We start from the raw sequence: 288,358 nt of genomic DNA on the forward strand, positions 1-288,358 counted from the left end.
ATTTAATGTCTCCTGCCGGGCGTGGAGGGGTCAGGTAGGAGGCTGAGGGAATTGGAAAGGGAAGCTGGTGTCAGTTATGAAGTGCGCTCAAGGCCAGACGGGGCTGCATACAGGTGTGTCTAACGAAAAGAAGTGAGAGCCTCCTGGCATGTCCCCTCTCGAGACTGGCATTTGTTGGTGCTATGTCCTTAGAAAATCAGTCCCACTTTCCTGGTTGCTTGTGTCGAGAGGCATTAAATTACATCCCAACCCTTGTAATACAACATGCCTTAGGCTCTGAACCCTATTGTCAGCCTTTGAATAAAGTTTGGGTAAGAAACCAACTTAGGCTATACTCAGGTCCCAATTTCTACCCAGTGTATGAAACTTTTTAAAAAATGAAATTATCCATACCATGCTGTAATCTAACACAGCCTGCTGTGACATTTTAATTTTTATGCTCAAAATGCAGACCAGCGAACACTTTCAAGTCTTCAGCAGAAAATCTCACGCCCACAAGGTTCCATCTGAAGAACTCAAAAAAAGGAGACCACAGATTCCACTAACGTTTTAGACCATTTAATAGAGGTATTTGTTGTCCGTGTGGCTTTACTTCAACATAAATACAGCATTTTCCCTCTGGAAATGTAACCTGAGCTGGAAATGGAACAGGAACGGAAGCTGCTTGAACTCACACACTGCTCTCGATGCATTGGCGATGAGAGTCTGGCAGCAGCAGTTCAGGGCTCAGGCCCGGGGCAGGAATGAGGGAAGACTCCTTGTAGGTCAAAGGCTCTGCTCAAGTCCAAGGATTGCACCTGTGAACCCCTACTCAGCTTGAGATTCCTCATACAGCCCCGGAACGAGGCCCGGCTGCTCAAGCAGTTCTGTTTGACGTGGGCTGTTCAGGGAGAAAGAGACAAGTGTCGCTTAGTTTTGTTGAGATAGGGTAAGTTGCACATTAGAGACAAAAATGATCTCAGCCAGACCCTCAAGTCAGAATGCTCCCCGCACACGTGGGTTTAGTGGATAGTAGAATTCCTGGCAACTTTTAACAGGCAGTAACTTGAAGGCATAGTTGGTCACCAGACAGGTGTTGAGGGTCTGCAATTATTTCTTGGGACAAATCTCAGATGCAAATTTGGTGCAGGAGTATGAATCCAGTCTATCCCTGACCTAGACTCTAACCTTGAGATCATCGAGGGCAAAGGTGAGATCCTCCAGGTTACCTCACCACAGAGCCAATGTTCTCAGTGAGAAAGTTGTATGTGACAGGGTCATGCTAAATTACCCGAAAATATGCCAAGAAAGTTTAGGTACAGTACTTCAAACAGCTTGTCTAAAATGGTAGGACTTGTCATTAAAATGTGCATCTTTCAATCTCTACCCCATAATCCTTTGCACCCCCACCTCATCAGGACTGAGCCTTCTGTGTAGATACACCAAACCGGGAGTCACACGTACCAGGATAGCCACCCACATAAATGGGATCGTTAGTGTCCGCCGAGGTGGAATGGGTGTGGGGGCTTTCAGCCCTAATGGCATTCCCATCCACAGTCAGGACGATGCGGTGCTTGCTTTTGTGGGCTTGGAGCGTGTGCCATTTCCCATCACAGAGAGCTCTGGTGGCTCTGGGCTCGTAAGTGGCTGTTATCCTTCCAGCACCGTTGTTGACGTGAAATAAGACCTGGACAAAGCAAATACTTGGGTGAGTTTTTTTTCTATATTTGGGACCACTGCCATTTTGCACTGGATCTTAGCCAGAAGGCCAAGAAGCCATGGAGCACATTCATGAATTGTTCTCGGAGTAGAGAACGCATAGGATTCTGAAAACAAGGAACAATGACCATGACAAACAATGACGGTTAGATCACCTCCTAAAGGACTGGGACTCCATCTCAGCCCCCACAGTTCTGAAATCAGTGCTCTGTTCTCAGGGCACTGGAGGACATCGTCAGGAGTCTTCAGTTTCCCCAGAGGCTGAGCGTAGACTGCACCTATGCACCATCACTCGCTAACTTCCCCTGACCAAGCACAGGTGCTCCACAACATTGAGCAGCAAACAAAAAGCCAGGGCTTTGCAAAGGGCAGAGAGGGATTGTGGGCTGATCAGTGTCACTCCAAACCTTGTTCACATGTTGGAGTTCTGACCTCTAACATCCCTCAGGATATGATGACCTTAAGGAGGTCGTTAAGTTAAAATGAGGTCACTATGGTGAACTTTAACCCTGTCTTCATCCTTATCAGAGGCATCAGGACTCAGGCACACAGAGAAAAGTCAATGTGAAGAGAAAATAGCCATGCACAGGCCAAGGACCAAGGCCCAGGAGAAATCAACCCTACCAAACCTTGGACTTTCAGCCTCCAGAGCTGGGCCAGTCAATTTTTGAGTTTACATGATTCTGCCAGCTCAGGATGACTGAGAGAGGTGAGAATTTCAAGTATGCTGTTCTAAGTTTCCCACACTGCCTACTGTGGAAAGCTGTGGACCTGACCGTTCCAAGGTATGGCTGACGGGATGAGTACAGCCAGAGGCATCTGGGAGAGTCCAGAGCAGACAGAGAAGAAAGTAGAAGATTAAATATGACCAGTAGACTGAGCCGGAGAGTAGATATATGGCCTCAATGACAGGGCCATGTAGGAATCAGAAGCTGGGGGAAGGGGAACCCAAGGGTTGGAGAAGTTTAGGGTAGGGGTAGGTTGAGAAGAGTTGAGAGGAGCCACAGGTTCTGAGTGAGCCTGGAGGCCAACCTGTGCTTTGGTGTGTCAGCAGGCATCACAGTTAGCATTTGTCTCAAGTTTCTTTGGGACCAGACACATAAGAGACCACTCTTTCAGAGCACGCCACGACACACTAAAGGTGTGTATTTCAGGGCTTTGGAAAGAACACTAAATAAAGTTGAAAGAGAGTAAGAAGTAATAATATATACCAACATAACAAAAAAGTAAAATGTAGAATACAATAGAAAATTACATTTTTTATAGCTTTTACACTCAGATATTTTTTTTAAAGATATCACAGAAAAACTTGTAAATAGAAAGTAGGTTGTTTTTTTTTTTAATTAAAGTATAAGATGAGAAGAAAAGCTGGCTCTAAACCACAGCATTGAGGCAGCAATCTGTAATGGAAGTAGGGTTTTGCTTTGTTTTGTTTTTTAATGGGGGGGGGGTAAAGGTCAAGGAAAACGGCAATTTGCTAGTGTCCCCTGACACCACCGTAAGCAATCCTGAGAGACAAGAACTGGAAAGGAAAATACTAAAACCAAGTAAGTACATGGGAGTCTCCAGGGAGCCTTCTCTTTGGCTGTTCTCCTGTGTGTCTGTGTCCTGGTGGACACAGTCAGTTTGCTTCACAGCCCTCATTTTAACTGAGTTACTTTTTATTTACATTTATTTATTGTGAGGGTGTGTGCATGTGCCCATGTGTGAGCATGCAGAAGTCAGTGCTGGAACTTTTTTTTTCTCTTTCTTTCTGTCCCTGTGGGTCCTGGAGATTGACGTCATTAGTATGGCATCAGGCACGTATGCCCAGTAAGCCATCTCACTAGCTCCCAATTGCCTCTTTAAAGCCCACATAAGATCAGACCCTGAGAGATGCTAGTGGGTAGGACTTTAGCACGTGAATTGGAGAGATGCCATATCTTTTGCCTTCCAAAAGGAAGATTCCAGCATCTCACTCCTGGTGGACAAGCGCATTACAGGAGAGGGCAACCCAAGACTCTAGTATCCATGGTTTCTGTGGCTTAAGGATGGTATAGAATACATGCCCAATTCTCTCCTGCAAGGCACTGGGATGGAAGGTACGCTCACCTGGGAAGACTAGTCACGAAGGATTGGAGTGTACTGCATCTGGGAGGAGTCCCCACCCAGTGGCAACACTGAGACTCCAAGCCACTTGTGGTGACAGCCAAAGGTATGAGGACCACCTGAAGTCCAAGTGCAGGAGACTAACTGAACTATAGCCATGGATGAGACATCCCGAGAGGGAACCTCAGATGGCCCTCCATGCGCTTCTTGCCTGTGCACACATGGCTCCAAAGGGGAGAGAAGAGAGGACAAGGAGCCAGAACAACTATGGAGGAGACAACCACACAGCAATAGATGGATATGCTATAAAAGGTTGCACTCACTTGGCTCCCAGCATGAAGGGGACACAGGAGGTTGAGATACAAGAGCACCATATATATATATATATATATATATATATATATATATATATATATATATATACACACACACACACACACACACACACACACACATATACATATTAAATCAAAAAAGACAAACCAAAGTACAATATAGTCAACCTTCAAAGTAACACTCTGTAATAAGAAATAACTTCTGCTATATACATGATGTCTGGTCTTTCAGGAAACCATGCTGCATGAACTTAGCATGTAACATTTCTAAAATGACATTTGAGAGATGGAGACAGATGAGTGACTGCCGAGGGTGAGGGAGGCAGAGTCTGGGGCTGTGGTTACCAAGAATCACCATGGGAGGAGTCTGGTGGTAATGCCATGGTTGCCATGTATCTTGATGGTGGTGATGGTTTTATTTGCATACAGGCAGGTGCACAAATGGTCCATCTTATGATGTTCTGTGGGTTGTGGTGCTGTCCCACGTGGAATCAGTGTGAGCTGCAACTGACCTGACTACAAGAAGCCTCGGGGTGGTGCATGGGGACACATGTATTCATATCACTGTAATCCTGAGTGACTCTGCTTATTTGCAAATGAATAGTTAAAATTATTAGAAGAGACTGGGCACTATATGGACATATTACTTCTGGTAAAGTGCAGGAAGAAATGCCTTGGCACTATAGATGCCATTTTGATTCAAATATATGAAAGGAAGCTACTCTGAAAATAGCTTTTTAGGACTATCTGATTTTAAAATAGTAATGGAAATTTCTTTTGTCTCCATTAATGAAGTGGATAATAAGAATCTTGAATCTAAGTATTTCTCCATTTCTTTCCTGCTCTGCCTCTGGTAGGGTGGGTGGGGCTTGGAGCTGGACCACCTACCTTGCCATCTACAATCTCTAGGCCAATGGCATCCACTTTGGCACTGCTGATTCCCAGGAGGACGCCATTCTTAGAGGAAGTACGGAACTCCAGTGTGATATTTAAATCCAATCGAACTTTGTAGCCTTCCTTGACTAAAAAACACAAGACAGCACTGTCATGGTGAGAACCCACAGGCTGGACAGGGCTGGGCTAGGCAAGCACTCATGGTACTGGCCAAGTTCAAGACCTGGATCCAGATGCATTCCCACCCATCCCTCAGTGCACTTCAGTGCTCTTGTAAGAAGAATCAATTCTTTTGTTTGTTTGTTTGTTTTTGTTCTAAGATGGAAACTTGCTATGCCATCAGACTGCCACCAGCTTTGCAATCCTCCTGCCTCTGCCAGCTGAGTGCTGAAACTGCAGGTGTGCATGACCAAGCCCAAACAGATAGACTGCCTTTGAAGAAGTCGCTTGGTCACAAACAGGAACAGAACATGGACAGGGACTTCCTTTATCTTTATCTGGTCCCTTGGGCCCTGGATACATACATCCAGCTTGTTGGTCTTTCTCTGTTAGCATCTTAATTTGTTATTAAGATTATTATTATTTATTATTATAAGGGCATCATTACTGTTGTATGAACATAGGCACTAGAGAGCAGCTGTCACCATGCCTGGGGCTAAAAGGCAGACTGAGTGGCCCATTGCATTCATGCTCCCTGCCAGAGCCTTGGTTTTTCTCAGTATTTCATGTTCTTATTTTTAAAGACATGCTATCATTATTATCGTTCAGATTGATTTGCAACTTGGGATCCTCCTGCCTCAGCCTTCTGAGCATTGGAATTACAGGTGCTCACACCTGCTTTTTAATCCAGGGGTCTTTATTAACCTGGGCAGGGAATGTACCCTGGCCATCTGCCTGGGACAAGACTGGTGCAGGGTTTGCATGAACAGTTAGGCACAGTTCAGAACACCAAATAAACAAACACGGCCTTAGGGCAGCCTCTCTAGCGGGATCTAATCCTATCAGAGATGGCTCCACATCACCTCAGAGCACATACTAAACCCAAGGACTTCTTTCCAGGCTGCTAACGGCACATACCAAGAGCTGCATATCCACTTCCTTCAAAGAAAGTTCCTTCCTGGGCTACCGCATAGCACCTGTCCACAGCAAAGGCAGACGCGGGCCTGTCTTTATCCAGCTGTTGGCCGTTAACCGTCACTTCCCCAATGCAGGCAGGGATGCTGTGAGTGATCTGAAGTGAGTGAGACAGGAGAGTAGGTGGAGATGATGATGTGATAAGATGTAGTTTTCCTGTGTTTCATTAAGCCTTCCTCAAAAGCACACATTATGAGAGCGTCTTGGTCTCTAAAGCTTAACTGTGGCAATTCCTCACGTAAACGACCCCTTTGCTCTCTCAGTCCGGTGCTTCGGTGATAATGCCCTGGAAGGGTTTTCTACCGTGTATTTTACTAAAACACTGCTTGAATCCAGAGTGCTTCTCTCAATAACGTACACATACAAATTTGCTGGGCTTTTCCCAAGATGCTTGGGGGCTAAATGGCTTCAGAAAAGGGGAAGTTCCTTAGCCACAAGGCAGGGAAAACTGGACGGCTCTATGGGGAAGCCACACCACATGACCTACATACAATCTTTAAAGGATCTAGTGAGCCCAGACCCATGCAAAATAACGCAAACGAGAGCATTGCAGAATGATGGTCTTCCACAAAAACACAAGCTGCTGCTTACAGCTCCGATGTTCCTGGCCCTGTAGTGACCAGGAAGGCCTCCGAGGTACAGCTTCCCTTCCACATCCAATGTAGTTGCATTGCCCACCACGGTCACACTGGGGGACTCTTGGCCATCAACGGTCATGAATGCCTTTCTTTTAATGTACTCCGTCTTGACCTATGTGAGATGAAAACATTCAGAATTTGAAAACCGTTTGAGAGAAATTTAACAGAGGTGTGCTTAGGACATGTCCCTTAGATCAGTGAGAGCCCAGACTAAACCCTGTAGGATGGCTCTGCCTGCGGCATGCTGCCACGGAGAATACACTGAGGCTGGTAGAAATGGGGGCATTCTACCGCATAGCTTCAGAGCCCTGGTTATCAGCAGATGCTTTGATTAGAAACTCAGTCCTTTCAGGCCACTGGTTGTGGTGGTTTAAAGAGCAATGCTTCCCATAGAACATAGATGTGTTTAAATAGGGAGTGGCCCTATTAGGAGGTGTGGCCTTCTTGGAGGAGGTGTGGCTTTCTTGGAGGAGGTGTGGCCTTCTTGGAGGAGGTGTGGCCTTCTTGAAGGAAGTGTGTCACCATGGAGGTGGGCTTTGAGGTCTCATATACTCATGCTAGGCATAGTGTGGCAATCTTTCCCCTGCTGCCTGTGGATCAAGATGTAGACCTCTCAGCTCCTTCTCCAGCACCATGTCTGCACGCTGCTATGCTTCCTGACGCGATGATAATGGACTAAACTTCTGAGACAGTAAACCAGCCTCAATGAAATGGTTTCCTTTATAAAGTTGCCACCGTAGGTAGTCATGGTATCTTTTCGCAGCAATGAAACCCTAAGGCACTGGTATCTCGCCAAGTCAAGAACATTTTTGAGACTTCTGACTCATTCTATCGCCAGCTATTGGGTGTTTATTGGGTGTTCAACATTGAACAAGTGTGTGGAGGGATTCAGGAAGTAGAACAGGGCCCTGCTGACAAGATGCTGACATCATTTGGGGGAGATGTCAAACATAAAGACAACAAGGGGTCAAAATGCACAGATTCCCTTCAAGAAAATGGAATCACAACCACAGACTCAGGGAGAAAGTTTGGGACAGGTGACTTCCCAAACTTTTCCAGGACCTCCTGGGAACTTACCATGTGCCACTTGCCATCACTAAGCAGGGCAGGGTGGGAGACCTTGGTTCGGCCCTTGCCGAGGTCAAACATGAAGTGCAGGTGGCCCTCTTGGAGCTGGAGTGTGGCGTAGTCCATTTGGTTCTGATGAGCCACGTAGTAAATGAGGCCACTGGAGGTAAACGTCCGGATCCTCAGCTGTACCTGGAGCCTGAGGGAGGACAGCATCTCAGCACCAGTGACCGGGAAGGTCAGCTTCCAGCGTTTAACGTGACCTCCAGGAGAGAACCCACTGCTGCTTTATCATATGCTGCCCTTACAGTCTCCAGAGAGAGGAGGTGTTCCCATTTGTGGCACAGATTGCTGATGGGAACTTTCTAAGACTGAGAAGGGATTCCTGAAACCTTGACACCAAGGCTAGAACTACGTCAGCATTGTACTACGTCACAGAGAGGCCCACTGGTCATTCTACTAAGTAGTTCAGGCAGGCGACTCTGAAAAGATGACATCTTAGCTGAGCTCTGAATGACAAAAACATGAGCAAGACTCCTACGGCGGCCACCAGCAAAGCCTTCACTTGCTTTAAGACAATGTATAGTATGTTGTCATTAGGGGCCTGAAATAGATAGGACCCTTGCCTGGACCCATGTGGATGCTGAACCTGTCTGATGTGAGCAACTGGAAGCGAACACCACGTTTTCCTTATCATCTGGTAACAAGAACCTCAGAGCGACCTTAGGAAAATGCTTACCTCTTCCGGATGTCAGACTGATTGAGAGGGAGCACCAAGTGGCTGTTCTGGGAGAGGCCAAACTGGTGAGCACCCGCCACATACCCCGGAGCCGTGTCCACAGCGCACAGTTCCTGTAAGGGGTGCGTAGGGACCCTGAGCCAGTGTAGCCAGGACCCCTTGACACAGACATGTTCTTCCATAAAGGAAATGTCCCAGAAGCCACTGTGTTGAAACAGCAGCTGCTACCACTGTGGTTTCACTCTGTCCTAAACTATGTACCCCTCAGTGCCTTTCTCCCCAGAGAACAATCTGAGCTTCCTGCCATTTTCACCATTACTCAAGATCACTTTCCTACAAACAGATATGGGAGTTCCTACATGAGACTTCCTTGGGCCTGAGGGATCATGAGGATGGCCCAAGGACACCTGTGGCCAAAAAGCAGCCACAGCCGAGACACCACAGGGAGACAACAGTGCCCTCAGGTCTCACTGGGCCTTAAATTCATATACTAGGCACTAGAAAGGGAAAGAAAAACTGGGCTTGAAGGGTCCCCAGACCCTGGCCAGAAGCCAGGAGCACAGAGCAAGGCCTTTGGCAGTGCCAGCTGCCTCTACATTGTCACACAGGATCCCGAGACTGTTATGTGGTTTAAGGCAGACATATACAACCAGGAAACTGTCCTGAACTCCTGGGCTCTGCAGAGATGGTGCTCCTTGGAATAACCTCGCACCATCTTCCGAGAAATTGGAAAGGAAGAAAACTAAAGAGTCATGACCATATTTCCCCTAATGGACCAAACTCCTGACCTTGAACACAGAAGCATACACAGTGGCTCAGCTATGTGCCTACTCCCATGCTTTCTCACCTAAATCTCATCTTACACGCTATGGGGGCCTTGGGGAAACTCTGCCACAGCTCTCCTGGTGCGCTAACCACTTGAGGTGCCGACCCGGAGTCACTGACTGACAAGAGCTTCTGCCCTATCCCTGCCAGCTGTTTATCAGATCCTTAAAGCCACTTCCCAGTCTCCAGAGACAAATGACTTTCTGCCACCCGAGGTACAGCTGAGGAACTGGGAGGTGGGCAGAGGACACAGCTGGCTCACTTCCCCTCCCTCCCAGCTTCAGCATCCTCTGTTCCACTCTGTGTGCTCTCTTTGCCTCTCTCCAGCTGCCCTGACTCCCAGGTTCCCAATGCTTCCTGGCTCTAGTTTCTTCGGCTTTCTCAGACTATATTTGTCTGAGTCCACTCCCCCTAGCACATGGCTTTCTTCCTGACCAGACCTGGATGATGCCATTGAAGGATGTCATGCTTACAGGCTGTGGTAGAGTTGGGGGCTCTGGAGGGAGCTCCCAGTGTTCTCTGTGCAGGCCCTGCATGGGCTCTTCTGCCAGCAAGCATGTGTCCAGTTCCACTTGTTCAGAGCCAGTCGCATGGGTGAAGTCCAAAATTCTACAGACAAATGAGAGAGCATTGGGATGAAAATACCATGGGGGAGCTTGGGAGGCCAATCATTTGATTAAAATGGGTAATTAGATCCCATTTGAAACCATTGATTCATTCCTCTTAGGGTAACAAGTCTAACTGACCATCTTCTCAGTGCCTGAGTCACATGGACATACCATTTTTCTGTTTGGGTCTGATTAAAGTAAGTATACACCCCTAAACCAGGACAATGCCAGTAACCTGGATGTTTCTGAGCTCAGAGTACAGTCAAGATTGTCACCGGTTGTAGGCTAGGCTTTCAGGTCAACGAGTCGCCAGTCCCCACCACACTGGGCAGCAGCTTCTGTTTAACACTGGCTCTTGGTTCTGAGCTGTGCCTGTCACGGGCTCTCTTCTTAGAAGCTCTAGCCAGGTTTCCAGTGGCAGCCTGGATCTCACTGGTACCTCCCAAAGCTGTACCCAACTGTGCATTCTGGAGCCTCATGCCTTTTAGGAGCATGTAGTTGCCTCATCAGTACAGGGGTGGATGATCAACTGGTAACTGTATATCAATCTACAGATACCGGAGTACGGCTCTGCTCTTGCACTGGAGTCTGTGAAACCACAGGCCTACTCTTGATCTGGCCAGGGACTCTTAGAAGGTCACTTCTCAGAGAAGGTCACAGTGATTGTGAAAGACCTCTGCCACTTCTCAAGGTTACATCCTGAGCATCAGGGTCCCCTCGTCCTCAGGAAGTCCCTCTAGCAGCCTAGAAAGGATGGAAGCAGTGTCTCTTGCTACTGAGCCTGTTGTGATTTCCTGTGAGCAGCCTGTAGGTTCAGACACAACTTTCCCCACTATTCCAATGTGACTAGAACTTGGGAGAGAAGAGATGAACAGCTGTCTGTGCACATAATAATTCTCTTCTTCACAGAGAATGGAGACTTGCAAAATTTAACCATATACCAACTGTCTATGGGGAAGCCATGAATAAGAGATAGCTGTTAGCAATCCAGTTGGGTTCTCATAGAGGTACCCTTAAGGATGGGGATGCAGCTCAGGGGTAGAGTAACTGCCCAACATGCGTTAAAGTCCAACTCAATGCTCCATACCATACACACAAAGGCAGCCGATGATGGCTTTTCTCTAAATACAATTTGATGGTCAGATCTGACCACCATGTTGATCCTATAAGATCCATTGGGAGAGACTGTCATGATAGGCCAAGGAGAGCTTGGAGAACACCCCCCACAGCCAACTCAGAAGGCAGATGACAAAGCACGAGAACACGATGAGAGCTGGTCACACTCACTGAGCGTCGAGAACCACGTTTTTAATACACCCATGGAACGAAGTCCGCATCCTGAGCATTGGGGTCCCCTTGTCCTCAGGAAGTCCCCCTATGTATAGGTTGGATATGTTGATTGTCCTTCCTTCTGTTAACGGACCCAACTTCATCTCTACAGGACTGTTCTCATCCAGTTGTATGGTGATAACTCTATCAGAGCAAAGGAGAAAGCAAGCTTTTTGAGTATAACAAAGAACTCCATTTCCATATGAAATTCTAGCAAGTTCTTTTGGAATGATAATTGTTTTTTCATCCAGATATATTTTGGCGTGGGATTGTATGTGAATCCAAAAAATGGAAACCTGGGGCTCAACCTCTGACATCAAAGATAAAATCTATGAATACATCACCAAGCTTGATTGAGTATTAGCGATAAGTGTATGTATTCAAACCCCTCTTTTGTAAAGCTATTATGAAAACATCCAGCGTTCCTCAAACACAAGGTCTACAGTTGCAGATGGAAATACACAGGAACATTGGTAGGATGGTGTTTACTGTTGGCACAGTGCTGCTCACCAAAAGCAGCCTGCTATTTACCACCAACGTCATCCAGTTTGTAAGCAGTTTACATTGGGCTTAAATACAGGGCATAGCTAAAGTTCTCGGTTCTCAACTATGAAAATTTCACGAACACATCACTACAAGCTAGAAGAGAGCTGACTCTGCGGTAGAGCTCTAGCATTTAAAACACTAAGAACTGTGACTCTTAATGACTTCGTGCCAACCATCCCAGTCACACTGGGTGTCAGTCACAGCAGGAGTCAGTCATACCCTGTCTGACAGACTAAGGAGCTATCCCCCACCGCCCCCCAACCCCCACCCCAAGCTCATCTCAGCCTCCTGACCTGATACAACCCAGGGATCTTAGTACCTCCGATTCCTAACCAGGGAGATGGAATGTTCTTGTCCATCACTGTAGGAGCCGGTGGGGGCATGCAGGAGGGCCTTCCTCAGATTGGTCCCATCCCCGAAACTGACATGTACTTCGATGTGGCCTTCAATCAGCATGATGGAAAAGAAGGGCTGGAAAGATACATTTTCCAAAACAAAACACGTCACTGAAGGGTATGATACGCTTTCTGCCTTCTACAGATAATGTAGACCCATTGACACAAGGCAAGCATGTGCCCAGGTGAGTCACCATCAATCATAGTATTTTTGGGTTTGATGTACTCCACTCTGACCCTCGTCACTTTGCAACCTGCTGTTGCTGGCCCTGTGGTCATGTCACAGATTTCTATTTCTGCCCCATGCTTACTGTTTACTGATGCAAGAGACAAATTTTTTTCATGGAATTAATTTTAAGATACTTCTAATTTTCTATTACTGTATATGGGACCTCCTAATTCAGTTTTCCTTGGGCCTGTGGATTACTTCTAACATTTCTGAAAATGGCATTAAGGACTAGAAGGGCCTGACAATATTTCAAGTTCCTAAAACTTCCTTGTAACATTGAGAAGAAGCACAGCAGTTTATATAGCCAGCCCCAGACCTGAACTGTGCTTCCCGATGTCCTTGCGACATCAGACACACCACTCCTTCCATTGGCTTATAAGACAGCTTCCCCTGTGTGGAACCCTATCACGATGGGTGGAGGGAAAAAGATTCAGCAGCTTCCTCAAATGGTAAAACTCAGAACTACTCTCTCACCAGAAATCCGAAGGCTTATGCCCAGAAGGCAGGCAGGAAAGGCCCCAAACCAACATTACACACGCACACAGGATCATAGCAGAAGGGCTCCTCAGAGCCCCAGAGTGAAATGCAGGGAGATAGAAAGGAGTAGAGCAAACCAAATATGTAATAAAATGTGGACGGAACCTGAAGACACACCAAGTAACAACGGTAAAAGACAACAGTGTGTATTTGACTCAATAGGACAAGCTGTTGAGGTGACTTCATTAAATGCACTAAGAACTACTGAATGAACACTTCACTTTGAAAGTGCTTAATTTGGAATGAATTTCACCTCAACTAAAAATTGGATTAATGAAATCCACAAAACTGGTTAATCTCAGTCCCTCTCAGCCCTTGGTGAAGGAACCCATGACATACTCAGGGTCCACAGATTGGTATATCCCAGCCTTGGTTCTGACACATAACTGCCGTGTGAACTTGGGCTGCCCAAACAGGTTCTCTGAACCTTTTTTTTTTCCCCCATAAAGCTTAGGAAGCAGCATCCACCATGCAGGGTGCATGATGGTATCACACAGCCATGTCTTGAGTGGCAGGGCACACTTCCTTGAGCTGCATGTGTGCGGCCTCTCCTTCATCAAGGCCACACGCTAGTATTCTCCAAGCTTTCCCTAAGTTATCTGATTGCCCGGCACCCTCTTGTGGGGAATCAAACTCGGGAAAATGTCTTCTCTGCTTTCTCCTGCCACTGGGCACCTGTCACAGGCCACGTCTGTCTCTTTCCTCCCTTCACACTTATAACAACAACAAATCCCCCCAAAAGAATGTAAGGGAAGAGCTTTCACTCTGTCACAAGCACCGCACATGGAGGGAAACCCAGCCTCTGCCCTGAGGAGTTGCTTTAGTCTGAGAGTAGCATCTTTTCATCCACCCCTGACTAGAACAAACTGGAATATTGATCACATGACTCAGGAAATCTCGGGTCCATGAGCAGAGCATTCAGCAGTTATAACTTTCATTCACGAATTTAAACAGCACTCATATATAATCTCTTGTGAGCAGCTACAGTAAATATGTGGGGAAGAAATTCCCCCCCCCCCCAATTTCTAGACCATTCTACTTCCACAGTTCACAGCTACTTACCACATGTGCCTGAGACCCACCGGCCTTCTCCGCATCCTTGCCAAGGGCAGCCAGGATGATTCCACTGCTGTTCTTGGTGACAAATGTGGCCAGCAGGGATGACTCTGGTGATAGAGACTTGGGTGGCATCTCTATATAGCCACCTTTCAGGAAACTCACACTCTGGATAGGCTGGTGATGGAGGGGAGAGCAGAGTGAGGTTGGCCTGCCGCTGTGGGACCGCCTGCCTCCCTTGCATCTTGCCCACCCTCAGGCTGAGAGCTTGTGGCTTTATCATGCTGGCAAACCACCAGGCACCTACGGAAACCCTTCCAGACCCCCATGACCACGCTTGGTCCCCACCTCCAGAGAGCATCCTTTTCTCACACCATAGGAATTTCTCAGCAAATCAAAGGTGGACCTTGATATCTCCAGGTTCTTGATACAGCCCACATAGCTTCTGCTGCTGACCCCTTTCCTAGAGGTGAGGACATGAGAGCCATTTACATGCTGGGTCAGAGAGGCCTGGGAATTCCACACGACCACCCCATGGTTTCACATCGTACCTCACAGCCTTAGAGTGAGGTAATCCACCCACGTAAATCAGGTCTTTCTCCAGCCGATTGAGGTCGGAAGCGGCTCCTGGAGTTTCTCCTTGTTTTGTCTCCTTGTCACTGGTGTCATATGCATCGAAGACAGCTAGCAGTCCTGCGGGGGGTGGGGGGGGAGAAAGAGGGACAGTTAACACTACACAAACCTCTGTCAACATATTCATTTATGAGGGCATGCTCTTTTAAATCCTGCAAATTTGGCTGACGTTGTTCTTTGCCGGTTCGGAGACAAAGGTTGGCAGACCCAGAACACTCACTGCCGAACGGTGAGAGCAGGTGTGTGAAAGAAAACAGGATGAATTCTATTCTTGCTTCCAATTCTGTGTTTAATGAGAAATACTGAAACCTCGGACAAACGGAATTATACTCTTTCAGCAGTAGGCAGATCCCACTGTTTGTGATTCCATAAGCAAAGGTAGCTTTCAATCAAATATCACTCAAGAGTGCGGCTGTGGCCGTGTGTGGAGGGTGATGTGTTCTAATATCATTAAGATGCAGCGGGAAGCCAATGGAGCACAATGGCCATTGGTTTTGGAGTCTGTTCTCAGAGGGGTGGCTAACACCATAGAAGTTCACCCTCTGCACCTACCTTGCTTCCGGTTCCGCTGGAAGGCGATTTTATACCAGGTTCCATTGTTATACCGCCTGTCTGTCATAAGAGTGAGGGGTCCTGACCCCAGGTCCACCATCACTTTAACCCTGCCACGGACCAGTTCGATGGAAAGGAAGTCCTTCTGTGAAGGAAAGAAGTCTTTTCTATAGATATGTCTTTATCTCTAGATTTTTTTTTTTTTCCCACCCAAGTTAGGGATGGAAGTAAACTCTTAGAGTCAACCCGGGGATTGTTACATAAAAGTTCGTCAAACGGCTAGTCTGTTACATAAAAGTAAAAATGTCCCCAGTGGCTTTGTGAAATATTACTGAGAATTAAACTAATTGCTATATGCATTGTTACCAAAATCCATACGTTAGTAGGAGAACCTGACTGTCTTTGTGGGCTTTGTGTTTACATTCACAAGTAGGCTGTTTCTAAAAACAGCCATCATACAAGACAAAAAGAAGTACCATTCCTGCAGACGAGATCCAAATGAAGCTACTGTGGTAGCTGGAGAGATGGCTTAGTGGTTTAAGGGCACTGGCTGCTCTTGTCGAGGATCTGTGTTCAATTCCCAGCACCAGCCCGACAGCTCACAACCATCTGTAACCCCAATACCAGAGTATCCAATTCCCTTTTCTGGCCTCAGTGGGCACTAAGCATACTTATGGTGCATAGACACACAGACAGGAAAACTACTCATGCACACAAAATAATAATAAAAATAATTAAAAAAAAAAAAAGTCCACCATGGTTACACAAAGAACAAGACATAACCTCAACTAGAGCATAAGAGGACATGTTTGACTGACACCTGTGCTGACTGGAGCTGCTTCTACTCTGCCTTTGTGTGTTACATAATAGCTCTTCCTGAATTTGTGTTGGGCAAGCACTTTTTAAATGAGAACATATACAATATATGTGTGTAGATTACAGTGATAAGAGTTTGTAGAAACTGGATCAGAGACCTTGACAAGATCAGGTTGGTGATGTCCTCTCAGAGAATATGGAGACTCTCACCCAACTGCAGCCAACTACCTGCTTCTGCTGTTTACTTCCTCCTGTAGGTAACGCTCCCAGCTCCTGTGGACTTAGGTGGTGGGTGATTATGAAGAGCAGAACTGACTGACAGGGGCCTACATGTAGCAGTGTTTGGGAGCATCACCCATGCTGGGGAGAGACTTCTTGGTCCTGCACTGGTCTTGGGAACTCATTCGCCTGTTACTAACGCCTTGTTGGCTCTCCTATAAGTGAACCCCCAACCTCATTGCTTCTCCTAGCAAGCTGTAATGGAAGCATCGCTCTGCTCCGTGGGTGTGCTTTCTGGAGTGAATGGAGATTTGTTCACCCCTGGCAAAGGAAATGTACAACAGACATAGGTAATCTCAAGGCAATGGTTCTGGACATAGAGGACCAAGTGCTGCAGAAACTTACGGTGCTGTTTGAAGCCAGGTAGAAAAGGAGCCCATTCGGGGAGAAGGTGCTGAAGAGAATTATTATCTGTGTTACAGTGGGCCGGAGCGTCTTCTCCACAACTGCGTACCCGCTTCCATCAAAATGGAAGGAAGAGTCTTCGTTTTGGGAGCTGCAAATTAGAGGCCATGAAATACCATCCACCCTCAGGAGGATGGAGTGGCAAAGGAATTCCCTCATCCCAGGCCACAGGAAAAACTTATCTCCATCGTGGACAGTGAGCATGAAATGTAAGACAAGTTGCAGCCTTGAACTTGTGAAAACTGAAGTATTCCAAAATGGGGACAGCTCTGAACACAGGATGATACGAGGGGAAAAATATGTATGCACCATGAGACCATTTCATAAGAAAAAAGGATGTTTTAAAATATATGAAATAATCTCAGGCTTTGCGTTTGGTATATATAACAATAATAAAAAAATAGTCTGTGTCTAGATTTGAATCCTACCTCTAGGTTACTTCATTATGATATATGCAATTACCCCAAAAGCCCAAAATACAAGTGTAAAATCCCAAACCCTCTCAGTCCCAAACATGTCAGAGAAGAAGTGACATTTAAGCTGTATCTCACAAGGCAATTTTCATGTAGGGCAAACCCATGTCCACCAGAGCCTAGCCACTTTATAAGAGAGTTCGTACAAGCAGCTATCATGGTAAGTAGAATTAGAAAAATGCTGATATTTTGTGAAAGTACCTAAAAACACATAAAAAGACAGATTAAGGAATTAACCAGTATAAGTGGCAACGTAAATCAAATATAATCATTAACCTGAGGAATATTACAGGCTGTACCAACAACCTAACACTAGCAAGCGACACCAGGTAGGAGCACACTGTGTTCCTTCAGTCTGCTGCAATAGGCTGGGTGTGGGCTAAAGCTTTTGTTTAGCAGGTGTGTGTGTGTGTGTGTGTGTGTGTGTGTGTGTGTGTGTGTGTGTGTTGTGGGGAGGGCATAGCTAAAATGAAGATAGTCACTTTACAAACTCAGACACAAAGTACCAGTCTATGCATATATTGACATTGGCCAAAGTGTACTTTATGAAGTGTATTTGGCCAAAGTGTCCTATATGAAGCCATTCCTAATGATCCCATGTTTATGAAGGGCTTGAGATTCAGTGCATTTTGGAAAACTATGGCTGTAGCCCATTTTAGTGAGGTAAGGGTAGCCTGTACATCATTAGCATGTTAAAAATGAACATAAAGCTCTGACAGCATCACAACATCTCTATCTATATCTAGATAGATAGATAGATGATAGATAGATAGATAGATAGATAGATAGATAGATAGATAGATAGGGAAACAGGGTCTCTATGCAGCCCTCACTGGGCTTGAACTCAAAGAGATCCACCTGCCTTTACCTCCTGAGTGCTAGGATTAAAGGCATGTGCCACTACATCTAGCTTTACTTTATATCTTAACTTGACATTTTCCAAACATGTATGATAAGTATAGCCCCTCTATGATGGCTTTTTTTATTTTTAAAGAACATGTATTAATATCCTACCAAGTTTGGGTTGTTTAAAACCTTGGTCAATATATTAGTATAAGAATAGACACTATATTTGTTCATTCAGTGTCCAGAGAAACATATTTATTAAATCCTAGATTGCCTGAATCAGTCATTCCACCTCTTCTTATAGCCAGCTGGGTTTCCAGCCCAGAAGCAGGGTGAGTAGACCCTCAATGGACACAGGATGACTAGACCCTCAATGAACACAGGATGACTAGACCCTCAATAAACACAGGTTGACTAGACTCTCAATGAACACGGAGGCCAGGGGCATCCTGACCCTTCTTCCTCAGCCTTTGCTTCAAAGGTTAGGGTTGGAAATCTGGTATGATGGCAGGTGTCTCAGGGAATGAAACCGGAGGATGTACACAAAATGGGCGTCCATATCACAGTGAAGGAGAACCAGCATCCGCCATTTAAATTGGCTAAAGTAGAAAGGCAGAGCCCAGGGGGTGGGTCTATTTTCACATCAGATTTACTAAATTGCTGGGAATCCTTCTTGGTTAGTCATACGGCATGAGAAAAAGGAATGCATCAGAGTTCAGAAGCTGTGCTCACTAACTCCACATTTAAAAGCTGTTTTTGTCAACTGCAAACCCTGTGTTTCCCTGCAATAAGGTTCAGAAAAACAACCCTCAGATGCTCACGTGGAACTTGGCATTACATTCTCTTTGGAAGACCAGAGTTTCTCTCAGAGTTATAATGTTTTACACACGCACACTGCATGCTAACCCTGATGAGTGGGGTGGGGTGAGTAGGAGAAGTCTGGAAGACACCAAACTTCAGGTAAAGAGGAAAATTAGCCAAAGTCTCCAAGAAAACCTTGGCAGATGACCTCCATCAGCAGCCTGAGAAAGCTGTGCTCCAAACCCAGTGTTAGCGCAAAGGCTGCCATTCTGAGAGTCCACTCATAGCCTTTTACGTGAATATAGCACATAGAGCTAACAGAAAGTTGAAATACATGGCGGATTACCTTCCAAAGCAGCCATTGCACTTCCCCTCTCTTTCGATGTAATTCCACAGGCCAATCGATTTGCCATTCAAGAAGGCTTCTCCCATACAGCCCTTAAAATGAGTAACCTTCACAGCGGGGGATTTCTAGAGCAAAGAGAAAAACAGCAAACGCATAATGCACAGACCTGGAGGCATTTGTTCTCTAAACTGCCCTGGCAGCTCACACCCAGTGCTTCAGATTCCACGAGAACATTCAGTGACACAGCGGTCTGCAACAATGACTTCCAAGCATGCACAGTTTACACTGTTTCCTGTTCCTTGGAGGGGGGGGGGTGGGTTTGAGAAAAAGGCTTGTTTATGTATGCAGCCCAATGGCCTCACATTCTCAGTTCACTTGCTTAAGCCTGGAGGATGCTGGGATTAAAGGTGTGCATGACCACACCCAGTTCTGGGCAGTCTCCTAAGGATCCTCTAGGTTTCTGGGGGAAAGTCTGCTGAGTGAGTCACCAGACCAAATAAGGAGTCAGTAGTCTAGCGGAACACAGACTGTCCTTCCAACCCAGTCCAACTAGATGACGTCATCAAACAAATGCTATGCACTCTTGCTAAACACTAATTAGAACAATTGCCACTAGAATTAGAAGAGGGATAAAGAGACTTTACAGAAATTACTACAGATGTATTTAATTTCCTACTTTGTCACTGGAAAAAAAGGAATGTCTAAATTGCCAAACAGCACCATTGATTTCTCTTGTCTTCATCTTCATGATTAAAAATGATCATTTACCCTTGCAAAACCAGCCCGGCTCTGCAGATGCAGAGCTGAAATGAAAACTAATAAAAGCAGAAAATTTTGGATTGTGCAGAATATATTTAACACTGAGCCAGCGACCCTGTTTAGATGCTCTTCAAGAATTTTACCTTGATTTGACCTCCAAGCCCTCCAACAAACATTAGTGTTGAATTGTTTATGTCCAGAACCTTCGCGGGTCCAGGAGATTTGCTTGTCCTGACTGGTGGGTTCTCAGCTGCGCTTGCTTCTTTTACGCTCACGGACCCCATGTTTCCAAACCTTGTTCAGAAAGAATTGCAGAAGGAACTTCACATACATCATGTCATGTATAAACTTGCCTGTCATGCACAGCCCCACCTGCCTCTCCAGGGTCGCCCCTGCAACTCCCACCTGCCTGCCTCTACCCTTAGCCATTCAACCTCTCCTTTTCAACCCCAAATCCTGTGAAGCAGGTCTTGGGAAACAGACAGTTCATCACATTTCTCCCCCATATTGAAAGTTGTTACTGAGTCCAACCACATCTAAAAAAAAAATTACTCCTTTCTTTATGACACCGTTTTTTAATATAATATCAATATTTCCAACATCATCAACAAAACTCCATAATATAACAGAAAAGTAAAAAGAAAATTCTGCCTAAGACTGCTTAAATGAACTTACTTCCAGGAAGGCACTTTAATAGGAAAAGTTTGACTTAGTATTTGAATTTTTGGGGACAAAATAGTTGGGGGATGGCTTTGTGAACTATGTGGAAGTATCAACCTGTTAATCAAAACCCAATGACCTGAGGGAGGACTAGGAGGTGGGACAGGGAGCAATCTGGCAGGGAGCACTGGGAACTCTGGGAGATAGTCAGAGGTGTGAGACTTGCCCCAGACTTACGAAATGAAGGTGAGGTAGTAATTAGTATGATGGAAAACACAGAATAGTTTAAATGGGTTTTATAAGTTACAAACTAGTCAGGGTATAAGCTAAAGCTTGTGGCCTTGGCATTATTCATAAATAAATATGCCTCCAAGTCTTTATTTGAGAATTGGGCCATGGGTGGAAAAGCCTGCACTCATACAATCCATTTTCTATTTTCATCCCCTCTCCTCTCCCCTTCGGTTGCTTTTCACAAAATCCTTTCTTCCAGGGAAGGAGCCATTTTACAAGGCTGTTCACTTGGACTTTCTAAAAACATTTTTAAAATATTCTAGGGGCTTGGAGAGATGGCTCTGAGGTTAAGAGTACTATCTGTTCTTGCAGAGGACCTGAGTTCCATTCCTAGCACCCACAGGTGGCTCACAACCGCCTGTAAGTACAGTTCCTGCAGGTCCGATGCTCTCATCTGGCTTTTGAAGGCACTGCATACTCAATAGTGCATATATACATTTGCAGGCAAATATTTATACATACAAAATGAAAATAAACATTAAAAGCAATCTATAATATAAAGTTTTTGATCCTTGCTTCTAGTCACACAAAAATATTTGTTCTATAATTTAAACAATTCATTCCTATAGTTAATATAAATCCAGTATTGTTTATTTATAATCCAAGTTTCCCAATGACTCAACGCCTGTCTATGAAATATGTTATCAACACGTTATAAGGTACAATTGAAAGAAGAGAGATGTGGGGGACAGTCTCTGCTACCTGGTTATGTAGATGCTGTGCCATCTGTTGTTATTGATGGAGACATCTGGGAATTCCAACCTTGTGGACCCGGAGCCCAGATCCCAGAGAAAGGCTACTTTCCCCCGCCGCATCTCCACTGCAAGAAAATCAGACTGGGGGAAGGAGATGAGGGAAAGAAGTTATACATTGCTATTTATAGTCAGCACAATGATTCCATGTTCTTCTGACTATGAGTAACCCACCCCTGGGGCTGGGGCACAGAGACCCTGTAGCAGAGGGCAGACTCGACATTAGTGCTTTTGCAGGCTGATCAGCCACTATGCCTCTTACGAAGTTCCCGGAAATGCTCAAAGGAGTCACTAAGCCATGAGAAGGTTAGGCAAGGTACTGGCTTGTTTCTGATTCAGGAGGCACCAGTGGGTGTGAATGCATACTAAGGAGCCACACAGTGAGCTTCGCTCCTTGTCTCCTCAAAAGACATCTGTGGTAATAAATGTGTGTCTTAGCATCTCCTCCATGACATTCCCAGGACTCGTATCCCTTCTGATACAGTCAAAGGAGCAGTAGTCTTGTCTAGGAAGCCCATTGTCTGGGGACCATATGTGGTCCCTTGGCCGGAAGAACCTGGATGATGCCTGGCTATCTGAATATCACCGAGTCCACCAAGGCAGAATGCACTCATGGTATAACAATACAATGGCAGGTGTGGGCACTGATCAGAGATGTCACTTTCCTTCTTGTGCTGTTCACTGTGTGTAGTTCCTATGTGTGTGTGTGTGTGAGTTCATGTGTATGCATGCTAGCATCACATGTTTACAAGAAGGCCAGAAGACAGTCCCAGATATCCCAGGTGCTATCTACCTTTTGAAACAGGGCCTTTGACTGACCTGGAACCCACCTAATTAGGCTAGGCTGGCCTGAAATCTCCAGGGATCTGCCTACATCTACCTGTCCAGCTCTGGATACAGAAATGCAGGCAATGATGCCCAGGTTTTTTTTTTTTTTTTTTTTTTTTTTTTAAATATGGTTCCTGTGAATTGAGCTCAGATTCTCAGGCTTTCAGGTAAACAGTTACTTTTTGACTTGTCTGCCCAAACTCCAGGCAGTTACTTTTAGATTTATTTGACATTCGGCTGTTGAGGTTCAGTCTCTTGCTATTAACGCTAAATGTGGGCCCCCAAGACCTGGTTGTCCCAGAAATGAGTCTGCATGTACACCATGGCCCCAAGTTATTTCTGATTGGTAAATAAAGATGCCAGCAGCCAATAGCTGGGCAGAAGAGACATAGGTGGGGTTTAGGTTTCATGGGCTTGAGGGTGAGAGGGGACCACAAAGAAGGAGAAGGTGCAGGAGAGGAGGAAAAAGAATCCGTCATGGGTTAGGAGTCAAGATAAAGTAGCCCTGAGGGCTGCCCAATCAGAGTTAAGAGCAGCCCAGATCAAACATAATAAGTAAGTGAGTTATCAATAGGAAATAGATTCTAACGGCATAGAGAGTAGTCTCTGCCCAGCTCTTGTGTTGTTTAAGGCTTATTGTAAATATAAAGGTTGTGTGTGTGTTTCATCTGGGAATTTAAATAGCTAAGGCAGGGTAGAAATCTCCTTTATATATTTCTACAACATTCGACGTCACAACCGTAGCAAAGGTTTTCCCTGATAGGTCATGTTTATGCTTTCATCAGCGGTGAGTCCACAGATGAAACACCTGCGTTCCCAAGCGCCCAGGGTCGCTCACTTACGCTGCTACTGCTGCCGAGGTAGAAGAGAAGGTTGTCGGGCTCCTGTGTCTTAACGTTCAGTATCAAGGTGTTGTAATTGGTAGAAGAAATCTGAGGCTGGTAGGCGCGGATGCAGTCTCTGTCTGCAGACACAGCAACTTTGATCTGACGGGGAGAAAACAGCATCCTGGGACTTAGTGACATATGGGGGGCAGCTCCCCAGGATGTCAGAGATGCCAGACCACTCACTCTGTGAAGAGTTTCCTCTGTGCAGAACTCATAATGCTTTGGGCTTTACAGAGTGAGGCAGCAGACCAGGATGAAAATTCCTTTATTTGGGCAAGCCATTTAGATAGTGGACAGTCCTTTTAATTAGGCTATGTTTTATTTGCTTATTTAGAGACAGTGTAGACTATGTAGACCAGGCTGACCTTGAAACTCATGATTCTCTTCCCCTCAGCCTGGTGTTATAGCTGTGTATTACTATTAAAAATTTAGTTTTTCTTGGATTTTGTTTTGCTTAGATTTACTTTGTTAAATTTTGGTTTTGGAATAGTGTGTGTGTATGTATGTGTGTGTGTATGTGTGCATGTGAGTGTAGGAATTCCCAGAGGCTATTAGAGGGCATCGGAGCACCAGGAGCTGGGTTACAGGCAGTTGCAACCAGCTCCTGACCTGGGTGCTGGGTTCCTTTCAACTCCAGTCTTCCACAACAACAGTAAGTACTTTTAACAGCTGAGCAACCTCTCCAGCTCTTTGTGGCTTTCCATGGGCTCTTTTATTCAGGAAACTGTCTCACTCACATTAAGATTGGATACCTTGTTACTGTGGGCTCTTAACCACCTGGCCCACGGGGACTGTTTAACGATCTTTGCTCAATAAAAATGCAGGGGAAATATATTTACTATATCACTCAGGAAATAGCTATTGAGTGGTTATTTACTACATATTGCTCTGATTCATAATTATCTGTGTATAGATTTTCCATTAATTTCTCTTCTAAGTTTGTATTAGCCATGGTATTTACAACCATAACTTTAGCACATGTTTTCTTGGACTGTGTGTGTATGAAAGAGAGGGAAGCCAGAGCCCATGTTAGCCTGCATCCTCTTCTAGAGGGGAAGCTTCAGAAAGACCAAGCTGAGATCAGGGGTCACACTCTTTTTCTCTAGGGCCTCACACCATGGCCATTGTATGTAGTGGGACATATTTAAAAATGGTCGCTGGTCAAACTGACTGTCTAAAGAATGGTGGCTCTGCCTAACTCAGCCGCCCTGTTCTGTGGCTGGAGGCCATGTGCACACCATAGCTAGAAACGGCCAGCCAGAAACACCAGCCCTGCCACTCATGAGACGCACAATGCTTGGCTAAGCCCAGACCATCTTGCCATCCACGTGGGCCCGGTAGGAATGAGACTCTAATGCTTAGATTATCCAAAGGCTTTATATATTTGGTAATGCTCAGTAACAAGATGCCCACACAATTAGAGGTGTAACCCAATACCCGACCTAGATATATCAACTACCTTTGACTGCTAGAGTCAGGCACACATCTGCTTCCATGTTCCCTTCTCTCTCCTGTGCTCTCTTTCCTAGCTCCTCCTCTTCCTTCTCCTCTTCCTCTCCTTACTCCTCCCGCCTTAGCTCCTCCCAACTTGTGGGAAAAATATCCCACTACAATTGTATACTCTCTTAGGAGAGTCTTACTATGGTGTGAAATGAGTGAACTGATCCATGGGTAGTTACAAAAACGATTCTTCAACTTTGACCTCTCTGGTACCATATGCATTTAGTGACATAGACTTGCACATCATGTATGGATAGAATTTTTTTTTTCTCAGAGTCCCGGAGGACAAGGCCAATCCTACCCATTCTGGATGGTATCTCTGCATTAAAGGTAAATCAGTAAAATGAAGAAATGGCACCAGATGTTACCACTAGACTATAATGTCTTCCTGACACAAAGGCTAAGTTGTGGAGTCAGGCATTAACTATGAATCCTGTTAAGGAGAGAGAGTGCTTTCCTAAGAATCTTTGAAATACTCTAAAAATGAGTGGGATTCCAAGAAAAATGGGTTCAATATCCCGAGATGAGCCTAAGAGGACATGGGTTATTGGGATCTGGGCCTGTAGACGCTTCAGGGGACTTGGGGTGGCTGAACACCATGCCCAGGGGAGTTGGGGTGGCCGAGCACCATGCCCACTGACCTCTCCAGGACTTGTGAGCAGGAGCCCAAGCGTCTGGATCTGTAGTATGAGGAGCCCCCAGCCCAACTCACCGAAGCTGCTTGTTTCCGGGCCCGGCTGATCAGCAACTTGATCTCGGACAGGTTTCTGCTCAGGTTTTCTTCCAGTGTTTTCAAAGGCTTCAATCGATCGAATAAGAGGTTGGCTTGCATTTCCATGTCTTTCATTTTTCTTCCAGCCAACAGAGCTAATGAAGACGAGGGGCAAGGGTTGGCAAGAGTTAAGCAGGAGGAAAAGAATAAAAAGGAAGTGTGTCTGTTATTAAGACAGGGATGAGATAGAACAGAGTGAGCAAACCCTGAGATATATGAAGAAACCATGGACAGTTTGCATTCCTTGGGGCCCCTCTCCTCCTCAAATGCCATTCTAAAAGCTAGAACACTGTGCATCCTTGTGTACCCAGCTTTCTCTCAATCAGCAAACCTCAGGCTTTCAAAACAGGGACTTTCAACCCACAGACGTACTGGTCATTGTGGAGTTACGCAGAAGGTCGTTTGTCTCCTGGACTGTGGCATTTACTCTGGACAGGTCCTCTGATGTGTTGAAGACCCTTAGGCTCAAACCCAGCACGTCCTCCAGTGTCTTCACTGCACTCTCGTTGGCTGCTGCTGCCAGATCCCTGGTTTTCCTGCCTTTCTCTCTCATATCTAAAATAAAGGAATGGGCAAGCATGTGCCTGCTGAAAAACGTATGTTGAATACAAAACAAGCTTTCTTGCCTTTTCATGTCAAAGAAGTTTGCATGTCACATGTTTGCATGTCTACCATCCCTTTAAAGAACCAATGAATATCTGGATACTTAATTCTACATGATTTCAGTTACACAGCATGACTACAAAAGCCTTGGTTAGTGGCCACGCCCTTCGTATGTTCTTAGTATGTTGGTAAGCTGAAAGTACTTTTAAATTTTTATTTATTTAGTGTGTGCATGTGTATGCATGCTTGTTCATGTATGTATGGTAACCTGGGTGAGGATGTCTCCATGGTGCTGTTGAGACCTGAGAATGTTTCAGCACACACAGCGAAATAGTCATTCTTGAAAAAAGCCACATAAAAGTGTACAGCTATCAAGACAGGCATGGTGGCACATGCCTACAATGCCAACCAGGAAGCAGGTGCAACGCCATCATGAGGTTGAGGCTAGCCTGGGCTACGTGGTAAGAACCCAGGCAATAAAGGAGAAAATCCCCATGTAGTCCTTTGCTCCTCTCTCAACTTTTCTGTAAGTTTGAATAAAGAGTGTTTGTGTGTTTTATTAAAATAAATGAAAGGTCATTTTCCTGTGGGTGATCAGAAGGGGAAAAAGAAATTTCGAGATGAGAAGAGTAGCAGGTAAGTCTTGGAAACGTAACAGGGGATGTCTGGAGTAAGGCACATAGCTCTGAACAGCACCGTTCATTTGGGGTTGTGACTCGAGACTCATTTAAAGCCTTGGAGAACCCATGTTTCCAAATCATCAATAGTAGTGATCAATAGGCTGGTTTCATAGTGTTTTCTCATCTGAGAGAGGAAGAGCATGCAATAAGAATTCTCTAACTCACTGTGTTCACAGTGAGTCCGGTGTTCCATGTTCACAGGGAGTGGATCTAGCTCTCCCTCCATGGTTGGGCAGGAGTATTCTCTTTTCTCTACACTTGGCCTCTTTCCTTTGTGCTGCATCAAAGCCACTTTGAAAGCCATTAATTAAAAGTGGTGGCCAAACATCACTAGTCTTTTAAGAGTGTAATCATAATACCTTTAAGAGTGTGATTTGATGTATTCATTGATTTTAAAAAGTTTCATGTCCTTCACCTGTAAGTCATATCCCTTCCCAAGTTGAGGCTTAATCAACCTTGGTCTAGTTCTAGAGCCGCAGTTACCAATAAGCCCTGAGGCGGGACTTCCTCGGGCTCCTGTGAGATGCTTTTCCAAGGAGAAGGTATGCAGACCAGAAATCTCTGTTCTGTTTACCTCCAGGGTTTTCTCTGAGTGTCATGAGGGAGTCGTTGGCCTGTTTTGTGATGTTATCCACACTCTCCTGAAATTGACGCGTCAAATATGTCAACTCATCCAGCTTCAGCTTAACGCCTATGTGAGGGAGAAAGGACGGGTTCACGTCAGATTAGTCTGCTAGGACACCGCCTTTATCATATCTCAGATGTCAGCAGGACATATAGCTTCCTGCAGACACCTCAACACTGACAGTTTTCCCGGTGATTCTTAGCACAACTCATCATAGATATGGCCGGGGGTGGGGGGGTGGTTTTTTTTTTTTTTTTTTTTTTTATCATTTTGTCTATTTTGCTATTATCTTCATCACTACTGCTTGTTCTCGAATTTTGCACCTAAATTTACAAGAGCACAAAGATGAAAAATGTTTAAACTGTCTTCTCTCAGACTATAATTTTCAACCCATGTTGGAACTTGCCACCTCAAGGCTCTCAAATCCTGATGGCAGTCTGGCTCTTCATAAGTCCTGATCAGTAACTCTGTCCAATCCGCCCTTCTTTATTCCCTCCCCTGAATCTGGACTCATCTCAGTTTCCTTTAATTTACATGGTTAGATCAAAGCTTTTACAGTTTCTGTTCATAGTATGAAACCATATTTAACATCCTGAGCACATGATCAGAACATGGAACTTTAACTGCCAAGAAGTTCACAGTGTAATGACCTAGAAGGGCTTTTACCTGTGCAAACTCAAGCCAGTGCCCGTCAGCACTTGTGAGTTAGTAAGCAAGAATTGTGAAGATCTAATATTGAGAGGACAGGGTAGGTTCTAAACTGTCTCACTCACAGAAAAACGAACAAACAAAACAACTCCCTGGCCCAACCCTTGGTTCAGACAGCTGCAAGAAAGTCCAGTCCTTAATTCATGGAGCTATGAGAGGAACCACTGCTACCCTTACAAACTGTCTGCATCAATGTGAGAAGCGTATCATACAGTATGAAAATTCAATGCCTGCGTATTTTCTCTTACAGAACAGATTCTCGCCACTTTATGTTATGCTTCTTGGATAGCTCTTACAGTCCCAGACAAGTGCTTGCTGAAACTCTTGAACTTCATAGGTGCTTATGGGAAAAGATTTACCATTTATGATTTAATCCAGTGACATTTCAACTGTCATAGTTCTAGCCAGGTGAAAAATGCAAACACAGCATTAGATATAACTTATTTCAGCAAGAAATTGGGAGGTTTGAGAGAGAGAAAAAAGGAGGAGCCCCTGTATTCAGAGTCATCAGAGGTGACCCCAAGCACACCAGGAAGAATGACGGAAATGTCAATCCAAGTAGTCCCTGGAAGTCAGTCATAAGGAAGGGTTAGCTACAGAGCAGCATATACATTTGAGTAAGCAGTACCACCACAGCAAGATTTGGAATCAAACGACACTCACTTGAGAGGAATGCAGTGTTAAAGAGATAGACATGGGGAGCTTCAAGTTGCTCTAGGAAAAGAGCTGAGTTCTCCCAGAACACTGTCATTGTGTTCTCACCCAAACTGACCTTGCTGCTTCTTCCTGGTACTGATACTTTCTTTTAGAAACCTGGACGAGCGCTGAAGGACTGCTTTCCCCCGAGAAGCCAGGGATTCGGAGACCTGAAAAACAGAACGGTTGGTGTACAGGAACCTCCCAGAGAGAGCAGCCCCATCAGAAGAGCATCAACCAAGCTCCAAGTAAGAAAGCCAATCTCAAAGCCTGAGGAGAAGGTCACTGTCTGAGAGGAAGACCCCAGAGACATTTTTAAATATATAAAGAGGGGAATTGGCCGTTACACAGCTGTGAGTAAAAGGGGTATTTATCAAGAATTTATCGGGAGAGCATCAGCGTCGTTATCGAGGGAAACTGAGATTTGCCCTTGTTTTTAATAGTAGTCATTGGTCTTCAGAAAGAAGCAAAAATGACCAAAACCATAGAATGGGGTGGTACAATGCACTTCCAGCTACCCCCAAGTCTGGGTCAGAGCTCGCTTGAATTCAAGTGAGGAATTCAAAGCCATACTGTGCAGCATAGTGAGACCTGTACTGTCAAAATTATTTAAGAACTAAAGGGCATATGATATATAACACAAACAAATAAACAAACAAAACCAAGCAAGCAACCAAACAAACAAATCACAAATGGATTTCACGAGAAAAGAACGTGGAAATATATATATTAGAACCACTGAGTGTATGGTTAAAATTCTTCTAGAACAATGACTCTCAGCCTTCCTAATGCTGCCGCCCTTTAACACAGCTCCTCATGGTGTGATGACCCCAACCATAAAATTATTTTCATTGATACTTCATATCTGTAATTTTGCTACTGTTAATGAATGATAAATATCTGTCTTTTCTGATGGTCTCGGGTGACCTGTGAAAGTGTCACATTTGAACCTTGAGGTTTGTTTCAAACAGGTTAAGAACTGTGTTCCAGAAGAACCTTCCATGGAGTTCAGAAAAAGGAAGACGCACAAGAAGGCCAGATATTTCTCACCAAGCTTGTCTTATTCGCTGTCTTGAGAGCATCCGCAGCCAGCCTCTCTGCTTCCTCCGTCAGTGTCTGGATGCTGGCGTGGACATGTGCTGCACTGGTGGCGTTCAGTGACACGTTTCTAACGTTGTCCAGGTCTCTATGGAATCACCATCGTTTCAAGATGTTATTCAAAAATAAAATTGTGGACACACTCATGGGCAGAGTAGATTTCTACTGACCCTGAAAGATTTTTAGTTTCTTTCTTCTTAAAAAAAAAAAAAAAAAAAAAAAGCCAGGACTAGCAAGCCATGGCTTCTCCTCTACACACAGAAGTTATGACTGGAAAGCTGCCTGTCATGACAACACTACTCAGAAAGGTTTTTGATTAACACGGAGACCCATGATGGCCATTTCCTGTAGAGAGAGAGCCACACCACCAATCCCCACTATCGGTCCTCTACTATCTCTGATCCATGTTTAAGTTCCCAGTTGGTGTGGGGTACCCCTGCCTGTGTATACTGGTTATAATCTCTGCGGTAACCCACTTATTAATTTCCAAAAGGCTTTCTGACCACATGCAGGGGTGCTGGGGTGGCCCCCTAAAGGCCATACCCCAATTTGATGAGATTCGCCTGCAGGAGAATCAGAGGATATTTCAGTTGAGCCTTCATTCGAGCTAGCAGGCACACAGCTTATGAGTTTGCCATCTGGCAAGGCTTTCACTAGCTCTGCAAGGATGATGAAATGTGACCATTGACACATCTTTGCCTGCTGCAGGAATCACTTCGTTCTCCCTCCGACTTTATTGAATTGGTCAATTCCCACACCAGACACCAGCAATCATTGTCTGTCACTATTAGATGGGGGAAACTCAATGATTTGTCAATTAAACATTATGACACTATTTAATGTTGATTGTTGTAGTCAAATTGCTTTCACTACTCTTATACTAAACAATAAAGATTTTAGTCTAGCTGTGGGTGGAGCCCATGTGTCCTCTCTTTTAGGAAGGATGGAAGATGATACAGAGAAGCTGAGGCCCCACCTCCACTTTCTGCTACTGGTTGCCATGGTACTCACCGCCATTGACTTCAGTACCTACCTTCATCAATAGACTACTGAATTATTTTTTTATCCCTTTGATTATGTAACCTAATCATTCATGACACTTCCTCAGCAAGGAGTAGTCTCCCATTCCCAAACATTCTACCCTGCTTGTATTTTTTACATCCATCCTTTATAACAAAGTTTAAAGAAACAAATCCACCAGTTAATTAACACCCCAAGATGAGCTAGGCCTGCTAGCCTAGACTAGGAGGCTGAACAAGCAGGATCAAGAATTCAGAGCTAGCTTGGGCTACACAGTGAGTTCAAGACCAGCCTAAGCAGTTTAGTGAAACTTGGTCACAAGATAAAAAGAAGGGGATTGTGAATATCACTCAGTGTTAGAGTGACAGCCTGGTACACACGTGGCTTTGATTGGTAACTCTATTAAACACACATACACACACACACAGAGGCACACATACATGTGCACACACACATACACACATGGGCACATACATGCATGTGCTCATATACACATACACACAATCACATACACATATACTCACATGCACACACACATACACACACAAGCACATACACACATGTGTGAGTGCACACACACACACGGATTGTGAAACTCAACAGGAAGACATAAGGAAGACTTATTCCCATATTTGCATTACATAAGAAACAACCAAAGTTTTTTTTAAACAAATTGTAAATTCTAAGCCACAATCCAGAGTGCTTAAGTCACCATCTTTGGGGGAGGAAGAACAAGGTATAAGACACCAGTGTTTGATGAGTTGCCTATTAAGTCCAGTGTACAAATAAATCTGGGAAGCAGACTGGCCTAGAGTCATGCTTTGTTTTTAAGAAGATGAAGACAGGTTTAACCAACAGTAGGAGCTATTAGTTAAAGTAACTTTGTGACAATGGCTGGTGGGGTGGCTCAACTAACCACTAGGAGACCAAGTTCAGGTGCCAAGACTCATGTTGGGCAGCTCACAACAGCCTGTAACTGTTTTGCTTGTTGGGGTTTGATGCTCTCTTCTGGATTCTGTGGCCACCAGCATACATTGTGCCATACACAGTCTCACACACACATGTACACACTCACAAACACATGTGTGCATACACATACACACACACACACACACACACACACACACACACACACACACACACCAGCAGGCACAGACAATGATTGGACATGATATCTTTTAGCACTGGCAAAGAGACTTCTATAGGCAGAGTGTGTGCAGCCATATCCTCCATTTGAACCATGAACTCCAAGAACACAAGATCTATAGAGAACACAGCGTCCTTGTACAACTCATGTATAGAGCACTCGAGCACCAATGGTGTGCACAAGCTTTGAAAGCCCGGTATGGTAGCATAGTATTCCGTTTGCATTTTCCCAATGTATGCATGCCTATGGTAAAGAAAGCAGGAAGACAGGGGAGGGAGTCTGACTTGCCACACAAGTAAAATAGGAGTCTCATTTTTACATGATGGGATAAAGGTACACGGGAGAGAGAGAGAAGGCTCAGTCAGCAAAAAGCATGCTGGGTATCTTATCCTCAGATGCCAATTGGCAGAAAAAGAAGCCAAGCATAGTGGCTTGTCATCCCAGTGCTGGGGAGGCTGTGACAGACAGGGCTCAGTTGTCAGCTAACCTAAACTACACAGTGAACTCCTGGTCAACAAGAGACCGATTTAAAATATGTGTACCACACCTGAGGAGCGATATTAAAGGTTGCCCTATGGTTTTTACATGCATATCCACTTAAGTACACATGCATCTACACATATGTGTGTGCTCAAGCACAGGCACACAGGAGTGTGCATACATGTGTGTGCGTGTTAACCCAGCATAAAAGTGACTCAACACTAACCTAAATGGCCACCCTCACCCTTATCAAGGGTCAGCAAGCACTTGCTGGATTATGACACCTGTGCAGCCTTACCTGTCCAAAGCTCCTGCTCCGCTCTGCAACTCAGAGGCATGCTGTTCCGCTCTGTGGACAAGGTCACGGGCTCTCCGTTTGGACATCTGCATGACGAGGTCATCCACATGGCTCCTGATTTTACTGGCCCACAATAGGAGCTCATCTCGGTGATGCTCCAGCTGCTGCATGGAGAAATCAAAATGGACGCATATGCCTACTTAGCTACAAGTGTGCATGTACCCAATGGCGAGGTGCGTGGCTGCTCTGGAAGAGGCAAATTGTAACTTACTGTTAGGGTGTCTTGTGCAACAGCTGCGTGAGTCCTGGCAGCATCCACCCACTCTCTTCCTTTGGCAATGAGCGTTGAGGTCAGATTTTGTTCTCCTTGAAGATGCAGCTTTTTCTCCTGCATCAGAAATCACCAGTTGAGGATATATCATGAAAGAAACTCAGCAGCCAATTTGGCACCGAGCGCCACCCGCTGAAGCCAGTAGCCAGTCCCACTTTATCAGGAGCTAAAGCTGGTGCTATCTATGAACAGGCCTGTGTGGTTGCACTCCTGATTGAGAAGGAGACACTGAGACTCACCCTGAAGTCTTTCAGGTTGGCCTTGACAAGGAGCAGCAGGAGGTTGCTTTCCTGGGTCTTGCTCCCAGCTTCCCTCAGGAGCGCCTCTGCAGCCTGCAGTTCCTCACTGTGGTTTGAAAGGAGGCTGCTGGCCTCCTTCAATGCCTTCAACTTTTCTTGAGGCTTCTGAAACTTTTTCTGAATCTGTGACAATAAGTCTTTGGCGGCCCTGGTGAATAGAGAGAGTTCACTCAGAACATAAACAAAAACAAAGCTCAAGTCTTGAAATGCGAATGAGGAATTTTTACACAGTCATAGTTTCTTCTTGGAACGTAAATGACATATGGTGACTTACTTTTTATTACGGAGACAGGTCTAGGCTATGCTTTTTTGGCTGATATTGAACTCACAAAAAATTTCCTGCCTCAGCGTTCTTTGTTGCTAGGATTATGAATGTGAACCACAATGTTTAGCATGGATCCTGACTGCTTGAGACCAGAGGCAACTCTTCTGGTGCTCACGTGTGCATGTGTGTGCCTGTGAGTATGTGTGCCTGTGCATATGTGTGTGTGCATGTGTGTGTGTATGTATGCATGTATGTGCCTATGTGTGCCTGTTTATATGTGTGTGTGCATGTGTATGTGTGTGCCTGTGAGTATGTGTGAGTATGTGTTCCTGTGCATATGTGTGTGTGTCCGTGTGTGTGCATTTGTGTGTGCATGTATGTGTATGTGTCTGCATGCATGTCTGTGTATGCATGTGTGTCTGTGTGTGCATGTGTGTCTGTGTGTGTGTGTGTGTGTGTGTGTGTATGTGTGTAATGGGAGAAGAAATGCATGGATGTCATGCCAAACATGGAGTTGAGGACACCCTTAGGTACTGGCCCTTACTTTACACCTTGTTAGAGACTGTTTTTTTTTTGTTGTTCACGAACCAGGCAAGCTGGCCTGCAAGCTTCCAGGAATTCTCCCGCCTCCACTTCGCATCTCACTCTAAGAGCCCTGAGACAACAGACCCATGCTAATATGCCTGGCTTTATGTGGGTTCTCAGGAATTCAAACACAGGTCTTCACACTTGCACGCTGTGCTGGATAATTTTATGTCTTCACGACATAGGCTAGAGTCATCTGAGAAGACGGAGTCTCAGCTGAGAAAATGTCTCCATAAGGTCTTGCTGTATGCAAGCCTGTGGGGCATTTTCTTAATTAGTGATTGATAAGGGAGGGCCCAACCCGTTATAGGTGGTGACATCCCCAGGCTGGTGGTCCTGGGTTCTGTAAGAAAGGTGACTGTAAACTGTGTTAATGGTGGCAACTGCATCTGGGCAAGAAACTGAAAGAAGAGGGCGACTTATTTGTAGGGCAGAAAAAGCCTTTGAGGCCAATTGTAAAACTTGGAAGCTCAAATTGCTAAAAAGATACAATTGGCACCATTAATAAACACAAGGTTTAGTAAATAAGACTAATTGTCTTTTATTGTTATTTATTCATTGTTTTTTTTGAGATAGGGTTTTAATACGTTGTCCTGGCTGGCCTGGAACTCACTCTGTAGACCAGGCTAGCCTCAAACTCAGAGGGATCCATGGATTGCAGTACTTTGCAATCCCATGAATCTTTGCAATCCCATGAATTATCAAGCAGATTCCACAAGAACAGCATGCTTAAGTCTACCCCTCAGCCCACCCACTCCCTGGGAACTCTCCATGCACATCAGTGTACTGAAACGGAAAGACTTGCAGTAAAGAGCTGGCCCCTTCGGTACAGGCTGCCCCTCCTACACTCATCTCAGAACACATTTCTGTATTGAAGTTATCTTTGAACATCCGTGGGGAAGCCATCAGGGAAAACAGTTCACTCAGCTGCCAGGGATCATCTGCAGTGTGTAGAGACAAGGTCATGAGGCAAGCTGCAGTAAGCGGTCTTCAGAGAGGCCAGTGGGCAAGGTTGTAAGTATTGCCACACTTCTCCAACTGATTAATAAGACAGTGGCTCCACTGTGCAAGCCAGGTGATTTAGGACAAGCACCTGTTTTCCTGCTGGGAGTCTGGCGTTCAGATGAGTGCTATTGATGACCATATGGATGCTGATTTCTAATGGCTACTCCGGGCAGATAGATATCTTACCCACACTGCATGTTCCCTGCTGAGAAAACAGACACTATGGAACCTCTCTGCATTCCTTCCTACACATCCTTACAGACTCCTCCCATCTCTTTTTCATCTGGCTGCACATCCTTAAAGAATATTGGCTGTAAATTCAGTTACACATCAAGGCCTGGGAGTTTCAGTGAGTCCCTGAAGGTGACAGTGGTCTGACATAGCATGAAAATGACGTATATGTGCCAAAACTATTTACCCAGACTCAGGTACCAACCATGAATTTTACAATGATTATGATTGGTAATATGATGTATAAATAATCTAAAATAATCCATGAAATTGGGAGAGGGAGTATCTATGGAAACTAGAAAGTAGTGGCTGGAGAATATACTTCGAACTCCCTCGTTATTTAAAATAAAAGTCCCTTCCCTCATAGCTTCACTTACAGATAGGATAAAGAAGTATAGACTGTGACTTACAGCTTTATTCCAAATAGAAAGAGAGCTGCTTAACACAGCAGTCTGTCCCAAAGGATCCAGCCAGTGGGGAGGTCAGGGGACAGGGTAGGCAGAGGGGGTGGCTCTACTTCCCATGCCTTACACCAAATGTATACTCGAAAATGAACTTTTCCTAAGTGGTCTAGAAGTTCTGGTGGGCACAAAGACTCTACTGTTTCTCTACATGTCACCAACTCCTGGTACCATGTTTGGGCCTCAATCCTTTCTGTTCAGTGAACAAAGACACTGGTCGTCGCAGGGAGCCATGAGAAAGGGGCTCATCCTGCAGGATGGCTGAATCTCCAGGACTGCCAGCCTGGGAATCTGCATCTTTAAAAAGCTCCTTCATAGACACGAATTCTGCCCTATGTGGGAAAGCAGCAGCAGCAAAGCCAACATCCTTACTGCAAAGATGGGCATTCTGTGTCCTTGTTACCTGCTCCAGCATCTTGCTACTTTATAATACCCAGTTCAGTTTCCTCAGGGCCTCCCCAGGCTCACTGAGCCAAGTAACTAGACCACAAGACTTCCTCCCAAACCCTATCTAAAACCTTTCCTTTTAAGTTCCAGTTACTCAAAGTCATGGGTCAAAAAAAAAAAAAAAGTCAAAGACAAAAGGAGACGTGACTCTGATGTGCATGCTTCAGGGAAAGCATACAGTGCTTTACACTAACCTGCTTGTGGAACTAATCTGCAAACAAGCATATGGCATCCTTGAAGTGCAGACAATTTGACTAAATGATCTAGTTCTGTCTACTCTAGTAAGATAATACCCTGAAACACAGAAAAGAGGGACTTAATCTGCTTGTAGGAGCACAGACTGTGCTAGCAGTGATGTGTAGTGAGACCCTGTCTCAAAGGAGAAGAGAAAAAAGAAGGGAGGATATAGAGAAGAAGGAGGGGGGAAGGAAGGAGTAGTAGGAAGAGGAGGAGGGATAGGAGGAAGAGGAAGAGAACTGACACTATAAATATTTAATATCAAAATGCATAGCAATATAGAAAAAAATAAGAAAAACAGCTTGCCTGAGACATCGATCACATGGTAGTTCACAGTAACAATATTTACAAACACTTCCAATGTTTGTGCCAGGAAGAGAAAAGTTTTTGTGAGTCTTGGGTAAGCGATTAAAACAATCCAGAAACTGCCTGACAGAAAGACAATGTCAGCTAACAACTGTGTAAGAAAAAAAAACTAGGAAAGGTTCAGGAAGGAAGTCACAAGCTCCCCAAATCTGTGGTGCAACCATTCTCAGGGGTCATGCATGAGGTCTCATGAGGGCTTATATGACCAAGTTCAGTGGCTCTGACAATGTCCATCTGTCTCAGAACTTATGGACTGGTATCCTACATTATTTTCTTCTTGACAGATTACCTTGTCCTTGATCTACAGTAACAGTTCACCAGGCTCTTTAGTGTTTAGTAGGTAAAATTAACTAGAGTCACAAGAAATCAAGGGGCCCATTGCACAGGACCAGAGATGGACTGTACTGGTTTCACTTACTCGGTTTCTATATTTGGAGAGGCAGGTGCCTCTCTCCTCCTTTCCCGGGCTGCTAGCCTCTCTCCTCTCTGGCAATATTAATTCTCAGTCACAACTCTCTCCATCATTCCCCCTCCCCAGCATCCAGACGCCTGGTTCTTACTGATGGTATCTGAAGGGGCTCGGGACTTACTTGAGTTCAAGGGTGGCACTCTGCTGCATCTCTGTGAAGTTTCTTTTCTTGATAAGTCCCAGCAGAGATGAAATGTTCTGGTGCAGGTTCTGAAGAGCAGAAACAGGTGGCTGGAAATCTTCACGTGTGGTCTGATTCAGCGTTGCCACCTTTTCTGTGATTTCTATGGAGAAGATTCATCACTGAGTAAGTCTCTTCTGGGCAGACAATAGTGAATGGAAGTATGCAGAATGTTCTTTTGTGAGAACAGCTCTGAACATCTAGGCTGGGTTAGACCTCTAAACACCCTGTGCACCCATGTGTTCTCTGATATCCCCACCTCACCCACAAACCCATGAGGGTTGGCTCTGTGTTCCCTAACATGTTTCCCTGTGCCTGAGCAGACATAGACTTTGCAGTAATATCTCCTGTATAAAGCAGTGTCTACCTGGCATCACTCTTTCACCGAGCAATTCTTGTTCTGATCCTTTATTCCCCGTAAATCTCGTTAGCACTGCATTCTGTGCCTTGTAAGCCTCGCATCATAGTTCTGAATGGACAGCATGGATATTTTCTAGTAGTCAAGAAACTGACAACAGTGTGCTAAACAGCAAAAAAGGCCCGACTATGGAGTGGCAGAAGTACTCTGAAAGGGTGGTTGGTGCCAAACAGGAGCCCCAACCCTGTCAACTTTCTTGTGGGTAAGTGGCACAGATACAGCATTTCAACTTTGATGTAGCAAGAGTCAGGCATAATACAGAATAAAAAACGGGAAACACTGAAAGTCTGTGACCTGGACATTTCTGGATGCTTGTGCTATGGGATGTTCTAGTCCCTTAGCCCTAGGAAGCCCAGTCTCACGTTGTTCACACACGTCACATGGTGACCATGACACTTACTATCTATAAGCACAAGTCCCCAATGGAGGGTCTACCCACACTACCTTTGATGTTTGTGTGCAGCTGCTCGAGGAAGGTGGCCAGGGCTTGAGTCCTCTTGGAAGTTTTTTCTATCGCTGCGTTCACCTGCTGGTGGCCTCTTAACACTCTAGTGAGCTGAGCAGAGAGTAAGGACTCGGGTTAGTTAGCTGAGTATCACTCCCAGTTCTGAACTCTAGCCATTGCCTCTTTTAAGCAACAAAATATACTCAGAACTAAAAATATATATTATCATGAACTAAAGCTAATATTTCTGGGTTCCCATTTGGCTAGGTGGGGATGGAAATCAGTTTAGAAACATTCACTATGAGAAAAGACGTTTTACTTTTGTAAATAATCTAAATGACTGGCAGAGCGAGATGCTTCCTGTGTTTGCATTGCAGTGGTTCTTAACCTTCCTGTTGCTGCTGCAACCCTTTAAAACACACATTTTCTCACTTTGGAGTGACTCCTAGTCATGAAGTTACTATAACTGCAATCTCGTTATAAACTGCAATGTAAATATCTGTGTTTTCTGATGGTCTTAGGTGACCCCTGTGAAAGGGTTGTTTGACCCCTAAAAGGGGTCATGACCTACAGGTTGTGAGGCCCTGTCATATCATGGAAGCCCTCTATCCACATTAGCATCCAATTGTAGACAGTCACATGTCATTGAATGACAAATGACCCCTTAGTGTATCTACACTGCCTGCTTTGCCTGGGAAGTTGACTGAAGCAGACTGGTGTTCAGCAAAGGGCCCGGACTCCTTACCAACTCCATCACAGACTCAATTTGGGAAAAGGAGGATGGCTCAGTTATCTTATAGCCCCACTCAGGTTAAGAGAAGGCAAGCAGCTAAGCAGACCACCCTGTTCTTCCTCAGCACACATGGCAACAGTGACCAATCAGGAGCCTTTCCCACCGCAGCAGGGGAGCTCGTGGGGTTAGAACTGTCTGTTGATATGTATTTGTATCTGGTGTGCAGCTAGTCAGAGCCTCTAGAACCTGCCAGATGGGACCCAACAGCTCCCAGGGGCTGTGCTGGCAGGCTGGTGGGTGCTGGATCTTTGTGTAGAGAACATACCTCGTTTTGCAGATTTTTCGTCTGCTCTGTGATACCTTCAAGCTGGATTTCTGCTTGAATCTTCTTGGCATTTTCCTTTAATAAATAACTCTAGGAAAAACGAAAGGCAGACACTATATTGCTTAAAGCAATTATACTGCTTATTGTATTACATTTAAAATTGTTCCATTCTTCAGAGAATCCCTGGCTAATTCTTTTTGGTACACAGAAAGATATCCTAATTATTTTTAACAATTACTTAACAGAAAAGGGTTCATAATCAGTCACCATCAACCCCCAATTACAGCAATGTCCCTCTACACTGCCACCTCCTATGTGGCTCCCACACAGACATAAACTCAAGCTTTGGTCTCTTCAGCAGAATCTGAGACAGGTGGCATTTAGTAGACCAAATACGGTTTTATTTGACTATCAAAGTTATAAAATATTAACAATAATTGCCAAAACATAAAAGAGTGCTTACTAGGCTAACATAAGAGAGTGCTTACTAGGCTAAAATTAAAATGTATTCAGTAAGAAGGCTTTACAATGGTTTATAATTAAGTGTTTAACTCATTCTATTCCAACATTCTAACCTTGTTACTTGTGTGACTACTTAAACATTTCATAATGCTATAGAGTGATCACATTGCTATGTAGGAAGGGTATGGGTACGTTGCCCAGTTTCACTCTGTTGGAAAAAAAAAAAACAATTCTATTCACATTTCTACCCTCCAGAGAGTGTTGGATACAAACACAGAGCATTGTTAAGGGGATGACTGGGTAGATTACATTACAGCAAACCATTCAAGCTTAGTTAAAATCTGAACCAACTATTTAGTCACTTGATAAACTCAAAACACAGTGACCCAACTGGCAAAGCACACCACTTATTGATTGTATGTATGATGGTTGGACTAGGAATGGAAATGTTTTTTCCTTCCTGCCTTTTGTAGAATTTTCTAAATGAATATAGAATCTCCATCTTTCAAAAGCACATTTTGCTACATAAGAAAAAAGAATATCTCCTAGAGCTTATCAGCTCCTCCCCAGTATCAGTGTCTGAGTGTGAGTTTAGAGTGTGAGTGTAAATGTTGTGTGTGCATATATGTGAGTGTGTATATGTGTGAGCACATATAAGTGTGAGTGTATGATTGTGTGTATGTGTTCATGTGTGTATATGTGAGTGAGTGTCTGAGTGTATGAGTTCATGTGTGAGTGTGCATGTGTGAGTGTGTGTGCCTGTATGTGTGAATTCATGTGAGTGTGAATGTACATGTGTGAGTGTGCATGCAAGTGTGTGAATGTTGAGTGCCTGTGTGAGTGTGTGTGTGTGTGTGAGTTCATGTAAGTGTGAGTGTACATTTGTGAGTGTAAGTGTATGTGAATGTGCAAGTGTGTGTTTGAGTGCATTTGTGCATGTAAGTGTGTGAGTGCTTATATAAGTGTGTGTGTGAATGTGTGAGTGCATGTGTGAGTGACTGAACACACACTAAGGGGAAAGCTTCTACCTATAAACTAACAGTAGTGACCATCCCTCTTACTGCATGACATGGTGAATAGGTTATTTTAAATTATAATGTGGAGCTACAAAATATAATTTAGCAGCATGTTTCCAATTAGAATGAACATTCCAGAGGAGGGTGCTCCCTCTGAGTCAATTTCTTAATTTTCCTTGCTTTTCTGACCAGATCTCTTGATAAAACATAAACCAAAGATTGACCCTCAGAGACTTTAATAGTCAGTCGTCCGAGGACGAAGACTAATTTTTGTGTCCTGGAACTCTAAGTACAAATAGCAACACGTAACAGAAAATGGCTCATCTTTGGCATAAACTAACACTGAAGAAGACATGGTCCAGGTTTATTTCTAGTATTTGTACTTGAGACAGCTTTTTCAAATACCCAGAGGTCTGTCAAGGGGTGGGGAGTGCCACCTAATTCCAGAAGGTGGGACAAAATCCATGGGCAGAATACACAAAGGGGTTTCTGAGAAGCAACTCCATCAGAGCTCCCAGAGACCCCAGTGAGGTATGGAATGAAGTCACTGTCACTGGCCACTGGGGGACTGAAAGGTTGGGGAGACAAATGACCCCCACTCCTTCTCCCTCAGTGACAGATGTTCTTATCCACCATCTCTGTATGCCTGGTACCAACCTGGAAATATTTAGTTGTATTTTCCAGATTTTCCAGAATTCCATATGGAGCAGGGGAAACGCCCGTGAGGTTCAGAGACAGAACGGCATCGCCAACAGAATCCAGGTCATTTAGCAAAGCACCCACACAGTCATCATCACAGGCTTGAAGAGAACACAGGGAGAAAACAGAGCTAATGCAATAGGCTTTGATCCCTGAGCTACACAAGCGATGGTATTGTAAGGAGAACACACACTCAGGGCCCATGGACCAAACAAATCTCATTCACATTCCAGCCAGGGAGTCACAATTCTCAACCAGGTGACTGAGGCCCAGCAAAGTCACACCCTCAGGGTCACAAAGAAAGCATAGCTGAGCCTGAAGTGGCCCAGGGGTCAGTGCTCGTTCCTTCCACTTGAATCTTCATTCCTCTCAATGGGACTGGTTACAAGAATCCCCAGTTCCCTCCAGAGCCTTGTCTCCACAGTCAGGGTGTTCCAGGACTTCCTCCTCAAGCACAGAGGCAGTGAAGAACAGAATGGGGGCAATTTACTTATCACAAACACAGAAACAAAAGTGAAAACCTTTCCCAGTGAGTATCACAGGATAGCATCCCCATGGCCCTCTAAGACTTCCCAGAAGGACCTTGTCTTGCACTTGACAAGAGACATTCATCAGAACTGGAGGAAAACTAAAGAGACCTGAATTTGGACTATACAAAGGAAAACCCCACAACGATGTTCCCTCTTCCAGGCTGATTAATCCTTGGTTTCAGTAAAGGAACTATTGACACTGCTAAATGATACACAGTCAAGATTATTAGTTGGGTGCAGTACACACTCCTGTAATCGCAGTCAGTACTTGGGAAATTGAGGCAAAACTATGATGTTCAAAGCCAGCCTGGGCTATATCCCAAGAGTCTACCACAGTCAAAGGTGTCTTGGCCTAATCATACACAACTAAAGGTTCAATTCAGTAGATTTAACAGCAATATGCATTCAGGAAATGTCACAAAATGTAAAGTGAGTGAGGGCTGTAGTATCCCACTGACCCTGTAGGTGCCATAGCCAGGTCTCTCCTCAGTGAAGAAAACCCAACTTTAGGCATGAACACAAGGAGAATCACCTACAAACACAGTCGCTCTCCAACAGGATGTGTCTCGGCAGGCATTCCTCACAGTGGAGCCCCGTAGCTCCTGGCTTGCAGACGCACTGCCCAGATGCACGGTCACAGTCACTATGGACAGAGCCTTGGGGGTTGCAATCACACTTCTGGCAGCTGCCACCTGCTGCTTGAGGGTTACCGTGATAGCCCGCAGAGCACCTATGGGAAAGAGGATGGTAGGCACCGGACAGAGCAGTCTGTTCCAACCAGGTATACACACCAGCTCTGACCAGGGGCAATTACCCTTTTTTGCCAGACAAAAAGCGGAGCACACACTCACTTTAGGAAACCTTGCTATGGGATGGCAGTGTGGTCCCCATCTGTACAAACACACACACACACACACACACACACACATACACACACACACACACACACACGTGTAGTGACTCCCAGATTGCTATCATAAGTATATACCATATGCTATAAAAAGGGTGGGTGCCCCATCTGCTTCCTGGTGATAGGCCAGCGGCATACCTTTCACAGTGCTGTCCCTCATAGCCAGGGAGGCAGGCATTGCACCGGAAACCACTGTCACCTTCCAAGACACAAGTGGGGCTGAAACTGAAAGAAATGTGTTTTTCAAAGAGTTTCAGATATTGACTTCAAATATTTCTTGAATATTTATCTATCCTCACTGTTCAAAATGTTAAGTGCTTACATTGCATGGCTAGGTGAGTTAGAGCTTGAATCTATAGAATAAAAGGAACCTGGTTCCTTTTTGGCCATACCCTCTGCTTCCACAGGATAAGCTGTCATGTGCCACCTGGAGGCAAGAGTGGGTAACTGCAAACTACTAAAACCTCAACCCAACCTAGCAGGAAATCAGGTCTGGTTCCTTGCCCTGGAGAGTAAGCTAGAAGACTACAGCAGGAGTTACCAGCCCTGCACCACCTCTAGCACCTATCTCCTTAAATAATGAGGCTTCAAGGAAACACAAAGTATGTAAAAACTAAACCAAGCAATCTAGGTCCTCTCAAAGTTGTTCATTCTCGTGCCTCCTAGATAACTGCTAAGGGTTTGGGAGATGGTTAACCTTTCTTGATGGAAGAAGCAAACTCACTATCTAAGCAGTGTGGAAAATACATAAAGCAAATGGTGAAACAGGCATGTGTGCACGTCTCTGGGTACACATAGCCACTGTTCACGGATGTGGAATAGACATACAGGGTTTTTTTTTTTTTTTTTTTTCAGAATGTTGCCACATTGTCTAGTCAATAGCACAGGCAGTGCCACGGCCTCCAGATAAGTTATTGACTGACGGATACACATCATGTATCTTTTTCTCTGGGCTCATGTATTTCATCCTGGGCATATGTAGACACAACCCTGTTTTCTTACATCGTAAAGGAACTGTATTACCCAGCAGAGCACATAGCTGAGAGCCAAACTTTGCCTTGGGAAATCCCAAAGGCCTATTTTCAAACTTGGTTCCATTCTAACACTCAAGCCCAACACGATGCTTTCCTTTTGTAGAGATCCTATTCAAACAGCCCCGAGAATGCACACTTCCCCATAACATGTGCTTTACCTCCCCACGGGGACAACATTAACAGAGAGCACTCAGAGCCCCTTAGAAAGTGAGGCCAGAAACAGAGGCAGCCCCCATATGTGAACAGAGCTGCTGTGTCCTGCTGCCCCAGCACAGCCTTACCTGAAAGGGGGGTGATGAGGGCAGGTGCACGGGGTACAGTCTCCAGCCAGCCCAGTCACCTTCCCATAGTAGCCAGGAGCGCACAGCTCGCAGTGGTCCCCAGTTGTGTGGTCTCCGCAGTTCTGAAGTTCCATATTTCAAAGGAGGAACAATGGAAACAGTTAGACATGAACGTCACTGGTGATGGTTCTATAACCAACCGTACTTCCGATCAGTGAGGTGTACTTTAATTCTTAAAGAAAAACGGGACATTTTTCTTTATATTTCCTAGGACTCTGGAAACTTTTCCAGATCAGTGACCTTTACTTTCCATAAGACTATATCAAGTCACATAGCTTAGAAATTGCTGATACATTCTACAGAAGGAGAACAGATCCAGGACCCAAAAGCAGTCAGAACTCAGATCCTCAAAATACAGATCTAAAGTAGACAGAGACCCAACAGTGTGTCCACTTGCCGGTTAGGGCTTGATGTGGTTTAAGTGAGAAATGTCTTGTTCATTCAGGTGCTTGGGTCTCCAGTTTGCACTGTTGTATGAGAAAAGCTTAGAGAACATGGAACCGTGCAGTAGGAAACAAGTTGCTGGGGCTGGCCTTTGAGAGTTTATGGCCTCGCTCCATTTCCAATTCACTCTCTGTTTCCTGTGTATGGGGACATGTGATCACTTCCTACTCTGGCTGCCTACTGCCATGACTCCTTTGCCATAAGGACTCCCCCCTCTGGAACTGAAACTCAAAATAACTCTCCCTTTTGTTACCTCACAGTAACAGAAAAGTAACTAATTAATTCAGGCTTCAGCATTCACAGGCAGGCAGCTGTGGTGGCTGAAGAGAATGAGCAGGTGGCTTAGGAGTTCACCCGTGGAGGGAGGACACTCACGGCAAATTCTTGTAACAATCAAATAAACATCAGTTAAAATATGATGTCAGTAGTTGAGCCAGAGACCTTACTACCAAAAAAAAAAAAGTATATAGATGTATGTTTAAGCTCAAAGTGCAAGCAATTTTCATCACCAATTCTATTTAAAATCCACACGGCTCCATCCCTCCACATTTGCTCTGCCCCTGTGCACACAGCATGTATGATGATGCAGCTGAAGAGGAGAGGCAGCAAAGCCAGGAGTCCCTGGACAGGCAGCCACCCTTGCTCTGCCTTTTCCCCTTGACAGCAAGAAACGACAGAGCAAGAAATATTTTAAAACTACGTTTAAAGACTCTTCAACTAGAAAACACTTAAACATTTTGTTTCTGTTTCAACTGGTAAAGATAGGTTTTCTTAGGATCCACTTGGCCTCTTAAATGAGTCTCCCTTCAGAGGGGGTATTTGCAACCTCTTCAAAAATGAATTGCAATAAATACTTGTTTCGCCCACATAGTATGTCGCAGACAAGGGCCAAGTACTAGAAGATGAGACAGGATGGAAACAGTTCTAGGTGTTCTCCAGGGAGTCTCAAGTCCAGCATGAAGCAGCACCCCAACAGACAGTGGATTCTGGCCTCCTATTGGCTGTCATTCTAGAGAGTGAGCCACCTAGGAGAGTGGCAGAGACATAAGGACTTGCTACTGAGGACTAGAGTTGAGGAGGCATCAGTTGCTGAGGGAGACTCAGGAACAACACCCGACCGGTTACCCATTGATGTGCCTTCTAGGTAGAGATGGCAGCAAGGACCTCCTGGAGGTCCCTGGCGGGCCTGCCTGGTCCCTAGTCTTCTCCCTTTAAGTTACACTGATAAAGGATAAAGTTAGGTCAGTTCCCACCCAAGCAAACATACCAGACACTTTCCAGTTTCAGGGTCGCAGACATCACTGTGGTTGTTGCAAGTGCAGGGCACACAAGGAGCCAGCAGAGGGCGGGGTCCCCTGCCTCCACTTTCTGGGAGCTTCCCTCTGTGGTACCCAGGAGCACAGTCCTAAAGAAATGCAAAAGGAACAAGAAAGTGGACCCTGGTTAAAATCTTGGCACAGGGTAAAAACCCTTCTCCAGCAAAGACAGATGGCTAGCATCACATGACAAGTGCCACACCCACTATCGGGAGGAAAAACACAAATCACATTCACGCTAAGAGCTGAGCATGCTAGCTCGTACCCACAATCACACCTATAGGGAAACTGAGGCAGACAGACTCCTGTGAGTCCAGCCTAGGCTACGGAGTGGGTTTCAAGCTAGCCAAGGCGATGGAGTGAAAAAAGAAAACCTGTCTCAAAACACTACCACCAACAAAAGCAAAACTCCCAACTCTGCACAAAAGCCAAAGTAACAAAGCAGAACACATGTTGGGCCAGTGCTTGTGTGTAGCCGGTAGAGAGGAAAGAGTGTGCAGGCTCCTCCAGAATGAAAAGCACCATTAGCTCCGACCAGCAAGTCTACTTCTGGTGGGCTCAGAAGAACGACAGGAAGAAACTGGAAGAGGCATTCACCTTCCCTTCCCCACAGCAGCATCCACAGAAGCAACCCAAGGCCCCACAGAAAAACAGAGAATGTGTCCAAATGTTGGAATATCATTCAGCCTTCAGAAGAAAGTCTAGCATGTGTTAAACATGGAGGAAGCCCGAAGGCATTAAGGCGCTAAGTAGAGAGGGAAGCCACAAAAGCAGAAATACTACAGCATTCCACTCATACGGGGAGCTAGGAGTAGTCAGAGTCCCAAGGAGCAGCAAGCAGGTGGAGAGCTGAAGTGAGGGCTTGCTGAAGAGATGCAGGTTCAGACTGATAAGAAAAAGGAATGTTCTAAAGAACAATTGTATCCCCAGAACTGTGAACATATTGCACACTGCCAGATCCTACACTCAGAAGTTGGTGGAGTCAATAAATCTGAATTTAAACAAAAATTAAACATTTTTAAATTTTAAAAAGCCAGGTTGTAGATGCTCTTGTGTTCTGTTCCCCCATACAGGATTGCTGTAAATGAGCATATTCCAGCTTGAAGTCAGGACACAGACATGAACTGAAGGTGACCGTTTCCTACCTGACAGGAGTGTCCAGCAGTGCCAGGAGGACAGACACAGAGCTCCAACAGCGAGGCAGCCTCGCCCTCAGGGGGCCCCTCTACAGCCTTCCTGCCAACTTCCATGGAGATGTTGGCAATTCTGAGGCACCATTGTGAAGAGAGGCAGGAAAAGAAGCATTAACAAAGAGACAAACTTCTGGAAACATTGTGCAAGGTTTAGTATTTCCATCTGTCTTGAGCCCCAGACCTCTCCCTGTGGAGTAGTTCTGACAATTGCAAAGCATGTCAGTGTACAGGAGAATGTGGTTACAGAAAATATATCCAAGTGTGAACACCTTCAAGACCCTGCCAGGACTGCTCTGCCCAACACTGAATATATTTCCTTATGGGATATCAGATGATAGCCCATAGGTATCATGGGAAGTAGCACTGTCCTTAGACATGGTTCCAAAAAAAATAAGAGAGAGAGAGAGAGAGAGAGAGAGAGAGAGAGAGAGAGAGAGAGAGAGAAGGAGGAGGAGGAGGAGGAGGAGGAGGAGGAGGAGGAGGAGGAGGAGGAGGAGGAGGAGGGAAGGAAGGAAGGAAGGAAGAGAAAAGAGAAGAGGGAAAAACAGCTTAGATTTTAGGGGTCTAAGTAGTCTTTATAAAAAATGTTCTATTTCATCTAAGATTCCACCATGTTGAACTTACGATAAGCCCTGTTGCCATGGCAGGTGGATAGTCATAGTTAACATACTCTGTTTTATAATTATAGTGTGATAGCCCTGATGGAATACCCCACAAGGCTGCCATGTCCATAACATGGTCCCCATCTGGGGACATGCTTTTGAGGGGACATTTTACCCCCAACTCCCATCCAGGCTCACTCGCTTTCTACTTCCTGGCTGCTATGAAATAAGCAGCTAGTATGTGATGGAGCCAGCCGAGCACAGATGCAAACCTCCTCAACTATGAGCCTCTTGAAGTTTGGATGAGAAATAGCCCCCCACAGGCTCCTATATCCCCTGAGGGTGGCACTGTTGGGGAGACTATAAAGCCTTAAGAAGTATGAGTACAGCCTTGCTAGAGAGAACATATCGCTGAGGCTGGGGGTGGGCTTTGAGGGGGTGACAGCCTCACCCCACTTCTAGTTCCCATAGCATCTTCTATGTGGTTAAGCTTTCTAGGTGCCTGTGTTCATGACTCCCTGCCATTATCCAGCCCTATGGAACCGTAAACCAAAATAAGCCTTTCTTCTATAGTGTACATTGGGTCAGAGTGTTTATCACAGCAACAGAAGAGCATCTACTATAGAACCAAAACGAACCTTTTCTCCTCTTAACATGTTTCTCTCAGGCGTTTTATCCTAGCAACAAAACACTAACAGGCCATCAATATTGAACAAGGTTTAGATAAGGGTCAGAGATATATCTATTAATAACAATGTAGGTCATTGGAGTGAGGGGACAGATCTTCCACTTCTGCATCAGATCATGAAAACAGGCAACGTTCTAGAAGCTTCCAAGTACCTGCTTTGCTGCAGTCCTTGGCCGTATGATGCTTTGATGAGGATGTACTCAATATTGCTAAGGACGGACATAAAATCAGAGTGCGTGACATGTTTCTCAGACACAGAGTTAAAATATTTCCAAAACTCCTGTGGACGAGAAATGTGACCAATTAATTCAAAGTTAACATCTTCACAGACATACAACCCTGGAGAACATACATAGCTCTTTCGTAGACAGCTTCAGACATCAGCCTTTCTCTGGGTAGATTAATGAACTGATAAAGGTTGGCTGTAACCTAAGAGGCAGTTGTCATACACAAGGATAAGACACATCCTGGGCAGGGCAGGGCAGGGCAGGGCAGAAAGATACATGGTTTCATCACGAGACTAGAAACAGTATACAATGTTAAAGCCTAAGAGTTGTTTCTGGGATTTTCCATTTAGTATATCTGGACTTCAGTTGGCTTGAACATCCAACACTGTGGAAAGCAAAGCTGTAGATAGGCAACAACTACTGTAGATTGGCTTTCAGGAAGCCATGAAATATGAATCGCTCTTAGAACTCTCTCTCTAGGCCCACTGGAAGCTGTTTCCCCAGGCCTCCTGGGTCTGGGCTTTTGCTACCCTGACAGCAAATTTGCATCTTTAAGGAAGGCACATGGGACAACCATACATCACCTCTTTCATCCCCACTTCGTAATCCTGTCTCACTCCATTCTCTGGCGCTGGGGCATCCATATAAATGATGTGCTTCCTGGCCCGACCTCCTTTGATGAGGACTTGAGGCTCATAATTGGATGTTCCGGTGCCAATGGTAGAGTAGAAAGCCACGCTGTACTGCAGTTTCCCACCATAGGCCAAGAGCTAACAAACAACAAACTCACGTTATTCCTCTGGGGCAGCCTTAGTTTAAGGACACTTTACGGAAAGCTTGTCATTACAGGAAAGGCACTACTCATTACAATGTATCCAATGGTGAGTGTGTCGCCTGGAATCTGCCTCCGCCTAATTCTGCTTATTAATGGTCTGTGAGATAGACTGAAGCTAGTCTAGTGATTCCACCAAACACAGTCTGAGAAGAAACCACTGAGGCAAGGATTCTAATTTCAGGCTCTTTGAATTAAAATCATCCGTATCTATAGGACCACTGGAGTAGTTTTTTTTTTTTTTTTTTTTTTTTTTTAAATTTAAAGATCAAAGTGAGCTCACATGGTGGCGTAGGTCAGTTATCCTAGTACTTGGGACACTGAGGCTGAGGATTGGAAATTATAGCTAGCCTGGACTAACACACTGAACTGTATCTCAGAAAAACCGGAATAACATAAAGATCAGAGTGAGTTTAATTCATGTTCTCTTAAGCAAGGCGCTGTACCAAAAGCCTTCTATCACCTTCATAGGAGGTGGCTTGCCAACTGACTGTTCCTTTCTTATACGAGGGCCCCAGGTCAGATCTAGCCCTGCCACTGGTAACAACACTATAGACTTCTTGAATTATTGCTTTAGAAAAGAGAAAAATAATGCAAATTAATGAAACTATAAAAGCTTTAAAAATTAAAACATCTGAAAATCCAAGCCTTTGTGGGGATTTTTATAAGCACAGAACGCCTCCACCTTCACTTAGAAGAGTGATTGGATATCCAAATCCTTTAGTGATGGGCAGAAGAAGGACTCTGATTCTCTCTCTGGGAACGGGAGGGGGCTAGGCTGTGTGTGCTCACCTGATCTCCCTGGAACTGCTTTGGGAGCCGCCAGTAAAATGGCTCTGAATAGATGTGTTGGCGGACAGTCTCTGCATCCAGCAAGGTGTCAGGAGGCTGGAAGTGTACGCCTTCAATTGTGCCCTGGAGGTTGCTCTGTGAAACCACGTGCAGGAGGGGCTGATCGGAGGCGAGGGTTACCTAGGGATGGGAAGAAGAAAGATGTGCTTCACATTAGGAGTTAAGGTCCCATAACTCAGTGGTTAACAGCACTTGCTTGTTGTGTAAGCATGAAGACCCGAGATGTAATCTCCAGCACTCTTGTAAAACACCAGGTGTGGCTGCATGCCGATCTGTAACCCCAGGGCTACGGGGTTACAGAGACAGAGGGATAGCTGTGGCTTCAGGGCTCCTAACCGACTTCAAGTTTAAGGAAAGACTCAGGCTCTAGGGGATATAGTGGAGAGTAACAGAATAGGAATATTCAACATCCTCCTCCAGCTTCTGCTCATGTGCAACACACACACACATACACACAAAGACACACACAGAGATACCACAGACACACAGAGAACACACGTAGACACAGATACACACACAGACATATACACACAAACACCACAGACACATATACACCACAGATACACAGACACACGCAGACACACACACAGACACCACAGACAAACACACAGACACTACACAGACATACACACACAGAGATACACACAAAGATACACACAGAGATACCACAGACACACAGAGATCACACACAGACACAGATACACACATAGACATATACACACAAACACCACAGACACATACACAGACGCCACAGATACAGAGACACACACAGACACCACAGACATAAACAGAGACACACACATACACACCACAGATACACAGACACACGCACACACACAGACACACACACACAGACACCACACAGACACTAGACATACACACCAAAGACACACACACACAAACACACACAGACACCACAAACACACACCCAGAGACACACAGACACCATACAGACACAGACAGTAGACATACACACCACAGACACACAGACACCACACAGACACAGACACACACACACACACACACACACACACACACACACAAAACCCAGATCTGATCTGCAGATTCTCCCAGTGGTCCCCAGATGAAAAGCTTCATTTTAATGCCAGAGAAAAAGGACTTTTCATTTAGACTGTAGGCCTGGATCAGGATGGCCAGAGGCACTGTAACGGATTAGGTTCAAGCTATTGCTACGCTCAGCATCAACAACAGGAAGTACATCTTGGAGATGCTGTAGTTATTTCTTATTTCTAAGAAAAGCCTTCAATGGATCAGCTAAAGGTGGGCATAGATTGCCTTTATCTTTGTTTATATCACTGGATCCCAGAAGTGGTCAGAGGACTCTGACTCATACAGTAAGCAAATCACTGTCTTAGAATTTCTGATGTCTTTGTTCTCTCCCAATGCCCACCTGATTCCCAAAGGCAAGAGGGCGGAAACCCTTTCATTCTATATATGTGACTTACTGGAGTCCTCACATAACCCTTCAACTCCGAGCAGATCTGCGATAGACCAAAGCAGAAACAGGGGCTGCAGCCTAGAGGGTTGTCCCCTCGCAAGGCAAAGGTGCCAACTCGGCACTTATCGCACTGGGGTCCCAGGACATTCTCCTAAAGGGTGAAAAGAAAATAAATGAATTCCTGAGAGGGAAGAAATGTGACTTTATGCACACAAAGAGACAAAATAATAAGACACACTGACAAAATAATAAAACATGCATTACTAAACTCAATCTTTGGTGGCCATGCCTCTCATGGAAGTCAGACACTCAAAACTCCAGAGTTATGACTGAGGGTCAAAACTATGGTGGAAGAAACTGCAAATACGTATTTGCTAATGTGAATCTTCATGGTCTCTAGATGATGCTAAGGGCCTCCAGACAAAACCCCAGGCTAAGTGAAGGCCAGCCAGGTCTGACTGACTGGAGCTAGGATGTTGCTAGGAGACATGGCAAGACACTTACAAAATGAACCTCTGTGAATCCTTCCTTCATCACTGCTATCCCTACACCAATACCCCAGCTTCAGGCTGCCACCTCCTCCTCCTCACAGAGACTAGAGAAAGTGGCAGTGATCTGGCAACAAAGCATGCTGGGAAAACCTTCGGACACACGTGCAAGTCAAATTAAACTCCTACCTCGTGGAAAATTATGGTACATAGTTTCCCTTTACTTTAGCAAGCACAAAGAACTATCACCAGTCCCAAAGCATAGCTGTAAACCCCCCAAATCTTCCCCAAAGCCTTGCTTGCTACTTTGTTTCTTCAAGAATGAATGGCTACCTAATCCATGGGTGCATGCTAGGAAACACTGTCTTCAGAGAAGTTCAGTCACCAAACACTTGTAACTGGTAAAATTCTGTTTCAAGGCTCTTTCATCATTTCAAGAGAGAACACTGTGACTTGTTACAATAATTTTAAATGTGTTTTTCCTTTCTTGGTCCCAGCTTTCGGAATGACAACTCTGAGACTAATTATTTATTATTAAAGGTCTATGCCATAAGCTTTGGCTCATTCCCCAATGAGCTCTTCACTTACTTAACCAATTTAAACTATTCTATGTCTACCATTTGATTGGTTAACCTTTCCTTCAGTTCTGGCCTGCTTCTTCCTTCTTGTCTCCTCAGCATCTTCCTCAGCATCTTTCTGAGTTTCTCTACCTGCTGGTTTACATGCACCTCCTCTGCCTGTCTCCCTTAGTCACTCATCTCATCTCTTATCTCTCACTGTTTCCCAGAATTCTCTCTTCCTGCCCGTGTCCCACCTCCTATTTCCTATGTCAGCTTATTAGCCATCAGCTTTTTGATTGATAGGTGATATCAAAGTATGAAACCATCTGAGAGAGTGTTTGAAACTGTCCTTCTAATCATTAGAATCTATGGAAGTAGTCAGAAGCCCTGTAGTAGGAAAGAGGAGGACAGGAGAAGGAAACTGAGGCTTGAAGATCCACAATACCTTGCAGGAGCAGGTGCCACCATCCTCTGAGCAGCTGCAGAGACCCTGTTCCAGGTCACAAGTGTCAGCCAGTGTCCCCCTCAGATCACAGTCACAGGGAACACAGTCAGGAAAACTTCTGTAGCCCAAGGAGCACTGATGGCAGCTCTGCCCACCAAACCCTTCTTTGCAGGGGCAGTGGCCAGAGAGAACATCACACTGGGGACTTGTGGAGCCCACAACACTACAGTTGCAAGCCTGGGAGAGAGAGAAAGAGAGAGAGGAGGTAAATATAAATACAAGGGCAGAACTTATATCCTCAGAAAGTACAGAAACTCAGACACCAGAGAAACACCGTCTGGGACAATAACGTCGGTAAATTGACCTTGAGCTGTTCCTAAGGGGAGCTGTCCTGCCAGGAACCATGGGACAAGGGTCCCATGGCAGGGCCTGTGTGTACATTAGTGACACCAACACAGTAACTCTGAACTAGAATTAAATCTAATGGTGCAATCAGCTCAGCAAAAATATTTTAGAGGAGAAGTAATGTCCCCACTACTCTGAAGCCCAATTATGCCTAATTCTAAGCTAATTGATTACAGGACAATTGAGCTCTCAGATTCAACCTAATTCTCTAATGAAATTATTGAAAACTCCACTGGAAAATATAGACTAAAGCATAAAATATAGACTAGACTAAAGAATATTTAAAGGTCACTATATATCTATATAACTATATATCTCTAGATAAGTAGATAACTGTATATAGTTATATAACTATATAGATGTATATATCTACCTATCAATTTCACAGCTAAATTCTTGAAAAACCTCAAAATAAGAAATTTGAAAGATGCTAACTCTCCTGCATTATTCCAGAGACCATTACTTACATATTTATTTATTAAAGGGGGGGGTTCTTCATAGTCTAGCTCCCCAGACTATCCTATAACTAAACCCAAACAATCCCCCTGACTAAGCTCCTTAAGTAGCCAGGACTTCAGGTGCATGACCAGTGCTCCAAGTTGTACAGATTTTAAATATGAACCACGGCAATACAACTGCTTAAAGCCAGGAGACAGCATAATAGGCAGTTTGCGGCAAGGAAGAACTACTCATTCCAGCGCCGTGGCAGCACCCACCTGGCACCCTTGTTCCAGGTCCAGACCCCAGAATGCCTCTTCACATTCCTCACACTTCAGACCCTGAGTATGAGGGGGGCAGAGACACTCTCCAGAATCGGGGTCACAATTATTCTGAGTATGAGCACAGTCACAGGCTGAAACAAAAGAAGCATCACAGACTCAGAAGGGGGATGTGACCCAAGCGAGACAATTTGATAGCACAATTATTATTAATAATTGGAACCACTATTAAAAGAGATACCAAAACCTCTTCATCTATCCCTGAAGTAGCACAGATACCTGAAGGACAGAAGAACAGAAAGCAGGAGCTCTCAACCTGTGGGTCGCAACACTGATGGAGGTCAAACAACCTTTTCACAGGAATCACATATAAAACATTCTGCATATAGATATTCTATATTGCAATTTATAACAGTAGCAAAGTTACAATAGCAAGGAAAATAATTTTATGGTTGGAAGTCACCTCCATATGAGGAACTATATTAAAGGTTGACCGCACTAAGGAGGATGAGAACCATGGCTCTAAGGCATTGACTTCTTATCAGCTGCCAATTGTGTTAGATGTGACCCACCCTAGTCCTTACAAAAGCTTCTGGGCTGCAGTTAGGGTCTCAAAAACTAGAGCTAGGGTCACATAACAAGCAGGTTGGGAGCCAGGACCAAAGTGAGTGCTCACATCCTAAGAGAGGTTAGAAAAAGAAAACAGGTACAGAGCCCCACCGTAAGGACAGGAGAAAAGTAACGTTCACAGAAGTTATTATGACACCAAGAAAGGGGACAGGGCAAGTTTCACGGGGAACATAAGGTACTCCAGTGCTTACGTGTGCAGCCACCATCCTGGAATGCATAGAAGCCATGTAAACACCTGTCACACTGTTTTCCAGAGACACCTGGTACACAGTGACACTGTCCTTCCTCTGTGCAATTGTCAGATATGGAGCCTTCCACACTGCAGTTACAGGGCACGCAGCCAAGCCCTGTGTCCAACCCATAATAGCCAGACTGTGTCACAAAAGAGGAAGAACCATGGGGTTAGCGGCCTATACACACAATGGAATGTTTTTGAAGTCACAGGCAAGGTGTTTCTCGGAATGGCAGCACACCCCTGTTCCTGGGCACACTGCATGCATGTTCTGGGCACACTGTGTGCATGTTCTCTTGATCGGGAAGGCACAGCATAGGGTGGCCAAGCCCAGGGGTGAGCCCTTCCCATGTGAATTCAAGTGCCCGAGGACCCAGGCTAAGTTTCGATTCTAAACACTGGCAAGTCATTGAATAGCATGCTATGCCCAGTAAGCATCTTACCAGGCACTGGTCACACTGCTGTCCTGTCACGTGAGGTTTGCAGTCACACAGTCCAGTTTCCAGGTGGCAGATGCCAGAAAGGGAGCCGTTCTCGTGGCAGTTACAGGCTAGGACACACAAGACACGTGAGAGATACATTTATTTACTTAACCATAATTTGAGTAAAAGCCCTTTAATTTCCTAAAGAAAAGGCTTAAACATTCAACATACTGGATTACAGAGCTAATATACTTCACAGACAATGAGAGTCCTGTCAGTGTGGGAGCAATCTCAGAAGCAGAGGTGTTGGCCCTGGACCTGAAGATTTGACAGCCCGAGAGAGATCTGGCTGGCTGATCCACATTTCCCAAGAACCTGGCTTCCCGCCAGCCATCGGTTTTCCTTAATATATGTGGGGCAATGCCCCCGTTTTGCCTGAGATCCTGAGAGACACAACCCTGCTGCTCTTTAGAAAGGACTTACTCTTGCATCCCATAGCCTGACTCTGAACATGACTCCTACCTCCCCAGCACATGGCCTGCTGGCTAACAACACACAGATAGCTGCTCTCTAGCTGGAGCTCTCCTGGCTTGCCCTCTCTCCTACCCCTCCCCCTCCTTCCTTTCTCCCTTTCCTTCCCTCCCTCCCTCCCTTCTCCCCTGTCTTTTTGACAGATTGTTCCAAAGTATATCCCCCTGGCACCCCCTCTTCTATGTCCTCTCTTTCCCTAGTATCAACCTCAACTCTAATCTTCTGTCCTCCTGGACGCTTATGTGCTGATGCATCACTTTTTAAAGCCTCTGGGACACTCCAAGTGTTAAATTCATTGAGGAGATTTTAGTATTCACCATGCAGGATCTTTCTGCAGTATTTGACCCATCTACCACCCACTCTCAGTATTTGAAATTAAGGTTTCCATGTTGCTCAAGTTCAGGTTGATGAACCAAAGTCATGCTCTCTTCATCTAATGTGGGCCTACAATTTTATTTTTCTGTATGATTGGCACCACCTCGTCTCTATGCTGCGATATAAGACCAAGGTTTACCTGGAATTATCAAAATATACAAGTGGCATTATTATCCGTGCATCCCTGCCTTGAGACAGTTCAAAAAACCAGACCTACACAAGGTCAAGATAGCAGAAATGGCAGCATGGCCCAGAGAGGGGACCATGCAGCTAAGTTAGCAGCTGATGGCTACTAGAAAGCTTTCTTCTTTGCTACCCGAACTTCGAGCTTGGGTGGATGACCCCAAGTTCACCCACACAGCAGCAGCACTGAAGAGACTCCATGTGATTAAAAGCAGAGTGCAGGAAATTGGGAGGGAGATGTGTCACAGGGAGATGGGAGGGGTTGAAGAGGATGAAAGGAGTTGGAGGGGAGGGAGTGGGGACTAATGTGATACATTGTATGCATGTTTCAAACTCTCACACAATAAAGCTTTTCTTAACTATGCAAAAATACAAACACTGAGCGCTTCAGTATCTGCCCCAAAGCTTGAAAACCTCAGGCACAAGCAACTGACTGTCTCAATGAGTAGTTCTACGTGATACCTAGTTTCAAGGCTCCAAACAGAAATTAGCAAATCGGGGGGGGGGGGGGGGGGGGGTCAAGTAGTGCATGAGCAGACCACCAGGGTTGTGCCACCACCATGCTGTCAGAAAGTGAACCTGGTCCTTGACCATGAGGGATAGGAATTTTCTACACTTCTGACCTTTAGAGATAACCGCTAGTTAAGCTGCTGTAGAATACAGAGTATTGGGTCTATGTCTGATAATAGGAGACCCATCATCAGTACATAAGACAGATTCAAGATAAGGTCTCTGTGATGGGCTCATGTTGGCCCAGGGAGTAGCACTATTAGGAACTGTGGTCTTGTTAGAATAGGTGTGGCCTTGTTGGTGGAAGTGTGTCAATGTGAGTGTAGGCTTTATTACCCTTATCCTAGCTCCCTGGAAGCTAGTCTTCTGTTTGCCTTCTGAACAAGATGTTGAACTCTTAGCTCCTCCTGTATCATGTCTGTCTGGATGCTAACATGCTCCCACCTTGATGATAATGGACTGAACCTCTGAACCTATAAGCCAGCCCCAATTAAAAGTTGCCCTTATAAGATCTGCCTTGGTCATGATGTCTGTTCACAGTAGTCAAAATTTAAGTAAGACTCTCTCCATCAGACCGAGTCCTTCCGACAAATGTTACAGAATTCACATGGCAATATATAACAACCGTGACCCCCTTGCTCAGGCACTCACCTCGGCAGTTTTTGGCAGTCACTGCATCTCCATAGAAGCCATCTGCACATCTCTCACAATGGGCACCGTCTGTGTTCCACAAGCACTTCAGGCATTCCCCTGTGACAGAGTCACAGTGGCCAGCCTCCAGGGGATCAACATTGCCACTGCAGTTGCATGGTACACAAGATCCCCCTGGCACTGTTGGGTTTCCATAGTAACCGTCTGCACATCTATATCCAAGATAGAAAGCAAGATCTAGTCAATAGGATTGCTCAAGATATTACCCAGCAAGCCAGGGACTCCCTGGATGGCTAATAAATCAGATCGGCTCTTTCCCTTAAGATTTGCGATGGAAAAGAGGTGACTTTCCATCCTGACAGTCACAAATCTCCCTCGCCTCTTGTGAGATGGGAACAGAACCAAAATGAGCATAAGTTCAGAAGATGTGCAGCCATGACCTTCTCTTGGCCACTGAGGATATCACCCAGCTCTTGAGAGGCTGAACCAGGGGCAGGTGTCAAGACTTACACATGGGAAAAGACAAGACTGGCTTTTGGGTGCCAGAGAATGACTCTTAAATCAGACCACCCAATGCCCTCACTATTGTCTAAACTACTGAATTCTCCGATGTGTGACAACCGTAACTACTGACCTCCCTTCCCCTCTGCCATTGTCCTTGGTGTGAATACCAATGTGCTCCAGGAGGTGGAACACTGTTCTCTCAATGGGCATCTTGCTTTTCTGCATGATCTTACAAAACAATGGTAATTCACCAAGACAACAAGACCACACTTAACTACATATTTTAAGCACCCATCACTACACATTGTATACATACATTGAATTATCACATCATGTCTACAGGGGTTTGGACAACTGACAATGTTTCAGTTAGCACTGAAGAAGAAAATATAAAACGTGTACTAGATTTTTTGAAACAATGTTACTGCTGCTTTGTGAAACTGGAGTTTGGCACAGCACAAAGTACCTCTCACACCAGGCTCCTGAGTAACCCGGGGCACACTGGTCGCAGACCACTTCCTCTCCATCGGTGAGGTGGCAGGTAGGGCTGAAACTGTCAAATATTCGGAATGAGTGTGATTGTCCAGTAGATGCTGCTTGTTTCCAGATATTTAAAAGGGTTGTTTCCTGAGACCTCTGTCCTAGCAAATGTTTAGCAGGTTCTCTCCCAGCCTTTAGCCCAGAATCCAATGCCTCTGCCATGCAGCACAGCCCGGCATGCCCATCAGTCTCCTGTGTCTATTCCTGTGTCTATTCCTCTGTCCTTCAGCTCACAATGGACTCATATCTCCCACCTCTGCCAGTATGAACTGCTAACTGCTTCATCTCCACTGCCTGTCCTACCTTGTTTCCCCAAGAAGACTATTCAGATGCTCTAGAATCATTAGCTCTCAATCCCTGCTCTTACTCACTAGCACTGATGTTTCAAGCTCTGAAGACAGCCCCTTCAGTTGCACACACACACACACACACACACACACACACACACAAAGAGAGAGAGAAAGATAGATACATAAATACATACACACACACACACACACAAAGAGAGAGAAAGATACATACATAAATACATACACACATAGATACACACACACATACACACAGAGAGAAAGATAGATACATAAATACATACACACATAGATACACACACACAAAGAGAGAGAAAGAGAGAAAAGTAGATACATAAATACATACACACATAGATACACACACATACACACATAGACACATACACACACATAGACATAGATATACACACAGAATCATAAACACACACACATACACAGACACACACAAAGACGTAGATATACACACAGATACATAAACACACATACATAGACACACAGCTATAGATACATACATACACATAGACACACACACATAGACACATAGATATGTACACACATACACACATATACACATATACACACATAGACATAAATATACACACATACATAAACACACACACAGATATAGAGACATAAATACATACACACATAGATACATACACACATAGATACATACACACACATAGACATAGATATACACACAGATACATAAACACACACAGAGAGACACACACAGGGTCCTGGAATTGTCTGAATTGGGAAGACGGACGACGGACGTACCTCACCACTTCATTGGTAACCAATCAAAGATTAACTATCTTTACTACCACTATGTGATGCTTGGGTGTGTTCCTCAGAGTTTTCTATGCAGAAAGTTTTCATTACATGCTGGTACTGTTGAGAAGGGATGGTTCGGTCATTGGGCCATTGCCTTCAGGGACAAGTTGAAACTATGTTAGTTCTCATGAGAGTGAGCTGTTACAAAACAGTGAAGGCAATCCTGAACCTCTGTCTATCTGTGTCATGTGACCCATCTCTCACACACAGCCCATCAGTGTGGTACAGTCACCAGGGGGCCATTAGATGAGGCTGGTGCCATATACTGAAACCTCCAGAATGAACTAACAGATGTCTTTTCTTCCTAAATACCCACCTTCAAGAATTTCATAGCAGTGGCAGAGTCTAAAACAGCATCATTCTACATCCCAGAGTTTCAAGCAAAAGCCCTGGTGGAGGGAATTCACTGGCAATGGGTAGAGGAAGAGTACCAATAAGATGAGGGGAGGGGTGGAGAAGGATGGGGAAGGGGAGAGGAAGGAGTTGGGGAGGGGAGCAAGGAGGAAAAGAGGAGAGGGAGAGAGGAGAAAAAAGGGGAAGGCAGAAAAGGAGAAGGAGAAGGAGAAGGGAAGAAAATGTGATAGCAACTACTGGCCTATAGAATTTACATGCCCTGGCATGAAATAAAGGATTTCATGTAAAGAGTTCCATCAACACATACCCTGCTTCTGCTGCAGGACCAACTGTAATTCCTCAAGCAGGGTATGCATGTTTATGGTGTCACACACTCAGTTCCCTCTGGCTGCTGAGTCCCCTTTCATCATATCTGACACCGGAGCTTCTCCAGAAGTCCCCCAGCCCACGCACTCCCAGGAGGAATGGCCTCCATTGCAATCTTGATTGCACTGAGTTCCTGGGGCCAGCATCCATGGGTGGAGAGTTTGCTGTGCAGATCATCTACTCTGATACCCAGTCTACAGCAAGCATGTATTGCTTATCTGTTGACTTGGTGGGACAGATTTAGCTTCATATTTTCACAGTTTGGTCATCAGATCAAATCTCATCAAACACAAGAACGATGTTTTATTCATCAGCACATTGTCTTGGTTGCCAACTGTATTCTTGAGAAGACACATGGCAGACATGGGTCCAAGAGGAGAAAAAAGTGTGTGCATCTTTGCATTATTAAATACCCCAGATTTTTAATAACAAAAGAACTCTCTCTCTTTTCCTCTCTCATCAGTTATCACTCAGGATAAGTAGCACTCATGACAGTCTTGTTTGGCAACATCACAACACACATCAGTGGGGATTTAGCCACACCAGACAGAACCACACAGTGGGACCTGACACTTACTTGTTAGAGTCAATGGAGAGAGGGCAGGCACAGGGCTGGCAGTCCCCTGGTGTCCCACGTAAAGGTGTCCCGTAGAAGCCAGGCAGGCACTGCTCACAGTGATCCCCTGTGGTGTTGTGTGTACATGCCTAGACCAGATGTATAAAAAGATGTGTCAGTTCAGTCTCCCTTGCAGGAGATTTGCAGAGTCATGCACTAACAAGCTGGTGTTCATGTTAAAACAGAAAATGAGAAAAGCCAAGTTATAAAATACGTGTGAAATGACAGATAAAGAGTCACTTGCTTGCAGATTGGCAGGTTTCAAGTTTTTAATTATGTGTACATGTATGTGTGTGGGGGGGGGAGGGGATGCACACTGATATGTGTGTGCAGGTGTCTACAGAGAGCAGAACATAGCATCATGTTCCCTGGGGTTGAAGTTACAGATAAGGTTCTGAGCCACCTGCTGGGAACTCCAGATCTCTGAAAAAGTAGAACAGGCTTCCAGACCCTGAGTCATCTCTGGGACCCTGGACTGATGCTCTGGTTCCTTGTTTAAATGTGACTTGTACAGGATTATGGGGAAAACTTTAAATTAAAAAAAAAAAATCCTAAAAAGACATGACAGTACAATTCAATACCTGTCCTCAATAGAAGCTCAGGGGAAAAAAATGGATGGTAGATTCGGGGAGCAGAGCAATGGCTCAACCCATTCTAGGTTTTGAATGCATGAAGGTTACAGTTCTTGTTCTCAGAGTATGCACACTGAAGAATTTGAAGATAACCAGTCATAGTATATTCAATGCACTTCCTAGTAACCAAAAATCTGATTAGCTAAACGGGCGCCTATCTGTATAGGTAGACAGGTGTGACATGAACAGAGCAAACGTGGGAACTACCCACGATAAGAGAACTGGGGTAAACAGCAGGCGTCATGAATTCTATTCATACTCCTGTGAGTCTGGGGTAAAAATTAAAATTAATTCCAAGTTCAAGATTTTAGAATCAGGTGATAAAACTACACAACTACTAGGCCTAAAAGCTCAGTGAATCCCAAGATATAATCACTAAGTCAACAACCCCAAGATAGGCAAGTAGTTTAAAAAAAGAAAGAGAAAGAAAGAAGGGGGAGGGAGAGGGAGAGGGAGAGGGAGAGGGAGAGGGGGAGGGGGAGGGGGAGGGGGAGGGGAGGGGGAGGGGGAGGGGGAGGGGGAGGGGGAGGGGGAGGGAGAGGGAGAGGGAGAGGGAGAGGGAGAGGGAGAGGGAGAGGGAGAGGGAGAGGGAGAGGGAGAGGGAGAGGGAGAGGGAGAGGGAGAGGGAGAGGGAGAGGGAGAGGGAGAGGGAGAGGGAGAGGGAGAGGGAGAGGGAGAGGGAGAGGGAGAGGGAGAGGGAGAGGGAGAAAATATAAAACTGTTGGCCAGGGCAGGGCAGGTGAGTCAGGCAAGAGACCATGGGTAGAGCTGAGCCAACCATCTACTCAGGTGTGGGCTTCAAGGAGCTGCTGGGCCTATTCCATACGAGCTTCCTCACATTCTGCTTCCCCCTGACTTGGTTTCCTTAAGTATCCACCTTGTATTTTATGGCACCTGAGCATCCCCTCATCCCACTTGCACTGAGCTCCAAGGTTTCGGAAGCCACTCATTTTATATACTTGGTTATTTTTCACGCAACAATTTGAATATGATTTTCTCTTCTACACTATGTACACTTCTGCAATTCCTGAGGCTGACAGATCCCTGTATATGAACCTAAACTCAGTTCTATAAACACCTGGCATCATATCCATTCCATATCAGGGCTGCACCAGATTTTCTTACTGAGTTATCCTAAGCCTGGGGGCCTTAATTCAAATGTGGACACTGACCACCAACCATAGTGAACTGTAAATTTGGATTCAGGCTTCAGAGATGAGCCTGCATGTCTAAGGAGATTCCAGGCAAAGCCTGTGTTGTTCTCAGGCATTTGAGGGAGCAATCGCACTCTGGTTTTCCTTTCTATCTCTCCATGACCTTTGATTGTTAATCCAAATGCATTTTAAAAAATGTAAAGAGACTTAGCAGGAAATTACATGGCTGAACTAATCCTGTTGTACATTTTCAAAATGCTGGATTATGCTGGCCTGAAACATGAATGGACAAAAAAGAACCTTCTGCAAGGCTGAGTAGCTGATAAGAACTCCAATGATTATGGGAAGGTTGGAATGTTGCAGATCCAGAGCCTAATTATGATTTATCTTCGGCTATATCTTCAGTCTTCTCAACTGAAGTGACACCCCTATGACTAGCAGATAAAACCCTTTGGAATGTATTAATTTAAGAGATCACTGGTTTCTCAGCCAGCCAGAAGTCTTAGACCAGCAGCAGAAAGCATCTGGGACCCATAACAGAAAATCCCCATGTTGTTACAACTCCTCTAATGATTCCACCAATGTATTCGAAGGGGGCCTTAAAATAAGTCTTGGTTCTGTTACTATACAAACTTCTCTTACCACATTGGAGTATGGGTTTGGGGTAACCTAAATCTGCATTCGTGGGCTACCACTCACTAGTATCTGCCTCCAGAATAAACTCTCTCTCATCTCCTTTGAAGTAAGTCTTGTGTTTTTATGTTGGTGCACATCTGTGGAATGTGGAATCTGATCTAAGGGCCACACTGAAATTTCTATCTGGGTAAACTGTTTAGGAATTCTGTTGAAAAGCCCAGAGAGCATGTATCTGTCTCAGTGTTTCCTTTGGAGTGGGTCACTCTAAATGCTGATACTGCTGGTGGTCTGGATGCCAGAGGGCAAGAGCATTCATCTCTCTTGGAAAGAGACTTTCTTTTTATTGGAAGAGAAAAGACAGAAGGGTCCAAGACAAGACCTCAACCACAGAGCCATAACTCTGCTCTTGAGCAAGATTTGTGTTCTTTTTTTTTCAACTCTCATCTATGTTATCTTTATTTCTACCCATTCTTCCTCAAAATAAACATTATTTGCTTAAATAAATCAGTAGAAAAGGCTAGCAGACACCATCTTATCTGGGTGGCTCATGGTGGCATTCCCAGAAGCAGATGCAGTGATGTCATGGTCCCCTGGAGGCTCTGAACAGGCATAGCATTTCCCAGTGTCTGGTTCCAGTGAAATCACAGGGAAGGATCATTTGAGATAATCCATAGCTGAGAGTGCTCTGCAGAGAGCCTGGCATTCTTGGAAGGTACCAGAAAGCATGAGCTACCATAGAAGAGTAGATGTGGGAGACACAACGCTTTGGTAAGCCAGAGAACTCATGGTTTTAATAGTAAACTAGGCAGCGGAAGGGAGTGGAAGCTGAGGGGATGAGAGTTCATGGCTTAGTGAGTGGTGTGGTACCAGCATTAATGTCCGTTACATGAGACCTTAGTCCTGGGATGCTGGACAAGTCCCTCAAGGGTCTCTATAAAATGCTGTGTTTTCCCTCTAACTCTAAAACAGTTTTTAAAAAGTGTCTACAAAATAAAGATTATCAGCTAGGCCTCTGCTCAGAACTGCCCCAGTTACCTGACAGGCCAGTGCTGCACCTCTTTCAAACAGTAACAGTGAGCTCTGCTCACCACGTGCATATGAGGGGCCAGTGGGGACCGCTGTGTCACTGGTGTGCCCACTACGGAGCCTCGCCACCTAACCCAGTGTGTTTTACTGAGTCTCAGCCCCTCACCCCCAGCCCTTTTCTTCTTTTTGCTTTCCTTTTATTTTTTTCTGAATCTCTTATTTTGTGTTAACAGAAATTCATATTTGGTGTGGCTTAATGTATTTTGGAAGGTCAACAGATTGTGAGACTGCTTCCTTGAGACATTTTTGTTCTATTGTTTTAAAAAATAATAATTAAAAAACAGTTGGTGTTAATAAAAATGTCAATGTGAAAAAAAGTGTCTACAACTTATATACAAAGTACATACAGAGTGTATACAATATATAATGCTGTATATTACACATGACGCAGTTACCAGACACACTGACTATGTACAGCTCACGTAGCACCTGTTCCTTCAGTATCCACTGCATTTGGTAGGTGAGCACAGACCACCCACATGTAACTTGTTTCATACATACTTCTGTAACTATATGTTTATAGAAGCACAAGGAACCTTGTAGGAGGAGCTAAGGTGGGAGGAGTAAGGAGAGGAAGAGAAGAAGGAAGAGGAGGAGCTAGGGGAGAGAGACCAGAGAGAGGGGAACATGGAAGCAGATGTGTGTCTCTAGTAGTCAAAGGTAGTTGGTATATCTAGGTTGGTTATTGGGTTACACCTCTAATTGTATGGGCATATTGTTATTGAGCATTATGAAACATATAAAGCCTTTGATTAATATTTAATTTCCCACACTGGCATCTCGTAGGTGGCAGGGCCAGTGTTTCCAGCTGCCTGAGCCGCGGTCTGAGCCGAGTGGCAGTGTGGCTGCAGGCCTAGGCTAGTTGGGGACATGGAGGCTGATTAAGAAAAGCCAGATTAAATGCCGCCAATTTAAATATCACTCACAACAGAATCTTTAATACACAGACTTCCTGCAACTATACTACCTACTAGAAGTGCATCCGAAATACATTGGTCACCCTCAAATGTTGGCAGGAAGCCATCCCAAGGGGACAGCAGATGTCACTTCCTACAGTTGCTATGGGCACAAAGCATCCAGAATAAAGAAAAGAACAGAACACATGAAGGTCCCCTCAATGAACAACAAGAAAGTATGCACCCAGGATACCAGGCTTCACGCTTCTCTGGGGCCTGATAATTAGTTTTCCTTAGGTGTATGACTCAATCAATCTTTGTAACTAAAGAGCACAGGTCTTCCATGCATAGATAACAAGGCTATCAGTATTCACATTCACATTGATTCTGAGCAGTGAATCTGTATGAACACAGAGGGTCTCTGTTCCTTAAAGGCAGAAGGAACTCCTACTTGAACCTAGGTGTTACCCTGTGCCTGACTTCATGCCCAAGGTTAGCTGCACCTTTTGCTAAGCCCTGTTTCAACTAACATTGCTCATGAAAGGGGCTCTTGTTTGTAGAGTCTAGCTGAACTAACTATAAATTTATATATGCTACAATGTGATTTTATCACATTTTATTTTATCACGTCTATTTGGAGTTGTAAATTTTAAAGGTTTTACTATTCGCATATGTATATTTACATTTGCATATGTTATAATTTGCGTATCTTATATGTTTATATATGATATATATTTGTGGTATCTTAAGGATAAGACCTAATTCTAGAATTGACATTAATTTATGTTTTGGGTATGCCTTATACACATGGCTTGAAAGTGAAGACATACAGTTCATTTTAAAATTCAAGTTTTCTGACTGATTCATCACAAAAGAACCAGTGTGGGACTTCCCCTTTGAGATGGAAACTCACAAGTCAACAAGTTCCAGAATTTGAATTTTCAGACCAAAGATGATCAACTCATCACCAAAAACAATGTGTGAAGCCAGTATTTTTGTTTGTTTGTTTTTTGTTTAACAAAAAAGCAGGTGATACCTGAAGACACAGATGAGTCCAGCATCTACAGAGTCAGAGCTGAGGTAGGGAACCATTGCCCACAACACACAGCAGTGAGCAGGTTAGGAACACACAAGGTTAGCAATAAACTCACAGAGCAAATTCCATGAATGTCACACTCAAATGAGTGGCCGTGGCATTCGCAGGGCTGACAGATTCCTCCAAAGAGTATGCCATCTACTCGGTAATAACCAGGGAGACAGGCCTGAAAGAGAAGAGGGCCAGTATGTAGTCAGAGCTCTCAAATGTGACCTTGTGAATGTAGCAGGCAAGGTGTGGCTCTGGGTGTCACGGGACCCATCTTCCTTCCAATGCCCTTGAAAAGGGAAACTGCTCAGTTTCCCACAAGCAGGGAAGCATTTCTCCTTTCTGATTTTCAAACATTTTAATCCTGATAGCATTTCCGTGTCTTAAAAACACACCCTCTTTAAGTGTGCAATCTAACGCTTTTCAGTAAACTTACCACCATGCAGCAAGTTCATCTAGCCTGAATTTCTTTAGTATCTATCTGTTCATTGTATACAGTGGATGAGACAGTTCTCACCCTGAAAGGGGGCCTGACTCATGGGTTGAAAACCAATGCATTAGCAGATTTCGTTTTTCCCAATTTTCCTCCTTTGCATGCAAATCATTAAAGGTTGCCTTCAAACAGTGAATGTGTCCAAGGACAGGCCTGGGTCACAGTGTGTCAGTTTAATTGAGCAAAGAGTCCAGGTGCATCTTCTGTGGGATGATGCCAGAGAGGCCATATGGGCATCCAAGGGCACTTTCTGCTCCTGCTTACAAGGGGCAAGGAACCCTTCTGCACAGTGGTGCATTTAACTCTCAAGACATCCCTGAGAACAGCCCCTCTGCTTTGTAACTAGCAAGTGCAGGAAGTGAAAAAGCACCCAGTGTGTCCTCCAGATAACTCAAAGGCAGCTATGCCCAGCTCCAAGACTGTGTCTCATCCAACTGCCAAAGGCTCAAGCTTGTCAAAGCCACCTCAGTAGTCTCTCATAGACATATGAGAGCAGGGAGACTTGGAGTTTATCTCTTTCAAAATAGGCATGCTTAGATACAAGGTTTTTAATCATATATGGATATATATGTATACACACGTATATGTATGTATGATGTATGTAAGTATGTACTCAGGATTGAATGTAGGGTTCTGCACACGTATGTGCTCTATCACTGGGCACATATATTCCACGTCTCCTCTAGTTCTTACTTTGAAACAAAGTCTTGATAACTTTCACAGATAAATTCTGAATTTACAATACTCCTGCCTCAGCCTCCTAAGTACCGTGTATTAAAAGCCTGTGTATCCAGGCCCAAGCAAGAGTTTTTAAAAGTGTACAAATGATAAATATAGCCCTAATGCCTACATCCAACTGGGTACTACCTCATACTTTCCTTAATGAGCGTCAGCCCACGGGCAAGCAGCTTAAAGTGCTGCAGAGAAATCCATTCATGCAAGCATCAGCCTGACGCCAGTTGAACTCCTCTTTTAATAAAAAACATTGAACAAAGCACATAGTAGGCTGACGTGTGTCCTCAGGGACCATAGTTGCAGACACAAACAACAATGAACGAATATTATTATGTAATATGCCTCAGACAAGCACATCTTTCTGACCGCTATTCCTTGAACTATAATATACTTTAAGAACTCTTTACTTGGCATTTAACTTGTTCAAGGTCTTATTAGTAATTTAGAGAAGAAATAAAGTATGCAAAAATGGCGTTCCTGGGGCATATGAAAATATGCCTTAAATCCTTTATGCAATTTGGAAGGTTGGGATATTCTCCTTGGATCCTGGGACTGATTTCTCAGGGCTACTGGGGCACAGGTGGATTAAGCCTCTCATGCTTGCATGAACCTGTTCACATTGACACCACTTCCTCCAAAATACAGTGAACTTGGAGTGAGTCTAGGAGCAGCCATCTCTCCTGGCATTGCTGGCTCAACCTCTAAGTGCAGGGTTCCCCCGCTTTATATCCACAGTCTCTTATTCCATAATCTATCATCATTTATCCAGTAAGCATTAATCATGGAGCGCCTGGACCCAGAATACGTTAGGTAGGCCTAAAATGTTACATCCTTTACACCTAAAAAATGTTCATTAGTTCCAAATACAAAAGAAACAAAAACCTTGCAAAAATATTTAAAATATGAGAGCTTAAACATCTACATCATAAGCTATTAGGTTCTCTTTGTTAACTACACCACTTTTAATTTTAAAGACTGATAAAAATGACTAAATTGTCTCCTTGTAAAATGATTGGAAAGAAATCACAATCAATAGTAAATGTTCATAACAACTATGAACCATGACCATGTGGAAGGCCTGACTGTGTACACAGTGGTTAACTGTGCTAGTGAGACCCAAACCCCAACATGACCATATCCTAGCTATAAAGCCAAGGTTACATTACAGAATCTCACTGCCTTAAAAGTCCCTAATCTTTGTGTTTGGTGTGGTATGTGTGTGTCGTGTGTGTTATATGTGATGTGTGGTGTGTATGGTGTATGTGTGTTGTGTGTGGTGTGTGTGGTATGTGTGTGGTGTGGTATGTTGTGTGTGTGGTGTATGTGTGTTGAGTGTGGTGGTGTGTATTGTATGGTATGATATGTGTGTGTTATGTGTTGTGTATGGTGTTATGTGTGTGGTATGTGTGTGTGGTGTGTATATGTGTGTATGTTGTGGTATGTGTGTAGTGTGTGTTATGTGTGGTGTGTATGTGTGTGTGTTATATGTGGTGTGTATATGTATTATGTGTGGTGTGTATGTATGTGTGTTATGTGTGGTGTGTATGTGTTATATGTGGTGTGTGGTAATGTATATGTATGTGGTGTGTGTGGTATGTACATGTGTGTGTATCTGTGTGCATGGTGTGTTGTGTGGGAGTGTGTGTATGTGAGTGTGGGGTGTGATGGAGTGTGAGCTATGTGTGTGTTTAGTGTGTATGTGGGTATGTGCACAGGAGTGCAGGTGCTGGCAGAGGTCAGATGTATCAGGTGTCCCTGGAGCTAGAGTTACAAGCAGTTTAAAACTGCCTGATATGGATGCTGGGAACTGAACTCGGGTCCTTTGCAAGAATAAGGTGCACTGTTTAAAACAACATGATGCCCAATACTCTCATAATTCAATAAGATCTAAGCATGGTGGGAGTTCTCTAAAGTTAAATGCAGATGTTCATCAAATGGACTTCAGCAGACCTTTCCCCTAGGAAGTTAGAGAAAGAGAGAGACGGTCAGAGGCCAGCAGTACCTCACAGGAGGTCCCCATGTAGCCTTGGGGACATTCGCAGTGTTCTACATCAGCAGCTACTGCCAGATCAATAGCATTAGGGCTTGCTATGTCCAGAGAGACGGAATCTAGCCTGCAAACAGACAAAGGTCATTACATAGCTCTCATGCTTGCAAAAGACCTCATGCATCACTGAAGATAGGCTCCTACACGGCTTATTTAAAGGAAACGGGCATGTGGTGTCTATGCAGTCAGAGAGTCCTCACCAAGCACCCTGGCAGCCATCATTATTCTCTGGGGATATTCTAACAGTGGTTGACAAGAAGTGCTACTGCCCATAGGCTGCTGAGGGAAAGCTCTGACAGAGCCTACTTAGAGTGCAATGAAAGCACTTTGCCATGATTGCTTGCCTCATTATGAAGATGGAGACTATCTTCTCCTGGGTTGGACCAGGCTGACTTTAGCAGCATCCAATTTTACACCTGGCTTCCACTCACTAACCTCCTCAAGGCAATCAAGTGACCAAGGATGGACTCAGTAGCTCATATAACTGTGCAAAACTAAGGCCATGGGCATCAGAGGACTGAAAGGAGAGAGAGAGGGCGAGACAGAAGGGCAAGGAGGTTCAGACGCTGTAAACTCACTAAGCATTACTTGGAAGCTTGAAGCTCTCTGCACTTGAAGCTTTCTGAACCTAAAGTCATCTCTCTCCGACCGGACACTCTTGTCCTTGTGTCTCATGTTTTCGACAACATTACACGTGTGAAAGCAATTCTAATACACCCAGCTCCCTTAACTGTATCCCTCATTTTAACATCAACCTTGACGTAAGTAACACTAAAGACAAGATTGCACTACCTGTATAGATATCTGTCCCCTTCCTTTCAGTACATACCTATAGAGTGCCATTTTAGCAGAATTATAGTTGGCTCTGATCAAGAGATGTGTCACATTGGCCAAGACAGTCATCAGCTGGTCACGGTCAATCTCCCTTCTGGTATTAAAGTCCCGGAAGTTCTCAGGCACAAGTCTAACCACGTTGAAGTATTCCTCATAGGGTTGCAAGGACAGGCCCTCCGCCCTTGTGCTTACAGTGAACCCATTTCCCTAGCATTTAAAATGGAGAGGAAAGACATTTTTAATTCAATTTAATGACCCAAAATTAAGTTCTGTATCCAGCAATCAAGTTCCTACAGCAAATGTGTGATGGAGGATATGACCCAATCCTGAGTTTCCAGGGGAGGGGCAGTTGACTGTACTCCTTTTTCTCCCCATGTGTATGTGCAGTTGGGCATATAAGGCATATACATACATACACACATACACACATATACACACATATACACACATACACACCACACATACATACATACATACATACACACATATACACACATACACACCGCACATACATACATACATATATACACACATATACACACATACACACCACACATACATACATACATACACACATACACACATATACACACATATACACACATACACACCACACATACATACATACATACATACACACATATACACACATACACACCACACATACATACATACACACATATACACACATACACATGTATATACACATATACATACACACACATATATACATATGCTACACACATACACACATACATACATATGCATACACACATACATATACACACATACATACATATGCATATACACACATACATACATATGCATATACACATACACATATATACACATACACACATATACATACATACATATGCATACACACGTACACACACATATATACATATGCATACACACACATATATACATATGCATACACACACATATATACATATGCATACACACATATATATACACACATACACACACATATATACACATACACATACATACACACATACATATATACGCGCACACACACACACATACACACACACACACACACACGTATGTGTTCATGTGTGTGCCACCCCACCAGACCTCATTTTCTACAGCAAATCAAATCAGTCACCTTGATAATGACGTCAGCCTGAGACATGAGGTCACTGTCCACCGTCTCCACCGGGATGTCATAAGACACTGTGTATTTCAGGAACCCACCAAATGCTGTCAGCTGGAAGAGTAAGTCGAGGGTGAGGGGCAGGAGACAGCAGTCATAACCTTAAGTCAGGGGAAACCATTGCTAAGATCCACTTGGGTATATATACACATGAACCATCCTGATGACCATACAAAGGAAATTCACACTTAAAGGCATATTAGATACTATTTAGTACATCTAAATAGTAGATAGTAAAGAAATTCTTGACACTTGAAGAAATATATATAATCCTTCTACTGGTCCCCAAAGTGAACATCCAAATGTAAAATTAATTAATTGAAAAGAATGTTATTGCATTTATTTGTGTATGGGAATGCACATTGTGGCACAGGTGTGGAGGTCTGAGAGCAACTTGTGGAAGGTGATGGTTCTCTCCTTTTACCAGGTGGATCCTAGGCAGTGAACCCAGTCAGACTCGGCAGTAAGCACCTTTCCCTGCTGACTCCTCCTGGCAGCCATATTTATTTTATGTAAATGAACCTTTTCACTATTGCCAAGCTTGTTAGACATGCCATTTGAATGAAGCTCTCAAAATATCTTTTCCTTTAAATGTATATGAGGGATGTCCACTCACATACACAAGGGGTTAGTTACTGGGATAACTAATGTATATTGGGGATGCCCATTAATGTATACTGGAGGGTCACTAATGTATATTGGAGAGTTTCTTCATGAGGAATATGTCACAAAATTCAGACTGTGATGGTACAATCATGAAATCGCACAAATATTTTTTTAAATCTCTCTGGTGATAATATCCTATAAACAGAGCATATCATGTATTGTAATATACAGGTTAGGCCACGTGTGGAAGCACACACTTAATCTTCTGTGATTCTGGAGTCTGAGGCAGGAGTACAAATGCCAAACAGAGATACACATCAAGAGCCTGTTCCCCAAACAGACAGTTCTGTATATATTCATACCCCCACGTGTATGTACAAATTTAAAAACATAGTAATAAAAATAACTAGAAGTTTAGTCTATTATGAAGGTACAGCATCACCTTAAACCAAACCATAAAGTTATTTAAATTGATGCTGTTGGCTGTATTTACTAGTTGGTGAGAATCTGGAGAGACCAGGCATAATTAACTGGCTAGTGGAAATCAAGCACCAATGACAAGAAACTTCAATCAGCTCTCTGGACAATCAAATATGTAGATGGTTGTTTTGCATTTTCCTTAAATGAAACAGGTGTTATTTTGGACGTCTGTGACCCACACATGAGCAGCAGTGTGTATTGGTGTGGAAATGGGAGTTGGGCAGACACTCCACTGTAGGAGTGTGTCCCTGGGCATCGTCTGCTGCACCCTGCACAGAGTCTCCTGTGAACTAGGCAAAGTGGCAACACAGCTATGGTCCAGAGAAGGTCTGAGTTACTCAGGGACCCAGAAGAAGAACAAAGGGTAAAGTCAGTCACAGTGAAGGGAATGAGAGTCACAGAACACTGTTTAGGAACCAGATGCAGAAGAGCAGAGAACAATAGGATGTTGTAAAGTCCGACAGAATTAGAGGGATCTAGTGCAGGATGCAGTCTGTAAGGAAACCCCGATGCCGTCTGTACGCACTAGCAAACTCATGGTCAGTAAGCCTGCTTCAAATTCTTAATGCTCTCTGAGATTTATAGCTGGACATCCCCAACACACACACACACACACACACACACACACACACACACACACACACACGCACACACACCTTGTTCCCAAGGTAGACCTCAGGAGCTGCCCAGTAGTAAGTGGAAGTAAATCTTTGCATGACTGCCGTGTTGTTGATGCTGATCTGACGGTGTCCACCCAGGGCGTCCTGCTGAGACCGGATCTTATTTGGGCTGATCAAGTCAGTGACCAGCCACCCTGACATATTGGTCACCTAAAAAAAAAAAAAAAAGAGTTTTTAAAAAAAAAACATTAATGATAAAAAATATTTTAAAACAGACTCTATACCACCAATGTTTACTTGCCCTGGGGTGAGGAGAGCCCCCTAGTGTGGTGACTCCAGTGGTCAATAGTGGGTAAACCAGGAACTCAGTAGCCCCTCCCTAACGTCCAGCCATCACCCTGTGAACCCTTCAGACTCACAGCCTCAGCCTTCCCACACTCCATAGCCTGCCTGTTCTATAATTCCAAGACCTCTGCTCTCAATCTCCTATCCCTGAGATGCCTCCCACTCCAAAATGAGAAACCCCCATGTCCCCAGTTGTGTCCTACAGAAGAACAGACACAGGTTGTATCCTGCAGCACCATCCCAGCCAATCATCTCAACGGGAAAACATATATGGTATATGGTAATAAACCCGTGAATTAGTACAAACATGTAGCGACGCTTTAGGAGTGGGCCGCCTTGCATGGATGCCTTGGTCTCTCCAATGGAAGACTCTGGCCACCTGGCTTCCTAACATGGCCGCAGATGGCCCCAGGAGCTGCTGGTTAAGGATGTTGCAGCGTCCCCCACCTGACTGATGGACCAGGTGAGGCTGTCGCAGACATCAGAGACACCGAAGCAGAAACACTCAGAGCAGCCCTCGGGGTTCCGTTCCTTCAAGTTATAGAATCCTGGCTTGCAGCGATCACAGTTCTTCCCCTCGACATTTTTCTGTAGAAGAGATTAGCTGGTGAGGCTGGTGTATCCAGACAGACAGAAAGAAATGACATGTACTTGGTCTTGGTAAGTAGAGTCCACAAAAAAAACAGGTAATAAATACTCAGTTAAATAAATACTCAAAGAACGTGGGAAACCCCAGGCCATGGGTATTTATGAGTAGAGAGCCTGCGACAACTTGCCTGATTCTGTCACTGAGAACAAGTCTAAGATGTTAGAGCTTGGTCAATACATTGAAATAAACTTGTTTTGTTTTTCCTTTTGAGACAGGGTCTTACGTGCGCCTCCACTTCTCAAACCCCTCCAGGCACTCCACCCAGCACTGGGATTACAGATATATACAAAATGCCTTGCTTGTGTTAACACTTTCCTATTTAAAGATGGCTATATAACTATTTGTTTTACTTATAAATGCTCAAGCTTATTCTGGGTCACATGTGACACAGACAGAAGATTCTGCTTTTATGGGAATGAGACAGAAGGTACAAACAGGAAATCTCAAGAATTCCGGGGAAATGGTTATTAATATCATATGACCAAATAAGACCCTTCTCGGGCACTGTGTGTGTGTGCATTCCTATGATTATACAATTCTCTTTCAAGAGAAATGCAAGATAACAGATCTACATTTCATTAGAATTCTGGGAAACTCAGTATGTACCTGGTTCTCCTCCAAACACAGAGCCGGAAGGCAATGCCACAGAACAAAGCCAGTGCCAAGAAAATGGCATGCAGTATTGGGTTTCATATAAGAAGTCACAGAAACACCTCAGGAATCCATGGTCATTACCCAGAGGTGCCACAAAAGGGTAAGCCAAGAGCCTGTCTAAATCCAAAGGCACAGAATAGGGCCATCTTGCTGTGACATGCTGTTTCTAACTTAAGCTTCCCCGCTCTGCAAAGTACTTGATCATCTGAGCCAGGGGAGCAGAGGACCCCAGAAGAGACTCAAAACTTCCTTGATTTCCACACTTACCTTACAAACACACGGCTCTGTGCATGGGTCCTCGTTCAGGCTGCCAACAGTGCTGCAGTCACAGGGGACGCAATTCGGGAAACCCCGGTAGCCGAACTGACAGTGGTCACATTTGTCTCCTGCATAACCTTTCCTACATGGACACTGACCTGGCCACTTCCCTGGGAGAGGAAAAAGGCAGTACTGATTAACACATGGGATTCTAGGGTTAAAAGCAGGGGGGCTGCAAACTTTCTGAAGGGGGCCAATTTGTGCCAACTGCAACCTCTATGAGCAGGATTTCAGGTCAAGCTAAGTAGACAGTCACTCTTAACTGCTCTCACACAGCCATGGACTATACATATGCAAATGTCCATAGCTGTTTAAAGACCACCACGTGCAGATTTGGCCCATGGGCCACAGTTTCCTGTAGCTCTGGTGTGAAGAGACACTGAGATAAAGACCCACAAACAGCCACCATGTGATGCTGAGACTCCACTACTGGTCCCAGAGTAATATACAACATACACTCACAAAATTAGCTGTATATGAAGGCTCATAGAAGTGTTTGTTATTCATAACAGCTGGAAGGGTATGAATAACCCAAGGCTCATCCTCTAAAGATGCGTGATTGGGCATACCACAGCTACATTCAATGTTTTAGATTCCTGTGGTGAATATAAATATCAGGTTTTATATATCCACCTGTCAATTGATACACACTTGAATATGTAAAATGTGATATAGCTAAACAAATTGTACTGAGCAATAGAATTATCTGTGATACCCACACAACAACATGACCCTCCGAGAGCCAGAGTAAGAGAATGCAGTGACTCACAGAAGCCCGACACACTAGAGGGCTCAGTTTTATGTAGAAGATAATGAATACCTGGTGGACAAAAGACTCAACTCGGGATCAAATTCTCACATTTCTACATCCTGGTAATAACTCTACCCAGCACAAACAGATTAACTGTACACACAACAGACCAAGTCCTTACCATTGGCTAAGTCTGCATGGAGGTCATCCTTGATACAGACAGAACTGAGAGACCCCACAGGGTCACAGTCACAGGGACGGCAAGGCTGGTCCTCGTAAGGAGATACCTGCAAGACAGAAATTGTTCTGGATGACCTCACGAGAAATAACAGCATGGTTTGAAATAATAACCGCAATGTCACCACGAGGTATCAGCATCCTGTTCAGGGTGAGACTCTATCACAGTGATATTGTGTAATGGGGTGCAGGTGTCAGGAAGATAAAATGGCCCCAGGCAAGAGGCTCTAAATATCTTTTTGATGGTGACAGCAAAATGTCACCCATTCTTCTTCCCACTGTTCTCCTTCTCTCTGTCACCTATTACTGCCATCACTGAATACTGTCAGTGAGGAGGCCCACACCAAGGGTTCAGCTGCATTTCAAGTCAATTGGAGGGGTTGAGTGAATGCATCCTGTGGCTAAGGTGTGGGCCCTTTAGTTATTACCTGAATCTGCACATTTACAGTTTGAATTATCTGTAATTACATACCTCACAGGACCCCAATTCAAATTGAACAACAATAGCTGCATATTCCCACTTTAAGCAAGAAAACAAACTGCTGTAGGAAATGAAAATCTGAAGAACACCAGTCCCGTGGAGTATAAAGGAAGGAAGCTACCCTTCAGAGCAGAGGCTGAGAGTTAATGAGGCATGTTTTCCATCTAGTAGGCAGAGAGGCTCAGCTATGGCAAGCACACACTTACTTTGTGAGGTCTGTAATACTGGTCGATACAGGTTTCACAGTTGATCCCTGTGGTGTTCTGCGAGCAGTTGATACAAACCCCTCCACCACTGTACTGCCCTGCAATGTTAAGGCTTCTCCTCTCCTTTGCAACATTGTTGTCATAGTAACAGTCTTTGGCTTTGTTGTGACAGTTGCATTCTAGGAAATATTTTAATATCACAATTAACACATGTGATGTGTCCCAGTTAAAGCAAACCCTCATTTCATGAAGTGTCCATGTTTTAAAATTCTAACATAAATAAATCCGTAAGATATAGGCAAGGGCTAGAGAGATGGCTTGGTGGTTAACACTGGCTGTTCTTCCATAGGTCCAGGGTTCTGTTTCCAGCATCCATATGGTGATTCACAACCATCCTTACCACCAGTCCCAGGGGATCTGGTGCTCTCTTCCAACCTCCATGGATACCAGGCATAGGCTACATACAAGTAAAGCACCTATACACATTAAATAAATAAATACTTTCTTAAAAGATATTGAAAATAGTCTCGGGGGAATGGGAATCACCACTGAAATGAGTTAATGTACTGGGTGGGTGTGGTAGTATACATATGTCATCTCAGAGTCTACAGGCTGAAGCATGGTAGGGTCTGACCCTCATCCTGTAAAAGGAGACCCGATTTCTCCCACAAAAAAAAAAAAAAAAAAATGATATGGTAGGCTTGGAGTATGGATCGGGGGTTGAGTGCTTGTTGAGTAAATCTGAGTCCCAGGTCTAAAATTAAAAGCAATTCTGGGGGCTGAAGAGATGACTCAGAAGCAATGGCTGCTTTTCTAGAGGACCCAGGTTCAATTCCCAGCAACCACATGGTGGTCCACAACCATTTGTAACTCCAGTTCTGAGGATCTGATGCCCTTTTCTGTGCATTAGGTATGCGAGTAATGTACAGATACATAAGCAGGGAAAACGTGCAGAGACACATGGGACAGTTAAATTAAAAAAAAATTAATGGCGTTCAGAAAGCAATTCTATTGAATGGCATACATTATTATGCCATTCTCCACATAAGAAACATTAAAACTACATTCAATTTTATTTGAATAGTATATTCAAATAAAAATGTATTTCAGTTTTATGTGAAACATTTATTTCAAATAATATATTCTAAACACATATCAATTTTATTTAACTAATACATTCAAATAAATATATAAAGTTATTTTAATAATATATTCTATATTAACATCTAACACAAACTCTCAGAAAAAAATGCGGGAAGGAGGGAAATGAAGTGAAAAAATTTTAATTTAAACATATTTTTATTAACGTGTGTGTGTGTGTGTGTGTGTGTGTGTGTGTGTGGTGTTTGGTGTGTGGTATGGTATGTGCAGGCCACAGCTGCATGTGGAGATCAAAGGACAACTTACAGGAGTTGCTTCTTGCCTCCCACCATATGGATCCCAGAGCTTAAGCTCAGGTCATTGGGTTTGGTCGCAGGTGTCTTTACCTGCTGAGCCATGTCACCAGCTAAAGTAACAATAGCTCGAGATGTAGGTCAGGGGTAGAGCATTTCTCAGCATGGCAGACTCCTAAAGATTCAATATGTAATACCATAATCAAGTAATTCATTCATCTCAACTTCAGATTTGTAGCTAAGAAACAAATGTTCTCGCTAAGAAACTGAGGCAAAATCTACAGTGACCCCTCAGCCCTTAAAAGTCACAGAGATGTGCTCGGCTTTGGGCAGTATTTGAAATGCTGAAAGACTAGGTATGTAATGTTCATAAAGATCTAGACGCCACGAGTTTAACCACCACATGAAGGTGGAACCTTCGCTCTCTATGCTGTAAGTGTACTTACCCTCACACTCGTTACCAGAGGAAATGGTTCCGGGCCTCCATGGCTGCTGATGGTAGCCGGGACAGCACCTGTCGCAGCTCTCCCCACATGTATTATGTTCACACTGACACTGTAGTTGCTGGGCAAAGCAAGGATACGAAACAAAAGCTCAGAACTTTACCTATGTGTTATTCTTAATTTTACTTAAGGAACAAATGCAACCACGTAAAGTCAGTAAGCGCTAGCTCACATTGTCATGCTATCAAGTGGCTGGCATTTCACTTCTGGAGAAGATACACGCATAGCCCGATTACAAACAGTTGTGTGTTAACTAACAAGAATGTTCTTTAAAAAGATTCATTGGCTTTAGGGGTTGGGAGTCCTTTTCAATACTTTGATTAATTATTAAGAGATTTTAACATAGTTTGGTTGATGATTCTCTGATATTTACCTTTTTTTTTCCAGAATCAAAACACAGAAAACCGTCCAGACGAGAATGCCCAGCCATCTCCCTGGCCATCAAGACTGACAGCCTGAGTTTCACCCCAGAGAGTCACATGATGGAATAAGAAAACTGAGGTGTGTGAGTTTCTCTCTGATCTCTACATGTGCACTGTGCCCTCTACATATGACCCCCAAATAAATAAATAAATGTTAAAAATAATTTTAATATAGAATGTGGGTTGAGGGTGTGGAGTGCTTGCCTGGTATGCACAGGACCCTAAAGTAGTGTAAAGATTAAACAACTAGAATTAACAATAAGTGAAATAAATAAAACAGAATTCTCCTACTTAACGGGTACAGAACTCCAAAGATTAGAAGTAAGTATTTTGAAAAGAGTTATCGAACTCTTTTTCCATTACACCAAACAAAGTCTATTTTACTCTCTAGTACCCACAGTAATGGAAAGAAGAGAATCATAAAAATAGCACATATAACTTATATCGGCACATGCCCAATTGTCTTATAAGAAAATAGAAGATCACAGAGTTGTCAATTTCCTGTCATAGATATCTTACTATAAACAACACAGTAAGGGCTTATTAGAAATAATCCCTCCAACCAAAGCAAATTGATGACATTGCTAAAACCCAAACCAGTTAATTAATTTTTTTAAAAATTGGTTTGATGCCTCTTACTGTCTGCCTTTCAGTAAAGACAGGAAAACGTTGCAGTTATACCTTCTGTATCGAGGTCCCAGTAAGTATAAAACACTAGAACGAACCTTTGCTTCTTCATCCCATGGGCAGCTGCTAGCGTGGCCATAGCAAATGCACATGCCTCCAACAGAAATGTCTTTTATCGAATAGTAATACTGAGGGGAAAGAGTGTAACAAACAGAAGAAAAAAAAAAAAAAAAAAAAAAAAAAAAAAAAAAAAAAAAAAAAAAAAAAAAAAAACCTTCATTTTAGCACAAAGTAAGCGATGGCGACCCACAAATATCTCACCTGGGCACGTGAGTTATTCTTGGTACTCTAAACTGAATAACATGCACATTTAAAAAGTTATTTCACACACAAAGAGCCTTGGTGCTCAGTTGAAAGCAATAATGTTCACATTAGCTCATCAAGACGATGTGAGTATTTAAAAGAAGCTTTCAACATGGTTTCACTGTAGGCCAAACACCCCTCTTCATTATTGACCTTGCTCCATTTTGAGGGAATTAACCTTTAGGGTTAGAGGATTAGAGGGTTAGGGTTAGGGTTAGAGTTAGGGTTAGAGTTAGGGTCAGGGTCAGGGTCAGGGTCAGGGTCAGGGTCAGGGTCAGGGGCTAGGGTTAGGGTTAGGGTATCAGGGTTAGGGTTAGGGTTAGGGTTAGGGTTAGGGTTAGGGTTAGGGTTAGGGTTAGGGTTAGGGTTAGGGTTAGGGTTAGGGTGTGTGCAAAGTGGGCAAGATAAATACAGAAGGCAACATCATCATGCAGATGTATATATACTCTTGGGTTCCCACTCCGCTTAGTGCACATGCCAGGCTCATGAACAGAAGGAAGTGTGTTTACTTTGAAATCACTCTGCATCACAACTTTGTGATTTTGTCTCTTCTAATTATTAAGGTTTCTTTTCGATTTTCTTTTCCATTGCTCATATCCATTGTATAGAATTGTGCTTACTTTTCGGTTCATTTATCATTACTCCATTGCTGACCTCAGCTATTTCTACTGGCTGTTTTTTACGCTGTCTGCACAGGAGTGCACCAGCTAAAATGATGGAGATTTATTCCTATAAAGACAAGCTACATGACTACGATTTCTTATTGCATCTTTGAATCGCACCTTTACTAATCAACAACGAAATACTGGCATGCAGGCTTAATGCAGATAATACTGTTGATACCATGACCGAATGACTCAATATTTTTCAAATGTCTTCCAAATTTCTTCCTGTATTGATCTAAAGAATGAAATCTTAATGAAAATCTTAGTGTTTTTAATCTTTGTGTAGAAATTAACTGATTCTGATATTTTTAAAGAAAATATAAAGGGTATTAGGTAGATGTGCTTGAGAACTTCCTGTTCTTCCAGTGGACTGGACTTCAATTCCCATTGCCCATGCTGGGCAACCCACAACTACCTGTAATCCCAGCTCCAGTGGACATCTTGCTCTCAGCTGGCTCCCAGGGTGCACATATATGTAGAATATGTTTACACAGATACACAAAAATACACAATAGCAAAGATTTAATCTAGAATGCCAGGAATCTACACTAGCCAATCTGGACCAATATAGTACACAGCCGTGATATTTAACCTAAAGCTGCAGAAATCAAATGCTTGTTATTGCCTAAGGTTAGACTATAACCCCATCAATGGGATGGGGTTAGATCAATGCACCAATGGGGCAGTTGCTACAGAAACAGACTCAGAATAATAAAGTCCAGCAGTGCCCGACAACAGCATCAGAACAGAAGAAAGACCGTGGAAGAAAGTCAATCATTTCTGACAGTTAGCTCTACGGCATCACACGTAGATATAAGAAGACCCTCACACCAAACACAAACACTGATTTGATACAGATGACCAGTGCAGAAGCTAGGACCGTAAAGCTGCTAGACAAAATAAATAAATAAATAAAATGACATCTTTGGAAACCTGGCAAAAACAAATATTTTTTGAGAGGTTACAGAAAGTGTCAATAATACAGCGACAAAAGACAAAAAAAAAAAGTTGTATTTCACTCAAAATGGAATCTCTGTTCAACAAAAGTCATGGCTTCAAGGTGAATAGAAAAACCTCAACAAGAGAATTTCTAGAACCTGATCTGAACACAAGATACACAAAAATGGACCAAAGAAAAATGTGAGTTCTGACAGGCTCAACCCAGGTCATCAGAGAAATACAACTGAATACCACCAGAATGAGCCATGGAATGGGAATGGCGTCCCAGAATCCCACAGTGCCTGACCGACCATACCAGATGTTTGTGTGTGATAGGCTTAGGGATCACACATGTTGCTGGTCTGGCTAAAATATATCATCTGCTTTGAAAAAAAGTTGAGCAGAGTTACACATCCTAGTAATTCACTCTGAAATGATGGGAGGGGCATACACTGTTTGTCCGCACATGCATTTTATACTCAACTGGACACTTAACATGTAAACATTTTCTTAAATGTTTCTCAAATTTTATCATCTCAAATAAAAAAAAATTAAAACGCCCAAGTTGCTGAAGTTCAGATGTGGAACCAGGCTAGGATATTTAGGACAAAGGCCATTACATTCTCCAGGCTACTCCTCTATGGGGACAGGTAGGAGGGAGCCAGGAGGCCTGAGGAATGGATGCTGGGGCCATGACCTCCAAGCTGGCCTTATAACAAATGACAGGAGATGATCATCAGTAAAATATGGATAGTTGGGAAGGCAAGAAGCCAACCAAAGGAAGTGAAGAAAAGAATGTGCCCTGGACCAAAGGCTTTCACAGTGGTCAGGGACCCCACCACATACTCACACGTCTTGTGACAATAGGGTCAAGGTCTCTGAGATCCCGATGGCTAAGGGTCATGAGGTCTGCGTTGAGTGTTCTGATGCGCTGCAGACGGAGGCGTATGTACCGTGCTGAGGTGAATTCCAGCAACTTGGGTGAGGGGTCGTCAGCGCTGGGTCTGCCATTGATGAGTGATGTGTGAATCTGGACACAGGCATACATACATGTCAATTTTAAGCATGTGTAATGCGTACACACATGTACAATGAAGCCCTGTGACAGAGTCACTACAAAGATAAATCTGAAAACCAGGCTGTGCAAAAACAAACAAACAAAAACCTCGTCTAATGTATGTTAGGTACTCATAAACAGCAATCGTAGTTGTACCTCAGTTTGTGGGTTAGCCGCTGCTCTACCACCTCAGAGATTTCTGGAACTCTTTCAGTAGTAAACTTCTCCCTGTATTGTGGGGGTCTTTTAATTCCCACTATTATGCTATAGCTTCTCAGAAGCAAATTCCTAATGCCATGAACAGGCTACAGAGGGTAAGGAAAATATGCCCCAAACTTAAGGATGCCTGCTGTCTTATTTAACCTTTGTAACTACAGAGCTTCCTGCCCAGCTTTTGCCATGGAGAGCACCTGAGAGTTTTTACAGGGGTCGCTCATCAAGCAAGGCACTGTTTCTGTTTCACTCAGAGGTTACTGAAGTCTACATTGAGCACCTGCTTCCTGGGCAGCCCAACCTCCACACCCTCTGAAAGGGAGGAAGAACGAGGAGCAACACCTTTCAGAAGCACCTTTGCCCTCTGATCTTCATCTATCCCTGTTTGAGTAAAGACAGAGTCTTGCTATTTATCCCTCCAACTCATGATCCTCCTGCCTCAGCCTCTGGAGGGCTAGAGTCATATGCTATCATGCCTGGCTTCTCTTCAATATAACACATGCTCTTGCCCTGGTCTTATAGAATGATTCTTGGGGGTGGAGGGGGTGGAGATAGAGGACAGCAAGGTGAAGACTAACAGAAAGGCTATGCTGGAAAGCAATCAAGACAAACACCAGTCAAGGCTACTTTAAATAGTGAGGTAGCCACATGCAAACCTTTGGGTTAAGGGTGATTGGTTTTAAATGTGTGGCTTAGGTTCCTATGAGAGATATCATGGCAACAGTTGAGGTAGGGGGTTCAGATGACAAACGCCATTTCTGCAGTGTACACCGTACCTCTCCATGTTCAAGTGGCACCAGCTTAGAATAATACGAGGTGCAGATGACTTCATTGTCAGCTCTGTAAGTGGGAGGTCCCCGCCGTGGAGTTATTTTGTAGCGTGTCAAACACTCTGTATCACTGACTGCATAGTACTGCCAGGGTTTGAACTTGACACCATCCACAGAGCGCTCCAAAATCCAGTTTCCAGGCCGAGGGGCATTGGCGGCTTTAATGATGACATATGCAACTTGAAAGACCTGAAACCGAGGAGGTCTCAATCCAGAATTAATAAGTCAAACACAAAATGACGGACGCTGCAAGAACTCGCTTGTTCATAAAAGAGCCCAATTCATAGACACGGAATGTAGAATTCTGGTTCCCAGGGCCTGAAGGGAGGACAGGGGATGAATGTTGGGTACAAAATTTGAGATGCACAGGATGGAAAAGGTGTGCTGGTCCAGTGTATAACAGAGTTTCCATGGTAACGGTCCTGTACCATGAATTTACTAAACAGAAATGTTCTGTGCTCTGACCACACACACAAGGACAGTAACTCTGGACTTACAGATACATGACGGGTGCGTCACGGTGCACATGTACAAGTCCCATGTTGTACACATTAAGTACATAAAATTTTAAAACAGAGCCAGAAGCAAATACTTGGAGCCCGGAGTGATGATAATTCTGGGCCTCTCTGCGATTTTGAGTACAACTGCTCACACCCGACAACCTGACATGTGTTCCTGGCAGTGCTGTTTTCAAAATAAACCACAACAAGGCACATACTTAACTCGTCTTATCTCTAACAGTGTTAGCATGGCTGTGGGATGGCTCTGCTGTTTCCGATGTCTTCCTCTGCTTGGAGCTGACTATTGCAGTGTTACTTTACCTTAATGGTGATGTTAACTATTTGTCACACAGTGAATCAGAGACAACATTGACGAGAGCTCCTCACAGCTTACTAGAACAGCTAAAATCCAAAACACAGACGATACTAAAGGCCAGTAAAGATGTGGAGCAGCAAGAACACATGAGAAGCAACGCCAGTACCAAAGTTTCACACAAAGCTGTAAATACTCTCTGTATGAACCAATAACCACGCTGTTTAGTAATGACCAAAAGGATAAAAATTTGCATAGAGATGATTGCAACAATTTCCTTTATAACCATCCTAACTTGGAAGCAATAAAAAAAAATGCTTCCATAAGTAAATGACACACAAACACGCCAGGCCATGGTAAGACAAAAAAAAAGTATACTGCTGCAAAGAGACAGGAAGGGGAGTTGCAAGCACACTGATAACTGAAAGAGGGCATACTGGAGAGCCAGCATGCTGCGGGATTCCAACTCAATGGCTCTCTGGAAAAGGCAAAACTATGGAAATATTAAACACACACACACACACTATTAAACATACACACACACACTATTAAACATACACACACACACACACAGAGAATCTGCCACAGATTCTGTGCTAGAGTTAGTGAGAAAATGCTAGATTCCACATTACTTCTAGAAACCCAAATCTTTGTGTGTCTGTGTGCGTATGCATACATGTGTGTGTGCACGCATGTGTGCTCCTGTATGTACAAGTGTATATATGCATGTGTGTGTGCACATGAATGTGTGCACGTGTGTTTGTGTGTACACATCAGTGTGCACACTCATGTACTCATATCTGTGCATGCGTGTGTGTTTGTGTGCATGTGTCTGTGTGTGCACCTGTGTGTATGCATGTGTCTGCAACATGAGTGTGTGCACTCATGCACTTGTGTCCATGTGTGTGTAGATGTGTGTTTGTGTGCATGTGTTCATTTTGTGCACATGCATATGTGCATGGGTTTGCACACATGAGTGTGTACGCTTGTGCACTCATGTCTGTGCATGTGTGTGTGTGTGTACACCTGTGGAAGCCAGAACTTGTTTCCATCAGGCCTTTGTCACAGCGACATTGAAAAGTAACTGATGAACCAACATCTGAGGACCTGGGATTTGTTTAGGTGCTTCGGAGCAGTCCCCTCAGGATAGCAAGGGACTACTGCATACATAATGCATATATGTAAATGTGCACATAAAAACCTTTGTGTGTTTGCAGCTATTCATGCATATGCTTGTGTATGCATATATACACACAGGGCATAAAGTTATCTCTGAGGTTCCTGGTTTCCGTTTGCTTTAGCTTTTTCCCACCTACTGCTCACTAATTTCAGGACACAGAAACTTCTTAGATCTGACTTATCACATACCAACTGTGTACCTACTGTTTCCAAGGAATCTGGGGAATGACAGTGCTGTCTCCTTATAACAAACAACTGTTCACCCACACGAAGTGTTCCCTGGCAGAGGGTAGCCTGTGAATGCCATGGATGCCTGACACTGGCTCTCTGTGCTTGGTCGTGTGTCCTACTATAAGGTAAGGCAGTCTTGGCATCTCAAGAACTTCAGAAGCAAGATGGTTTGATACACGAAGACAGAGGCTCACATTCTCCTGTTTGCTCAGCACTGAGCACTGTGTATCTGGTTTTTGATTATTATTCACCACGGTAGTAGAGACAATGAATGTATGGGCCAACGACCACTTCTCACGTGCACATGTACACTCAGACTTTGCAAACAGAGGTTACCAGGCAACTATGGTGTTCCAGCAGCTCCCTGGACAGTGACAGTGACAGCGACCAGCGACATCAAAATAAAATGTATTGGCCCTTATTTTCCTAGTTTCAAACTCGAAAATAAGGTGAACCAACTGGCTTACCACCAGCCTGTTAACAATGCTTGGTGATTATCTCATTTAATCCAGAACAATCCCAGGATTGGTTTTGTGCCTGGTTTACATATTTGGAAACTATCCTTGCAGGTTTCCACATGAATCCAGGCTCCCTCCTTCCAAGTCTTCAGCTAGGGCTCATACCACCTTCAGGGAGGAAGCACTGACCCCTAAGCAGCACCCCAGTTCTGAGCTCTCATTCTGGGGTAATGGCAGCAGCAGCAACAACAAGGAACCTCTACATCTAGGTAGAAACCAGCTTTGTATCTCAAGATGCAGAGCAGCCTTTGTTCTGTGTCCATCTGCATCATGGCAGCATAGGATGAGCAGGGGAAAGGGTTCAGGGTAGGGGGCATGCAAAGGCAACTAATAAACGTTAATTTGAGTGATAATGGTAATTGTGGTGACACCGAGTTATTAGAATGAGCTTGTAGAAGGTCACAGTTGTATTCCTAGGGAGATAAGAACAACTGTGTTCTGTATTTCAATAAGCAAACGAGGGCACAGAAAGGGTTTGTAACCTTCTTGAGAATCTCACAAGCACACTACACACTAAGTTCTACACACTAAGAAGTGATCTGGACAAGTCCGTGCCCATAGCCCTCTGCCATGACAGTTTCTACAGATGTAAAGGAAAGGGTGAGAGGCATTTGAGGTGGCTGCTGATTACCTACCTTGCTTATCCAATTATTCCCACCATCTAGCACCTTACAGCAATACCAAATCCTTGTGCCTTACCAAACCCTTGGCCAGCTTTTATACAGACAGTTGAGCTGTGTGTGGAATGCAAGGCTCACCCGCAGATTGATTTAAAAAAAAAAAAAAAAAAAAAAAAAAAAAAAAAAAAAAAAAAAAAAAAAAAAAAAAACTTTCTACCAGGAAGCGGGGCATTGCTCTCACAATTTCCCTGATCATCCTCAAGGTCCTCAAACCAGAAACCAGGAAGCAAACTGAAAAAGGAGTTCGGGCTGTAGTTCTGATAAAAAGGAGAAGGATGCTACAAAGACTCTACATACGACTGACTCTCTTTTATTGACCATTGTTCCCTTGATAGTTCTCATGATCTGCAGAATAAAAGCCAGAAAAGAAACAAAAACTGGACCCCACTCTAAGTCAGTTAAGGAGGAAAGGGATGCTGCCAAGAGTCTAAATATAAACTTTCTCCTCTGAAGCCAGCTGGGGCTGACCTAGGCACTGCCCAGATTTCCTGTGTCAAAGTCTTAACCCCTCACCTCTTACTTCTGGGTGCGACTGTGTTTGGAGATAAGGCCTTTGAAGTAAGAGGTGACTGACTCAATGTGACCCATGTCCCGTGAGAAGAGCTGGAAGACTCGGGAGATAGTTCTATAAGGTGCTTGCCATGCAAGCACAAGGATCTGAGTCCAATCCCCAGAATTTACATAGACAACAACTCATGAGATAGTAGGCATGAACTGTCATCACATCCTCACTCTGAGGAGGCAGATGTAGAGACAGGCAGATCTCCAGGCTCCAAGGCAGTTAGTAAGCTTAGCCAGTTTACTGAATTCCAGACTGGTGAGGTTGGCTAAGACGACTGGTCAGTCTGCAGAGTGCTTGTGGCCTTGCAAGTATGAAGAACTAGTCTGATTCTTAGGTCCCACATTTTAAAAGCTGGGTACCACAGCATGGCCTTGTAATTCGGGCACTGGAGAGGCTGGAGATGGGTGAAAACCTGTGGGTTGCTGGCCAGCCCACCCAGCCTAGTCTATGAGTCCAGGAAAATGAGAGATCTCATATGAAAAAACTAAGGTGGTGACTCCTGAGGGAATGATGGATGGATGCCCAAGGTTACCCTTTGGTCTCCACGGCGTACACATGTACCTGTATGCATTTTCTCATGTGCACAAAACAAGTTGAAAAATTCCAAAATGACTGAGCTGGATAAATAGCAAGTACGGTTCCGGCCTCTACATGTATAGGTGTGCAAATGTGCATACACCCATTCACACACATGTACCTGTACATACAATATATGCACACATGGCAAATGAAGAACTTAGGACAGACATGGCGGAGTATCATGTGAAGGCAGGCAAGCCAAAGTCACGTTAACCTATATCTCAGACCAGTGAGGAATGTGTTCCTCTCCTATAAGTTGCTCTGTCTATGATATGTGTTCCAGCAACCCCGACTGACTGACAAAGCCCTCACTCACCAATTCTAGTTGATGAGCAGGTCTTACAGTGAAGAAACAGATTCTACTAACATATAAAATCTTAATCCTTTGTCCAAACAAAATCCATGAGACTTCTGCTGCTTGCTTTTTTAAAAACATGCTTGAGACTAAACTGTCTTCTCTCAACATAAGCCTGGCTGCACACAAACTGTTGATGGAGGCATTTTCTTCAGACTCTGAGTCATCGCTGTCCTGCCAGAACTGCAGCTGATCCAGCCATTCTCAAGTCCACTTCATGACGGCTTTCCACTCGTTAATGATCGCTGGAATGCACATGAACAATGTCACATAATATCATAGGTACACCTCAGATGCTGACTCTCCACAGACAGGAGTTCTGCTGAGAGCCTCAATCTTAAACAGAGCAAATCTACCTGAAACACAGACATCTGAAAGTAAGGATAACCTCGTTCCCAAGGTCTGATGTTCACTTTCATTCCCACCGATGTTCTCTGTGTTCTCCCGGAATCCACAAGAGCTGATGACACGTGTAAGTCTCTGGGAATTCCCCATGGAAGGACCTACCTGCCCTTCTGGCAGCAACTGAACAGGGAACACTGTATTTCTGGCATTCTCAGGGTAAACAAACTTCTCGAAGATGAAAGGCTTCTAGGTTAACAGTTAAGCACATTTCATAAATCGTATCATCTGATGATCCCCGAGGAAGCAACAAGTTTGTACTTCGGAAGCTATCAGACAATGAGATTTATAGGCACCATTTGGGAGTCACATCTTATTCAAGAATGAAGAAGCAATTGTCTGAGAGAAGTCTCACCCGTCACTCAAGGTCCTGGCAAAGCAGTAAGAAGCCACAAGCCAGGAAGTGGCGAAGTTGGAAGCTCAGGACCTTGCTGGGGAGGCATGCCTGCAATGCTGTTTCTAGAGAAATCCCCCAGAAGCAACTACTATGATGGGGGTTGGCTGTGTGTCTCACTGTAATCCTCTCACTGAAGTCCAGCCTACACAGTTAAGGACAAAAAGAGATAGCCTCAGAAACGAGGAAAGAAGTTTGGATTTCCTTTTCTTTCACTTTGGCACTAATGTTAGCAGGAGAGATGAGTAGGTCAAAGGTCAAAGTCTAGTGGCCTCTTTCTTCTGTGTGCCTTTTCTTTTCAGGGCAAGGGAGGCTGGCTGCCTGTGGTGATAAACTTAGACCACATAGGTCTCTTACCCTAATACTCATAAGAACATCTCAGAACATCGGGGAGCATGCATTTTTGATCCATGCTGAGATATATAAATGCCCAAGACTGTAGCCAGGAAGAGGGCTCAGAGATAATAAAGAGGGTTCAAGGAAAAGTAAAGAGTCAGCTTTAATCAGTAATCTGAAGACGGAAAAGGAATTTTAAAGATGTCTGTTGGAGGAAGACCTGCTTTCTGTCAGCTGAAAAGGCTGTTTCAAAAAGCCCAGCAGGAAGCTTCCCCATCCTCCCAGAGTCACCCCCAGGGAGGGTGACTAACAGTGTTTGTTATTTCAAAACAAAAATGTTGAACCACTTTCTCTGACAAGATAAAACTGGAAAGTAGGGTGCTCTCCTAGTCTATGTGTTCTGGAACTTTCTTGTTACCAAATGTTCTTTGTGGGACTCTTCCCTTTCCTTCTCTCTTTGAAGGCTCAGGAAGAGAGCCTGGGGACCCTCAGGGCGAGATGAACTTGGTCAGGGCATGTAGTGACAGGCCAATCCAGACCTGTTGGTACAGAAGTACCATTCCTATTCCCAGCTGGATCTGCCTGGGTTTCACTTCCACAAGTCTTCACCTTCGAACTTACACTAGGCTTTTTCTTGATAATGAAGCTCCCACTTTGATCTTGTTAAGACAGAAGAGGTAATATATAGTTTCAGGGGTTGGGAGAAGCAAAACTGGAGGCTGTGGCTTAGCTGGATGCTTTCCAGGAAGTCCTGTTCCCTCCTACCTCACAGTTGAGGGGACACAGATGCCTTTATAACTCTGACTGGGGCTGAATGTTCTGAGAATAGCCTGTATCTTTCAATACAGGAACTTGGGAGCTACAGGGCAGTGAGCACTCTCTTCCAGGAGCGCACGCAGATAGGAGGGAGAGCTAGGTAATGAAATACTCTACAATGACACATGAAACTGAGAAGAGGAGACTCCGGAACAACTTTATGTTTAAGCACCATTTGATGATCAGAGATTAAATATCTGCTGTGTTAGAGGTAGTGTAGTTGGTACTGCAAGCCGTCTAGGTAGCCAGAGTCTAGAGAGCCAGAGGAATATCAGGAAGGTGATGGGTAGGTACCTCGTAGGTCTCGGCAACCCTTGGCTGTTTTCTTAGACCACTGAGAGTCACAAAGTGGAGCAGGAAAGGGGCAGCAGCCATGAAGGATCGTGGACTCTGGTGCTTGGGATCCATGAGAGAGGGTGGTAGTAATTTTGAAAAAGTCAAAAGAACAGAGCAGAGACACCAGCAAGAGGTCCTAATGAGTTCCCTGGAAAGTCTAAACATGAGTGGCAAAGAGCCAGAGAGCAATGGTGGGCTTTCCAACTCCAGACTACCAACCTACAAGAGGAGGACTCTTGCTTCCGCTCTGCCTCCTGTCTCAGTGCAGGGAATCCAGGCTGGAAACTCAAGTCCTTTGCACAGTATTCTTAGTCTGCACACCGACTTCCTGCTGGCCTGGCAGGCATAGGAACGATGAAAGGCTTAGGGCCTCATTCCTCCTCCGCACCTCTCTCCAAAACACACCATCATGAAAGCAGTGAAAGCAAATGGCCCCCCTCATTAAACCTCACAGACCCAACGGGGGCACCGTCTACAAGAGCTGGGAAAAGCTCTACTGAACCAACTCCGCAAAACACTGCCCTGCGAGTTACACATTTACCACTCCTAAGAATGGTAATGGTATGTTTTCTTTCCTTTGGTCACTGACTGAATCATTAACAGGTTTTCACTGGAGCGACCAGAGAGCTCCTTTTTGTGTTAAGCGAGATCTCGCTCTGGACATAAATTCTTCACCTGAGTCCTGTGCGAAGATTCTCCTTTTGTTCTTGAGACATCTTACTTCACTGAGCATCTCAACGTGGCCAGACATTGAGCCGACAAATCAGTACATTTAAAGCTCATCAAAAATAACATATGCATAGGAAGAGCGTTCAATACGCACGAAATATTTTGGTTATTTAAAAAGAATAGTGGAAATATAAAACTGTAAGCTACTGTGAAAAAATAGTATAGTATAGTGTTCCTTTAAAAAACAATCCACAACAGAATTACCATATGGTCCAACAATTCCAATATGGTACATGCCTGGGAGATATGGATGCATTCAAAGTTATTTATTGACCAATGTTTAAACCAATGTTTATAGCAACATTCTTCAGAATAGCCAAAAGTTGGAAACAACCCAAATGTTCATCCATGGATGACTGATTAGGCAAAATTTTGGAAATACCTACAATAGAAAGTTATCTGGTCTTCAAGTGGAATAAATTTTGATACCATCTGCAACATGCACAATCCTATAGGTCTTTATACTAAGGGAAGTATCCCAGACACAGAATTATAAAAATAGCATTCTCCTATTTATAAGATGCCTGAAGTCATCAGATCCATAGAAAGAACTGTTGTCAGGGCTGGAGAGATGGTTGGGTTGTGTTCTTGACACGAACTGTGTTCCCAGGATTCACATCACATGGCTGGCACTCACCAATGACTGCAGCTCTAGGGAAATCCCATATCTCTGAGCTCTGTGGGCATCCAGACCAACATGCATGTATCCACTTTACACATATGTTGCATAAAGCAAGATAAAATAGTTTTTGAAATTAAAAAAAAAAAAAGAAAAAGAAAATGGCTGTTGTCATGGCCAAGACGGGAGACGAAACTGAGTGTAAAGATGCAGACTTCCACAGAAGACAGAAAACAGGCACTGGAATGAGTGGGGTGCAGTGTTTCCGGGGTGCGGCGTTTCTGGGCAGGGACCATCTAGAGAAGCCAATAAGCCATGGAGCTGGAAGTCGAGGGAGCAGTGCAAAGAACATCTGAAATATTTCCTTTGTTTGCGACACTGTTTAATTAGGTTCTGACTAAGCTCTGGCAAGTGAAGCCACTTTACCAAGACCAAACTTAGCCCAGAGATGCCAGGCCTTCCCAGGGCCCCACAGATGGTCTGAGCAAAGGCTCATGGGTCAGGAGAACACTTGCTCCCAGAGGTTGTACGCTGATCAGATAATCAGCGTGGGACCCACCAGAAGGCTAAAACCAAGTTGTGGTGGCCCTAAAAACCTGGATCTCAGCGGAGCCCTACTTAATGGTTGATGGTCACTGACTGCTTCTATGTACTTCCCTCAGAGGAGAAACAAAGGTGCCTAGCATTGATCCCACGGAAAGGAAGAGCGAAGAAGACAAAGTTAAATCCAAACACAGGCAATTTTGTTTACCTCAACACTGTAGGGAAGAAACATTAGGACTATTGAAAATACTCTAGGTCAGTCATTCTTAAAAGAACAATTACGAAAAAACCCAAATTTGACCCAAGCACTACGGTACTGAGGCTCTACGGAAATGCTTTACATGTCCGTCCAATGTTTCTATAAATCTAAAACCTAAGAGTCTATTAATTAAAAAACAAATAAAACAAGTGAAACTATTATAAACATGCTCTCTCTGGTAATTATGAACCCTAAGAGGCTTAGGCCACCACGGTCGCTGGTTTGAGCTGGAAAGTGATCTCACGGCCTCCTCAGCTTTCCCAGGACATCTCGGTTTGTACAGCTGTGCCATCCAGCTAATTATTTGCAGTTCTCAAACTTGATCTCAGGGTTTCCCAGGCTTCATTTCCATACCTTAGCGAGGCTAAAGAGGAGGCTACACTGAGACGCAATTCTCTGAGTACAGTCATGCACGCCGAGGATGCTTTCTGTGAACTGAATCATCTGGCGATGTGAACACCAGAGTGAGCTTGCACACCCTTGCATGGTACTGCCTGCTACACACTCATCCCCAGGGTTCAGCCAATCGCTCCTAGGCTTCTCATCTGTCATGTTATTGTAGAGAATAGTGTAGAAAACTGTGGCATGATGCATTTATGCCACATAACCAGGTACAGATAGGCAAGGGTACAACACACAATATGGGGCATTGTGGGGGTGGGTGGGAGCTCTTCAGGTTCATGGTGTTCATTGTGGAAACACTTCCATGTATGAAAACCATCCCTGCATGAACAGCATTAGTGCTGCATGACATTGTGCATGTATAGCTTTCACAGGGAACCCAGCACTAAGGAAATGTATTTCCACCTCCAGCCTGCCCAGTCCTTAGTGAGTCTTCGTCTGGGGTCACCATTTTATCAGAACTAAGGTTTATAGCTTGATCACTTTGTCACTCTATCTCCCCAAAGGCAGTGCATTATCAGTGATTGGGGGTTTAAAATATAAAACTCAATTAAATGTTTTCCATGATATCGTCCTAAGGTAATAAATCCTGAGAAGGGTTTCTCTATGGTCCAGCCCCATTATTCACAGCATGAAATGAATGCGATTTCCATGTTATGAGCCTCAGCTGACACAGGGCTAACTAAGAAGGCACTTAACCAAATACACAGCAGAGATATGATGCATGGGGCATCCCATCACTTCCCCCAAGTACTGGAGTTCTTTTCTTCTCAAAAATGACGACACAGTTAATTGCCTGTTTTCTCTATTGTTTGAAAGATACTTGGAAATCCAGGCAATCTTGGGCACCGATAGTCAAGCATTGAAAACGCCACTGCCAGGTTACAAAGCAGTTTCATGGCCCTGATGAACGATCAGAACATGATTTATGCACGAGAAGATAATTAAAAAGACCAAACATTGTATTCAGCCCAGTACACCTAGATATATATCCAATATAATGACATAAGACAAAGCTGCGTTATTGATTACTTAATTATCTGATATTCAGAAAGGGAAGACCGATGGAGGAGGGAAGGAGTGAGGAGAAGGGAGGGGGAGCAAGGGCCTTTTAATCATGATGCTAAGGAGCTGTGAGAAACACTTTCAGTCACCTACGGACATGGAAAGTGAACAGTATTTTTAAAAGGAAAAATAAATCAAACTAATAAAGATTGTGTTTGAGGCTGGAATGCAGCTCAGTGGTAAATCACATGAAAGTCCCTGAGCTTTAATCCTTTGTACTGAAGGCTCTACAATGAGAGAGCAATCAATGTCACAGCCACAACAATCTTCATGTTTAACTTATAGAGATCTCAAACTGGAAACACATTAAACAAAGCATTATGACCCTATATAATAAAGTATTGTTCAGTCTTTAAACACTGTTACAGGGATTAGCTTATGCCCATAAAGATAAAACCAATACTGCCTAGTCTTGGCACAACCAACAAAGACCGTGTATACAAGAGACAGTCTTTAAGTTCTGAGCTGTAAGGCACCAGATCTCTAGAAGAAGAGCTACGATTCTGGGCTCTCTGCCGTAGCCACCTTCTGAGATACGGTTTACTAATTTGTCCTAGAGAGAAACATATTCCTATCTTTGGTTAATCCTGCTCTTCGAAAAAGCAAAAAATCGTACATACCGAAGAAGACTTTTACAAGAACGCCCACAGATGCTTTTACACAATGGACAGAAGCTGGAAACACCCCTGACCAGGAAAGAATAAAAACAAAGGTTGGTGTGTTCATCATGTTGCTAAGAAGAAAGGAACAAACCAGCACAGGATGCTCAGAGAAAAGCCAGATGCAGGGTGTGATCCCGTTGCACGGAAGTTATATATCATGGAAGAAGAAAAAAAAAAAAAACAGAGACGCAGTTTCTCTGGCTGGAAAAGGAAGAAGATAGAGCCAACAGGCGACAGCCTAGAAAGGGTGTGTGGCAGCCCTCTGGGGTGACATGATAGGGAAAGTCCACAGTTGATAAGCTCTCGGCTCAATCTTGCCTCTTCATCTGTCAAATGTCATTTAACTGTATACTCAGGGTCTGAGGGATTCACTGTTTGCAGCTGACAGCATGCCCTCCGCATCTGAGCACAGCACTCTGGGGTTTAAAGACTCTGGTCTCCACGCTGATGACAGGTGCTAACTGCTAGGACCTCTACAGTGGCTCTGGCACACACCGATCTGTGCATCACATACTGGCATCTTACTCCTGCTCTCTGGTCAAGCATTGATGGTGGCATCTGAGCACATGCAGGCATTTCCTTATTTCTAGCAACACGGTTTAGCAAATACGCAGCATTCAAGCTGGTGAGGTATTCCATGTGAGTTAGCGATGATCTCAAATCTAAACGAGGATGTCATTAACACATATGTGATACACCTTATAAGGGACTGGGTATTGGGGTCAGTCTCCTGATACTTGGGAAGTAGTTAGGTTGTGAAATCAATATCCCTTGAAGAACAGGGGTCGGCTGCATGGGCAGGAAAATGAGAGAGAGCAGCCAGGATTAGATGTGCTATCTCAGGTCACACAGGCTTCACTTTCTCTGCTGCAAGCCTTTCCCAAGCTTCTGTCCTGTCCCCTGCACAGCCTTCCTCATTTCCTACTCCCTTCCTCCAGTGAGCCTTTCTATGAGATCCCTCCAAGTCCCTTCCTGCATGTTTTCTTTGCATCTGCAGCACCACAGAGCAGAAGCTAACAGCTGCCCACCTACTAGAACACTAGAGCACAAGCCCCAGGAGGGACCAGCTCTTCTCCACACGGATGGCAAAGGAGACATTGCTATATTGGTTAGTGTAGGTAAGGAACCTACTTTTCCTATACCAAGGGTTTTGTGTGGATACAGTAATTGTCTTGTGCGTCACCAAATCCCGAGACTGCAGAACCCACAGAACAGCAACTCTGTGATGTACTAAATGCACACAGAAGGTGCAAATAGGAAGAGTGGCTCAGTAGGTAAGCTCTTGTTAAAATTGCTGAATAGGAAAAGGAATCCTTTCCCCAGCTCTTTCACATTTTGAGTTTCGCATGCGTGTGTGCGTATTTTTGTATATGTGTGGATATATGCTCAAGTGCGTGCCTATGAATGCGACGGCCCAGGATTGCCATGGTCTTCAGTCATTGACTGAGAACATAGTCTCTCAGTCAAGCCCAGAACCATCTTGCTCTGGTCATCCCTTGTCTCTGCTTTCCCAGGTTGGAATTACAGGCAGGTTGCCATACCCAGCTGGGATTTATATGGGTTTGGGGAGAACTGTTGAGCCATCTCCCCAGTGCTCCCAAACATTTGTCTTATAATTTGTTTAACGTTCCTGTCACTATCATGCTTTACATCAGAATGAATCATTTCTGGGTAATGACCCACTGCAAGCACAAAGTTTCCTAGTGCATCCCTACATCCTCAGCATTAGGGAGGCAGAGGCAGCCGGTTCTCTGTAAGTTCCGGGCCAGCCTGCTCTATGCAGCATGATCCAGCTCACCCAGGGCTACACAGTGAGACCAAAGGAGTTGAAAGGGAGAGCTGGAATGGAGTCTAAACTGTAATGCATGTCTCAAAAATATCATCAGAAATTACAATCTTTGTTTATCCCTAGTATAACGGAAAAAAAAATACGGATTTTTTTTTCCTTTGGCGGACTTCCCTTTCTGTCCACAAATGTGCAGGCAGCTTTATTTTGACGCCAAATAGTTGGGAATGGGAAAAGCATATTGTGAAAGAATCTTGCCAAACCATCCTCACTCAATTCCCCAGAATCCCACTCAGTTCCCAGCCAGAAAAGCTGACGTTGAGACAGACAAGATGTTCAAGGCCCTGCTGCTCAGAACCCAAGAGGGAGAACAGGAGAGTTTGCTGAACTCCCCCAAGCAACAGGGTGGCCGTCCCTGACTGGCATACCACAGCTACTAATGCCGATTTCTTACACATCGATGGGTAACTGGAAGAGTCGCAGTGTAGACAATAAAACAAGACAGTAGACATGGCTAACCAACGCTGAGTGGTGTGGAGACTGGAAGAGGATAGAGCAGAAGAGATATCCCCACAGGAGCAGCAGGAACAGAGTGGATTACTCCTGAGTCGTCGAGAAGAGCCAAGGGTGTCTTATATTTGTTTTGCCAAATAAACGTCAGGCAAACATTCTATCTGAAGCAGACAGGTCAGTGTGCACATGCAGTACCACACTGACCCATTGCAGGGTGTAGTAACAGAGGCCTCTGTGACACAGCATTCAGAAGGATGAGCCTTCTACCAAGTAAGCCAAGCCCAGTGGTTTGTTCTAAGGGCCCAGTTTACAGGTAAGATCTACAAATCTTTCAGGGTGTCTTAGGAATGCAGTTTGTTTTCCTATGGACCTTCTCAGGGTGCTTGTGTGTGTGTGTGTGTGTGTGTGTGTACCCACCTAATTATTGTCAATTTATCTGAGATTTGAAGGAACAAAACACAATGGACATCCAAACTAATGAGACTTTACAACTCCCCCCACCCCAGCGATTCTAGTCTAAGGGCTCGCACACAACAAAGATTCTTCTGTGATCTTGTTCCCACAACCAAGTGGCACTTCCTAATTAAACCTACACAAAAAGTAAGGCACTCCTCTCTTGGTGCCACGGGAAACATTTCCTTTCTCACAAAACAGATTTTATCTTTTTTTTTTTTTTTTTTTTTTTTTTTGTACTCACAGATCTGACCCTCCTGGTGAAAAATATTTGAGCAGGTTTTAAAAATTCTTTTGAAGGAAATACAAAACACCAGTCCAATTTGTATTCGCCACACCATGGGGTAAAGAGAACCCAATTCTATCAATCAGCCACTTCCAAAACTTAGAAGTGCTGCTATGTCAGTCCTGCAGGGATGTGGACCCTAGTGGGCTCCACAGCAGGGCAGCAGAAGCAGAGAGGGACCAGAATCTCAGCTCAACAAAGTCAGAGAAAAAAAAAGTAAGGACCCTTGACAGCCACCCCATAATGTCAAAGCTTGAAGGCCAGTAGTACTTGGAGATCAGGTGAGGGAGACAGACAATGTAGAAGGAACTCAGATTTGGGGGATTGATCCTAGTCTTAGCATATGGAGCTACAGGCCTCTGGTCAAGCCTGTGACCCAGCTGTTCTATCCTGCCCTTTTCCTTCATAAAAAGGACAGCACATCTTCATGGCAGGACAGTCCATCAACAGACGAAGGAACAGCACTGAGGAGGAAAACGCTGGGCAGTCTCCAGCTGACACACGTAAATTTCTGTACACTGGTCCGTAAATACTCCTTTTAAAGTGACCCTCAAGACTAAGCAGGAACTTGTAATTTAAGCTTGAAGAGATGGTCTCTATCTGTTCATTCTTCCTTTGTCAGGGAATGAGGTTGATCTTCTTAGCTGAGAGCTTGAGTTGTTATCCATAACAAAAAAACCCAACCCAAACCACAGGCCTGGGAACTGTTATGCTCAGGAGGGGCAACCATCATGGAAGACGAAACTTTTAAAAGTTCTACTAGTGAGTTGCAGTTATATTGGGAGATGTTCAAATCAAGAAGTAAAATAAATCACTGTTTTACATCCCGGAATCTCTGCTGGAGGAAGGTGGGGTATGAGGGTGCCATGCAATGACTGAGTCCAACCTCTGGAATTGCAAACCCATCCTTGAGTGAGTGGCACAAACTCTCGCTCTCAGACTCTAAGCTCCATTTTGTCATCTGTCACAGGTCATGGTGACTGACCCTGACTCAGGTGTTGGAGTGTGATTATCAGAGTTCAGAAAGGGAAGGGAAAGGAAGAAAGATCTGGGACCATTTAATGGCATTATTCATGGTTCTCTCAGAGTAAAGGGATGGCAAGTGTCTCTGGCTCCTCACACTGACCAGAACTGTCTGTTTATAAATGAACACATTTTATTTTCCAAGCCTGAGAAGTTACCACTGACTTATTAAGTTTGTTTTCTAACAATTTGCACAACTGCATTTTTTTTAGGTTTTTACTATCCTCTTAGCAAGTCTAATTAGCTTATTTTAAGGCCTTGTTTAACATTTCCCTTGCTGGTATCTGAAGATCTGAGAAAGGACAGTGATGGGAGTTGGGAGATGGTTTGGTTTATAAAGGACCTGCCACACAAGCTTGAGGACCTGAGTTCCGTCTCTAGCACACACACAAATGAGCCAGACATGGTGGTGCATAAGTGTAATCTACTATAAGGGGGCAGAGACGGGTAGATCCTATAGCTCACTGGCCAGCTAGCTGAGCCGATTAATTGGAAAGCATCAGGTTCTAGGAGTGACCATCTCAACAAGGCAAGGCAGACATTTAAAGAGGACACTTGGCATCAGCCTCTGGTGTCCACATGCTTGTACACACACATGCCTGTAAACCAGCATGGACTCACACACATGTGCACATACATGTGCACACACACACACACACACACACACAGTACACACACTCATACACACAGTACGCACAAAGAAGGGACAGACAGAGGAACAAACTGAGGTTTATGGATGTGAGGAACTAGTTGACCACATCACACCTCTCCTCAAGCTGCCGCACTCTACTCTGTGAAAAACGATTGCCATGGGGCCACTGTCTATGCATCTCCATTACACCACACCAGAAACAATCAACTGCAAGGTAATACACCCGTATTAAACAGAACCGTTTCCGGGGTCCGTCAGTCCTCCCCGAGGAGTTCTCTCAGCTGAGATCCCAGGGCACCAAGTCCTAGGTGTAGTAGAAGGCAGTCCATAATTTGGCTAGGACGATTCCAAGTTTTCATTTTCCTTCAAACAGGTTTGGGATCTGGCTGACCACCATGACAAGATGCGGTGCCAAGGAATCCACAGTTGTTTCTCTGTGCTTACATTACTGCAGGGGCACAGCAAGCGCTCACCTGCTGAGGTAGGTGGACCTAGCTGCTAACAACTGAGAGTCTCCCCTGGATTCTAATTCCTGAGGCTGAGACTGGATCTCTGCAAACCACCAGGTGTCTCCTTCAAGAGACTGGAACCTTGAAGAGGAAGGCTACCAGATGGTGACTGTCACCCAGCTTTTCCTGTTGGCCTCACCCCAACAGATATTCCTGACAGGGCTACAATAGTTGACTCCAGTTGCAACTATCCAGGACTTCCCAGAGAAGCCTCCTACTCTGTCATGGAGTCAGTGTGGGGAGGTTCTCCCCCAACCAGATGCTAACAATTCCAAGCCTCCCTTGGTCCCTCCAGCTCCATCACAGTCTGAGAGACTTTTTGCCCCCTTTTCAGTTCTCTGATACTGTCAAACCATTTCTGACATTGCCTTTCTCCATGCCCAATTCACATGCTTTCTGTTGTCCTGACTGGATCCTGGCTGATGCAACACACTATGCCTTTCATGGTGTGGTAAAATATCTAACTTTAATAAAATATAGGTAATGTTAAAACTATCATTTCAGCCAATTAAATCAAATTATTCCACCCGATTAATTCATGTGTTTGTTTTCACCATCACCATCACCCACCTAAACAACCTTTTTACCGTCATCTGACGCCCCATCAGATAGTAACTACCATTTTTTCCTTTCAGCACCTGCAACTGCCAGCTTACTTCCCATCTCCAAATCACACAATATTTCTTCTATTGTGTGTGTCTTATGCCACTTCACACGATTTCAAGATGTACTCATGTGTTAAAATTTCATCTACTTTCAAGGCTGAATGGTGTGTGTGTGTGTGTCTGTGTGTATGTATGTGTGCCACCATCTGTTAACCCATTCATCTGTTGATGGACATCTGAGGTGTTACCACCCTTTGACTTCTGAGACCAATGCTATTGTAACCCCGTGAGTGTTTCCTTTTTGTTCTTTGGGTTATACACCTGGTGGGAGAAGAGCTGAGCATATTCTGATTCTGCATTTACATGTTAAGGAGACACTGCTGGGTTTCCCTGGTGCTGCCTCACTGACACAGCAGCCAGGAGTGTAAGGATGCCTCTCCTCCTCTACTCCCTGCCACACTTGGGGACTTCCCATATCTTTTATAATAGTTATCCTAAAGGGCGTGAGATGGTATCTTGCTGTGGTTTTGGTTTTCATTTCTCTAATGTGAATTGATCTTTAATACAGTATTTCCTCAAGTCAGAAATCCTTGTGTTCTGCTGAGAAATGTCAGCGTGGGAAACGCACTTCAACACAGTGAGCAGGACCTAAAATCCTTCTGGTAACCATAATATTCAAGATTCATAAAATGTTCAATTCTCTTTCAGAATGATTTGTTTTCGATTTAAGAATACCCAAAATACTCACTGACTGTGGCATCACTTCTGCAAGGTGTGTGCCTACACACCCTGAAGGTGAGAAGAATTCACACGCACACTACCATGCAAACTTCAGCTCTTCCCTCACTACGGTGCACTAGAGCAAGACATAAATCTTTTTCTTAAAGGCAAGGCTAGCACATACGTCAACTCTCACTGGTTTTACAAATGGTTGAGTCAAAAACAGAGCTTCTCAAACACCACTAGTCAGAGAAAGAAATGAGCTACTCATGCTCATAAGAAAGTATATCCAGACATCATACTCAACCTCTCCGCCCAGCCTGATGCTGCATGTCCTTCTGTAGGATCAAGCTGTCGAGTCTGCCTGACCCTCCCCAACCGGTCAGATCTAGTCCAGATCTTGCATCAGGGCTCCTGCCTACATAGCAAACAACCCCTAGGTTTTTGTCAGGACCTGCCTCCCCTTCCCTCTACCCCCCCCCCCCATAGTCCCATACACACATACCACAGACCCAGCCAGATCTACCCTCACACTCTGGGCTTGGACCAGGACCGTATGGGTGAAGAAGTGATACCACAGAGTACTATGTATCATCTACCCCACACCTGGATAGATGCGTTAAAAAAAAAAAAAAAAAAAAAAAAAAAAAAAAAAAAAAAGCAAAACCCAAGGCATACATCAGAGGGCTGAGGGGCTGAGGACCACCTCTAGCAGGCCTGGCCCAACCTACCTGCCGTAAGTCCAGGGTGATGGTGACCCAGTGATACTCTCTCCCATTCTGAATACTGGGGCTCTGCCACCAGTTATTGGTGCCATCAATCGCATGTGATATTGGGTGGCGCTCTGTTAAAAAGAGAACAAAAATATAGCTCTCAGCTTTGGATTTTTTTCATTCTCACTCTGCTAAACCCAGTGCAGAGGAAGAGCAGCCACAGTGAGTAGTGTTGGAGTGTTCTCAGGCGAAGTCTTCAGTTGCTTCAGAAAGTATGAATTCCCATGGAAGACCTGGGGTGGAGCTCACAGACAGAATACATGCTAAGCATGTGCAAGGTCCTGGGTTCTACCTGAGCACCCACAAAACCAAGTTGTATAAAGTATCTCATGTGTGTGTTTCTATGAATAGAAAGCTGTACTTGCCTCTAGGATTCGTACTGTTACCATCACAGACCCGACATTGGGCGTGTCGGACAGGCCGGCCCGGCACATGCTCCACGAGTTTGCAGAACATCTCAGGCCCCTTCTCTCCACAGGTAGCATTGGTGCTGATGTGGGCATTGGAGGCCAGGTTGAGAATGGCAGGGAACAAGCCTGAAAGTCAAAGTCCAAAAGCCAAATCAGTCAAGCCATGCTGTGTAACCTGCTTCATAGGTAAATCCAAAGAGGACTGTGAATCCACACGCTGAATGAAAGAACCTTCCACCAAGACTGGGTACACGAAAGGCAAAAGTCTCACTGATGTGAAACTCTGAGACAGGACACATCTGTGAGAAAACCCAGAACACAAGAAGGAATTTTCTGGATTAAATAATGTTCCCTATCTTTCTCAATGTCTGGGCTTCTTGGGCATATGTGATTGTGGGAAACTACACAGAACGAATACACTAAGATTTGGGCATTTTATGACAGGTATGTTTTATCTGAAATAACAGAAACAATTATTAATGAGTAACCTCAATCAATAGTTAGGGTTAGGATATCCTTATGTCTTCAATTCATTTTGAAATGCATCAAAACATAACCTGGTTGATACAGAGATTGGCCTTAACCACAACTGGAGAACCCAGACTCTCAGTGTATCCTTCTAGTTTCTGATTGCAATTTTCCTATTAAAATGTTGAAACAATGTATTTAAAGGCAAGTTATAAATTCACACACTGTCAAGGAAATTTGCCCACCTTCCTCAAAGAAGGAGCCAGCTGTCTGCTGCCTCTGGCAGGACTTGCACGGTCTTCCCTGTAATTTTGTATGATTTTCTTTTCTCACTAAAGATGGCCTGTTTCCTTGTGTGAATAAAACTTCAGAACACAGAGATCCAAATTTTACAATTCTCCCTGACACAGATAATCTCTGCTTTTGTCCAGTCTCTTTGTCTTGATGATTTTTTATCTCTGAGCAGCTGGGCTCGGGGTAGGTTCAAAGTATTCAGAAGCAGTTTTTGCACAACTCTAAGACCAGGGTCGCCATTAGAGTTGTTCTGAGATTTAACTTTATCTTGATAAAGGAAGGTAACAGCAGCACAGCTACTATAAGGCTCCAGCAATTACAGTGTGCGTGAGGTGGGGGAGGAAGTCTGCAGGAAGGAACCTTGTGAACAGTCCCGAGAGGAGCTTGGCCTGCTGCTGGGCTTCTGATTTCACAGATTTTGATCTTCACGGATCACAGACTGTGATCTGCTCCTTGTAAACAACTTAGTCAGGTCTGGGGGTGCGGCTCAGTGGTAGAGCATTTGCCTAGCACATCCTCAGCCCTGCACACACACACACACACACACACACACACACACACACACACACACACACACAGTCCGTACTATTTCTAAAATGTTTATGTCCAGTCTAATTACATACCATTGTATTAATTGTACAGAAAAAAAAATCTTTGTCTTTAATTTCTTTGATCTTTGGGTACTACCTAGTATTTTCAATGGTGTTTAATCATAAAGGTTTAGGATTTTAAGTCGTACAACAAAAATGGTTCTCTTGAGAGAGTTGCTGGGTTGCAAACAGCAATCTACCCTGAGCCCCCTGGAAGAGGGCAGCCAGTTGTTTGCTGCTGCTGACCGACCACATCCCTGAGCAGGCTTTAATCCTAAGACTAACTGGACAACACAAAGTAGACTTGTAGGGAAAGGAGCACTCTAGAAGGTGGGTGGGGAGGGGTGGGAGGGTTGAGAGGGTGGTGAGAATGTTCAAAAGACATTGCACGACATTTTCAAAGCTTAGACCCTTCAGAAAGTCTTTGTACATAAATTAGAATTACCTAGCAGTTTGACTATCATGGGAGCACTCAAGTCAACAGATCTGAGGCCTGTGAGTGGCTAAAAACGACTCCTTACATAAGCATGTTTTAATTCTACCTTATAGAGTATATGTATACTCTCTATATATTCTCTCTCTCGATATAGATATAGATATAGACATAGATATAGATATAGATATAGAATCAAACCCTATTGCTTCTGGTCACATCTAGGAAGGCTAAAGAAAGGCAAAATTAGAGACCAGAGATAGCAATTTAAATAAGAACAGTTGTTTGTTTGTATGTATGTTTGAAGTTCTCTCCAGCTGCTGAATCACCTTCAAGTCTGGTATTCAAGTATTCAAGAAATACTTCAACCCAGAGTGACTGACTGTGTGAGCATCAGGAGGGTAGAGGAAGGGACAGAAAATTCACTCAGACCTAGGAGAAGGCAAGGTTGGCTTTGCATAGAAACATCCAAGGCAGATGTCACATGCATGGTCCGCCTAGTAAGTTAGACTCTATGCTTCTGTTGGGAGTCACTTCCTTTAGTTATTTCTACTGCAATAGTAATCTCTTTTTCCTCCCATTCGGGACACACTGCAGAATAATTCACATGCCTATGCATTTCATCAACACCTAGAAACTTGGTCACACCAAACTCCACGGAGCATGAAATACATGCGTCCCAGTTTGCTGGCTGTTCCCGTTTCTGCCCCTTTCTTCACAGCCTGGGCATACCTGGCCTCCTAGAAGGACCTTCAGGACTGAGCTGCTGTTCTGGAAAGTTCTCTGGCTAAGATTAGGTTAAAAAATTGCCACCAACCTATGGACAACAATTATGTTACACAATTACCATAGCTTTGTCACAGACATTTCTAATAGTTTAATAATTTATTATTAGAAGCTTCTGAGTTACTCCATGTATAGGCTTTTTTACATCTTAACATATCTTCAAATGTTGACTGAGTTCATTACAGCATTTTCTTCACTGAATCGTCTCAAACAATTCAGAGTCAGTACTTCAGAACCTAGAGGTAAGAGTATGTGCAAGCATGCACATGTATGCAAGTGTGTGCACATGTGTACTGTGTGTAAGTGTGCATGTGCACAAAAGTGTGTACATCTGTGCATTTCTATATTGGGGAGGAAAAGGTTTTGAGTTCCACACAATGCTATTTATCTAATATCTAATAAAAATCAATGAGATGATTCACAAAGAAGAGGATCTGAAATTCCTATTTAAAGGAACCTGGTAATATGTTCAAATAACTTTTTTCTAGAATTAAACAAAAGATTGGAAACTTTATACAGTTGAATAATTAAATGTCTTAGAGTGGCACAGTGCTCTCCTTTTTGGAAAACAAAGGCGACTTTCACAAAACTCAAAGTCACTGATTCAAATCTCAGAAAAATCTGATAGAAGAATTCAAGTTCCTAAATTAAAGTTTGTGATTTTTTAAAAGTATTCAAAACCACTTTTAATCTTCACTTACAAAATGCTTTCTTGCTTCATCTCTCATTTACCCAGGATGAACCTACCAATTCACAACAGAACCCAGAGATAAGAAAGAAAGCTCCCAGCTTCTCCATCACTCACACTGGGGTCCAAGACCACTGCCTTGAAGACTTGGCAAGTCTATGATGACCTCAGCATTTCCTCTGTCTATCTATCTATCTATCTATCTATCTATCTATCTATCTATCTATCTATCTACCTATCATCTATCTATCTATCTATCTATCTATCTATCTATCTATCTATCTATCCTTATTTTCTTCATATCCTGGCCACTCTTTTATGTGTTTGACAACAAATAGCCATTTGTTTTGGATCAATCTTAGTCATAAAGGCTCATGTTTTTCTCCACTAGGGGGCGTGCTTCCCGCCTGGCCAGGGTGCAGTGGTTCACCCAGGTTTGTGAGCATTTGTTTCTGACAGCCCTGGAGCTGTGCCTTCAAGAGCAGGACACACCCTTGCGATCCTTTGCATATCTGTCTAAGACACACTTGGTTGTTCTGTCCGTCAGTCTGTTGGAACCGGAGGTATTTGCCCGTCTCCATTATCTTTGCTAATTTGCAAGAAAATGAGCAATTTATAAGAAAATGAAGGAGTTAGCACTATATAAAGTAAGAGAATTTATCATTAACAATAACAGATATTTGAGCATATTTTAATGATGTCTAACACAAACTCAGTGTCCCAAGCAAGGTGGGTCTCAAGGAGAGATGATGGGGTAAGGTTTACACTGAAGTTATTTATAGAAACACATTCCTCACATGTTCTTCAGGTTAATCACAAGCTGGTCACAATTCATGCTAATTTAATTATTTTTCCTCAAGAAAACAGTAGAGATGAGCCTGTGTGTGATAAAAGGGTGTTGAAAAGTTAAACTTCTGTTCCAATGATGTGTACGAACCAGCTTCAACATCAAAATAAAAGCACTAAAGAAAGTGTGACAAGACCACAGGCCACACATCCATAGTGAGGTGACAACGAACTCACTAGTGTGTAGCAGACACAGAAGCAAAGTCACTTGCTCTATACAACGAATTTGTCAACTTTCCCGTTTTGCTTTCATCTGAAAGTCTACAAGGTATTAGCAAGAGTGAAAAAATCTAAGTCCTATTACTCCTCAATTTACACACACAAGCACACACATAAGCGCACACAAACACACACACACACACACACCTGGTTAGAAATAGTGATAAAGCAGAATGAGGCTCTTTTGGTGTTTGTGTGTGTGTATGTATGTGTGTGTGTGTGGTTATGTGTGTGTGTGTGTATACGTGTGTGTGAATATGCTTGTATGTGTGTGCATGCACACACATGTGGAGGGGTCTACACATACAAGCAAAGGTTGAAATTGCATATTTTTTCAATTTTAAGACCAGGTTTCTCACTGAGCCTGGAGATGGCGGGATTAGTGAGACAGGCTACCCTGTCTGTCTCCACCCTGCCCCAGCAGTACTGGATGGCAGGTATGCACCAAGCCCCATCTTGTCTTTTGTGCAGCTGCTAGGGATCTGAACCTGGGTCCTCATGCTTATACCCAGAAGCCCTTTACTAACTGAGGCAACCCCAATACAGAGTGAGTCTTACAGAACTGCTGACCTGGAGTGACTTTTTAATATCAAAGTGGCCGAGAATGAAACTGTCCAATTAGTGGCCAAGGAATGAGTCTGAGACTAATGTTTGCCATGACAAAATGAAATGGCTGTCAACGAAACCCTCCTTGGCCACCACAGCATCCTGACCCTGCATGTTCTGGGCATGCTTCACAGTTCAAATGAATGATTGATGCCAGGCAGGGGTTCCTTGTAAGATGCACTTTTAATTCCTCTGCTCCTTTGCTGGGAGACACAACCAGGGTTTGTCTCAATGTGAGCTTGTTGGAAACACCTCTGTTTTGTGCACAGCTGTGGGCTTCAGAATAACATTTACAGCAACATGGGAGCCGCATGCGAGCTGGTAATAGCATAGACTGCACTGGAAAACTGGGCATGGTGGCACACTCCTGTGACTGCACTGCTCTGGAGGCAGAAACTTCCTGGGCTGCACAGGGAGACTGACCACATCACATCCACAAGAAAGGGCTGGGAGTGTACAAGGCTCTGCATCCCACCCCCTAGAACCCCATTAAAAAATGTGTAACCGGCTGGGCATGGTGGCCCATACCCTCAATCCCAGCACTTGGGAGATACAGACAGGTAGATCCCTGAATTCCAGGCTGGCTTGGTTTACAGAGCAAGATTCAGGACAGCCAGGGCTACACAGAGAAACTTTGTCTCGAAAAATAACAACAAATGTATCACCCGCTTCTAGGCTTCCGATAACTCCGCCCTCTCACAGTCTGGCACATTATGCCTGGGTTGATGCTGCTGATATAAGCAAACTTACTGAGCCGGCAGTTAAGTACAAGCAATTACTAGATAGTCACAATGACTGTTGCCAGTCTGTATCTTCATAATACCACCCACGACATTTCCTCCTACCATTTATTTTAGAGTGCGCACCATCTACCCCTTAGCTTATGGAAGCAGCACTGTGGGACAGTGCACCACATTACCTCAGCCACAGACACACATCCTCTCGTTTACTGTGTCTCCTGACTGTGTCAACAAGCCCACCCAGTGGCTGATGCGTCCCGTGACAGCCCGTGTAAGCATTTGCATGCTGTGCCTCAGGAAGAAGCTGCCTGCGGGTGCCCTTCCCAGAGTGCAGGCCTGTGGTTAAGTGGTCACAACTGCGTTTGTTATAAAGTAAAAAGTATTTAAATTGCTACCACATGAACTTGCTTTGTATATCAAAGACCAGTATTTTCATGTGGTTTAAATGCTGAACATCAAAGCGGAGGCTTAAATAAACATGACAGTATTGCTTGTCCAATGGCAATCAGGCCATTTACTTTCAAGGACAACTATCCAAAAGTGAGTAGTTAGTTATTTTATGACTCAGGTAAAGAAACAGCCCACACTTAGGAGTGAAAAAAAAAAAAAGAAAAAACCCAAAGGTGACCTGTATCAGCTCTAGGGACAGAGCCACCTAGACAGAGAAAGACCTCTACTGACACTCTCCGGATTCAAAAGCAAATGATTGGTTTTTTTTTTTTTTTTTTGGAAGAAAGGCAATTTAATCACTGGTGACTTTAGTAAAAAGAAAAGGTTTGAGGTACTAGGACCTACTGCAGTGTAGAACAAACCAGGCAGAGGCTGGAAAGGGAGAGAGGCAGAGGAATGTTGAAGGAAACCTACAGACATAAGAAAAGGAGAAAAGAAAGAAAAGAAAGGGGGACATGGAAGACAGAAAAGGTAGGAGAAAGAAGGAAAAGGAGGGAAAGGAAGGGTAGAAAGAGACAGGAGAGAGAGAGAGAGAGAGAGAAAGAGAGAGAGAGAGAGAGAGAGAGAGAGAGAGAGAGAGGAGAGAGATGTGGGGAAGGAAAGGGAAAGAGAAAGCCAAGGCCAGCACAAAGCACGTTGGACTTGCTTTCTCTCTCCCGTGGGATGATGAAAAGAAGTTTGATCTCAGAAACAAGAGTGGGTGGTGAGCAAAAGGCAGGAGGAGGGCTTTGCTAAAAGCCCATTTCCATAGCAACGCTCTCAAGGTGTCCTTGACAAAGCCAGATTCCTACTGTTGATAAACAAATGGTAAAAACAAGTTAGGCACAAATGTTGTCTGTAGGAGACAGTGTCCAGTAGTGTGTGCTGGGCCCCTCATGGGGCTTCTTTTTTAAACCTGGTATCATAAGTGTATATGTGAGTGCATGCATGGTGTGTGTGTGTGTGCCCAGGTGTGTGCTCACATGTGGTCATGTTTATGTGCATGTACAGGTATACTCACATGTGTATGTATGTGTGTACAAGTATGCATCCGTGTGTGCTAGCATGTGCACATATGTGTGATGTATTTGTGCTTATCTCTATGTGAGTATATGTGTGTGAGTGTGTGTGTGTGTGTGTACTTGCATACTATGATGCAGGTGTGGAGGTCAGAGGTCAGTCCCACTTACTACCTTGATACACATTCGTATCTGCCTCTGTGTACACATCGGGCCAGCTGCCATGAGAGCTTGTGAAATTCCACTCCCACACTGCCATAAGAATACTAGGATTAAAGACATGTGTTACAGAACCTGGCATCATGTGAGAACCAGGAACCGAACTCACGTCTTTATGTTTACACAGCAAGTGATTTACCCACCAAGTCACCTCTTCAGGACCCAAGCGTGGTATTAGTTTAATGCCTGTATTTGGTCATATTGAGGTTTGGGTTCAGCAGTTAAGTGTGATTGCAGAGAACAGACACACACACACACACACACACACACACACATTCCATTCATCCCGAAGTGCAAAGGACAGTAATTTCAACATTCTGCCCAAATCCAAATCATTACTTCACAGAAAGCACCACACCCCACACACCTCCAACTTCACATCCTGACTGAGCAGGGAAGCCCACTCCTTCTTCCTTCCAGATCCTTAGAGGAAGAAGCCTGACTTGGATGTCAGAACAACTGGAGCCTTTGAGTTCAACACAGACATTTCCTATTCCCTTCCTACAAAACAACGAAGGCACGTGTGGCTCACATCTTTAAACTCACAAATCTACCTTACTCGTTACTTAAAACCATCAAATTTTGGTTGAAAAAAAATTCAGCTTTTTTAAAAGGTAGAGTCATGATTTGTAGCCTGGGGTTGGCTTCAACGTTCGGCTCTTCCCTGCCTCAACTTTCCAAGTGCTGGACTGCAGGCCTCAGCCACCATGCCCAGATAATTCCCCATTTTCTAGCCAGCCCAAATGCCTCCCCCCCAAACTTTTCTATGAACCTTGCCAACAGCCCATCAGGTCTTGGCTATGTCTTTCTCATACTTTTTCCACCTCTGCACTCTTGCTTATGATCTACATTGTTAATATGCCCGATGTGATCCCAGGCACATGCCAAGGGTGGCTTTCTGAGTGGTCACATGCACAGTTGCCCTCCGTGCAGAGCTCTGCCTGAACGGCCTTGGCATTTTTAGTAGTTTATTTTTCATTTTGCACTGCATCCTCAAATTATGTTTTTATGCAGGCGCCTGGTGACAACTTCAGTGGAGGGTTACCCTTCCCAGTGTCCATGCACCACAGTGACTGGCAAGATCATTCTGCATTTAAGATGTGCAGCACTTTCTGCCCACAGTCACCCCCAAGGTACCTGGGGTCACCAGGTTGGACCTGCTTTTTTTTTATAGCACACACTTTACATCCTGAAAGTCTTTAGAGATGGCTGCCACCCTGTGGAATGGTAGCACACAGACTTACTAAGTGAGGCAAATGCTCCAGCCAAAAGTTTGCAGAGTTTCATGTGACTTCCAAGTTATTCTCTCTGGCCTTGATAATACTGTGTTTTCTTAGTTCAAAGCATTGTCCCCTAACAATGAGCTGCCAAAGCTGTCTCCCGACCACACATGCTACATACACGCTACATAAGCGTACACAGATGACCACATGTGTTACAGGAACTGATCTCTTGCCTCCAGCTCTTTCTCTCACATTCTCTCTCTATGCAAACTTTACATTATGTTGTTACATTCCATTTTATCATCGGCTGCTATTAATCTCTTGCCAAGCCTGTTTTATACATCAAACTTAATATATAGCACATGCACAGGAAAAAACAGTATATGTGCTTTGGTGCTATTCAGTTTTCAGGCAGCCCCTTAAAGAGACTTGAAAGACACCCCACACAAATGGGATTTCTCTTTACAAAATGAGCACTATGAAGGGTGACTCCCCAGGCATAAACAAGACTGGTTGCTGTGACAAAGAGGTATGTGCACACAGCTCTGAGGATAGAGAGCTAAAGAGAAGTCTCAGCTTTGGTTTTTGCAAATTACCTGCAGATCTGCTGAATCAGTGGGTTGGGCTGGGGCCCGTCAGGCTCTCTGCCTAACCAGCTCCCAGGGGGATGATACTTTGAGTTTACAGGAGTAAGCCACGTGGGCTTTCCTCCAGCTCTGACACTGAGTTGAACCAGTCTTGCCAAGCTTGGCACAAACCTCACCAGAATGATCTGCAAGATCCTGCCTCCTTCAGCAATTTGGGAACTATTTAACCAGAACTCCAGACACCTACTCTGAGTTCCAATCTCCAATCGGAGATCCCCTGAGTGTGACTATCTTTGGAAGAACTATGGAGATTTCATAAGAACAAAGATCTGTAGCTTATGGTTAAGAAATCAAAATGTTAAAGGCTCCAAACAAAGACAATTCTATAAACAGAGATCACTGACAATCTGTTGGGGAGCCTCAGCCTTCTCCCCACAAAACACAATTGGAGCTAGGTGTCTGTCACTCATTTGTATCAAAGCACACATGCCCCCTCTCTCTTTCACACACATACACATACACACATGCACACACACTCATACAAACACACACTTTTCACACACATACACACATACATACATATACACTCATACATTCAAACAGACACACACATTCACATACCATACATACACATATACTCATACATTCAAACACACACACATACACACACATTCGCACACACATACACACTCACAGACATATATAAATAAACATACACTCATACATTCAATCACACATACACACACACACACACACACACACACACACACACACACGAAAAACATTTATGAAATAAATTCAAGACCAATACACCAAACAGGACAGAAACTTTCTGAGAGAAATTAAAGATTGTGATGAACAAAGAAAAATATGTGATTTGTAGAGATATAGACTCCATAGAGCTGAACAGTAATTTCCAAACTGTTCTATCGATTGAATCCAACTGCTGCCATAATTTCCTGACTGGCTGGTTTGTAGAAATTGCTAAGATGTCCCTTGGGTGTCTTAGACCTTGAATTTCTGCTTCACCAGACGGTTTGGATCTAGGAGACAGAAGAAGGCAAAGGGGGAGGTTTTCAAAAGACTGTATAGGGACAAAAAAGACAGGGCCATTCACCCAGGGTGAGGACTCTCTGGAACAGGATGGGACAGGGTAGGAGGTAAGACAGATAAGTAACAGCACTGTTTAATAACACCTGCAGAAGGCAAGAATGATACATTGTACACTCTGTGCACCTGTGTGCATCAGGTGAATTAGGTCTACATTGGGTATCTTCCCTCAACCCCTTCACACCTTATTTCTTTCTAAGACAGAGACTTACTGTATTTGAATGGGAGCTTCCAGATTTGGCTGCCCTGGCTGGCCTGAGAGTTCTTGGGATCCCACTTGAAGCCAAAGCTTTTCTGAAGGTGTTTCTCCTACTAGGAGATCTCTATTCGTGTGTGCGATTCTAGATTGTAAACTCAGTCCTGGGTCCCAAAACTGCTTGGTCACCTCTGTCCCAGTAATGTTATCCAGACTCTTCCCTGTTTTCTTTCCAAGGCCTGTCTGGGTGACTCAGAGATTGCAGCCCCCTTGGGCTAGCCTGATCCTTTTAGGAGATTATCACTCTGGTTGCATCTCCTAGTCCAAAACATGTTATCTGTATGAAATGTCTAAGTGATGTCCCCTACACTGCTCTCCAGATCCTGCTGTTTGTATTGGGACATTCACTCATTCATTGGTCCCCCCCAGGACTGACACTGTTGGGTGCTGGCTGAGGTATTAGAATTATAAACAGAAAGACAAGCAAATAAAGAGAAGGCTATGAAATCTGCCACAGAAAGAATAAGTCAGAGTGCCCCAGGTGAGAGGAGGGGCTTCCACTGTGTTACAAAAAGCAGTCAAGCTTCACAGACATGGGGACCATAGGTTTATGGGGATAGGTAATAGTTAGCCACGGAAGGTGAGGCAGGTCATAGTAGAAAGCCCTGTAAGCTGCACTCAGCAGACAGTAGCAAGCCACTTAAAAGGGCTAGAATGGCAGAACCAACTTCACAGTCTGTTCACGCTTAAGGTCAGTTATGTGCCAACAGCTTCCTGGGTTTTCTGAAAATGGTCTTAGAATCAGGCTGCATTAGACTCAGCCCAGCAGCCAGCACCCACAGCAGGGCCCCCACTACAGGTTCTGCCTCGGTTCTGTCTGAAGCAGTCACTGCCTTATCTTATCATATACCTGAAACAGAGAAGCCAGGAAGGGAGCTGGCTGCAGGGTCAGTGTAGGCATAGGTGGGTAGCTTAGATAGAGCACTTTGCAGATGTTGCAACAACAAAGGTATAATATTATATTAGGTAGAGTTAGGAAGAAAGTAATCAATCAGAAGGTAAGGAATGAAAACTTCCAACAGAAGACAGGGAAGGGAGTGAGATGAATTCCCCCACAGAAAACAGCACCCAGGAAGGTAATGGAGGATAGGTAGACCCTGGAGTCACCCAACTTGATAAAAGTGCAGAGGCAATGAGCAGGCTGGTCCTAGGAGAGAAGAGGTGATTCAGATCCCAGAGAAAAGGACCTATGAATTATGTGGTTCATTTAAAGAAGACAGGAAAGTAGAAACATGGAGCAGAAAAGAGCTGGAATGTGAAATGTATTTAAAAAATTCTTCCAGAGTCAATCAATCAGTCCCTTACAATAGCCCAGGTCTTATCCCAGAATGTGAGGGGCCCTAAGACTCGATCAAAAATATTTTTGAAGTAAGGACCTTGATGAGCCAGTAAAGCCAAGCTGGGACTGTGCTTGCCTAAACACAGGAGGAAAAAAAAAAAAAAAAAGCAGCACACCAGGAACAAAAGTAACACAGACACATTCACCCAGCCAGCAAGCAAGAGGTCTCTACGGGTCCTTTGTGCCTACCCTGGCTGCTACTGCATCTGCCACACAGCAAGTTCACTGGGTGGTTTCTAATCTCGTGGTACAGCCAAAACATCTAAGGGAGTCTTTCAAATTCAAATGACCATGTCCCATCTCAGACTAAATAGGTTATAATCCCTGGGTTAGGACCTGGGGATCTGTGTTATTAAAGTCTTATGTGGAACCTGAAGAGGGAACTTGTATGAAACTGTTCAAAAATGCTCTCCTGGCACCCAAAGAGCCAGGCAGGCAGGTAAGCTCCGAGTTCTCCAAGGAGAAGGGAATAGAGACAAGAGACACAGCCTGCAAGCAACAGGCTGTTATAAAACCTGAATGGTAAGTCCACCTGGGACTCCAGTCCCTCAACTCCTCTCTTGAGAATTATGTCACAGAGACAATCCCCTTTCAAGCATACACTCTTGGGCTTCGCAGACTCAAAACCAACTCCACACAGAAGGTGAGAAATGTCCTTGCAGCTGTTGATCCACAGTGAAGAAGGCAGCCAGGAACTGTGTCTTAGTTAAAGTTGCTATCGCAGTGGTGAAACACCATGACCAAAGAAACCTGAGGAGGAAAGGATTTACTCGGCATACACTTCCATATCACTGTTCATCAATGAAGGAAGCCAGGACTGGAACTCAAGCAGGGCAGGAACCTAAAGGCAGGAGCTGATGCAGAGACCATGGAGGGGTGCTGTTTACTGGCTTGCTCTCATGACTTGCTCAACCGGCTTTCAGATAAACATTCAGGACCAACAGACCAGGATAGCATGATCCACTACAGGCTGCCCCCAACCCCATCAATCATTCATTAAGAAAATGCCTTACAGCTGGATCTTATAGAGGCAATATATTTTTTTTCAATTAAGATTCCCCCCTTTCAGATGACTCACTCTAGTGTCTGTCAAGTTGACATAAAACTAACTAGGACACAAAACCTCTAAGATATGCCACATCACATACTCCAGCATGACCTCCATGCAAGGACACAGGTATGAAGGAGTAAGACACAGAAAAGAACCAAGCAAGCTGAACAGAAATGACAACAACCCCACGTGGAGTGTTGTTCTACTGCCAAGGAAGGTATTAAGTTTTGCACCTGCAGTCCTGCCTACTTGAGAAGCTGAGGCAGGAGGATCACTTCTGCTCAGAAATTCAAGGCCAGCATAGATAAAACTGTAAGACCCAGTTTCAAAACACAAGACCAAGCAAAAACCTGTTAACTCCTTACAGAAAAGTGGAAGCAATTCCCAAAAGCAGAACCCTTGAAAGAAACATCTCTAGTTCCACTCATTCTAAACTTCCAAACTGAACACACATCTTCCAAAAAGCCTGGGATAGAGTGGTGAGGAGTCAGAGAAGTGTTGCCTCCAAAACCAAAGAAATGTTAGAATAAAACAGAATAGATTAGGGATTTTCTGAATGGGAGAAGAATGCTTCCTATGTCCGGGACACAGAGAAAAGTACAGACAAGTGACAGAGATTATTCTGGAAACAAATATTTAAACTAGAAACCCCTGAAGATGGATGAAAAAGGTCTCCGTGCCTTTGAGTACCAAAGTTGATCAGAACGTTTGATCCATAAATTCTGGCTCCTATCTAGTGGTTGGAAGGGAATCTAGAAAGATACAGGAGTCAGGTACAGGGCTGAGTGGGCCATGTAGGAACTGGGGATGGGTTTTCCATGCCATCTTTGAAGATGTATGAATCTTTAAATGTCCTGAACCCTTGAGTAGATTGCTAGGTGATTCAGCCTTGAAGCTTGGGCATTGTATTTTGTTTTAAGAGCAGACTTCTTTTCAGGTCCCACATGTGGGACTCTGCAGTGAACATCCCTTCCCTTGGAATGTGTACCAAATCTCATCCATTCCCCCTGTATCCTGGATTTTAAAATCATATAAGTTCAGAGTTTGACCAACATTTTAAGAGGACTCCGTTCTCTCTGTTGGCTTTGAAACTTTGAAGGCTCATTCATAGCATTACCATTCAGCACTGGGGGCTTCAAGTGTCACGGCCATCCTTGCTAAGGGGGTCACTGCCATCTTTTCTCTGCTTGTCATTGCCAGCTTCCTCTGAGAATGGCTCATATAAAGTGGACTTGGACCTTAATTAGAACTAATTTCCACAGAGGTTTCATCTTAAGAGAGCAACTTGCCTTGTGACTAATTTACCTCGGCTAACAACTGTCTTCCATGTGAAGTTAGTTCTCACTACCCCCAACGCACCCTTTAAGTACTAAGAATCTGAGAGACATCTAGACATCTAACATATCTCACAAGGTGCCTCTGATCATCTAACTCTTTATGTGCATTCTGGGGAACAGTGGGTGTTACTGTTGTCCACTTCTACTAACCCGAGGGCTGGAGAGATGGCTCAGTGGTTAAGAGCACTGACTGCTCTTCCAGAGGTCCTGAGTTCAATTCCCAGCAACCATATGGTGGCTCACAACCATCTACAATGGAATCTGATGCCCTCTTCTGGTGTATCTGAAGAAAGTGGCAGTGTACTCACATATATAAAATAAATAAATAAATCTAAAAAGAAAAAAGAAAAATGAAATACATAAGAAAAAAATGTCCTTCCCCTTCCCCTCCCCCCCTCTGGCTATTGGCATTCTGGGTAAACCACTCAAAAGTGTTCAAGACAAGAGAAGAAATGTGACTGTGTGGTAACTCCAACTTAGCACAGAATCCGGTGCAGATTTAGAGATAAGGCGGTAGACACAAGCTATAACGAGGTGGTCCTCGGTCAGTGAGCTGCAGGCTTTAAGTGTAGGGTTGGGCTGAGGTGGAGCATGGGACAGCAGCTCAGGTGAGGGGAGTCTCAACATCTGTGCAGCAGGCGGAACAACCCTGACTCAGGGTGGGGTGTCGTGCTAAGATAAGGCAGGTGGTTGGGACTGAATTTGGACAGAGTATGGGCAGCTATATGGCAGGGAGGCAAGAGATGAAGCCCAAGAGGCAGCGGGGCATATGGTGACAGTGGGTGATTACAGTAGCAGGATTAGTCTAACAGTAGCACGACACTAGATCACCTGGCTGATAATTCAGGCAGCTAATAGCTATTTCCAATGAAAACAGAAAGGGGGGGGTAGATTTTAATGAAGAAAGAAATAAAAACTTTAGAAAAACAAGTTGGATAAATGACATCAAAGAACAAACCAAAGAACAGGAAAGGAGGGTTCAACCAGAGTAATAAGGAAAAAAAAAAAAAAGATTACACAAATGGCTAGAAATCAGGCAGGGAGCCATGCTGAGAAGAAAGAATCCCTTCTTCTGCACCTGAGACAGTCACCAGTTTTTACAAGTTCTACCTCTATCAAAAGGGTAGAAGACATTTCACATGTATATACGTGTGCATGTTTGTGTATGGATGCATGCATGCATGCTGTCATAGCTCACGTGTAGAGGTCAGAGGGCAACTTACTAGAGTTGGTTCTCTCCTTCCACCATGTGAGTTCCAAGGATCAAACTCCAGTCATCTGGAAGGACAGCATTCACTTTATCCACTGAGATACCTCTGTGGCCAGGAATGTTCTTTCTTCTTTTCTTTTAATTAAAAATGATCCATTAAATGTAAATGTCTCCTTACTAACAGAGAAATTCCTAACATTCTAGCAGGAAATTACAAAATCATAAAAAAAAAAATTTTCAGGAAATACCTTCAGGAATAAGAGAAGCTGGCCCTGTCTATAAATTGCCACTGATATAAAGGCGATATTACCACTGTAGATTGAAGAGGTACAAGAATTTACAGCCGGCTGCGTCAGCAGATCGGACTGCACAGATAACGTCTGGAATGAAGAGATTGAAACTTCAAATGAATGACTTTTTTTTTTTTTTTTAAGTGCTCACAAACTGAAATCACACTGCTGATAGCGAGGCGGCACGCCTCTGCCACTGTCTCTGAGTTAACACTTGGAGATAAATGCTTACCTAGACAAGAATGTTATCATTCACCAAGCTCCACACTGCTCCCATTGTCTGTGCCCTCCCCCCTCCACAAGAGTGGGAACCAGTTAACCCGAGAAAGCCGCTCCTGACCCGGCCTTGACAAAACAAAGACTCAAGTGGAAGGACTCTGCACTATTTATTATTAAACACTTATTATGAGCACTGACTGTCACCCTTCGTATAAGGGTGGGGGGTATGTAATGAACCCAGCTGCTGTGCAGTGCTTTATGCTGCAATAGCTACCTGACGGGCATGCTCCAACAGAACCGAAGTTCATGACCTTAACTAAACTACTTCTCTGAAGGAGCTTTTTCCTGCTCATTAATTTTGTGATGCATTGATTACTTGGTTGTCTGGGGATGTATATTATTATATTGGAAAAGAAGCGGGTTGAAGAATCCCTTACAGGTTTGTAAATAAGCTTTGTATATCTTCCTCGAGAACCCAAAGTGCTGAGTCTAGCTCATCCACACACTCCTGAAGAGTAGAGCTAACAAATGCTTCAACTCAGGCCTACGTTGCAGAGTTTTTTGCTGTTTGCCTTCCATTACTTTTAGGACTCACAGTGAAGACTTAACTTTATTCATTAACAATAACTTCCTAAAGAATTAAGTTACTCTGTGTCTGCCATAGAGTAGTAGTGACATCATAGTGTCTGAGAACTTACTAATACACTGCCCTTAACTTCAAACTGAACCATACCAAAACTCTGTTTTTCTGCCAGAAGTATCCTCAAATATGTCAATAAATTCCCTATGAACAAGAGAAGAAGAAAAATAAAGGAAGAAAGAAGAAACCACTCTTTAACACTACTGCAAACAGTGCCATTAGAAGTGGTATAAAGCAACAATCAATCCAGTTTTAGAATTTCTGAAATGTTAAAAGCAATGCTCTGATAACACACATCTGTCCAGGGTGGATCAAGATGAATGGAGGCCGCCAGTGTAAAAGAATACACGTTAGTTCGCAGAATATTAAAATCTGCCAGAGATACACAGAGGTAGCTCGTGGGGGTGGGGCAGTCTGAGGTCATAGTTCATGAGTCTCTGTTATCCGCACTTTAACTACAAACCATCATTACAGCTATCAGAGGCATAATTTTCACAAACAACTTGTGCTCAAACATTCCAAGAAGAGACATGGTGATGGAAAGACAGCCAAGAAATAGCAGGCAGTGGCTGTCTTGAAAGACAATGGCGGACTCCATCAGGGAACTTTTTCTATGTATCCTTTTGTGTGTTTTGTAACTATGTATTTTGTAGTACTTTTTGTAACTCTGGAGTTTGGAGCAGAGTATGGAATATGGAAGGCTTCCAGGTCTCTAGAACCCAAACAGCAGACTGAGGGAGCATTTTTCAGTCTGCGAGCATGGACACTAGTTAACAGTGAGCTGGTATAGGTTTGCCCAAGACCCTCAGCTGTGAGACAGTAGGCCAGGGTACATTCCAGCTTCCCTGGATTATCCCGGTGTGATACCGCACCATGGTGGCATTTGTGGGCATCCTGAATGAGAGATACGCAGTACAATTTGAGTCTGTAAAGTTGGTCCTAGAAAGGGAATAAGGAGAGATGGGGTTATAACATAGAAGAAGCCTGCTTGTTTGTGTACCCAGAAAGTCAACCCAGGAGCATCTAATAATACCACAAGAAAATGGGAGTTGCCAAGCAGAGAAGGCAACTGTTCTTTAAGCTAGTCTTTCCACTGAGGATGAAAGATTGGCCCTGACTAAGAAACAAAGTCAGGGCTAATCAAAGTAACACATTTGAGCAGCTGAACCCAATGCTATTTAATTCCAAATATAGACTTTGAGATATATGTATATATATCCATATTGTCTATGTATACATAAACCATATTGTCTATGCCTATATATATATATATATATATATTGGCATAGACAATATGGTTTGGGAAAGGGCCTTCCCCATATAGCCCTGTAAATCATCATCATCATCACCATCACCATCACCATCACCATCACCATCACCATCACCATCTTCACCATCATTGCACACATGTTTCTCACAGCCTAGCTGTATTTAATGCGCTTTGGAAACCTTTTTCTACATTAATTCACTTAACCATGAACATTCCTTCCTGGAAGACATGATTACTACTCGTATTTTACTATATTGAAACTCAGCCACAGAGAACTTAAGTAATTTACCACGGATAGTAGCCACTAACGCTACAGAGCTGGGTACCTGGAGGTGGAAGGTACCGCTTGCATTACTTTCCAGCACGACTGACTGCTGTGACAAAAGAGCATCCATAGGACCTCATGAACGAACTGGAGCTTCAAGCATCATGACAATGAAGTAGGTAGTCACGTACACACTTAATCGTGCAAGCTTATGGTATAGCACAAGTCTAAGAGCATTAAAAGACACTCTGTCTACTTCACACCCTTCTGGCATTACTGTGCTCACTACACACGCAGAGTAGCTACAAACGCAGGCCTCATACAAAATGTCTAGAAAACAGGAAAGAGCAAGATGGGAGTGCGGACTTTGTGGGAAGAGGGCAGAGGTGTCTTAATATGGACACCCTACTTTTTAACTGTTACAGTAACACCGTATTGCCCTGTACTTAGAAAATGGGGTTACAGAAAGGGAGCTTTGTTTGAGACCACACGACTAAGTAATTACCTGCTAAAAACTTAACCACCACTTACCAAACTGAGGTTCTGCTCATAGATGTCTTCCTGCAACTGAGCCGGCTGTGGCCTCAGCATGCCATTTCTAAGAAACACGGCAGCTTGGATTTTCCACCGGGCTGTGCTAGGTGGGGTTTGAGCCTAAGGCCTTCTACATGCTAAACAAGTGATCTACCGCTACATTATATCCATAGTCCTGGAAACACAACACTTATTATCTGATACTTAGAGGACAACTCACGTTAAAGGTTACATTTCAGCCGGAGTCAGGCATTGTTAGTTATAAAATAACCCCTGTGAAATAATAGGGGCATCTAGTAATCTAATGCTTTTACATTCATGATCAGTTTCAAAACTATAAGCACCCCACTAGGTGTGGTCGGATGTTTGTGGTCCAAGCTACTCAGAAGGCTGAGGCAGGGGAATGACTTGAACCCATAAATTCAAAACCAGCCAGGGCAACATCATGAGTGAGATCCAGGCTAGCTATAGGAGAGAGAGAGAGAGAGAGAGAGAGAGAGAGAGCGAGAGAGAGACAGAGAGAGAGAGAAATTATAGGTCAGGATTATTTTATTACTCTTAAGTCATGCCATTGCACCAGCCACCCAAGCCACATACAGGGAACAGACTTGCAAGGACGCTCATTAGGAAGCTGTGAATAGGCAAATACAGACTAGATAGGAACGATTCAAAAGTCCTGCCTGTTGTAGCTTCTCTGCAATGTCTCAAAGCAGGAAAGCCCCATACAGTCCACTTTCTCCAAACACCATTCATAACCACCCAGGCCAAGCGCCCAGCCCTCAGGGGAAGGAAAGCATTCAGACCATCTCCTCAGTCGAAGACTTTCAATGTCTTGAAACAATAAACTGAGGCAAGCTGCTTTCTCCACCCTTGGGAAAACCGTGATTTGGTCACTTTCAACAACCTCACAGGCAGAAGTTGGGCTCTCAGCGCCAAAGGCTTCCCTCCCAAAGGCTGGCTCTTTTCTTTCCCTGATAACTATGTAAATTCCCCCTCTCCCAGCCCCCGCTCGGGAGCTGCTCGCTGAGCAGCCGCCGGGCTATTCAAAGCTGCGTTCCCAGCTCGGTCCAGCGCTTTCATCATGAATGCATGAATGAATGGGATGCTCGTAGCCTGCACAGCTCACGGCTCTGCACAATGCCCAAACACACACTTTTCCCACGAGGGCATTTCGAGTTCGGCCTCCTACTTTTAACCTGTGCTCTTGGAGCGCAATTTACGTGGGAACACAGTGTCACTTGTTGCATACATCGGGATGTTTTCGACAAACATTTGTGACCACCTAGCTAAGCAGGAGCTTGCAGACCACTCTGGGTGGCAGGACATATTTTCTGTCCCTCCACCTCCCATCTCCGAGTGCCCACTGCAAATTCACTTTGGGTTGGCTTCTGTTCTCAAACCTTGTAAAGAAAGCTACTGATTCCATGCAGAGAGGACACACGGTCCATCCTTTCTAGGCCCTTACGCCACCCCTAGTGCTCAAGATTTAAACACGCGTGGGGAATGTATTTGCTCACTTTATGGATTACACAAAGAACACGCTTCAGTGAATACATCTGTGTCCTGGACGCCATATGCGGTCCCCAGTTGCCCAGGACAGCTGACCTTGGGACCCCCTTCTCCATCAGTCTTTCCCCGCTAGACCACTTCGAAAGCTAGTGGCCCAGAGGAACCAGCCTTACTCCTTCCAAGGTCTCCCTTTGCAGCACAGGACAATGAGGCGAATGCGGGAGAACTCCGTTCCCATTCATTCCGGGAGCGGTGCAGTCAACCAGCCGAGCGGTCTCCGGCCACTCACAGCCTGCCACTCAGGTGTTGGGTGTGGAATCTGTGTCTCTTCTCACGTGCGGGACGCTCCACTCTCGCCACCCACTGCACTCCTGGATCTTAAGGTCCCGCTAAGCTAGAAAGCAGGTGACCCCTGGAGTCAGAGGAAACCAGAGCCGAGAGCTCCAGGGAGCAGCCAGCGTCCTCGGGGGGCCGCTTCCGCCGGCGGCCCCTACAGCCCCGTGCGGCCCGCAGCAGGTCCCCGCTACGCTAGGGTGCGTGCGCCCACCCACAGCCCCGAGCGCAGCGCTTTGTCCGCCGCATCCGGACGCTCCCGCTCGCCAGCGGGTGGGTCACCCGGTGTTCCCGCCGCAGGGCTCACCTCTCTGCTGGCTCCGCACGGTGACCCAGAGCACCGAGGCCAGGAGCACCAGGAGCGCGGCTCCCGTGCCGCTGCCGCGCATGTCGCCGTCGCCGCTCCTTGCGCTCCTGGGGAAGGTCTTGACCACGCTCGCTCACAGGCACAGCGCGAGTGTGCTCTTCCCAGCTCGACCCTGGCCTGGTGTGCAGGCCCTTCGGACACACCCCTGCCGGCCTGGCCGCGCCCCGCCCCGCCCCTGTCCTACTCGGGACCTCCCCCAAAGGCGCCCCTCTGCGCCCAGGTCTGTCCTCCAGGGGGAGCCCCGCCCTGCCCGTGGTGGTGGGGTGCCTCTCCCGGGTGGTACTCTGACCTTCCACTCCAATGGGGTGAGCTACTGCGGCCGGAGTTAGGGGTCCAATAGGGAGATAGGGACAGGGGAAGCGAGTTTGTGTTAAGCCTGGCCCTGGAGGGTGGATTCCAAGAAAATATTTGCCCTGTTGACCCTTTCTGCCTGTTGGAGCTGTGCAGTCTTGGCCAATCTCCGGCCGCAGAAATATAGTCAGGACACAGTCCATTCTTGCGGGACCCAATACCCTGCCTGTACCTGATCAGGATGCTCTCAAAGTTTTTGGTTTGGGTAGTTGTGTTTTAATTTTGTTTGTTGGTTTGCCAGCCCCTTTCAGAAAATGGGTAGCAATTTGTTTTCTAATTTGTTTGCCTAGGGAAAGCACAGAGGGTTGCTGGGCTAAGTATAAAGGAAGTCTTCGAGTCTCAGTGCTGATTTTGGAAAAACTAGTTTTTAAACCTAGGAAAGTTTTAGTTTAGTTTCCTCGCAAAAGTATTCATAACGCATTTCCACACTATACACATACACGATAATGTCTTTGACGATGCCCCGCGCTATTTTCTCTTTCATCAGAAGAAGGTAATTTTTTATCCAGTTTGTCTAAATCAATTTAAAAACTCTACCAGTTCCGGTTTCTCTTAAGCACAGGTCCTTAACCACGTAATGAGTGAATTTTAACAAGAATATTTGGTTATTATTTGTTAACAGGAAGTACAAAGCAAACCTGTAGCATTTGGCCCTTTAAAAAAGATACACTGGGGGCTTAGTGACTTGGAGCCACTAGCTGCTCTTGCAGGGATCAGGGTTCAACTAAGGCTCACAAGCTTCTGCAACTCCAGTTCCAGGGATCCAACGCCCTCTCCTGACTTCTGCGTGCACTGAGCATGCATGTGGTGGGCTAAATTATCATACACGGGGGTCGGGGAGGGGGAATGTGGCACTGTAGCTCAGTGATGCCACTCAACACAGCACTTAAGGTTAAATCCAGATGTTGTTAACGACTTAAATATTAAAATGAGTCACTAACTGGCAAGTAAGTTATGAGGTAAAACAAGCGTCTAAAAATAGTTACTCAAGCATTAAACATTTAGAACATCACAACCGTTTTTGCATTGAAATAACTGCCTGCATAGAGGCTTGTATGTTAGATACACGCATAGGGCATTCTAAACAAACATCCATGTCTGTGACTTTCCATAAGAGAGGCCTTTAGAGAAGCTCCTGTGAGAGACCAGGAAGGGAGTTCAGGCCTGTCTTACCTGCTTGTATTTAGTCTGGGGCTAGAGCTCTGATCTGATTTCTCTGACCAGTTTCCTGTACCTCATCACACTATGATGTAAGAGGGCCTACAGGTTCAGAAAGCTCCCTGAATACAGCCTGCAGGTCAGTCACACCTGGTGCTGGAGCTACAGGCAGGGGCCCAGGTTTGTTTTCAAGGTTTGTTTCTCCTCCAGGAAGCAGATGGGAAGCATCGGGAGTCACAGGCCATGATTTACAATCACAGCTCAGAATTAAGCCGGAGTGCTTCAGCAAAAGAAAATTTCACAACTGCACATGGATAAAATGGAATGGTCAAAATATCTTTATCCCAAATGTTTTATAAAAGCTCATACTACAGAGTTTTCCACTCCGAACACTATGCTTGAAAAATACCTAAATTGCCTCTGGTCCTGTGAGGGTGTGGAGACCTGCTCAGGGTGAAAAATGAGTTTAATAAAATGTCTGACTTTTCTGAGAGCCTACAAACTCCACCTGCTTGGACCAGACACTAGCCCTGTTTCTTTTTCCATCCTGCACAGTGACAGACCACTCCTGTAGGACAGAGACTTAAGAGGAGCCATCTTGCTGCCTGGACTGTAATGTTGCTCAGATAAAGTACTGTCCAAGTGCAGGCTGCTGCAGAGACTTTTTGCAAGACCTCTCGCCTCTCTGTACCATATCATAACGAGAGTGGCCAGGCTCTCCCTGTGCAGTTAGCAAGAGTAATGCTCCATGTTTTCTAGCAGATGACCCATCTTACGATTAAAAGCACAGATGCATTAGGCTTAATTAAATAATGAGGTAGCTAGTCTACGAGCTGAGCCGTACCCTAGGTTGCAGCCCTGACTCAGACACACTTCTTTCTGACTTGTTCAGAAGTTCAGAATTGTTTCCCTCTAATTAAATTTCCATTTACAGATTTATCCCTTTATATTTTTAAAAATAATACTTATCTGTATCTAGATATTCAAATAATATCCACAACTTTTCTTTGCCTCAGAGGTTGAGTTTTGGGATTTTATTTTATTTTGTTTTGTTCGGGGGCACGGGGTTGATTTGTTTGTTTTGTTGTTCTTTGCTTTGCTTACTGTCTCTCTTCTCCTTCCTTTCTCTTTATTCTTTTCCTTTTTTCTTTATTTTTGAGACTAGGGTTTTCCCAGGTATCCCTGGCCAGCTTTGAATTCATTTCATAGCCCAGGCTTGCCTCAAACCAAACTCACAAAATTTGTCTTGTTTCAGCATCCCACGTTCTAGGGTTATGTCACAGCACCTCACATGGTAGGGTTATGTCATTGTATTCCAGCTTTTCCTCATAAGTTCTATCTTAATTTTGCTTCACTCTCAGAACAATTTTTACACTTTAAAATTCCATTTATTTGTAAGAGAACAGATCAAGGTAAGCACAAACTCCAGGTCAGAAGGTTCTCTTGCCCTGCCTAGCCCAGGACTGCATTATCTAATGAGGACACTTCCCTGAATCCATTTAGTCCTTGTCTTAGACTGTAACTCTTAGAGAATGCTTTCTGAGATAAATCAGAGCCTCTCCATTGTCCTGAGCATCAGTGGAATGATATAAGTACCCACCCATATTCTCCATTGTCCTGGATTTCTATGGGATGCTCTAACCACACCCACGAACCTTTTGACAATTGTCTCTCCTTTCTTGGAGCAGAGGTTACCAGAAGAATACTCAATTTGCACAACCTGGCCCTACCCCTACATCTTCTCACCCTGGCCACGCCCTCCGTGGCTTGACTTGTGAGATTTTCTTTTAAGGTGACTACACTTAGAGTTCTTGGTCTCTTCTTCGATTTCCTCAACTAGCTGTTTCTGTGTCACCTGAAACGGAGCCCTGATGCACTTTAGGAAAAAATGTATCTTTCTTCCATCTACCTCCATAAAGGATGCAGTGGGCCCTCTGCTTTCTTATGCTTTGTTATTTCCTAAGGGATTTAAAAGAATTTTATCTTATATATCTTAGTTCCCACCGTATAACACATAAAATATATTTAAGCAGAAATAAACATGAGTTTTAAACGAGAAAAGGCATAGTGAAAAGTCACACACACACAATCACACAGTGCTTGTGAGAAACAACAGCCTGTATATTTGCTGGACAGATCTCTGAAAAATTATGTAAATTGTGACTTCACTTGTAACATGAAGATAAAAGTAAGATCAATGTAGAGAGAGAGAGAGAGACAGTAAGAGAGGAGGGAGGAGACAGAAAGTAAAATCCTAGCACAGCGCCTGGCATCCAGCAAGCCTTTCTATTCTGACCTCAGGATCCTAATCACTTAGATTAGGAAGCAATGTGGAAGATACAGGGGCAGGGATGCCAGCAGTGATGGAAACCGGCAGGCTTGCAGGGTGAGGCTATTCAAAAAAGCAGGAAACATGTATAAACAAAGTACTATTGGTGTAGCAATGTGATGTGTGCCCGGAGAACTTAGAAGGATGAGGCAGAGAGGTCTCAAACTCAAGGCCAGCATCTATACAGCAAAGACCCTGTCTCAAGAAAACAAGACAGTCCCTATCTTCTTCCTTATTTGTATAAGTGAAGCTGAGATCCAGAGGAGAGATCAGGAGAAAGGAGAAAAGAGGAGAAGTTGAGTATAGAAGGATGTTGCAACAAAATAGCAAAAAAGCAAAGCGTTTACAAAAAACAATTTGGCAGGGAATTGGTCATTAGGAAACTTGGTTTGTGTTTTTCTTTTATAGAGGAAAAGAAAGCCAAATTGATGGAGTTCAAGACAGCTGTTCATAAGGATGTGTAAACAGCATTTGTCCTCTGGACTCTGCAGGACATCTCTGCCTGCTGGGTGTCTGGAACAATAAAATTCTTCAACAGGAATATCAAAGCTTGCAATAGCAGCAGCACACTAGAAAGGTATGCCTAGGTACCAAGTATCTGGAACGTCAGAATATTCGCCTAGGAAAGGTTCATCCTGGCATGTCATTGTGTCATTATTATCTGCTACTTTGTTGGAAGAGATGTTTAGAAGACATCATGCTTCTTCCATTTATTCCTGGTAAAGACAAACATTCTAGAACGTTTGGTTCTCTAAGAGCCTTTTATCCAGAAGCCATCAAAAATCCAACTGAGAGTCCAGGGGCTTACAACCCAGCAGTGGTCCAGTTTCACTGTGTAGACCAGGCTGACCTTGAACTAACAAAGATCCACCTGCCTTTACCTCCAGAGTACTAGGAATAAAGGTGTGTGCCATGGTGTTTACTTTTGCACTTTTAAAACTCAGCAGGGAATGGAACCTGCCATGAAGCCTGGCAGCCTGGGTTCTATCACCTAGCCTCACAGGGCAGAAGGAAAGAACGCCCCAAGATGGTCCTCTGACCTCCACTGAACGTTCACACTACATAAATAAATGTTAAACTTAACTGTTATCTCTTCCTGAGAGCAACAGCCGTGTTCTGTTTCTAACCCCAGGGTAAACGACACAGCTACCAGATACTGAATCATAAAACAATACTTTGCAATTTATTCTTTTGTTGTTGTTGTTGTTCCAATAATTCACAAAAGTGAAAGATATCTGCAATAAAATCTTAAGTCAAAGAAGTCAAGGAAGACACTAGAAAATGAAAGACCTGCCGTGCTCTGCTTAAATATCTAATCCCACCTGGACAGACAGCATCAAGTTGCTGAATGTGAATAGAGAACCACTAGACTCTCCCCTCCCACCTATGGTCTTGTCTGTGGCTCTTTAGACCCACCACTCCGCCACATTACCTGTTCTAAATTGTCCACATTCCCTCCGGACAATCTCATTCTTTCTCAGCTGAACCCTATTTCAAGTCTATGAGCTCAGCTTTTCTTTTACTGGCCTATGATTCCTACTCATCCTTGAAGCCCAAACCAAACATCTTCTCCTCTAGGCACCCTTCTGATTCTTCTGGAATGCCAGCTACTTGCTCCTCTGGGTCAGCAGCACACTTTGAAATATGAGCTTTGTTGCAAGTGTCCTGCTGCTTTTACTGATGTAGTTTTCTTATTACCCAAGACACTCTGGCTCCTTCTCCTTCTCCTTCTCCTTCTCCTTCTCCTTCTCCTTCTCCTTCTCCTTCTCCTTCTCCTTCTCCTTCTCCTTCTTCCTTTACTGTCTTCGTATCACCCATGGTGCCTGAAAATTGATATTTGCTGAAATAAAAATAATGTTCATTGTTATAGTTGTGTCTTTGCTATCTTGGCCTATGCTAAACATTTTACATAAATTATCTCCAAGTGCTATATAAAAAAAAACCCCAAGATTAAGCTAGATGTAGTGCCACAGGCAGGCCTAGAATCCCAGCCCTACTGAGATTGAGGAAAAGGAAATAAATGTTTGAAGCCAGCCTGGGCTCTGTAGTGAGTTCCAGGACAGCCTCCGCTACATATCAGGATCTTATCTATAAATGATAGATAGATAGATAGATAGATAGATAGATAGATAGATAGATAGATACATACATACATACATACATACATACATACATACACAAAAGTATTCCTAAGGTGACAGACAGCAATGTAACCTATGAAGTATAACATTCTGAGTTATGATTGGCTTCCTGAAACAGGCATGTCTTTCTGAGAAACAGTAGCAGAGCAGGGAGGAAGAGGCTCATCAAGCTATCAAGAACTGATATCAAGGCCGAGGGCTTAGAAAGCAAACCAGAACCAAGGCAGTTACAAGCATTTGGCTGAAGGTCATCCACCAAAGCCAGATGGCTAAAGCAGACAGCCGCAGTGGGAGCTGTCTGCCCTTTTTGTATTTGTTGTGTCTTTGTTTCATTAGCTCAGGGTTTACCACCTGAAGAACCAGGCACAGGTTGGCTGACCTCACACTCTGAGCCCAAGGTGGTGATGGGAAAGACATCAAAACCCTTTCGTTTTTCTAGTAGGAGCAGGAAGTGACAAAGTAAGAGCAGAGCCCTAAACTGCAGAACAAAATCAGTATAACACCTGTCTGTGCATTTGTGTACATGTGTGTGTTGCTCATGGTTGTGTGCAGATGTGCTTGACCATGAGTGCATATTTGGAGGTCAGGGGTTGACATTGGGTGTCTTCTATTTCTTTCCACCAAACCTGTACCTCAGCATTCCAATTAGACCACTATTTGCCCCTTCACCCACTTATGAGGGCAAGGAAAGCCTTATGCTCACTAGGGATGGGCATACCATCAGTCCTCCCTAGACACAGTTCTCAGAGAAGAAAGTGCAACCATGCAATGTTCCTGATGTGTCCCACGTACTTAAACTGACCATGTCTGTGTCTGTACTGCAGCTGAGGAGATTTAGTCGTCTTGACACTATGAGTTCAGGATGACAGCTAGGATATGTGGCATTTACAGTGTGCTAGGTCTTGTCAACCGTTTAGAGACGACTTAAAGCACATGAGAAGATGTGTGTAACTCATATGTAAACACTGCAGCGTTTTATTGGAGTGACTTCGAAAGTCTTGGATCCTGGTATCTATGGTGACCACGAGAATCCTGAAACCAACTCTCCTACGGTTACTGGGGAAGGACTCCAGCTTAGAACAAAATATCTAAGGTATGGGAATTGTTCTAGTGAGGTCAAGATACCAATGTGTCCAAATTGTGTCAGTCTATGGTCAATCAAGACTGTCTGGGACACGGGGGACATTTCCGAGCTCAACCAATTAGGCCTGCTGGCTAGGTCTTCCAGTAGGCTGTTCCTGACAGCTGGGAAAATGTTTCCTCCACACTGTAGCCCCAGGCTTGGATGAGAAACCACACACTCATGCTATGACATCGGACTTCTTCTTAGCCCCAAACTAGCAATCAATTGGATCTGGTTGGGACAGATTCAAAATGTAGAAATGAAGGGCAGTGCAGTGCACTGTAGAGGGGAGAAGGAGACGGGGAGCGAGTCTGACAAGCCACTCTGATGCTTCGCTACCATGCACTTGTGCGGGACCTACTTTGGAAAGGCCAGCAAGTCTGATCTGCCTCATGACAGGGAACCAGGGTATCAGCTTCCCCCACTTTTCTTTCCTTTTATCTTCATCTTTTTGTTTGTTTGTTTGTTTCCAAGGATTTGCAAATTTTCCAATTAACCTCAGCATTTTCATCTTTGCTGTGGTTCTTCCCAAGTTGGTGCCGGGCTGAGAGAAGTGGAGCATAGGTTGAAGAGGACGAAGTAGGTCGTACCACAACATTCCAACAAGCTTCGAAAGAAGACACGGGGGTGAGGGACTGGGGATAGAGGGGCTGGGCAGAGGCAATGGGAAATCCTTATTTTCTTTTAAGCACAGACCTGGAGGGGGTGGATAGGAGAAGCTAATCTGTCCGAAGTAAACAGAAAGAGGAGAATTAAGAGAAATTGAATGGGTGTTGTCCCTGCCATGATATTGGTGGCAGGAAGAAGAACTGTGGAGAGTAGTGTCTGTCAGTAGAACAGAGAGGAGAGAGCAAGGAGACTTCAGAAGGAAATCACAGGGCACTCACTAATTGGATACAGATGACAAAGGAAATTGGGTGTTGAATTTTTTTCTTCCTGAGACTGCAAACTATTAGGTAGGAAGGTGGGCCAATGGCACAGGAAGTTCGGAGCACAGCTTGATTGTTGTGGTTTAGATGTTCCCAGATAGTCAGATGGCCACATTACAACAACAGCTGGGGAATTCAAGACAGATGGCAGCTGGGGCCAGAGGGCCCGTCCTTTTTGCTTGCTCCCAGAACAGCAGGTAGTGAATAGCTGCACTGGGAAAGAAGTATGGTTGAGGATTGTGAAAGGCAGTGGAAACCTTCCTTCAAGAGGAGGAGGGCAGGGAGGAAGAGGAGGAGGCCTGAGTCTGGACGGTGAGGGCTGCGATATGGACTTTGAAGCAAGAGAAGGAACAGAGTTTGTCAAGAATGGTGTTCATGGCTAACACACTAGGCAGGTGGAGAGACGTTGAGCAAGCATGTGTTTTACTGAGCATGTACTATGCTAGACTACTTGGTCTTCAGGGCTACAGGTGAAAGGCAGAGGACTGGAGAAGTCAGCTTGCTCAAGGTCGCACAGTTAAAAAGTGCCTAGCAGCGGGACATGTCTCCAGTCCCAGCACTCAGAAGATGGGCCAGAAAGAGCGAAAGTTCAAGGTCAAAATGAACTAGAGAGCTAAACTTCTCTCCAAAGAAAACCAACCAACCAATCAACAACAACAACAACAAAAAAAAAAAAAACCAATCAGCCAATTACAGGTCTCTACTATATCTTAACGGCTAGAAGAAAATCTGAGATGAGGTAATTCATAAAGGGGAGAAGTTTGTTCTGGCTTACACATCTGATAAATGGGGAGCTCGTGAACATGGCATCGCCAGAGCTTTTTGTGGCTTCTTCTCATGGCAGGAAGTGGAAGCAAGTAGCTGTCTACAGAGTAAACAAAATACAGGGGTACCCTTATTTGCCAGTAAGTATCAGAATTAGAACAAAATATCCCAAGGAACAGGAATGGGCATGGATCTATTGCACTTGGTAGAAAGCAGTTGCTGTCTGTGGGTCATCTAGATAGTAATGAATAGAGCTGCCAGGCAGCCCATGGGCTCGCCTGCCCAGCTGGTTGATCCCCAGGGAGACAGGACCAGACTGGATGCCTGTTAGCACTGTTTCTTCCCAAGAAGAAATCATGTGTGGACTCACTAAGCAGCCCCATCAAGGAGACCTGGAGTCATACAACTTGAAACAAAGCCTTGGTTTGCTGACTTTATTAATTTGACAAGCCAATATTCTAAAGGGGAAGAGAGCAGGACTACAATCTAAGATACCAAAGGGTCATAATTCTAAATGTTGAGTCTGTCATGAATAATGATCCATAATGGTCTAGGACACACACAAAGATAGGAACTAAGCCTTCCCCACCCCAAAGATTTACCGAAACATGGGACATGACAAAGAGTATATGATACTAAGAAGCAGAAAAATTAAAAGCAAGCACAGCACAGGAGAGGAGGGTCCAGCATTAGGAAATGCTAGGTCATGTTGCAAAAGCAGCTCCCAAACTGCAGGGGCTTAAAACAACAAAAAGTTGTCTGGATCACTGTGGGCTGGATCTGAGTTTTGTTTACTGTCAGCATGCAGAATCCAAGCTGATCTGGTGGAGATGCCTTCTCCTCCTCTCTCTCCCTCCTCTCTTTCTTCCCCTCCCCCTCTCTTCCCCTTCCCCCTCCCTTCTTTCTTCCCCCTTTTCTATCTCCTCCCTCTCTCTTCTCCCCTTCCCTTCCCTTCTTCCTCTCCTTCCTCCCTTCCCCTTCCCTCCTCCGGCTCCCTCCTCCCTTTTTCTTCTTTCCACAGTGAATCACTGTCTTCCACAGGCTGGCTTTGATGTCTCCATCCCTCAGCCTCAGCTTCCCAAGTGTTTCAGGATCACAACACGTGGGCCACAGAAACAGGCTTTGCAGGTTTATTTTTAAAGTACATTCTTCAAATAACTAAGTCAGGAAACTGAGTCAGTCACCTTCTGGCCACTAAAGTTGACATGTGTGTTACATTAGTCATACCTGGTTATAACATAACATGGGAGTAGACTGTTGTCCTGAGCTCATGGGTGGGAAAGAACCACACATACCGGGAAATGGGGATAGTTCAGACCACAGAGAAGTTCTCAAGACTGGGGCAGGATTTACCTGCCTGGGTAGGAGACATCTAAGAGTAAAATACCTAAGCCTAGGATCTAAGCTCTGAGAGCAGTGTGTCAGGGTCACACACCGGGATCATGCTACCAACTACTACAAACAGCTCAAGGCTTTTCCTGAGTCCAGATTCCCTAGTCCCAAGGCCCAATCTCTGTTGTGTGTCAGTTTGGGGACGGTATCCCCAACTTCTCCCCTCTACCCCCAACCCTGGGGCTTCAGGTATGACCTGAGGCAAAGCAGCATGACTACTCAAGGCATGGGAAGAGAGTTTGGCCTAAGAGATGCCATGGGTGAGTAGAGTTTCTACAGACATTTGTTCACGGCTCAGACAGAGGTGGTTTACAGGAGTCAGTATATCAGCCATTCATAAGTATCTAAGCTAATTCATCATCAGAACTCCTAGGTGGCAAGGCTGAAGGTATGGCTCTGTGGTTAATGGTGTTTGCAGCTCTTTCAGAGAACCCAGGATTCTGTTCCTGGAACTACTATGGCATCTCACAACTGTCTGTAGCTCCAGTTCTAGGGGACCTGCCACCTCCTTCTGGCCTCTGAGGACACCAGGCATGACATGTAGACATACACACAGGGAAAAACCTCATATACATAAAATAAAATATTTAGGACTATGCAGTAGGCTTAGCTTTTGTGTTTCCTGACAGCCACAGACAAGGTTTAAAATGTTGAAGGCCACGGTATTTTTATTTTTCAATTAAAAAAGAGTGTGTATCCCAGGAGACAAACATTTAAGGGTGAATAAACCCAAGAGAGTTATTCGTTGTATCTGATTCATTCACACTGTGGACAATATTTTAGTTTCTGGTTTCCAAAGCCCAGAACTATTCAATCAAGTTCTCAAAGTCACTTTCTTCAAGCAAAACGTTCTGTGTTTATTAACTCCGGGAAGAGACCGAGATAATGAGACCCAGACTTGTTTGTTTTCTGATTACCTGCATTCCTGAGGTATTTAGGGCTTGGGGAATGCACAGGGGGCTTTTGTTTCCTTAGCTTATCTTTCTCAGATGGCAGATGTTTAGAAGGAGCCTATACCATATCTCATGCACTTAAGCCCCAATTCTTTCCCAAGAACCAGTAGTGAACAAGGGATAGCAGAAGAGAAGTTAATGTGTAGCCCTATTGCTCGCTTATACAAAGTAATGGTTCAGAATGTCCAATACCAGCGGGGTGTGGGTACGTATGGGTCCACCTTAATGAGAACCATTGGTGCTCCTTGGACTTTCAGTAGGATATTAGAGAAGGTACAACCAACTTCATGTTGAGAAGAATAAACATTCCGAGAGAAGAACTCCATATGCCTTTCCTTTCTTAGAGCTAGCCCAGAAATGTCATCCCTTCAAAGCAGAGGGGCGAACTGCACAGCCAAGGACGGTAACTAAAACAAGGCGTATGGAGGAATGGGAAGGGAGGTTTGAGGAAGGGTCACACACCACATGTTCCAAACGATGTCACAGAATAATCCGATCTTCCTTAGGCTGCGGCTCACTCAGCTGCAGGAATGGCTTGGTACGCGCTTTTCAGCTGGAGAGCTCGTTTTTCATTAGTATCGCATTCCAGAGTGACCCAATGGTTCATTGTTATTCATGAAAAGTGGGTAGCTATAAAATGATTATATGATTAATTTTAATGAGAGTGCTTATATTCTTCTGAACCCTATGCATATGCATAGGGCTGACCCTGGAAAGAAGATAATGCTGAGTATACATCACCTTCCTTCTTGCCGATGAGGAGGCCCCATTTTACTCAAGTCCAAGGTGGGCAGTGTCTGAGGGAGGCTTAGGCTCTTTCCCATCCCTTGGACTCATTCTGGGTAGATGGAAATAGGCCAAGCAGTTCCTCCACTGGCCAGCTGTGAGCTTAAGAAACTGGCTCCTGACCCGATTCTTTTCCTAACAGAGATGACTGGGGTCTATCTAATGATATTAGAGAAGCTGGAAATGGTAACTGGTTGTATGAGGAAGTTGATGCATGCAAGCCCGCCCTTATTCCTAATGAGACTCCTTCCTCACTCACAAAATGTTTTCCTTCCTTCCTTCCTTCCTCCCTCCCTGCTTACCTGTCTTCCTTTCTTCTTACCTGCATGCCTTCCTTTCTTCCCTCCTTCATTCCTTCTTTCCTTTCTTCTTTCCTTCCTACCTTCCTTTCTTCCTTTCTTCCTGCCTTCCTACTTTCTATTCATCCCATCTGTATTGAAAATACTACCCTGCTTTTTACATCTAGAGAGGTTCAACCAATTGTGTATTAAAGATATTGAAGAAAAATATTCTGCGTCTATGCTGAACATGTACAAGATGGCACTGGCTGTTTTAACTGTTGTAGAGATGGCCTGAGTACATGGAGGGTGTGTCTAAGCAGACATTAAGCTAGTATATATATGGGTCACTTCCACATCTGTAGAGTTTGGTGTCTAGGTAAATAGCTAAAAAGATACTTGTGATCTAACCATAGCTGTTAAAGTAATCATATAGATTCTTTTTGCAAAGGCTTCTAATATATTAAACAGAACTTGCATTTCTTGGGGAAGCTCCATGTGGTGATAATGAGTTATTGATTCCATGTGGATTTATTTTACAGGCATTTTGGTAAGGAATTTGCTTCTTTGCTTTTGAGGGCTATGAGTTGAGAGTAGTCTTTGACTTGTCATGTACATTTGTGGTTGTGGTATCAGTATATTACTGGCCTCAAATATAAGTTGTAAGTGATTCTTCTTGTATTTGTAAGACTGTGTATAGAAGAGAATGTATTGTTTCTCATTTAAATTCCTGGTGTAGTTCATCATGGAAGTTATGTCAACATAAGTTTTTCCTATCAGGTCAGACATGTCTTGTCCGTTTGGTGGTTTTCCACTTATTTACTGAAGCAGTTCATTCTAACCGAACTCAGAGCTCATCCATTCAGCTAACTGTCTGCCTTGCTCTGTGCTGAAAGATGATTTTCTTGGGAGTAGAATTCCAGGGTGGCAGCTGTTTTCTTTCTGTCCTTGGAGGACTCCACTCTATTGTTTTCCAGCTCGAGGCCTTTCAGATGCAGTCTTCCCTAGCTCTTACCTTATATCCCTGTGGGTAGAAGATCTTGCTCTCCTAGTTGCTCTCACAGTTTAATCTTGGTGGTTCTCAGCACTTGGCTGGTACTGCATCCTAATGCACTTTTTTTTTTTTTTTTTTTTTTTTTTTTTTTTGTATATTGTGTACTGTGTGGTGTTCACTGTGATGCTTAGGTTTGTTGGCATGGGGGTTTGGTGGAATTAGGAAGATCTGGACCACTGTTTTTGTAAACATTTGTAGGCTTTCCTTGTATGTATTCTGGAACTCTAGTGGCTTATGCAGTACACAGTCAACATGATGTTATCCTGCAGGTAACTGTTAAAGGGCCATGAGTAGGTTCTTTCGTTCTCTCTCTCTTTGTGTTCTCAGAGCTTTGATCACTCTGTCTACAGATCTGATGAACGTTTCTTCCCCATTATCTAATGTTCATCTTTGTTGGTGTGTTCCTGACTTTGGTGACTTGGTTTTGTTTTTTGTTTTTGTTTGTTTTGCTTTGTTTTTCAATCTCTAGAAACTCCCCTTGAGTTTTTTCTCTTTTTCGGTTTTTCATTTTTTATCAAATCCACTCCTCTCCTCTAGTTTTTGAGTGTGCAGACATTTTACAGTCCTTCAGTACTGGATACTTTTCTCTGTCAATTTTTTCTTCTTAGTTCATATTTCTCACTTTCTTTGTCTGTGACTTAGAAATAGATGTATCTTACTTACAACTAGATGTGTTTCACTTGTTTGCAGTCTAGATTTTTCTTCTGTCTCTTTTTGTTCTCAACTTCTAAATGGCAGTTCCACAGCAGTTACAGGTCAGGGTTATATCTTGAGGCCCCGTAAAATAAATAAATAACTTAGTGCCGATGAGGCCGGCCTGTAACCCTGGCTTCTCGGGAGGTTGAAGCAAGAGATTCTCAAATTCAAGGCTTTTGGGCAAACTTGGGCGATTTAGTGAGAACTTATCTCAGAAACATTAAAAAAGAAATCTGAGAATATGGCTCAGTAATAGAACTTTCATACTCTCATAGTATGAAGCCCTGGGGGCAAATCTGGCTACCACGAAACAAAAACCAAACAAACAGGCCACTAAATGAATCGAGCGAGTCCATTTGAGTCTTCAGGAAGATTTGCATGAGCTAAGACATTAGGTGACCTTAGATAATCTGATACCCATGGTGCCTCCTACTGTCTTCTGTAGCAAATTATGTTTTAAAGTGTGCATATAAACTAAGAGAGGAAGCAAAAATAATAATAATAAAAACCCCATGTTGCCCAGTATTCCACTTTCTCATGTTCAGTACTGACATAAAATCCAGCTTCTATAGAGGTAAGGACAGGTCCCAATCCAGTCACTCGGGTATACGTGTGTATGGATAGCATGGATATCATCAGGACACCTGTATTTTCTTTTGTTGCTAGTATTTTATTTATTTATTATTTTAGTTACTGAAAAATCTATAAAGAAATCCTCACCTCTTAGAAGCAAATATATAAAGTTTTTTTTTAATTTCAAATTTCATTTACCGTTAAACTATTTTTTTTTTCCTACATCAGGTTACGAACAAGAATAAACTTATTTTACTGAAAAACATATCTTGATCCTGGTTTGGAAAAAAGAATCTAGAGAAACCCTGAGTTTGTATTTTCATGTCCCAAGAATCCAACTCTAACAATACCGGTTTTCTTCATATTAGGCATGTAGCTGGTCAGAACATGTCTACAGATGGCCTTAAATCCTGTGGAAAGTGTGACAGAAAATTACCAAAGACATGGGTTCAGTGGAATGCTTTCCCAGCAAGCACCGGGCACAGGGAGAGAAAGTCATTAATAAGGCCGTGATATCCAGGAAGGCTCGAGAAGGGTGGGGTTGGAGGAGACACACAGTAAGCCCAGCGATTCAAGCAAGAGGGGATTTCCCAACAGATCCCAACAGAACACAGAGAGTAAATGGCTGTAAAAATCATCTCTAACAAAAACAACTGTTTTTCTGCTTTGTTGTTTTGAATTGGGGTCTCATGTAGTTCAGGCTAGCCTTGAACTTGGTTTGTAACTGAGGATGCCTTTGAACTTCTAATCCTCTTGACTCTGCCTCCCAAATTCTGAGATTATGGTCATAGGCTGTCCAGCTTGACAAAGATAATCTAAATGCAAGGGCAGGAACATCTCCCTGTTGCATCTTGGAAGAGAGAAGAAAACCCATCTGTGAACGTGTATTTCTCAGGGATGGTTTCATAATAATCTACATTCTCAAGTGGCAGTTGTCAGGGAGTTGTTCGCCTTTGGAACAGGAAGGAAACTTGAACCCAGGAGTGTTGATCTTGCGTGTGTGGTTTGGGGTTGCACATGACAGAGACTTCGGACTTGGGGAATATCCTCTGCATATCCCTCACCTCAACCACCTCACATTGTGCCATCTTTACTGGACCATACAATGACAAAAGGCCAGCCGGGCCAAGTTCAAGAGCATGCCCAGTCATGACACAGAAATACTTCACAATGCTCACACTTTACAGCCTACAAAGTTTTCCACACACCCTATCTCACATAAGGCACACAATGAGCACATCTGCACTAGTGTCTTCTTTTTATGGATGAGGCAGCCGAGGCTATGGGATCCCAGCAGTCTGTGCTCTTCAGATAGGAGGGACATTGCATTAGTTATTGTTGGGCCTCAGAATGCCATATGGCAAGCACCTGAAATTATTAATCTATACATATCAGGTCTAGATAAGTCCACTTGAATTCACTGCTTGAGTTTGCAAAGACTAGAAATGTGCCAGCCAGTCTGTACTCTTGCAAGAAACTAAGGGAGTACTGCCCTCTAACTGTTTGTATATCACACATTCTCTCTGACATCCACGTTGCAAGAGCTGACCTCAAAGTAGAAGAGACTGGATTAGAAGATGCTAAAGGCTGTCATGGGAAGGTAGAAGAGGGATAGATAATGGGATAATACTTCCTAGTGCTCTTATACACATAACAATATGGCTATAATTTACAGTAACTGGTTAGATGCTGTGTTAGGGTTTCCATTGCTGAGAATAGACACCATGACCAAAGCAATTCTTATAAGGGGCAACATTTAATTAAGGCTGGCTTAGTCGTTCTGAGGTTCAGTCCATTATCATCATGGTAGGAAGCATGGCAGCATCTAGTCAGACAAGGCACTGGAAGAGCTAAGAGTTCTACATCTTGTTCCAAAGGCAAAAAAGTTGGCTTCCAGGAAGCTAGGAAGAAGGTTTCTCAAAGCCCACCCACAAAGTGACACACCTCCTCCAACAAGGCCACACCTCCTAATAGTGCCACTCCCTGGGCCAATCATTTTCAAATCACCATATATGTTTATTTAAGAACTAGAAGAAACAAGCTTAAAGCCTTCAAACATAAAAGCACACATGGAGATATGGATGCTAATTCCCTTGGCTTAGCATGTCATGTACACAGATGTTGAACTGTACTGCTCCTTGGCAGAATTCAGATCTGCATGGATGAAGGGGAAGGACAAGATTTTAAACTGTATGCTGATTGAAGATTGGTTCTCAGCTTCTAGAAGCCACTCTGTGCTTCTCCTAGGGATGGCGAGAGTCCGGTCCATCTTCAACCAGTGACAGTGTATGTCTCTTTGTTTTATTTCTTCTGTTTTTCTATTCTACAGCCATCCCAAGGAAGCCTTCTATGCTTAAAGCATTCATGTGATGATGGAGCCTCTCTTAGCCACAGGGTAGATAATTCACCCTATTCTCTCTTTTCACACAAGGTGAAGGGTTCCTGTGATACAAGTTTTCAGTTTAACTTTCTGTCTGCTATCAGCACATAGTATTCTACATCTTTACGGGATGGACCATGAGATTCTAACATCTGAATACAAAGTAAGTGTACTGACTAAATCAAAGTAATTAGCTTCTATCTCTTCATTGCTCTTTAATATTTATTGATTTTATGTATATGAGTACACTGTCACTGTCTTTAGACATACCAGAAGAGAGCATTGGATCCCATTACAGATGGTTTTGACTCACCATGTGGTTGCTGGGAATTGAACTCAGAACCTCTGGAAGAGAAGCCAGTGCTCTTAACCACTGAGCCATCTCTCCAGGCCTCTCATTTTTTTGTTTTGTTCCAGGGGAGCCTACAGTTTTGTTTGTTTGGTTGGTTGGTTTGTTTTTTTCCTGGCATTTTCAGGATCCTATACACACCACATGGGATCCTATACACACATGATATTTCAGTGTGAAATGTCACTGAAAACTCTGAATGTTGATGCTCACAGTAGCATGAACTTTTATCTCCCCTAACTACAGAGAGAGAGAGAGAGAGAGAGAGAGAGAGAGAGAGAGAGAGAGAGAGAGAGAATCATTTTTAAATTTAAAAAAGAAAGTCTGATCACTGTGGAAGGCTGGAAATCTGGAGGTCATATCTGCAGAACCGTGGATAGATGTCAGCCAAGCTCTCTTTTGCATGTATAGTATGGTGTGAAATGCTTAAAGTATCATGTTATGCTCTGAACAGGAATCAAGAAGATGGCTGTTTTATGATTCATTTCACTCATGATTCTGTTAGAGTTGACCTCAGAGGTGTGTCATGGCAGTGCTGACACTCACTCCACTTTGAAAATTTCCTCAAAGGATGCAAGTGCTCAGACAATTACATCTGAAAGGCCACTGGGAACTTAATGCTCATCACTTGATTTACATGTATAGCGATTTTGTATGTGCACATTCACAAGAATATAATGCACACTATCAACAGAAAAGTACTAATGCCATCTAGAATAAAAATTAAACAATAACAAGACAGAAGCAGAAGCACTGAAGTTGTGCCTTTATTTACTAAGCAGCCATTGTGGAGTGGCAGCGACTCAAATAAATGAAACAGAACAAGTGATTTAGTAATCCCAACTTGAGATATGCAGCTTGAAGAGCTGAGAGCAGAAGCCTACAGCAGTGTTTGTGACAGAACTGTTCACAACAGGCAATTGGGAATCAACTCAAATGGTTACTGATGGATACACACACACACACACACATAAAGGAGAGAAAGAAAAAGAGAGACAGACAGGCAGACAGACTGATAGACAGACAGACAGACTATAGTTTCATTTGGAACTCACTTCACAGGCAAAGAAGAGTAGGATGAACATGGCGGATGCTGTTTTCTGAGCAGATTTATCCTCAGGTAGCTTTCTTGCACATGCCAGAACCACTTGCTTAGGGAATGGTGCCACTCACAGTGGGCAGCGTCTTTCTACAGGAATTAGAAACAAAGACAACCCTGACAAATATACGCACAGGCCAACTGATGTAAGACAATTCTGGAATTTAGATCCTCTCCCCAGATAATTCTAATGTTGTGTCAAGTTGATAGTTATCAAACCAGGGTGGCATATAATGAAATATGATTAACCCTAAAAAAGAAGGAAATTATGATGTATGTTACAAAATAGTTACAATTTGAAGATAGTATGATAAGCATGACCCTACTTGTATGAGGTTCTGGAGTCATCCAATTTATAGGACAGGATAGTGACTACCAAAAACATGCTGTAGGAAAGACCAGAAGATTGTTTAATGGATCCAGTGGTTCTGTTTGAGATGATTAAAAAGTTCTAGCTATGGAAACTGATCTTGGTGGTATGTGCCTGTGGATAATGGCTCAGTAGGAATCATGAGCCTGGTCTCCTGCTCTGACCATATGCAAACAATGCTCTATTGACTCCATCTACTGAGAGCCAGAATAATTTGCCCTGGCTCAAGTTCAAAGAGAACCTTAATTTCAAAGCTTTAGCCAGTTCTTTATGTTCCTAGGATAGAGGTCTGGGAATCATGTCCCTTTTGTTTTGTGAAACACCATGTGAACTTTTTGACCATAATGAAGTCTCCCTGGAGTAATCTCGATGAGTAAGGTTACAGAAGAGAAAATCAAATTTCCCTGCTCCTGCGAATAGAATTTTTTAAAAGTAGCAATGGTGTAAATCTTGCTCCAATTAAAGCCTGGGAAGATAAAGTTTTGGAATGCTAGGACCAGACAGAAGAGCAAGGAAAAGAAGAAAGGGTCTTGGGAGGGCTTGAGAGACATCTGGAAAAAAGTGACAGCAGGTTGAGCATTGAGCTGATGTGGTATCGGATGGGTGCCTCTTTGTAATTAAAGATGGAGAATGTTTTCAACAATGGTGTTTTAAATTTTCAGATACAATTCTTCTGAAGTTGCATTTTCCTCAGGCCAGACTTATACTAGGGAATGGTGAAGAGAAAGAGATGGTGTTTTAAGCGACACGCGAATGGTGACATCGTGGGGTGGCATTCTGGAGTCGTCTGATCCTGGACCCACTGAGGAATGTGGGGTGAAGCTTTCTGAGCAGGAGGTGCACACATGGCTGTAAGTGATAACAGGGTTCAGGCATCCTGCACACGATTAATAGACAAGGATTGGTTAATTCAATCTGCTCTCTAAGGAACAAATGATTTTAAAGGAAAGAGAACTAGAGTACATCAATGTGGCAGAAATTCAATGAAATATGTCAAACGTACTTCCCTCTTTATTGCTAGAGTAAACACCTACCCTATCTAAATGCCTCAGGTTCTTTGTGTAGATGCCTTACGTTCCAGAGTTAGGGTTCTATCCTTACTCTGTTCAGTGTTACATCCAGTCATATAAAATTCCACTGTGCCTAACAGAAAATCCTAGATAATCACAGCTCACATGCACCCATGGCATTTGCGCACGCGCACACACACACACACAGACACACACACACACAGACACACACACACAGACACACACACACACACACACACAGCCTTATGCACAGAATTCTCGAGGAAGCTGGTCCAGAGTAGATGTGAAGTGCCAGGAGATCTTGGGCACCTTTTGATAGTTCTAATTTTCTACCGTATAATTTCCATTCTGAAACTTCCTTTTCATCCTCTATGTGTATATGTAGACAGATGTGTGTGTGCACATGTGAATGTGTGTATATGTATGTGTATTTATGGGTGTGTGTGTGCATGTGTGTATGCATATGTGTATGTACACACATGTGTTGGGTGTGTGGTTGTATTTATGTACACACATGTGCTGTGTGTATGCTTGTATGTATGTATACACATGTCTGTATGTGTTTGTATTTGTTTGCATGCATGTGGAAGCCAGAGGTTAACACCAGATGAACTTCTGTAGGTGTAATTCATCTTGGTTTTTGAGATGGGGGGGGTCTTTTCTTGACCTTTTTGGCACCTATTTGACAAGGTTGGCTAGCCAGCAACTCTCAGGGATTTCCACATAGCTCTGCTTCTCCAATGCTAGGGTTGTAAGTGCATTTGGCTTTTTACATGGATTATGAGGATCAAACTTGGGTGTTTGTGCTTGTGTGACAATTATCTTAGTCACCGAGCCACCTCTCAGCACTTAAAGTTCTTCTTCAAATTTTATTTAGTGGCTTGCAATGGTTAGTTTTAACTGTCAGCTCGACTGACACAACCTAACATCATCTAGGAAGAGAGGTTTAATGAGAAGTTATCTAGATCAGTTGGTCTGGGAATGCCTATGGGAGATGGTCTTCATTGCTGATAAAGGAAGACACAGGACACTGGTGGCAGAACCACTCCCTAGGTGGAGGGTCCTGAATTGTGTAACAGTGAAGAAATCTGGGTGAGCAGCAAGTAGGCTGGCTGGCATGGATGCTTTGTGTCTTTCTTCTCATGACGTGGATGTAGTGTGTTACACTCCTGTTTTCCCTGGATGATGGGCTATGACTTAGGATTGTATATTAAATAGACCCCTCCCCCAGTGACCATCCCCCAATATGCTTCATTGTACCAAGAGAAACAAAATTAGGACGTGGCTCAGTGCAACCACAGGAGATTCAGCAATCATTTCTGCTTTCCCAGCTAAAGCGACAGGCAGAGCGGGGAGCCACACTCCTAGACCCAGCTCCCATGAACATTACTGTTCTCCAAGTCCTATAATCCCACTCATTTGTGATAGTCCAGAAGAAGGCCATTCCCAGCAGTAAGAGAGGCTGGGAAATGTAGTCTTTGAGGTAGAGACATAAAATCAAAGTTCCTTAACTAATCAGCAATTCCACGACAAATAATTACAGCAGAGGGAAATAAGGGTCTCTACCATGAATATTCATCATCTCATCTCTAAATACAGGGTTAGTTCAAGGATTCTCTCTCAATGTCTTTCATGCCTTCCTTTACACGCTATCTCTATCTACTATTTCTGTAGACTCTGCTGTCTTATGTCTAGTGTCTCTTCCAATCTCTCACATAAATGACTGTCAGGTGCACCTTAATGCCACCCACCTCTTATGTATCAGACAAGTTTAAAGACTTCTGTCTGGCTCTGTTTCCCAGGGCATCTCAGTGCATTTGACGCCTTCCATCCACACATGACTTCTGGCTTGTTTCAGCCATATTTCTCCTTCTAGAATTTTCCTCCTTTTAGCTCATTTTCCTTTGCTGTAACAAAATACCAGAGGCTGACTAATTAGTAATGAAAAGAGGTTTATTGAGCACACAATTTTGAGAGCTAAGAGAATGGCACAGATGTCTCTTTGGTTCTGATGAAGGTCACTCTGTGTGTCATATGACTGCTAGTGGAAAGCTATTGAGAAGGAGGCAGCACACGGTGAGGTAGGAAGCCAGATGTCTAGATAAACAAGTGCTGTTCTTTAGTAACAACTCCTCACTATGGACCAAAGTTGCTCCCTTCCTGCAATCAGGCAAGAAATGGCACAAGAGAAAGAGCCTGGGGTCCTGCAAGCCACTTGAAAGGCATGCCACCATGTCCCAGTAGGACAACATAGGCTGGGAATGTCCCCTGTACATAGGGCTTTAGGGACATTCCAATTAAGCCATAGCAACAGATTCCTTCCAAACACCCACAAGGCTCCCAAGTCAAGATAGAAACCAAGTTATGTTTCTTTCTAAATCAGTCTTGGATTTTATTTTACTTTTGTTTACTTTTTGAGATTTTGACCAAAATACATAGATTCCCATAGAGCACTTTTCTACAAATAAAGACAGGACTAACACCCATATGTGGTATCTCCCTTTTGCTGTCCTTGGAACAATGGCCACTCCTGCTTTCACTTGGCCTTCAGAAAGAGTATCTTGAAGAAAAGATTAGATTTCTTGGGGGTAGTGAACACAATACATTGTGGTTTTAGTTTCCTTTCCTTATGAGATCAGGGCTGGAATGTTACCCACACATGCTCTGATCTTTGACAATCTCACTTTTTGTTATTTTGTCTTCTATTTACTTTTGAGAAAGTATTTATCCCGAACACCACTCTTTCTCTTAAATGCCATAAATAATAATCAGTTGTCTGGGTAGTATTTTAAAGGTCGTAGCTTAAAAAAAAAAAAAGTCAAATCTTAACTTACTTCCAGGTTTTAACGAAGATCCTGGACTTTATTCCAGAGGCATTAGTGATTCACTTTGACTGCTGTGTACCTCTGGGTCCTGTTACATATTTGTAACATGAAAGGCCAGCACTCATGGACACACTCTCTGCAGATGTGCATGCAGGCACAGTGTTTGTATGGATGGTCTATTCTCATGGTATTTCAGAAAAATACTGTCTTTATCTGCTGCATTACAATGTGTTATAATGTAAATTGACAGACTATGCTTGAATCTACTCAGTCCACAGTGATCTTTTGGTTAATTTGGTTGTCCTTTTTGTGGTGACACATTATAACACTCTATAATAATGAAATCCATGAGATTTGTAATGTCCTCTTTCTTTTTCTATTCCTGATTATGCTAGGCCTTTTAAAATTTTAGTATACATTTTGTAAGCTTTTTAGCTTCTACAAAATTATGTTAGGATTATGTCTTAGTTAAAGTTGCTATTGCTGTGATAAAACACCATGACCAAAAGCAAGTTGGGAAGGAAAGGATTTATTTGTCTTACACTTCCACGTCACTCGTCACTTGTCACTGAAAGAAGTCAGGACAGGAATGTAAAACATGGCAGGAACCTCCAGGCAGGAGCTAATGCAGAGGCCACAGAGGGTGCTGCTTACTGGCTTGCTCACTGTGGTTTGCTCAGCCTGCTTTCTTACACTTATAATTAAGTTGAGAGAATGGATAACTTACCAAAATTGGATCTTTGTTCATGATTACAGTATATAACTTAAGGTTAGATTATTTATAGTTTTCAGCAAAAAGGTCTGGCTTGTGATTAGACTCACTCTGATGTATTATTATTATTTATTTATTATTACTATTAATTATTTGTAAGTGAAATTGCTTATAGACTTGTTGTCCAGTTATTGGTTTCTAGAGTTTTATTTCTACATATGTCAATCATTGCGAACAAAAGGGGACCTACTTCTTCTCTAACCTTAATTTTTTTAGTTTATTTTTCTTGTCTTATTACATTGGCTGTACCTAAAATGTCTGGTAGGAACTAGCAAGAGACATACTTGCCTCATTTTGAAAATCTTGGCCGATTGCCACTTTATACAAACATTTTGAAGAACCCTCCATTTTTGCATTTCTTTATATTTGCCTTGAACTTCCATTGTGAAATACTTTTGAATGTAAGTTATTTTATTATTTGAGATTAGTATGTAAGTTTGCTAGATGGATTCTCAAATGTTAGATCATCCTCTCAACTCGTGTGTCCTGAGAACCATTGGTTAGTTTTTTTCCCCTTTCTACTTCCTTGACAATAAGATAATCCGACAGCAGACAGCCCTGTGCAGCAGCCGTGCTGTGAAGCCCCTCTTGGTACAGATCACGAATCTCATAAATGTTGCTGTCATTTTATTTGTATGATTTCTGTTTTGGAACATTGTTTTATGTTTATAGAAACACTTAAAAGATGAGGGTTCCCATATTTGTCTCTCCTGTTTCTAGTAATCCTTACATCCCACACTAGGAAGAAACATTTGTTACAGACCTACCAGTCAATATAAACAGATCAGTAGGTTTTCGGATTAATATCCCTGCATGTTCACATTCAGAAAACTACATTGCATTCAACTGTATTTGCTTGGGCTCAACTGACGGAGACAGTGTCTGAGATTTCTCTTACTTTGATAATCTTTATAGTATTAAAGGGCATTGTTCAGACATTTTATAGAATGCGCATTTCCTCAACCTTCTCCTGTTTTTCTACAGCTGCAGCATTCTTACAGGTTTTAGACAGAGGTACGGAGAGGGCTCTTATATATTCCTGGAGAAATGTGCCAACTAGAACTCTCAAAATGTTATCTTTCTGGATCAGCCCTGTCTCCTTGATCATACAGCAGCCTTGATCATGTAACATTTGCCATCCCCTGGCTTCTCCTCTGGATCTAAACCTATTAGCTCAATTCATGTGGTTATAAAGATGTAGTCCTTTTCTCTCAGTGAATACCTCAGTCTACACTGGTTCTCAGAATGTAAGAAATTTGACAATTGACTTCAGCAAAGAAAGCGTACATAATCTCTTCTGGTACCAAAGGATATTAGATCCACACAATATATTCTCTCTCTCTCTCTCTCTCTCTCTCTCTCTCTCTCTCTCTCTCTCTCTCTCTCACACACACACACACACACACACACACACACACACACACACTTTCCAGTGTTCAGGTTGTACTTCATCTGCAATGTGAATGTACCTTCCTCTAGTCATTTCTATGTGCCACGAGGCCTTCAGCTGTACAATGAATATAGTACTTTATATGACATTGGTTGGTTCACATGAAGAATTCAGGACTGTGTAAAGCTGTACAGGGGTTAGCCATGATGGCGGTGGTGATGCAGCTCCCTTACTTGATGGCAGCATTGATACACCTTTACCTCTCTCTATATTAGGAGGCCAGGCTGAGAAAGTGTTAGATGCTGCTGCTGCAGAGCTGAATCTGTTTCCTTGAAGTTTACATGTTTGATTACCACAAAACACTCTATTCATCAGAGTAGGCAGACACCCAGAGCGTGACCGAGCTTGTGTGTCACTGTATGGTACATCCTATGCCAGCCATCTTTCCATTGCTATAACAAATACCAGACAACAATCAGTTTATGGAGAGAATGGGTTGTCCTTTGAATCATAGGGTTGAAGATGCTAGTCCATGGTCATCTGGCCTTGTTGCTTTTGGGTCTCTGGTGGACAGGTGTTTGTCTGGTGGGGATCTGAGGTAGAGGAAACTGCCCAACTCATAGCAGGAATAGGAGAGAAAAACACCAGCATTATAAAGCCCTCTCAGGGTGTGTTCCCAGGAACTCTGACAACCTCACACTTAACCCCACCTCTTAAAGGTTTCTCCACCTCCTAACAACATTACCCTTGGCAACAAGCCCTCTGCATATGCAATGTTCCACATCCAAGCCGTCATGGGGTGACCATCTTTCCACTATGTCTATCATCCTGCCTACTTTCTGACTATGACTTCCCCCTGGAGTCAGAGCCTCCTTCCACAGTTGGGTTTCTGCCAAAGGCCACCCAAATCCATCAGAAAAGTTGACTTATGGTTGAATCCCACCAATAGGCCATCTTGTTCTATTGTGGCCCTGATAGTTCTTTGACTATAATAAAGTTTGGGGAGGAGGGGATATTTGTGCTAAAACAGTGTGCTGGCCTACTGAGCTCCCTGGAAGCAATTACCCAATTGAACGAGGGTTCCACCAAACAAAATATTCAGTTGAAAAAAGAATGTGGCTCCTCCGGCTAACAGTTCTGTTTGGATGGTGGGTGGAGTATCAGACTACTGCACAATCTTCTGACAAGGTGTGACACAACTTACTGTTCAGAAGACTATTGCAAGTACCTTTTGTTCTCTGTTTCTTGGGCCTGACCCATGGGGGATCCAGAGATGGCAAACATGCACATCCCTCAGGGCACTGATGGGCACATAGCCAGAGCTGTGGGGCCTTGTTATCCCCATGCTCAGCATCCCGTTTCTTCCCTGCCACCATGGGAACACCTTCTTGTCCATCCCAGCCCCTCCATGCTGCTACCAAGACTGCTTCCATCCCAGGTTTGAGTCAGGCATCAGCCACGTGAGCTCCATCTTCAGACATAGATTCGTACTCTCTGTGGAAGCCTTTTAGAACCATTTGCAAATATCCCATTTCTCCTCCAGAGACTGGAACAGTATTACAGTTCCTCACCTCCCTTCACATCAGACACAAGTGTGTCACCCTCTCAGGGCAGACTTGAGACCAGATTGTGCCTGGCCAGGAGGAAATGTGCAGAGGTCTCATGTGAGCTGCCGTGTTGCTTTATCCTTGCTGCAGCAGTAAAGGACATAGGCATTGAGAAGAAGCCTCCGCCAGCCCAGGACACCAAGAGATGATATAGAGCTGAGCTCCAGCCAGGCTGCACTGAACTGCAAGATGAGAGGAAGCAACCTTTGTGCAATGCCCTTAAGACCCAGAATCCTTTGCTCCAGCTGTGTCACAGACATGTTCGGAAGTCACACACTCTGGTCTAAAGAACTGCAGCCATAGTCCACACAGTCCACACAGTTAACGTTGGCATTGGGATGGGTAGAGACTGAGGCGATACTTATCCTATATACACTAGCAGGGCAGCAGTCGCCATGCCATCTCCATATACGCAAGACATGACCATGTTCTCTTGGTACCTTTCCACATACCAGTCTCTGTTTCATCCTCACTGACTGTCCCATGTGCATGCATCCTTCTCTCTGTAAATGCCTAGAAGGTCTTACTGCTGTGAACAGACACCATGACCAAGGCAACTCTCATAAGGACAACATAATTGGAACTGGCTTACAGATTCAGAGGTTCAGTCCATGATGGTCAAGGCGGGAACATGGTAACATCCAGGTAGGCATGGTGTAGCAGGAGCTCAGAGTTCTATATCTTCATCTGAAGACTGCCAGCAGAAGACTGGCTTCCAGGCAGCTAGGATGAGGGTCTTAAAGCCAACACCCATAGTGACACACCTTCTCCAACAATGTCATACCTCCTAATAGTGCCACTCCCTGGGCCAAGTGTATACAAAGCATCACAATATCCTAATAAAGTATATAATATATTAGGATATCATATACATATACATATACATATGTGTGTGTGTGGATATACACGGTCTAATTACTGAATGAGCTTTTAATTAAGTTTCTTTCCTTTAAAAAAAACGTCATATGTATTGCATGTTTGTGCAAAGGTGTCCATTCTCTGGAACTGGAGATACAGACAGTTGTGAGCTGCCATATGGGTGCTGGGAATCGAACCCAGGTCCTCTGGAAGAGCAGCCACTGCTCCACATCGGAGTCATCTCTCCAGCTCCTTAATTAAGTTTCCCAGCACACCTGTGTCTTGGATTCTTCCCCTATGAAGTGGGAATCACACTGGCGCTTGGCTCAGGGTTGATGTAAGAGTTTGAAGTGTGAACACAAAGACATTTACATCTAGATAATGGCTAAAGAATAATCAAGACAACAGCAGTTACAAGACAGACCTGTAAGCATTAGTCATCGATTAGGGCCACTTCTGTCTTCCTTTGGACAAGGATGATGTATGTGTGGTGTCCTTCAAAATTTTTAGCTATCAGCTCTCTAGGGGAAAGTCTTGATTTGTAATGTCTGCCAAATATGGTGGTTTAAATATCTCACTGAGACCACCACCAGCATGATGCCACTGAAGGCAGCATCAGGAAGCGTGTGCAGAAGCTCATCCCACTACTTTCATACATGGACAAACGGAACGCCAAGCACCTCGCCCAGGTAGTGGGATAATTGGAGCTTGACAGAGTTTAGTACTTATCTTTAAACACAGTTTATCTCATTGAGATGTTGTTCTTTGGGAATATTTTGCTTGGTTTTAGCTTTGTTTCTGCCTCACCCACTAAGTCAGGTTGGCCTTGCGCTTACCCTTGAAGCCTACTCAGGCCTTGAATTCATGATCCTCCTGCCTCAGCTTCCAGAATTCTGGGATTAATGATGGAACTATCATGTTCAATTTTCATTTAGCCTTTAATAAAGGCCATGTTTAACGACTGCAAAATGGTGGTATGAGGCACTGTTACCACATCATTGGATATGTCCACTCTCCTGATCTCAGTGCAGATGACACCAGTGCCTGAGCTCAGCATCGAGCCTTTGAACCCCCAACACAGAGCCTTGAGCAGCTTCTGCCAATCCGCTAAAGCTGGCAATCTAGTTATCTCTGCGTGGCTTCCCACATGAAAAACATGATCAAATTTGGGCTACAAAACTCAGAAAACATGATCTTTTTATTTTAATTTTTTAATTTATTTGACAACTATTCAATCACTTAATTTATGATTCTCAGGTTCTGGTGAATCATGACCACTCTGCACTTTCAAGTGCTCAGACAAAGAAAATTGGGTGTGGCGGCATTCACTCACGATCCCAGCCCTGAAGCGACAGAGACAAGAGGTTCACAAGCTTGAGGACAGCCTGGATTGTATGTAGAGAAAGAGTGTTGTCTGAAGAAGAAATAATAATAGCAATAATAATATGTAACAATCACACAATCTTAATGCAATCAAATATGAATGAACACTAAATATAACAGTTGCTCAAGCTGACATAGTTTTTGACTTAATCGTTTATACGCTTATTGATGACAATGTTGGTTGGAATCCTGAGTGATCAATGTGCCCACACAGTCCCTGTCCTGCGCCTCCATGAGGCAGCAGTTGTGGCTGTGAGAGAAGACACTAGACAAAGACGAGCAATCCCAGGAATGCTGGTGCAGAGATTGGGTGGGTGTTTGTGCTCAACTAAAGAAAGGAAAAATGAGCAGAGCCTGAGATTGGACACTTGTAACTTTAGGCTGCAGGCCACCTGGGTGGAGATGACCCCATGTGCTGGGAAGTGAGGTGGACTCTTGGAAGAGCTGCTCTAAGCTCAGAAATGCCAGTAGGTATGCAGCAGCCACATTCCAAAGCTGGTCCAAGAGCTGAGGAAGACGGCCCAGAAAGCACCCACAGTCAAAGGTGGGCAGGAGGAACAAATGTGACCCTGCCATGGGGACCACAGAGATAGTGATCACCATTTCTATAAAATGAAAACAAAAACCATAACCCTAAACATTTCCAAGCAAACTCAAGATTCTCTCCCAATAATCTCATAAAACCCAAATTGTGAGGGGCAGATTCTTACAGGAACACGAGTGGGCACAAATGATTGTGGATACCCCCTGCCAGGTGTCCTGCTGGAGTGTGCTTGGGCCAGCCAGAGCCCCAGAACCCTTCCCAACAATGTTGCAGGTAAAATGGAGAGCTTTCTACTTAGGGTTTTAGTCTAACCTAAAATAAATTATACTGAAGTCTAGTGAAGTCATCTTAGTTTTTGGTGTGGAGGCTGGATTTGGTGCATTTCTCTGTGCTCAAGACTGTGTGTGACCCTTAGCTTGATGCCCCACTAGATGGCGCTGCTTATCCATACAGCTGGAGAGACTTTTCTACCAGAACAAGTGTCCTAATTTGGTTGTGTTTTACTGTGACAGTGTGCCTTCCTGTGTTGGCATCAGAGAGTCATTCCATCGTCTCCTTGGTCTTTGGCAGAAATTTCTTTTTGTTTAAGTTCCTGTCTCTTTTGCTCTCGTTCACACACAGACACACACACACACACACACACACACACACACACACACAAAGAGCTGGGGAGGGAGAAGAGGAGGGGGAGAGAAAGAGGGAGATACACACAGAGATTCAGACAGTCAGACACACATATATACAGAGAGACAATCTCTTGAGTGTAGCTTCTGCGTGGCTTGCACATTTACCATTTAGAAGGTGTTCATCCAGCCCCCCTCCTCCCCCCCAAGCCCCATACCTTCCTTGGGTCCTTCTGAGGATTCTACAGGAGAAGTGGAATTAAAGAAGCTCTCCTGCCTCTCCACAGCAGCCTTCCTTTCCTACCTCCTTTCTTTCCACACCCTCCCTTCTTCAACACAACCTTACTGATGCCCTTCCCCAGTCAGAGTCCCTGATCCCTAAACCTTCTCACTCAGATTCCCTGCTGGTGCCTGCTTGACCAGGCTTACTCTCTGGAAGCATCTACCCTGGACCACATGAGGCTGTCTGCCTTCCTCTACCCTGCAGTGGGAATGCAGGGTCTCCTTTGAGCTCAGCTATCAGTGGCAGCATTTGTTCTTTCTGGGTTTAGGAGAACTGGTTAAGAACATGGGCAGGTGGCCTGATGACTTGGTCACTGTCACAAAGGAGTCCAGAACCTAAATGCAGGATCCAAACTAGTTAACAGTCTTACAGACTGCCATTCTCAGAGAGAGCTCAGTGGGGGAGGAAGGCTGAAAGAATGCACTGGACTGGAGACAACCTTGAACTTGAGATTAGAAAAGGTTCCAGTAGCAGAGGGGGTAAGCTGTCTGAGGAAGAGAAAGCAGAGCTCACCAAGCCCATGTAGAGCAGCCCCACCAGTCTGGAAAGTGCACTGAGAGTTAGCCAGCTGAGACAGGAAAGGGAGCCGAGACACACTGTGAGAGGGTCTTAGAGTACTGAACTAGAAGGAACCAGCAAAGGCTCTCCAGACCTCCCTGGGCTTGGGGCTGCCCCTTCAGTCACTCACACAAAGCCTTAACCCAGTGCCTCAGGCCCTATGTTCATTTGCAAATCTGTAATTAAAGTGTGAAGGACTCACACGGGAGTAGGGCAGGCTGTCACTCAATGACTGGTGTCTCCACAGATAAGGAGAAAGGGAGACCAAGAGATGGTAGAGACAGACTGGGAGTGTCACAGCTGAGAGACAAGACTTACAGCGTCCAGCAGAAACTGCCAGAAAGGCTCCTGTGGGGTGCAGGGCACACAGTACAGCCCTTAATATTTCTATATCTTGGACTTGGGGCCTCTAGAGCCCCAAGATAATCCATTTGTGCTATGCAAACAATGGCTGGTGTGTGGTGCTTTGCTGAAGCAGCTGCAGGGTAACAGTACTAGGTCCTCCCACACCCTAGCCTGAGTCCCTGCTAACCCCTACACACAACCTGTTCCTCTGTGCTCTCTGGGCCCCTCTGTGTTCTCATGATTCTGTCAAAGCCTTCGAGACCAGACAGCATCCCTCCCATGACAGGCCCTTTTGTAGATTTAGATTCTACAATATACTTGTCTTCTCTGGGCACAGATGTGAGACTCAAAAGATATTAGACTGACTTCCAATAATATCCTACAGGCCTCCATGTCACACCAAGTTGAGGAGCTATGAAGGCATGTAGATTAGATCATAGTCAATAAATTCACTGTGTCAGTTGATTTGTGTATTTCAAAGCTCATAGTATGAATATGGTTTGGTTTTGATCCCCGAGAGTTTCCCACGCTGGAAACTTGGTTCCTAGTGTGATGGTATGATATGGTAGAATCATTAAGACCTGGATCCTCAGGGGAACTAATTAGGTCACCGGGGAGCCATCCTTGGAAGGAATTAATGTTAAGTTTTTAGAATGTACTATTTCTCAAGAAAAAATACGATGGTCAAGAAGACCACCATGTGTTGACCTGCTCTTTATATACAGTCAGTTTCCCTTCCCACTTCTCTACAACACAGTGGCATAATTACAGGGACTTTTGCCAGGGGCTAAATGATTTTGGACATTGAGCCTCTGGTGAATATATGAGTTAAATGCACCTTTAAAAAAATAGTACAGCCTCAGGTATTTTTGTTACAGCAACAGAAAACTAACTAATACAGAGACTTTGAAGAAGTTGGCTTTGGTGGTGACAGTAGCTTTGAGGGCTAGCACAATATATTTCTTAATAGCCATCCACTGATTCCGTGAGCATAAAATTAAATAACATAGGTCATGCTTTGAGCTTAAATCCCAGCCACTCGGAAGACAGACAAGCATGTGCAAGCTGCACGCCATCTCTGAATCTATTTTCACACAAGTAAGTAAAGTTTTGTTGTTCCAGGTGTTAAGTGTCCACAAGGGATCAGATGCTAGTGATGAGTTTTTCAAAGAGACTAAAGGAAGGGCAGTTTCACTCTCCTTTTTTGTTGTAGCCAGTGAAGTTGAAATAGAAAGACTTCACACCCTATTAATTCCCACAGTGAATAGTATTCCCTGGATCCACCATAAGCACAGATGTTTACACATCATGAACGTTGTTGTCTGAGAGTTTCAAATGAGTCCCTAGCACCATGAACAGTGGGTGACCATGTCTCTCTCCCATATACTAGACAGTGATTGTCAGCTGCTGGAGAAGAGTCGCTGGAGTCCCGCCCAGAGGTAATTCTGTACTGCTTTCCATGCTCGCACTCATCAACATTTAGTGTGAGCAAGATGCATGTGACAGAAAGAGAAGTCTGAAACCCAGGTCAGACCTAGTGTATTAGTCAGGGTTCTCTAGAGTCACAGAATTTATGGAATGTCTCTCTATATGGAGGGAATTTGTTGTGATGACTTACAGTCTGAAGTCCAACTAACCCAACAATGGTCAGCTGTGAATGGAAAGTCCAAGAATCTAGTAGTTGCTCAGTCCACAAGACTAGTTGTTTCAGCTGGTCTTCTGTAGAAGGAGATTCCAACAGACGTGCTAGCAAGTAAGTGCAAGCAGGTAAAGAAGAGAGAATCTTCATTTGTCCAATGTCTTTATGTAGGTCTCCAGCAGAAGGTGTGGCCCAGATTAAAGGTATGTATCACCATGCCTGGATCTGGAACTTGTTTTGTCCCAGGCTGACTTTGAACTCAGAGATCTCCTTGCCTCAGTCTCTCTGCTGGGATTAAAGGCCTTCACTACTTTGCCTGGGCCTAAGCTTTTTATGGCCACTATGCCTCAAAATTTCCATGTCCCTGGAGACCACATAGAAGCATCTCTCAACATCATTGTCGTGGGACCTCAATACACAGAGAAAGACATTAATACCAGGTATCCCAACTCCCTGCAAGAAGCCTGCTTCTCTAGGTCCCATCCCACGCTTTGCCCTGCCCTGGCAAGGCCAGTCCTATATGGCTGGTATATCACCATACCCTACCAGGCCTGAGCTGGGGAACACTTTCTTGTTATAGAGAAATCTTTTCAGGTCTGCAGAGGAGACTGTTCTGGGCATAGAGAAAGCTTGTGGCATCTTCTGGGCCTTGGGGATGAAGATCTGATGGTTCAAGAATGCATGCAGCCATGAAGAGAGAGAAAGTTCCTTGAGTCTTGCTGCTGGCAAGGTCAGTTCATGCAAACCCGTTGAACAGTGCATTTTCTCCCTGCTGACTTTATTATCTCTATTTTTTGAAGAGTTGGCATTTTAAACGATCCGAATGACATAGAATCTATCTTAATTATAACCTTTCCTCTCAGGGCAAAGAGTTGTCTATGAAAGAATTTTTTAAATTTCTTAATTAACCTGCAGTGACTTTACTTTGCTGAAACTCGTGCTCTGGAAACATTAGAATCTCCTCTCTCTCTCTCTCTCTCTCTCTCTCTCTCTCTCTCTCTCTCTCTCTCTCTCTCCTGCCCAGAGTAGTTTAAGAAACAAAACAACAAACCCAACATAATAAAGACTGAAGATATCAGAGGCCAGCAAGTCTGAGGAAGCAGTCAGCTCGCACATGCAGAATATGAAGTCACAGGTCTCAGAGATTAATGTTCACATTCTGCACACATCATTTTCAAGAGGGATGTTTGAGGATAAATTGCTCTTTTATTTTTTTAATCTGCCTCAGATCTAATTTTTGATGATGAGGTTTGTATCCAGCAGGCTCTAATTCATTAATATGTGGCTCTCTACTCTCCACTTCATCTTCCAAAGACAGCCCTTAATCCACCTACACAGAGATTGCATCTGGGTTCAATAGGAAGAGAGCAGAGGTGCAACCGGGAAAGAAACATGTCCCGACCCAGCTTCCTTTTAGATTTCAGTCTCTTCCAACTGAGGATGACTTCCTTGGAAAATAATGCCTTCAGGCTCCCCACCAACTCAGCTTCTCCTCAGACCTAGAAATGACCCAGCAAACATCTTCACGTGGCCGTAGATTTATAGTGTATAAAACGAACAAAATTAACATAACTTAACTGCAAGAAAAAAAAAGAGAGAATCTCACCTTCCCATTTTTAGCTTGCCGTTTTCAGATTCTTCTTTCTGTTCTGATGCCACAGAACAAGGGAAAGCCATATGACTTTTGGGCATCAGGTTGAGATGACGTTGGCCTAATGTAATTTAGGAGAAGCAGTAACTATGGGGTGCTAATGGGGGAACCCCATGTTGGGCTGATCTTTAATGGTTGCTATCTCCTAGGAATGCTGTCACTTATTGGGTACTGCAGTTGCTAGGGCCATGTGTTGTATGATCATTTGGGCCTCCTATTCAAGGATGAGGTTGAGTTTCCTGGCCTCACCTCCTGCACCATAAACTATGTGATATATATTAAGCGTAGTGTTAAGTACCATACCACAAACTCTCCAGAACGATGTCATCAGCTGGGAGCCAGATGTACAGACACCAGAAACACATAGGGAACATTTCTCATCTAAACCACAAGTGACTTTTATGAATGAATGTCCCTAGTGGGTGTCCAGGAAGCATTTTTACAATTTTAAATATCTGAATGCACTAACTCACTGAACGCTCTTATGTCATGAGTATGCCCTTCTTCTGTGAGTAGAAAAATAAACAAACCGGGAACCTACACGACCAGTGTCACACCCAGGTACTCTGACTCAAATGCCCACTTCCAGGTGCCCTTGACGGTCCCTGGTCAAGACTCTGGTTGTGCTGAAGAGAAAATGCTGTGTCCTATGATCAAGCTGTGGGACTTGATGAGCAGAGACTACTCGGTTTAGAGGGGACTGACACCCATCCCTCAATGATTCCCTTTGTAAAGAGTGCTGGGGAAAGATATACTGAAGCTGCAGTTTGGAACGACTCATTGTTTTAAATGATCTGATGTTGGGAGCCCAGTTTACTCTTGGGCTGCAGAAATAGCCTAGGAGCTGATGTAGAAAAGTAGGTATCAAGTGCTTGCTTCTTTGACTCTCTGCTCAGGATGAGAGACTTCTCAAAAGCCATTTTAGATAATGTGAGACATATATTTCCATCACTGATGGTGAATGGCAAGGTAGTTTGTGTGTGTGTGTGTGTGTGTGTGTGTGTATGTGTTTCACCCTTGTTGACAGTATTTCTTTTATTACAAACAATAGTGATCTGTTATGTGTGTATGTATGTATGTGTGTGTTATGTATGTATATATGTATGCATGCATGTACATATGGATGTGAAGTATGCATAAGCATATGTTTGCATGTATAATGGCTATGCTTTTAACTTGAGAGATTCACCTATGAGACTAAAAAATGAAACTCAAATGTGGCAAGCTGTCTATTGTAAAGGCCCCTTAGGGTTCCCATCACTTGTAAGCCTGGACCTAGAGGAAGGCAGCTCTGTAAAAAACATCAGGAAGTAGCTTTGAAATATGTAGGCAGCAGCTGACATGTACAACATGCTGTAGAATGGCCCTGGGGTGTTCCAGTTTGAGTAATCAGAGGCCGTGAGGGGAAGTGGTGAGAAGAAATCTATGGGTACCCAGGCATCTTCCTGCAGGCATGGACAGCCACTGGCACCTACTTCTTTTTCTTAGGGGAAAGTACTTATTCGTTTAAATAAGGTGAACTTTAATCGTTGCTGAAACAATACTGCAAATTATAGATAGGCAGAAATAAGCAAATATAGTTGAGTGTGTATTGGTAGACCAGTTGGCTGGTAAGTACTAGGCCCTGAGTTTTTATGCCCTGCCTATCCCTTCAGAGAGAAAGAGAGAGAGGGAGAGACAGAGAGACAGAGAGATAGTGACAGAGACAGAGGCACAGAGACATACAAACAGACAGATATAGAGACAAAGAGAGACAGAGAGACACACACAGAGAATATGATTTTCTGTGTATCCTTTTTAGACATAAACATTTTCATGTCATTCTGTGTTGTGTAGGACTTCCTTCCAAGGTCAAAGCCTTCCTTCTTGGAGGGAAACTTCTAAAAGCACAGGATGTGAAAGAGGAGAAACAACAGGGTATTTTAAGACAGTATCTTTTTAAGGAGGTGATCAAGGCAGGAAGTGAACAAAACCAGCTTCAGGAAGTCACTGAAACTGAGAAGATTCACTAACCCCTCTCTTCCCAAGAACATATGAACAGTAAGGTCTGGGGAGAGTCACTGTTAGACAAGCTGGGCTGCTTAGTAGTGGCTCAGATTCAACTACCTGCAAGAGGCTAAGACCAACTGTCCAATTACAAAGGACAGTTCAACCCATTGAGCTTCTGCAGTAGGTTCCAGGTGCCTAGCTTGTATGAGCTGTCACCCATGCTGAAGTGGGCTTGGTGACGCAGCTATCTTTGTATCAGTTCTGCTCCTATAAGTGACATCTCACTCATATTCCTCTAAGTGACCTCAATAAAAATCACAGGTTCATCAAGATGGACTCTGTGCTACCCTCACTTTGGTCTGTCATCAGTTCCCTAGCTGAGGTGAGTAGATGTTTGTTTACATCTCTCCAGAAATAGTGTTACACAATATTCTGCAACCTGCCTCTTTCACTAAGTAGTCTCACCTCCCTGGGTAAACTTTCACCTTACCTACCACCATCAGCTTAGAATTCTCCAGAAAATTCCTAAGTTTCCTTTGCTACAGACAGTTAACTCCAGCCAGGGTCTAATCTGATGTCATAAGCAACTTCTTGAAATGTCCCTAAGAACTTTTAATATAGAATTTTGAGCCTTGCCTGAGGCCTTACAGAACATGCATCCTGAGTGTGACTGGAGTTGCCCCATGGGAGTGAATGACATTGTTTTTCCACTTTGACATTTGTGGCAACTGAAGATTATTAGATCTAAAGGAGACGTCTGGGTTGGAATCCACTGTTCTCTCATGTGAACAGGGCTTGGCTTTCCCGTTCACATCCAGAGACAAAGCTCGCATGGCCCACACCTGCAGAACAGAATGGCTTCTGGATAAAAGTCTGTTTCCTCTTTCAAATATTCTCATGTTTTTGTTTCATTTGTTTATTGTTATTATTGGCTATTTTTCTGGCATTTAGTCAGAGGTTTCCCAGACAGGGCACACCCCAAACCAGGAAAGTCTCAAGTCACTTGCACACTAGAGAACAAAATAAAAGTGGAAAGCTTTCTTGTGTGGAGAAGCGCTTAGGGAAATGGGAACCTTCAAGTTTACCAACAGACCATCTATTATGGAGACCAACAGACAGAGAGGCTCCTGGACAAAACTAGGGACTTTGAAACACATGACTAACAGAATCTATCAAAAATAAGCAGCCAAGAGCTGCGCTGGGGTGAATGGGCATGAGATAGAGACAGGAAGTTGTCAATGTGAAAAGGCCCATTCCTGAATGTCATGTCCTGTTGCTGCCTCCAGACTTGGGTGTGCTGCAGAGACCTGGGGAGCGGTGAAGGAACAAAGAGCCACCCTGCCAGATGCCAATGTCAGATATCAGCTTCACAAATACTGAGCAACCCCCAAAGTATCCCAGCCTCTGATTCTGAGTCCTGTGTTGGCCCTTCTCTCTGTCCCCTGCTATGCTCAGCACACATACATATGTTCCCCTCGTGTGTCCACATCTGTTGCTCCTTTGATACTTTCTGCTCCCCCTTCCCCCTGTTCCTCCTCTCCATTTTCTTCTCCCCTGCCTCTCCTTTCCAGACTTGGTCTGTAGCCTAGGTTGGCCTAGAACTCATAATTTTCCAACCTTAGCCTCCTCACAGTATCAGCATGACTGGTTTGCAGCACCTGCAAAATTTACTTTTATGATTAAACCATAACCAAGTGGTGCTGCTCATCACACAGTATGCCCATCACCAAGACTTGCTTATTCCCAAGGCAGCCAAGCATGGGGACAGAGAGCAGGGCAGGAAGAGTATTTGGGGGATGAAGAAGGAAGGGGAGTCAAGATGGAGGGATGTGTGAGTGGAGGCAAGGAGAGGTGAGTGTGTGGTCATCATGCAGCTACAAGAGAACTTCGCAGCTGTCCATGGGCACATTCAGAAAACAGTCGAAAATGTTGGGATTGCCTCAAGTGATTCAAGTCTATGACATCATGGATTTGAGCTGCACTATTGTGGCCTCCAGATTTCTGAACACCAATGTATAGAAATCATTACCATCGTGACCCCTGTGTTACAGACGTGATTATCTACAGCAAAGCTCAGGAAAGGCTAATAGCAAACTTCTTAGTGCATCCAGCTTTAAAATTGGTGATTTGAAAAGCAGCTGAAAGCTAGTGGCATGGGGTAAATCCAGAGGACTTATTAATATTCTATTCTCTGTTTAAATCAGCACAGTTCATCTCTACACTAGATTAGGAAGTCATAGAACTACATCCAAGGCGTTGCTCAACCAGTTCGTTCTGTACTTAAAGGATTGTCTCTTGCAGAGGAAAGAACAATGGACTGAAAAGAGTAGGTGAAAGAGGAGATATAACTGGGTGCAGAGGGGTCATGGAGGGGTCAGGAGGGGTCATGGAGGGGTCATGAAGAGCTCATGTAGGGGTCATGAAGAGGTCATGAAGGGGTAATAGAGGGGTCATGGAGGAGTCATGCCAAATGCATGCTACCCCAAAAGAAAACATTTCGAAACTGTGTATATGGTCACCGGCAGGAATGCTTTGCAAGTATCTGTTTACTCAGTCCCCCAGTGAGGTAGATGCTCTCACCTCTTTCTGCATTTATATACGCACAGGGAATCTAAAACACAAGGAATGTAAATAAGTTCACATTGCTAAGTAAGAGGGAAGGGTTGTGCGGAGAATTGAAGGGGTTGCCAAAATGTAGACATCAAGATGAATTATAGTTAAAAGAAATCATGAAAACTTATCTGGAAGAACAGATTGATGCTCTTTATCCTATTCAGATTATTGGAAGGAGGTTCAGAATTTAAGAGTAAGGAGCCATCTCAAGTGTCATGCCAAATACCACTGGATTCATGTTAGTTCTAAGACTTACAGTGGTAGTCATTATAATTAGGAAAAAGTTTAAAGACACTTGCAGTGTATTTGGCATAATTCTAACACCTCTCTGGATGTTTTAACTTTGCATAGTGAGCTTATGAATTTCAGGAATGCTGCTCTGCTGAGTGTTGATGTGGTAGATACTGCTGATAAAATTACTCAGGACCTGAGGTCAGTAAATATTTCTATTTCGGTCAAGCTTTAAGAATGGCATATATAGCTTGATCATGCTAGCCCTTTTTGTCCTGGGAATACTTTTATTCCTGCCCATCATGTTAAAGCTTATCTTTAACAACATCAACATGTTGGCAGCCAAAGTACATGGCTTGAACATGAAAATGGACCCCAGACAGAGTGAATAAATTAACAGGCTGGCAAGCCAAGGACAGGTAAGATTCTGCACAGAGCCTTACCAACCTAAAACAGAAGTGCATTGTTTTGGATAGTGCATATTCCATGATGGATAAAGAAGGCATTCTTGTCAGAATGACCTAAGACAGACTCAGTCTTGTTAATGAAATAAAAAAGGGGGAGAGGTGGAGAGCCTTTGGGGCTGCTTGGCAAGAATCTGACATGGGCCAGGGGCAAGGAAATGGGCTTCTTGGTAGAAATTTGGCATTGTCCAAGGACAAGGAAGTAGGCTTCAGGTAGGAATCTGATATTAGGCTAGAACAAAGAAGTAATTTCAGGCAGGAATCTAAATCTTAGGCTAGAACAAACTTCAGGAAGAAATCTAAATTTTAGGCTAGAACAAGGAAGTAGGCTTCAGACATGAAAATGACTTTGGGCTAGGACAGGGAAGTTGGCTCAGATACTTTGGTCATCCTGATAAGCCCATAGAAACAGTGATCACAGGAGTGTTCATGTAATTGTGTTTATTGTCTTGCTTGTTCTTTAACTATCTGTGTTTATTGTCTTGCTTGTTCCTTGACTATTTGCATCTATTGTATTGCTAGACCCTCAACCTAGAGCTGACCTTAATACATGCATGTAATTAAAATGGTTTTAAAGCAAAAAGGAGGAGGGGGGATGGAATATGGGGTTCTAGGGAGGGGAAATGGGGAAAAGAGATGGCATCTGAAATGTAAATATATAAAATATCCAATAAAAAAAAGGAAAAAAGGAAAAAGAAAAGAAAATTCACCAAGAAATAACTACCAAAAATTAAAACTAAAGCTGGGATTTGACCTTGCATTTATGAAGCCTACCTGATATGGTTTTCTGAAATCGCATTAAAGTATTATCTCCCTTGGTCAGGGCACAGAGGCACACACCTGTAATCTCAGCTACCTGGCAGTTGAGGCAGGAGAGTCACAATTTTGAGACAAGCCTGGGCTATACAGTAACATGTTCTCAAAATAAAAATGTTAAATAGAGTGGGAGGTGTGGTGGCCTAGGATGCAGTGAGGTCATAGGTTAGGTTCCCAGCACTGCCAAGAAAAAAAATTTGCCTTGAGTATGAAGATTTTTGAGTGTCTCATGCATCTTGTGTTAGATGGAGTGCCTTGTCTACCTCACATAATATTGGCCCAAAATGGTAGGACTAAACTGTGAGTATGGATATCATGGTCCACTAGGTCAAGTGATCCCCATGCTTTGTAGGAGAGGGTTCCTATTGTGTCTGCAGGCTTTGAGAGTAAAGCAGGCACAAATCTGTTGGTTCTGGGTATTATGAAGACATGTGTCCACACAGAAAATACTCTCTTGATTTCAGAGTATGGAGTCAAATACTCATCTTTGAGCCACACTGCTGGATCCACACATCTCATAAATGCACAGACCAGGACTTGACCCAAGGATATTTTAAAAGTCAGGCTCTTCCCATGGTCCTTTAGGGTGTCTGAAGTGTTTCATAGCTAATGTAGTTGATAGAATTAGGCATGTATAAGAACTCTGTCAGGCAGCCATTAGGCAAGAATTGCCTCTTTCCATGTACAGACAAATTACTGTGCAGAAAAGGACACACTTGCAGAATAGTCGACTGATTATATCTGCCAAGACAGAGTAATCAGCCCGTAATAATTCTGCATCACTAGGTCTGTCAGATGATCCTGGGCCAGAAGGCTGAAGATCAGATGCTCATTGGAGTAGTATAGGGACTGTCCAGATGTTCAGTATAGGGACTATACTATTCTGTAGTATAGGGACTGTCCAGGTGTTCAGTGGTCTCTATAAATTGGCTAAGTTTTAGAAGCTATGCGTTGTGCTTCCCATAATTTCAGTTAACTCAGTCATTCTGGATTTCTGACGGGGTTAAAAACTTATAGTCTCATAGCCAATCCTTGCTATTTACTTTGAGAGAAAAGATTTGAGAGGATGGTTTTCAGCTGACATTCATTCTAAAGCCAAGAAAAAAAGCCAGGTTCAGAACTAAGTCTTTTATTTAGGAGAGATGACAGAGGTTCTGCTTAGTCAACAAAATGATGGACTGGGTATTAGGTCTATCTTGCACCTTACTGACATAAATTGGTATAGTGATGCTGTAACTGTATTTTGAGAAAAAAAGTTTTATTTTAACAGGAAGGGTGATATGTAAGGGGAGCTAAGGTGGGAGGAGTACGGAGAGGAAGAGGAGGAGTGAGGAGAAGAGGAGGAGTAAGGAGAGGAGGAGCTAGGTGATGAGAGAAAGAGAGAGGGGGCCAGACATGGAGGCAGATGTTCACATGTCTCTGCCAGTCAAAGATAGTTGATATATCTAGGTTGGGTATTGGGTTACACTTCTGATTGATATTGAGCATTACCAAACTTATAAAGCCTTTGGTTAACATTTTAAAAATTGTATAAAAGCAAAAGGGAGAAAGGGGCATGGAATAGGGGTTTTTAGGGAGGGGAAATGGGGAAAGGGGATGGCATCTGAAATGTAAACAAAATATCCAATAAAAAATAAATAAAAAAAGAACTCTGTCAGGGTTTCAGTTTGAAAAAACAAGTCACAAGGAAGGTATGTGTATAGGCACAGACAAAACAGTAAGATAAGATGCCAGAGAAATTAAAATAAAGTAGGAGAGTTCTGTGAGAAAGAAGTTATGATGATGTTGGGAAAGGAAAGCCCCCGAACAAATGCTTCAACCAGCAGAGTTCTTCAAAAATACGTATTTTAATTGAATTTTAATTTCATTTAATAAGACGAGCAAAATTATTTTATTTTTATCATTAATTTTATTTTTGTGTATATGTGTGCCTGCATGAGTTTATGTGCACCACACATGGGTACAGACACACATGGATCTAGATGAGGACACTGGGTACCCTGGACCTGGAGTTACAGTCGGTGAGTTACTAGATGTTCATGCCAGAAATGAAGTTCTGAGCCTCTGTGACAGCAGTAAGTGCCCCTAACCATTGAGTCATCTGTCTAGTACCCAAACCATGCAGCTGGTACCTGGTTCCCATACCGACCTATAGGATACAGGAAAGATACAGAGTGGAGATACAGAGATACAGAAGAGCACCAAGGCTGGACACACAGTGGCTTGAATGCTTAAGAGCATGTGGTCACCACCTGTCTTGGGTATCTCTACTCCATGTCTGTTGAACTTCTAATTCTAGCACAAGTATATCATTTGGGAAGAAGCTTAGGGTTAGAAATTTGTGTTCACTGAGGCTCAGGCAGAGTATCAGGCCAAAGAAGAGGGGGTAAATTCCAAGGTAGAAAGCAACAAAAATTTAGTCATGCTAAAGACATCTCTGCCAGTCCTGATTGTCCTCAGACTTTAAAGCTTTGCTGTCCTTCGGAGAAACCTCAGGTAGGCACAATGCCTCTCCTTCTTCTATCCACCTTCTGCTACAGTGCTCATGTGCACGTCTCCACAAAAGTCAAGTTTTGTAGAGGGCTTATAGCAGATTTTATTACACATTTTGCCTTTGTTAAGAGTTTTACTGCTGTGAACAGATACCATGACCAAGACAACCCTTATAAGGACAACATTTAATTGGGACTGGCTTACAGGTTTGGAAGTTCAGTCCATTATCATCAAGGTGGGAACATGGCAGCATAGAGGCAGACGTGAGGCTAAAGAGAGTTCTGCCTCTTGTTCTGAAGGCAGCTAGGAGAAAAATGTTTCTCATGTGGTTAGGGAAAGGGTCTCATTTCTCCCCCATTATAACACACTTCCTCCAACAAGGCCATACCTCCTAATAGTGTCACTCCCTGGGCTGAGCATATGCAAACTGTAACAGAAACACTGGCCTAGAAACTTATAAGTACTGATGATTCTAACTAACAATGGCTTCACTCACTTTCTACATTTGATGGTGTACGAACAATACTTATTTAACTGACATCATGCTCGGAAATTTTGAGTTTGGACCTTTTCCTCAGCTGGCACTGTGAATCCTGAGGATAGGCTGCAGGACATAGTCTGTGTTCCCACGGTGGTATATGTGTTGTTGGGCTAGCTCGGGTGGTTGGGTACATGTGTAGATGCACTTACATTTGTTGTTTTAAACCTGGGGTGGGATTTCAGGATGTGATCCTACGGGAAAGTGAGAAGCATTTGTGACCTGTTCATTCTACAGTGTTCCGGAAAAGATCCATTAGCTTTCCAATCAAAACTATCAAAGACATACACCCTAATACTATCTCAAAATCCTTGCCTTGCTATGCCCAACCTTTCTGACTCACAACACTGTTATCTTTGTCCAGCCCTAATCAATGCCCATTCAATGGAAAAGACCCACCCTAAGCAAGGTCACCAAACCTTATCAAGGACCTGGCTTTCTCCCTTCACAGCGAGAGCAAAGGTAGCCTTGTGTGCTTATCAATGACTCCAAGGATCAAGCATTTCATTACTCGGAAAAGACAAAATGACAATGGGGACATTCCTCTAGAGATACGGTGATCACGTCATGCTCCAGAAGTGACTCTTCCTGCGTGGTACTGAGGTACCTTTGACACATATCGAGAGAAATGATGGTCAGGTACGTGTAACTCCAGGCTTTACATTTGTCATCCAGTTCTGACATCTTTGTTCCCGGCTGCCACCCCCATCCCAGTAGAAGAGAAAGTTATATTTGTCACGAATGTTCTTTCAGCTTCTCTCGGCCAATAGGTGAACTCTCCTGTCTTCGGCATCTCACACTTACAGTGCCCTTTTGTTCCAAGATGGCACCTTGGCAAGGAGAAATTGTGAGCTTTCATACAAATACAGTCTAGGACTGCTCAGCTGTGAGCCCAGGACCTCTCTGCTGCTCTGTGGGTCACAATAGTGACCGTGCACCCGGCTCTACTCACCCTGATGTCATTGTCTACTAGTGACTGGACCTCACAGTTCACTGGCCTGACACCTCCCTGCTGGCTGTTTTCTCTTGCTATCATAGTATCAGTGTGACCCCCCTCCCCCAGTTTACCATTCACTTATACCAGGGCTCTACTGCCCTATGGAGTTCAAATGGTTCCCCTACAGAAGCCTCTGTCCTCTTTGCAGTGCCCTCTGGAACATATGTGAACGTCATCATCCCCCAGAGGCCCACACCAGTGTAGCCTTTGTGGAGCTGGAGGAGAACACTGTCTTCTGTGACCCACCGTCCTAACGACTGCACCAACAGGACTCCTGAAGAGGATTAAGGACCCTGAGGGACCTTCTGCAGTATCACATAGACAAAGAGATCTGTGGCTCTTAGTGTCTCTTCAACCTGTCAGCATGGTGAATTTTCTCTTAGCCCAGAGAGGCAAGGCAGCCTGGGTCAGTTTACCTGAATGGCCATGACAACGGGTTGATGGATTGATTTCCTTGCCATTTTGGAGGCTGGAAGTTGAGATCAGGTACCAGTAATGTTGGTTCCTTCTAAGTCCTCTCTCCAAGGCTTATACATGGCCCTTCATACCCTAATGGCCGCCTCCTCCCTGACCCTTCACAGCTTCTTCTCTTGGTGTGTTTCTGAGTCTGAATTTCTGTTTTTCCAAGGGCACAAGTCATACTGGGTGACAGTCCACATAAGAAGTTTATTCTCCCCCAGCCACCTTCTTAAAGGTCCTATCTCCATGAAAGGCCACACTCTGAGGTTCTGGCAGGTAGAGTTTTGGCATATGAACTCTGGGTGTCCAGCCCATAGTACATCCTTCTCTGCTGTTTTCCAAATGCTCAGTCCTATTTTCGCACGAGAATCACCAGCTCTGGTCACGTGCTTTCCTTCCTATGTGGCCCACCTCCTCTGTTCCCCAAATGGCAAATGGCTGCCATGGAGCTTTGCTTATAGGAGAAGGAATTGAGAGTCCATTGGTTTAACATTCCCGATTTGTTCTGTTTGTCATTTGGAATAGAGTCTCACTAGGAAGCCACAGATGGCCTGAAACTTGCTATATAGACCAGGCCGGCTTGCAACTGTCAGAGATCTGACTGCCTCTGTCTCCTGAGTCCTGGGACTAAAAGCATGTACCACCATGCTCCACTCAGCTTAGTATTTTCTAAATCTCTTCTTGGACTTTGTGCAAAATTCAAATGACGGCCAAGGATAGGCCTGGCAAGTGGAGTTGAGGGACAGTGGTTGGTAAGGATTGAACTTGTGCCTGCGAGTAGATATACTTCAAGAAAAGCGTACATTATAGGCTCATGTGACTCCAGGATGTGTGAGGATCGAGTCCTTTTCTATACTGTGGGAAAGAAGGGCTTGCACCTGCTGAGGGAGTCAGCTCTCTATGCTCTGTCACCATTTGGACCCCAGTAAAGAGATCCTAAGGGGCAGAGGTTCAGCTCCCCTCAGAGAAATCACCAGGGTTCTCAGAGAATCTTCTAGAATTAAAGACCTCCAACTGTCAAGACATTTGGCTCCATAGTCCAAGTGGGTATTCAGATCTCAGGGTTACTGTGAGTGTCTGAGCCCCAAGGCTGCTGAGGATTTGGAATGACCAGGTTCTATGAATCAGATTGAAAAGAAAAGCCAGAAAAAGGAGGTTGGGGGGGAGCAGACAGGGTTGATTGACATTTTCATGACTGCTTATTCTTCAATAAGCAATTTTGGGGCCATTCATCATGTAACTGCTAACTGACTCTTCCTTTTTATCTTTAATGAAATGTGTTTCTGCTGTGGAATTTTCTATAATTTGACTTTTTCTGTCTGAGTAGCTGTTAGTATTTGATGGTAGGCCTCAAGGCAGCAGAACATTCCTCCTCAGAAGTTTTCGGGGTATCTGATGAAGTTTATCAGTTTCTTTTTATTAGCTTCTTTCTTGCCTCTCCAAATGATTAGAGAGTTCTTTCATAATTATGTCAAGCCTGAAGTGATAATGAGCTACTTCCTAATGAGAAAGCCATTTCGGGGAGGGGGTGGAGGTCACCGCTGGTTTGCAAGTCCCAGAGGACCATTAGCTCCCCCTAGTGGCAAAACATAGCACTCACTGATCAGCAGGGCTCACTCAGGAGTCCCCAGGAAGCCGGCACAGAATCAGCTTTCGTCCTCAATTATCCCAGAATTTTACAAGCAGAACTTGAAATGTGACAATTATAATCACGAAGAACTTAATACACCACTTATTTCTGCATATGACTTTATACTATCCCACCTGCTACTTGCTCTTAAATTTGAAAAAAAAATCCCTCATGGATTAAAAGGAGGTTAGTTATCTCTGAGAAATCACATATCTTAATTTGTTAAAAGACAGGCACCTGGGATTATTAAAACAGTGTCAAGCGCTGACGCAGCTGTGGTAGCTACTCTTACTGGACTTTCATGCGGAGCTGGTAAATACTGCTTGTTGAGTGACTACATTTGCCGGTACAGTAAATGTTGAGACAGGAACATGGCCTAACATTTCCCTTTTGAAGCTTTCTCGGTGTCTGAACACGCCAAGAACAGCTTTGTACCACTCCCCACTGTCCTTCCTTGCACTTCGCTCATCGAGGTGGGAAATTAGTTTCCAAATTTCCAAGTTAGTGTAAGAGAAAAATAGGCTCTTAAAGCCTGTAAATTGAACTGAAGACATTCTAAGACCAGAATTTTACAGGACCACAAGTGGTATAATGACACCAGTAAGTATTATATTATGTACCGCAAAGGACTTGACAACAAAGAAACCACGCCTCCAGACCATGGTGTAGTTGAAAGCTCACAGGTTAGCGTTGAGTCATTCATGATCTGACTGCGTTCAGTGGATGCATATGCAAAAGCTGGTACGAAAGAAAGCAAGAAAGCAAGAAAGCAAGAAAGCAAGAAAGAGAAAAGGGAAGGGAAGGGAAGGGAAGGGAAGGGAAGGGAAGGGAAGGGAAGGGAAGGGAAGGGAAGGGAAGGGAAGGGAAGGGAAGGGAAGGAAAGGGAAGGAAAGGAAAGGAAAGAAAAGAAAGAGTGTGGGCCATAGGCAGTTGCTGGATACTTAGTATTAACCCAGAATGCTTTGCGTCCTGTACCATAACCAATGAGAAGTGCAAGCTTGGCGCTAGTGGGGGGTTGGGGGCGGGGGGAAGCAAAGTTGTTTGGATTTGTAAACAGAAATTGAAATCCAGTAAGCTAGGGTTACTACAGAGGTGGACCCAGAGATCTAGGAAGGCACATTTTAAGACTGTTTCACTGATAGACTCTAGTGGGTCCAAAATAGTGCATCTTAGCTGTGTACTTTGTGGGACAGTGTCCTCATTTACAGCTCATGCTCCCTCCAGTAATGGTGATTTGGGGATATATGTCCTAGGCAAGCCTCTCAAATACATACATCATGGCAAAAAACAAACAAACAAACAAACAAAAAAACTATGTTGGAAGCATGAAAATCTTACAGCATTCAGGACAATTATTATCTGTCATCTGACGTCTGTTCTATTGATCTTGGACAATTATTTTTCTTCTCTACATAGGCTTTAAAGACTTTGACTATCAGGGTAAAGAAAGGGAAGTCATTTTTTTCATAAAGTAGCATCTTTCAATCATTCTACATAAGCCTGAAGCCTGTGCTGAAATAATATGACACCTGCAAAGAACACTTTCAGTTCCCAGCACCGCTTGAGGCAATTTCCTCCAGCTTCAGGAAACTCGGGGCCATCTCCTGGCCATCGTACCCATGCGCACAAACGCACCTGACGCATAATTAAAGAACGAAAACAAAATCTTTAGCAAGCTGGAGACGAGGGGGCAACAAAGGAATTGTGACCCTCTGGGTATTAAATACACTGAGCACTTTGTTCCACTTAGATATGGTAAACATGATAGAATACAGAAAAACAATTATATTGTGCTGATAAACCTGCAAGGGCCAACACTGGCCCGAAGTGAAAATAGAATCTGTAGTAGGAAGCACACAGGAGGTAAGTTCAGGCTTGACTGTGCCCCATGGAGGCCTTGCTCACAGGAGAACCCCTGACAAGGATCAAGGTAGGTAACCTGCAGGAGCCAGTTCTTCCAGCGGCTGCTGGGAGTTATGAGGCTGCCTGCCTGCCTTCCTTAAAGGTTTGCAGTAGGGAACAGTCAGGATGTTTTCTTTGGAAGTTTCTATGTACTGGGTGGTCTCATGCAGGTTACACCTTGGAATCCTCCCATCTCTAAGCTTTTCCAAGCCATGTCTTGAGTTATTGAAGCCCAGAGTTGATGGAGCTCTGACCTAGCTGGTTAAAGTGACCAGCACTATGTCTAAAGCCATTGACCTTCAATGAAAGCCTCAAAAACTTCCCTCGGATGGGAGCTCAAAAAATATCAACACACTTAAAAATGGCAAAACACACAAGGAATCAATGTCCTACGATCAGATAAACATAATATACAATAAGTATTTACTAGGTTTAAGTGAATTACAGAGGTAGTTGAAATAGCAAAAAGATTTAAAAAATAAAGACATCAATAAACAAGATAGATGTAATAGCTGGTGTCTTAGTTAGGGTTTTACTGCTGTGAACAGACACCATGACCAAGGCAACTCTTTTAAGGACAACACTTAACTGGGCCTGGCTTACAGGCTCAGAGGTTCAGTCCATTATCATCAAGGCAAGAGAATGTCAGCATCCAGGCTGTTATGGTGCAGGAGGAGCTGAGAGTTCTACATTTTCATCTGAAGGCTGCTAGGAGAAGACTGACTTCTGGGCAGCTAGGAGGAGGGTCTCATTGCCCACCCCCACAGTGACACACATCCTCCAACAAGGCCACACCCCCAATAGTGACACTCCCTGGGCCAAGCACATTCAAACCACCACAGTGGGTATGTTAAAACAGTTGAAAGTTTTAGCAGCAGTTTTTATATAACTAAAAGAGAAACAGCAGAAGGGAAGTTAGAGTGGGGGGCAGAGAGATGGATTGTGGCTAGGAGCACTTGCTGCTTTTAGGGGGGGTGGCTTTGTGTGTTGTGTAATTAGATGCTGATTGCTGTGCCCAGAGATCTGATTGCAGTACAGACTTTGACATGGTCATGATTATTGGAGCATCTCCTGTATCAATGATGTGGAAAGATTGTTTTCCATTACCTCTGATTGGTTAATAAAGTGCTGATCAGCCAATAGCTGGACAGGAGAAGAGAATAGATCAGAACTTCCATCCCAGTCACAGGGTCCCAAAGACAGAGTGAGAGAGTCAGGAAAAAAAAAAAAAAAAACAGAGAGGGACCAGAAAATTTTGCTGTGAAGTTGAGATGAGGGAGCAGCCATAAGGACACACGTGTACCAGAGGGAGTCAGGGCAAGACCAGATAGAAATAACAGGGCATGTGGCTGGGCTGCAGGCCCCATAGTTGGGTTAGAATAGCTCCTTTAAACTAAAATAATAGTTTTATCTGGCATATACTATGTGTACAAATGCAAGAAGCACACTGTTACAATTTGGTGTACGTACGTAACGTGGAATGATTGAATCAAGATAATCAGCTCTCTGTCTCCTTAAACACTTACTGTTTTTACTGTTGGAAATCTTCTTATCTTCTAGATATTTGAGAATATAAAATTGTTGGCCACAAAGGTAAAAATAAAACACTAAAAAAAACCAAGCTGTTGCCGCCCTTCGATGCCCGACTGCACTGTAGTAAACTCAGCTCTTCTGGTTTGATGGTGCTGGTGTCCACCTCCGTGTGGCCAGAGACTTGCCACCTTCCCATTAAGTCCCCAGTAACCACTGTTCTACTGTCTTCTGCGAGGTCAGTGCTCTCAGCTTCTGGAGATGGGCAAGAACACATAGCACTGCTTTCTCTGTGCCAGGTTTACTAAGCTTCATGTCCTGCAGTGCCATTTGCATGGCCACACACGGAAGGTTTCAGCCTGACACACATTCCTGTGTGTGTGTGTGTGTGTGTGTATGCATGTACATGTGTGTCTGTCTGTCTGTCTTCAGAATGCTAAGCTAGCTCCTATCAGAGCCTTGCTCAAATGACTGCGATGAGTTTCTCCTTATAGCTCAGTGTTACAGTTGTTTTGGAGGAGCGCTTACATGGTCTTCTGCTCTCCAGGGCTATCCCTCCGTTGCTCTGAGATTTCTGCTGCCTTGGATGCTCTTCTCTCTGAATCAGCATGGCTAAGCCTTTTGTGCCTTTTGTGTCTGCTCTGGGGACTTTGTCTCTGAGACCCACACCATGGAACTGTTCAGATTCCTCCCAACTCCTGCATTCTGCATTAATCTTCTCTTTCCTTATTTTCCATAACACTTATTACTTTCTAGTGTGTAATTTAATTTACTTTTTATTATATCTATTGTTGATTCATTTTGCATGTAAAGGCACACAAAGATGAGAGTCACAAGAATAGTGATATCATTTAATCTTTTCCTGAGAATCTGTGGCAGTACCTAGAATAGAATTGGTTATTAACTCTCTCTCTCTCTCTCTCTCTCTCTCTCTCTCTCTCTCTCTCTCCTCCCTCCGTCCCTCTTCCCTTTCCTCCCTCCCTCCCTCCCCCCTCTCTCTTCCTTTCCCATCTGAGAGTGTTTGAGAGTCATATTTTTTCCACACTGGAGGTTGAACCTGGGGCCTAACAAACAGTAAGTAACTCCTCTAGCACCAACACAAAGACAATTCTAAATTTATCTCTGATTAAATTTGAAACGGGGTCTCACTACTTGACCAGGCTCTTCTTGAAATTGCTCTGCAGCTCAGAAATGTTTTGCAAGTGCCATCCTCCTGCCTCAGCTTCCCAAGCAGAGCAGTGGGGACTGTAGGCCTTCACCACCAGCCTCAACTTTAATGCTTGTCTTAGTTAGGTTTTTACTGCTGTGAACAGACACCATGACAAGGTTTAATTGGGGCTGGTTTATAGGTTCAGAGGTTCAGTCCATTATCCTCAAGGTGGGAGCATGGCAGCATCCAGACAGGCATGGTGCTGGAGGAGCTGAGCATTCTATATTTTCATCTGAAGGCTGCTAGCAGAATACTGCCTTCCAGGCAGCTAGGATGAGGGTTTTAAAGCTCACACCCACAGTGACACACCTACTTCAACAATGCCACACCTCCTAATAGGGCCACACCTCGGGCTAAGCATATACAAACCATCACAAAATGCTTAAACATGTTTAATGAATGAAAGCTGCCCTGCATCACTCCCAAGATGACTGAAAGAGAAATAGAATGAGTAAAACAGTCAAATGATCAAAGATGATAGGAAAGGAGAGAGCAGCAAACTAAAGCAAGGAGACAGATCTGCTCAGACAGATACAGGTGAGGGGAACAACTCCAACCAGATTGTAATGCAATCGAAGTCCTAGTGGCAAGACAAGGAGTTAAAGAGAATCATCATTGGAAGAAAACCAAAGCACCTAGAATGTGCAGATCCCAGAGGTGCCCAAAGACGTTGAGGGCAAAATAGCTAGAAAAAGATGAAGAAATTTTGACCAGAATAAGATGACCAGTTAATAAAAGAAAGAACAGGTGTCATGGCAAAGTATGCTGAGATGGTAAGGAAGAGGGCTTCTTCATGCAATCTGACATCTTTGAAATATATAATCACCATGAAAGTGAGTTTTAGTGAAGGGCACAAGCTGCAGTTGACTTTTTAGAATATCCTACTTTATCAGTGTATGACAGTGGCACGTATTGCTGGGTTAAGTGTGTTATACCAGCAACACTGACGGTCCACACTGGTGGCTCCGTCCCATAGAAATAGGTGACCAGAGCTCAGGGGCCACAAAAGATTTCTCCATGAGCCACCTGCCTGTGGAGACCTGTATGATGGCTCTGTGTCCCTGTACTCTCCCTTTGCTCTTTCCTCTCAGCCATTGTACCCCAAGTAATCCCATATTTATTCACAAAGAGCATTTCTTTCCTGGGGATTCTCAGAGTACGGGAGATCAAAGGCAGGGAACAAATTGCAACCCATGGCCACCAAGAACATCTGCCAAGAAACATAATGAGATTACTACACAAGAGTAGCGTTTAGGTTACAAGCATCCATCCTTTCATTTGCAAGCCTACCCTCCTGTGGAAGCCACACCGCTTCAGTAGCTCTCTGTATGCATACTCTTCTCTGCGCTTAACTGTGCTGCCGACTGCTCTCTGTCATTTTAGTTTCCTTCATTCCTGTTCTTTTGGCAATGCTGGGGATTGAACCCGGGGCTTTGTATGTGGCAGAAGAAACAATCAGCTTCACTTGTCAACTTGAGACAATCTAGACAAATCTCCTGGAAATCGAGTCTGGATAAGGGATTGTCTACCCTGGATTAGCTGGTGAGAATGTGTTTGGAGGAATTGTTAAACATGACAGTTTAGAAGAGAAAGACCAAATCCACAATTGTCTAATTGAAGTAAGTGTTATTTAATATTGGCCAGGAAGATGGACATGGGTCAGGTCCATACCCAGGATTCCCAGAGAATGGCACTGAATTAGGTCAGTCAGGTACCCATAAAAGCCAAAGCCTCCACGACTGAGGTACTTCCCACCTTTGTCTAATGGAAGCAAGCACATAACCTGATGAATATCTTGCCTTCGTTCCTCCCATCATATATCCTGTGCAGTTCGGGCAAGCGACCTTATGTACTGAAGTGAACACACGGGACTTCTTTGTTGTGGGAGATATTTTAAAACAATGGCACCCGATCTGTCTTTTGAATTGGGGTCGCCGCCATGTTCCCAATGAGGCAAGGCCTGTGGCCACGAGCAGCAGCAGCAGCAGCGTATTTTCATTGCTCAAACCACTCGCTCAGATGGCCAGAGACACCAGCCCTGCCACCCACGAGACACCAGAGTAGGAGGTGGCTCAGCCAATCTTCCACACTGTCTTCACAAAGCTGGGCTGTGCCCAGACCATCCCGCCATCTACGCTGGCCTGGTAGAAAATGAGACTCTAAAGCTTAATTATTATCCAAAGGCTTTATATGTTTGGTAATGTTCAATAACAAGATGCCCATACATTTGGAGGTGTAACCCAATTAGTTAACCTAAATTTAAGTTGTTACCCAGGACTGCTCTCCATACCTGCGTGGCTCTTCATCCTCCTACCTCTCTGCTCTCCCCCTCACCTCTCCCCTCCTCTTCCTTTCCTCTTCCTCTCCTTACTCCTCCCACCTTAGCTCCTCCTACACTTCTTATCTTACATGGACAACAGTCTTCAGCAATCCAGGAAGTTATCTGGGACAGGTGGGGCTTACACATTGTGTTAATCACATTAATTGACATATGAAGACCCAGTCCACTGTGGGGAGCACCATTCCCTAGGCCTCCTAAGACTGAAGAAATTGAGTCGATTACAAAGAAGCAAGCAAGTGAATGAGAATATGTTTGTATGTCTCTCTCCTCTTGACTATGGATGTGATGTGGTCAGCTATTTCAGGTTCCTGCCTTGACTTCCCCAAAGAAGTGGACTATAACCTAGAATAATCTCTACCTCCCTCATTCATCCTAATTTCTTTCTTTCACTATATATTCACACTCTTTCTCTCTCACTTTTGCTTCATAACTCTTTAGAAAATACTGGTTTTTGACTTCTGACCTCTGCAGCCTACCCTAAAACCTTTAACTCAGTTTAAAATTTTAAGTAAATGAAGAATGTTCAAATAGTCTTACCAAGTAGTGATTTTTAAAAAAAAAAAAATACTGAAAATATTCAAGTAAACCATACAAATAATTTTTATATATTGTTACATATTTTATTTGTATATTATTTTTATACAGGAGATATTGTATGTATTTTTAGATATTATTCTATATTTTAGATATTATTATGGTAGTTTAAATGAGAAATAGCCCATAAGCTCATGTATTTGAACACTAGGTCTCCAGTTGGTGGTGCTGTTTGAAGGCTATTGTGACCTTGCTAGAGGGAGCATTCACTGAGGACAGGCTTTGAGAGCTGAGGGGCCAACTCTGCTTCCAGCTCACTGTCTTTGCTTCCTGTTCTAGTCTCTCAGCTTCCTACTCTGACTACCTGCCCTCACTTCGAAGTCTTTCTCCAGAACCATAGGCCAAACTAAACTGCTTATTCTGTAAGCTGCCATACTCGGGGTATTTTATAACTGCATCAGAGAAGTAACAAAACAATTATGTATCATTACACATTTTCATCACTGTTTACCTAAGTCAAAAGAGATTGAGATGCATGATTTGTTAAAACATGTCAGGCTTCTCCCTGGATGCTCTGTGATCTGAAAAGATGACATCGGAAACGAATCAAACTGAAAATGGCCCATGTCCCAGGGCCACCCTGCAGGGTGGTACAAAGTGCTCACATGGGACATGATCAGGAGAGGGGGCCTGCTGGATGCTGAAGTGGGGAGAGCAAGCTCAATGAGAGCATGAGGTCAGGCCAATGGAGTCACTGAATGGGCTACAGTGCCCTGCTGGTCTGGCCTGGGAAGGCCGCTGGAGGCCAGAGCAGCTTTCTAACGGGCACATGAGAAGTACAGCTGCATGTTCACATCTATATGTGAAGTAGATTTGCAGTGTTTTAAGGTTCCTGAGGCAAAAGTCTGGCATCTTTTCTATTTGAAGCAAACACACAAACACACACATATGTACATATACATATAAACATAATCACACACAAACACACAAGTACATACACATGCAAACACATAAACATACATACAAACATATGCAAACATAAACACACAAATACTCATGCATATACATGTATACTTACAAATACACACACACACACACACACACACACACAAACAAACATACACATACATAATGAGGCCCACCAAACCCTGCTCTGTCTTCAGGACTGAGGTTGTATTGAGGAAGAAGTCTGTGCTCTGGGAATGACACTGGAATCAGAGACTATGAAGAACTTCAAGAGACTCCCACAAGGTTGTGCTCAATAACAACCTACTCTAAATGCAGAAAAGGCTCCAACATGGATCAAAAGATGCCTGGGGACCATGCCTCCTCAGGTAGATTCCAGTGGTTGGCAGTTGCAGAAAGGGAGACTTGGCTGCCTAAAGTCGTCTGTGCTTCTGTAAGCAACCACAGCTGAACTCACTCTTTCCTTATCGTAGGCTCGGGTGCAGTTGGCCTTGGGTATGTCGTTGGCACTCTCTCTGGGATGAATAAATTTCTTTACAAATCCCTAGGAGGACTCAAGTAACAGATTAAATAGAACATTCTAAGGGAAAATTGGTTCCCTCTTCTGGCTCGTAGCTTTCTCATCCCATTCAGTGACAGTATCTTTTACTGAACGACTTAGAAGTGCAAATGAGCGTCCAAGTCCTAGGCTTCTTTTCAGCTCAGGCAATGTCTCTTTTAAACATCTCGTCTTGCCTTTGGGGCTAAGTCCTGTCTCTTAGTTTCGTGGAGAAGAAAAATAGGAAAACTTGGCTCTTGCTTTTAAGCCTAAGTACATGCCAGGCGTCCAACTTCTGCTGGGCATGAGTAAAATCCCTCAGCTCATGGCTTACCTGAAGGATGCCATCTCTGCTTCTTAACAAGAGACCAAGACTTGAGGCTCAGTAACTTGTAACCAATGTGCTGGAGTACTGGGGCATCACTCAATAGTTCTGGGTCTTCCTACCCTGTTATTATTATTATTATTAATTATTTTATTTTATTTTTATAAAGTTTCCTGTGTCCATTGTTGACCCTGAGACATTTCGAGTGCTCTGAAGTAGGAGATTAGAATCAGTAGTGGAAGGACATAGCTATTCTGCGAGGAGACCTGCTTCAAAGAGTCTTCAGTGTCTACTGGTTAAAAATAATTTGGTTGGCTTCAAGAAGAGAGTTGTGAAATGTTTTGGCAGGACTTTATGTAATTAACTTGACGGTGGTTAGCCCGTTCCAAAGGAGGCTGAAAATAAGATTCCCTGAATCATGTTCTAAAACAGAGGATTCTCTGTTGACTTGATTCTGAATGTCATAGCCTATAACACCTTCTGAAGAGAACCATGCCCCACCCCCACCCTTGTGTCTTTGGTGCTTTCCTCCAGTAAGGGCTTAAGAACATTTGTTCTCTTTCCTGCCATTCCTGTGTCCTCTCCCTTCCCCCTCCCCTCCCTTTTCCCTCCCTTCTCCTCCCCTCCCCATCCACTTTCCTCCTTCCCTCCTCTCCTCTTTTCCCTTCCTCTCCCCTCCACATCATGACCTCTCCTTCTCCCTCCCCTCTCTTCCCCTTCCCATCAAAATTCCAAATCAATTCTTCATAGAGATAGAAAGAGCAATTTGCAAATTCATTTGGAATAACAAAAAACCCAGGATAGCGAGAACTATTCTCAACAATAAAAGAACTTCTATGGGAATCACCGTCCCTGACCTCAAGCTGTACTACAGAGCAGTAGTGATAAAAACTGCATGGTATTGGTACAGAGACAGGCAGAAAGATCAATGGAATAGGATTGAAGACCCAGAAATGAACCCACACACCTATGGTCACTTGATCTTTGACAAAGGAGCTAAAACCATCCAGTGGGAAAAGATCAGCATTTTCAACAAAAGGTGCTGGTTCAACTGGAGGTCAGCATGTAGAAAAATGCAAATTAATCCATTCTTATCCCCTTGTACAAAGCTCAAGTCCAAGTGGATAAAGGACCTCCACATAAAACTAGATACACTGAAACTAATAAAAGAGAAGTTGGGGAAGACCCTCAAATACTTAGGCACAGGGGGAAAGTTCCTGAACAGAACACCAATGGCTTATGCTCTAAGATCAAGAATCAACAAATGGGACCTCATCAAATTGCAAAGCTTCTGTAAGGCAAAGGACACTGTCAACAAGACAAAAAGGCAACTAACAGATTGGGAATAGATCATTACCAATCCTACATCCGATAGAGGGCTAATATTGAATATATACAAAGAACTCAAGAAATTAGATGCCAAACAACAAAATAACCCCATTAAAAAATGGGGTACAGAGCTAAACAAAGAATTCTCAACTGAGGAAATGCGAATGGCCGAGAAGCACCTTAAGAAATGCTCAACAGCATTAGTCATCAGGGAAATGCAAATCAAAACAACCCTGAAATACCACCTGACACCAGTCAGAATGGCTAAGATCAAAAACTCAGGTGATAGTAGATGCTGGCGAGGATGTGAAGAAAGAGGAACACTCCTCCATTGTTGGTGGGGTTGCAAGCTGGTACAACCACTCTGGAAGTCACTCTGGCGGTTCCTCAGAAAATTGGACATAGCACTACCTGAGGACCCAGCTATACCACTTCTGGGCATATACCCAGAAAATGCCCCAACATATAACAAAGACATATGCTCCACTATGTTCATAGCAGCCTTATTTATAATAGCCAAAAGCTGGAAAGAACCCAGATGTCCTTCAACAGAGGAATGGATACAAAAAATGTGGTACATTTACACAATGGAATATTACTCAGCTATTAAAAATAATGAATTTGAGAAATTCTTAGGTAAATGGATGGAACTAGAAAATATCATCCTGAGTGAGGTAACCCAATCACAAAAGAACACACATGGTATTTACTCACTGATAATAGCCCAAATTTGAAACAACAAAGATTCAACTACCAGACGACATGAAGCTCATGAAGAAAGAACAAGTGAGGATGCCGAGGTCTTTCTTAGAAGGAGTAACTAAATACCCAAGGGAGCAAATATGGAGACAAAGTGTGGGACAGAATCTGAAGGAGAGGTTGTATGGAGACCACTCCACCTGGGTATTCATTCCATGTGCAGTCACCAAAAATAGACGCTGATATGGATGTCAGGAAGGGAAAGCTGACAGCAGCCTGATAAAGCTGTCTCCTTAGAGGTCCCCCAGAGTCTGGCATACCCAGAGGCAGATACTCGAAGCTAACCATTAATCTGATCAAAGGTTCCCAATGGAGAAGTTAGAGAGAAGACTGAAGGAGCTGAAAGGGTTGGTGGCCCCATGAGGAGAGCAACAATTCAACCAACCAGAGCTTCTCAGGGTCTAAACCACCAGACTAGGAGCACATAGGGAGGGACCCATGACTCCAGCTGTATATGTAGGGGAGGATGGCCTTGTTGGGCATAGGTGGGAGAGGAGATCTTTGGTCCCATGAAGGCTGAACACTGAGTGGGGGTGGGTGGGTTTGAGGGTGGGGAGGTAGGAGTGGGGGGGTAGGTGGGGGCACACCCTCATAGAAGCAGGAGGAGGGGGGATGGGATAAAGGGTTCCAGGGTGGTGGGGGGAATGGGGTAAGGGGATAAAATTTGAAATGTAAATATAATATCCAATAAGTATCCTCTCCTCTCCCCTCCTCCCCTCCCCTTTCCTCCTTTCTCCCCTCCTGCCCTCTCCTCTGATCTCTCCTCCCTTCCTTTCCCTGTCCTCTCCTTTTCCACACCCCTCACATCTCTCCTCCCCCTCTTCCCCCTCCTCTCCCTCTTCCTCACATCTCCATTCCTCCTCTCCTTCCTCTTCCATTCTGTCTGCCATCTTTGTCTCTCTTTTCCTTGTCCCCCATCTATTTTTGGTTGCATTTCTTTTTCACTGTCTGCTCTACTCTGGGAAAGTGCCCAGAGTTCAATAGCTGATTAACTTGAGTTAAACTTGACTTTTATTGTGTCACTGGGGCTAATTTTGCTGGTAGTTAGGAATAAAATCTCTTCAGCCTGCCAAATATCACTCCTAGGATTTCCTTGAACCTAGCAATTAGTTAATAAAAATTGCCATGCTCCAAAAAGCTTACTCGAACCTCCTACATTCAGGCGATGCTGTTGGCTTCCTGTCTTCTTTCCTACTGCATCTTCCTCTTGGACGTTGCTTCCAGGAGCACAAGCGCACATGTACACTAATAATAAATGAAATCTAAAATTTTATTAGATAACCGAATCAAAAAATGTAGCTAGATCTTTCCCCAACTCACAATAAATGACACTGTCAATAACAGGACAGGAGAGGCACCCAGCATGAGGACAGGCACCAGCACAGTCACTATGAGGCTTTGATGGCAGGTTATATCCCACTGTGTCCTCCTCCACACACTGTATTCCAACCCTACAGGTATTGGCAGAATCTGTGAGCTTGAAGATAAATGTGTTCAAGCATAAACAACCCCAGACAAGATGAGACCTAGTTCTTGGTCCAGCCTCAGCTTTCTTGACCCTGAGCAATTGCTAAGGATTGCTGAGAGTTTGGGACTAGCCTGGGATGGGGTATATAGTAAGTTCTGTGCCAGTCTGAACTACAGGGTAAGACTGCTGAAATGAGGGGGAGGGGAAGAAGGCGGAGGAAGGGGAGGGCAAGGAGATGGGGAGGAGTGGAGGGAGTGGTCAAACCTGGACACATAGCAAGTGCTTCTTTTATACTGTTCATAAGTTCATTTACTTTTATTCGATGTGTACTAAGGTTTTGACTGCATGGGATGTGTGCCTGGTGCCTAAGAAGGCCGGAAAACAGCCTTGGATCCTCTGGAACTGGAGCTGTGATCCTCTGTGTAGACACTGGGAACTGAATCCCAGACCTCTGCAAGAGCAACAAACACCTTTGAACACTGAGCCATCTCTCAGGCCTTGCAGCTGCTACTTAGGTCAGTTCGTGTTTGACCACTATGCACAAACTGGACATTTCCAGTTCACCCTTTTACTTTCTGTTCCATTCGTCTTACTGGCTCACCCCGGGTCAACCATATTGCCTCATTCACAAAAGCTATTATAATGAATGGGGGCTGCAGCATAGACACACACTTTTTTCCTGTATGATTAAAAATAATTATTATTTATGAACAGAGATGATAGATAGATGGGGATTCATTATACTACTCTTACACATTTCAAAAAGGTGAAACATTGTGATTACTCACATTAACATTAAAAAAATTAAAACTCACATGCTGAACGCCCAAGCGATGTTTTTTTTCCTGTTTTCTTTCAGTTCTTGCCCCTTGCAGATACAGTTTATATATAATCAATCCTTTCCACAGATGTCTTAAAGTGTGGCGTGCCTTCATCCTATTCTTTCAACTAACGGGCAATCATTAAAACTCAAGTGACTCTCAAAACAGTGATGTCCATGGTGATAGCGCTGACCGCTGCCAATCAGTCACAGGCTTCAAAAGCCGGGCCTCCATTGTTCTCAATTTATTCCTTTTCCTCTATTGCTTTTCATATATCTATTTTTACCATTATCATTAAAGTGTGTGTGTGTGTGCATGTGTGTGCATGTGTGAGTGTGTGTGAGAGTGTGTGTGCGTGTGTGTGCATGTGTGTGCATGTGTGAGTGTGTGTGAGAGTGTGTGTGCGTGTGTGTGCATGTGTGAGTGTGTGTGAGAGTGTGTGTGTGCGTGTGTGTGCATGTGTGTGCATGTGTGAGTGTGTGTGAGAGTGTATGTGTGCGTGTGTGCATGTGCGTGTGTGTGTGAGTGTGTGGGTATGAGTATAAAGCTGAGATCTCACTGGATGTCCTCCTGGATTACTCTCTATCATATTTTTGAGACGAGGTCTCTCACCGAACCTTGAGCTCACTAATTTGACAAGACCAGCTGGCCTGGAGCACTGGATTTCTTGCCTCTGTCACTCCAATGCTAGGGTTCCAGCTGTCCACTGTCACAGCTGATTTTTTTCCCTGAGCATTAGAGATCCTAACTCAGGACCCCATGCTTGTGCAGCCAGGACTTTACTAGCTGATCTGGCTCCTCAACCTTAGAAGTACTACTGGAATCCCTTAATCCCAGAACCCTCCCATTCTGTGCTCTCCCTCCGTCTGCACCCCTGCAGGCAGAGGAGCTTCCTAGGTCACTGTCACACAGACAACCCTCAGAATGAAAACCATCTTGAGGACCTTGGAGAGTCTTGGAAAGAGATTCCAATTTGGAATTTATCAGGCCTACGAGTAAAATATAAACCATGTATGTCATCAGCTCTTAGGAAGGTCTAAGTCTCAGAAGTATTTTATAACTGACCTGTCTCTTTGCCTCTTAGCAAAAATAGTATCTAATTTTGCCATTCACCAGTTTAGATCCTAAACCACCAATTTCTAACCTCTTGAAAGGAGCCCCAGTCTTCAGCAAAGCTCTGTCCTTGGTCTAAGGGTTTGCTAGAGTTTGCATGCTCTTAAACTCATGACCTTGCTTTCCAAAATAAACTCGATGTGCAGAATGCTCATTTGGTATTTGATTACTCTCCCAATCTGTAATCAACATGTTTTTTCAAATTTGTTTATTTATTTTACTGGCTTATTTTGCCCTGCTGTGGATCAAACCCAGGGTCTCGTGCACCAGCAAGCAGCAGGCAAGCACTCTACCATCCTGGCTCACGTGCACACCAAGCTTAGTGCTGTCAATCAAAGCATGTGCTCTGCTGGATCAGGCCCAAGGAAGTCCTGCCCTGCTTGCTCATTGCACAGAGGATAAACAGGAGGGTGCAGGCAATGGTAGCCTGGATCAAGGCCAGTCCAGCGGAGGAGGGGCTTCCTGGGAGGAAGTTTCTAGGTCATGAAGTGGATCTCCTTCCAGAAGCAACATTTTTTAAAAGGTAAACTGAGTTGGGGAAGATTTCATAAAACTCTGGCCAGTAAACATGAAAACTTATGTTTTTTAAGTGTTATACAAGCCCTGGTGAATTCTGGGTCTTTCCATGACAGGCTGGTGCTGTGGGATGTTTGTTTGAAGAGAGACAAACCTTCCTTACTGTGGCTTCTGTTTTCCTAAACATGTAGGTATATACAGAGGTGTGTGTGTGTCTGTCTGTGTGTGTGTGTGTAGTATATGTATGTTTTCATGTAGGTATGTACAGATGTGTGTGTCACACAGGTTTGTGTGTGTATGTGTAGTATGTAAGTATTCATGTAGGTATATACAGATGTATGTGTCACACAGGTGTGTGCATGTGTGTGTGTGTATGCATGCAGTAAATGTATGTGTGTGAGTTGCAGATGTGCGTGGATACGTGTGCATGGAGGTCAGAGAACAATATCTGGTGGTTGTTGCCTTCTGTGTTGAGGCAGCTTCTCTTTGCTGCTGGGCTTCACACCCCATGCTGCCCCTCTTCCCACAGATGTGCACCATGGTGTCTTTTCCATTGTTCTATGGAATCAAATTCGGGGTGTCAGGCTCTCATGGCTAATACTTTTACCTGACAAGCCATTTCCCTATGTCTCCATTTTAGTTTTTGGAATACAGTTTCTCACTGACCATGAAGCTTGTCGCTTCGGTTATACTGCTTCCGGGCTGAGGGGTACAGATGCAGACTTTCATACCTGCCTTGTTCGTGGGTGCTGGAGATTTGAACTTGGGACTTATTGCTTATGTGACAGCTCTTTACTGACTGAGCCACCTGCCCAGCCCCAAATCTGTTCTTTTACAAAATAAAATAATAATAATAATAATAATAATAATAATAATAATAATCTGATTCCAGTGGTGTGCTTTAGATAAGGCTTATTTCCCGGTAGTCCACATTGGAAACTTTGTGCCAGGAAGGGAAGTGATAGGAAGCACTGTAGAACTCCTAAGATGTGGAACGAGCTAAAGGCCCTGAGGTCCATGGGGGCACAGCCCTAGCAAGACAGACTGAGGTCGTTTAGCCGGAAGTCGGAAGTCATGAAAGACGGAGAATCTCACTTCCTGCCTTACCATGTGGGGTTTGGGAATTCTAACTCAGACTTGCTGGACAATTGCGTTGACCTTGGGTAAGGTCTCTCTGACACCCCTCCCCCCCCCAAACAATGTGTGTGTTTTGTTTCGTTTTAAATAGACATTATTATTTTTAATTCGGAAATTGCTCCAGATATTTACACGAGCTTCTATTTTACCCTCTAATCATTTTGGTTTTATTTCACTTCAGATTTCTTTTAAGTGATGATTTTTTTTTCATAAGTCAGAACAATAATCAGTCAGAAGGGTCGGGAAATGCAGTTAAAATGAGGGTGTTCTCAGCATTTGTCTTTGACCTCCTTGGGGTTTAAAGACAATCTCGTTACAGAGCGGAATTTCAAAAAATGTTCGGCAGTGCTTTCTTATAAAGCTCTTCCAGCCTGAAACCCACCCGGGGCGCATTTAAAAAGTCTCTTTTGGCAAAAGCCAGATGTGTGGGCTCTGTCGAGGACCTCAAGACATTATTCTCTTACTGCTTATTACACACAATGCCAATGTCAAAGTCACTGTCCTAACTTGCTCTCCACTGCTGTGATAGAGACACTATGACCAAAAGTGTCTTGTGGAGGAAAAAGTCTATTTGGTTTATCTGACCACCTGCACCACAAGGGGGAGTTAGGGCAGGAACTCAAAACAGGAACCCTGGAGAAATACTGCCCAGCCAGCGTTCTTATAAGACTGGGCACCCCCTGCCAAGGGCTATCATTGGCCACAGTGGGCTGGGGCCTCCCATGTCCATCATTAATCAAGACCAATGGCCCTAGAGATTTGCCGACAGTCAATCTAATGAGTGTGGATGTTTTCTCAATTGAGGTCCCCTCGTCTCAGATGACGCAAGCTTCTGTCAGCTGATCAAAATTTTACTAGCACAGTCATTAAAATGCTTTCTTGAATCTTTTGTGCTTTTTCCAGTCAAGGGTTAAGTGGTGCTATGGCTTGAATCTGAAACTTCCCCCACAGGTTCATGTGGTTGCTACTTGGAGGTACCGTTATTGAGAGATGGTGGGAATGTTGGGATATTTTACCTAATTAGCAAACGCCAGGCCACAGGGACAAGATTCTAAACTTACAGACTACTTTTCCCTTCTGACTCCAGTGAGCTGAGGAGCCTCCACCAAATAGCCCCACTGCTGTGAACTCCACCCAGCCATCCCACCATGATGGAATGTTCCCAGATTCTTCCAAATCATGAGTTAAAATAAAAATCTCTCATCTCAACCAATAGAAATGGATTTCCACGTTGCCACCAGAAGCTGCACTTGCTGTGGGGCTTCACAGAGCAGGAAGGGGCTCTGGACACTCACTCCTACAGACAGCATGCTTTGTTGATGAGGAAAACAAGACCCAGGACAATCAGTATCTAAACTGTGCCCACTAAACTTTTCTGAAACACACACACACACACACACACTATATATACATATATATATATACACACACACTTTACTTTGCTCTTCTTGGTTATAGTGCAGGGTTCATGCCTAATTACATTATTTCTATGATGTGGCTACATCGTCAACATTAATATTCTTCTAGTCCATCCTCGTAGAACTTGAAAATAAGGAGCCATTTTCCTTCCCCTACTAATCCTATCTCCACAGGGCTAAGCCTGGAGCCCTTTTCCTGTTTCCTGCCTGGCCTATGGAGATCTGCATCTTCACTTTGCTTACTTGATCCTGGACAGTAAGTTGATTCTGCATAAGTAACTTGGCCTTTCCTCTGACCAAGCCAGCTCAGTCAGTCAACAGGGTCTCAAGAGAGGGAGTAAGGATTGAAAAAGAAAAACAGTTAGGCAAACTTATAACATGACTCTAGCCCTTACTGAGGCTGAAGCAGTTTTATTTTTCTCCAGCCTGCTTTTATATCATTCTAGGTACATCCGAAGAACATGACCAGTTCTTAGATCAAAGACAAAGTAATCAAGTGAAGTAACAAACAAAAAGACAGAGAGAGACAGAGACAATAAGAGAGACACAGAGAGAACCAGACAGATGGAGACACACTGAGAGAGACAGAGATAGAGATAAAGAGACAAAGACAGAGACAGAGTCAGGGAAACAGAGACAATGAGACAGAGATAGACAGAGACAAATAGAGACAGAGAGACAGATATAGAAAGTCAGAGACAGAGAGACAGTAAAAGAGACACACAGAGAGACAGACAGAAACAGAGAGAGAGAGAGAGAGAGAGAGAGAGAGAGAGAGAGAGAGAGAGAGAGAAATGGTAGGTAGCCAGGGGATGGGACTACCCCTGAAGAATAATTAGTGTCCTGTGTTTGAAGTGTCTGCTCTGTCATTTCACAGAGGGACCAGAGCTCTGTAGTTACGACAGCAGCAAGGGAAACTGACCCTCTTCACTAAGTCACCCCTGGCAGGCACAGTGAGAGCCTCTGCCTGGGGCAGGGCCAAGTGTCCAGGCAGCTTTTGCTATTTTTTCACCAGCACAGTTCATTGACACTTGCAGTGGGCACAGTAACAACATCGGATGAGCCTTAGCTCTGGAAACCTAACTCCACCTGTAGCGCCCAGGCAGGCTGCAATGGGCACTGTCTCTCTGGGATCTGTTCCCTCAGCTGGGGATCGCTGTGGTGCGGTCAGCCGTATTTTTCTACTTTGTTTCTTTTTCTAGCACATTTGTTAATCACCCTGCTCAACTGTGATACCAAAGAAGAGCCGAGAGCCCCGTTATATGAAACCGCCCTGTAACCTGTGAGCACATACCAGGTCAGTAATACTCCAGCGGAATGACAGTGACAGCTGTCTCATGGTACACAGAAGGAAGCCAGCAGTTCTGTTTGGAAGCCTCAGAGACAAGGGTATCATTACAGCCTGCTGTCCACTCAGAGAGAAACCGCCTTACCACACCCCCAGAAACAGGCACAGCTCTCCCGCAGCCAAGCAGGTTTCTGACTCAGTCATCTACAAGGCCTGGCAAGACAAGCTCTGTCCATGCTAGGACCCCCTGGCTGTATTCTGGTCTTCACTTCCACAATGCCACTGCCCACCACAGTCTGATGTTTGGGAGCTCAGGCAGGACAAACATCTAACCTTGAAGAAGGAAAGGAAGACTCAATGGGGGCCAAACAGTCCAGGGCCAGCTCCAACGACAAGGACCCGAAGAGGCTTCTGGTGGGGAAGAGACAGAAGTTCTCTTCGTGGGATGATACCCTGCTCTTGGGGAAGGACCCACGGTCCCTGCTGAAGCGTGGCATGAGGCACGTCAGCTTCAGCTTAGTCACAAAAGGGATGACGGACATCCCAGATTTTCTGTGGGGTTTGCTGGAGGTTCAGAAACTCAATCTGTCCCACAACCAGCTCCGAGTTCTCCCTCCTGAGGTGGGTAGGCTGACCCGGATTGTGGTCTTAAACCTGTGTGGGAATTGCCTCAAGAGTCTCCCCAGAGAAGTCAGTCTCCTCCAGAGCCTCAAGGTCCTGTTCCTCAACATGAACTGCCTGACGGAGGTGCCAGCCGAGCTCAGCCTGTGCAGGAACCTGGAAGTGCTGAGCATGTCACACAACTGCCTGTCCCAGCTCCCAGCCAGCTTTGCAGACCTCTCCAGACTTCGGAAGCTGAACCTCAGCAACAACTACTTTGCTCACATCCCCCTCTGTGTATTCTCTCTGAAGGAACTGGATTTCTTGCATGTGGGCTCCAATCGCCTGGAAAACATCGCCGAGAGCATCCAGTGCCTGGCTAACTTACAGATCTTCATTGCAGAGAGTAACAACATCCACTCCTTCCCCAGGTCGCTGTGTCTGGTCACCAGCCTAGAGCTGCTAAACCTGAATAACAACGACATCCAGACCCTTCCGGATGAACTCTACCTGCTCTGTAGACTGGGGAGGATTGCGTGGAATCCCATGGACAAAGGGCTGCACATTTCCCATAATCCTTTATCCAAGCCCCTGCCGGAGCTAGTGGAGGGGGGTCTGGAGATGCTCTACAGCTACCTGAAGGACAAAAAGCACAATTGAGGTGGACAGCAGAGGTGTGGACATCAGACACACGGACATGGGACAGGTCATGTGGACTCTGTTAGCTAGGGTCTTTCTCTAGTTAAAGCCTTTTAATGTTAGCGTCTGTCAGTGCTGGGCTTTTATTTGCTAAGTTGCTGTGGAGCATCTGACCAGGTGAGACATTTGCTATAAAGCTTATCAGTTCTCAGTATCCTGACCAAGAAAATACTTTCTCAAAGCCTGACTTGAAGCAGGCTTTGGGGTTTACCAAAAGGGAAAAAAAAACAAAAAACAAAAAAAACCAACTCTAACAGTGAGACTTAGCTCTCAGTAACGTGAATGATAAGTCAGACTTGACATAATTCCAAAATCAAATATATACTTCTATGTCCTGTGGGCCAAGCATGATGGGAAGGGCAGAAATTATCTACTTTCGGGTGTTTTCCATTCCAGCCAGTAACCTGCAGCAAGGTGGCAACAGCAAGACAAGTTCCCGTGTCAGCCCCAAGGGTAAGGAGGAGGCTCAAGTGCTGTCTGGGACCAAGACAGGCAAAGCCGTCCCTTCGGGTTTGGGGAAAATGACCATAGGAACAATTCCTTTAAGACGTCTACAGGATCTGTATCGGGCTATTCATGGTTGTGTGTGCTGGTGACAACCAGATGGCACCATGGCTTTCAGGGAATAAACATGACGGCCTCAGTGTGGAGCCTCAGTCTTCTTTCCCAGCCCCTCCCCCAACAGTTGTCCTTTCTGCTTTCACTATTTCCTCAGAGACAAGAGAAATCACAGGGGAGAACAGCCAATGGGTGGGAGTGAGGATACCATAAGGACATACCACATGCACAAAGTAATTACCCTTTAAAGTTTTGGAAAGGATGACTATTCGATACTTAAGTTTCACATAAGGGCATGTAAGCAAAGATCTCCATTGAGGTCCTAAGCTGGCCTTTGTATTGATAAGAGGGTACAGCTGTCAGTCAAAGGAATGTAAGGGCAAGCCTTGACAGTGAGCCTGGGTCACATGATCATGCTGTCATTGTGGCAGCCGGATGCCTCGGGATGTCAATATTAGAGTTAGATGGAGGGACTAGAGAGATGGAATTTGTTCTTGTAGAGGACCTGGGGTCTGGGATCTGTTCACAGCACCCATATGGCAGCTCAAAATGATTTGTAACTTCAGTTCCAGGAGATCAGATGTCTTCTTCTGGCCTCCTCTGGCACCAGGCATGCACATGGTGTGCAAACATACATGTAGGCAAGACATGCATACACATAAAAAAATAAATACCACAGCAGATTCCTCCGATTTCTTTACATACAGTTTATAGAAAATAGTAACAACAAACAAACAGCAAGTTCTAGGATCTGAGACTGCTGGCAAGACTTTTAGAGTTAATTTCATATTAACTTTTAGTTCAATTGAATTAAACGTTTATAGCCCCTTCTCAAGCTACAACATGAGGCTGGGACTCTGACAGAGATGATATCCTGTGTTCTCTACCAAGGAGATCAAAGTTGGGTGAAAGACAGAGACCCTCATGGGCTTTCCTCAAGTGTGTTAAGCTGAGATCCCCATGAAGCAAGAATACCAAGACCCTAGTGTAGCTTGTCTTAGGTTCCAGAGCCTTGGCAGCAATGTGAAGCAAGCTCAGAGCACAGGTGGGGTGATAAATCAACTTCTCCTTGCACCGCAAGCATCTAACCTGAGCGCCCCTGCATTCTCCCCTTTCCTTGCATAGGAAGGGTAATAAAGCTTCAGGGCAGAGGCTGCTGCCAAGTTCCAAGGTAAGGCTCTTGCTATGTACAGCTGCCTTCTTTCTTTTCCCAAGAGATAGTGGGGGATGGGAGGGTCACAAACTTATAGGAACAAGTGATTTTCTACCCAAACTCCAATCCCAATTTTCCCATGCACCAAAGTAGAAAGCCAGTTCCTACAGCTGATAATTAGACACCACTTGCCATTAACACATCTGTGCACACTCTCCTCTCTTGAACACTGCAAACAGATCTCACCTGTGTCTCTTGGAGGCAGCCGAGGAAGCCTCCATCAGCCCACGTGGAGTAACAGGAGTAACAGAAGTAACAGGAGACCGGCAGCTCTCCACCAGCCCACGTGGGCACACTCCAAAATCCCCCGCTTTGCTTTATTGGAGCCAAGACTATTTAAAAACATCAGAGGAATTCTCACTTGACCTCCTGACTCAGTGGGAAATTACAGGGCGAGCTCTGCTCTGCAGAGCTGGGCAGGTCACTCACTGAAGCTTTGGGCTGAAGTGCGTGCAGCTGTCGGGCAGGCCCGGGCGTGTGCCAGGACCATGCCCGTGAGTGTCTATGCTGTGGACTGCTTTGGCTCACACTGAGCTTTCGTGACCTTGCTCTGAGCAGAGACACGGGTGAGGCCAAGGGCTCCGTCCTCATCCTGCTGGGAGATCATTTTATCTCCTCCACCGCCTTCTCAGCCATTTGATCCCACGCCACACCACTCCTGGGAGAGGATCTACCATATTTTGAAGGTGACCTGCGAGCTCATTGTACTTTTTAAAAAGGGGGAAAAAAAATAATTCGGTTGCCAGCTTCCGCTGGAAGCTTTCAGAAGTACAAGAGTGAGGTTTTTCTCTGTTAACACTCGCTGGGGAACCACAAAAGCTGAGCAGTTTGCCCAACGTGCTTTAGATATTGATTCTTTGTAAATACTTCTTTTTATTGATAAAGGGAAGTGCTGAGCCAAATCCCAGCTAATGGGCTTAGTTATTCAAAATACTAGTGTGGAGGGACTATAACCTCTGTCTCTGTAGTCTAGCTCCACGTTTACTGACTGTCTGTGGAACACCTCTCGCCTATCTGTCATGGCTCCCCCAGTTCCACATTCAAGTAAATTGCAGGTGTTCCAGATACTCTCAGAATCAAAGCGCCGAGGATGACTGCACTGGCTGTGGCGCTCATACTGTCAAAGAATAGGAACTAATTGGTGCTTGATGTGGGGAGTCGGCGGCTCCATTCCCGGTAGTGTTGTGCTTCCCGTCTCTGGGGCTCTCAGTGCGCAGGCGTGCCGGTATTTGCTCGGAAATACCTTTTGAAGCAGTTGCAATGTATGAACACACAATTAAGCAAAACCCCTCTGCTCCTAAGAAAGGAGGACAACTGAAAAGACACATCTGTTTGTGGAATAATAGCGCTAAATGCACATCAGAGAGAGAAACGGTAGTCATCACTGAGCTTGTTGACTTAATTCATGGACCATAGAAGCAATACTCCATTCTTGGGCTTTGGTTAATAAACTGATTCTTCAGTAACCAAAGACAGAGTGACTTCGGGACAGCACACCTGGATTCCAGTGTGAACATGTCTTGAATTGGGAAACAGAAAATGTGTTACAGATATCATTATCTATAGGGATGGATGCATAAGAAGTAGCTAGTTTTTTGGTTTTTTTTTTCCCCCAGCAAGCAATGATTATCTGCATCTTGGAGATAAATCTCTGAGAGGCCTCAAAGCACTAAGCAAATGCGTGTTTTAATAGCCAAGCAAGAGGAAAAGGATGAAGAAAGGACTTGTTACTGGAAACATATTCTGATGTCAGTGGTCAAAGACCACGGGACAGGTGAAGCCTTCAAATCAAGTGCTTATAGCTGTCATATATGCAGGCCCAGGAGTGACTCCCCTCTCAACCTCCCAGAATCACTGAGATTCTGGTTAATGGCTAAAAAAATAGAGACCAAGTTCAGGGAGTTATCTCAAAAAGATGCAAATACTAAGGCAAAGACTGAGCCGCTTGATTAGACTAATGTGGAAATACCCACGAAGTGATGGCATTAATGTCTACTCTCTAAGTGTCCCAGGAGTAACCTGCTGTCTCAGAAGTTCTCTTCAGTCTTTTATAACACACCCAGGAGAAACAGAATCTCCAGCTTGGTTGTCATGTGCATCAGGACCCTTGATGCCATTTCTTAATCATGATGAATCCAAGAATACCAAAATATGACCCTTCTGTGCACTTTAAGAAAACAAAATAAGCTTCAGAGAAACATAAAAGCTATTAAAAACAGTGATGGGGGCCATCTTGACCTTGTACAGGAAAGAACTCTCTTCAAATGTCTCTTTTAAGTTACACATCAGGTTACATGTTAAATCCAAAGCGTTGCTAATTAAAAAAAATAGAGACAGCGCAGTAATAAAAGCAAAAGAGGGGCCATAATGAATCTGGAAGAGCTTGGGCATCATTAGGGCCAGCATAAGTGAAAGCTATTAGCATGAAGCTTGCTATGCAGATTTTTTTTTTTTTTTTAGTAGTGTCCTAGGAATCTATTTACAAGGAGACGACATATTTCCTAAGGCTCCTTATCTCAGTAGAGGGCAGAAAATAAAAGATGAACTGGAGTTGGAACAAAACACGTTCCTGTACGAGGGAAAGTATACATCATTGATACTGGCGGGCGCTGTTGTTGGCTCTAACACCAAGGGCTGGAGCTGCCAAAGGAATAGCCCATGATTTCCCATATTCTTTGGTCTTCTGTGACTTGAGCTCCTCAGACATAATCGTGATGACCATGTTACTTTAGGAAATCCCCCGTACTCTTATATGTCATGCTCACTACACTATGCATCCACTCAGCAGGGGGGTGCAAAGAGCTTAGGACAGAGGCAAGCATGTTAATAGGTCACTATCTGCTTTGCACCTGTGTGCCCTGAGACTGTGCAGATGTTACAGTCATGAAGATAGTTGACTAGCACCCCCAGGTACTCTTGTAGTGCCAAAGAAATGTTAGTGATCCCCAAATATAATAGACAGGAGCAGATCTGATGCAACTCACTGAAGGGTCTTTATTCTATTCAAGCTAGCTCAGGGGGCCCTCCAATGAAGGTTTGTTTGATGGTGGGGAAGTCCCAGATGTCTATCAGCCTTTAACATAATTAGCTGGTGCTGGGAGTCATATCCTAAACTTAACTTCTGTTCCCCTCTGCATTTGTGGTCATCAGGCATGGGGGTGGGCTTGTAACCTAGGGGTGGAGGTGTGTTGGAGGAATAACCTGGAGACACTGGTCTTATTGAGGGTGTAACCTGGAGACACTGGTCATGTTGAGGGTATAACCTGGAGACACTGGTCTTGTTGGGGATTAGCCTAGAGACTGGAGCTAGGCTTGGGTTTTGTTGGGGGGCAACTTGGAAACTAATGCTAGGTACCAGCCTGTTAGTTACCTGAGTTCAAACTTAGGTCAGATTCTCCAAAATAAAGTCTGAACTTAAAAGATTTGGCCTCTCACTCTCAGGTCCATGGGCAAAGGAGATGAGGCTTGCCTAGAGAAAGCATCACTGTAGCAGAAACTGCGTAAGAGATGTGGGAGAGAGTGAAGAGTCTCTTGGGAAGGACAAGAGGTGTCAAGGGTGTGGTGTCACTGAACAGTGTTGGGTACATATAGCCAACATAACTATGTTTGTTCTGTTTTGCCTTGATGAAGATTCTGTAAATCTCACTCTCCTAATGCAAGTCTACTTTATAATTCCTCTGTGTTTTCTGTCCTGTTTTCTTTATCCCAGATCCAATGTGTTGGATTGCCACGTGGAGAGAGATGAAGAACTCTGTGTCCTGAAATAGACAGGTGCTTCTGCATTCTTCCTTTGCTAGATTATGGGCAGACAGGGTCTTAAAAGGACCCAGCTTGTCAAAGATCCTGGGTGTTGACTTCTCATCAGAGCCTTATGTGAGATTTGCATAAAAGAGTAATCTGAACCTCAACAGGAGAGATTGTGAAGTAGCTGGTCCAGGTGAGACCCATACTTCTCTTTTCACACTGTAAAGGCTCTGTATGCTGTGATTCTGTTGCCCTCTCTGGGCATCAGAATCTCTGACAAATGATGATGTCCACTCACACAGAAGGTCGCTGAGAGGCTGCTCAGCTGAGGAGGTTAGAAGAAGATGGCTGCCAAGGGTCATACAGGAGGAAGGACAAATGACTCTAGAACTCATGGAAGATGGCCCACTGGTTACCACAGCCACATGGGTGGGCCTCAGTGTTACCAAGGACCACGTGTCCTGAGGATTCATGCTGTTATGGAGTTCTGCTCTGCTTACTGCCCTCACATCCCTCTTAATCTAAAAATGATATGAAAACTTTAAGGGGGTTTCCAGTCCCTCACTGGGCAGTATCTCTGGCACCCACAATAATAGTGCTTGATCTCTTCCAGGCATTGCTGCTGGAGCAGATTAATGATTCAGTCACCACCCTAGAGAAGAACTTAGAGATGCAGATTGTCAGCAATGACCACCGCCCTTAGAAAACATTTGGAAAAACAAAGTTGTTAGTGAAGCTATGTTGAGGTGTTTTTACTGCTGGGTCTGATGTAAAAAATGTTAGGGAACAATCTGAAGTTCAGAAAGGCACACTCTTATTAGTTAAGCTGGTGACTGTTTATGGTCAGGGAACAAGAACAATGGCAGCACTGGCTGGCGTGACTCTCACTGAGGCTGGACTGGTGATGATTGATTTCTTATACCCATTTTTACCTCAGCTTCCTGATACAATTTAATAAGAATTGCTGATGAGTAGAATGCTTTCTGGGGATTTAAGGTAGATATGACTGATTTTTATATAAAGTTTAGGTTTGTGATTCTTTTAAGATTTTAAAAAGATCACTTTTAATGATAAATAGTAAAATAATTACTCCTTTCTTTGTAACCACAAATTGCTGCCTGCCACTAAGAGAAACTGTCCGAGAAAACTACCTTGCTTTCTTACACTTTGTTAATCTATAACAAGTTGCTTAGTTACGAAGGCACATGGGTTTTCGGGAATAATTTATTTTCTTTACCTGTATTATGAAACATTAATTTTTGTAAAGGTATTGGGGAGCACACTTTTTAAATAATTATTTACTAGAAGAAAACTAAAACGTAATCATGTTGTAATTTTATGCTGCTTGAAAGATTTTGCTGGGATATATAAGCTATGTAAGAAAGAATAAAGTGTGGAGGGCTGGAACATCGTTCCTTCCATCCATCAACTGTGTGTACATGTGTACATATGTATGTATGAATATGTGTAAGGTTTGTATGAATCGGGGCTGGAACATCGTTCCTTCCATCCACCAACAGTGTGTATATGTGTGTATATGTGTATGTGTGAAATGCTTGGGGTTGCTGGAACTTTGCTCTAACTATCTTATGTGTGAATGTGTATATGTCTGTCTGTAAGTCTGTATGCATGTACATATGTATGTATGTATACATGTATGTTTGTATGTACGAAGTTATTGAACTCTGCTTTTTGTTTCAATCACTCAGTGTGTGTGTGTGTGTGTGTGTGTGTGTGTGTGAATTTTCTCTTTTTATTCTTCTTTCTTTCTTACCAGCCCCAATGATTTAGAAGAGTTCATAATTTTTCTGCTGGTCACAGGGAGTGCCAGCCCCAGTAAACTAAGCTTTGTTCCCTCAAAGAAAAGTTTGCTGAGTAACTTCTCTAATTGCTGGCTGCTGTTGGCAGCAACCCTTGTAGGTATCTGGATCCACCCTAGTTAGTGGCTCTAAGCACTGACCCCCAATGGCTGCCTGCCTCAGTTTACCTACCATGTGGATGCTAATGCAGGTCATTGGCACTTGGCAATGGGAAGAGGGCAGGGAAAGGCAGGGTGTCCTTGAACCTGGCCAGTAGGGTTGGAACCCTACTGAAGCCCTGTTAGACTCAACTGGGACACCTGGTAAAACTTTAGATTCCTGCCTCTTTTGAGAGGACATCCATGTCATGGGATTGAAGGAGAGCCAGGCATGGCCTGCTGGGACTGACAGTTCAGGCATTTCCGTCTCAAGGCAGACAGGAAAAGAACAAGAGCCAGCAGGATGTGTTCCATGGAAAGCAGAAAGCTGTGGGGCCCGTATCCAGCTGCTCCATGGGTTAGGAGGAGATTCCTAATCAGTTCCGGTCCCTGGAGGCCCTAAACTCCCGGGTGGCTGTCACTTTGGTGACTGCCACTTTGCACCCTGTATAGAATAGACACACAGTAGTGGCAGACAGAGTGAGTGAATGAATGAAGACAGTGAGTGTGTTCCCACCACCACTCGACCCCTCCAGGTTTCTGTCATTCAGAGGTAAAGCATCTGCACTGCAGGGCTACTTTTGCCTTGAGATTCTACAAGACAATTTCCTTTTAACTTTGCTTTCCTCAGTACGTAGATTCCCCAAGCTTGTGATAATTATGATTTTTTTTTAAAAAGGCAAAATACATTGTAGAAATAGACCAGAATGAATAATTTGTTGTCTCCTTGCAGCATCATAAGAAATATGTTAAATTTTTGGTTGATTCAAAAACTATAAAATGGGGAGGAAAAGCCAGAGCATAGCTCAGGGATCGAGAGCCCGCCTAGCCTGCCTAAGGCCCTTGCTTGTATCTCCAGTACTGGACTCTTCTGATAAAATGTGCTCTTTCAACTTTGAAACTAGAATGAGCTAGGCCAGAATTAGGGTACCCCAGAGGCTTTGCTGGCAACCATGTTACCTGGATCCTGTCTCTTATTATCAAGGAATGGATGTTTAGAGGAAGAAGACAGCTTGTCTTCACTGATTGATTGAGCAAAAAGTGATTTAACTGTCTAGAAGAGATTCATTTCCCAATAACCTGTTTGTTTCCTTAAAATCTCCTCATTGGGTTTGATTCAGTGATAATGCTTTAGGAGCTTATAGCAAAATCTTTCTAGTAAAAGAAAAACCGGAACCAAAACCAAAATCAAAACCATGGTGCCAATGGAGAAACTGTTAGAGAATGCACATCACCTTCAAAGGGGCTTACACACACACACACACACACACACACACACACACACACATGGATGTGAGTACTCACACAAGTATGCAAATGACTCCTCCTCCTAAGGTTCTCTCCACTTCAAATGTTTGATCAAAGACACAAACTGACATTAGGTGCAGTATAGAAATCACAAGTTAAAGGATTAGGTTTGTTTTTGACTAACCTTAGATGTGTGTGAGAGCCATATCATAGACTTCATCTCTAAAGTGGTATTTGAGGTTAAGGGGGTTGGTAGCAGTATGAACTTGGGAGGTGTTGGGGAAGAAGGAACCAAGGTCAGCAACGTGGGACTGTCACATGACTGTCCCACGCTATTCTTCCAGACCACCATGCAGCAAGGCTCAGCTGACCTAATTTACAAACTACATTTTATCAGAGTCATGTCTGTATTTAAAATAAAGGTGTGGGGTGTGTGGCACTTCCTATTACACATGGCTTCAAGTGTTCACTAAAAGTTCTGCAATGTGTTCCCTGAGGATACAATGGGTCACTGTATATGTGACAATTAACCTTGGCTGTCAGCCTGACTGGATCTGGAATGATCTAAAAGGTAAAATGCTGGGCATACCTGTGGGGGATTTTTATAGATTGATGTTTGAAGTGTAAAGACTCACTATAAATGTGGAAAGCCCTTCCAGTGTTAGTTCAGATAAAAGGTCGTGGAGAAAGGAAGTTGTATTTGGGCAGGCTTATTTTCACTCTTGCTAACAACTTCATCTATCCTATAGCTGCCACTGCTGCTGCTTCCTTTGCTAATATCAGGACTCAGCTTCCTTGAGATTCCAACATGGACTAAAGACCAGCAGCTCACCAGGAATCCTTCCAGCCTTCACCACCAGATTGAAACTGCGGAGACATCCAGCCTTGTGAACTGGGCAGTGTGAATTCTCCAGACCTATCATGTAAGCCAATGTAACAAATCTCCTACAATGTAACAAACGACTACACATCCTATTGGTTCTGTTCTCTAGAGAACCTTGCCGGAATACAGTGTGTCAGATATAGGAGACAAATAAGCAAAGAGAAAGAATAGGGCTGGAGGGGTGTTTGACATAGGACTGTTAGGAGAGTGGTTAAGAAATGTTTGAACAAAGTCCTACAGTAGTGCTGTGTAGGCAAGTCCAGTGCTAATACCCGCAGGAAGAAGAAAACATACTTGAAAAGGTGGCGGCATGCTTGATGTGCCCATGGAACAAGGAAGCCAGCATGGCTGAATGGAGCAGGTGCGAGACGGTCACAAGGTCACAGTGACATCGCTCATGGCCCTTCCAAGGCTCCAGGCCACCAGAAGCTTCTTTGGCTTTGCTCTGAATGAAGTGGGAGTCTGTCAGACTTTTGAAGTGGAGATGAAAACCACACTGGAACTTCATTTTAGAGGAGCTGCATGGACTACCAGGTTGAGACGAGATTAAGGTAAGGTAGCATGAATCCAGCGAGGAGTTTGTGTGTTGTTCCAGAGGATCGAGGGTGCCCGCTAGAGCTAGAGTGGAGGGCGTGAGCTGAATCGCAAAGATATTTGACTAGAGAATCAGAGAAGCTGCAGATGAGTGAGATGTGGAGGTGGAGAGATCTAGAAATACCACCAGCGTGTTTGACATGTGCGGCTGGAAGGACAGAGGCATGGTCCTCGGGCGGAGGAAGGCTTCTGGAGAGAGGAACACGCCAGCCAGCTAGCTAGCGTGAAATCATAAACGGACCTCACAATGGGTCTGCTGGAGAGGAGCTTGAGATTTGAGGTTCAGAAAGGAATTCTGGACTGGAGGGAAGCTTTGGGGAACTATACAAGCAAAAGATGCAGGAATTGTCAAGGGTTTCGACAACAACAACAGCAACAACAACAACAACAAAAACAAAATGTTTTTTCCCCTTGTGCTAGGATTTTCAAATTATGCCCGTGCACCTGGAAAATCACCATATGCTTTCATCTATTTATTTTTCCAGATTCTGGCTGAGGTGTGACTGTATTTAGCTCTTACAGCTGCTTCTGTGAAACATCTTGGAATGGGCATCTGATGGTGAGAGGGAGGTTCTCCAATCACACAGACATTTTTAGGTGGAAGGGGCATGGGTCCCAAGTGGACACTTCAGTCCATCTGCCTTGGCTACTATCTTCCTCTCTCTCTCTACTAATTGACAGCAATTTTAATCAGCCTTCGAGTGTCAGTCCCTGTTGGTCATCTCCACAGCATCTCAGTTCACTGGATACGTTTCTATTTATCTTCCTTCCCTTGTTCCTCCATTATCATTTATTTCAGTTCTGTAGAGGGTTAGGATGCTTTCAAACTATAGACATGAACCAGGGACAAAGGACAGCAAAAACAACTGTCACACTACATTTCTTCTCAAAATTCTTAGCAGGAAAATCTCTCTTCCATCTGTCAATCTAACATGCACTTCTTGGAGTGAGAGATCGGATGGATTATAGCTTTAGAGCTCCCCTGTGTCTTCTCTGATTTCGTGCTATCTGTGCTGGTATCAGCATCCAGCCCACAGGCTTCTTACCACTGTGTGGAGCACACAACTACTCAGCCTGCAGAAGTGCCTTGTGCTTCTCCACAGATGGGCTTCTTGTGGCACTCACAGTCTCTCTCTCTCTCTCTCTCTCTCTCTCTCTCTCTCTCTCTCTCTCTCTGTCTCTCTCTCTCTGTCTCTCTCTGTCTCTCTCTCTCTCTCTGTCTCTCTCTCTCTCTCTCTCTCTCTCTCTCTCTCTCTCTCTCTCTCTCTCTCTCTCTCTCTCTCTGTGTGTGTGTGTGTGTATGGTGTGGTGTGTTCCTTCAACCTCATCCTGGATTTTCTTCACAGGTAGAGAAACCAGAAAGTATAGAGAAAGAAGGATACTGTAGGAGTTTCTGTTAGAAACCTGCCCATAGTGTGAGGCCCATTTTCACACAAGTTGCTAAGGGCAGGGAGGGGAAGGGCAATGACAGGACACAGTGTGACCTCTTGTTTTCAGTTTGTTCTTTACTTCCTTCTGTTTCTTTTCAGTGTGTGCATGTGTGTGCATGCACATGTGTGTGAATGTATGTATTCATGTGTGTGTGTATGAGAGAGAGAGAGAGAGAGAGAGAGAGCAGGATATTTATTTGAAAGAAAATAACACAGAATGATAAGCAATGCTGAGAACTAAAGACAACTCCCTGGGCATGTTCACTTGCTTGCTTTTTATGATGGTTGTTTATGTGTTGTTAATAGCAGGACTCTGTGACACATTAAGCATGCCTAGTGTTCTGTAGCAGAGAAAAACATAGAACTGTGCCTTCTGTGGGATGTTGTCCCCTCCACATGTGTTCTGATGGTGATGGGCCCTTTTCTGTTCTGTAGTGAAATGCAAGGAGTAATTATGAACTTATTTACCTTTGTCCTCATGTGTCATAGTAATGTATAAACTACCTACAAACGTGCTAACAGCTTACTTTGAAAACTGCACTTTGGGAACACGAGAGGCAAAGGAAAAGAGAAAATAAACTCTTACAATAATCTGGTGTAGGGTAAGTGTAAAATATTTGGAAGGAGGACTTCCCAGTTCTACTGGGCATGTGCCATGGCACAGAGCTGCTTCTGTAGGATAATTTCTAAGCTAAATAATGATGCTGCTCTCAGGCTGGGGCGCAGGAAGAGCAGGTGCCTTTCCAGTGTTGCTGATGATTCAAGGCTGTCTTAGCCCATCACTAACACTAGAGAAATATGGGTACATCTGCCTTTTAACTAGACTGGCAGAGTCTCAGGAAGGTCACACATGCACATACAAATACACATGAGTGCACACATATGCACATACACACACATGAGTGCACACATACACACACTTGCACACGCACACACACACACATGGACATACATACACAAACACACACAAATGCACATATACACTTGCCATGCACACACATGCACACTTACACATGCACACACACAAATGCACATGAGTGCACACATGCACACACATGCACACACACACAAATGCACATTAGTGCACACACATGCACACAATGCACACACACATGCACATACACAAACACACAGAAGTGCATATGCATGTACACATACATGTACAGACATGTAAACACACACAAACACACATGAGTGCTCACGCATGCACACACATGCATATGTACACAATGCACATACACATGCACACACCAACACACACACACACACACACACACACACACACACACACACACACATTACAGGACTCACACCATCATTCCCAAGTGAGGCTTTATGAATATTACCATTACGATTTTAAGTCTTTAAAATTCAAATTTTACCATGATGTAATCAGAGTGTGCAGAGAAGTATTCTTTGGTTTGATTATAAAAGGCAAACAAATATTTATGACTTTCTCAATTTGAGCAGTCTAACATCCACCCAACAATTTTTGACTCTAGAGTAAAAACAAAGCAAACCTTTAGATTTGTCAAACCTTAATTTGCTTCCTTTGTGTGTGCTTTTCTTTATTCAAATAGCCGTGCTTAGATGCATCATAAAGAGGGACTCACCACATACAGACTGTTTGGTCTGATTTATCCACCCTTTACTTTTAAAAAGACATATTTATATTTATATTTATATTTATATTTATATTTATATTTATATTTATATTTATATTTATATTATAGTTGAAGTGTTTTTTCCCCTACATACACATGTAAGTGTGCCATCTGTTTGTAGGGCCAGAGAAGGCCAAAAGAGGACATTGGATCCAATGGAACTGGAATCACAGATGGTTGTGAGCCACCACGTGGATGCTGGAAACCAAACCTTGGTTCTCTGCAAGAGCAGCCTTACAGAGCTTTACAGTCTGAGTCACCTCCCTGGCTTCTTCATCTTCATCTTATTCTTTTAAATATAATCCTTCTCCCAGATTCTCTTGGTGTCTCTGCCTGCCTGCTTGTCTGTCTGTCTGTCTCTCTCTCTCTCTCTCTATCTCTCTATCTCTCTCTCTCTCTGTCTCTTTGCTTCACTTTTAGGGCTCTATTTTCGTCCATCTCTCTCACAGAAGTCAAGGGGTTTATGCAAATAGGAGGGTGTAACATCACTACTTTAAAGTCCACCGACATGCTCTCATAGTAGAATCCAAAATCCTCAGTAAAGCCTGCAAGACCTTGCAAACTCTGGGTCTAATGACCTTCAGATTGATTGTCCACCACAATAGCCACCTAAAAATGTCCACTGTGCTGGATTTCTTTAGCTCTTGAAGTTGGTTGACACCGTCCTACTGGAGGACCTGGCCCTGGAAACTCTTCTCTTTTGATAAGGGTTCATTCTGTTTTTATGTGTATACTTTTTTTTTTTGTCTGCATGTCTGCATGTCTGCATATGAACCATGTGTATGCCTGGCGCTCTCAGATTTGATCTCCTGGAACTGAAGTTACTAATGGTTATAAACCACCATGTGGGTGTTGGGAACAGAACCTCTGTGTTCTACAAGAGCAGCTCGTGCTCCTACAGGGGGAAGCACCTCTGCAACCCAGAAATATCCATGAATATCTTGCCTGAAGAAAACACATTGTCCCTTGAGGCTATGGCTGAAACACTTGTTAAAGAAGACTTCACCCACTCCTTTTCAGTGCATGTCACAGTTGAAGAACTATCTATCTACACATCTCCATCTATGTGTGTATAATTGAATGAATTAAATTACATGGATATGTATATCATTATGTGTTGCTTATAACTTGCTTATATAAGGTGTAATTAAGTGTCATAGATGCACTCCTGCAATCCCAACACTAAAAATACTAAAGCACTAAGACCAAAAGTTCAAATGCATTTGGGCTGCATAGTGAATTCAAGATCAGCCTAAACTGTGTAATAAGACCCCTTCTACACGCACATACACACACACACACACACACACACACACACACAAAACCCTCATATACACACAAACATGCCTACAACTTGAGTAGTACCTCTCTTTCTCTACCCTATACCATGACAACAGACAATATCTGCCCCATCTCAGGGTTGCTTTACCTAGCATACATTAACTCGTGTTAAATACTTAATATCAGGTGCCTTTTGTATCAATTAATATTTGTTTCTTCAATCAAAGGTCATGTAAATGCCTTTAAGTGTAAACCAGAGTTATGGTATGCCAAGCAACGCTGTTCTGGAGAAGGGAAAGATAGTTACAGGAAGCAGCATCAGGTATTTAGTTAACTCTAGCATTATCAGTGCATACATAATTAAACTTGCAGCCATGAATTAAATAAGTCATCAGCATGGGGACAGGATGACATCAGCATGGGGACAGGATGATCACCAGTATTACTTCGTTGGCTATTTTTTTGGTGGAAGATATTAACCTGCCTCTAGAGTTCAGCTACATAGTTGCTGGTGCATGAACTAACCGAAAACACACATTCAATAATGATATCAACATAAGTGTAAATGACATTTACTGTCTGTTTACCATGTGTCAGGCCCATTTAAGTCTGGACAAGTCTGTTACATATTTCCCATATACACCCCATTGTTACCATGTGTCAGGCCCATTTAAGTCTGGACAAGTCTGTTACATATTTTCCATATATACCCCATTGTTACCATATGTCAGGTCCATTTAAATCTTGAAAGGTCTGTTACACATCTCCTATTTTACCTCTTGTTCACATTGGGGAACTGAAGCTGGGAAAGGCTTTCGTGGCTTGCATGGACTCTAACCAGTTCTGTATAACCTGGATCTTTACCTTCTAGCTCATCCAAGCTTGTCAGAACAAAAGGAGGGAATAGGATGTCTCCTTGACTTTTCTCTTAATAACTGTGCAAGAATTCCTGACTCATCACTTAATGAGAAGGCTGAAACATAGTTTGTGCAGCCATAGTAAGGGAAGAGCTGGTGAATGTCTCTTGAAGGAGAGAACCTTTGCTTCAGGACCAGTATGTATTGGATGGTGATGGTCACCTCACCAAGCAGTATTTCTGGAGCACCCTTCTCAAACACAGCTTAAGAATACCAATCCCCCAACACCCCCTCCCCCACGTTTAAAGCCTGTTCTTTCCAATTCAACGAAGGCTCAGATTCTGTGGTACCATTTTACAAGTAATTTTTTTAAAAATAATGAATGCATAGGAATGTTTTTACATTTTCATTTCAGTTGTAGTAACTCTGTTAAAATAACTGACTGTGAAAATCCAGGACAGTGAGGAGTTACGGCAAACTTCCACTCAACCCTTCCATCATGTGTTCAATACCTCTGAAAGTGACAGCCAATCAAGGGTGAAATGGAACAGTAAACAGAATGCAGGCAGGTTTCGGGTCTACTGCCATCTCTCGTTCTGAGCTTCAGACAGAATGCTGGATTAAAATGCCGACTCTGATGGATGACACCACACGTCCCAGATGGGTTGTTCAGGCTGCTGACAGAGACCATGCTTTTTGCACTAGATATTTCAAGTAAAAAAAAAAAAAAAAAAAAAAAAAAAAATGAATGTAGGGCAAAGTTGATCTTGGACCTTGGGGACTTCCCTGCTCTGAGATATTCTTGTAAACAGTGAGAGTTTAGGCAAACTATTCTCAGTCGGCTGGTCAATCAGGGAATGCAGCCACAGGACAGGCATTGGTATAACCATGTGACAGGCACATGGGACACAGATGACAAGTTTCTAAGGCGTCTTGTCTGGCAGAGCCCTGCTTCAACATAGCCCTCTTTGAGATGGACCCTGCCCCTCCCTGCTCTGTCACCAGCTGAAGTCCTTTGCTTTAAGGATTTTTATATATTGCTTCTCTAAGAACCCCATTACAGTGTTTGGTTCTTCCTCATCCCAGCGGTTTCTATCCCTCCCCAAACCCAGCATTTCCTGTTTCTGTCTCTGACTTTCACTTTTCATTCAGAGTCTCATTGATTTTGCTAGGTAGCCTGAGACCTTCCCTGCGGAGCTCTAAGTGAGCCACTGTCCCCTCTTCACTGCAAGACTGCCATAGTTCCCTTCCCCCCTAGCGAGGAAACCTGGCTCTGTGGCCACATATCTCTACAGGCTCCACATTTGAGATGCTGTCCTGGCATTCACTCGTTGAGTGGTTTTGGGGGGGGGGGGATTAGTGTCAGTCACCTCTTATCCTTTTGCTGTGCCTCTAATTTAAAGAGTCTTGAAGTAGAGTCACCTGTCTGCCCTCTACTGTGTCTGTTGATAGATTGAGACAGGGCTAATCCTGCTACTGTACTGGGCTATTTTCCCCAGGGGTGTTTCTGTAGCCCTCGAGGCTGACATCTCAGCACTGCCCAAGCTTAGCTGCAGCAACATGCCGTGAGGGATGTCTCTCAAAAGACGGCACCTCATGGAGTGACCAGCCTCTGTCATGCCTTCTGCTGACAGTTGCTGCCAAGTAGCTCCATGGAAACCATATGGCAAGGTGTGAATGGCCCAGCACAGCTCTGCTACTACCTAAAAAATGGTGGCTTTGGTGTGGCCAGCAGGGTCAGATGCCACAGAATTCATTTTGCAAGAGGGGCTTTCCAAGTGCATTTAAGGACTGGAATTCATGTTGTTGGATGGGAGAGAGCTTCTCACCGCTGCTGTTGCTGCGACATCAACAGGTTAAATGAGAAAGGGTTAATTTGGGTTCATGGTTTGAGAGAGCTCTCTCCAGTGGACGATTGGTCCCCATTCACTTGGGAAGAGCATCATGGTGGTGGAAACCCAAGACAGAGCCGCTTCCTCAGTCTTAGAATCATCTAGAGCAGTGGTTTCCAACCTTCCCAATGCTGAGATATTTTAACACAGTTCCTCACGTTGTAGTGACCCCCAACTGTAAAGTTATTTAGCTGCTACTTCATAACTCTTATCTTTCTACTGTTGTAAATCATAACATAAACATCTGTGTTTTCCTATGGTCCTAGTTGACCTTTGTGAAAGGGTTGTTCAACTCCTATAGGAGTCTTGAGCCACAGGTTGAGAGCCACTGATCTAGACAGATGGCAGAGAAAAGAAAAGACAGGGAGTGGCCAGGGAAAGATACAATCCCAGTAACATGTCCAGTGATGTACTTCCTACAACTAGGTTCAGCTATGAAGACCGATAATCCCCTGACTTGATCAGAGCTCTCAGGATCTAATTTTGGATGGGAATACACTCAGAAGCCCAACTACAGGTGTGTTTCTATAATCTCCTAGGTGTTCTTTCTTCCAGTCAAGTTGATAGTAAAGTTGAAGCTACCCAACCACAGGTGCCTGCCACCATGATGGTCCCATGATGCAATGCCCAAGTGCATGGGACCAAGCAACCCTTTGAGGGAACTCTCTCAAACCATGAACCAACACAACCTTCTTCTCTTAACAAAATCAGGGCCAGCAAAAAATCTCTGTCACTGCTATTTGTATCAATAAACTTTTATTGTATCACAGTCAGTCGTTCAGTTACACATTACATACAGCTGCTTTCACACTGTAACCATATCAAGGGGTTGTAAAAGAGACATTAGTGGCCAGCTATTCTTTCAAGTATTTACAGAAAAGTATTTGGCAGCTTTTGAACTAGGATGTTAACCATGAGGCTTGTTGTTTTATAACCACAGGTATAGTCTTTCCCTGTCGCTATAACAAAATATCCAAAGCTGCATACCTCAGAAAGGAAGCAGGTTTATTTTGGCTTAAAGTCATAGGTGTCCAAGAACACAGAACTAGCTTCTGTTTGTCTCCTGGTGGAGATACAGGCTGTTCCAGGCCTGGAAGAGCAGAAAAGGAAGTGTAAGAATGATCAGGGGGGATGTGGGGAACAGAAGAGCTGACCTGTGGTCTAAGCCCAGCTATGGAAACTGATAAGCCCCTGACTTGATCAGAGCTTTCAGGATCTAATTTTTGGTGGGAACACACTCAGAAGCCCAACTACAGGTGTGCTTCTATAATCTCCTAGGTGTTTCTTATTCCAGTCAAGTTGATAGTAAAGTTGAAGCTACCCTACCACAGGCGCCCACCACCATGATGGTCCCATGATGCTTTGCCCAAAGCACAAGAAATAATCTGATCTCTCAAGAAAAACTTTGACCTGTCCGTGGGAGCTCTCAGGACCTGAGCCTCCCAGCACTGGGAATTGTAATCAGAAGGCATACCAAGTGATGCTTGTCACCTATGCCAATGGACAGAGATGGCTCTGAAGCAAGGCTTCATTTGGAGAACCACGGATTTGAGAAGGAGGCTGGTTAACACCCGAAATATGTCTTTCCTCTCATCTCCAGCCAGCAGGCTTCATGGGGCAGTAAAATGGATCCAAGGCAGCCATCACTCAGAGCTTACCCTTGCTCCTCTGGTCCAGAATGGCCAGCCACATTTCTGAGACTTGAGACATCTGTGTCTCTCTCATTATCATCTCCAGTACCCTTCCCTCCTCCTCTGAATGTTCGTGTTCAGACACTTTTTGAAACACCTAGTAGAGTTAGTGTCTGCTGGTGTCAGTCATCTACTCCCTCCATGCCCAACTGGCCTGGATAATCAATTCAGAACACTCAAACCATTAACACGTTTCTGTGCTAAGGTATTGATATCTTATGCACAGACTGTTTCTACCATACACAATAGAAATGTGTCCCACAGTATGGAGTGCAGAGTCTCTACCTACCCTCCCATTCTCGATCAGAATCAGATATCCTACAGGGTTCTGGTGGGAAGAAACCACCTGACAAACAGCAGCAGGGGATTCCTGTGTTTGCTGGAGAGTGGTTCCAGCTAGTGTGAGCCTGTGAAAATTGGCCTCAAAGCAGTTCTCCTGATCAAGGAGAGGGATGAGGAAGCCAGCTCCTCAGCTGTCCTTCTGTCAACAACACTGGAGGTTTTTAATTCCACAAGGACACGAGATGGAGATGTTTTCCCCACTGCTAGGCTCCATTTTCCTATAATCACTGCTTCTTCCTGGATGTATTTTCAGTTGACTTCTTTTCTAATTTCACTTTTCTCCTTGACGACTTGAGTGTGTTTTCATGGCGCATCCTTGTTGGCTTGATGTCCATCTATGCCACCCAAGTTCTCGTCTACGAGGTCTTTCAAAGGATTTATCTCTGATTAGGGTAGTGCCCTGTTATCCACAAAGATACATTCTAAGACCCACAGTGGATGCCTGAACAACCCCCCCCCATATGACCAAACCCTATGTAAAACCACAATAAAGTTTATTGTATAAACCGGACACAGCAGAGGAATAGCAAGCACTAATAAAACATAACAACTCTAACGTGGGCCTATGTGAATATGGGCTCTCACCTCTGCCTTTATCTCTTCCTCTCTCTCTGCTCCAGTGCCACAGAGGGAGGACCCAGTGTGGCTGTACTTTACAGATGGGCAACTCCTGTTCTAGGTGGCATGGCGCAAGGTGTATGAGATCTCTCCTCTCAGCATGGTGAGTGGCAGGCTAGCTAGGAGGTTTTCAATTGTTTTCCTCTGGACTTTCCCAGTGATATCTTTGGACTGCATCAAATCCCAGACAGCGCTTAGAAAACGAAATCACATGTAATGTGAGGCCATTGTACTATTTCTTTACTTAATAGTGTCAGCACCAAACCACAGCTCTCATCTTTAAGGGAATAAGAAAGAGATAGCTTATTCTGGAGCCATTTTGAGTAACCATGGCCCAGGGACAGAGATTTCGATTGCCCTAAATTGCACATTACAATTTGGGAGTACTAACCTTTCATCCATATATATATATATATATATATATATATATATATATATATATATATTAGAACAAAGAAAGCCATAGATCAAGGCGAGTTTAGAATGCATTGATGGGTGATGCAGAGACAGACGCTTCAGCAATGTAGGGGAAGCTTTTCTATAGATCTTAAATGAAATCTGATGACATGCTTAGCTTTGGGGTTGGTGGAAGCTAATGGTCAGCTAAGTTAGACGGTTCCAAAGCTCTTTTATGTATAGTCACGGAATGTTAGATCAGACACAGAGTTGGGCAAGGAATGGCTGTTCTCCGGCTAGAGATGGCCCAAGACAAGGCGACCTACAACATTCCAACCTCCCCACTAAAATCCCAATTAGTCCATCAGTTTCTGCAGCACAACTTCCTTCCAGGTGTTCTCGTTCCCCCGGTACCCTTGGGACCTATGTCACGCATCCATTTCCCCACTCACTCATCTACAAAGGGTGGAGGAACATCTTAACAATCTTTATGCAGTCTGTGCTCATTTAGTTTACACAGAGTTGGCTTCTATCTTGAGTTATCACTCATCCTGCCTTCTAGCTGAAGCCCACACTCCAGGCACACCAGTCATCTTAAATCATTATGTGCACATTTGAAATTTCTTTGATTTGAAAAGTATGTTAGCAGTGACTAAGAAATTCCCTTCATTTCTAATTCACTTAAAATATCTGTTATTTCCTTAAATGATGGTGTGCCTGTGTGTGCATGTGTGTATGTGTATACATGTGTGTATGTGCATGTGTGTATGTGCATGTGTGTATGTGCATGTATGTGCATGTATGCCTGTGTGCGCATGCTTGTATGTGTGTATGTCCATGCCACAGTTCATGTTTGGAGATCTGAGAACAACTTGTGGGAGTCAGTTCTCTCTGTCCACCACGTGAGTTCTGGGGATCAAGCTCAGGTCATCAAACTTGGCAGCAAGCACCTTTGCCCAGTGAACCATCTGACTAATCAGCCCCTTGTTGTTAATTTCAACCTCTTTCAATGTCATCTGACATATTAATAACACTTATTTTTATGCCTGCTATGGTTCTATTCTCTGTGGTTTGTTCTCTGAAGGTTTATGCACTAGGGCTTGGTCCCCAGTGTGGTGCGTGAGCTTCTGGAGCCTTTCAGTGCTGTGACCTAGAAGAAGGAGGTGACACTTCCAATGGAAGGAATTACTGCTGGTCACAGGGAATCAGTTTACATGGAAGTGGGTGGTTACACAAAGAGTGTCATAAGACCCTCCTAGCTGGGGTGGGGGGTGGAGAGATGGCTCAGTGATTAAGAGCATGGACTGCTCTTCCAAAGATCCTGAGTTCAATTCCCAGCAACCACATGGTGGCTAACAACTATCTTTAGTGGGATTCGGTGCCCTCTCCTGGTGTGTCTGAAGACAGTACTTATATACATAAAATAAATAATTAAAAAAAAAAAACCAAACAAGTCCCTCCTAACTTATACATTCTTATATTCACTCCCACCACTGTGACACCCTCTACTGTTGGCTATTACCAGAGCCAACAGATGCTAACAAGATACTCGTAGACACTCAGAACTAGAAACAAAAGAAACCTTGTTGCTTTCTGCATTGTCCAGCTGCAGGTGCTTTGTTACGCAGACTAAAGCAGTAAATATCAGCTGCTTGGTATTTCTGTTACCCTTCTAATTCTGTTCTCTTGCCCATAAGCTTCGTTTCTTTGTAAATGTGAATTTTGGGCTGCTAGACATCAGGTGAAGAATCCTTCCAAGCCTAGGTTGTAGGATGTAGCAAGCAGGTAGCCCAAGGAGGGTTCTGGTCCATGGTGTCTCACCCACATGGGACTGCTTTAAGCTAAGTTGCAGGATTGAAGCGTTGAGAATCCTTCTGGTGCAGATGCGCACATCATATTTGCCGAACACACAGTATATCGTCGGGTTTATTTCCACTTCCTCTTTAGTCTGCTGATTCCGCACTTTCAGCCAGGGGAACACATGGATTCTGACGGAGGGACAAGGTTTCGGGGGAGAGGTCTGGTTTTGGGGAGCATTTCAGGTTTGGCCCTCATTGTCCCTGTGCTCTCAAATGACACGAAAACATGTCTCTCCTGCTCACTTCAGTTTGGTAAAGGTTTTTGTTAGGATAATGGCTGCTTCTGAATTCCCTTGTAAGAACACTGCTTTGTCTGATCTTTTCCTTAAAATGGGACACCCGGAATGTTTAGCTGTTAAAACAACTGAACTGGGTCTCCATTCAGACATTTTTTTTTATGGCAATAGAGACAAAAACTCGCACACTTCCAGGAAATGTCAGTTCAGATGTCTGGCTTTTAAGTGATTTCAAGTGTAAACAATACAAAAACAGTCTAAATATGAGTGTTTTTGGCAACATTTCTAAGATGATTTGTATATGCTTGGCTCATGGAGTGTCAGAGTGTCACTATTAGAAGGTGTAGCCCTATTGGAGTAGGTGTGGCCTTGTTGGAGTGGGTGTGTCACTGTGGGTGTAGGCTTTAAGACCCTCATCCTAGCTGCTTGGAAGCCAGTATTCCCCTAGCAGCCTTCAGATGAAGATGTAGAACTCTCAGCTCCTCCTGCACCATGCCTGCCTGGATGCTGCCATGCGCCCACCTTTATCATAATGGACTGAACCTCTAAACCTGTAAGCCAGCCACATTAAATGTTGTTTTTATAAGAGTTGCCTTGGTCACGTTGTCTGTTCATAGTAGTAAAACCCTAACTAAGTCAATTTCATAAACTAAGATTTAACAAAATGACCACCATTTGTATTTGGTACAATAAGACTGCAGCTCATTACAGACAATAAATGGAAGAGAAAAACAGGCTTCAAAGATATTCCCCCCTCCCCTGATCCCACCACCCACAAGTCCTCACACCTCAGGATGTCTGACCTCACCATGTATAGAGCACTTATTACCTCATAGTTTAGAAATCATTGTTCACCTTCATTGGCTTTCATCACCAGCTTCATCTTTAATGCTGGTCTTAGTAGGGTTTTACTGCTGTCAACAGACACCATGACCAAGGCAACTCTTATAAAGGACAACCTTTAATTGGGGCTGGTTACAGGTTTAGAGGTTCAGTCCAGTATCATCAAGGCAGGAACATGGCAGCATCCAGACAGACATGGTACAAGAAGAGCTGAGAGTTCTACATCTTCATCTGAAGGCTGCTAGAAGAATACTGGCTTTCAGGTAGCCAGGGGGAAGGTCTTAAAGCCCACACCCACAGTGACACACCTACTCCAACAGGGTCACACCTTCTAATAGTGCCACTCCCAGGGCCCAGCAGATACAGACCATCACAACTCACATAACTTAATTGGAAAATGAGAATTTCTCCTTTGAAGTGCAGTCTCCTTTTCTACTCTGAGGTCACTGCAGATCAGTTGACTACTTGTAAGATATACTACATTTCTCTGTGTAATCTATCCTGGTGGATCTAATCAAAAGAATCCACTCAGAAAACCACAAGGGAGTCGTAATTGGAGGAGCAGCACCATCCCCGAGCTGGTGGAGTGTCCATCAATGAAGGATGAAGGCTGTGTGGAAATGACACTGCCATCGTTTAAACGGCACTGCAGGCTGTGTCTGAGCCTCATTTAACAGAGTGGTAAGGCAGGGTGAGGGATGAAAGGGCCATTTGTATTTTACAAATAACAGGCTTCAGTAAGCTTCACATGGCTTTAGATCTCCAGAGGTCAATCTCCAAGACAGTGAGGGAACCTCACGCACCTCAGGCCCCTTGCAAAGGCTCAAACTGGCCTCTTGGACTCACGAAGGTGGACTGCTGTATGCATGAGCTTTTCAACCAGATCACTGAAATCTCTGTAATGACAATTATCAACCTATTTGAAGTAGTACACAGTGGTGGTATCCTTTCCACGAGAGCCTGGAGGAGAGCCTCCGGGATGAGAGATGAATGTAAGTCCTGGGAAACTGTGGAGGGAGAGGGCATTGGGAAATGTGGAAAGGGATTCCAGAGACAATAAACAGGAACACTGGCCACCAATCTCAGTACTGTCAGGGGAAGCTTGGCTATCTCCAACTAGAGGTCAAGACTCAGAAGAATGCTTATCTGTGCCTTCTTTAGTGAGAAGTGTAGGTGGATTACAACTCCATTTAGTTTACAGAGTCAAATGAAAGATCTAACTCTCCTAGTTAGCCAGAATTGTCAACTTGACACCGCCTAGAGTTAGTTATCTGAGAGGAGAGGCCTTAACCGAGGAATTGTCTGGATCAGGTTGGTCTGTGGGCATGTCTATAAGAGATTGTCTTTGTTATTAACTGGTGTAGGAGGACCTAGCCCACTGTGGGTGGCACCGTTCCTCAGGAAGGCGGTCCTGAGCTGCATAGAAAAGCCACCTAAGCATGAGACAGTGAGCCAGGCAGTGAACAGGGTTTTCCACGTTTTCTGTGTGCTTGGCTGTGAGTTGACTCTCTGTTAGAGACAGTGCTGTGTGAGATAGAAGCCATTCTGCCTTCCGTTCTTGTCCCCACTTTCTGCACCAAGGGACTATGACCTGAAGTGTAGAATGAAATCAACCCTTTCTGCCTGAGTTTCTTTGAGTCAGAGGGTTTCATCACAGCAAGAGGGGAAGGTATAACTACAACCACTGCTCTTTATTCAGTGAGCTGCAACTCCTTTGAGGACAAAATTTCAGCCTCTTGCATCATGAGGGCCTAATCCTACCTGTATGGACTCACAGAAGGTGCCCCAAGCCTTCTCTGCAACCTGCTAACTGTGGCACCCTAGGGTTGCAGGGAGAGTCAAGCATGAGATCGCCACCACAGTCACAAGAGAAGTAACAGTTGTTTCATGTGGCTGTCTGTGATAGTCCTCAATGGAAACCTCACTGGGTTGGGAATCATCAGGGAGAGACAATGCTGAATGAACATATTGTATATTGGAAGGTGTTTCCAGAGATGTTTGATGGGAAGAAAGGCCCCACCTGGGTGTGGGTGATAATGTTCCATGGGCCGGGGCTCTACAGATGAGAACCAGCATTAACTTCACTGGTTCTTCTTGGCAGATACAGTGTGAGCTGCCTCCCTCTCCCACTATTAAGTCTTCTCTATAATGATAGACTGTATCTTCTCATTCTCTCAAAATTCTTCCTTTCCTAAGTCTCTTTTATCATGAAAATGAGGGAAAATAACTAATATATCATTCAGGTCAATGAGAAGGTCAAGTACTTAGGAATTGAATGAATCAAATTTTCCCTGGGACTTTTCCTTGATCCAGACACTTTCCTCAGGATTCCCCTCATACACACACCTTCTATAGGATCATTCTTGTTGAAGACCCCTAGTGATGAGTCTCCAATACCCTTGCCTGCTCCAACTTCAGGCATTGAGGTCTTCCAAAGCTGTTTCCTTCCATGCCCACCACCTGTGTAGGGTCTATGAACTTTTCCTATGTCCCTTGGGGGTTTGCTGAAATTAACTGACAATAGGCAGATCCACAGGAAATCACATAGAATGGTGATTTCCCAAGATCCCAAGACCTGGTAACTTATATACTCATCTTTATAGAAGAGTCAGAGATTAGGAAGTGTGGACTCCTAATACTTCTCCATTTCAAGGGGAAGAAAATGAGCTTTAGGAGATTATAGGTGAACAGAAAATAGATTGGGACAAAGCTCCTCTGGGGTCCTGAGGAGTTAAGGGAGGCGGCATGTTGAAACTCATCCAAATAAAAGAGAATCTTACATAGGTCAAGCCTGCCTCCAAGAGTTCTCTTCAAAAGGATGGAGGAAAAGGCTGTCTGGGTGTGGCAAGGACCCTCAGCTTCTGTCTTCCAGGCAGTGACTACCATGGGTTGTTTGATGAGAATCTTAGGGAGAGAGCTGAAGGCAATTGTATTTCCTATGGCAAACATTTTTCATCCAGCAAGAGACAAAAAAGGATACAAAAGCAAGTCCCTCTCTGTCTGTGAGGAAGAGAACCAAGAGAAGCTTAGGTGGTTCTTGGTTCTGGGGCAGCTTCTAAAGCATTTCCAGGATCATCTTAGCTCAACAGGGTACCACAAACTTGGCAATTCAATTATGGAGTTCCGGTGTCTGAGCCTGGATTCTCACTGCCAGCCTGACTTCTGACCTCTGACCTCTGACCTGAATACCTATATTCCTCACATCTCCTCCCCATTCATCTTTGTTATGTTGTCAAGACAGTGTGAAGAGTCAGCTTATGAGAAGAAAAGCTTATGAGGAGAAAATTTGGCTCACATTTCTGAAGGTTCTGATTCATCACCAAGCAGTCCTAGGCTTTAGGGCTTTAGTAGAGAACTTATACCATGATGTGTATTGTGGTGCCAATATCTAACCTCAAGAGCCAAGGATCAGGGCAAGAAGGGAAGGGGTGGTGTGTCCCATACTCCCTTTAGGTATCACACTCTCTGTATGTTCCCGAAGACTCTACCTCCTAAACACCCCACCACATCCCAACAGCACCATGCTGTAACCTTGCTGGTGGGGACACTCACACAAGCCACCCTAACAGCTCCGCCTTTCCACTACCAGGACATCACCTCCCATGAATATGTTTGAGAGAAGCCAGATGGAAGCAGCAAAAGAAAAAAAAAATGCTCATTTTCAGAGATGGTGGGAAAGGACCTTGAAAGGGAAGCCCCACCCTTGGGAAACTACCAAATCGTTTCTATGCAAGGCCAGTTTAATAAATTATAGCTGTGAGTCAGGAGGGTGATGTCAGATAAATGAAATATTTAACACGATGTAATAATCCCTCCAGTGATGTTCAAATGTTCACATTTGTTAATCTAAAGGACTCCCTGATGAGACAGCTGAGTGCTGAAACACGCTGGAAGGCTGCTCTCTAAATCATGGCATCCCCTAAATGGAGAAAGGTAGCTTTTGTCTTGGTCTTCCCAGGGGTGGATATAACCCTCAGCTGGCCTTTAACAAGAAGTGGATTTAAGAATACCTACAAATTCTCTGTGTGTGTCTCTGTCTCTGTTTCTCTTTCTCTCTTTCTCCTCCTCCTTCCCTCCCTTCCCCTCATTCATATCACCTCTCCTCCTTTCCCTTCCCCTCCCCCTTCTTCCCCTCTTCTTTCCTCCTCTCTCCTCTTCCCCTTTCTCTACCCATTTCCCTTCAAGCCCAAGAGGCTGCTGGTAAAATAGCCTCTGCTCATCTCCTGCCTTGTACCGCCTGCTAACTGTGTATGGCTTGTTTACAAAGCACAGGCCTGCTCAGACGTTCTCAGCTCTCGGGTTTCTAATGAATGCACAAAATCCAGAAGAAAATAGAAACCTGGTTTCAGAATTCCCAGACTCATGCCAGATGGAGTTGTTACTTGTAGAAGAAACAGCTTAAAGATGATTTGTGGATTAAGCAGGGAGTATCATTTCTCACTTAGCTTTATTCTACAATCAACCAGGATCACTTGGGCTGGAGGAAGGTAAAGACAACCATTTCTGTGTTCATTCATCTCCTCTGTCTCCAAGTCCTTTCTCAGGACAGGTGCAAGCTCACGGAAGGACCAGGTGGACCGTCTGTGATATGGAGGAGTATGGCCCCTGTACCTGCTAGTGACACTGGATTCTTCCACCCACCCTCCAGGCACACTTTCCCTTTGGAACAAACTGTGCGTGCTTCCTCTCCCAACAACAACAACAACAACAACAACAACAACAACAACAACAACAACAACAAAACAACAAACAAACAAACAAACAAAAAAACCAAAGAGGCTATGGAAGGCTAGAAGGCCAGTTCTTGTCATCAGCAATTCACTGCTTACGGCCGTGGGCAAATTTCAGGCTATGCATTTAGGTTCTGAAAATCATCTAATTAGCTGGACCCAAAGAGCATGTCCCTCCCTGCCTGGACATTCATGGGCTTTGGCTAGTATTTCTGGTTGATATCAGGAGAGGATGCCAAGTAGACAGTTTGGGGCAGTGGCCAAGTAGCTAACAAAGGCTGGGGAATAATCAACCGTTCTGTTGGCAGAACTAGTGGGTCTCATTGAAGCCTTCAGAGGCCAAAGGCTATTGATTTTACTGGCTGTACTGATGAAGTGTCTGTATCCGATCAGGATCTGATGGGAGATACATTATCTTATTTAACAGAGGGCTGGGAAACAGCTGTTTTGAAGCACCTCTCTACCATGGCTGATGACGGCAAGGCACTGACCTGCCTCGGGGCTTTTGGGAAGGTCAGGCATTCTGGGATGAGCCAGCTGTAGACTGAAGACCTTCACGGGTGTCTATAGTCACTTGTCACTGTGTTTCTGTTTGTGTTTTTGTTTGTTCTTTTGTCTTAAGCCTCTAGACCAGAAATCTTGGTAACACAAACCGTAAGAGAGTTCTGACATGGGCTTCTGAAATATTTTCATTTCCGATGTCCAGTTTCTCTCTCTGGCTCTTCGCCCACCATGGGAAGACTCCTTTGGAGGTAAAGGCATGGCTCCTGTTTCCCTGATCTATCCCTCTTTGCCTGACCCTTAGCCTCCTGCATCAGCTTTGCCCCACCCCCTGCTCCCCAGAGAGCTTTTCCTTACCCCCCATCTTTTCCATTGCTTCCCCTTTATATGTTGCCCAGTATTTTCTCTTCCATCTACAAGGTGAAAATTAGTAGAAAAGCATCAGTGGACCTTCTGTGTCTGTGAGCTGTTTGTTTGTTTGTTTGTTCAATTTGATATTTAATCAAAATTCAATAATGAGCATGGGAAAAATTAGAGCTCATTAACTTTCACCTGGGGGATTCTTTTGTAATATTTATTTTTTTATTTACACGGTTGTGTCTGTGTAAGTGCATGCTGCTCTAGTTCAGTATCCTTGGAGGCTGGAAGAGGGTATTGGATCCCCTGGATCTGGATTTACAGGAAGTTGGAAGCAAGGGGATGTGGCATTGGGAGCTGCAAGCCAACCCCTGTGCCTGTGGGTTCTCCCTGTGCCCGTGGGTTCTCCCTGTGCCCTTAGGTGTCCCCTGTGCCCTTGGGTGTCCCCTGTACCCTCTGGTTCTGTATCCACAGACTCTATCATATATGCATGGGATACACTAAGGAACAGAGAAGGTAGTGAGAGGATAAACAAGATCAAAACACGCTACACATGACCGAAAACATGACAGCAAGCCATCATTTTGTAGAACCGATATTTACTAATAAAAAGAGAAAAAGTACATGTGTACTGAAAACATCTACCTTTTCATGCCATAATTTCCCAAAGTAATATACTACAGCATGGAATTCTAAATGGACCAGAGAAACCAAAAATGACACCAGAGGCTGGCTCCACGGCTCTGGAATTGGAGCCTGTCTTTCTGCATGTGTTTACATGTGCATGTGTGTGTGCATACATGTGGAGGTCAGAGGGTGACCTTGTGTATCTTCCTTACTGACTCTTCACCTTACTTTTGGAGACAGGCCTCTCATTGAACCTGGAGATCTCCAACACAGCTGGACAGGACAGCCAGTCCCAGAAATCCTCCTGCCTCTGTGTCCGCAGCACTAGGATTATGGGTCCAGTGTGTGGCATTATACCCAGTTTTGTAAACAGGATTCTGGGAGATGTAATTCAGCTCCTCATGCTTGCAAAACAGGTTCTTTACTAACGGAGGAACTGCTTTCCCAGTCCCAGGACTAGAGTCTTCTGAAAGCCCCCACCCAGCTGGTTTTTTCTTGAGCCTTCTGCCTTGAGGGATGCAGAAGGTCCAGGAGCTTCCTTTGAAGGTGAGATCTGATGGCCCTCTTTCTTCCAGAAGAGTTCTAGGACAGAGGATAGAATGTGGGTGACCATGATTCTACCGCTAGGTATTTGGTGGGACCTGGAGGTCCAGCTGGAAGTCTAGCAAAGTCAAATGGGTGCAAAATGAGCAGCTCTGCTAAACATTTCATTCTGTGCAAGGCTGTTGGGCAGGTCACATGCATTTCTTCACTAAAGTGTCTCAGTTACCTGAACTTATAGATGAGAAATAGGAGGCTGAAAATTATCATCTAATTTGTTAGTAGCAAATAAATGTCAGAGCTAAATACCCACTGCCAACACACACACACACACACACACACACACACACACACACACACACACACTTGTGGGATCTCTTCCTCCTAAAGTATGAATTCTTACCGGAAACTGAGGCTTAAGCAGATCAAGAATGCAAGTTTGTGAGCATCAGGTAGTGTGAACTTGAATATTCTGTGTTCACTCAGTTGCCATGGTAAACATTTTGACTGAAAGAGACTCAAGCAAGGACAGGGTTTCTTTTAGGTTATAAATTACAGCCCATCACTGAGAGAAGTCAAGGCAGGAACTCAGGAGTAAACCATGGAGGGTCACTGGTTGCTGTCTTTGCTCACTGGCCTGCTCTTAGCTAGTCCAGGACCATGTGCACAGTAAATGGTGTTGCTCATAGTAGCATGCACCCTTCACCATCTACTAACAAGACCATCCCTCACAGACACATCAACACACCAACCTGATAATGACAGTTAATCAGCTAAGACTCCTTTCAGGTGATTGTAGGCTGCATCAAGTTGACAGTCTTAGCTAGGGCAATGACCTTGGCTGCCATTTTGGTTTTTGGTAAGACTCTTCCATAACTATAAGGCAGGCAGCTTCCCCAAACCTAGCAGACAGAACTGCAGCATTGCAATGACTGTTCTGTGGATACAGGCATGAAGAATGGGGAGCCTAGCCTTATAGACTCTGGGAATGGAAGGTAGCAGCTCAGGTCCACGAAACCGCACCATAATATTTGGCTTTAGGCACATAGAACGTTTAATCGGAACTGCTAGAACTGGCAACAGACCCTAATGATTCAAAGTAACAGCTTGTCTTTCCCTCTGGCTCTCTCAGTGGTGGAGAGGGTGTTGTTTGGTGGTTGAAACAGCTCATTGAACTTAAATACATAGCACAATGCTGTTGCCGCCTGATGAAACCTCCCCCCCCAACCCCCCCAGTAATAACCAGAGAGGTCTTCAGAACGGGTTGGTTTAATTAAAAGCTACTCAGTGTAATTCAGTGTGGACCAAGCCAGGGATCCCAGTAGCCCATTGATAGGAAGGACTTTCAGTGGGGGAATTGGTGGAAAGGTTTTCAATGGGGAACATTGTTGGGGAGCATTTTCAATGGGGACACTGGTGGGGATGGAGGGCTTTCAGTGGGGGCATTGGTAGAGAAGCCTTTCATTGTGGACATGTATCGGTATCTCTGGAATTTTTCATGTTATTGGTACTATAGGCCCTAGAGTCTCCCCATGAACTCCTTGGTCTCCATTTTTGAGTCAAGAACGAGCAAACCACCACTTTGTAACTAACTGGAACTTCTCTACAAAGTAGGTGTTCTGAGTGTGCACTGGCCAGGATTAGCCTCTGTGCTTGCCCATTACTTTGCATTGATGTAATAGCACAGTCTTTGAAGATCATTGTCTGGGTTGGAATGTCTGAAGTTCCATAATAGGTGGACCCTGTTACTTCCAGGCCTGTAATAGCACATTAAGGAGGTAGAAACTAGCCCAGGAAATCTCCTTATGCCAGGGTCCAGCAACAAAAGAAGCTAATTTATCCAGGGAATTCTGTAGCAACCCAAGAACCTTCCATCAGACCCTGTCATTTGAAGATTCTATTTCCTTCCAAGACTACCACTGTAGGGACTGAGTCTGGCTACTGTTACTATAGCTTTCTTACAGTGCAATAGGCACTTCAATGACATCATAATTCCCTTTGATCTGTCTATTGATTATATACTAAAGCTTAATTCAGTTCTCTCTGGGTTAGCCAGTGACTCAGTGTTTTATTGGGAGAAGGGAAATGCAAAGAGGATTTCTCATCTACAGGTCGCCAGCCAGCAGTTTCTTGGTCAGTTCTCCAAGTCACTATATCTGCAACCTTGCAAACTAAAACTAACAGTCTTTCACCAGAATGAGAGGAGAGTTTCCAAAAAAACCGACAGCACTCACGGACCTCAGGAATAGGCTAAGCTTGTTTGCACCTCTGGCATTGGTTAGATACCCATTAATCTAAGAAAATACATGATATGATTGAAGTGTAAGGAGGAGTTTCTTTATCTCAGTGTTTAGTTTACACATATCTCTGGGCTTGATCTATATCCTCCATGAATTCTGAAGGAGCTTTTCCTAGCCTAACCATCTGACCTTTGACCATTGATTAAATCTGACAACCCAAAAAGCAACAGCCTTTGGCTTGCACTGCCAGCAGGGGCTTCTCTGGATCCTGCTCGCCTCCCCCCCCCCCAATTCATTGTGCCTTATCAGAGGGGCACACTTAGGAAAACCTGATTTTCAGCTAGAGAGGCAAACCCAAGATGCATTCTGAAATGGAGAGATTAGAAAAGCAATCCCAAGTGAAAGGGGGTGAGGTTCAGTAGACAGAAGTGGAAGAAAGCATACTCGTGGGAGACAGGGCTAGAGTTTCAGGGGACTCTCAGCCCCACACCTACTGCAGGTGTGAACTTGGCTGAGTCTTTCATCTAAGGACAGACAATACTGCTGCCTCAGATTGCCAAGGAGAGAGAAGGGGAATAATACATGTGAGAATTTAATACAGCTCATGGCATATAATGAACACTCAGCACACATGGTCAAAATGAGAGAGAGAGAGAGAGAGAGAGAGAGAGAGAGAGAGAGAGAGAGAGAGAGAGAGACAGAGACAGAGACAGAGACAGAGACAGAAATTACTGCTGTTCCCCAGAAAGGAGACCAAACAAGTAAACAAGTGAGGCTACCATTTTGTCTAGAGTAGTAGTCAAAGCCATGGTAGGCATGGTAGAGTGAATTTCCCAAAGCTGAAAGAAACGCTTGGTTGTTCAGTTAGAAGGTGGTCATTAAGATGAGATTTAATGTCATAATATATTATTGTATTATTTATGAACTACTACTAATATTTATGAAATCCAACAAGCATTTGGGCAGAAAACATGAGTTCTTTACAAAAATCTAGAAATTAGAAAAACTCCAGAGTCACAGATGCCAGAGCCAGATGAAGTAACTTTCCCCATTTAGAAGGGACCCCCAAATACACACTCAGCTGAATTGCCTTTTTCACAAAGACAGCAGAAAGCTGTTCTCAAATGTGCAAGGTTCAGGAAACAGGTACCGACGTTCTGTGCCACTGAACCCTGCTTTGTGAGTTGGATTCAGTATGTGATCACTCTGGACTATATAGAAAGCACCTCTCTTAAAAATCAAGGGTTGAGGATGTCACACAGTGTTAGAGCATTTGTCTGGCTTGTGTAAGGAGGTGGGGAGAGCTTTAGCTGTTCCGGAGCTCAAGTGTTCAGCCAATGAACAGCTTGGGTGTGGCAAGGACCAGTGACCTGCACCTCCTTCACGAACACCTTGAAGTCTCTCTTTGTTGCTTTAGGGGCCACACAGGTGGAAACAGGTGCTGTCTACGGTTCCATGTTTGGATCATTCGGAACAATACCATCCAGGTTCATTGCTATCATTGCAGAATTTCCTTCTTTATGAAACTGAATACTAGGTGGGCTGCATACAATATTTACTGAATGCATCCATCCATCCCTGATGGACACTTAGGGGGACCATAAATAATGTTGCAGTTCCCATGAACGTGTAGACGTCTCTTTGATAAGCTGATTTTCAACCATTGGGACAAATACCCGGAAGTCATTCTATGTGTAGTTTTGTGAGGGCCCCTGTAGCTGGGCTAATTAATGCTCCTTCCAGCAGTGTGGGAGATTTCCTTTTCCTTACTTCCCACCCTTGTTTGTTAACTCCTTTTGATAATAGCCACCCTAGCAGGTGTGAGGGATAGCTCACTATTGTTTTCATTTTCATCTCCCTAACGATTAGTGGTGCGGGGAGTTTCTCGGTGTCTCTGAAGCCACTTGTCTATCTTCTTCAGAGGACTGTCTATTATGCCTCTCGCTTGCTTCTCAACAGGACTCATTTTCAGAGATGTAAGTGTGATGTTTGTTGGCAATGAGACATCACGGCAAACGCAGTAATTGAGTGCCGTGCGTTGAAATTTTATGAGGAAAGTCAATTTTAAATACTAACAATGTTAAATGTTAGTGGCGATTGGTATGGAAATTGGTGTGACTTTAAACATTCTGCAATGTACTAAAATGTGATAGTATTTTGTATCTGACAAACACATGAAGCTAAACTTGGTGCATAAAGAGCAGAACACCCAAATGGTTAACGGTGAACAACGAAATCTGAATATTGTATAAGATCTGTTTGTTGGGCTGGTAGGATTGGTCAGTGTGTAAAGGCATACACACACACACACCACATAATAAAACAATAAATTATTTAAGAAATTTAGGAAAATCTTTTTGTTATAAATCTAGTCTGAAAAAGTACTAAAAACTCAAATTTAAAACAGAATTATACTGAGTAGGAAAGTACTAAGCAAATTTTCTTTTTGAGTAAAATTTGGGGTCTAGGAGACATGCTAAAAGGAGCGAGTGCTGAAACTTCTTCTGTTGAGTGCACATGGTGGTTTTCCTATAAATACAGGAGCACAGTGCACTTGGCTGTGACTTCCAGTGCTCTGTAATACATCTCCAAATGAAAAATCCAACACATTAGCAAAGCCTTAAAAACGTCTCCTTAGTAAGGAACCGAAGTAGTTCATTCATCAGGGTAAAGTCAGGCAGATGGTCTGTATAGTTTAAGTCTGACAGCACATGTGTAGACATGTGTGTACATGTGTGCTAGAGAAAATACTGAATGGAGTTGGGCAAGATACATTCATTTCTACGAGAAAATCTGCTGCTGCTGTATGCAGGGAAACCAACTAGAACATCACCCGCTGCAGAGGGAGGAAAGACAGGCCAGGTGAGTTCATAGACAGCCAGGCTTCAGAGGACAAGGGGTCTGTGGCATCTTCCCAGAGAGCTGTGTGTCCAGGACCCAGCCCCAGCTCAGTCTCTGCCCTGCCTTTCCTTTCTTCATCAGAGGTCAGAGACAGGGATCTTTTCTAGCTCGCCTATGCAAATTGCCTAGAAGATGCAAACTCCTCAAAAGAGGTTTACCCTAGTAGGCAAAGGATGTCGGTGACTAACTTCCTGATAGTGGGAGTTCAGGAGATAGGAAAGCCACATTTGTCTGGCCCCAACTTATAAACATCTAATGTGGTGGCCCTACCCTGAGCTCCCAACAGCCTGACCTCACTGAACTCTTTTTTCCCATAAGTTCATAGTGTCCCTGAGCTTACAGATCTCTCTAGTCAGTCTCCAAGCTCACAGCCCCTGTAAATCAGCACTATGATCTCATAACAGGTTAGCCTATTATCCCTGAATCAGAGCACCTTGACCGGGCTGTTGGCACCTTCGTCTCATTAAATCCTTGATCACATGAGCATCTAAACTCGTTATAACCCTAAAGGCAGAGCACCCTAAACTCATGTACTCTCAAGTCAGCATCCCTGAACTCACTGCACCCTAAATGTATTAATATCCAAAAGATCAACTAACAGCATAGATGCTATATAGTCAGAGTCATCTTACTGGTTTATTTAAATAAGATTATCTGCAGTCTGTTTTATGTGGGAAAAGATAACACATTTGCTAGACACTCTCTAATGTAGTAAAGAGTTCACACATTGGCAAAATGGCCACCTCTGGGTTTGGAACTCAGAGGAGTCTGATCCATTATGCAAAATTTTTCAGGGTCAAGTTTTATTAGCAAGCTGATCTGAGGTATGGGTCTTTATCTTCAAAATGAGAGTGCTATTTTTTCTTCACCTTCTGGATAGGTAAAATTAAACATATTCAAAATGCTGGCGATTCTTGTCTGGCACTCTGAGTTAGCTCAATAAATGATGACATGTTAATCACGTAACATAAATGCCCAGGCCCCAGTCTGTTGGAATTAATGACTTCCGAAGTTTATACATCTCACTGTGGAAAGGCTGGGGTGACTACCAAGTGGAAGGTGGCTGCCTAAGGGATGCGTTTAATAATGTGAGCCACCTAATTTAGTAGAAAATGAACGAATTAGGAAGATAGACATGGCTTACAAAATGTTTCATTTTTACAAATGTATCATGCATAGTAACTAAGATACTCTCGCTAAATTTCAATAATCGTTCTTTCACGAGCCAGAAACATCTAAGTTTTTTTTTTAGAATGCTGAAAGATATAAAAGAAAATATTTAAAAATTCAAACTAATAGGTTTGTTCAATGCCATTCCTGAACCAAGACAATCATTGTATGCTTACGTCATGATTCTCTTCCCTGAGGTCTGAGGGAGGAGTACAGGCGGGCTGTCCTTTTAACACCTTCCACTCTTTGGGAGAGACAGAAAACCAACAGGGAAGGAAATGCCTGGCTGTGATGTGTTTACGGGTGTCCTCGAATCCTGTTGCTTTACAAACACTTTGTGTTTCTTCAGATAGAGTTTGTTGATGGAGGGAAAACAATCTGGGTTCATGGTGTAGACAGATTCCGGAGTGAAGGGTTACAGAGGAGGCAACTTTTCCTTTTAATTTAGAAAGATTAATTGTTTTACACCAAGAAGCTGATAACTTTGGCTGCCTCCATACAGTGAGGCCCATTTGATGCAATTCACATCAGGAAGCTAGCTAGCATCACTGTGTGCTTTGATATCTTTAACAATGTTGGAGAGTTTACCTTAAGGCTCTAAAATCCATTTGTCTTACCCAGAAGCCTTCAGTTGCCAACAGATGAAACACTGTGTAGGCACAGAAAAAAAAAAAAAAAAAAACCAAATTCATCATCATTTACTCTTATGGTAAATGATGGCAGGCTCACTTTGACCCTGCTTGACCGTGAGTCAGCTGTGTCATATTTAGACATTTCTGTTTAGAAAATTACAGTGTTAAAAAAAAAAAAAGTCCTCGACATCAAATTTTCACTGAGTGTAATTCAATTGCGAGAGACTAGAAGCATTTAGGGTCCCTTGGCATCTGTCTGCAAATGCCACTTGATTCTAGTCAGGTGCCAGTTAACAAGGCTAGAGGAATTTTGTGGTAGCTACATAGAGAGGTGACATGCACACAGGGGCCTCACCATGGGGAACTTCAGTGTTAGTAGGACACGGGACAAGTCATACATTTACCACATAGGTAGGGGTGTGTGTGTGTGTGTGTGTGTGTCTGTGTGTGTGTGACATAAATTCCACAGGAAGTAAATAGAAATAGTAAAAACTTGGAAAAAGCCAAAGGATTGATTACATTGGAGACCAAGTATCATCCCACCATATCCAGATTCTCTTGGCTGAGGGAAAAGGGACTGAATTAGCAGAAGGAAGAGGCGAGGTCACCAAAGCAGTTACCCGAGGACATCCCTGCAGAGTGCTGCCATGAGACAGACTGGTCTCCTCTAGTTCTTACATCCTCTGAATTGGCCCTCACCAACAGTTTCTTTCTGGATTTTCATCCTCAGCTCTAATATGTCACAGGACATAGTATTCACACATATGTAATATCCCCAAACTGGTCTTAGGGGAGGGTTTAATTTTAAACCCTTTGCTCTTTGAAGCAACACGTGTAAACCTGTGTTTCCTTTATTTTGGTGTGTGTGGGTGGGTACATGTACATGTGGCACATATGTGTGTTCATGTGGCTTACCAAGGCCAGATGCTGTCAGTCATTACCATCATTGTTGTTACTATTTCGAGTGTATGGATGTCTGGTGTGCATGTATGTCCTGTGCATCACATTAGTGCCTGGTGCTTGTGGATGCCAGAAGAGGACATTGGATCCTCTGGAATTGGAGTTACTGATGGTTGTGAGCCATCAGGCAAGTGCTGGGAGTCAAAACTGGGTCACCTGGAAGAACGACTAATGCTCTAACTGCTGAGCCATCATTCCAGCCCCCTATGTTTGTTTGTTTGTTTGTTTGAGGCAGGCTTCTCACTGAACTGATACTTGCCAAGTAGGCTAGGCTAGCTGGCTAAGGAGCCCAAGGATCTTCCTACCTCTGCCTCCCAACTCTGAGATAGCAAGGCCACATTACCACAATTGGCTCTTCATGTAGGACCTGATCTAAGTAAGATTCCTTCTTGACAGAGCTATCCTTTCAGTCCGGTTCTCCTTTTCTAGATATTTATATGTTAATCTTGTGCTTCATTTTTGCCTAGAAGAGCTTTGGTTTCTAGTTAGGGATGGTAAAGACAGGTGTCCACCTCAGCTCAGGGAGGGGGGCAAGCAAACAATGTTCACATCACTGTTACCGATACTTTGTAATTCTACAGCTTTTATATTCTCTCCAACATCTTAAAATAACGTGCACAGAGAGTGACTTTACCCTCGCACAAAGCTACCCATGACTCCTCCATAAAGCATAGAATTCAGTGATTCCATGGAAAAAGTTGTATCCAATGTGCAGCTGTAATTGCTTATTTCCACATATTAGCCATTCGGTTCCAGTTTCAGTCGCCAAGTCTTTCTAGAAAGTGTGGGCACCCTTCAGATCTGCTTCTCAGTGCAGCCTCTGGCTACACAGGCCCAATGCCTCTCCCGGAGTCATTCCAGACTCGTGGGAATTCCCCTGCTCTAGAATCAGCCACATGATTCAGATAGTTACGTACTGGTGCTTTTCTGTCTCAGTAACATAGACCTTTGTGTCTAAAACCGTGGCCCTGTGGGCATCTGTTCAAAAACATTTTATAACCAGACAGCAGGTGGCGCTCTAACTCCAGGAGTCCTGCTCCTAAAGCCACCAAGAGACAACAACATCGAGTGCATTTAAAAATTTATATATTTCTTTTCTCTGCCAGGGCAGAAATGTACTCCATTTTCTTTAATCAGGTTCGTTTGCTTCCTACTGTGTGACTTCAACTGGGTAATAGGAAGCCAGACTTCTCCCCTGGCTACTTTGTTTCCTAGAGCAGGATTCTGAGGGAGTCAGAGTATGAGCCAGGCAGAAACAACAGAAATTCTGTGTTCACCTGCAAAGTTGCTGCCCCTCCTGGTGGCTCCAAGCGGCTTCTTCAGATATAAGGGCATGTCAGTCTATAGGATGTTAACCCTAGGGTGCAGGAACCATTTGCTACCCTGCCTGAGGCAAGTGGAGGTAGGGGAGAGAACATATAAATGGCCACCCCAGAATGTTCGGTGGATATCCAGGTGACCAGGCTGAAAACTTGGGGTTTACTTCTCTTTCACAGGAGAGAGCACCTTGGTTCCTGCCTGCTGAGCACACACAGAACACCAGCACAGGCAAAAGTCTTGGGGACACTGGGACACTTATTCCTTTATTTGTTGGATCATCTAACAAATCCACAGAGCCTCCGGCGCTCCCCACACATCACAGAGTTCTTGCTGTGAGTGCAGCTGGTCAGTAGGCTCTCTTCCCTCCATCTGGACAGAGAGAAGATGCTCTAGACTCTAACCTAAGGAGAGGTCATGGTTCAGCCAGTAAAGTGCTTGCTGTGTGAGTGTAAAAACTTGAGACTGGTCTCTAGAACACTTTAAAAAGCCAATCATGGAAGCTTGCTTTAATAATACCAAAGCTAGAGAAATATAAATAGACATGTCTCAGGTGCTCATAATCAGACAGTTTAGGGAATTAGTGAGCTTCAGGTTAATGGAGAGAGACTGTCTCCCAAGACAGGGAGGATAGCACCCAAGGAATTACACTGGAGGTTGACTTCTGGCTCCTACATGTATGAAGACAGTTTCATGTGTAACTAAACACACACACACACACACACACACACTCAACTATAAATAGACACACGTGATACATGCACTCATACCCATACACATGAAATACACACACACTATACATACACCCATACACACAAACCACATATATATCACATATACACATAGAACCATACAGATACAAAGACACACATGACACATGCACTCATACCATACATACACATGAAATATATATCATCACACATATAACATATACACACATACAAACCACATACACATATGAACACACACATACGATACATGCAAAGACATGTACATGACTACACACACACACACACACACACACACAAACTATAAACTGAGCCAGGCATGTGGTATATGTAGGCCTGCAATCTCAGCTTCGTGGAACAGAAAAGGGTCTGGAGATTAAGGTCGCCCTTGACAACAGTGTGTCTGTAGCTAGCTCTTGCTACTTGAAACTTTGTCTCAACAAAACCAAAGACTTTAAAACAAAACAAAACAAACAGAAAGGAAACTGTAAGCTACAAGGAAAGTTTTAAACTGAGAAGCTACAGAAACAAGAAAACCAAGGGATACCGAATCAGGGCAGGAGACTGGTTTGGAGCCCACAGGAAACAGCTGAATCATTGTCTCTCCCATGCCGCCCCACCCCCCACCAGTGACCATCAAGAGATGCATGAGCCATTGAAACAGAAGTATCCAGCGGCTGTGTGGCCCAGCCTGGAGGGAAGTGAGGAGCTCTTTGATTCATTGCCTCCTATTTTTCTGCATTGTGGCATGGCAACTGACTTCCTCTCTTTGCAGGAAGAGTCACATAAAATGTTCTCAGCCCATCTCTTCACAGCTACCCTGCCCTGTGACGTCGCCCTGCTTTCTTATAGAGATTTTTACCTTCCATAGAAATCAGATGCAAGGGAGGACTGTGGGGCAAGATGTCCTTGTGAGTCTTTTGTCTAAAATAGACACGAATGGGGAATTGAACGAATGTATTTCTGAAGTGGCTACTACACTTTTAATGGCTTCCATTAGCAGGGACTCAGTTGCCCTGTCTAATAAACTGCCACTTAAGCAGCCTTTTCCTCTGTTGGCATGTTTGCTTCTGCAAGAGATTTTATTTGGATAAAGTAAAAGTCAGAGGGAGGGGTTGGACAGGTTCAGGTCCCTGGGAGACAGAGGGAAAGTGAATGAGAATCCAATTTGAGGACAGTTGGGCCACTCCCTGTGGGAGTCTTTTGGAGACTAGCATCCTAGCATCCATGGGGCCAGAGCACAGGAGAGGAGGGAATCAGTGAGAGAAGGAGCCAGGATGCTTAAGATGGAAACAGGCTGGTATATGTCTGGCGGCAATGTACTCCCTCTTGTGTTTTGTATTATGTGTCCCATGCTTGCTGGCTGCATCTTCTTGTTTAGAGGCCACTGGATTCTTCCTCTACAAGTGATGGCTGTGTCCTTGCAAGGCATCCTGAGTCCACGGTCTCATCTGCTTTCCTGAGGGCTTACAGAGTTAGCAATGCCCCCTCTATCCCCCCAGTAGCTGCCTGACAGTCCCTGGGCAGCAGCTACTCTCAACAAACAGCAAGCCTGAGTGTGGTAGAGGTCCCCAGGATTCCACTTGAGGCCTCCAATGGTCTTGGAAATACCGGGTTCACTCTGTCCTATCCCTTCCAGAGTTAGCCATCCTTGGATGGTCCTCATTTTCCCATGCAGACACAGACCAAGTCAGCTGAGTGGAGAAAAGGGCATAGATGGATGTATCAGGACTCAGCCAACAACCAATTGAAAAGTATGGGGGTAAAGTAAGAGAAAAACTTGAATTTGCTGCACACAGGGTACTGCACTGAACCCTCGGCAGTGAGGGTCTCGCAGATCCATGGTTGTTCTCCAGTGTGCATGCTGTGACCCTCATCCACCTTGTTTTTTGTTCAGGTCTTTACTGTGTGTTCAAGTTTGCATCATGTAGTTAGGCCTGTAATGGAGTCTCTGTATTGAGTTAGAACAGACTCCTGGGTTTTCAGGATCCCCTGACAGAACGGTATGGCAACCAAACATCCACACAGTATTTATACTATATCTAATGCTTTGTGTGTTTCAGAACTTACATAAAATATGTAGGAGGATGTGCCTAGGATATGTGTTAACATTACATAGTTTTATATAAGGGCCTTCATATTTTCCTGTGGTTATCAAGGTACAAGTATCTAGGCAGAAAGGCGCACTATCCAAGAGTCATGTTATCCAATGAACTAGGTCAACATTGGTGTGTTACTTAGACAAGTTTCCAGGACTTCTGGAAGTTGTGATGTCTATATTTCTTGATGTTCATACATAAGTCTGACATAAGAAATGTGTTATCTCTTCGTCATGCTCCAGATTTAGAACATCCTTGTAGTAGCCTTTAAACACATAACCATGATAGGGGAGTGTCTACTCATTTTACCAGGATGAGGCAGGAAATGAAACCCAGGGCTGTTTCTCACATCAGGTCCTTAGAGCTGATATCAACCAGGTTCCTTTCATGAGGTGCAGGCTTATGTCCTTTATAAAATGTGAAAGTTCATATTCACCCCAGGAAGGAAGACATTGTTCTTCAGAATCTACCCTCCAGTTCCCACAATATGCCCAGAAGGGATGGACAGAGGTGGTCCTGTCCGGTCTGTCTCTAAGGATGCCTATCTGAAAATGGAGGCAAGGAATTTAATTCTTGAAACTCTACACAAAACGTCTCACAAATATGCCTTTTCTGTTTCTCTTCTGTCCTATCACACATTTGAGTGTGTACAGGAGTGTGAGAACACACAAATGACCCCTGTGTGTATTAGTATGTGTGTGTATGAGTGTGTATACATGTGTGTGGGAGTGTGTGTGTGTGTGTATGTATGAATATGTACATGTGCGTGTGTGAGTATGTGCATATGTGTGCCTGGTCGTGTGGTGTGCACACACAACACACACACACACACACACACACACACACAGAGGCACTCTTGTGTGCCTGCATGCAGAGGCCAGAGCAGGGCAGGGTTTTCCACTCAACTGAAGGGTCTCAATTCCAACCAGAATCTTGGGATTCTGTCTCAGCCTCATCAGTACTGGGATAATAGACATACAAGGTTATATCCAGCTTTGCATGCTGGGAATTTTAACTCCAGTGCTCACGCTTTCAGAACAAATGATTTTTGTCAACTAACCCATCTCTGCAGCCTAACCTCCCTTCTCCCTCCCATTCAGTCTCTCTCTCTCTCTCTCTCTCTCTCTCTCTCTCTCTCTCTCTCTCTCTTCTGTTGTTGTTGCCTCCTGTTCTCTTCCTTCTTCTCTTTTTCTTCCTCATCCTCTTTCTCCCCTTCTTGAAGCAGCAGGATCTCTTCCTCCCTCCTCCCTCCTCCCTCCTCCCTCTTCCCTCCTCTCATTGCCCTCATTGCCCTGACTTCTTTCCTCTCTTTACTACCTCATTTCTGTTTTTCCTTATTACCCAGGCTAGTCTCCGACTCACTACATAGCCCAGGGTGGCCTTGGACAAATGATTCTCCTGTGTAGCCTCTGAGTGCCTGGATTGCAGTTGTATACCAGCTAATTTGCCTCTCTTTATCTTTCCTTTAGAAGTTTTAATGTGTTTTAAGTGTTTAAGCATGCATGAACTCATGAGTTTATCAATATAAAAAATTTAGAAATCACAGAAGGTTAAACACATGCTTTATTGGCATGTCATGACTTTGATCTCTTGCAGTAGTTATCTTGGTGGGACATCTTCACAGTGAGGGCACCCAGGAGGTCACTAGCTGGATCAGGCATCTGAATGGGCCCCAGGTCAGTCTGATCTGGTTTTTCTGAGAAACGGGCATGCTGAGTCTTCAGAACAATTTTGAAGGATGTGGTTGGCATTTGGGGGAGACCTGGCTCAGTGCTGGAGCTGAGGGCATTCATAGACGAGCCTTAGCATTTGCTGGAGGCTACTGGCTTTTCTGTGGCTTGCTACTTAGATATCGCATTGCTTGGCCTCATGAGTGCCCGGCATAATGGTAGACACATTCCCTCATCTGACCTCGTTGCACGAACAGACAGTAGCCAAGGCCACAAAGACCACACTCTATCTGCACTTTTGGCTTGGCTTATATAATTCTTGGAACAATTAAAATAGAAGAGAAGAAAGAAAAACCCTGCTGGTAAAGTAACAAACATTTCCAGCTCTTCTAGAAGTCTAAGGAGTGAAGAGTGACAGGCAACCTTGCCATTAAGGAGGATTTCATCAGACTACAGATTCTAGCCAGTCTTCCAAACTGAAAGAAGGATGAAGTACCTCCACCTCCAGGAAGCCCTTGGTGACTCTTATAGTAGTGCCCTACACAGCCCACCACTCCTAAGGTATACAGAAAGAATGACACAGTTGGGGTGACTGGAATGTTCTCTATTACTCTAGGAACTTCCTCTTTTCTCCCTTGGATATATTGAAATTGTCTGAGAAGTAGAAGCTGGAGCCATGTACAGCCACTGTGGTTATACAACCTGGAAGTCTGGCTTATGTGAATCTGAGGACACCATGTGAACCTCGTGCCAGCCTGCTTGGCATGGCCAAGCACATAGGCTTTAAAGGGGAGGAAAGCAAAACTCACTGCAGGTCTGTGTCTCTCTTCTCTGAAACCCAGTGCTGCAATCTTGCAGTCAAGGGTATAAGATGGATATCAATAAAGCAAAGTAAATACACTCCTGTAATTGAGAGGACAGTGGACAGGCTGGCCTACAAGAAGGCTGGGCAGTGATGCTGACAGCATTTTGTCTTCAATCTCCATCCCTATTTTTTCATACTTTGATGAGCTGGCTTCTTTTCTTCTCATCCAGATGGATGGATTAAGTACTTAGTATAGATTATTCCTGCCCAGGCATATGTCAAGAGGGGCAACTGCAGAACCCTCTTTCTCCTCCATGTACCCCACCCCCAGAATTGTAGAACTCCAGGGGACAGTCTCTTTGTGGTCTACTGTGCTGACTTGCTTCTGTGCTGACCCATCCGTCATCAGGAATGGAGCCAGGGTAGTGGTTTTTCAGGCAGGCAAGCCAGATGTTCATGAACTGTGGTTAGTGTCCCCATGAGGAACAATGGGAACTGAGGAGAAGCAGTTTTCCTAAGGAAGAGGCTGTGGTTGGCACACCCAAACCCACTGCTCACTGCGGTGAGTCTTCTGAAGAGTCACATGTTATCCCTGCTCAGAATCCATCGTAATGTAGGAAGTGTAAAGAGAAAATGGATATTTCATTATTACATGCACATGTGCACACATGCATGTGTGCATATGTACAGTACACATTCTCCTATGTATGTACACACACACACACCTGATTTTGCACACCTCACCCTGGAAGACACTCTAGGAGTGAACAATAGAACTCAATTCAGAAGGGATCGTCTTTGGTAGATACCAGCAGGGAGGGGTCCCACAAGCCACTGTTAGATGTCTGGCTTAAGCCAACATGGTCTGTCACTGAGTTTCAGGAACACAGGATACACTGCCTCGCCCTTAGAGCTAATTGCTCAGCTCCCAAACCCAGCCCTGTCCCTCTTGTGATATTTTTCCAGTCGCAGCTATGTATTCGTCCGGCCAGCAAAACTGCCAAAGCTCTTGCTATGCTGCAGTCGTCGGGGTAGGGAGCAGGGGGATTATTCACAATGCAGTAAACAAGAAGAAATTCTCCCTGAATAAAAAGCGCTAAAGCGACGGTGTGCGTTCTTCAATAACACATATAATAAAAGTGGTTTGCTCTCGATTCTCCCAATCTTGATGAAATGAATACTCTCAATCACGGGGCCCCATAGGAACTGTTTACTTCAAATATTGCAATGAATACATTACAGAAGTAATTAAGAGGGAACTCGAGTAGGGCGAGCTGTATTCTATTCTCAGGCTTCTTTATAACTAGACAAAAAAAAACAAAACAAAACACGGAGACATCTGTGGGAAGACACGGGAGGTAGATAAATAAATAAAACGGGCAACAGTCTCCTGAAAACAAAGAAGGGCCCTCGGAGAAATCAAGTTCAAGGCCTGATTTTATGACCCCTCCAAATACTAGCTTTATTAACAAGAAAGGCAGAACAAAGTGGGGGCTGCTTTAACCGGGTGTTGGGTTGTTAATAATTTATTGGTGATGGTTACTCATCCCTTGCCATGTCGAAACCATTCTGGCGAGAAGTGCAGAGGATACCCCAAATGGAACCAAATAGGAAAGAAACACGATATATTGATCTGTGGCCTCCAGGTGACTGCAGCTATAGCCCAGGCATACATAACTATAAAATTAGACAAGATGGCACGTGTGTCCCACGCAACTGAGAATGTTGCCTTCTCTGTAATTTAGAGGAGGAATTTAAGGAAGACATTTTTCATGTGCCACTGGCCTTAGTGCTGAGGCGTACACAGGGAGGATGAGGAGTAGCATGGAGGGTTGAGACACGGATGGGAAACACACTGCTGATTGTGAAGGAAACAGAAAGCTCACACAGGAAGGTCAGAGAGCCTGGCTAGACGGCTGAGGTAACAGGATGAGAGCCTTAAGTATCAGGAGGCTTTCCAACTCATTGCACAGGTAGGAAAGGCACGTTGGGGTGTTCTAGAAGATTTGCTGCAGTCATGTGATAATTTAGGGATACTGTTCCTATCCTTGATCCATCACTGTGATGCTTAATATTTATTGATTATCGGCACAACAGAATCTAGATCATCACGGGAACAAGTCTCTGGGCATCCCTGTGAAAGTTGGTCTAGGTTAGATTGATTGATGTAAGAAGGTGCATCCTAATGTGAGTGGCCCCATTTTTATGCAGTCAGAGACTGCATAAAATAGAGAAAGCCAGCTGGACAGTCATACTGTCGTCTCCCTCTGCCCAGCTGTGACTGTGACTGAATGCACCCCTGCAATCTGTGAGCCAAAATAAACCCTTCTTCCCTCAGGATGCTTCTTGTCAAGTATCTTGTCACAGCCGTGATGAGAAAAGTAGCCAGTGCCATTATGCAGAAGGATGTTGTTAAAAGGGAGAAACCCAAGGGCTTAGAAAATGACTGGGAATTCTGAGGGTTGTATTACTCCAAGCTCCACGACTGTAACAAAGCATAGGTGCACAGCTTAAATAGCAAATGTATTTATTGCCTTGATTTTGGAGGCTGGGAGTCTGTGGTTGGGGTGCTGACAGGTTTATTCTGAGGGTCCTCATGTTAGCCTGAAGATGGTTCTCTTCACAGTCTTTTCTGGTGTCTCTGTCCCATTGCTCTCTTCCAGTGACACCAGTTGTCTCTATTAAAGTTTCTGTTGCTGCGAAGAGACACCATGACCAAGGCAACTCTTATAAGGACAACATTTAATTGGAGTTGGGCTTACAGGTTCAGAGAGGTTCAGTCCATTATCATCAAGGCAGGAAACATGGCAGCGCCCAGGCAGGCATAGTGCAGGAGTTGAGAGTTCTACATCTTGTTCCAAAGGCAGACAGGAGAAGACTAGCTTCCAGGCAGCTAGGATGCAGGTCTTAAAGCCCACCTCCATAGTGACACACTTTCTCCAATAAGGTCACGCCTACTCTAACAAGGCCACACCTCCAAATAGTGCCACTCCCTGGGCCAAGCATGTTCAAACCACCACACCAGTTATATTAGGATGGGGACCCTTATACCCCAGTTTAACTTAAATGCCCCTTCAAAATCCCTGTCTTCAAATACTGTTGCATTCTGACGTACTGGGGTTGGGATTTTGATATAGGAATTTTAAGTAGTCAGTCTATCTCCGAGCAAGGGTAACTGTGTCTTGACTGGGATGGTTTCCCATGGCATACGAGGAGCTAACACTGGAATCCTGACTGAAGCTGAGCTGGGGAGGGGAACAGGTGTCCCATGCAGTGTAGGTGTAGGGGCAGGTGTAGGTAGAGATAAGTGTAGGTGCAGGTAGAGACTTGTCCTTTAAGAATAAAGAGAAAGAAGAAAGGCCCAAACCACCAGCAGCTGACAAAAACTTTGTCTTATGCACAGGACAGGGACCCTCAGTTGCAGACAAACAGGGAAGGAGGCAGGAGACAGCCATGTCTATGGCAAATTTGCTGGGTATTAGAGGTAATCTTCCCTTCTAGCCATTTAAAGTTAGATGAAGAGGGCAGAAGATTACAGAGATATAATACCATGTGGAAGATGGAAGCAAGGGAATTCACTCATGGTGGCCTCCTGTCAGTAAAGCCCACACTCTATGCAGTGGAAGCACCTGGTTTGTTAATTAAATCTGGTTTTAGGTTCAGGAGTCAGAAGCCTGTTGTTGAAGTCCAGGTTCTGAGAGACCAGGCCTACTCTGTGTAAATGTCTCTTATCTGATTCTTGTTCCCAAGAGACTTTGCTCTAGTGAGAGCTATGAACCTGCTAAAGCCATTGGGTGTCACAATTATTTTATTTATTATGTGAGTGTGAAAAGTATAAGTCATCAAGCAAGCCCCTTCTGGACCATCTTGGATCCACATGGACTCAGTTGCCATGAGTCCCGGGTTGGATTCAGGTAGAATACACTGTTTTGAACTGATGACAAGCCCAGGCTGGGCAGATCCCTTCCCAGAACTTGAATCAGTAGTTATTTCCTATCACCGGACCTTGTACCTAGAATTTCATAACAATATACTGAAGCTTCTCACCAAGCACCCAGAGTAATTTAGTGCCCACACAGTGAGAGTCAAGCGGAGGCTGGCTGCTGGCACTTCATAAATTACTTCAGTTTCTTGCATTTTTATATTGAAGTGTCACATTCCCTTCAATTCTAATAAATCACTTCAGGACACAATGTCACTCTGAAATTTTTTTTTTTTTTTTGAAATATGACAGAGAAGATTCTCTGCATCTTTGGCATATACCCATGACTCTTATTTCTTACGAATGACCAACCTTATCCCCTGGTGGATGAACAGGACATTTTTCAAAAGGTGTTTTGAGCAACTAGCTTTTGCCAAGATGATTTTCTTTTAATGAAATGATTGATATGTTGGTTGAATCTTGAGGTCACTCCGCAAAAATCTACATAGGCACTATAAAAATCTACATCTACCCTGGCACTATACCACACTGATAAAGAACCTGTGCCTTCCTCAGGTGCTAAAAGCAAACATTTCTCTGACATACACATCTCATGGCAGCCAAGCTGGGTATCATGCCCATTTCAATACACTTTTTACATCACAAAATGTGGTATTGAAGAAGGTGAAGGAATGGGAGGGCTGAGCTGTCCCTGGAATCCTGGATATAAAAGGGAAGGGTTGTCTTTGAGTGGTTAAAGAAAAGAGAAAGATAGACGTTGGGCGGCCAAGGACAGTGCCACCATCTATCACACCTGCACCGTACACAGAGGCAAGAAGGAAGGAATAACATTTTCCCATCCCCTGAGGAAGGCCAGCTGATGGACCACCTACTTCCCTTACCTGCCCTCTTTTGGTTCGCTGTGCTATCATGGAGGCCAAAGGAGTCCACTTCCAAAATCTCCCTGTGAAATTCCAATGCTGAGTAACGCATCCGGTTCCCAGCATGCTTTACTTCACGTCCCTGCTGCTGCTTCAATGCTGAGTAAGGCATCCGGTTCCCAGCATGCTTCACTTCACATCCATGCTCCTGCTCCAATGCTGAGTAACCCATCCAGTTCCCAACATGCTTCACATCCATGTTGCTACTTTCAGCTGATTAATCAGAGAAAGAAAGACGCTAAGGTTGACAAGTCACTAACCCAGATATGTGTGATTTTAATGCCTAGAAATGCTGTAATATTTCAATAAAACACAAAACTAAAATTTTAGCCAACACAAACATAAGAAACAAGAAGAGAGTAATATGTTGGACGACCTCACTCGAAGGAGCTATGCTGATTCTACCGCGCCAGTGTGTCTTCCTCCAGATACTTATGCAAGCCCTCCTTTTTTTCCACTGCTGACACTTCCCCGGATTGGAGCCCCTGGGGGTATCTGTGACCCCCATCACAATGACGGCAGAGGAAAAAACTGTCACATTCTGCTCTAAGTTATAGACTCCTTCCACGTTCATTTATCAAGTAAAGGCCACGGCATGGAATTACAGATGAATTACTAGATAGGCATGTGATAAATGATAGGCAGGAACACAGTGTGTTTTGTCAGCGTTAAATTACCATCGACTACAAAATGTACCATTATTTTACATAACACCAAGAAAGGAAAACTGCTACCAATTGTAAGACCTCAATTATAAAGACCTAATTTCTGTGTTAAGAATAAATATTTTTTTTTTTAAAAAAAATGCATGTTTTAGAAGTGCTGAGCAGAATTTCCACAACTAGATTATTTTCCAATTAGTGTAACAGCAATTTGAAGTAAGTGTGTAGGAGGGAGATCTCTAGGTGTCAAAGACTGCTCTGTGACCAAATGTGCTCATTTCTGACAGTAAAAAACGGAATCGTCTCATTTCTTAGTAAAATCTCCAGTTCAGTTTATCTGGAACTGTGTGGCCTTGTCCGTTGGTCCAGCATGTGACCAGAATAGATGGTAGCAATAAATAAAAGGGGACAGAGGCAACTTGTATTTTCTAGAGAGGCAGACAAATGGCCTTCATTTCTGATCTCCAGATTGGATAAAAATCACTGGTTCTCAATCTGTGGGTTGAACCCCACAAGGGCCTCCTATCAGATATCCTGAATATGTTTACATTATGGTCCATAACACTAAAAAATTAATTATGAAACAGCAATGGAAGTAATTTCATGATTAGGGGTCACCACAACATGGGGAACTGAATTAAAGGGCCACAGCATCAGGAAGGTTGAGAACCATTGTTCTAGATGAACTGACCAGAGCAGGAACCTGAGACCTCATGGTATCCTTTTTCTATGAATATGACTTATAGAAAAGAATGAACCATGGGGAAATCTAGATATGAAAACACCAGAGAAAGGGTGCTAGTTAGTGTTCTCCTGGGAAAATGATCCCGTGATATATATATATATATATATATATATATATATATATATATATATGAGATTTAATGTAGAAATTGGTTTGTGTGATTATAAAGGCTGAAGAGTCTCACAGTTTTCTGTCTGAAAGATGGAGAATCAGGGAGGACTTTGGAAAGGGGTTCAGTGCTTGTCAAACCTGGCAGCTGGGCTGAGGGTGAAAAATAGGAAGCAATGGTGAGGTAGGGTGGCTCCTGGTGGGAGTCCCAGAGACCAGAGGCTTGGCATCCAATAGCTTGATCTCCAAACACAGAAGACAATGAGCAGACTCAGGAAGAGAGAGAATAAATTGTGTTCTTTCTTTTCATCCAAGCAGAACTTTCTATAAACTTGAAGGCTGCAACCACATTGGTGAGAGAAGATATTTATCAACCCATTGATTCAGAAATGGCATTTTCAGAAATACCCTAGCAGAGGCACCCAGAAATGCTTTACAGGCTACCTGTGCATCCCTTAGCCCAGGTAATTTAACACATGAACTCTTACAGGCCTGGGGTTGCAGCTCAGTGGCCCAGCACTTGCCCAGCAACTTGTAGACCTTGGATTGAACCCCAAGCACTAGAAAATAATGACAAGACCCATCTCAGACGATATAAAATATTCTGGGGGTGGGGATAGGGGGATGACCAAACCTTCCTTCCAAAGCAACCTGGAATATGACCAACAAAGGTGTCCTGAAACTTCTGAAGCATCCCGAACCTCTTGGTGTGGCTTTGTCATGGGAGCCAGGCATGCAGTAGCCATTGGGCAGCATCCGGCTGTGCTCTCCCCGCTCAGCCTCACTGTCAGATGACCCCTCCGAGCACACTCACCATTCAGCATTGCTGGGGTTGTCTGAACCATTAAATAATAACAAGTATGAATAGATTTGGAATTCCCCTGCTTGAAATCAATCAACCAGTTGTAGAAAATAAGGCTGCACGTTGTTGCATTAATTGCTAACCCTTTCCTCACCACCTGCCAAAATGCTCTGGATTCTCGAATGAAGGACGCGCGCGCGCGCGCGTGCACGCACACACACACACACACACACACACACACACACACACACACTCTATTTTTAATGTGCCTTAAGCAGCTCAATGGGTGGGTCACTGCCAAACTTCTAAGTTGCTAACTCCTCCCCTCCAATACTCCTGAAATATTACTTACTAAAATCTAAATTCCATCTTTGCTACCCTAGACCCAAATGGGGGTCCCCGTGGGGCCGCTCTTTCCCGGGCTCTTCCATGGCTCTACATTCTTTCTTCTCCAGCTCTCAGACCTAATCTTTTTGCTTCCCCAGCATGGCGATTCTAAATCCACCTTCTTCCCTGGGTTCCCTTGCCTGGGAAATCTAAAGTCCCACCTCTGTCTCCCTACCTAGCCATTAGCTGCTGGCAACTTTATTTACCAATTGTAGTCAACTGGGGGGCAGGGACCTCCGGTGTCTTACGTGCAGATGTGCAATCTCCTGTGTAATTTGGGCACCCAATTAACATAATATAAGCAGTGAACCAAATCCACAACAGAGAGTCACTTCACTCTACGGTAAAACAAATGTGTCATTTATTGTCTTCACTCACATCTCAAATGTTCAATTTTACTAATAAAGACTGTGGAGCCAGATGCTGGGGTGAAAGCCCGCTAGCTCAGAGAGGCAGAAAAAGCAGCCAGATGACTTTCCTCCTCAACCCACATCCCAAAAGAAAGCTCTCCTCCACACTGGTTCAAAAGCCTCTCAAACGGAATGTCCTGCCCTTTCACTTCCCATGTGTCTCTCTATCAGTCCTCCTGACTTCTTCTTACTCTATGTTTTTTTTCCCTACCTGTGTGTCTCTCTATCCACCCTCCCGACTTCCTCTTACTCTATGGTTTTTCCCTAGGCTCACTCCCCATCAACTGGTTGCTTGCTCCACCTCTTTACCTATAGTTGGCTTTCTATGATCCTGTTTACAATAAATAGAAAGCTCTCAGATTAAAGGTGTGTGCCAGGGCTGAGCCACACCACAACTAGAAGTAGGGTTTTTCCAGTAATTAACACAATCTCAGGGTTCATGGTGTGATCAAATATCTGCAACAATTTATTTCTTAAAAAAAAAAAAATAACAGTAAAGTGTTACCTTCGTTCCATTGTAATGGGTGCCTCTGCTCACCCTTTTGATAAACTCCATACACTAGATCTCTGCTCACCCTTTTGATAAACTCCATACACTAGATCTCGAGGCTAACTCTCCTCCCCGAGCCATGGTGCTTTGTTAAGAAAACTTCCTACCAGAGGTGAGGGAGGGAACTGGGTGGGGCCTAGAGCATTCTTCCTTTGCAGAGTCAAATGCCAGTCCTCAAGGGTGCTGCTCAGGCAGGAGAGGAACAACCTACGCCTTTCCAGTTCTTTCCCCCATCTCCTTCCCACCAGGGCTCATTCCCTGTCTTCAACCGCCCCTTCACCTCACTCTGGTGGTTCATCTTCTGCTGGCTGTTCCTTGCTGTCCTCTGCAAGTGCACCGAAGCCACGAACTATCTCTCCTGCCAAGCAAATGTCAGTCTAAATGGCTGACACAAAGGGAAAGAGGGAAGGCCCCTGACACACGTTCCTGAAGACCTTTATGAACAGCAGAGCATACTTCTCTGGCCACACAAAGGTACATCTGCATGAAAGGTGATCCTGTAGACATCAAATGAATGGACCCTCCACGAGCATTACCGCTGTAAAATGAGAAGCGTTTAAGGTGCCGCCTAGCACCATGGGTATTGTAAGCGAGGGCTAAACTGTTCCAAGAGAGTTAGTGTGCAGATTGAGTGTTTAGTATTGCAGATGCCAACTCCATTTCTTGAAATACGAGAAGCAAAATGATCAGCAAAAGACAGGGGTCAAAGGCAAAGACCTGGTCAGCTGCAGTCCCAGCCATCTCCACTGAGAGAAGCATATTGTGTACAAACTGAGCTGCTGGTAGTGTCCCTAGGAGCTTATGGAAAGTCGATACTAAAAGGTAAACCAAATCAAAATGCACGCTTATCTTACAACACACAAGTGCACTTATACAGAGGGAATCTCTTGTGCAATGTGTGGAAGCATTCTCATGTCAATCAAAAAGTCTTGGCCAATGAGCTGAGGCAGGATTAGAAGGTGGGACATATCCGGCAGAGAGGGAGGGAGGGGGGGAGGGGAGAAAGGAAGAGGGGAAGAATTCTGGGAAAATAGTCAGGAGATTTGCTCTCGGACATGAAAGAGGACAGCAGTATGGAAGATGAGCAGAGGTAACCAGCCACGTTGAGAGAAGTTAGATTAGAATAAATGGGATATTAAGTTATGAGCTAGTTGGAGAACAAGCCAAAGCCTATGGCCAAGGTGTTTTTAAATATAATAAAGTCTCAGAGTTGTTATTTCTGGGAACAGGGGCACAGCTTACAGTAAACACCCCGCTTCATACTTACATACATAGGCATATATGTACACAAATACACACATGGGTATGTTTGGTATACATGCCCATTCACATGTATGCATAAGCACTCAAATATAGGCATATACTCACATTTGCACTACCCACACATGCACATGCATGTACACACACACACACACACACACACACACATTTTTAAAATCTTCTGTCACTGGGATGCTTCCTTTCAGAAGTCAATTCCTGGCTCTTCCTCTTGGCATTTCCTGTCTGGATTTACAGCTGGCACTGTTACAGTCCAACCCTGTAAATAACACTGTCCTAGTAAATGACACCGGCTCAAAAGTTACTTCACCACTTCAGGATGCAGGCTCGGAGTGGGGGCTCTGATGAAAGATAGATTTGGGTTCTTCCAACATCACCATGCTGATTTATGTATGAAGAAGAACAGAGTCTGTCAAGGCAAACACCACCTTGTTAAATGTAAAATGCGATCAGGCTCTGGGCAGCGACAGCTGCCAATACATATACTTCAGGAAGTCAATTTATTTTTAAATGGAATTTTAACTTTGGCTAAAGGAGTCGCAGTGAATCCCTTATTTATATGAAACCGTCTTGAGTGGAGAACAACGCACAGGGTGGAAGTCTGGAGGGACAGGAAGCTAACGAACTCTAGGAGAAAATACTTTCTTCCTAATTTATTGGCATCCTGGGTGGGGTGAGGGGACTGAGAGGTCAGATTCCAGGGAGCAGCATTTCGAGTTCCAGGCCTCTCCTGATGCTGACTGTAGCTTTTGTCTCCAGCGGAATGGGAGTGGTCCCTTCTTCCAGAGTCACGTTTCTGGTGACAGATGGGATAAATTCACCTGTTAAGGCTTCTAGGGAAGAGTTATATTCTTTTGTTTTTTACCGTGTTTGTGTGTGTGTGTGTGTGTGTAGTGTTGTGTACTTGTGACCGTATGTTTGTGTATATGTAGTATGTGTGGATACTGTAGGTGAATATGATTGTGTGTATGTGTGCATGGTGGCCAGAGACAGACATTGGGTATCTTCTTCCTCTGTCTTATTCCATGATCCAAGTTCTTCTTTAGAATACTAGAATACATGGCAACTTACAGGGATCTGCTTGTCTGTTTCTGACTCCACAGCCCCAGAGTTACAGACTTCCACTGCCCTGGAAGACCTCATTCTCTGGCACGGTTCTTCATATATGAGGTATAGAGAGGCCAAGGTTGTCAGGACGGGGACTGACCCATGGCTTGAGGGATAATGTGCCCCACTGCCAGCTGAATATCACCTAAACCAGTAGCCGTTATTATGACCCAAGGTCTCAGCATCAGGGAAAGAATCCTTTCTGCAAAGAACCAGCTGAGTCCTCTCTGTGCCCTGAGTCTCTGGCTCTCTTCCAGAACAATAGCCTGGGATAGCAGTGCATTGAGGGGACTTAAGGTCATCCGGCAGCACATCCCGCCCCCTATGTCTCACCCACAGCATCCTGTGAGTGAGCATTTGTGGTGACCTTCAGAGGGGATCACAGCTGTGTTTGTGTCTGGCACAGGTCTGTCCCTGGGCCAGAAGGACAAGGAACTTCTGGAAGAAAACTATCCAATACAAGCACTCCAATCTTCTTTCATGAATCCTTTGGAACAACACAGGGAAGGAATATTTTTTAATATTATAAGGTACAAGATAATCCACGTGGGTTAATGAGAATTCATAGGCTTGCTTCGGTTCTAATTAGAATCTGAAAACAAGATTTTTCACTGTGAAATTTGTACCATTTAATCATCTACATTGTAGTGCTTTTAATATAAATATCAATATAGGATGGATTACATGCTTTTAGTTTGATGAACACCAATACACGCTTTCCTGGAGGATTATAAAGAAATCCATTAAGCACCACAGATTTGCCCTGTAGCCGTGGGCTATGGCTCACATGGACTTGGGGGAGATGTACACAAGGCCATGAGAAGAAAAGTGGACTCACAGGATCCAAGCAGTTATGAGCATGCTCGTGGTGAGTCGCTGTCCTGTTTCTGTTTGTCCTTCTGGAAGCACAGATGCCCAAAAGCATGGCTTTCAGAAAACACACAGCTATCAGAATTGTGATTTATTCCTTCCTCGTTACACCCCACATACCTATGTTTATAATGAATCATAAAACAATTAACATTTTTTCTTTTTGACTCCAAGACACACTTCCACTTGGAATTCTCAAAGACACATTAAATATACATTTAAAAAAAGCTTTTATCTAGTAAGCTTATTGCCTATGTTCTCTCAAGAAAAGTTTGTAATTTCTGCTTTTTAACCTGTTTTGGGTTCTGTACTCTTATTTTTGTTGTTTAAAACCAGACATTTAGGAGCTGGATAGAGTATAGATCTGTCGATAACATGTTTGCTTAGCATGCACGAGGCTGTGTTTGATCCCTGACAACACATAAACTAGTTGTGTATGTACTGCTTGCCTGTAGGCTTAGTACTTGGGAGATGGAGACAAGAGGATCACAAGTTCAAGACCCTCTTTGTCTTACTAAAGGAATTTGGGATTAGTCTGGGTCAGACGCCCTTTTCAGAATAATTATAATAAAATAGCTAATTGGTTATTTAAAAGTTAAATTAAAACTAGAAGTTTACAATAATATATTATGTCATGCCTTAATACCACATTCCTCCAAAGCTACTCAAATTTTGTTGTTGTAGATGTTGTTTGTTTGCTTAATAACTTTCTGCATTAAATTTGTGAAATTTGAAGCATTTGTTGTATGTCAACTAAATTATCTGTTTGGTTATTGTCAGTGTTTAGTTAGTGATTGGAGATGTTTCTGAGTGACTTGAACCAATACTTTTTCCTATTGGCCTTTGCTGCCAGGCCCTGTGTATGTGCAAGCGTCACCTTGAAGATTCTTGTTCATGGGTCACTTAGCTCTTACTTCCTGCTTGAGCAGAATCCTAAGCAGAATCCCAAGGTTGGCTAGAGGTTAGAATTTAGGGCCTTCTACCTCGTATGGGCAGGAATATAACCTTGAACATGCAATATTGACCCCCAGGTTTCCAGGAATATGTTAGATCTTTTCAGAATCTACTATAGATTTCTTCCAGCTTTCCCCTTGAGCATTTTGTCACCACTCGTTAGCTCTAATTGTTGTTATCGCTGTAAGAAGTGACAGTGTTTAAAAATGGCTACTAAGTGTTGCAAACAGCTACTAATTGTTGTGAACAAGCTGTCCCTGACATGTCGAGTTCAAACACGGAGTCCTGAGTCGGGAGTGTTTGGCTGGAACCCATGTTTGTTCCTGCAAAAGCTGTGGACAACCCCCTTGCTCCAGCCCCACCCACATTGAGAAAAGTTTGAGCAAGGGACCTGTGCCAAAAGCCCAGTTCTGCATTTTTGGCAACTGATGAAACCTGCCTTTCTGACATGGCCAGTCCAACCACATGCCTGTCCAGGGCCTGAGCTTTTGACGTAATTGAACACAATCCCAGCTCCTGGTTGAGGTTATCACTCCTCCCCCAAGGTCTATAAAAATCTCCTCGCCTTAGCCTGAACACTCGACTTCCTCAGCCCTGTTCCTTGGGACTGATGAATCTTCTTAGGAGCAGCGCTTAATAAACCTGTATTTGTCTGCTTTAAATCTAGTTTGATATGTGTCACTGAGAGAAAAAGAAAATACCTGAGAGAGAGAGAGAGAGAGAGAGAGAGAGAGAGAGAGAGAGAGAGAAAGACGAGTCTGAGAAATGCGAATTTTTAGGGTGGTATTTCTTGAGATCTGAACTGGGTTGAGACTCCAGGCCTGTTCTGCCCCCTTTAATGGCTGACAGCAATCATTTTTGCAAGGCTGGTGTTTTTTTAACTTTTAAAGGAGCGTTAGGATTAAGGTAAGTGAAGATGCTCCAGGACACGAGGACAGCACAAGTCAGAGGTATAAGCCACTGTGGTTAGAAGGGACAGTCCAGTGTGGCTGGAGACACAGGATTCCTTGGAAAAACATTGTTGGAGATGACAATAAAGATTCAGACAGTGACCAGGGCCAAGAGTTTTGTATCCAGATGTCTGTAAGGGCATTTTTAACCTTATGTATATGAATGTGCATCTGTGTGCTTGATTGCCATATGTGTATGGGTGTCCACAGAGGTTGCAAGAGGTTATTAGATCCTCTGAAGCCAGAGATGGAGACAGTTGTGATCTACCGTGTGTGGGTGCTGGGACCAATTCTGGTTTTCTGGAAGAGCAGGAAGCACCTCAACCCCTGAGATTCCTTTATATTCCTAGACCACATTAATTATTTCCTTCTAAATTTTGAGGTCCACAATTTTAGGTCATAATAGTATAACCATTGATCACGAAAGCTATTATTTTTTGTCTTTCCATTCTAAGATTTTTCTCTGATCTTTTAACAGCATTCTCACAGAGAAAGGAGTTGGTAGAAGGGAACCCTCTGTGTTTGTCTAGTGATAAAGTACAGGCATTGCCCCAGGACCTGATGACTTTGGAGGAAGAGGAGAGGAAGGTGTCACTCTGGAGAGGAAGAACCCACCAGCACCAGGATTTTCAGCTCACAGGCTAACTGTGTGTTCTGTGAAATCCTTACTGTGCTGAGCTCCTGAAGCTGGGAAGTCAATGTAGAACAGTCCTCAGTGCTTTCTGTGGGGCTCTCCTGTAACCACTGAGTTCCTCTGTTAACTTCCGGCTCTCAAGTTCTCTGTGGAAAGGAGGCTAAAGAGTGGGAACTTTAACAACAGAGAGGCTGTAGCACCAGGATAATCACCCCCTTTTGCCAAGTGCGCCCCATGACCTTCCAGGTCTGTCTGTCCTCTAGACACTCTGCATCATGTTAAACCACCAATCTCTCTTATTTATAATCAGGGTCAAAAGAGGTCTAGCCTTTACCCTGCTCTTTCCATCAGAGGGAAGGATGTTCACTTATTTATTTCTTTGTGAAAAGGTCTCACATAGCTCAAACTTTAAGTGGAAACTTCTAGCTTCTTTAGAAAGACAGTTATGTCAAATGTTGTTGTACTGGGGCACACAGGTGAAAGGATGTCTTGCTAAAGCAGACACTTGAAAGAATGTTTTCCTGAAGCAGTCACAGGCTAAAGGATGTTTTGCTATAGCAGACACATGAAAGGACTCTTGATGAAGGAGTATAAATACAACCCAACAGACGGTGGGAGATGAGCACTGAACATTGGTTTGGTTGGCTCAGCTTGCTATTCTTCTCTTCTTCACTAACTACACACATGTATTGTTTCATCATACACAGCCTTGTGGAGCTCCACTTGTGATAACACCATCATTGAGAGTAACTCACCGAAGAACTGCTTGTGAGGTTCCTGTAGCTTCAGTGACCTTGAACCAGTTGGCAAGCCTTGGGGTTTCTTCAGGATTGAACTACAGCCATTGGTTCATGTGTGGTATCTGCCTGGTGAGAGAACTGATCTGTAGCTGCTGATTTGTATTTGCTGTTTGCTATGGGACTGAACTGCTGACAAAGATTGAGCTTGTTCCCAAAGAACTATTTCTAAACAGGTCCACTTCCCCATAGCCTAGTAACTTTAGTCTTCCTCCGTCTCTGGTGGGTGGTGGGCAAGCAGAAAGGTCGAATGTTTATCAAAAGTAGGTTGGAAAAAATTTATGGCCATACAAGGTGACCTCAAATACACAATGGAGCTGATGGTGACTTTGAGTACCTGATCCTTCACTTCCCAATTGTTGGTTTATATATAGGCTTATGCCACCATCTCTGTCTTGAGAATGTTAATACTCCACTGTCAGTCGAGAGGCAGCAAGGCTAGCTGTTACAAGTGTGAGCAGAGGCACTGGCTGTCTAGCTGCACCCCTCCCATCCCATCCCATTCCACAGAGAACTGCCCCCACATTCTGGAAAGAGATTCTGCCGTTGGAGCCACATGAATAAAGTGAGTTCTACTTTTATTTATTTTCTACTAGATCAAACACATCCCAAATGCTTTTATACTTGTGAGCATTTGCCTGCATACGTGTATGTGCACTATATGTGTACAGTGCCCAAGGATGCCAGAAACACACTTTACCAGAACCCCTAGTGGTCATACCAATCAAGACCCCAGAAGTATTCTGTACCAAGCAACACACAGCCACCACTCTCTCCTAAGAATAAAAGAGGGCAACAGAAACCAAGGAAAAACCACATACCCAACAAAGACAAGGGCAAATATAAGCACCCAAAGTTAGAATTTTTTCCAAGCCCAAATGCCTGGACACCAGCGTTAAAACAGTCAATAGTAGCCAGGACAGTATGTTTCCACTAGAGCCCAGCAGCCTACCATAGCTGGCTGTGGTGAGTTTCAACAGAGGTTCTTAAGGAAGAAATGAACAGATTCCTCAAAGACATCTATGCAAACACAAATAGTGGAAGGAAATGAATAAAACAGTTCAAGACCTGAAAGTGGAAATGGAATCAATAAAGAAAACCCCAAACCGAGGGAAATCTGGAAATAAAAAATGTAGAAACTCAAACAGGAACCTCAGAGGCAAACCTCACCAGCAGAATACAAGAGACAGAAGAGAATCTCAGAAATCAAATGAACACCTTGGTCAAGAAAATGTTAAATCTAAAAACTCCTGACACAAAACATCCAGGAAATTTGGGACACTATGAAAAGACCAAAAAAAAAAAAAAAAAAAAAAAATCTAAAAAAAATAACAATAGAGGAAGCAGAAGTAACTCAGGTCAAAGGCACAGAAAATATTTTCAACAAAACCATAAAAGAAGATTTTCATAACCTGAAGGAGGAGATGCCTATCAAGGTATGGGAAGCAGACAGAACACCAAATAGACTGAGTCAGAAAAGGACCCCTTGACACATAATAATCAAAACACTAAGTGTGCAGAACAAAGAAAGAATAATAAAAGCTGAAACGTAAAAAGACCAACTAACTTATAAAAGCAGGCCTATTAAATTACACCTGACTTTTCAATGGAGACTTTAAAAGTCAGAAGGGTCTACATAGATATTCGACAAACTCTAAGATTAGATTCTAGATGCCAGCTCAGACTACAATACTCAGCAAGATTCAGTTACAATAGTCGGAGAAAATAATAAATTTAAGGATAAGACCAAATTTAAGCAATCTTTCTGTAAACCCAGCTCCGTGGAATGTGCTATAAAGAAAACTCAAATCTAAAGAAGTTAAGCAAATCCAAGAAAACACAGGGAATAAATAACCCCAGGTCAGCAAATCAAAGCAGAGGAAACACACACACACACACACACACACACACACACACACACAAGCACATACATAACCACCACCAGCAGCGGCAGCACTAGCACCACAAAACAATAGGAATCGTAAACACTGCTCATTGATACCTCAACATCAATAGACTCGACTCGATTCCCCAATAAAAAGACACAGACTAATAGAATGAGCTAAAGAACAGGATCCATCTTTCTGCTTCATCCAAGAAACACACTTCAACATCAAAGATAGACATCATCTCAGGGTAAAAAGACGAAAAAAAAAAAATCACAACCAAAAGGACCAGGTGTCGAGAAATAATTAAACTCAGGGCTGAAATCAGTAAAACTGAAACAAACAAACAAAAAAAGCAATACAAAGAATCAAAACAAGGAGTTGGTTCTTTGAGAAAAATCAATAAGTAACAAACTCTTATCCAAATTAACTAAAAGGCAGACGTGGATATCCAATTTAATAAAATTATAAATAAAATGGGGACATAACAACAGACACAGAGGAAATCCAGATAATCATAAGGATGTATTTATAAAAGCCTATATTCCACTGTCTTAGTTAAGGTTACTATTGCTATGTTGAAACACCATGACCAAAAGCAAGCTGGGGAGGAAATGGTTTATTTGGCTCACACTTCCACATCATACTTCATCAGAGAAGGAAGTCTGATGCTGAGGCCGTGGAGAGGTGTTGCTTACTGGCTTGCTCCTCATGGCTTTCTCAGCTTGCTTTCTTATAGAATCTAGGACAACCAGCCCAGGAATGGAACCACCTACAATGGGCTGGGCCCTCCCCCAAAAATCACTAATTAAGAATAATGCCTTACGGCCAGATATTTTTGGAGGTATTTTCGCATTTGAGGTTCCTTCCCTTCAGATAATGATAGTTTTTGTGTCAAGTTGATATCAGATGACCCGGCACAATATTGAATGGGTATGGATAGAGTGAGTAATATTGTCTTGGCAGTGATTTTAATGAAATCCCTCTGAGTTTCTCCTCATTTAAGTTGATGTTAGCTATGGGCTTGCTGTTCATAATTACTGCCTTTATTTTGTTGAGGTATATATCCCTTGTGTGATGATTTGAATAGGTTTGGCCCCATAGACTCATGTGTATAAATGCTTGGCCCACAGGGAATGGCACTATTAGGAGGTGTGGCCTTGTTGGAGTAGGTGTGGCTTTGCTGGTGTAGGTGTGGCACTCTGGGAGTGGGCTTTGAGGTCTCCTATGCTTAAACTCCACCCAGGGTGGAATGTGACCCTCCTGCAGGGCACTGTCCCTTTCTATTGCCTGCTGACTAAGACACAGAGCTCTCAGCTCTTTCTCCAGCACCGTATCTGCCTACACGATGCCATGTTTCTGGCCTGAACCTCTGAAACTGTAAGCCAGCCCCAATACATGTTTTCCTTTATAAGAGTTGCATTGGTTATGGTGTCTCTTCACAGCAATGGATACTCTAACTAAGACACCTTGTATCCCTAATCTCTCTAGTACTTCTATCATGAAGGGGTGTTGGATTTTGTCAAAAGCCTTGTCTGCATCTAATGAGATGATCGTTTTTTCTTTCATTTTGATTATATGGTGTATTACATTTATTGATTTATATATTCGGGAACATCCCTGCATCTCTGGGATGAATCCTACTTGATTAGGGATGGTGATCTTTTTGTTGTTCTTGGATTCGGTTTGCAAGTATTTTACTGAGATATTTTGCATCTATGTTCATAAGGGAAATTGGTCAGTAATTCTATTTCTTTTGAGTCTTCATGTGACGAGGGTATCAGGGTGACTTTGTGAAACAAAATGGGCAATGTTCTTCTGTTTCTATTTTGTGGGATGCTTTCAGGAATATTAGCATTAACTCTCTTTTGAAAATCTGGTAGAATTCTGCACCAAAACCATCTGACCCTGGGTTTTTTGTGTTGGGAGAGTTTTAATGACTACTTCAATTTCTCTACAGATCATAGGTCTGTTAAAATTGCTTACCTGGTCTTGATTTAACTTTGGTAAGTGGTATGTATCAAGAAAATAATCTGTCTCTTCTACATTTTCCAATTTTGTGGATGTGTTGGTGGATTTTGTGTTAACCTGACACAAGCTTAAAGGAGGGAAACTCACTTAGAAAATTACTCCATAAGATCCAGCTGTGGGACATTTTCTTAATTAGTGATTGATGTAGGAGAACCCAGTCCATGGTGGGTGGTGCCATCCAGGGGTGCTGGTCCTGGGTTCTATGAAAAAAAAAGCAGGCTGAGCAAGCAATGGAGAGCAAGCCAGTAACCAGCATCCTTCTGTGGCTTTTTCATCGGCTCCTGCCTCAGGGTTCCTGCCCTGTTTGAGTTCCTGTTCTGATTTCCTTCAGTGATGAAGAACAACATGGAAGTATAACCCAAATAAACTTCTTCTCCTAAGCTTGTTTTCTGGTCATGGTGTTTTGCTATAGAAATAGCAACTCTAACTAGAATAAGTTGGTACAAGCATAGTGGGATGGCTGTGATAGACCTGACCATATTCTAGGGAGGATTGTGAAGGCCTTTGGAACTTTTCACAAGAAAAGCCATCTATGAGCTGTTCTGTAGGAGCTTGGAAGATAAGAATGCTCAGGGCAATGTAGAAGATGGGGGCCTGGCTTGTGAAGTTTCAGAGGGACATTCGAGGACTCTATGGGGTCCATTTGTTATTTTTGAATTGAGATTCTGTGGTTATGGTTAGCTGGAGCTGAAGAATCTGATGTGGATTACAAGATACCAGAACTAGTAAAATGAAACCCTTGCTTCTCTGGGATATTCGATGCTGGTTGGCTGGAACGGAGACATTAGTGGTGATTAAGAGATGGTTATCTTTGAGGTGAACTTTGGGAAATGTTTCCTGAGCACAGAAGCTGTGCTCCAGAGAAGGCCAAGGTTGTACTCCTGTTGGCAGATGAACTGGGTAGTGTAAGAGTTGGCCAGGTGGTGCTGGTTTTGAAGATACGAATGGGTCTTATGAAGAGCAGCCGAGTACTGTGTAGTAGGGCCTAAGTCCCTGAAGAAATCCCAGGAGAGGCTAATGGTGAACATGCATCCCAGGTGCAGGAAGAAAGCCCAGCAGATTTGGAGATGCCAATACCATGGGATGAGCATCAAGAAGGGAAGCTGGGGGATAGAGCCTGCCTGAGCTTAGAAGACAAGCTGTGTATATTGCTGAGTGGGGAGCTGGAGAAGTGACCTAAAGCTTTGGAGGAACCCAGAAAATCGTGAGTAGATGCCTGAGGCTGAGCATTGAGTTGTTGACACTGGTGGCATTTGGTTTTGCTTTGTTCAGACTGTGACTGTGCCCCAGTTCTTTTCTCTTGAAGTGAGAAAGTATTCAACTTAAATTTGATTTACAGGATACCATGGCTGAAAGACATTTAGCTTTTAAAAGAGATTTTAGATTTTTTTTGTGAGATTGGATATTTTAAAGAGACTGAAACTTAAATGTGTTTGAATTCGTAAAGTCTAGGGGGCTTTTAAAGTTGTTTATGCCTTATAATTTGAGATCTTGGGGATGAATGAGAAAGAAAAGGCATGGCTTAATAGTGATGTGTTTATGTGTCCAGTGGACAAGGAATCAGTCGGGCTGGCTAGTCTTATGTCAACTCAACAACAATTTAGAGCTGTATGAAAGGAGAGAACTTCAATTGATAAAACGCCTCCATAAGATCCGGCTGTAGGACATTCTTTAATTAGTGATTGATGGAGAAAGGTGTAGCCGGTTGTGGAAGGTAACGAAGACAAATAAATCAGAGCAAGAGAGATAAAGCAGTGGGAGGAGATGGAGGGAATACTAACTGAAAAGGAAGGAGTCCAAGTGTCTTTATTTGAAGATGATATGCTAGTATATCTAGGTGACCCTAAAACTCCCACCGGGAAACTCCTACAGCTGATAAACATTTTTAGCAGTCGCAGGACACAAAAACTAATTCTCAAATCAGTAACCTTCCTATATACAAACAACAAATGGACTGAGGAAGAAACCAGGGAAACCATGTCTTTCACCATAGCCTCAAAAATATGAAATGTCTTGAGGTAACTTTAACGAAGCAATCGAAAGGCGTGTATGACAAAAACTTTATGATACCGAAGAAAGCAAGAGAAGACAGTATCAGAAGATGGAGTCATTGCCAGCCTCGAGCACTTTTTAGTTCTTCTTAGCTTTATTTACCTTCTCTTTTTTACATCTCAAATGGGACACCTAGGTCTGGGGATGTAGCTCAGTTGGCAGAGGATTTGCCAAGCCTAAAGGAAGTCCTAGGTTTGATCACCAGTATCACACAAGCCTGGTTGGTTGCTCTTTACCTGTAATCCCAGGAGAGGAGTATGGAGGCAAGAGGGTCAGGAGTTCAAGGTTATCCTTGGCTACATAGTGAGCTCAAGGCTAGCCCAGGCTATGTGAGACCCTGTCACAAAAAAGATCTCTATAGAAGCTTCAAAGAACTTTCTGAAATCTCCTTCTGGACACCTTAGCTGTGAAGTGATAAAATGCCTAGCCATGAGAGAGAATCCAGAACTGTCTCACAGTGATTCTCCAGAAAGAACCTCTACATGCTTCTTGGCTGGGACAGGGACGGGGAACAAGTGCTAATTGAGTTTGTTACTAGTCAAAGTCTCTTGCAGTTACATTGACTACATCCTTCTGGGATGCCCAACTCATTACACTCACTCTCTGGAAATACTGATGGCTTCTTGGTTGCTGTGCTTCCCTGAGCACACATAACACATAATCCTTAGAATATTTTTATGGCCAGAAGATGGTGGTTCTGCCTGGCAAATGGTGCCATTTCTTATTTCAACTACATTGCTGTCACTCTGTGAGTGGCCCACTGCTGGCTGCCCTGGGACTCCATGGAAGGACTCCCATTACTGTAGCTCTCTCTTGCTGTCTCCCAGGATGAGCTGCTTTAAGGGTGGGCCTAGCCATCTCCTCCCCTTCAGAGAGGGGCTCTGTTCCATCCCAGGGGACTAAGTACAGAAGCATGCAGGACCTTGACCAAGATTATTAGTGCATGGTGTAATCCTAACAGTTTCATCCGGAATCTTGGTTTTGATTTTATTTGATAATTTTGCATTGAATGTTTATGTACACCAAATACATGAGCTAGAGTTCTTACAGTCTCTACAAAAAACAAAAACAAACCAAAACAAATAACAAAAATAGGAGGTGAGGCCTTTGGGGTGCGATAGATCATGAGACTGAAGCCTTGGCAGGGGATTAGTGTCCTGCCCTAAGAATGAGGGGCCCACAATATGCCTCTGTAAGTAAAGGTCCTTACTGCCTGCCAATTTGAGTTCCATCACTGGAAACCACAGTGTACATTGTAACATGTTTGTACACATACATATATAAACACGCACATACACACAATGCACATTTTTAAATGTTTACATTTATATAAAAAAGGAAGAAAGGGTGACCCCAAAGAGAGCTCTCCTGTGTCATCATCTGGGTTATGAGAATGCTCAGAGAGTGGACAGTTTACAGCTTGAAGGAAGGCTTTTCCCAGAGTCTGAGCATGGGACGAGCAGCCTCTGATTCCCCAGAATCATGACAGATGAATACATCCAGGCGCTGGGACTTTGCTATGACAAAGAACAAAATAGACCATGCCACTAAAGAGTTAAGCCAAACCCCAGGCATGTCACAATGTACCCATAAATGGCTTCAGTCCTTTCCACTGAAGGCAAGTTCTCAAGGAGGTGGAGGCCATCTTGGTCCTGAGCCAGACTGAAAAAAACAGCATTGTTCCTAAATTGCAGCCAAACCTCTGCTCACTCCCTCCTCTCAGTCTGAGCAAGGACCTGAGGGAGGAACTGCCTGCCCAAGAGGGAGGCAGCCAAGGGTAAGTGTCACTAGAATCTTCTTGGCTAACGCTGACCCTGCAAAGGAGCCTGGGATTCCAGGAAGAAATAGATCTCGTAGGAATATGAGGGGTTCTAGAATCTTCTCAAAGATGGGCAGGACTGGGAAATTCCTATGCGAATCAAAAGAAAGCAGAGCCTTAGAGCCAGAGGAATACCAACTGCAACTGATACACATACTGAAAATATTTTATAGCCCCAAGGCCATGATTTTTATTCATTTTCAATGAACACTTATTAATGGCGACATCAACCTTGTGAAAAGCCTTCAGAATAGGAAAGGAATAAACAGGGCACAGGGCAGAATGCTCTGCCCACAGACATGTGTATTTGGGGGAGGAACAACAGACTTTATTGAGTACCTACTAAGTAGTAGTCAGTGTTTTCCTGGGTAGACTACATTGGTGGACAGGATGAAAGAATCTACCCGCCTGAGAAGGAAAAACACCAAGCAAACAATGAGGAATGTCCTGTGTGATAGGGATATATGACTTAATAAATGGCTGAGTAAATTGCATGCAGGATGGGAGCTGGTGAGAAAGAAGGGTGGTAATGGTTTGGCTGGACAAGGCTGGTCTGAATCATTGTAATAAGAGATCCTATGGCTGCAAGAGGGGCCAGCAGCAGCATTCAGGGTGCTGATCCCTCAGTGATAGCAAGTTTACAGAAATGCAATACCAGGCTACCAGGCTGTGCTCTCTTCCCCTCTTTTTCCTCACCCACCTTTCTCCAGGCTAGAAAAAACAAAAGGGGAAAAAATATTGTAAGTTCCTGAAAATGAGTCCTAATAGTGGTTTTAGGATGTTTTAATCTCTGGACCTCCACTTTAGTGTCAGAGTCAAGTAACTACAATGGGGTGTGTGTGTGGTGTGTGTGTGTGTGTGTACATGTGTGTGTGTCTATATATGCATATATATATATATGTGTGTGGTGTGTGGTGTGTGTGTATATATATATGCATGTATGTGTGTTTGTGTTGTGTGTTGTGCGTGTGTGTATGCATGTGTGTGTGTTGTGTGTGTGTCTATATATGCATATATATATGTGTGTGTATGGTGTGTTGTGTGTATATATATGTGTGTGTGTTGTGTGTGTGTGTATATATATATGCATGTATGTGTGTTTGTGTTGTGTATATATATATATATGCATATATATGTGTGTGTTGTGTGTTGTGTGATATATATGTGTGTGTATGTGTGTGTTGTGTTATATATATATATATATGCATGTGTGTTTGTTTTTGTGTGTGTAGTGTGTATGTGTGTGTGTGTATGTGTGTGTGTGTGTGTGTGTGTACTAGGGTCTTATACAAGCCTAAGCCCAGCTTTATCAGCCGTCTTGGGCAGAGCATCAGTTCTGGACAGTGATCTGCCCTGGGTCACTGAGGCTCAGCACTGTCATTCTGTAGCTGATCTTGCTCTAGACTGATGCTGGCCAGCCCATGAGCCACACTTTATGCTCAGACAAATCTCAGGACATCTGCCCTGCACAGAGTGGGCTGTTCTGGTTCCTACTGACCTATAAGTAGTTCCCCCTTGGGGGAGTCTGGTCTGGCTGACTAACCCGGAGAGTAGTTCTTCTTTTTAGCAAGAGATGAAGACACAGAGGTTTAAAGAGTCTGTGACTTGTTCAGGGTTCATATTAACATGGTCTCTTTCTGTCCATGGCCTTGCTCCCAATATGTAAACAACAACAATGGATCATTCTGTGACTTCCTGTGCTATTGATTTACACCTGACCTTCAGGAGTGATGTCATTAGGAATGTAGCAGTGAGTGATGAGAACAAAGGACTCAGGTAGAGATGACTGTCAAAATGGAGTCTCCTAGGACCTCATGTGACATGGACAGCAGGAAGTGGTAATCCCAGATCTCCCCAAGTCTGTGGAAGCCTTTCTCTGGGCAAAGGTATTTGAGTTACAGACATGCACTTAAGAAAGGTTCTGGTCTTTGCCGTTTAGGCAAGCTATAGTATAAATATAGTTTAAATGTGTCCCTAAAGAGTTGTGTGTTACAAGTTTTGTCTTCTCCAGGGTAGTGTTAAAAGGGTGGTAGTATCTTTAAGAGTTAGGGGTTGGCAGAAAGATAGGTCACTCTCCTTAGAAGGGATTAGCATCCCTCCAGGAGACCCTAGTTTCTCCTTGGCTTCCTGTCTTTTCCTGTAAGGTTTTACTATTGCATACACTTCTATCACACAAGCAGCCATGATGTAAGACTTGTTACATCATGATGTGACCCTTGGCAGAGCCAGCACTGTGCCATGTGCTCATTCAATCTCCAAACTTGTGAGCTGAAGCTTCTGTCCCTAAGTCTCCAGCCTCATAATACACATAAAACAGATTAACAGAGAAGTACAGTATTGTCTCAAGCCCAGTATGTTATCTGTCGTGAGCAGGTTGTGATAAAGTTTTAGGGTCCCTGTGGGAAGAGGAGCGACAGGTCCTCTCCACTCAGGAATAGTATACAGGATTGACTGTGAGATAGTCAGTTCCACGAGAGGGGAGAGAGTACGCTAGAGACAGAGGTTTGATATTTAATTGCTCTTTAATAATGCACAGCAAACAATATATTATCACTAATGCCAAAGCTATTGTAACAATGAGGTATTGCCACATTTCCTATGCATTGACGCTATCAATGTCAGCACAGTTAACACAAATAATAAATTGCTAATTTCCAAAGAAATAAGTATAGCAATAAATCATTATTCATGAGTTATATGACCTGAGTCCTTATGACTATAGTTTTCAGCAGCTCAGGTCCAGAGAGTGCTTGACCACGAAGATAGGGGCGTTGGTCTCGGATGCTGCTTTGATGATCGGGTGCAGCAGAATGCTCGGTCTCTCTGCTGCAGAGGAGGCCTGAACGGAGGATCACGCTAGCCAGTCATGGCTACCAGTGTGATGAAGTGCGCCAGGTGGGAGCTCCTCTTTTATGCTGAATTTGGGGTTACTTCTGATGTGCACAGAAGATAACCAGACACTTCTGGTTACTCTGGGCCTATGACTTCATTACAGCTGGTTATCACACTTATTAAAAACAACATGTTTTAATGCACAAATATTTTGATTCATAAGGGTTTCAAAACAACTTTTGATTATCAAAACAACTTCTGGTTATCACAGCACTTCAAAACAACTTCACTTCAAACTTGTTTTCTTTCCTACTACAAATATGGAGTCGGTCCTGTTAAGGGCCTGCTCCTTACAAGTATGCTGGTCACTGCCCTGCCAGGACCAAAGACCACTTAGCAGTTCACAACATTCTCCACATTTATCATACCCTGAAAGCACGAAATACAGCGGTGAAAGAGAAAGAAACTGAGACACAAACCCAAAGAGCTCATAAAAGAGAAAAAATCACCACTGGCATTGAAACTGGCATACAAGGGTATCAAATCAATCCCTTCACAGCTGCAAAAACCCATGTTGATCTACTCCCCAAAATGGCAAGAGAATAAAATAGAGAGAGAGAGAGAGAGAGAGAGAGAGAGAGAGAGAGAGATTGCTGGCTCTTTAAATAGACCATTTCCTATGTGTTTTTTAACATTCACCAATGTTTCTCCCACTCATGTTACTAAGGTCAAATTGGATAAAAAGATATTTAGATATAATCAGATTATTTTGTATTCAAAGCTTCTTACAGAGGCAGTGCAGCCTGCTGTTTGTGGCTACAGCCGTGGTGGTAAATTCACTGAGCCAGGATTCATGGGTTTATTTAGCCTGATGCTGCTGGACAGGGCTGCAAAGCCATTCTGGTAACTTTGGCATTGTCCTCTAGGAATGAGCCACTGAGGCTGCCTAAACAACCAGCAGCAGAAGGGATGAGATTTGTTTCTTTTTATAGTTTTTCTAGCATTCTTTATCCCTCCATCATCCCAGTGGCAAGGGTCCCAAGGTCCCTTCATCTCCATCAGTGGATTCCCTCAACAAACTCTTCTTGACCGCCTTAGTGTATCCCTGTTAGCTCTGAGGTTTAATGGAAAAATCTCCCTGAAGACCCATTCATTGATAGTCTGCTGCTTAGACCCTGCTACCCAGACATTTCAAGAGCACACTGTCTGCTCATGGAAAAGCACAAAGGAAAATCTGTGATGGTTCGTGTATGCTTGGGCCAGGGAGTAGCAACAAGGTGTGGCCTTGTTGGAGTAGGTGTGTCATTGTGGGCATGGGCTTAAGACCCTCACCCTAGCTGCCTGGAAGACAGTTGGCCTTGTTGGAGTAGGTGTGTCACTGTGGGCATGGGCTTAGGACCCTCACCCTAGCTGCCTGGAAGACAGTCTTCCATAAGCAGCCTTCAGATGAAGATGTAGAACTCTCAGCTCTGCCTGCACCATGCCTGCCGAGATGCTACCATGATCCCACCTTGATGATACTGGACTGAACCTCTGAGCCTGTAAGCCAGCCCCAATTAAATGTTGTCCTTTATAAGACTTGACTTGGTCATGGTGTCTATTGACAGCAATGAAACACTAGCTAAGACAAAAATCTTACCTCTTCATACCCCCAAAGTCAGCCCATGAGGAAGCTTGGCTTCTATATTCCTGAAGCACAGAAGTGGAGGTTTCACTCATGCAGTGGGCAGTAGGCAGCAGCCTCAAACTTCATGTTTATAAGATCTCCAAATAAAGATATACAAAGTTGTCATTAGGATAGAGGGAGGAATTAGAGGATAGGTTATGGTTTAATGTGGTTCCTTTATGTTTTTTTTAAATTGTACGTATATCTTGTGGCTTACATGTGATGTTTAGCATGTGAGCAGTATACATACATGTGAATAGGTAGATAAGTTTAGAAAGGTTGAGGATTAAATTCATTGCTGATGGAGTAGAGAATACAAATATCTTTCAAGTGTTGCTCTAATATTTATGTAAAGCATCTGTGTTGGATATAACTTCTTGTGGGGTATTAATGAATAATTAGAACACACTGAATATCAGTTGTGATTTATCAGACCTTTTCTTCTTCCTAAGATGGGTAACTACAGATTCCTCAGATAAGCAGGTAGGTGGGTGGATGGGCAGGTGCTGGCTGGGTATTTGGACAAATGGCAGTCACTCAGCCTTCAGATCAACTCTAACCTGGTGTCCTCACATGGGTACTGGGATCCTGAGGTCCTTCTGAAATCACACACAGCACGCTCCAGGGGAGAGAAAGAACCACAGCTCAATAGGTGATAGGGGGGACTTTCTGAGTGTTTGTTATGGCCTGGTATGATTCAAGGTGTTTGATAGCCTGCTATTCTTCAGGCCATTTATATTATGATAGTTCATGTTAGCGGGAGTATAACATCATGAGGGCTATTGGAAGAGAAAAGTTTCCATACAGGGAAGAAAGTGGAAGAGATGGGGCATGATTCTAAAACTGGTTCCCTCTTGTCAAAGGACAATCCAATCCTAAGTCAGAACTTACAACCAATCAGCTTTTGTTTTTCATTTAGACACTTACAGATACTGTTACTTTGAGAAGTCTAACATTGATGCATTTAGTATTCATTAGCAAATAAAACCCTCTGGTCTAGCAAAGTCCTCTGCTCAGAATAAGGTTTTTGAAAAACATCTATTCCTTTCAGCGACTGTCTTCTACCCGCACCCAGCTCAGTGACGTTAGAGCAAAGAGCAGCTACAGTACCAGGTGACTTCTACTGCTTCACACCAGTGGGGCAAGGAGCCTCGAAGTCTATCTTCCTCCTTGTTCAAACTTCAGAAAATCCCCTGCAAAGCATGATCAAGCCATCATGGTGACTAACGGCAGCCTAACTGCTATTAACGGATATTTATGTTGGAATGACTAAGTTAAAGCCCCTAATTGATCCGAGACACTTGAGTAATGGGACCCGCAGAGTCCCATTAGTAAGGCATTGACGGGTTAGCTTATCTTCCCGACTGATGGCGAAAGGATCCGCTTGGGAGCCTTGCACGGCAGCATACCCAGGGTAAGACTTCTGGCCTGAGATTTATGTTATCTAAAGCAACAAACCCAGTTGCCTCCTTCATGGTCTGAATTACAGATTTTCCATTTAGTTGGACACCGAGGATCTGCTGCTGTGATTATGTCTATAATTATAGTCCCCCTGAGTGCGCGCGGCACTCAGATGCAGTTGCGTATTTATCCCAGGCCTCTCCTTGGAGTGAAAGATCACCACCAGCTCCCTTCCCTCCCCGGGAAGAAAATACTTCACATTCTGGGTACCACATACCACGTTTCCTATTTTTTTTTTTTTCTTCAGGGAACACATACTTCTTGAGCAGAGTTGCTGGAAGCATTTCCAGTCTCCAGGAGGGAGAGGGTCCCTCTCTGTGTGCGCGTCCTATGTCCAGATCCAGCTTGGCTATGTTGAGGCCTATTTTCCTGGAATCTGCTTTTTAAATGTATCATATGCTACAGCTACATTGGCACTGTGTCCTTCCTTTGAAAGCATGCTTACTGTTTGAGTACACAAACCGAAGTCTCCAGAGAAAGCAGCTCTTTCCAGAATTTTTATGCACAGATATTGTTCCAAGCATAACAATAGAAATACAAATTCAAAGAAAAAAATGAAAAGGAAATTTCAGGACAGGTTAGCATCCCTGGTATGAAAGTCTTGAAATCCAGAATAGTTCAATTTCTGAGAGGTCTCAGTGCTGACAAGCCGGATAGAAAATGCCACTCCTGACCTCATGTGACCAATTACAATTAAAATGCACATTCATTAAAAATATGAAAATTTCAGCTATTGAATATATTATATATTGTGTATAATGTTATATATATATATCATATATTATATGTCATATATCATAATGTCATATGTCATACATCATTCATATATATTTATTTATACTGAGCACAAATAAGCTTCATATTTAGACTTAGACTTATTTCAAAGATATTTCATTACACATATGTAAATATTCCAGAATCTAAAATCTAAAGCACCATCAGCCCGAAGTACAGGGAACAGGTTAAGAACAGTCAACTCCTAATCTTGCAAGCTCATTTGAAGATTCTAGCAGGAACACAGCTTCTTATTTAGCCTTGGCCAAAGCACTATCCTCTGTTGTGGAAGGTAGCCCTCTTCAGTCTTTCCACAGCTTCAGGTACAGTGATGGAGGAAGGGAATGATGGGGTGACAGATATTGCCACCAAGTAGCTCTCACACCCTCTCTTCAAGGTAAGTGCTCTACCACCGAGCTATCTCCCAGCCCCTAGCAATTGTATTTTTGTATTTAGCACATTATACATGTGTTTCTCTTATAGTTCATCTAGGTCCCTGTAGACATAGTTGGGTAGATCAGGTGTGTCATCTTTGATTTAACCGTTCCTTGTTAGACACGTAGAATCTGTAAGTTATGATCATGAGAACTATATGGTAAACATTCCTTTAGCCAAATCCTGTTGTGTCTTTACTTTTGATTATGAAATACATGAGACAATTATACATATAGTCACTGTGCTATCTAGGTTCAAAATCATTGTTTTGTCAAATTGTCCAATTGCTTCTTCATCTGTTTCCAAACCATACATACACTTGTGTTTGTGGGGCCTGGGGTGTTTTAAAGCAAACCTGTTACTTGCTCAATTCTCTTTAAGAGATAGAGACAAACATAAGAAAAGGCCACTGGAAAAGTCCTGCGTTCTTAGCCCCTTTGCGTGGGGGTGATTTTGCCCTTTCTCATTGCTTTCTGTATTAGTCAGGGTTTTCTAGAGTCACAGAACTTATGGAATGTCTCTCTATATGGAGAGAAATTATTGTGATGGCTTACAGTCTGTGGTCCAACTCCCCAACAGTGGTCAGCTGTAAATGGGAAGTCCAAGAATCTAGTAGTTGTTCAATCCCAAAAGGCTAGTTGTTCCAGCTGGCCTTCTATATAAGCTGGAATCCTGAAGAAGTAGGTTCCAACAGATGTGCTGACAAGTAAGTGTAAGCAGGTAAAGAAGAGAGAATCTTCTTTCTTCCAATGTCTTTATGTAGGTCTCCAGCAGAAGGTGTGGCCCAGATTATAGGTGTGTACCACCATGCCTAGATCTGGAACTTGTTTTGTCCCAGGCTGACCTTGAACTAGGAGATCTGCCTGCCTTAGTCTCCTGGGATTAAAGGCGTGTACTACATTGCCTGGGCCTAAGCTTTTCATAGCCACTATGCCTCAAAATCTCCATGCCAACATTCAGGTCAGAAATTTGTGTTTTCCAGCCTCAAGATCTATATCACAGGTGATCCCTCCAATTCTGTATTATAGTTCATTCCGGATATAGTCAAGTTGACAACCAGGAATAGCCATTACGCTTTCCCTGTGAATTCCGAGCAGCAGGCATGTCAAATCTACTTTGTGAGTGTCAGTAGACGACAGAATCTGAAAGCATCCTTTCTTCTAATTGGTCTCTTAATTTTATGAAGTCCAAGCAGCTCAGAAGGTTGCGCTGAGAGATCCTGTGCAGATGGAGTCTTCTACAGTGCTGGGCTTAGCATGGCACAGTGGCAGTCATTTGACCTTACAAAACAGGTCACGGAGAAGCTCTGGACACGTGAGCCTGGCATCTCCACTCGAACTGAGAGAATCAGATCAGCTTTCAGTAGCACTTTCATAGCCTGCACCCCCACAGTCTGCACCTCCATAGCCTGCATCCCGAGCTATCTCCAGCTGTGAAAATGAACTCCCTGTTGCTTTTCTCTGCACTGACCGCCTCTGTTCGACTAAGTTATAACATCACCAGTGCCCATGAATATGTGTGAATCTGTTTAAAGTTGGGCTATTCCACCAATGTCTGCTGCTAACACTGGACTCTGTCACCTAGGGGTCCTTGTCTCCTTCGTGGAGCATTAGACCAGAAGCTCTATGTGGGTTAGCATTCCCTCTGAAGCCTGTGATGAAGCAGGTGCCATATCAGTGAGGAGTATACACTCAGAGCTGAAGCTACTGTTTCCACAGTCAGCAGTCCCTGATGCCCACAGAGTGTGTGTGTATGTATGCAATCAGTGATCCTGCATCCGGCTTCAGGTTCCCCCACTCCCACCCCAACCCCACCTCCAGCCCCATCCCTATCCCCACCCTGACCCACCCATGGCCACGCCCCCACTCCCACGCCACTCTACCACTCAAGAAAGGCCTTGCCCTTACTCATTTTCTGCTTTCTGACTGGAAGTATAGACACGATGCCTCAGGGTACCTACATCCAGGGTTGCAAATTCATTCCTGATTAAAACTTTTTGTGTGCCTTCTACGTATCATGCATTGTTCCAGTGCCCAAATTTCACTGAGAATGCAGATAGAGAATGGGATGAATATAAATTGTAAAATAAATAGGTTAGGTAGAAATAAAGGCTAAAGCACAAAGCAGGGCTCTGGGATGTTACTCCGTGGTTGTGTTTGCCTAGAATGTGCTGTGTCCTGGGTTCTCTGCTCAGAGCTGAAAACCGTAAAATGAAGTAGCAGAAAGATTACAAACAGCAAAAGGAGCATGGGAGGCGGCCAGGGTTACAGTTCTGGGGCCACTTCCAGTAGCTGAGTTGAAAAGGTGAGCTTGGAGAAGAGGCTTCAATTGAGATGCTGTGAACCCAAAGACAGCACTGGGGAGCAGGGGAAACTGAAAGTACACATGTTCTGAGACATGAGCATGCCAGGAATGTTTAAGGAACAGACCAGCAAAGAGACAGTACATCTTGGACAGAGGGATGGAGGGCTCTCCATAGGTCAAACACACATGTAGAGTAACATCCATTTTCAGATTGACATCTTTCCAGACTCCCATGGCTACCGCAGGTCTGAAGAGGTATTCAGGAGACACTGGAAATGTGTGTTCCTGTGGTGTTTTGACAAACGACAATGAGAAATGGATCTGCTAAATTCTCACTCATGTGGCTCTGGTCACCCATCTGAGAACCTGGTAGAATTCACAGAATGTGTCACCCTCCCCCACCCCCCCCCCCACCCCTTGAGCATCCTGTAGTTTGAGGAAGCAGTACCTACCTAGAAAAGCCTGCTCTGTATTCAGCTCCAGGCCTGGTACCTGCAGGGGTGCTGAGGGAGGAGGACAGAGTGATATTAAGCCATGTGTTCTCTTTCCAGTCGATTTCTTCCCTGGCCCCTAGGGCCTTCCTGCAGCCCAGCCACTAGTAGCGATTCATCACTGTCTTGGGGAAGTCCCATGGCAGAGCCAGAGAACAAAGACAGCAAATTCTTGGCTTTTAAGCTCAAGAGTTTCTTTTCTCTCCTCCAGAGTTGGGAAGAGGCAGAATGAGGAGAGGGCCAAAAAAAAAAAAAGCCTTTCACATCTGCTTCACTAGGGCACCAGGGCTCTGTGGCAGCCAGGGGTGAGAGCAGCGGGAAAGGAAAAGAGGAAAAGCTTGGGTTAATTCTCCCATGATGCAGCAAACAGTTCGGGAGTCAGGAAAAAAAACAAAATCTTGGGTCAACTGCCCGAAAGCATCCTAACAGGGACTGGCTTGTTTTTTCCATAGTGTGTGCTTCTGCTGTATGGAATCTTCAAGAATTTGCCTGGCTGCAGAAAGAGAGAGAGAACTGGCTGTTTCTGCATGCATGCTTGGCCTCTCCTACAAGGGCAATGGTTGTTGAAGAAATAGCATTATGTCACTGACATCTGAGTACGAATGGGTTTATCATGGTGATTTTTTGAATGGAAGAGATTTTGCTGTCTGGGGGCATCAGGAAAATTTTGGAGACCTTCATCATCATCATCATCATCATCATCATCATCATCATCCAACTGAGGAAAAGAGCATGCCCTTAGAACTTAACAGATAGAAGGCAGGGTGGCTGCTGTACATTCTTACCACATGGAGGACAAGCCACAACATTCAATTTTCTAGCCTCGAGTATCAGTATTAAGGGTATTAAGACAAGGAACCCTTGTTTCTCTCTTGAGTTTAAGCAAACATGTTTGGGATGGGGACACAGATCATGGAGTAAGGGGGACGTGAGTTTACATGCCTGGCACATGCTTCGCTTGTCGAATGGGACGGAGATATGCCTATAGTCCCCAGTACTGTAGACACAGACACGGTCCAATTGTTTGGTCTCACTGGCTACCAGCCTACCAGCCTAGCTCCAGGTCCAATACATATGCACATATATACATGCTTGCATGCATGTGTGCCCACCACACACACACACACACACACACACACTGTTTCTACTGACCTAACTCCTCACAGAGGGAAGTAATAAAGGTAAGAATAGAAACTGAAACTGAACTAGAGAGAACGATTTGTCGTACAGTTTACACTGTATTTTTGAAGGGCCAGTGCTTTCAGGAAGGTGACATTTGACTCTAGCAGACACATGGATGCTACTGTCCTGTAGCACACTAGACAGGCTTTCAGCAAGTACCCTCAGTTCATTTGTACTTTGAACAGAAGCCTCCCTGTACAAGCTTACTCCAGTCTTATATACATCCCATAATGCTGATGCTCAGGCCTCCCCATGGCAACTGGATGCCCCCTTCTCTTCTTCCACCTCTTCCTCCTGCTACTTCCACTTTCCTCCCACACCCTCAGCCTTTGCCTGCCTAACTAACAGCACACCCGAACCTCTCTCCATTACTCTTTTCTTATGTCTGTTTTGGATTCTTTCTCTGAAGCAAAGCCTGAGATTCTGTTTAAAACTCACATGATGTGACAAGCAAGAATAGCCATTGAGCTGAACTCCTCAGGGTGGAGTGGAGAAGAGCAAAGTCCGCTTGATACAGAGTAAATGCTGGCTGGGTATTGGTTATTCTGCTTGTTTTTGTCACAGTTTTCCCACTTACAAGCACAACCATTACTTCAAGTACAGCTTCTCCACAGCCAGAATCCCCCGACCCAAAATCTACTTCCTCTGGGGCAGGACAGTAGCACTTTGGCTGAGGCGGTCACATTTAACAGTTTCTTTGTCTCTGGGTTTCCAGGCCCACAAGTCAAAGCAACCACAAATAGGAAGTATACAAAGTAAATATTGTGACCATGTATTTCTAGCCATTGTTCCTATCTCAGTCGGCTTCCTGTCACTGTGCTAATGAAACATTGTGACCAGAGGCTACTTGGAGAAGAAGGGTTTATTTGGCTTTCAGGTCACAGTCCATCTGCAGAGGAAGTCAAGACAGGAATGGGTGAGGGGTAGGGGACTCAACCATAACAGAACACAGGCCATGGAGAGCTATTGCTGACTGGCTTTGCTCTCCCACATTTGCTTAGTTTTTCTTATACACCCCTGGACCCCTTACTCAGGGGTGGTACACTCTACAGTGAGCTAAACACTTTTACAGCAATCAGCAATGAAGCAAATGCCCCCGCAGGCTCACCTAAAGGCCAATTTGATTGGAACATTGTTTCAATTGAAGTTCCTTCTTCTCAGATGATAATAGCTTCTGTCAAGTTGACAAAAAAGTAACCAACACAATTCCCTAGGCAAAAGTCTGTAAACTATTTACAAGGCATTCCGAATGTATTAGGCAAGCATTTAACACACCACGCTCTGACTTATACAGGACCGACCATGTGTGTGATTATCTTCAAATAGACATCTTCAAATGCTATACTGCTTTTTCTATGGGACTTGAGCATCCTTACTTAGGATATCCACAGTGGTTGATACAGGAATAAATACTTTGAGGATACCAGGGGACGGTCTGGGATGGTTGTCCCACTCGGATGCTCTTGCACAGTGGACAAAGCATCAATTATGAGACAAGAAAATTGGGTACAAACCAGGATGGGACACAGGAAGGGGGAGGACATGCAGATACGTCATCCCATCTTTGACTCCTTTATCTCCCCATCCCTGGGAGGAACGTGATCTCCTCTGAGTGGAATTATCCATTCTCAGTACAGATGCTCCTCTCTCTGCCTTCTACTTCCAAACTGTTCCCATGTGTCATTCTCTACTGTAACTACCTAAGCTTCTATTTATTTGGGTATAGAGGTTAGAGTTTAAGACTTTCTGAGAGCCCAGCCTACATTCGTAAGCCTTGCTCAGGATCAGGTACTTACCTTATGGAACCATCTCTGCACATGGACCCCTTGGTCTTCCCTTCCATGCCTCTCCTCTGGAATGTTCTTCTCTTTTCCCTTCTACCTCCACCACATCACAGATTTATATAGCATGCATCCTTGGAGGGTACCTCCTGAGGACTCTTCTTCTCTACAGGAGGCACTGAGAAGGTCAGAGGAAGCTGAACCCTTTAATCTTACACAGCCGTTATCGTCTCTGTTTACAAACATTGTACATTCCTCTTGAACAAGAACACTGAACTCCATGTCTCCAAGGGACTTTTGTTTTCTCTTCTAAGCATGTGGTAGATGCTGAGGGGACTCTCATCCAGTATCTGACCATGCTTCCCCAGGTTTCTCCGGTGAGAGTTTTTCTTTGTTCTGCATAAACTGTGTTTACTACTTTCTGTGAGCTTTGCTGTCAGGTGGCTGCCTGTTGCTGATGTGCAGTTCAAAGCCGTTTGAGAAATTGTTCCTGTCCCCCTCCCCCTTTCTTGTCATGTGAAAGAATAGGAGGGAGACACTGAGAAAGGTTAGTAAGGTGAGGCTGAGCTCAGTGATGTTCATGTTAAGGAGAGGTCATAGTTTACAGAAGCTATGGGATGTCACTTGACATGACCCCAGCAGTCCTGATAGGCATCCAGGGAGAGTCATGGCTGAAGGAGCTCTGGAAGTCAACCAGGGATGATTTAATGTGTACCAGAGGATGTGCAGACATCCTACCAGAACTAAGACCCAGCTCTGGGTCTGGACATGTGTCTAAATCAAAATGACACAGTCTATAGAGATACAAAACAATGCTTTTGCTTCTAATTTTGATCAAAGCTGGGGGAAGCTCTTCACCTTTCTCATAGCTCCACCACTTGTGGAGAAGAGAAAACAGGTGCATGTGTAGATATCCTTTCTCAGGAAGGGAGACCTTCTGGCTCAGGGTTCCCATGAATGTCTTATCCTCCCCTTCAGCATTGAATTTCTTTGAAGAATCATAATCCCGAGTGTCCCGTTAAAGGAATTAATCACTACACAGAAAAGAAGGCAAGCAAATGGCAGGGGTCACAGAGCATGGGTCACCTGCCAACCTTGAAGGTGGTTGCACAGAGCTGGCACAGCTTGAAATGATAATCTGTATAGACAGCTCTTCACATGGCTTAAACCTTTGCTGGGATGCTACACTTTCATTAGTTGGAGAATATTGGGACAGAGAGGACCAAGGAGATTGGCACAGAAAGAACATCGTGGTCTGAGTCTCTGTGGACATTGTCGGCGCTGAACACCCATGGTCAGAGTTGTGGCTACCACCTAGAGGCTGCTATTCTGAAGGACATCAGCCTGGAGAGAAAGGATGGTGTTGTAGTGGGAATAGCACACTTCTCTGAAAGACATCCTCAATGCTGCTATTACAGCTGAGGAAGAGGCTCCACCAGTGTGCTTCTATCTGAGGTTGGGCCTCTCATGCTTCTTGGTACAACCTTTGGCTTCTCCTGGATGGAGTCAAGTGGATACTGAGAACATAAGGCAGCTCTACTTTCTGTTATGCTTTTCATTGCATCAAGTCTCAGACACTTTGCTTAGATTTGCCTAATGACCTGGAGGCTGGTATGGGCTTTGGAGAACAAAGTCCATACTTGCCGGGCCCAAGTAAGAATATTCCATGCAACCCTTGCTGGTCCTTTGAGCTCCTTGATCATAGAGATTCAGTATTTCTCCCCAAAGATAGGCAGCTGTGCCGAGTAGAGGGAGAATTTGAGCCACAACAGCTTGCTTTGGATAACTACTAAGCATATGTAATAAGTTGAAGAGGAGAAACATAGAGAGGACTCAATATCAATGAATGATCCTAGGACACCAGCTCCAGGAGATGGCACGGTGTGGCAAAGTAGTTAGCATAGTTCTCACCAAGGTGTACTGAGGCACAGGATGCGTTTTCTGGAAGCTTCTTTCCTTTAGTCATGATGTAGAATCTGTGTGTGGATAGGTGAAGATAGATTGTACCAACCAGAGATGAAGCTGGAATGCCCTCCAATTACCCTCAATATCCTTTGTGTTTCAGTAGCATCTTCTGACCCACACAGGGAGACCATTGCCTCTCTGTATTTGAAGTGTCTTCTGACATAGCTATGAAGATCTGATAGCCTCACATGCTGGTGGTTTGAAATGAATGCATGCTTTCATGGACCACTGGGGATGTGCATATTTGAGCTTTGTTACCGTCCTAGCAGAATGAAAGACAATGGCTGTTCTGGAATATATATTATGCAGCATCTATCTCCCCCCCCCCCCCGCCCCCCAAGGACACATGTTAGGGGCATTTCTGAATAATCCCCTGTCTCAAACTTGTCCAGGAGGTAAACCTGTTTTTCTTTCTTGCTTGGGTCTGGGCCTGGGCCTGAAGACTATGGGAAGTCCTGTTCTTTTAGGGAAAGAGTCACTGACCATCCCACCAGAGTGTAGTTCAGTAATAACCAAATAGATTGTGACTCCATTATGACAGTGCTCTCGGTGCTGAGGGCTGTATGGACTTTCTCTCTAAAACCGAAATGGTTGAGTTTGAATCTGGGTATCTGGTTATCACAGCCATATAACCTTAAAGTTTCCACAAGGCCAATCGGAAAAACATTTAAGTATTTAACACAAGGGGCAGTCTAAAGAAAGCATTCTATGAGTGTTCACGTGGTGGCCAGCTTCCATCACAGTAATGTGTACCTGTCATGGTGAGCTGATTATAAAGAGGAGGGGAGGCTGGGTGACAGCTTCAGAGGTTCCCATCTTTTTAAACCTGTGGAGAAGGAGGGCCTAATGGTGGAAACACATGGTGGGAAGTTACTCAGCTCCTGGAAGCCAGGATGCCAAAAGAGGTAGAAAGATGCTACACTTCAATTTCTCTACAAGTGTGTGTCCCCAACGACCCAACTTCCTTCCTTATGTGCCCAGTTCCAGAACATTCTACCATCTCTTAATAGCATTGTGGGTTGGAGCCCGAGTCTCACTTGTGAGCATTAGGGTGTCAGCACAGCTGTGAGCTGCTCACTGGCTTTTCAGGTGTCACTTCTCTGTATTATAACCCTGGTAACAGTCTAAGGTCAAAGGAAGATCACTGTCACACGCAAAGAAGCGCAGAGGTTAGTTATGTTAGCCTCTGTGTGACTACGAAAGCTCCGCGCATGTTAAATCAAGTCGTCTGTTCGCTCAGATTTGTCTCCATTCATACAGCTACATGGTTGCCAGCTACACGCTCCAGTGAGTGATGCTCTTGTTCCTCTCTTCTACCTTCTCCTCTAATAAGGCAATGTGTCAGTTGTTCATTTCCAGGGTACTGGTTTCATCTTTTTTAAACCTTACCACCATCTCTCACAGATTATTCATGCACAAGAGCCAAACCACAGGGATACTTCACTCGTAAGTCAAAGCTCTTGCACATAGCACGATCAAGCAATGGGCTGTGTTAGACAGCCATAGGGAGTCATCTCCTTTGATCCATCTATACATATACAGCAACCCATCCATCACCGTGACAGGCCCACCTGGCATCCCACAGATGCTCTTATCCCCCACAATGGCACAAAGAAAAGGCATTAGGGAAATTTGCTAAAAGGTGTTCTTGTTAGAATAGTCCATGTGAAATCCCAACACAGCTTTACTATCACCAACTTTTGAGGGAGAGGATAAAATACAGGGCCTCGTGGTGAGTGTTAGGCACATTCCCTGCCACTAAGATCCATCACCACCACTGTTGCCCTTTTGTCAGTGAAATGCTGGGTACAGGAAATACCTTTGGTTTGAATATGGTTCCTCTCCTCCAACAGTCACGCTTGGACTTCATCTCATCATGATGTATTAAGAGATGGACTCTGGATGCTGGGGCCCTGCCCTTGCAAATGCACAAACCCATTCATGTGATTAATGCCTTACTGGGATAATGGGTCATTTCCAGCATGAGTCTGCAGTAAAAGCCAGCCCGTCTCAATCTCACTTTTCCCCCATCTCTTACCACGTGATTCCCTGTATCACACTGGGACTCTAGCAAAAAGGCCATCAGTCACCTTTTGACCTTGGACTAGAACCGTGAGCAGAAGTAAGCCTCTATAATGTCCCCAGTCTGCAGTCTGCTGTATCAGCAACAGCTAATGGACTAAGATGCTACCTTGGCTCCCACCTGTTCGTCAGCAGTCACTAACTCTGTCATAAGGCCCAGGTTTCCTTTCTGACACCTTCCTACTAAAAGCCTAGAGTGTCAGTCCTCAGTCCCTGCCACTCTGGTCCTCTAAGCTCAACATTAATTCACTTGCTGTGAATCTAACACAGTGGTTCTCAACCTTCCTACCATCGTGACCCTTTAATACGGTTCCTCACGGTGTGGAGGCACCTCCCAACCATAAAATTATTTCATTGCTACTTCATAACTGCAATTTTGCTAGTGTTATGTACCATAATGTAAGTCTCTGACATGCAGGATCTCTGATGCATAACCCCTGTGAAAGGGTCGCTTGATTTCCTCAAAGGAGTCGCGGCCCACAGGTTGAAGACCACTGCTCTAATGCAGACTAGCAGCTGGTTATTGTATAACATGACTTTTCACAATTAACTCATGCCCTCTCAGTAGGCACATATCCAAAGGCAGCACCAAGGAAGCTCTTTTCGTCACAGCCTGAGTGGCTGTAACAGGCTCCTAGATCTTAGCACAACTGACACCAGGATAGTGGTGTACCATTCGGGCCTGGGAACCCAGCACACAGGCAGCACCACTGGGCAGAAAGTGAGAGCAACCAATCCATCAAAGTTCAAAGTTCAACAAAATCCCTAAATGTACTAACTTTGATTTTTGGCTTCAGTAGTTCTGCTTCAGGTTAACTGTTTTTGATGAAGTTTGCCAACACAGGATGCAATATTTTTTGCTTAAAAGCCCATCCTGAGAAAGGTTCAGGATAACCAGGGGACTAAGAGACTTTTTTTTTTGACTGAGCCTGTGTTGGAGTGGTTCTCACTGGTAGATACCCCACAAGTGGCTTTGATGTGTATTTGTACATCTCAGTGAACTCTGCCAAGCACAGTGGCACCTCCAGACACAAACTCAAGGCAGCTCAAAACCCCTTTTCTAACTAGGTGCAAACAGAGGGTAGAGCTGATGTTTTGCCTCTAGAACACACTTGTGCCAAGGGAATATTTTGTAAGATTTGAGCTTAAAGATTTCTGTAATATTTCAAGGTAGTGCCTTGTAGAAATAGCTGTAATAAAAACCAGTTTGCTCTACTATGGTTTTATAGTTTATAAGCCACTGTATATGAGTTATAAGAAAAATGACTGAAAGGGATAAAAACTAGGCCCACTATTTAAATATTAGATACAACAGTCAAATAAATCATGATGCCAAACTGCTATTTCTGATTCTCAGTTTCAGTATCCATCTCCTCATGAACCAGAAGCAGACTGAAGACTAGTGCCTTTCCTAGGGTCACATCTGAACATGCTGGGATTTGTGTAGTGGTTTTCCAAGAAAGCCTGTGATGAGATTTGTATTCTTCATAGAATAGGAAGACAGCACAGACATTCTCTCACCCAATGAGGACACAGAAAGAAGTTAGGAAAGGAGCCAGAATCAGGACTTGAATCTGCAGGTATCTTAATGCCAGACCATGTAACCTCCAGAGGTGTGTAGGATAAATGTGTCTTTCTAGCCACTCTGCCAGGGATCTCCCACTTGCTATGGCAGAATGAGCTGGTGAATCAATAATGCAAGGTTTCCTTGAGTTGAGGAGAGCCGCCAAGGCTGAGCATTCCTTCTGTGGGTAAATGGCCTTGGACTCTTAACTTGTGACCCTGATTGTATCAGTATGTAGTTCAAGAGCACAGCTGACTGCTCTCTGCTCCACTTGTGAACACACAAATCACAGCTCCCCTATCTGGTCCCCAAAGAATGGATGCCTTGCTGCTCCAATTAATTATGCATTAGTTAATTAATTTGTTGGCTTTAGTGAATTGACTCAATTATTTTAAATGGCTTTTAATTGTTAATATATGCATTATACAGAAGACAGAAGCCACTAATAGAATTCAACGTGAAAACCTCCCCGGACAGGAGATGGCCTTGTATAGTAAATTATTTAAAGTCTTTCAAAGAGTCCTTGTGAATTCCAAAAAGCTAACAATGTCTGATACAATATGGTATTGTGCTTAAGGATCTTTTTAGAAGATGTCTTAAGTAAACACAGATGACTCAGTGGTAAGAATCATTATTTTTGATGTGGAAAGGTCATTTTTGGCCCATGACCCATCTCTAAGCAACTGTATATGGGGGTCATGAAAGCCACAAGTCTCCGGAGGACACACACACCTGACAAGTGGCTGATGGCTGACTGGTGAGCACTTCGTGACCATCAGTGATGATGGATGGAAGATTCTTTGTGTCCTATAGCTAGAGTCTCTCATACAAAGGGGGAAGGAAAAGTGTTATGGCCCATGTATAGTTTGAGGGGCCCCACACTAAAGAAGGTCATGTGTTTCAGGTTTGGTTCCCACTGTGGCAAGGTGGAGGTGGTGAACATTTAAGATGTGGGACCTAGTGTAATACAATTAGCACATTGGAGCATTCCCTCAGAAGAGATTATCCTAATTCTTATAGAATCTTGCTTACTTCTATTAAAGATGAAGCTTGGCACTCGAACCTCTTGATCCACATATTACCATGTGATGATTCTCGCTCTTTCATAAAGGCTTTATCATACATATACATGTGCATGCACTCTCACATACACACACATACAGACACACACACATATATGTACATACATATGTGCATGCACTCTCACATATACATGTGCATGCACTCACATATACATGTGTACACTCACATATACATGTGCATGTACTCATATCCATATACTCTCAAATATACATGTGCATGTGTCCTCACATATGTTTTGCATACATGCTCATATATGCATGTGCATGCATGCTTACATATACACATGCATGTACTCTCACATATGCATGTGCATGCAATCTCACATATACATGTGCACACACTCTCACATATGCATGTGCATGCAATCTCACATATACATGTGCATGCACTCTCTCTTTCTCACACACATATATACATATATGTGCATGCACTGATATATACACATACATCCACTCTCACATATACATGTGCACACACTCTCACATATGCATGTGCATGCACTCTCACAAATGTACATGCGATCTCACATATACATGTTCATTCACTCATATACATATATATACACTCTCAAATATGCATGTGCACACATGCTCACATACACATATGCATGTATACTCACATGCATGTGCATGCACTCTCACATATACATGTGCATGTACTCACATATACATGTGCACACATTCTCACATATACACATTCATGCACTCTCTCTCTCTCTCTCTCTCACACACACATATATATATATATATATATATATATATATATATATATACACATGCATGGACTCTCACATATATATGTGCAAGCACTCTCACATTTACATGTGAATTCCCTCTCTCATATATATGTGAATTCCCTCTCACATGTACATGTGCATGCAGATATACAAGGAAGGTTTTGGAAGTATGAGAATTATAAGAACTTGTCACCCCAGCAGATTCATAAGAAGTGGAAGTCATGTCCTTTAGACAGAAGGATGCTGCCAGATACAAAAAGAAACAAAGAGCATCTGAAAGACACACACTAGTGACATGAGAGATTCCTCATCCTTAGAATGTGGGTCAGGATTAGTAGCCATTTTTACCAGTAATAAGATGGGACTCTGGAGGTTATGACATATGTGAAGCTACACTGTGGGCAACCATGGCATAGAGATGTTCAGTGATCAACTCTATTCTCACTGTGGAGTGCACGAAGGCAGTGTGAGCTTGTCGGAAGGTTCACTGGGGTAAGGCACTCACACATAACGTAGACCAAAGGAACCATCTGCCTGAGGAGTGAAGAATTAGAGCTAATAAGCCAGTATTGCAGACAAGTGAGGAATCCTTAGTTATTAGGATGAAGGCTCAGAAGAAACAAGAACAAAGAAAAGGACACAAGAGGAAGTCAGTAGATTTACATGTAAACATGGCTATCTATAGCCACAGTAAATACTGATTATTTAATATCTCAACTAAGGAGTTAGGACTGTCGGAGTGGATAAAACAAGACATCTACATGCTGTTTATAACAACAAATTAAATATAAAGACCTAGATTAAAATAAATGCATGATGTAACACACCATCAGATGAATACAGAGAAATCCGAGGACTATATAACTTTCAAATATGGTGGATTTCAGTGCCAATATTGACAGGGATGAGGAAGGTCATTTTATAATGATAACGGGGTCATTTCGTCTGTAAGGTAGCTCCATCTTCAACGTGTACCTAATGACAGGGCTTCAGAAGAAGTGACAGGTAGAAGTACAGGGAAGACAAACCAATCCACAATTGTAGTCAAAGACTTCAGGGTCTTCTCTCACTGACAGACAGGACAGGTAGATAAAATCAGAGACAATATCAAAGTCTTCAATTATAAACTCAGCCAGCGATGTGAATTAACACCAGATGGTTGAAAAGGTGTAGTTGAGGGAGCAGAGTGCTTCCGAGCATTTGGGAGGCCTTGAGTTGAGAGTATCTGCTTTTTGTAAACTGGGCATGGTGGCACAAGCCTGCAGTCCCAGCATGCAACAGATGGATGCAGGAAGAGCAGAAGTTGAAGGTTGGCTTCAGCTACATCGAGAGTTTGAGGGCATCCTGGGATACATGAGACCTTGTCACAAAATAAGAACATGGCTCTGTGGTTAAGACCACCTGCAGGCCTTCCAGAGGACCAGGATGCAATCCCTAGTAGCCACAGGACAGCTCACGACTATCTCTAACTCCACCTCCAGGGGATCTGCTGTCTCTGGCTCTGCTGGTACCCATACTCACATGCACAAACCTGTATGTAGACACACACCTACACATGCCTAAAAATGATTTTTAAAAGTGAATCTCAAAAACTAAAACAAAACTTTAATTGATCATGTGGAACCTAAAGCCATCCAACCTCTAACAGAAAGGATAGGGGAAACCCCTGTAAACTATGCAAGGTAAAGACTTCCTTGCTGTGACACTAATACATGGCGCACATGAATTTCTTTCTTTCTTTCTTTCTTTCTTTCTTTCTTTCTTTCTTTCTTTCTTTCTTTCTTTCTTTCTATGTGAATTGGTGTGAGGATGTCAGAGCTCCTGTAACTGGAGTTACAGACAGTCGTAAGCTATCATGTGGGTGCTGTGAACTGAACCTGGATCCTCTGGAAGAGTAGCCAGTGTTCTTAACTACTGAGCCATCTCTCCAACCCCTATTTTTTAAAAGAATTATTTATTTATTTATTTATTTATTTATGTATGTGAGTACACTGTTACCCTCTTCAGACACGCCAGAAGAGAGCATCGGATCCCATTACCGATGACTGTGAGCCACCATGTGGTGGCTGAGAATTGAACTCTGAAAGAAAGATCAATGCTCTTAACCACTGAGCTATCCCTCCAGCCTCAACGTGACTTTATTAAAATGTTAAAAAGCTTTTTCTTCATACTCCATAGTGTAGAAAATAAAAAGGCAATCATTAGAAAATATTTGTAAAGCCTGATGAATGACTTCTAATAGCCTGGCATGGTGGCGCACACCTTTAATCCCAGCACTCTGAAGACGGTAGCAGGCAGATTTCTGTGAGTTTGAGGATAGCATGGTCTACATGGAGAGTTCTAGCAAAGCTAGAGCTGCATAAAGTAGAGAGACCCAGTCTCCAAAAAATATGGTAAAAAAAAGTCTAAATATATTTTTAAAATCATCTATAAAAATACATCCACATAAAGATGTAAACATTTCAGCATTAACCATTAGAGAAACGTGAGCATGAGCCAGTGTCCAAGTACAAACTCATCTAAACAGTTACTCGTCAAAAGGCTGGTCACATCACACAGGCAATGAGAATCAGAGGGTTTTTTTTTCTGCCGGTATTGAATATAAATCGATAGAACTAACCTCAGAAAACAGTTTGGACTTCCTTAAAAAGGTGTGCACTTTCCTGCCAGACAATCTGCCTGTGATGGTTAGTTAGTCTTGATTCTCAACTTGACTGGATCTGGAACCAGCTAAACACAGCGAGGCTCTAGGCACGCCTTTGAGAGGTACTCTCTAGCTCCACATTAGAAACAAAAGCAATGGCGATGGCTGCCACTGATGTGTTAAAGAACTCTGACACAGCTATGCAAGCAGCCCTTCTACTAGGAAGCGGCAGCCAGGCAATTGTCTGTGTTGGCATTTTCAGTTAGACCACACATTCATCAGCTCCTGGAGCCCTGACTGTAATTTCACTGCCAGAGCTAATGTTCACAACCTCTCATCCACAGACATGACCACTTTGATCTCCTAGGGCCATCCTTCTCCGGATGCCCCAGGAAGGCACGGTCAAGGCAGCCTCTGTAGAAAGCCGGTTTGCACAGGCTAGGCTGAGCTCTAGCTTATCCCTCTTCTGTCTGCCTTGCTGGTACATTGGTACCTTACTGCTCTGTTCTATACCTGGGCCTCCAGCTTCTGCTTTCAGCCTCTACCCTGCCACTCTAATTGTGTTAAGTTCCCATGTGAGATCATATCCCAATACCAGGTCAAAAAAAAAGCACTCTAATCCATATTGGATTCATATTGATTGACTGGCACCAAGAAGTTTGGTTCAAAATGAGCACATGCCTCCTGGTACAAAGGAAGGGACAAATGAAGGTCTTAGGTAAAAAGCTTCAAAGGACATTGTAATGTGAACAGGTACATGTGCTTCTTCTGGTACACACATGTGCACATGTGAATAAGCACACACATGCACAGGCATATACACATGCACATGTACACACACGTGTATACACACACACATGTACACACACACATGTACACACACACACATGACATGGAGGAAGAGAGCTGTCCACCTGTGGGGCAGTGATAGGGATCTCAGAAGAAATAAATTCATAGACATCATTTCCGGGATTTCGGTTGTTCAGTCCCTGACACGTTGAGACAGGCCTCCTTGCAGGAGCCTTTGAAGGATCCATGTATGTTGTTTAGAAGAGGCCTCACACAGGATACTCTTCTGCGGCCGGTATCACCACACAAGAAAGTATGTTCAGAATTGAGAATTAAACACAATCTGCGTGTGTGCGTGCGTGTTGTCTGTTCAGTCCAATAATGCCTCCTGATAAGGATGGTGGGCATACTGCAGGACCTACCCTGAGCCTGCCCTGACTCTCTGACCTCACTATGTGATGTCCTGAGGTTGGCCAAGAACTTGCCACTGTAGCTCAGCCTTGTCTCAGACTTGCCAATCTCAAGCTGCAGCTTCCCTAGTGCTGGGATTACAAGTACAAGCCACCACACCTGGCTCTAGTCTCCTGCCTCAAGGCCCTGTGTTCAAAGGCTGTCACATTCTGAAGTCCTAAGACTTCTAAGTATAAACTGGGGAGGAGGACACAATTCAATCCGTAATTTTTTTTAATTTGAAAAACAATATTTTTCTCTTATTGAAAATATAGTGTTTTGTCACATAATATATCTTGATTGTGGTTTCCCCTTCCTCTACTCCTCCCAAGTCTTCCCCATCTCCCCTCCCACCCAGGTCCTCTCCCTTTCTGTCTCTGACTAGAAAACAAAAGCAGGTTTTATAAGAGGTAATAATAAAAATATAACAACATAAAATATAATAAGATAAAAACTACCTCATAGGAGTTAGATGTATGTCTAAGGTTGTGTCGTTTCATTTTATAGATGAGAAAGCTAAGGCAAAGGGCATTGAGTGTCTAAGGTTAGACCCTTAAGGCAAAGGGCATTGAGTGTCCAAGGTTAGACCCTCAGTAAACATCAGAACCTGGAAGCTAATTGTAGGACATTGAACATTTACAACCCACACTCTTCATTATTGAGCTATACTGAATCAAAATTGCTTCAGATAGCTTCAGGGACATTTGGATTTCCAGGCTAGCCCCCAGAAGTCTGCTCATCATGACACAGTCAGAATGCTGCCTGAAAGATTCCAAAGTAACAGATTCACAACAACATGAAGAACTTGGAAATGAGCCCTGTACTCTCCAGGGTGAGCAGAGGTGCTAACATGTCAGTGGGTCAGGAGGGGAGGGTAACAGTCCCCATCTGTGTCATAGTGAGAGGTTAGTAAGTGTGACGCGCCGAGCTCCCGACCAGCGGGAAGAAAGACACGCACAACAGTTCCTTCCAACAGCAATTTACTCAGGCCTTGAAAGAAATGGGTGAGCCCCGGGGCGATCTGATGGCTCCCTCCTCCTCCTAGGGTGAGCCTTATATCTCTGAAATGACGTCCCAGCATGCCACATCACGCCACTGCAAGCCATAGGCTCGGGCCCAGCAACGTCAGGTCAGGCGATTGCTAAGTCCTCCCATCTCTCCGCCCAGCCAGGAGTTGTACAGCTCTGGCGCGCATCTGGCAGGCGCCATCTTTAGGGCGTGCGGTGTCAGTGTGGCTCTCCACAAGTAAGTAGTTCCATAACTGTAATAAGACCCCTTATAAGGGCCACTTATTAGGGCTCTGCTTAGTTTAAAATCTATTCAGAAGTCGGGCGGTGGTAGCGTACGCCTTTAATCCCAGCACTTGGGAGGCAGAGGCAGGCAGATTTCTGAGTTCGGGGCCAGCCTGGTCTACAGAGTGAGTTCCAGGACAGACAGGGCTACACAGAGAAACTCTGTCTCAAAGCAAACAAACAAACAAAATGTATTCAGGAGATATTGTGTCCCTGGATAATTTCTTCTGGCCGGTTTATGTCTCAAGCATCGTTAAGGTTGTGGGCCTCACTTTTTTTTTTTTTTTGTATGAAGTCATGTTTTTATAAATGTATATAGACACAGGCTTGTCTTAAAGCCAATCAGGCCAATCTTGACACCTGTGCTTGTGATCAATCAATCAATCAATCAATCAATGTGATTTAGCCACTGTGGCAGCCACAGGGAATGCTCTGGATGCTGCTCCTATGAACTTCAGCAATGCATGACAAGTGACCACTCTGATCCCTGAGAAGACAGGCCCTGGCCTGCATCTACAGGCAAGACACCTGCCATGGTTATGGTTTAGCTGTTTTACTTCCCCCAAAGGACTCAGTATTGAAAGCTCGATTTCGAGAGCTCTACTCTACTCTCCCACTGTAGGAAGCCCAAGCTACGGAGGAGGGTGGCTCTCAAAGAGAGACACCCATGCTACTGCAGACATGGTAAACCCAGCATCCCCTCATGCTCCAGCTTCTATTGCTATTCACATCTCTCCTGCCTCACTATTGCCTGAGAAAGCCAGAGCCAGGCCCGAGAATCCCCTACCTTCCATATTCCCTTCTGTCCTGCCCCTTTCCTTCCGTCCAGCTCGTTCCATCCCACTCTTGCCCTTACTCAGTAATAAACACTGCAAAGTTTCAAGTTGGCTTTTGCTTTTAATGACTAATGTCCAGTCTAGCGGAGTGGGCCGTGTCACTCTTGGGATACTGGGCATGCTAGTGTTAGAATCTGGTCTACATTGAGTTGTGTACCGTGACCATCAACTGAGGCTTCTTTCTGGATTTCAGTCCCTTCCTAGTTGTGTGCATCCTGAGTCTGTAGGTTTCTGCAATGTTGCACTGCATGCATGTTACACACCTGTCTGTCATAGCCTGGAGTGCATAGATCTGCAATGTTGCACTGCATGTATGTAACATACCTCTCTGTTATAGTCTGGTGTATATAGATTGAGTCTCTACTGCTTCAGTCTTTTTGTTTTGTTTTGTTTGGTTTGGTTTGGTTTGGTTTGGTTTGGTTTGGTTTGGTTTGGTTTTGGTTTTGGTTTTTCGAGACAGGGTTTCTCTGAGTAGCCCTGGCTGTCCTAGAACTCACTCTGTAGACCAGGCTGGCCTCAAACTCAGAAATCCACCTGCTTCTGCCTCACAAGTGCTGGGATTAAAGGTGTGCGCCACCACTGCCCGGCCTGCTTCAGTCTTAAAATCTACACCAAATTAGTTAAAGCAGAATCAGCTCAGTTTGTTAGCAGCTAATCTGAAAAGCATTTGGGTGGAACAGGGACTAGCTGGTGGTGACTAAGTAGATGCCACAGGCTGTATTTTAATAATTTTCTTGAACATCTTATCTAAAGAACAGACAAGTGAGGGAGTTTAGTTACTTGTGTTGGGTGAATTTGGAGAAATTATGAGTTGATTTTCCGATACATTTCAATCCATGCTAGATACAAGAGAAGGAGATAATTCCTTTCCTCTGTGGACCCTTCTTGTCTTAAGAGAGGAGTTCATTATAGCATGGGACACAAGAACCTTGTGGTGGACATGCTTCTAAAGGTTTCCAATTATTTTGCAGTTTGCTGGATAATACATGGAAACAAGCCATGCTTTCCCGCTGCACATCTTTGACAATCATAAACATTAACTTTTAGATATAGGTATGGCCATCTGTACCTCATAAAATGTCCTGCATAGGATTTAAGTTTTTTTTTTCCCTTTAGGTTTATGGTGGCTTGTGTGTGTGTGTGTGTGTGTGTGTGTGTGTGTGTGAAAGGCTATTATAACATTTTAGCCAGCAGCAAATCCAGAGATGCGAGTGGGAAGCTTGTCTCTTGTCATTCACAATTTTCACCTTGTAAACTGTGGATGGAGGAAGAATGGCTGCCAGTGACTTCAACATCCTGACCCTGCGTGCTGCTTTCTGTTGCCGAGTTAGCTATGTTCCTCAAAGCCCGTAGAAGGCTTTTTCCTCCTCCTTGACATGGAAGATAAAATTTAGCAAACTTGAAAAGACCAGGAAAGAAGTCATTTTCTGACTGAGTCTCTTAGTAGACCCGTGCTGAGTGAGTCAGCAGCACAATTTGCATGGAGGGAACCCTAAGACAGTGGCGGTTTCCTACAGCAGCTAAACACATCATCAGTGTTGTCCTTGAACAATTTCTATTGGGCAAGCATGCCATCCACCATGCCTGGTCCTGAGGGTGCCACACTTAGGACCTGCCCTGCCCCATTCCTTCACTAGATCGATGGTTTGATTTCTAGAGCCCTCATTTCTTGTTTACTAGGGATTATTTCAAATGTAGTATAAACATTCTCAGTGTTTCAATTTAAAGTGCTGAAGATAATTTGGTAAACACTCATTTGCCTCTTCCTAGTTTAAGCAATGACTATCACAATCAATGGAAACCACACCTACTCAATATCCGGTTCTCTGACCAATTAGAGATAACCAGGACCTTAGATCCGGTATTCCCCGATCTCACGCGTGACTTTATGTTCATGTTGCCTTTGCCTAGACATCTTATGAATACAGAGGAATAAACTACTTACGTGCTTTTTTTTTTAAAGTTTACATAAATGGTAAAATATCTATCCTTTGTTCAACCTAACAGACCTTCCCATAATGCATCTGGCCTCTTACAGGTCTAGGACATCTCTTTTTACTACCATATAGTATTCTGTCATGTGACCTTTTACTTAATTCATCTCCTGCATCCACTTTCCTAAATGGCACTCACATGTGTTCAGTTCTCCCCCAGGTGCCATCCACTT

The 288,358-nt window shown here is 44.0% G+C and overlaps 2 protein-coding genes and 1 long non-coding RNA gene across 5 annotated transcripts; 1 reads left to right on the forward strand and 2 right to left on the reverse strand.

The window, feature by feature from the left end:
- Positions 1–542: 542 nt before the first annotated feature.
- Lama1 (laminin subunit alpha 1) lies at positions 543–125,470 on the reverse strand. Its single transcript, XM_034484107.2, has 63 exons — positions 125,318–125,470; positions 104,456–104,626; positions 104,049–104,161; positions 85,237–85,479; positions 84,041–84,220; positions 81,322–81,411; positions 80,118–80,235; positions 78,278–78,456; positions 77,535–77,640; positions 76,552–76,712; positions 75,429–75,569; positions 74,673–74,846; positions 72,883–72,984; positions 71,746–71,957; positions 70,872–70,983; positions 67,709–67,819; positions 62,115–62,242; positions 59,599–59,685; positions 58,629–58,840; positions 56,400–56,506; positions 55,916–56,096; positions 55,092–55,228; positions 53,971–54,207; positions 52,485–52,628; positions 50,959–51,138; positions 49,919–50,104; positions 49,260–49,387; positions 47,770–47,890; positions 46,576–46,713; positions 44,805–44,926; positions 43,628–43,714; positions 43,116–43,309; positions 42,008–42,150; positions 39,873–39,962; positions 38,814–38,925; positions 37,892–38,054; positions 33,645–33,852; positions 33,346–33,462; positions 33,075–33,238; positions 30,082–30,217; positions 29,108–29,201; positions 27,577–27,693; positions 26,092–26,274; positions 25,660–25,814; positions 23,403–23,546; positions 21,683–21,816; positions 20,173–20,323; positions 19,271–19,395; positions 16,745–16,895; positions 15,305–15,449; positions 14,671–14,812; positions 14,468–14,582; positions 14,126–14,296; positions 12,222–12,373; positions 11,315–11,500; positions 9,893–10,028; positions 8,595–8,707; positions 7,865–8,054; positions 6,741–6,899; positions 6,093–6,246; positions 5,010–5,143; positions 1,444–1,666; positions 543–880 (listed from the first exon to the last, which is right to left on the reverse strand). Exons 1-63 carry the CDS (start codon positions 125,397–125,399, stop codon positions 720–722), a joined length of 9,252 nt encoding a protein of 3,083 aa, XP_034339998.1. The 5' UTR covers positions 125,400–125,470; the 3' UTR covers positions 543–719.
- A 65,486-nt stretch (positions 125,471–190,956) lies between these two features.
- On the forward strand, positions 190,957–192,970 carry Lrrc30 (leucine rich repeat containing 30). The gene has a single exon (XM_034484271.2). The coding sequence runs from the start codon at positions 191,395–191,397 to the stop codon at positions 192,295–192,297; it is 903 nt and encodes a 300-aa protein (XP_034340162.1). The 5' UTR covers positions 190,957–191,394; the 3' UTR covers positions 192,298–192,970.
- A 69,360-nt stretch (positions 192,971–262,330) lies between these two features.
- LOC143435350 (uncharacterized) lies at positions 262,331–273,120 on the reverse strand. 3 transcript variants are annotated; one of them, XR_013105577.1, is made up of 5 exons: positions 272,766–273,120; positions 269,749–269,799; positions 265,433–268,330; positions 264,296–264,420; positions 262,331–262,757 (listed from the first exon to the last, which is right to left on the reverse strand). It is a non-coding gene; the product is annotated as an uncharacterized LOC143435350 (long non-coding RNA). The 3 variants fall into 3 exon arrangements; XR_013105576.1 differs by having other exon boundaries at positions 262,348–262,757; positions 264,296–268,330; XR_013105578.1 differs by lacking the exon at positions 265,433–268,330 and having other exon boundaries at positions 262,348–262,757; positions 272,766–273,119.
- Between the last annotated feature and the right edge of the window lie 15,238 nt (positions 273,121–288,358).

The sequence above is a fragment of the Arvicanthis niloticus genome, chromosome 21 (genome assembly GCF_011762505.2).
Source record: "Arvicanthis niloticus isolate mArvNil1 chromosome 21, mArvNil1.pat.X, whole genome shotgun sequence".
Taxonomy (NCBI): domain Eukaryota; kingdom Metazoa; phylum Chordata; class Mammalia; order Rodentia; family Muridae; genus Arvicanthis; species Arvicanthis niloticus.

Bases quoted from the DNA above. Each gene is read 5' to 3' on its own strand.
- Lama1 (XM_034484107.2), bottom strand. From the start codon at position 125,399: ATGCGCGGCAGCGGCACGGGAGCCGCGCTCCTGGTGCTCCTGGCCTCG. The intron at 70,984-71,745 runs GTATGTACTGAA...GTCTGTTTGCAG, and splicing joins GCTAAAATGGCACTCTATAG to GCTAGATTCCGTCTCTCTGG. The intron at 6,247-6,740 runs GTAAGCAGCAGC...CACTCACTTCAG, and splicing joins GGGCCAGGAACATCGGAGCT to ATCACTCACAGCATCCCTGC.
- Lrrc30 (XM_034484271.2), top strand. From the start codon at position 191,395: ATGGGGGCCAAACAGTCCAGGGCCAGCTCCAACGACAAGGACCCGAAG.